The sequence below is a fragment of the Mustela putorius genome, unplaced genomic scaffold, assembly GCF_011764305.1.
Source record: "Mustela putorius furo isolate JIRA1106 unplaced genomic scaffold, ASM1176430v1.1 tig00000275_pilon_pilon_pilon, whole genome shotgun sequence".
NCBI lineage: Eukaryota > Metazoa > Chordata > Mammalia > Carnivora > Mustelidae > Mustela > Mustela putorius.
In genome coordinates, this window is record NW_025421341.1 from 5,281,483 (window position 1) to 5,569,840 (window position 288,358).

The 288,358-nt window shown below is 41.3% G+C and overlaps 1 protein-coding gene and 1 pseudogene across 2 annotated transcripts; one reads left to right on the forward strand and one right to left on the reverse strand.

Moving 5' to 3' along the window:
• Positions 1 to 16,530: 16,530 nt before the first annotated feature.
• Positions 16,531 to 205,957, reverse strand: SATB2 (SATB homeobox 2). Of its 2 annotated transcripts, XM_004772180.3 has the most exons (12): positions 205,839 to 205,957; positions 203,667 to 203,748; positions 199,078 to 199,305; positions 177,195 to 177,371; positions 124,238 to 124,364; positions 122,942 to 123,065; positions 111,634 to 111,736; positions 90,534 to 91,006; positions 72,271 to 72,483; positions 67,888 to 68,043; positions 52,798 to 52,995; positions 16,531 to 19,747 (listed from the first exon to the last, which is right to left on the reverse strand). In XM_004772180.3, the coding sequence occupies exons 3-12, from the start codon at positions 199,244 to 199,246 to the stop codon at positions 19,286 to 19,288; spliced, it is 2,202 nt and encodes a 733-aa protein (XP_004772237.1). In that variant the 5' UTR covers positions 199,247 to 199,305; positions 203,667 to 203,748; positions 205,839 to 205,957; the 3' UTR covers positions 16,531 to 19,285. The 2 variants fall into 2 exon arrangements, with proteins under 2 accessions (XP_004772237.1, XP_004772238.1); XM_004772181.3 differs by lacking the exons at positions 203,667 to 203,748; positions 205,839 to 205,957 and adding an exon at positions 200,537 to 200,751.
• Positions 205,958 to 208,166: 2,209 nt separating this feature from the next.
• Positions 208,167 to 217,728, forward strand: LOC106003735 (annotated as a pseudogene).
• The last annotated feature ends 70,630 nt before the right edge of the window (positions 217,729 to 288,358 follow it).

A 288,358-nucleotide genomic window follows, 5' to 3' on the forward strand; every position in this document is an offset into this window, starting at 1 on the left:
TTCTTTTAACATTAAATATTTCTCTCCATCTCTTTCTGCCTGCATGAAAAGTCTGATAAAATTCTTACCCCTATTTCTCTATAGATAAGGTGTTGTTGTTATTGTTGTTGTTGTTTTTAAACATTTTATTTATTTATTTGACAGAGAGAGATCACACGTAGGCAGAGAAGCAGGCAGAGAGAGGAGAAGCAGGCTCCCTGCTGAGCAGAGAGCCCGATGTGGGGCTCCATCCCAGGACCCTGAGATCATGACCTGAGCCAAAGGCAGCGGCTTTAACCCACTGAGCCACCCAGGCGCCCACATTATTGTTGTTGTTTTTATTGTCTTCCTTCTTTCAAGATGTTCTCTTTGCTGTTTTGTCATTTGAATACGATATGCCTACATATAGAAATTTTGGTATTTATCTTGCTTGGTGTTCTCTGATTTCCTGGATCTGTGGTTTCATGCTTCTCAAAATTTTTGAAAATTCTCAGCCTTCGACTATTTCTTCTCCACCTTTCTCTCTTCTCTGTTTTGTATTCCCATCATAAGTGTGTTACACCTCTTGTGACTGTCCCACAGTTCTTGAGATTCTCTCCCATTCTTTTCCTTCTTTTTGCTCTTTACATTTTACTTTTCAAAGTTTCTGTTGACCTATCTTCAAGCTCAGATCATTTTCCCCCCTTAGGGCCTGATCTGTCTACTGAAGAACCTGTCGAAGGCATTCCTCACTTCTGTCACAGTTTTTTTATTTCTAGCATTTCTTTTGGTTCTCTCTCAGTTTCCATGTCTCTGTTTACATTACCTACCTGCTTTTGAATACCGTCTACTTTTTCCATTAGAACACCAACATACTAATCATAGGTATTTTAAATTGCCTAACTGATCATTCCAGGACCTGTGTTATATGTAAGTCTGGGGTTGATGGATGTTCTCATTTTTCAGACTCTGTTTTTTCTTTTCCTTTCCTTTCCTTTGGCATAACTTGTAATTTTGTGTAGAAAGCAGGGCATAATATATCTGGGAATAAGACCTGAGGGCATCATGCTTTCAGTGTGGGGCTTTATATTAATTAGGCTAGTGGCTGGCTGCTAACGTTTGCTGTGGTGGTAGGTGCCAGAGACTTTGGTTTCCTCTGCCTTCTTTGTTGTCTTCTCCCTCTCCTGTGTTGTCCTCTCTTCTCCTCTGTCCCTTCCTCTGTTTCCTTCGAAAAACTCTTTCTTAAATAGAATATGTGTCCTGCAGCTCTCTCCGCTGGAATCCCTGTTATGATCCCACGGCCCTGTGGATATGGTGTTAAGGTGTCAGAGAGGGGAGGCATCCTATTATTCTATGATTAAATCTCAAATTTAATTTCTTAGTGGGCCTGAGCCCCTGAGCTGTGACATTCTAACGAATTTCTTAGCCTGATTTTTTTTCTTTCGTGATGTAAAACAGGAAAGCCAGAGGCAGTGGAGTAGTCGGATTGTCCTTCTGCTGATCAGATGAGGTCAGATAAGGCCCCAGTAAAGCAGTTTCCCTGGAGGGGCCGGCCTTTGTTATGGAGAATGCTCTGGGCACATTTTGAAAGGGTTATTTTCCCCTCCCTCTGCTGGAAGAAGGAGGGAATTTTTCTCACCTTCACCTTGAGACCCTGGGGGAGTTTTTGGATGTAAACCCCGAGGAAGCATCTCCTGTCTCCCACCAAGTCTGGGCCTCCAGGGATTTTGAGATCTCAACCCATATCCGGTCTCCGTCCGTTGCCATCACCGCGTTCCTGCCAGTTACTGGCTCCAGTTGCTTCGGTTCCCAGTAAGCTCTGCTGAGCTGTGATTTTCTGCACTCTCTTTGTAGTTTTTTGGGGTGGCAGTTTGCCCTGTGACCTCAATTCTCTGAGGAATCTAATAAAAGTCATTGGTTTTTAGTTATCTCAGCATTTTTCTTGTAATGACTCCAAGTTCTTTACATATTGGAGTCAAACACATTTCTTAACTCATAGTACTGTTGAGAAGACTGAGGGGGGCACCTGGGTGGCTCAGCAGGCTAAGCATCTGCCCGTCAGCTCAGATCATGATCTCTGGGTCCTGGGCCTGACCCTGCCTCAGGAACCCCCGCTCAGAGAGTCTGCTTCTTCCTCTCCCTCTGCCCCTCCCCCTGCTTGTGTGCACATGCTCATGCTCTCTCTCTTTCAAATAAATAAATAAAATCTTAAAAAAAAAAAGACTGTTGAGAAAACTGATGTCATAATGTGTATGAAAGGCCTAACATGATGTCCATCAAATAGCAAATATAATATTACAGTAGCAGCCAATCACTTTTTAAAAGTCCTTCACATGTATTAAATCAATTAATTCGCACGACCCTGTCATATAGGCAGAATCATTATTCCCATTTTATACCTGTGGAAACTGAGGTATATATTATTCCTACTCAAGGATTCTAATCTGAAAAGTCAGATTCCAGGACACAGACTGGCATAAACGATCCCTCCAAACCAGCCACACCTTCCCCAGACCCTGCCTTGTCCTGACCAGTTACCCCAGGGACTGGACTCCTGCCTCAGCATCTGTCTCATGGCCGAAGTCCTGCTACTGCAGCTAGATGCCCTTGACCCTGTGCAGCTCCTCAGGAGATGGTTCTGGAGTCTTTCTAGATCCACCCACCAGGCCCATCTGTCCTCCGATTTGTCTCATACCCCAGGTTAACATTTCAAGATTCCCATCCTGACCTAACTCAAGTTACAGGCAGAAAATTGGACAAAAGACCTTTAAAAGATGAAATGTCAATTAACAAAAAATGCACGTTAACAAAAGCAGACACACTCACGTAATAGTCTATGAATGGTTTTCAGAGATCCTGTGCTACCAAGGGGGATGACCAGAGACTTAAAAGATACAGTTCAGTCACAGCTTTCCTGGGACCTGAAATAATAGAATGTGAAACAAGGTAATTAATTTGACACAGCATTAAATTAAGGGTCTCAATGTTCCTGGCTAATTAAAGTCTGATCTCCTGTCCATGGTGAAAGGGAAGATGCTCTTGTTCAGGAAGAGGACCCCAGTGAGGGTGAGAATCTACAGACCTAATGGCTTCAGGAAAAATGGTGCTTTCTCACTTCTCTCTCTGTGGATGGCAGATGCTTTCTGTGAATTGCTCTTTCGCAGGACCTACGGTGGAGTGAACATGGTGAGGAACTCCATTGTGGTGACTCTGAACCTTCCTTGTCACCTCTCTCTGGCACAGGCCCTCTTCAGGGATTGCTCTGGCAAAACCCACTTGATTTCTCATCAGTACCTCACCCATTGATCTCAACAGCCCTTTATGAGAGATCAATTTACATCAGGAGATCAGTATTCCAGCATCGCTGTTCATTAGAATTCATTAACAGCTGAAATCAATTTCCCATTCTGTGCCTTTAACGGCCCTGAAATCATCTGTCCAGCATAGCTTTCTAATAAGTTTGGTTCCATGTAATACCCACTATCCCACTTCTGCACTAACAGAAAGCAGCAATGTCCAACGAGTGGTGGTGTCATGGTAAAGGTTAAAAACCAACTCTTTCCCTCCAAAAAAAGAGGGGTGCTGATTGGTAGCATTTGCCAGTTTGTGTGGTATAAATCCTGCCACCATCCAAGGACAATTGCAAACTACCAACATGACGTCACCAAACACAGAGTTGGGGAGGGATACAAGCAACCCAGTGTTATGTAGTATTTTCACCATACACAGACAGAAACGACACAAGAGCCTAGGTAATGCTGGAAAATAATTATGTAGTGGTACATCTTGAGGATCACCTTTATTTTAATAAAATTCATTTTATCATAAGTTTATGCAATTTAATTGTTAATAATGGCTGTGTTTAGCCATTAGCTCACAACATTCGCAAAAATGAAACAACCGCTAAGCTGGCTTGAGTAGGCTCCAGCATGCTCTTAAAAGGCAGTGTGGGAGAGGCATGGAAGCAGCATTGCAGTAAGCAGGGCCCTAGATTGTAGCCAAGAGACAGTAGATGACCTGCTTAACTTCCCTTCTAGTGGCTAGAATAGGTAGTCTCTTAAAATACATCCATTCTAGCTGTGGAACTCTAAGAGTTTGCCATTACTACCTCAAAGAACTCTACGTTGCTGCCCTTTGTGCTTTAGACTTTAAAGTTCCTTTCTACCCAAATGCAAATGAGAAAAGTAAATAATAATTTTCAATAATAATAGCTACAATTTATTGAGCATATACTATGTGCCAGAAATATATTAATTTGCTAATTCCTTAGAACTCAGTGAGATTGACACTATGATTCTGACGGTTATAAAGAAGAGTAAATGCATTGAGAGGTTAAATAAATTGCTAAAGTTACCACATCCTGACCTCTTTGCATTCAAGGATTGCACTCTAGATAAATACACATTATATTCCATTATGGAAGGGTCTTCTTAGGACTATCCGGAGTATGATTTCTAAAGGAAAATACGATAAAACAAGAAGTGTGTCTCTGGGAGTAGATACACGAAAGAAATGTCCTCTTTTTTCAGAGTAAACTTTTTTTTAATGGCTCAAATTTTGCAAAGTTTATTCATCATGGTTCATGGCGCCTTTCTTCTTTCATCAACTCTCTATAGTACTTCCTCACAAAGGGAAGAAGTCTTTGTTGATTTTTTAAAATACTCCCCTGCTGTCCGTGAGAAAGATGGCAGCGCCGAGTGCTACAAACTTCCATAAACAAATTAGATATTCCTTTACCCCCAATAAAATGTTATAAGAAACCACCAATTACTGTGAGAATTATCTTCATTTTAACCATGTGGTTCTTCTGAATAGAGAGTGCATGAGCCTGAGAACAAGACGGAGGACTGTTGCTATCTTGATCTATTGCAACATGTGAAAATAATTGCTTGTAGTGCGGTTGATACTCCTATCACACACAACACAACTTTAGGACAAAATTCTTGTCTGTGGTCCACATAAATAATTTGACTCCAACAGTCAACACTCCTTCTATGTACAAAACTGACTAGACATCCTAAGACTGACTTAATTTTGCATAAAACTTTCCAAACTAACTCAGTGATGCAAACTCATACGCAAGAATAGGGACTTCATTTATTTATTTCCATAATATTCACAAACATGAGACTTGAGTCTCAAGGAAAGGATAAAGTATGTGTACTACCCGTGTGGCTGTTCTCTCTCTTCCCCTCAGATCTGTCCCTCACCCTCTGTCGCGCTGCTCTGTGCCAGGAGCATGACCTCCATTGTTCCCATCGCGTGGACCACTCTGGCCACTGGCTTCAGGTTGGCTTGGGCCAATGGGAGGAAACGAAACATGGAAGAGGAACAAAGGTTTTATGGATACCCCTTCCCCCCGCCCCTTTCCCCCACCCCATGCCTTGCTGTGGTCTTCGGTGTCTGAGGCCAATGGTCTAGACACCCAGCGCCTCTTAACCCTCCTCCTCCTCCTCCTGGACTCTATTTAATACCTATGCGTGGTAGCAGCTGCCCCTGTTGCTCTTCCCTTGGGTGCCCAGCATCCCTTCTTGGTTCTTTTAACACTAACCACACCTCTATAAACAGGCCCTTCATTAACCTCATTTTAGTTAAACACTTTGCATGTGCCATCTGTTCTCTGCCCAGATATTCATGGAAACACCATACTTCAAAGAAATTAGATATGCATATCAGAAATGTTTGAAATGATGGGGTTGATGATTTGTTATATATGATAACTTGTCATTTATATGTGTGTGTATGTGTGTGTCTGTGTGCGTGTGTCTGTGTGTGTGTGTGTGTACACACATAGATACACATAGTTTCTCGTTTCAGCATTCCTTTAAACAGAGCACAGATCCTGAGTTCTTTGACTCGGGTAAAACTGACTTAAAGCAACTTTTCAGGAGACACACTTGTTGCATACATTGAGGCAACCTGGAAATTTGATTGTAGTTAGATGCTAAAGAAGAAAATGTGTAAAGCTGCATCCTGGTCTCCAGCCGTAGATCTTGGCTACTAAATGGCGAAAGCATAGAGTCCGGAAGAAATCGGGATCCGGGTGTATTCCATGTTATAAGACTTTGATTTTATGGTTTTCCATAACCACTCAAAGAACTTTCCTTTGCTGTCTTTTGCCCTGCCTATCAATGGACTCCTTTCTAGTCAAACACAAGGAAAATGAATTAATACTAATTTTCAATAAAAATAATAGTAACATTTATGGAGCCAAATATTTCAGGGCATGCAAGTATTGCATATGTACTAAAAATTATTTGTTGTTGATCTGAAATCAAGATTTAACAATATATCCTTTAAAATCGTCTTTTGTTTTTGCTAAATCTAGCAACGCTACGCACGTGTGAGGGGCTACCACAGTAGACAACACAGATGGAGAACACTTCCATCCCTGGGGACTTCTGTTCTTGATTGTGGTGAGTTCGGTTCACATTATGTGTTTATTAATACAAATCAACAACAATGCCATGCATCATCCTTTCGCCATCTGAAGAGCAACACATTTTGATAAAAGCAGACATCCGTGTAGTTGAAATCTTGAATAATTACACTTACTCTATTTGTTTTGGAGTGAAAGAGAGACTGTGCCTGCTGACCACCAACTTTGAAGTGAACACTTTAGGGAGCTGGATAACCCTTTTTCCCCCCAAATTAACCTTTTGAGTTAGTCTTCCTTTCAATATCACACAAGGCATTTTTAAAAAATTTTATTGCAGAATAATCTCCATACAGAAATGTATTTAGCCCATTATTTGTATAGTTTCAAAAATATCATAAAAGTCTTGAGATTCCTTTGCGGTGTGTTCGAGGCTGGTTGCTCCTATGGGATCGATTCCAAATTCATCCCTTGTGATTTTCTAAATTTGGCCAGAAATATTTTTCTTCTGTTTTAAATTCCCCTTCAATCAGCACCTCGTAAATACGTTGTTAGGATCCTCAATAAATTTTTCAGAAACTAAAGAAATAGATTGTACGAAAGGAAGGTATTAAGAAAATTGACCTCTGTTTCTCGAATAAAAGTAGGAGAGACAGGATCTTTTCACCCAATCGATGCCATTAATTGGTTATTGGAGCAAACGAATGATTCTCTTTACCTGTTCTTCCCCAAGTTGAAGAGGAACTAATCTGCTCAATTAACCTTTGCCATCATGGATTGGAAGCAATTTGGAAGAATGCTATTTTTCATTCCCCTGGGCTATTCTTGTGTCCCATGCACTTTAAGAGAAAACTCTATCCAAGACCTTCCAACAGATCCAGAAGGAAAAATTCTGATTCCCCTGATGCTTGAGAAGTGAGAATCACAAGCAGGCCTTGGGCCTTTATTTCTGGAGGGAGACAGCTGGAGCAAGCTCCCTCTGAGGGGCTAAGAGCATCTTGCTCTTTATTCGGCTTTCTCTGATCAGGCCTTCAGTTGGGCATCAGTTTACCCATTGGTAAATGGAGTTGAATAATATATACTTACCACTCCATAGTAAATGAATATTGAAGATCTTTGGCTAAAGAGGGCTATGAATATGTAAAAGCACTGTGAATACAAATCAGGAATTCATGACTTAGTAAAAGCTCAATATGTTGATAAATCTTGAATTTTTGCAAATGCTGAGATGTTTCACTTTTATTCAGAATATATAATAGTTAGGGATTGAGGTTTAGCCAGAGAGGCTTTATGCAAAGGACACATATGTAACTACATACAGTAAAAAGCTGTACATCTGGCATGTTGGGGGAAATTGGAGGCACCAATCAGTCAAAAGTTCTGACTAACAATTTTTTGTTGCTTTTGGTAGCTCTCTTGTTTCTTGCCTTGGCCTTCGTGCTAAAACTTAGAGGCGGAAACAACGGCGTTGATTCCACTGAGGCAAAGCTCTGTTGTCGCCCGACGTCCACTGAGGCCGAGATGCAGCTTGGCCTCACCCCCCCCCCCGGCAAAGCCCATGACAGCCCAGGAGAGCATCCTGGGTTCACAGATCACAAGACCTTTAGGTGTGGGATTCTGATGTCAGAGGAGCAGATGCTGAAATAGGAGAGGCACAAGCCAACGGATTTGTGTGTGAGCGTGGGCGGGGACGGTCCTGGCCCATTCTGTACCTCGGTGCTAATCAGAGAAAAGGGCCTCCTTCTCTGGACAGAAGCAGACCCCACACCGAAGCACGGGATTTGCTGAGCCTCCACTGCCTCTTGGCCTGGACCCAGCACCCCTGTGCTGGGGACAACCTGCACGGTCATAGAAAGTTTCCAGAATATGAACTCGGGGGAGTTCTTTGGTCCCTTCAGATGGATGGATTTAAAAGGATTAATTTTTTAATGACTTGCTGCTAAATCTCTGAACTCTTTAAGCTCAGTTTTCTGGGTAATTTCAGGTGTCACCTGTTTCCTGTTTAGAAATACAGGGTTCATTCTGCAGCTGTGAGTAACATTAGAGTTGACTCTGAGCTTCCTAGTAGCTGGGGCAAAAAAGGCAACTCAAAAAGTTCAACTGTTCTCATCAGCAGCAAAAGAAAACAACATACCTGTTCTCCTGGAGAGACAATGATCTTCTTTACTTTCAACTCTAAATTTCTCAAGTGGAAGTTGACTTGGGAGCCAGTGACAGACTTTATAGCAACAGCTGCATCATTATAGGCAACAGCAAAAACAATGGTAAGAGGGCGCCTGGGCGGCTCAGTCGGTTAAGTGTCTGCCTTTGGCTCAGGTCATGATCTCAGGGTCCTGGGACTGAGCCCCGCATCAGGCTCTCTGCTCAGCGGGGAGCCTGCTTCTCCCTCTTCCTCTGCTGCTTCCCCTGCTTGTGCTCTCTCTCTCTGTCAAATAAATAAAATATTTTTTAAAAAGGAAATGGTAAGGTCCACATGGCAGCAGTTTCCTATAACAAACCTTGATAGCAGCAAAGCACAGTTGAATCTATTCTTTGTAGGCTGAGCTCATTTCAGTTTCAGTGTGGGTCTCCTGGCGCCTGACTTAATCAGAAGGTAGAGTATCTGGGGAAGTAAATACCCAGTGTATTCCTCAGACCAGCAGTTCTCAAATGTCATATGAGGTCAGCTTCTGAGCTGTGGTAGAGTTTTCTCTGCTCCCCGCCCCCAACCTGACAACGGAGAAAAAGAAGACCAAGACATATACATTTCATGGCAGACTGGTTAACTTCCCTCAGACTCTGGTCTAAGATTATGCATGCCCCCCACGGCTTTGGTAGGGGTTAAAAGTCCTTTCTCTGATGTAAGGTTGGTACAGCAGATGCCATTTTATATTTAGTACTTTTTATTGAACGTTTTATTTGCCAATATCAAACTTGACAACTCTCTGTGGCTGCCCAAGTCTCGTGGGGTTGGATATTACTGGTCCATGAAATCCGAATGTCTAGCAATGACACCATGGACTATCGTCTCCAAAAGAGCATTTTCCAAAGTAGCAGATAGTTGAGAGCCATACTTGATGACGAAGGCTTGGCAGAAGTGCCTCAATTCTATGCGGATGCTGAAGATTGCAGAGTCTTCCTGCTGTTCCCAAAGCAAAAGCCCTCCTCACTAGCACTAGAACTGGGCCTCAAGACTTTGATTATGTGTAAGTATTTTGACCCATAAGTGGTTGGAAGCCCGTTGTTCCAGTTTGAGTCTGGAGCCTTTCCACGCAGGGCTATCTGTGAGCAGTCTTTGATATAGAGAAAGTTTTCTTATGTTTTGATGGTCCTTCTGATGCTCAAGCATCCAAATTTGATGCCTTGTCCATCCTGGAATTAGTTATAAAATGTGTTCCCAGATAATCCAATGAGTCGGCCTACAACTGGGAAACTTTTAGTAATATCCCATTGAATACAAAAATGAAGAAGAACGATTGATGACTTTTACCCTTGACCAAGTTCACACTCAGTCACTCGGAGTCAAATATCAGGACTAAGTATAACTTGAGGCCACTCCTAGTTTCTACTCATAAAAAACAGACATCAGCACCTTGGAGGACACTGACCCTCCCATCCACAGTGGATTTAGGATTTTTTCCCCTGGAATTTTAGTATTTTGAGGTTTACATGTTACCTGTTCACTGACATTTTTCTTGAAGGCAAATACCATGATTTCCATAAACATTCCCACATTTTAAATAATTGAACATTACACCAAGCCCCATCCTTGGCCGTCGAAATATGAAGATACTGAGAGAAACCAATCATTTGCAGGCAGGCACTATGTTTTAGATGCTTTTAACATGATTCTCATACACAAAAATACTGCAAGATAGGTATGATTTTTCATGTTTTTATCAAGGTGAAAACTAAGATCCAGCTTAAATAATAGCCCAAAGTCATAGAAAACTCAGAAGTGGAGTAGTCAGGACTCATACCAGATCTTTCTTATTTCAAACCAAACACCATGTTGTTTGAGTAAGACACAGGTTCTTTCCTCAAAGAGCTCACAGTCTAGCAATCCCGTTCGGCATGCTGCTCAGCCTGAGTACCTCTGACTGTGTCTCCTACGTCTGACCAAGTTCCCACCTATGAACTTGTATTTCCCCAAGGTGGAAGATAGAAATTCACATTCCCAGCCTTCCCTGCACATGACTTAGATGGCTCCGATCAGTCACACCTGCAGGACACTTTGATTTGGAGAGCGGTGGAACAAGGAAAAGTACGCTATGTGGATTCCCTTCTGTTAGGGGCAGTAATAGAGCCATCCAGACTTCAGAGGCACGAGAGGCAGACGTTCTGCGGCTGGTACCCTTGCCCAAGACCACAGAACCAAGTTCTGACATCTGTGCCCCATGGGGAAGGGGGAAGCAGTGTGCTTTCCAGCAGAGTAGTCTGGGACATTGACTCTAACCTCTAACCCTGATTTTCTGACTCTCCCCAGACTTCAACGAGCACTCTTTGGTCTGCTAGCAAATTCCTTCTGCTTCTGTGGCTCAAGTGAGTTCTACTGTTGTCAGTTAAAGATCCAGACTTTGTTTCCCTCACAGTGACTTCAACGTAATAGACATTTCATACATTTGGTTTGTTGGTTGATGAATAAGTCACAGGGTAGAATAAGTTAATAGAAAGTAAGCTTTCAAGGCCCTTCACCATCCTGGCTACTTCCTGTCCTCTGACTAGACATCGATTTACCAATATTTTTCCAGAACATGTCATGCAGATCTGAGAATAATGCTGTAATGTGGCCTGATTCGTTTGAAGAGGGTAGGATGATCCCTTTCCTGGATCTCAGCTGTATTCATACAGTTGAAACCACATAGGCTTCCCGTGTATCTATATCACATGATTAATACAAGAAGTCTAAGAGCTTCAGGGAGTTTGCTCCGGCATGAGCTCACATATGTGAGGTGGTTACTAGAAGAGCAAATGCTGCCTAGGATGGCGCCAGTGGTACCTCAGGGACAGCAGCAGGCTCCGGCAAAGGTGGAATGGGCTGGTTTCCAAAGTTATAAGCTCCTAGTCATGGAGGGACTAGGCTGCATGGCCTCCAGCCAAGAAGGCCTCCAACCCGAGAAGGGATTTCTGTTTGAGTGAGGGGATGTGCTAGACAACAAAATCTGTGGCTCAGTGATTATGTCTTTGACGAAAGCAGAGAATCACAGACCCGAATGAATGACCCAGACGTGGGCTTACAAACGTCGGCCTGAGCGGCTGCTGAGGCATCAGGGGCCTTGGTTATGCATCAAAGAAATAGTCAGATGATGTTCATCTCTATAATGTAATTCAAATTCAAATCCCTAATCCTGGCTGAAGTTGAAAATCGAAAAATCCAACTAGATAAAAACTATGAAAGGTACCCCACTTAAGCGTTTATTGGTTAAAAAAAAAACAACCAAACAAACAAAAAACCCAGGCTTTGTGCCTTTCTGGTGTTTTCACTGGATGGTGAGGGAACTGACAAGTAAACAAAAACCATGAAAAATAAGTAAATTATAGATTATGTTAAAAGCTAGGAAAAAAACTCAAGTAGGATAAGATAAAAGGGATCCACCAGCAGGAGTGGGGTTGGTTTGCAATTTCCAATAAGCTAGTCCGAGTCTTCCTCCCTGAAGAGCTGATGTCGGAGGGGACTAGAAGGGGTGGAGGGGCGGGACCCGGCTATGGCAGAGGGGCCACGGGCTGCTCTCCTAGCAAAGCCAAGAGGTAGAAGGAGAGCAAAGGTGTGAGGGGGCCTGTGTATTGTGGGGAACCCGCAGGCTGATGCGGCAGGATCCCAGAGTGTGGGGGGAGATTGGAAGGGAAGGAGGTCAGGAAGGGTTCGATCCAGGAAGAGGATGTGGCTCCGACCCCGCTGGGAGCCTAACGAAGTGGGGAGCTTGTCCGATTGTGGATGTACTTGGAAAGCAACCTGATGGAACTTTGCTGACGGAAAAGAAACAGAATAAAGAATAAATCCGCAGTTTGAGGTCAGAGGAATTGGAAGGTTGGAATGGCCATCAGCCCAGGGGGGTACATGTGGGAAGAAGACAAGGCGGTCAGTTAGAGCCGCGTGAAGTGGACGTGCTAGGTGGGCAGGAGAACCGAACAGTCCGGAGACCCAGAGTGGACACTGCGGGGTGGTCAGCGCGCGGGCAGGGTCTCAAGACAGTGAATGAGGAAAGAGCAGATCCAGGAAGAGGAGGACCAGAGAAGGAAGCCTGCGGCTCTGCCCGCATCCCCGCCACCCCCACGAAGACCCCAGAGAGAAAAGAAAGGATCCGCAAACATGCACAAAACAAGCAGCGATGAAGCATGATGGAAAACGAGAGCTCAGTGCCATCCATGTTTCAACAACTCCCTTGGACGATTCCAGAAGGCTACTAAAACACTGTGATCATTTTCTTTCTCCTTGAGAAAGAAAACCACATTTTGGCTCTCAAAGGGAGAAGGGAAGCAAAGAAGGGGCGGGGGGAGAGATGTAATAAGGGAGAATGGGAGAGCGGGGGGGGGGGGAGCGGAGGCACAAAGAAGGGACTAGAACACATGCACATCAGCTTTATTGTTGTTGTTTAAGATTTATTTATTTTGGAAAGAGAGAGCCTGAGTGAATGCACATGGGGGGATGGGGCTGAGGGAGAGGGCGAGTCTCCAGCAGACCCTGCACCGAGTGAGGAGCCAGATTTGGGGCTCCGTCCCACTGCCCTGAGATCATGACCTGAGCCCAAATCAAGAGCGAGATGCTTAACTGACTGAGCCACCCAGGCACCTCTAGGCACAAGAGCTTGAAATCCTCTAAGGTGACTTTTGGAAAACATCAGACGTGATCCTACTTTAAAACTCATGTGAATTATTTTTAAGTCATTTCTAACATTTTATTATATCCTGCATCTCTTTCTTTCTTGGAAGATTGGAGGAAGTCAAGGAAACGGTTGTTCTAGGTGCTTCTACATATTTAATAATAACAATTCTGAGATATATGAGTTATCAGCTTCATTTCCCACAGAGGAAACTGTGGGTCTGAACACTAATTTAAGCTGCAAAACTATTGAAAACTGGTACTAGGATAAATCTCCGCCTCTTCACAGTCACCTGGAGACAGACTGAAATTGTAAAGACTTTTCTCCTTACCTCTTTTTTAAGGTGAGGAAGGGTCCCTAGGAATGCTCAGTCCAAAGCTGTCACCGAGCCTCCCAGAACTCCTTTCGTCTCTGATGTTTTAATGGGATTATGCCTGTTAATGGATAGTGAATAAATTATAGTTCTCTTTAATTAATCATTGCTCTGCACTATTTATTACAGTGTTAATGGAATATTTTTGTAATTATTTCTCCATATGTGAAGGTAACACTTTCAACCTTTTAGAATGTCACTGAAGAAGCTACTTCTAGATTCTTCTGGGACAGTTTTACTAGCAGAGCATGGTGTTTTTTGAAAAATAGGCTTTGCTTTCAGAACAAAATTCCATCAGAAATGTCAGACTCAGATAAGATTATGAAAAAGTGTGTTAAGAGAAGTCAAAAGGTCATCTCATATAAAGTATGCTGGCCCATAAATTGATGTTCAGTTCATAGGGTCTCTTTAGAACATTCTAGGACATGAGCAAAAAGAGGTGGTGCGATACTAGGTTGAAAGCGCCAGCTGTGGAGGTGTGCAGACCCGGCTTTCCAGTCCCGGCTCTACCACATCCTGGCGACAATGGACTGGCAGCGTTGGAAATCACCCGAACCTCACTGCACAGGTTCAGTCTTCATTTCTGTCTCTGACTCTGCATGCCAGGCCCTGGGTCGTCCTGGGGGCATGCTCATCCTGAGAAACACTGTCCCTCCTCTCTCCACAGGACCTGTGTCACCTCCCCTGCCTACCCCTGTCCTCTGCATGGTCAAATGCAAAGAAAGACTGCACACCAACCACAGCAACCACAATGTGCCACAGGTCCTGTGACAGTCCTGTGACGGTGGGACACCTGGGCGCCGTATGAGCATAGAAGGATGTGTGAGCACATTGGCCCAGCAGTTTAAGAAGGGCTTCCTGGAAGAAGTGACACCTGGGCTGATCCTCAGATTTGGCCGGAGTAAGAGCTCTGGGTCCTGAAGAGAAGGTACAAGGTACAGGAAGTAACAGCAGAGCAAACGTGCCTTTCCCTTATCATCTTCCTATCAGTTACGTTCAACATCCTTCCCTAGATCCTCTGTGGGAGAGGCTGTTAGGTGCCTACCCAATATCCACACTGCTCCTTCTCTCTGGAGTTAATGCAGCTGCTAGAAACGCTTCCAAGTCTCCCTTGCGTTCAGGTGTACAGCTTGAAGAAGTCTCCACAAAAGAGAAGGAGCAGGGCGCTCTTTACTCCTCCTCGCATCTCCGTGTCTGGAAGGTGGGTGTGATGGTGAGAGCTCTAGCAGTCTCTTTGGACCATGAGAAAGAAGGAACGTGGGCACACCAGTAAAAGCGAAGCTGGGTGTGTGGGAGTCCCTGACAACTTCATGAAGCCAGCTGACCTCAGCAATGGCTTTCTTGTAAGAAGCAGGTAAATTTTTACCTTGTCTGCATCATAATTACTTTGCCCCCTTATTATATGCAGCCAGTGCTAAGTGATCCACCTTTCAAGACCACCCCAGCTCCCAAATAATGATCATTTCTTTCTCCAAATTCATAGCACATGTTTGTACCACTCACCAAACAAATACCTCTCTGTCTGGAGACAACCACTGTATGACTAGTTCACTTTTCCTGGATTATATTAAACCTTTCCAACAAGTTATAAGTTCTTCTTGAAAGGAGAACATCAAGTCATATATTTTCCCCTTGTCACCTCAGTTCCTAGCAAATCATCTGACACAGAGTACATGTTTAATAAACGTTTACTGTCTCATTGTGCCATGATGGGCCTTTAGAAAAAAATGTAGGGACTCTTAAATCTTTGTTTAAATCTTTATAGAAAGGGAAACAACGGTGTAAAGGAAAAGATCTCCTCTAAGAAAAACTTGAAAAAGACAAAAACTCAACCAACGGAGTGATGGCTCTCAGATGTTAACAGGAGAACTTAACACAGAGTCAAGAAACCTCTCACTCCTTGGAAATGGAAGTTGCTCGCACAGAGACTGCCTTCTGGCAGAAGCCCTTCTGGCACAACCTGTCTGTGGGCAGAGCCTCGCACTCTTGACTTTGCCACCTGTGGTGAAGCAGGACCCGTAAAAACACAGCCTCGTGCGTGTAGAAGTTATTTGTGCTAAAAGTCGGTTATCTTACACAAGGCATTCTTCCCAAGTCTTTAACCCCAACGCAGAATTCATTTACATCTGCATAAATACTGTGTTTTGCTTTGTCTTGAGCCTCTAATTTTTCCTTAAAAACCTTCAGAACTCTGTGCTTTGAGGCCATCTGCTTTCCTGGAAATATCCAGGATTCACAAACTGTCCTTAAAACCTATCTACATGGTCTGTGAGCTGTTAACTAAAAAAAAAGGCAAGTGAAACTAAGGAAGAAAGGAAAGAAAAATCACATCTGTATGTCAAGCAAATGCAAAACACACACACACACACACACACACACAAAGACAATTTACAATATCAAAAGAAAATAAAATCACTTTTTAATTGACTTTCTCTTTGCCAGTTCTGAAGCTAAGCACTAGCTCCTTCCTTATTAACTTTAGTCTTTTGAGCAATTTTTTCCATTGTAAGCACTTTCTAAAAAATCATTTTCACACATTTCTCAGATACATCAATCCTTCCGGCATTCCTCTATGCACACATGATGGTACCCCAGCTCTAAATATAAAAGACTTTTATTATGTCCATTAACCATGGACATATGTGCTCCAAAAGTTTCCTGACACGCAGTCATTTGTGGGTTTTTAATTATAAACAGAAAATATTCACTAGAAAAATAAAGAAGCAAGCCCATAAATATATCTTTATATATTTGAGTTTTGTTTGTATACGACAAATCGTTGGCGCAATGGCTTTCCAAGTTGCCAGCTCCAGAATGTGAGCACGCGTGCGTTTCCAAACACACAGGGATGCACACGCATTCACACGTACAATTAACTCCATGCCTCGTACAGGACGCAAACATCTGTAATTGTGGGTGCTGCTCCCTTATTTTAGAAATAAATCACCGGGTCTCACTCCACATGAAAAATTAAATGGGAAAGAAAGCAATGCTCAGTAAAATACTTGACAAACGAAGTCATATTTATTGAATGCGTTTTATTTTAACAACCAAAAAATTCTAACAGCCTAACAATGCACATAAGTTAAAAATTAATTATCACTTAGTGATAACAAAGATAGTTGATTTACATGGAAAAAAGAACATTTACAATATGTTAATCCTTATTCACATTGTTGATACCGCAATAAAACACAATTTGTTTTTTTCATTTCACAAAAAAAAAAAAAAGGCGGGAAATTGTGCTTTGTCAAGAGGCACTACAAGAGAAAGTTTCTTCTTCCAAATAGATATTATATGACAGATATTGAATAAATAGACATATATGCATTGTAATTCGCAAAGATCTGGCAAGACCACAGGCTAAAATGCCCACAGATTCACTTAGAATCACTGCAAACTCGGCAGTGAAATTAAAAAATAAAAGGCAAGACTTAGCATTGAAAAATACCTAATAAATTTTTGGTTGAAGTGTAAAAGATACCAAATGCGGATGCCATCGATAGATGAACCACCTTGTAAGAGCTTGGCAAAATCAGTTTCCATTACGTGTACAGAGTGACCTTCAGCAACAGTGTAAGAAGACAATTTGGAAAGAGTAACTCGGAGATCAGCAAGCAGCAAGCGTGGCCTTTCGGATTAAAGCCGCAGCACACTACAGAAGTGGAAGGACGGGCCCAGGCCTTAACTGCAAACCACCATCCTTTTGCAAAGGTACGTGACGCTCGCGTCAAGAGAATGTTTCGACATCGTTATCTGAAAAAGTACAGGAAAATGTCCCTTTCAAACCTCCAGAGGTTACTGAGCAGCTAGAATTAGCTTGTATTGCAACATGTCTTCTCCCTGTATAGTGTAAGTTCTGAGTTAATATCTACACATAGAGGTTTTTTTTTTAACTCCTACCTTTTATACCTTTCAAATATATAAATAGTATTAACAGTTATATTACAATGTTTGTGTAGTAAACAGAAAATAACTTTCAAAGTGATATTGCATGAGGTCTTTGACAAGGTTGCATGAGAGCACAACTCCAAAAAAATCCAACCGGATGGGACTGTTTGATGGCCGCGCGAAGCAGGGATCGGGTCCCGAAGGTGAGGTCACCTCTTGCAATTACTCTAAGGAGAAGTGGGAAGTAATGCTATTGATGTTTCTGAGAGGAAGCCGCAGGAGGTCTGGAGACCCATAGCAGACTGCGGCTTTAATGCTCGTTCCGCTGCACAGCCAGTCGGTATTAGTTCTGCTTTACGTAAGGTCATCGCTATGTAGGTAACTGAGAAGATGTTTTCGTTTATGACGAGCAGGTGATTCCAACTGAAATCGCTTCGCTTACTCTACTGCCTGGAGCTGCACAATGATTCGAAAACGGGTTCTTGTTCAGGCTGCCATACTGGGGAAGGGAGGAGGCATGACAGCAGGGACCACAGACGTTTGGTGAGGTGGATGGAATGTGTACGAAGAAGAGGAAGCCCCAAGTGAAAGAGAAATTAAGAAACATCTTTTGGGAGACGGAAGGATGGAGGTTTATGGGAGAGGGAACCCCTTTAAGTGGGCAGCGACTTCTTTTCTAACTTAACATTACATTGAACTATTTTCTATTTAAAAAAAAAAAAAAGAGAGAGAGAAAGAAAGAAAAAAAAAAAAGAGAAAACAGCAACAACAAACAACTTTAAAATGAGCAGGCTTATTCATTTTAAAATCTGAAGCCACGAACAGGTAAATAAGTTTCACAATAAAACGTGGCTTGTACTATGAATTCCATACGTCCAACGTCAAAATGTCATTTTATCAAGACTGCACTTAAAGGACAAGTTTTCTCTGTACTGAATTACAGTTTTATTCATTTGGAATTCCACAGAAATGCATCTGTTCACTACAGGAATGACAAGTTGAGTAACGGAACATATCGAGTCATTTTAAGTGTGCATTGTGTCTTATAAGAGCAATTTGACTTGTATCATTTTAAGGTGCCCTGATTTCTTTTCCACTTTACTTTCTTCTTTCTTTTTGGCAGTGTTGATTTATTTTGTTAAATACATACCTCAAAAATTACCCATCAAGCTGCCAGATAGGAAGCCATAGAATTAAAAAAAAAAAAAAATCAGGGACGAACACAGAAAATAAATAGGAATTCAAAAATAGTCACCCCACCCTGAGAGCAGGCCGCAGTTTATCAAAAAGCCAAAGCGACTCACTGTGAAGTGGTTTTTTTTTTTTTTTTTTTTTTTTTTTTAATACATAAACAAGTCTCTTCTTTAAGAACTCATTTCACAGTCTATTCTTTCGGATTGTAAAGTTCTCTGTCCCATGCAATTTAATATATATATGTAAATATATAGATATATACATATACATATACACACACACTTGTAGCTTCCTTCATTTATTTCGTAGATCTTTTCATCCTGGAACTTGCCTGATGTCTCTTCCCTAAGTGCAAGGATAATGAAGGCAGAGTCTCCTGTGATTATAATTATTATGATCCAGTCAATTGTAAAAGTGTAACACTTGAGTGTCTTTGCCAAGGCGATGTCTGATTCGGAAATACTGAACTTATTCAGTCTATAGGTGTATCCTGTGCAACAAAAGAAATGTCAAAAAAGGTAAGAAAAACAAAACAGACCAAAAAAAAAAAAAAAAGACAAAAATAAGATAAAATAAAGCAAAAAAAAAAAAAAAGAAAGAAAAAAAGAAAAAAAAAGGAAGAAAATGTTTTTAAAGAAATTAAAACAGAAAATCCTTGGACCGACGTATTGCTTGGCCTGGTAGGAGTTCACATTATCTCTGGTCAATTTCAGCAGGCGCGGCCTTGCTCTTTTCGGCATTTTCCTCCTCGGCCTCCACTTTGTACATCTCCTCTGAGCCTTCCTCGCTGTCGTTCTCCTCGGACTCCGTCAGCAGCTCCTCGTCCTTATACTCGGCCACGTCCACCGCGGAGCCCAGGTGCTCCTTGAGCTTCCCGTGATGCTTCACGTGATACCGCTGGTTCTGGAAGAACTTGATGATGGTGTGCTTGGGGAGATCCAGCTGTGCAGAAAGCGTGTGGATGGCTTCCTGATCAGGGTACAGGCCCACATCATGGATAAAGCTTTGGAGGATCCCCAGGGCTTCCAGGGAGATCTTTGTGCGAGAACGGGGCTTTTTGGCACAACTGTCTTCCGTGGGAGGAGGTGGGGGAGGAGCTTCTTCTCTGGGCGGGGAGCTCTCCTTGGCCGGCTGAGACTGCTGTCGGTGCAGGACCTGATCATTAAAATTAAGAAGAAAAAAAAAAAATTGAACATTTGACTCAGGATTTCACCTTTCAGAAGCCGTCATCCCTCTGAAGAGTGTGTGGCCTGTCTACCTTCGGACTGCAGTGCTGTAGTCATTTGTAAATTCAGGTCTCTGGCAAACTTGAAAGAATTTCTGGAGATTCAGAATCTCATTTACAAAAGCAGAGGTTAATAACAGTAAGGTGCGCGGACATTTATATCCTGAGGCACAAAGAAGTTAAGTTTGTTGTTCCCGGTCATTGGCATTCAGTCTGGCTCCAGAGCCTTCCCCAGGGTTAACCAGGGTGATCACACCACCTCTCTAAAGCCTGAGTGCAAAGAAATGGAACTCACAGTGAAGGCTCTACAATCAGACCTCACGGGTTCAAGTCCAGAATCTTCCACTTAATTGGGAGTCCCTGTATCAGGCACTAACATCTTTAAACCTCAATTTCATCATCTATAAAAGAAGGATAAGACACTGACTTCCTAGAGATGTTGTAAGAATTAAGTAACATAGTATATGCAATGAATAGTGCTTACCTTAAATCAGAGGTTGACAAACTTTCTCAGTAAAAGGCCATATAGTAAATATTGTAGGTTTTGCGGGGCCATACCGTCTCTGTTGCAATGACTCAACTCTCTTTTTTGTAGTGTGAAAGCAGCCATAAGTAATATATAAGCAAATGAGCGTGGCTGTGTTCCAATAAAACTTTATTTACAAAACAGGTGGTGGACTGGATTTGGCCATGGGCCATAGTTTATCCACCTCAAGCTTAGGGCTAACATCCAAGAAATGAGAGTAATTATTACCATCAGCCTCATAATTACCCTTAAGAGTGGAACAGAGAATTAGTTGGTATTCCAGTCAGAAAATCAATACTTCATAAAATTAGGAAGAACTTTTATTTTCTTTCAACCCTGATATTGATCCTTCAATAATGTTTTTTTTAAAATACATAGATTTCCAAATTAATTTAAAGATATAACATTTTTCTTAAATGAAAAATTTTAAATGGCTATTTTAAACTCACATAGGTGGACCTCAATATCACCACAAACTATTAATATTCTGTTTTGCACACATTCCCTAATTTCTGTTTTTTCATCCTTAATTGTTCAAGTTTTCTAGTTGTTGTAATTAACTTAAATTTCTTTTTTAGCCCTACATATTCCCCACTTACTAAAAAAGGAAAACTAAACAAAACAGAAAAAGCCTCTAGTGTTTACATAAATTTGTAGACCCAAGACAGAGCTGCTCTTACCCATGGCACCGTATCAGCAGGCTGAACTTTCCAGTTCCTGTAATGGCGCCCCTTGACCAGAAGCACAGGACTTCCTGTCGGCCAATCCCCAAACACCAAGCCAATTCGGGGCTCCACACCTTCTTGTTCTTTGACCTTTCTAAATAAGGTCAGGTATGCAACCCTGGCCACCTGTGCCCTGTTTGTGTTGTCACTTGTAATGATCCATAAAACCTGATCTTGCCCCAAGTCCTTCAGGCACGGTGTTCCACTGTTTGTGAGGTGCCACATCCTCCCAACCCCGGACTGTCTTCCTTGAATAGAGGACACCAAACCCGTAACTGAACTGTTTCCGTTTTTGTCAGGCGACCCTAGTTGGGCAAGCTTATGCTTGGTCTTCATTAAATGCTGCTTCAACATCGTCTCTCTGCAGGAAGTAATTTCCCATTTTAATATTTATTTAAGAGCCTCTTCAATTTGATGAAAGAGAGAAAGCTCTCTGGAGGAGACTGTCCTAACAGCTTGCTCCTGCTCCCATCATGGGCCTACGTGAGCTGGTCTTCGTGGTGAGGAGAGAGGACTGCTGGATCCCGGAAAGGAGCCTCAGCCACTAGTCACACTTTACAAAACCAGCAGCAATAGTACATAATTAAAAGGTTTCTGTGATGGTCCGTAGTAAATAGCATTATGTCAACTCCAAAGACAAGGACCACATTTCCTAGTCTCACATCAGTGCCTTACTTTCTGGGTCCTCCCAGAGCCTTTAAGCATAGTTGAGTTCACATTTTAAAAAACCTACATTTCTCTTTTTACCATTCTCTCCTATTTTATGCAGTCTCTTTCATGTTAGAGCAACAAAGCACACATCTTCCAGAGTCCAGGGGGAAATCGATCCCACTGGTCCAGAAGAAAACACATCTGTTTACATTACAGAGTCAATGGTGTGTCCCCATTCCCATCCCTATTACAACCACGATCACACGCTACCCACAAGACCCATTTTCTCTTTTTGGCTATGAAATAGCAACATCAGAGCAAGCATCTAAGAAAAAAAAATTCCGCCACCTCTTCCAGTCTCAGGGACCATCTGATGAGAATACAATTCCTTACCAACGTGAAAACGTCAGTCTGTTATATGGAATTTAGAAAAAATTAGGGCACATGAGATCTTTACCTAAATAAGGTAAGAACAAGCCGAAGAGAACGAAACTTTTCAAACGATAATTAGCAACCATGTAACAATCAAAATAATAATACAAAGAATAATCAAGTGCGAATAAGAATATCCATCACAATGAGCTGATGGCGGTGGCAGAAAGAAATGTGAAACACAGGGCCATCAAACAGGGGCACTAAAGGTCCATATACTGTTGACCAATTAAAGTGAATGTTCTTGGCATTTTCTTTACTACTTTCAACTAAGAGTAAATTCATGTGGTCTGCTGTGGTAAGCTGGCATCAGCAAAAATCTGAGAGCTCTGTTACTTCAACATCCTAATTATAGCCGGAAGGGAACGTAGAGTTGTGCTACGGGCCTGTTCAGGGCACTTTGATGGCAGAAGATATTTGCTCTGAGGTCATAATCTGGGCAGCCTGACCATTGTAATAAATGAATCCCTATGTCAACAGGTGAGGATTTTGGTTTTTTGGTGAGAAAGAGAGAGAGGCACTGAAATTATATATGAAATATGTACTCAAAGAACCTATATACTCAAGCACGAGTACCTCCTATTAGAGCAATTGCGTTAATTGGAAAACAAAAGAGAATTAAAATGCCCCATTTTCTAAATTATGCTTGCCTTCTGTAGTAAAAGTCAGCATAATGGTTCCATTTAGTTAAATAATTAGATTGGTTCTTTAGGGGTTTTCCATTTTGCACTGGTTAGATTTAAAGAGATTTTCCAAAACTAGACTTTGAAGTTACTATAATCTTTCTGCATGATAGGGTTCGTTCTTCTCCTAGGTCCAACCAACTGGCCGCCCTCACCTCTCCTTTCACAGACTCTTGCTTTGCCAACACACGGAAGCAGAGAAGCCACACATGAAACAGCAGGGCAACAACAGTAAGAACAGCCACTTACTGGACGCTTACGCTGGGCCAGGCAGCGCTAACAACTTTACCCAGACTGGTTTACTCAATCCTCATGGTTCCTCAGTAAGGTGGTATTTGGATCAAGAATACTCTGGAGGGCACCTGGGTAGCTCAGTTGGCTAAATATCTGCCCTCCACTCAGGTCATGATCCCAGAGTCCTGGGATTGCGTCCTGCATCAGGCTCCCTGCTTAGCATGGAGTCTGCTTGTCCCTCTCCCTCTGCCCTCCCCCTGCTCATGCGTTCTCTCAAATAAATAAACAAAATCTTAAAAAAGAGAGAGAGAGAGAGAACCTGGAATGGGCAGCACCTCAAGAAAACCCTTTACATTGGAAATTATAAACACGGTGACCTGTCAGTGTGAGAAAGTGGGTTTCCGAGGGACAGTAATGTCACTGCCCATCACAGAAGAGGAGATGGTTCTCGGAGAACTAAAAGCAACAGAAACGATCTACAAAGAGAAATGTTTTATTTCTGGTCATACGATATTGTACAGTGAGTTGGGTGGCATGACAATATTTACAGGAAGAAGCATAAGTGACATTTTGAGCATCTTCAAGCCGATAAGTAGAGAGCCGTCAAAATCGAGAATGACAAAACAGGCAGCTCTAAAGTGAAACCGCCTTTCAAGTTTGCAAAAGGGCCTGTCTGAGTATTTTCAGTCACATGGACACACTGGCTGTCATTCCCTTTCAACTACAATAGGCGTTTAAGACCTGAAACCGAAAGGTGCCCTAAGTTCTGTCCCAGCTAGCTTCATTCCCTCCAAGGTCTTTTCTTTTTTCTTTTTCTTTTATTTTTTTAAGATTATATTTTTTTTTATTTGAGAGAGAGTGAAAGCAAGAGAGATCCCAGAGGGAGGGGAGAAGCAAACTTGCCGTTGAAGGGAGAGCTCAATGCAGGGCTCCATCCCAGGACCCTGAGATCATGACCTGAACCAAAGGCAGACACTTAACCGGCTGAGCCACCCAGGCAGAAAGTTGTTTATCATCTGTTGACAATTTTTAAGAAAGAAAGGAAAAAAAAAAAAAAGGTAAAAAAAATCACGACATAGATTTTCCCACTAACCAACTGCAGTGGCTTTTTATTATGACAATCAAGGAAGTATAGAGTAAAGCCTAATGCTTACAAAACCATCTTTCTGAGAAAGGACGATCGATGCAACCCCATCTTAAAATCCTCCCGTCTAAATGGCAGGAACTTTTCTTCATTTTCTTATATCTTGAATAAATAATGTCAATTCTTCTAGCCTCATCTTCATAGGACAGGTTTCTGAACTCCCATTTAACTGAATTCTAGTTTTTCTGTTTGAATTTCTCAGAGATGCTCAAATTTCCTTGTTGGTTCACTAGATGAATCAAGTCTGCTTCCTGTCCCCTCCACATTCCCTGAGTAACTTAAGTGAGAGGCCAGGCCATTGATTCCTGCTGGATGGGCCAAGAGGTCGTCCTGTTCCTCAGCTCATGTGATAATTTAGACATCTATTTTGTGGCTGATTTTTTTTTTCTTTAAACCACAAAATTTACAATTACTTCAACCAAGACAGAGAATGACCTGCCAAATGAATCGAGATATATGTTCTTTTCTAATGAGTTCTTTCTTCACACAACTAGATTTACTGTTTTCTGGGACTTTTCTTGAGTTAAGATTGTGAACAGAGCATCTTCCCAGATATTGAAGTAAAAGAAGCTGCCCAAGTCCACAAACTTTCCAGCTTCATCCTTTCCCCTCTTTTTTCAAAATGGACCCAGGAGTTGACCCTTTCTATTCCTAACGCCCACCATCTCTCTTCACGTGATTTCCCCACGTGATGGAATATATCCTTCTGTAAAGATAGCCATCCATCCCTTCACTTTTGACCTTTGCAAACAAGCCTGATCATTCATTCTAGCTCTATTTTGGTATAGATTTTTCTTCCATCACAACTGAACTTAAATTAGTTAACTATTCATCTCTGGTAATTTCTACAGAGAGTTCTATTTCATAGCTTCTCTTGTCGATTTTTCAATATGACAATCAGTGTTCATAGCATAGGAATAGCTGAGGATCTTCGAGAATAACAGCAGTGGTAGGAGCAATAGAAGCAGTAATAGATGGTAGCATTTGTGTGAAGTTCATGAGCTGAACACTGGCCTAACTGCTAAAAATACATTAATTTTACCTAATTTTATTTATTTTCACAGTAATCCTGCAGGCAGATTATTTTTGCCCTTATTTTATGATGAGAAAACTGGAGTTCAGAGAGGGTAGAGGTAATCTGTATGAAGCCATATAGCTTAAAAGTAGAACTGGTTTCCAAAACATGTCTGTCCGGCGTTGGTGGTATAGTGGTGAGCATAGCTGCCTTCCAAAACATGTCTGTCTGATTTGAAATCCCATGCCCTTGAGCATTCATGTTCCCCTGCCTTCTGTTAGTGAGATTACATAAGAAAATTGAACAAACTCTCTAGACTTTGAGATGACAGACATAAATTAAATGCCAAGTAGTAATAAATACTATAAGCAAAAAATTGAGTAACGCAAAAGGAGGGGAACTGGGGAGAGTGAAATTCACTTTAGATACGGTGACTCAAGGAAGGCTCCTGAAGGAGGCTGCACGTGAGCAAAGGTCTGAAGGGAGCCAGAAACAAGCCATGAAGAAGAACATTCCAGGCAAAGGAAACTGTAGCACGATAGGGAGGAATATATTCGATATATTTGAAGAACATCAAGGAAGGCGGCACGTTGAGGTGCAACAGCCACTAGGCACGCGGGGCTACTTGCATTTTGTTAAATTAATTAAAACTAGAAGCAAAACAAGCCACATTTCATGTGCTCGGTTGCCACATTGTGCAATACCATATGGGACAGCACATTTTCACCATCACAGGAAGTAGTGGTGAACAGCCCTGTGCCAGAGAGAAATGATGAGTGGAAGGTCGCCAGGGCCAGACCCTGGCATTCTACTGTCAAGGTGATAGAAAGCCTTCAGTGAACTGCAATCATATTCTGATTTAGCCAGAAATGTAGTAGGGCTTGAAACCACCGCTATTGCTAAAGAGAAGAGAGATGTTCATATAGCCACATACTAAGTAAGAAAAACTCAATATATTACTGGATTTTCAAGAGACCGTCCCAAAGAGCAACACTATTATAACAACAACCAGTGCAGAAGAATGCACTGATACTTCTATCCTCAAGAGAACAGTTAATTTACATTTAACTGACGGCTGCCTTCTTCATCAGACGTGCTTATCATGTCTGAAAGGAAATATGTTGAAGACAATCAACCCTAGTTAAAGGAGAAAAAAAATTGTCAGTTTATCAAATATTTACGGAGTTTCTATTATAACGGGACCTATTAATTTACAAAGGTTTCTAATAAGTAGTCTTCTCACCAACAATTAAATGTTGATAAATAAGTTATGGATAGGACATCAACAAATAGAAAGTTAAAAGTCCAATAAATTCCTTATTTACTTGCTGAAATCTCTTTGGGCCAAAATATGATATTTAAATATATAAAAGGACATAACAACAGTGACAAAGAAATAAGAGTCGTAAATATATTCAAAAGACGCATCAACTTCAAAACAAAACCTCAAACTTCCTTGCCCGGTGACAAAGCACAGCCATAATACGGGCCCATGCTGTTTCTCTGCCTTCAAAACTGGACAGTTTTTGAAAACACAAGGACAAAATGGTACCATGACAAAAGTCGACTAAGAAAGATAAAGCAGCTCTTCTTAAACCTCTCAGGGTTCAAATAGATTTTGAAGGCCTCAATGAAAACCAGCTGGGAGCCATGTGTAAAGTGTAATGGTTTTTGCCTGCAGGGGAGGAAGCGAGATCTTAAATGATTAAGTTCAGGAAAGTATATAATTCACTGTATCATTATGGGGTGAACTGGATTACTTATAATAAGCCAAGACTTTGTGGTCTATTTTATACAGAGAAAATGAGAAATTATTAGAAAGGTGACTGTAGAGGGTGCCTGATCCAGTAATTGGTTAAAACAAAAGTTTTCCCAGGTGGCCGCATCCACATCTCTGTGACAAGCCTAACCCAGAGGACGGAGCTTCACCCAGAGCTTCGGGTCCTGAACCGGTGCCACTCACCAGCCAGCGATGAGAACATGGACAAGATGACCTTTGTCGGCCTTTATTTTGCATTAATACTGGAATTATTTTTACTTGTTTAATTTACCTCATCTACAACAACAGAATGTAAAAGAGTCGATCCACAAAAGAAAAGCATTCTTCCGCTAAGAGTCCTGAGAAAATATATTTAACAGGAAATGAGAACAATTGGTTGGAACAACCGAAGAGCCCCTGTGTATAATTCAGTGAGAATTTGTTAAATAAATAAATGAGTGAATGGTGCCATTTTAAAATACATTATATATAAAATATCATGTAACTGAGATATTTAGGTTTTAGCAATCAAGTTCTACCCCCAATATTCCGTTTTCCACCAAATCAGCATTTAAGACAATTAATTTGGGCTCAAAATTCAGTGGGAAGAACTTCGCATTAATGGTTGCTAATTAATATAAATATTAAGGTAACCATTATATATCGATCTCACTTACTGGACTGCGAGCTCCGTATTGGCACACCATATGTCTGGCACACAGTAAGTGGTCAGTACGTCTTTGTTCTGCTCTACTGGATTAATTCCATATTCTTTCTTCTTTATTTTCAGTCCAGTTATTATGCTTGTTTTGCATAACTTGTTATTACTACATTTTAGTAAAATTATGTTTAAAAAGTAAATAAACTGTCACTCATAGGAATGTATATCTACCCGATATCTGAAAGCAAATATGATTTTTTTAATCATTTATTTTTAAAAAACTAAGGGCACCGTATAACCCATATATTGACGGCACGGCATGTAAGCTATGAGGAGTTTTGGGGTCACAGAATTTTGGCTTCGAGTCCAGTCTCCACCCTGAAAAGCACATCTGCTTACTAGCCTTGCAATTCTGAGCAAGCTACTTTGAGCCACAGAGCTTGTTAATCCGTAAAATCTTCCTTTCAGTGCGATGAGCATCCCGTGAGATACTGCAAGCTCAGGACTTAGGAGAGGTCTCCTCATAAGCAAGACTTCTGTAAGTAATAACTACCGTGAAAAAAACGCGACGAGGATTTAAGAATCGGTAGTATAATGCCTCCTGTAGTTTTCTATCAGTTAGGCTTATTACAAAAATTAGCAACAAATTCAGAGATCTGTTTTTCTTTTCTACTCCAAAGATGGGGAGGTCTACCAGTAAGTTTCCCTATTCCTTCCACTCATTCACTACATACACCTTTGTTCTTTAACATGGCCCCTAACACAGAGAAGTTGCCTTTTAAGCATCTGTCACATGGAATTATATCTCATAGTCATAGACCCGTTCAAGGTGACACCTTCTATATGCACAGCCTGGGATCCTTTTAGCAACACACACTTTATCAGTGGTTCTCGAAATGCAGTCCATGGACCCCCATGGAAACCCTGATTCCCTGTCAAGAGCTCTAGAACACCAAAACTATTTTCACGGCAAAACTAAGACAGTATTTGCCTTTTGGGCCATGCTGAAATGTATACCGATGGCACAGAAGCAATGGTGGGAAAACCGCTGGCCTGTGAAAATAAATGAAGTCAGTAGCACCAAACCGCGCTGGTAGCTGTACTCTTCACGGCCACGTGCGCCCAGTAAAAATGCCACTTTCATTCAAGACTGTCCTTGACGATGCAGTAATAGATGATTAATTATATTAAACTCAACCCTTGAGTATACCTCTTTTTAAAAGTCTGTGAGGAAATGGGAAGTGCACATAAAGCCCCTGCATGGAATGCTGCAGGAGACGGCGGTCCTGAGACCCGTGCTTGTGTGATTCTCTGATTTGCAAGCTGATCTAGCCACCTTCGTCATGGAATCTCATTTTTACTGGAAAAAACAACTAACAGACAAACAAATTATGGTTATTCGGACTTAGATATCCAACAGACATTTTCGTAAAAATGAAGTGAGTCTGCCACTCCGAAGAAAATAATCTGAGAATATTTTTGCCAATGATAAAATTTGATCCTCCCAGTGAAAAATTAAAATTTTGAAAAACATGGAGCTGCTGCTAGTGCTTAACAGCTCCCCACTACTTAAAAGACTCTCCTGATGATACTGGTGGTTAATTTAACAACAACAAAAAAATTTTAATCTTTTAAATTATTTATTTATTTATATTTTAAGATTTTATTCATTTATTTGACAGAGAGAGAGAGAGAGAGCGAGCGAGCATGCACCAGCAGGGGAGCAGCAGGCAGAAGGAGAGGGAGAAGCAGGCTCCCCACTAAGCAGGGAGCCCGATGTGGGTCTCAAACCCAGGACCCTGGGATCATGACCTGGGCCAGGTGCCCCCAAATTTTTAAATATGTCATACAATGGGGGTGCCTGGGTGGCTCAGTTGTTGAGGGTCGACTCTTGATTTTGGCTCGGGTCAAGATCTAAGGGTCAAGATCTAAAGGTCTGTGCTCAGTTGGGAGTCTGCTTGAGATTCTCTCTCCCCCCCCCGCCCTTCCCCCTGGCTTGTACCCTCTCTCAAATAAATAAATCTTTAAAATAATAAATGAATGAATGAAGTCATACAATGAAATGTGTTAGCATTTGGAAGATCCACTTCACTCAGTAAATCAATATTTTCCAAATGACCAATGCATGATATTACAAAATTATGTGTAGGTAAAAGATCCATTCAAAGTGCAAGGCAGACCAATGAATTATAAAGCATGCAAGTTTATCAGTACGACTTTGATTCCGCTTTGCAACTAACTTTTATGAAACTACTATTTGCAAGGTTCTTCTGTAGTAATAAAGAAAAATATCACAAATACCTGGAAAGGCTATTAAAATATTCCTCCCTTTCCTAATCACTTGTCTGTGTGAGACTTGAATTTCTGTTACTCCAACCAAAGCCAACAAATACAACATATTGTATCAGATTAAATGCAGAAGCGATTATGAGAATCTAGTTCTCATCCATTAAGCCAAATATTTAAAATATTTGCAAGAATATATATATAAAAAATGGTAACTCTTCTCATTTTTTTTGTTTTGGAAATAGTTATTTTTCATAAAGATGTAATATTTACATATGTTATTTGCAATTATTTTAAAAATTAATAAACATTTAAAACATTCTCAATTAATTTTTAATGTGGCCAATATTGATAGATACATTATTACTGGAGTCCTCAATAGTAAGACTGAAAGGGGATAGTGAGACCAAAAAGTTTGAAAACTCTCCACTACATGAATTATGCTCAGTAGATAACTCTGTCTTTCTCGTAATGAAAACAAAACATTTAATAGAAAATGCAGAATGCCCCCTCAGTTAAAAAATCCTTACTTGTGCCAAATCACCAAGGAAGGTCTTGGAGAATGAGCATAAGAAAAATTAAATGTGCATTATGATTGATCTCTTGAATTTTTGCAGGCAAAACATTCTCCTAGATAAACAACTCAGCACTATTTCTAACTTCAAATGATGTTACTTGAGTTGACTCTTAACAGATGTAATTTCACATCCTAACTCTATTATAAGACTTATTAAAAACCATGGTTTAGTTTCGTTGCTTTTTTTGGATTATACAGTATCCTAAGGTCAAAACTCAGGAAATCTGTTATTAAAAACAAACAAACAAACAAAAAAAAACCCCACCAAAACAAACAACAACAACAATAAAAAGCAAGTATCCATGAAGCAATGACAAATTGCACTCTACAGGTGTTAGATTACATTTTGACTCCAGGCAGGTTTAATATAAGTTGGTCTCCTTTTACAATTGCTCTTAGCACATACAGTTCTAGGAAGGGGATTTAAAAGAAAGAAAAAAGAGAGAGAGAGAGAGAATAAGAAAAAAATTAAAAAAGAGTAGTGCTCAATAAAAGAAGAGCATGTCAGGAGAAATCAATACAAACAAGCAAAATGGTAGGAAGTCTGACATGGAAATATGTGTTCAATTTCATCCAGCCTTCATCTTGAGTTTCCTTTAATATTGTAACCAAGATGGTATTGGAACATCGTGTATGTTTTTAATGCAGTTTAATAATTGTTTCTCAAAATAAACACTTTGGTCAAAGATAAAAGCATAAAAACACTGTGACACAATAATCTGTTAAAATAAACTTAGGGGATGGAGGAAGCATAGTTCTTAAAACAGCCTTTGGCTTATATCATTTCCTCTTTGGTAACAAATTGAGAACAACTATACCAACAACTTTGGTACGGTGTGGAGGGCAAAAAAAGAATGTTGTGGTCATTAATCCGACTATTGGGTGTGGCAAGAATCTGCAAACACTGTGGATGGGGGTGGCTGGGTGAGCTGCTTTTCCAATATAAGGAGATGAGCTGACCAACGGGAAATTAAGCAGGTTCAAGATGACTGTGTCTCATTCAAACAGGTACCATGCCACATTAAAAAACAAAACAAAACAAAACAAAACAAAACAAAACAAAACAAAATCTCTCCTGGCAGAATCCAAGAAAGACAAAACATGGACATATCTGGAACCTAATGGTAATTATACCTTTCCCTCCATCAGCATCATCTGTTAAATTAATGTATTTGACCATCGAGGGCCTAACATGACCAAAAACATTCCACAAATGTGATAGACATAATCCATGAGAGAATCCAGGGAAAAGAAACTCTTCAGGACGGTCCAGGCCATGACCATGTGTCCTGCCTGGAAAACCATCTCCCAGCCCAGCCACCCCACTCTCATTTGCCTGACTCCCCGAGCATTCGTTTCTTCCCTGTTCCCATATACCTCCACTGCCTTTCCCAATGTCTTCTCAAATCACAAAGTTAAGCTGAAAAATTCACAGAGTAAGGCCCAGATTCAAGGTAGAGGTATTATCAAAATGTCTTTAGGGACCTTATATTTGAGTTAAAGTGAGATAAGAGTAAGACAGACATGACCAGATCCGGGATTCTGGTTTTTAAATGAACACATGATTTGTCTCACTGGTATAATCAAGAAAAGAGTGGCTTTTGCACCAGCATGAATGAAAGAAAAGCTCTTAAATCACCTGAAAGACACCAGGGTAACTGAATGAAAAGGGTAAAAAGTTAGGAGTACCAGGAATTCATAATGGTATTAAAAGAACCAACCAAGCTTAAAAGAAAAGAATACAGCAACTACTTCTGATAAATAAATTTCATCCAATAGGTTTAGCCAGTGCAGAGTTTTGATTCCTTTTAAGTGAAAACTTAAACTTTGATTCCTTTTAAGTGAAAACATGTTAAGTTAAACGGAAGTAAGAGAACAGATACATTTTGTAAGAACAGACATCATGTGGCCAGCCAAGAACTGTGTCCATGAAGACTTCCGTCATGATTCCTAAGGTAAAGCTCAAGAGTGATTCAAGCTGCTTCTACAGCAGTGAAATAAACACTTACTCTCCCTGATTTATACACAGATCGTCTAATGTGCCTTGGTAGTCCTATGTCAAAGTTCTCTAGTTATTTAAATCCTATAATTAGGGTATCATCAAAGCGCTTCCTACCCTTTGGACTTCTTGTTTCTTAAAAACAATAACAAACTAGTCTCACAATGCCAAAGACCGCCAGTGCATTTATTTGTCAGAGGAGGAAGTGAATCTATGAGATTGAGCTCTGACCCTCAAATCATACACCCGAGACTAACACGTCACAAACATGCTTACTGCTGTTTAGCTGGTAAATGGAGAAAAATACAAAAATATGCTCTGTTTCAATGTAAGTTTAAAACACACATTCATGTTCATGTGAATGAACATCTAATTAAAATATAAAAATGACACTAAGAATGTCAGAGGATGCTATTCAGTGTTTCAAGTGTAGAGACGAGAGTGAAGACGAAGAAGTTAGGGAAGATCCGGATGCATTATGGAGAAGTTCCTCTCCTAAATGTTAATTCTGAGTGGGTTATAAAGGGATTTTTCCTTTTTCTATCTTTGTGTACCATTTTTAAAAAGCATATACCCAATCTTGTCAAAAATTGCTGGTATACAAAAGAGATACTCTTCCTGATAAAGTTCAGCCAAGACTCATTTTAACATAAAAAAAAAAAATCCCCATAATTGTGATGGTATTTATGTGTTAACACAACTAGTGCCACTGCAGTTATGTTGTTTTCCAAGTTCCTTAAAGAAGTGGGTTTAAATTACTAATGGAGAAAGGGGGTATGGATTACATTCTCTACTTGGGCGGAGAAAGAAGAGAGAAGGTAACCCATGGGCTTGAGGCCTGACATGGGCTATTCAGAATCCCAGGATAGGCCACATTTTCTGTATAATTTTTACAGTTGGGGCACTCAGAAGTCAGAACAATCTGACAGTTATGGTTAGTGAAAATATTAGATGCTCGCCAATAAAATACTACCTCAGCATATTTTTCGCTTTCTGGACGTAACCACTTAATAACAGGACTTGAGAAAACTGTACTGTGAGAATCAAACACATAAAAGTACAAATATTCCTTTTATAGAAAGCAAATCTTAAGCAGTGAATTATAATCAACTATTCTGGTAAAAGACAAAATATCTAGGATCACCACACCACTGACATATTATGGTTTATTATACCCTGACGTCCAAACTGGGTAAACAAAGTCAAATGATCAAAGAGGGGTTTTCTCCTCAGACTGTGAGGTAGAGGCCACTGATCTCTAGGGAAGATTCTTTGTGGTTTACCAATGAAAAGGTGTCAAGTGAGAGCATGTCGAACCTAACCGTTACTTTTCAACTTCATTTAATTTCATCAGAGACTGGCTTGCCTTGGTATCATTTTCTTTCAAAAGAAGGAGAATATGGAAAAATTTAATGATGTGAGGTAAAACTCCCCAAAGGTTAATTCTAGAGTACCCTTTCAAACTCTAAACCACTTCTGGTTCATTATGCGGACACAGGTTTTGCATCCTCCACATTAATGACCTTACTAACTGAAACCAGGTATGGGGAAACCTTAGCTTCTGAACTCTGCGGTAAGTACACAGGGTGAAAGCTGGAAAGCCGATGGAACCAGGCTTGCTTATTTAGACAGTGCTTTCCTCAAGAAAACAAATCTGCTCCCTGAGTACCAAGGATGGTCACTGGGAAGAGAAATCTCAGTTCCTAATTCCCTGGGATGAGGTAACTAGATTGGCAACTCCGTTCCCCTCAAGAAAGATTCCAGTCTCCAAGCTGTGAACGAACTGTTTTATTTCCAGGAGGCCAGTCATGTGACATCCTTATCTACCCAGAGTCACAAAGCAAGTCCAGTTTTGTCTCTGTGCCACATCACCCTGGCTTTTCTAAACACATTTTTCTTGGATTAATTTTCCCTTCTCCCTACATACCCCATTACTGTTATTCTGTTCATGATAATCTCTCTTGTCTGAATTACTACAACCTCCTCCCAACAGGCCTTCTGCTATGGCCAACAGCGCATCTTGCCAAAGGCCTTCAGTGGCCTTAAGATGGGCCAAGGCCTCTCTCACACCCAAGAAGACCCTGAGACCTGACTCGAGCTTTTGTCCCTGTGCTTGTTCTCCAACCCCTGCCTTCCGGGCAGTGCTCTAAAGCTGGAGCCCTGCTCTCAGGCTGTTTTGTCCCTCTGACCTCTGTGCCCTCACTTCTGCTGTCTCCTTGACCCAGGAAGCTCCTCTACTGAGGAATTCTGCAAGGGACCCTGAGCAGCACCACTTCCTGGAAGTCTTCCAGGTTCTCCTGCTCACCAGGTCGTGGGCAAACATGTCCCTCATTTGTGTTTCTCTGCGTCTGCACTTACATCCTGTACAGCAGTCGCCTGTCCTCATACTTGTTTCTCCATGAATCCGTGTGCTTCTCAGGAGTAGTCTCTGTGTTACACTCATCTCCACACAGCACAGGGTTCGGGCACTATGTTTTGAGAGAGCAGTTTATCCTAAAATTTCCAGAATTCTTCTGTATTGGTAGTAGTTATATGCTACAAACCCAAAGACTTCTTAATATTTAGAACACATCTAATAGCTCTAAGGGGAAAAATGGAAAGTTCACGTAGGTGCTTCTTACAAAATACACTTGTTACTGAACAGAGTTGAATTATAACGGTTTGTAGTAACATGTTAAATTCACACATACACTTTCCTAACAATACCATACAGGGGCTTACACAGTTCTTAATTCCCCCCAAATCCTCTGACGTTCAGAGATATACCATTAGGGGGTTACTGTTCTCAGGGATAAAAACTGACACATTCATCAGTTTGCTTTGCTCTCCCCGTCCCCAGTTGGTTGAAATATTTCTACCCTCAACAGAGCTCAAAAGGCCTACGCAGTTTCTAGAACAAAAAGAAAAGTTGCTGCAGGCAAAATAGAAAAACAGCAAATAACAATGACAGAAGCCACATAAGATAAAGAAAGGGACCCTTTAAAAAAATATATACAAAAACTAGATACATTTGCTTCAAAATGGATCACCTGTGTCACAAGAAAAGCCTGAGACAAAATGGCTCCCAACTGAGTGAAATGTGAAAGACTGTGGTCTCTCTACAAAATGCTATCTACAGGGACGCCTGGGTGGCTCAGTTGGTTGGGCAGCTGCCTTCGGCTCAGGTCATGGTCCCAGCGTCCTGGGATCGAGTCCCACATCGGGCTCCTTGCTCGGAGGGGAGCCTGCTTCTCTCTCTGCCTCTGCCAGCCATTCTGTCTGCCTGTGCTCGCTCTCTCCACCCCCCCTCTCTCTGATAAATAAATAAAATCTTTGGAAAAAAAAAAAATGCTATCTACAAAGGCCTTTTCTAAAACAAATATTAAACACCAAAATTGTTTCTCTTTGGAGTATAGTGAATGACATTAACCCACGCATGCAGAAACCTGCCAAAAAAGAAAAGTAACAAAATTAATTCAAAGTCTTTATTTTTGGTCCCCACTTTGATTCAATCTCTGTAGTTCCAACACCACACAATCCAAAAGAATGCAAAATGGTTTAAAGGTAAGGCCACGAATTGCCTTTGCTATTTCCTGCCTGCATTGGTAGCTCATTTAGACTTGGTTAAAATTTGTTTTTAAGAATATTCAACTAGGGGGACACCTGGGTGGCTCAGTTGGTTGGACGACTGCCTTTGGCTCAGGTCATGATCCCAGAGTCCCGGGATCGAGTCCCATATCGGGCTCCTAGCTCCACGGGGAGTCTGCTTCTCCCTCTGACCTTCTCCTCATTCTCTCTCTCATATAAATAAATAAAATCTTTAAAAAAAATAATATTCAACTAGGGACACCTGAGTGGCTCAGTTGGTTAAGCCACTGCCTTTGGCTCAGGTCATGATCCTGGAGTCCCGGGATCGAGTCCCGCATCGGGCTCCCAGCAACACGGGGAGTCTGCTTCTCCCTCTGACCTTCTCCCCTCTCATGCTCTCTCTCACTGTCTCAAATAAATAAATAACATCTTTAAAAAAAAAAAAGATTAAGAATATGCAACTAAAACTAAATAAACCATGGAAATACAGAAAATCTAAAAGCTAAATATAAGCCATTGCACTGACACTTAAGAAGACCAACAAGCATGTGGCATTAGAGAACGTTTGTGTTGTCAGGTATAGTGTGTGTGTATGTGTGTGTGTGTGTGTGTGTGTGTGTGTAAGGTATTATAGGACCACCCCTACTAAAAGTATCGCTGTTAGCTTTGTCAGGTTCTCTGTTGGAACTGTAATGCCAGACTGAACAAAAAATTGTATGAAAATTCTATTATCATATTAAAACACTTGATCATGTGTTCCCTCAAGATTCCCAACTTTCTATTTCTGAGAAGAGAACAGATTTAATGAGGTATTTTCAAAGTGGAGCTGGTAAAGGGAATATTTGTGAAAAGCACTGCCAAAAAGACAATTCATTTGGTAGACCCAGAAAAGGCAAAATTTACCACATATACTGGAGCAACGAGTATTAAATAATCATCTCTGAATAAACTCTACAAATCAATATGGTCCTTTTGGTCTAAACTACAGACGGCACTGCCTAAAGGAAATCTCTAAGGTCAACCAGCAATTAACTGAAAGGTTTTGATTGAAAATGGTATTGACTGCTTTCGTATCAGACAGCTTCCTGGTTATTATACTGCCTGGGCTAAGTAGGTGCCAAGACATTAAACTGTCAATAATCTATTAATACTGGAGTGTTACGCTCACTCCCCCTGAATCTGCAGGCAAAGATACTGAAGCCAAGTACCTGCTTAGAACTCATGCAAATTCCCCAACCCTGATAAGAAAACCGTATCTTTATTACGTCCCAGCTTAAATGCCTTGGAGCGTTGACATACTATAAGAAAAATATTCAGATAATAAATGCTTATTCAGACGCGTTAAGCTACCATTTATTTTTCAAAGAACTGCTAAAGGGATGGCGACCATGTCCTAGAATCTGACTTTCTTTCTAAGCCATATTTAACAGTTTCTAAATTGAATGTAATAAACACTTTACAAAGAGAAATGAGAAGTTATTTAAAGTGGGGCTCATAGGTCCCTGCCACTCGGCATCTGGAAAGCAGTTATACACGGGGGCGGGGGTGGGGGACTTTTAATGAATTTAATAGAGAAAAGCACTTTAATTAAATGCTGTCAAAGTGGATTGTATTAATGACTGCACACAGAGGAATTTAAAGCAAGCCAAGTTTATTTAGCAAATAGAAACTGGGCGCTCGAGGCCTGCGAGTATTTATGTTTCCGTGGTTGCCGTACATCTAGGAGATGATGATGGTGCCAAATGAAACCATTGAGTTATTAGATATGATTTTTATTTATTGTGTATTATTAAAGTTTCAAAGGCCTCGGGGGAATTAACTTCATTTTCAAAATGAAATACCACACTTGATCAGAAAGGGTTAAGAAAATATTGCCCCCCAATTTTTTCTGGGCTCTGGAATTTCGATGCAGCCGAGTGGCTGACAGGGACGACCTTTTCCAGGGTTACCCCGTCAGAATCCACTCCACTGCAGAGTGGCGGCAAAGAAATCGATGACCGTATTTCTTCTATGACTTTTTTTCTGTTTTTTTTTTTTGCTTCCTTTCAGTGATTTGTCACTAAACATAATTCATTCTATTACACATAGCAATAAGCTGAAAAATGACCAAAGCTCCTAAAAATCTCCATGAAAATTTGGTTGCCATAACTTTCTTAATGAAAAACATGAGTAGCACAAACTTCTACAAAGGAAAAGGTATCAAATGTTTGGCTTCGGGCAGTAGGGAAAAGGGGTCTTCCTCCGTGTCTTCTACTCGGAGGCTGACCACAGAACCAACCTATTATTAATGATAATATTTTAAAAATAAACAAAGAAAATACGAGCCTTAATGCATGAAAGCTGTAAAAGATTGAAAAGCTGGTCTGGCTGGAAAATGCTATGTGTGTGTCAAAATGATTTTCTCTACCGTTTGTAAAAATGTAATTATCCATGATATGCTATTATCCATGATACGCTACAAGGTGAGGGATTTCAAGTAAATCCATTGGAAGCCGAGGATTCGCCTTTGGTCTTTAGTTCCTGACACCACCATGTCTGTGAGATCCCAGCCCCCTGCCATGATTTACCACATCCTTCTCGCAGTTTTATATACACCCTCTCAGCCGTCTTCGGATTTTAATTCAAAACATGAGGAAGGGGGAGAAGGGAAGCGTGAGGATAGGAGAAAAAAACAAAACACAAAACCCAGCACCTATTTCCTTTCAAGAACAGAGTCATGATCACAAATGAAGACTTTCAACTTTCTAAATAAATAATCTAATTTTTTACCCCCGGCACCCCCTCCCCAATCCAAGCTATTTATTAATATCATATGTTAGATCTGTGTCTTTGTAGTTCTGGAGCTTAAAAAGCAACTCTGCTTTTCCCATCTGTGCCAAGATCGTTTCAGACTAGTCTTTGAAATGCTGCAAATGCAGAGGAGGGCGCCTAAGATGGGCGCTCAGTCCACACACATGCTGTAAGTCACGGCGACACAGAACGCAGAAGCCCGCGCATGTTGGCAGTGTCCTGCACAGCCCTGCTTCATATACACAAGTGTGTAGAGATCATCCCAGCACAGCATGCTATCTCTAATGTGTCTGTTCTGGGAGCTCGAAAGAAATGGGTTCGTTCCTTGCAAATAAAATGGCAAGAAAACTTCTCCCCTGATACATCAGTTGCTCTAATGTGAAGATACAGCAAAGAGCCATCGACAGATAGCGCACACCGGCGCATCTCATCCAGAGTATGCCTTACAAGCCAAAGAATTCATCCATTTGCTTCTCTCCTTTCATTACTAAGTAAGTGCTGTATTAATGTAGAGCACACCCATTTAACTGTTTTAGTTCTACCTCTTTGCGAGGCTTTCGTGTCCCATGCACAAGCTCCAATGAGGATTTCTCTCAGAAGGATATCTTTCAGTCGTGCCTTACGTGGAAATAGTGACACCGGCCCACAATCCCTTTCGACTCTTCCATTACCACACTATTGAGTACACTGTTGACATGAATTGTCCAAAAACTAAAATGAGGAAAACTTTATTTGAAAAATCATTTGCATTTAGATTTCGTATCTATATAGTATGTGCTCATGTCAGCATATTCTGTTCATTTAAATCACAAAAGAAATAAGAAGATCTCTCCATAGCCACATGTATTTCTTTAGGAATACACGTCATAGGTTTTTGCTCCCTGAGATTAGAATACCTTTTAAAAAAACAAGTGACTTCTTACTGTGGAATAAAGGATTCAGTTTATCATAGCTAAGAAAGTAACCATGTTAAAGTAACTTGTCCTTTTTCCTACCTCAAACCTGTAGGGTGTTCAGCACCAGAAAATCAGACTAGGGATTCATTGTGCTGCGTGGTTTTGATTCTGCAAAATGAGTCTAACAAGATATTCCAGTTAGTCTCAACTATTATATATTCACGAAGAAAAATAAGCTTCCTTGAATACGAAAAAATAAATTTAAACTAAGGAAGAATATGAAGGGGAGAGAGTAGAAGCAAGGACTGCTTAAATGAACTATTTTCTGGAAAAAAAAAAAAAGATAAACTACTTCCTGTGTCTGGGTGATCGGGCGAGCTACATACAACCAACCAGCCATTCAGTTCTAGAAACACCTTTCTTTCCTACAATTGTTTTTGGCATGTCTTTATGAGAATTAAGTATATGGATATCCACAGGGCTTGGGAAAAAAAGTTACCTGGAGTATTTTCAGTGTTGAGACTGGTAAATGCGCAGCAACTGATTCTCTAGAGAAAAAAGCCCCGATTGGATCATTTGCAATTTTTGTAGTGTGAATACTCCCACCACGGCCAGTGCCATTCTACTGAGGGTTTAACAACTGCCTTTCAAAATTCCTGAAAATTGAACAATCAGTGCCTGTGAGCCAGTTTAAGTTTTATCCCGCGCACCCCAAGTCTGCTATGGAACGCGACACCCATCTGCCTCCTGACACCCAGACTTGCTCACTGGAATTCCTTTGCCTGGCCCGACTTACCTGTCACTTTCCGAGCCCCAAAGTGATTAGGATGACCCTGATGCGATACACAATTCGACAAAAGACTCCATATCAAAAGGTGAAGGGTTGTATGACTTGCAGTGAATTAGATCTAGAAACAACTTGTGAGGAAATTGAACTTATGACCTTAGAACTGTCAAATCTATCCAGTTTGCTTGATCTCCCATTTCTAGGGTTAAACTGAGTAATCATAAAATAAATGAATTTCAGAACTTTGGCAGTTTTCCTTTAATTGAAAGTGTGCTTTTCTATCATTACAAGGGGAAGTTCCAGACTTCGACTTAATAAAAATCAGCGGTAGTTTTCAGCCACATTAGATTTCCACACTAAACAGAAACAGCTGAGAAGCCACAGTAGGTAGGTTTGGTTACAACAGTTTGAAACTCAGTGGCTGGCTTTCCCTTGCAATTGTCATAACTATGAATCATAAGAAAATCAGCTGGAACTTTCTGAACTGATAAAAGGTGTGCATCTTCTGTTATTTTGTTGTTGATTTGTTTTCCCAACATCCATTTGAACCTCTCAGAAGCAATGTGGTTTGGTTTTGTTTTCTACATTTTCATTAAAATACTCAAATGGGACTTGGAAATAAATAAACCAACTCACAGAACGAGTGTTTAAGCTACAAAGAGTCTTCGGGATCCTCCAACCCATGTTATAACAATTTACAAAAAGTGGAAGGAAACTGAGGAATAAAACTCATCATCCACAGTAACATGCTCAGTTCTCATGACTAGAGTCTATGTCACTTTCAGGGCCATTTTCTTTATTGTATCTTCTTTTTTTCTCATTTTATCAGAGTGGTTGTTGGAAAATAGAGACAGAAAGTAGTGGTTTATTCTTTACGAGACAATTGAGCTCCTGAAATAGCGAATAGAAAGTTTTGGGGGGAGGGTAACAAACATATACAGTAAAATTTTAAGTATTTGAGAACTTTTTACTTTAATGCCATACTACACTTGAATTTAAGCAAATCCTAAGCATCTATTTTAAGTGTGTTTTAAAAAACTATAACCAGAAGGCCTTCCTTTAAAAAAAAAAAAAAAAGGCATTTATGTTTGTTTCTACCATGATGTAAGCAAGACATCACCATTTTCCAAAATTAAAATCAAATGGTTGTACTTTTTATCAAGTTCTTAACCCTGTGGCTTTCAGTCACGAAGCCATCACTTAGACGGCTATTGTGACCTGCACTTCAGTTTGTTACCATCAGCAGGAAAAATTTGCAAGTATTTTACTTTTTGCTTTTGGTAAATCAAAGCAGATTCTATACCCCTTCTACAATGACACTATTCAACGTATACTTGCCTTCTTGTTTACTTGCACACGAGGGAAAGAGGGAGACGTCCAGGCAGTGATGCCAGGAACCGAGTCGCTTATACGAAAACCACCCCTTATCATTTGCTCTATGAGGACCCACGAAAGAGTGAGCTGAGATCTTAGCAAATTTCACATCTTTGCTCAACACATCACTACGCAGCCTGCTCTGTAAAAGCCTGTACTCCATTTGCCTGTGGGCCTCCAAGCAACTCAAGACCAGAGACCAGTTATTTCCCCGGTGTTGAGTCCGTCGGAGGCCAGTACAGAGCTGCCGAAGTGGCAGACACTCTCCGAACTCTCCGCTAAAGAAACTCCAACGTCATCAGGGCATGGCACCCTCACAGCACTGAGGATTCTAATGCGTTGCACAAAGGACGGCAGAACTCACAGGGATTATACAGAAGGTAAGAGGTCTTCCTGCCTTTTTAAGCTTAAAAAAAAAAGTACCAATTTGCTTTTAAAATATCCAGTGGCATTTTTTATGCCCTAGAGGGATTTTATTCAGAGCTGAGAAGAAAAGGGTCTCACTTGCTTTCAAGAAACTTATACTTTTTGTTGTTGTTGTTTTAATAATTTTTGATGCGCAGCGAGCAGGGGACACCTCAGCCTCTGCCCTTACCAGGTGGCATCGCTCGCATCCCCCACAGTGCAGAGGGCGTCCTCCTGCCCTGGCTCTGGGGGGTAGCAGCTGACACGGCCACTCCTCTATAATAGTAACTTTTAAAAGAGCTTGGAAATGTAGAAAGATCAGATAAAACCACACAGCTCAGAGTTTCTCAATCTGTCCCAAAACAAGTACATAACATGCACACAACAGAGGCAAGGCACACTCTCAAATTTTTCTGTAGAATTCTACACTGACACTATCCTTGGTTTCACTCCGAACTCCTCGGAGTAGAATTATTTCACTGAGTAGTATTTTTCATACTCCTAGAGCTCAGATACCACTATTATTTCTCAGGCGCAATCACATTCTCATGTAAGCCTCAAATGATCCTGAAGATGTGAAGTTTTCCAGAAAACTTAAGTGGCCTCTGCAAGACCCAAGACCTCCAAGTCCAGTGGTGGCCCTGGAATTCACCCCAGACCTTCTGAGGACCCAGTCCCCCTCTCCTCTTCGGCCATGCTCTTAAAGCTCCTGGCAGAGCTACTGTTTTGATAAGGAAGATGACAATTTGTATCACTTATATGTAAAAAAGGAAGAAGAGGAGGTTAAAAGAAACCCAACTTTCATTTGGATATTTTACTTTCTCTAGAAATATTTTTTAATCAGACAGTTCAAAATCTCATAAACATGGCTGCATGAGGATGTATCTGTGAGTCAAGTTTGTTGGTTCCATCTGCTTCCCAGCATGAAGCCTCTTACCTCTTACCTCTTAAGAACTGGGACTGGGCTTTCCAAGCCCCCTGCCTACCCTGTTTCAGCTGCAACCATCCCCCAGATTTGCAAACTTGTTTGAGTGACTAGGCCCAAATCAAAGGATGTGAAGTTAGTACCCTCACTCTGACCCCGTCAAATGAAGAGCATTTCATCCACCGGAGAAGTCTCTCTCTAAGATGTGCACACCCCTTTCCTCTGTGAAGATGAGGAATGCCTTTCAATGACAAATGCTCTGGGAGAAAATGTGAAACAGGCTTCCATGGTCCTAGAGCAGCCATTTGTTTTTCTGTCACAATAGTCCATTGTTAAGAGACACCTGACCCTCCAAGGACCACAGCTTTATCAACACATGACCAGTGAGCCAGGTAGGTTCACTGAAGGACTCAGTTCAAGTACAACAATGAATTAGCCTATAACCTGCCATGAAGGAATAGGGTTGCTACTTGGAGAAGTCATCCTGGGTGGAGAGAATGAACATGGCCAGGGCAAAATAAATAAATAAATAAATAAATAAATAAATAAATAAATAAAAAATGAGGGTCTGTGTGGTCAGGGAGAAATTAAGGTGGAGTGGACACACTTATTATCCATTTATTTTCTTTCTTTCTTTCTTTCTTTCTTTCTTTCTTTCTAACCCAAACCACATTTTAAAATGCCATTCGATCAGTGATCTACACAGGTAATTCTTTCTAGAACTGTGTAGATCACTTCAGACTCTAGAGAATAGATTCAGAAAGTCTGTTTTGATACTTTCAAAAAGCCATTTTTAAAGGTAATATCATCTCTCTGAGAAGCTCAACATGTTTTAAAGATATTATCTGGTATATTCGAGAAACAGCTTGAAAAACCAAAGAGATGGCGTCCCAAGTCAGCTTCAGAGAAAGAAACAGAGCGTATAGATTCCACTAAATCATAGTCTGAGTTCTAGATTACGGTAAGGTAGCCAGAGGGAAAATGAAATCTGTTTTAAAAAGTGCAACTTTGAGGCGCCTGGGTGGCTCAGTGGGGTAAGCCGCTGCCTTCGGCTCAGGTTATGATCTCAGGGTCCTGGGATCGAGTCCCGCATCGGGCTCTCTGCTCAGCAGGGAGCCTGCTTCCCTCTCTCTCTCTCTCTGCCTGCCTCTCCATCTGCTTGTGATATCTCTCTGTCAAATAAATAAATAAAATCTTAAAAAAAAAAAAAAAGCAACTGAGTGGAGGAAAATACTGCTCAATTTATGTGTGAAATTTTGTATGTTTCCTTCACTGTTGTACACGTGGCACCTAGAATTAATACCGGGTACGTTGATGGAGCTAAACAAATAATTGTTGAATAAATAAGTGAAAATACGAGAATATAAATAGCTAAGCTTCTCAATCGTGTCTGTAACTTGAGGCTTAAAAACAGTCTTATTAATCAATTTTAATCAACTTTACCAAAAGGCAGACTTGGCTTGATATCTATACAAGTATAAAGGAATGTATTTTCCTTTTCACAGAGGAAGTGTAACAAGGCCCTTGATTAGAACAATGACACATCAATACCCACAAATGTCTTCATATTAGCTTAAGTTTGTTGTTGTTGTTGTTTGTGGGGTGGGGAGAAAGTCTGCATTTAATGCACTATCTTAATCTATTTGTTTTGTCTCTTTTTTCCATTTGCTCCACACTGCTTGTATTCAGTTTGTCCCTTCACAAAATTAGCCATTGCCGGGACACATGGGTGGCTCAGTGGGTTAAGCCGCTGCCTTCGGCTCAGGTCATGATCTCAGGGTCCTGGGATCGAGCCCCACATGGGGCTCTCTGCTTGGCAGGGAGCCTGCTTCCCCCTCTCTCTGCGTCACTCTCTGCCTACTTGTGATCTCTCTCTCTCTCTCTATCAAATAAATAAACAAAATCTTTAAGAAAAAAATATTAGCCATTGCCTTCCCGTTCTTTCAGATTAAAAGAAAAAAGCATTTCAGATTATTGAAAATTTAAAAAAAAAAAAAAAAAAAGGAGGTTAGGAAGGAAAAGAGAAAGGAAGAAAAAACAGCCACATTGAGTTGGCTAGTAGACTAGCAAAAACAACCCCTAACAAATTTCACAGCAATATTTTTTTAAAAAGATAACAGCTTTACGTTCAAAAATATAATCTTTAGTTTTCTTTTCCTAACAGAAAAGAAAAGGCCACAGTGCTAAAGGTTTTGTCTTATACCTCGTTTCATTTAATAACAGCAGAAGGAAAAAGACTACAGCAATGTGTACAAGGAGAAGCCTCCTGCCCTCACACCTTCAACAAACAGACACAAAGGAAGTAACTTATATTAGTGATTTTAGTGGTTTCTGAGCACCGGGCCCTGCAGACACTTGTATCCACTAGGAGCATTTGTACCAATGAAAATGACACGGCTAATCCCTTCTCCTCCCTCCAGCAGTGTTAGGCAAAGTGCCTTCTATTCAGTTTTAGGATCTAAAAAAAATGAGGAGTGTATCAGTAACCGACAGCATGAGCTAAAGAGACTGTGTTGCCTCTCAAAAATGCAAAATATCAAAATTAGGCTATTATTTAAAGAAACATAGCAATTATAGAACAGCAAGCTACCAAAGAAACCAAGGTTCTCTATGTTCCCACAGGGCAGGAAAAGACTGGAAGAAGTGGAACCCAGCTGTTTGAAAGTTCACTTCCAACCAAAAGCTAACCCTGAACACTTAATTTGGAACATGGTGTGTTATTAACATTTGGGCACTCATAGGGAGAGCTCTGCTTGGCAAAAACACTAGGACAACCCTACGAAGAATGAGAAGCAGTAAGCTAACTCTAATTATTAAAATCATAAGCCTACTAAATTGTTGAACCCACTTTAAAGAAATAAATAAGCAGACCCAGGTTACTATAAAATTCTAAGTTTAATTTCTATCAGTATCTATAGCACAGTGCCTAAACACATGGAAGGAAGCACATGATAAATGTAAGAAAAACAGCCATAAAATAAAAAGGCATAATACTTTGGGTATCTAGAGAACTTAAAATCAATCTTTGGCATTTGTTTCCTACTCCTTACATGTCTATAGCATTTCACATTAAAAAAGTCATATAAATCTCCTTGGATCTAAGAATTGTATATGAGATTTGTTAATCATTCCTGCAACCATCTACCCTGATAAATGCAGGGTCACAGGAGTCATGATCTACTAAAAGGCTCTAACTTTCCGGCCCAAGGGTAACCCATTCATAAGTTACCTATAGATGGTCTGTAGCCAGTTAGCTTTCTACTTCCCTTTCCTCTGGAGTTGATCCTAACATTATCCCCAACAGAGCTCTTCTTTTAAAATGCAGTGCCTTCTAAAGTAAGCATTCAATGCTGGAACACCAGAAAGAAATTAAAAAAAAAGGAAAAATAGACAAAAAAATAAAATAAAGTAAGCATTCACGTTACTGTTTGGAAATTAAATGTCAAGACAGTTTGCCTTCATGAGGATAAGGTGGACCAGTCAGTTTCCCTGTTATAAAAATTCCAATTAGTAGTAAATACAGAGTGGGCAAAAGGAGCTGGGTTTGATAAAGGCACAGAAAAGAAGTCCTGAAGGAGAGCAGACGTCATGGGCAGGTCAAGGTTTTGAGGGGGGATTATAATCCAATAAAAATCACAAGTAGTACACAGAAGTTATATGATAGACAAAGATATAAATGATAAATTAGGTGATGATGGGGAAAAAAAGTTTGCTACCAGAAGGAATCTGACATGGGTTAGAGCTAAGTTACGTCAAGGTTAGCAAACGAGAGGAAGAACCCATGAATTTCCATGAATGCTGAACTCCCAGTTCCAGGTTCAGAGAAACCTAACCATATTCATAGTCTGAATTTTCAGAGGTTTTATCACTCTCAATTTCCCCTAATGTATCTCTCATAATTAAGCTGGAATTCCTGTCTTGCAATAACAAAACAAAATAAAACAAAACAAACCCCCTCCCAAAACTTGAAGAAACTTTTAAAAGGTAAGCAAGCAACTTGCCTAAATCTCTAGAAAAGAACAAAGCCACAGCTAATGGCTAATCTACTAGTTCAGGTGTTCTTAATGAGCTCCTTCAACTTTCTGACAGCATCATTGAAAATAACCTTTCTACTCTATTTTGGAAGAAATGGTCCCAAGATGGAAATGTTCTTTTTTCTAGGGAAAAAAAAAAAAAGAAAAGAAGGTTGCAAATGACCTCCACACTTCTTTATTCCTGAATGACAAATTAAATCTGAACATGGTGAAAGCTGACTGAGAATAGCAGAAATGCAGAATGTTCTTCAAGTTGAATAAAAACACACAGGATGACATAATGTTAATATGAAAAAGAGCTGGCGTGGCTCCTCATGGACAGTCAGGGATTCTCAAAGTATTCCCAAGTAAGGACAGGTCACTTTTTAGGGGGCTGTCCTGGACACGGCAGCCCACACGGCAGCACCCCTGGCCCCTGCCCTGTAGATACCAGCAGCACCTCCAAGTTATAGTAACTGGAAATGTCCGCAGACACTGCCAGATAGCCCACGAAGGGCTAAGTCACCCCTGGTTGAGAACCACTGGCTGATGCCAGTGACAGGGAACTGTTGGCTTTGAAAGTAGTTAGAACTCCCTGGAGTGGGCAGCGGTCCAGACGAGCGGAGGTACGACGCTGGTGTCAGCGGTCCCCCACCAGGTCTCACATTCTTCCTCAGTGTATGGCATGGAATTTTAAAACAAGTACGCGTCAGGAAACCACACGGCAGCAAGCTCAGAATTCCTGAACTTACGAAAGAAGCCATGGAAACACTGTGGTGGAAATATAATAAAGCAATAAAGCACAAACGACACAGACAGGAACAATTTGGCGAACGCTCCCCCATCAGCCCCACTCGCTGACCTAGTCAGGGTATGAGCAATGTCCTTTCTTCTCGCTGCATTAAAAGGGGAGTGTGGTCAGAGGAAACACTGGATGCCAAACACGCCTGTGTTTTCATTCAGCTGGTGATTCTGGCTTCAAGCAAGGCTCAGTGTCTCTGCTCCAGTCTTTCCAACTATAAAATGGTAATAATGAATACCCTGACTTAACTAGTTTTTGATTCTAAGTTGAGGATATCCATTCACCATAGGGCCTCAGGTCATCATAACCACTAGGGGGGAAAATCACTATAACCACAAGAAATAATTTTGTCTCTGACTTTCTGGCAGGACAAAGTGGAATTATTTCATCTTTTTCATGGACTGTTTTAGTTTCCCATGTCATCTCACCTATATTGGTCTTTTTTGTGGTATCTATACAAGGACTAAAACCATATGTATATCAGTATTTTTCTTTTCATTATCAGCCCCTGAAGGAAACTTTTTAGACATTCCTCCCCGCATCCCATAGTCACTTCCCCTGCTCGTTAAATCTTAATACCAGAGATACTGAATATCTCTTCAGGTACCATGTCCCTTTGAAAGGCCACAAACCACTATAAAGTGAAGATGTCTATGTTTCACCAAGAATCCATTTTACTCCCTACAGCAATATTACCCCCACTGAGGGTCATGGTAAAGATGGATCTAGTTTGTAATGTGTGTTCAGCCTGGAACGTTACCTTCTACATAACAGGGATTTTTTTTTTCTTTTTTTAAGTAATCTCTATACCCACCCTGGGGCTCGAACTCATCACCCTGAGATCAAGAGTCACATGCTCCAGATGGGGCCAGCCAGGCATCCCTACACAGCAGGGATTTCAGTGACAGTTTCTAAAGAGACGGAGTCCTGGAGAGAAAACTGGAGAGAGCAGGCAACTCAGTTATAACAGCACAGCTGGACCTCACCTGGGGGAGTCCGGACTCCCATGGGGGAAATGCCTCACTCTTCTGGGACCACAGGGCTCTGGGGCACACAGCACCTCTTGGTGGCCCCAGCCTAGCTCTGTCTCAACTATAACCCAGCTTCATCTCTGAAGGGACAGTCCATTAAACACGCATTTCTTGGCGAGCGTGTAAAAAGCTTCTGTTAGGTGTTAGAATCATAAAAATAAATGGCACATAATGGGGACCATGGAAGAAATCAGAATCATGGGCAAAGGCACCTGGGGGTGTAGAGCTGGAGTCACAGGGGCAGGGCGACATGACAGGGTCTGAAGGAATGCCGCGGACAGGATGTGTGTGCGCATGTGCAGGGGGACAGTGGGGCTCCATCTCACTACAGGATGGTGAGTCCTGAGTGTCAGCTCCAGCCATGGGGCCCAGCGGGTCAGATCTGATTTTCTGCACTGTTACACAAAATTGGGATTGGATGTCAGATCTCCTCATTTTGAAGGGTGGGCTTACATTTTTAAAACCTTCTGTGGCTCAGAAAAAGAAACACAACCGCAGGCAATGTCACACTATCAATATGTAAACTGTCTGCCAACAAATGGCAGGAAAAATGTCCCGTCTTCCTTACGGGAAGAGGCTGGGATTCTGAGGGACTTCTCACATCACAGAAAACACCCAATGGGGCAAGGGTGATACGATCAATGGGGGCCTAATTCAACAGACAATCTGGTGCACAGTTCAGCATGACAGCTCATATCTTTACTGTTGAAGAAAACCCAGGAATGGTATACCCCAGCTACTTAAAGAAATTTAAATGGCACCCTTCCGTAAGCACAAGTGCAGTGGACATCTGCATGATTTTCACTATGCTCTATGTATCAAAAGATCTCCGTAAGCATCAATGACACTTCTGCTTAGCAACTAGACAACAGTGCATTTTCTGCCTCACTAGACAAAATGCAACAACACCAAACTAGTATCACCCCACATCTAATTCCTACAACATGTCAATAATTGCATCTCCCTAAAATTTTGTTGGTACGAGGGCAAGAACAAAGCCTAACCCTGAGTCCAGTGGCTTAGCTTCCGCACAATTAGACATTTTTTAGTAGTTTGGGATCTTTTATTAAAATGCAGTCATCCCTAAGTCGCAGAGGCTGTGCCCACTGCATTCTCCAATCTCAAGAGCTCTGCCACCTAGTCCCATTTATTTTTCTTCATTTTTCATATCGTGACTATAATATAAAATTAACCCAAAGTCTTGTGTTTTGCTGACAAACAAATGCAGCATTTCAAACCAGTGTCACTGAGAAACTGGCAAAGTGTAAAAATAAATAAATAAGTAACATATTGTAGAATTTCACAGTAGTTACGGGATCAAGGTCAATGGCTAAGGCAAAGTCAATGTAGAGAAAATTATCTTATTTGTAAACTCTTTGGCTAAGACCTGAGTGATAGGAATAACCTTTTATAAAATAAGTGAATTCTCTTAGTGATATCAGAAGTTCATGCTAATAGCCACGAAGTGCTTAAAACTGAAAAAGGAAAATTACAGGGTGACTCTTTCTTAGCCATTAAATATTGTTAGCACACTCTAGTTTTGACATACCAACATAAAAGATAATAAAACTCATAAATCAATTGGCAGTCTGCTTCTCTGATTTACTTTACTCAAGCTGGTCAGTTAGAATATTATATATTGAATATCCTCTTAGCTCCCTAAACATAGGGATCTCAGAGAGATGAGAACTTCTGGACAAAACAATGGAGAAAGAAATATATAGGAACCATCACCCAAATGAAGGGAGGTCTTTAATTATAATGGTTTTAGGATTTTATCTCAGACTTCCCTACATTTCCAACTTTGTCATCATCTTACGATAAAAACTGGATGCTCTAAATGTCCACAATGAATCAGTTTTTCACTCCCGTTCTATTTCCACTTCACCCGGGCTGAACTAAGATGGACCCTGAATGAGAAGTCCATACAAAGGTGGTGATTCCCTGAAGCTAGTCCTCGGCCTGTATTGGTTCAACACAGAAGTTTTGACTAGTTCACATCAAAACAAGAGAAGCGAGGGTGACAGTGAGTTTTTCACATGACTGAATTTTCGTATGACTGACTATGATCTCATAGTTGAGAACTTTTGTCTGAGGCTATTCTTTTCATTAACTTAGTGATAATAAAGAGTATTTTATTTTATGAAATGATACAGATAATAAATTGGAGCACCCCTTCATTTTTTCAAATCAATGAATCCTCCAAAAGAAAAGGTCAATGAACCTATATTAGCACCCTCTTTAATTTCTACCGAATCTCAAAAGCTGAAAAACACGGCTCTTAGCATGTTTGTTTAATTATCTGTAGGAAGGTGTCCTGGTGTTTGCATGAGGCCCCCGCCAGGAAAGAACAGGAGAGGGAAGGGGGAAGGTGAGTGATGAAAGGAAAGCCCTGGGGCTCACCTCAGGGGAAGGGGTTGCGCCTACCACGAGTCCAGGCCCAGAACAGGGGCTCCCACACTGAGCTGTGTACTGTCACCACCCACCTGCTCTCAGTTCACTGCGACTGTTTTAAGAGATTGCTTCTAGCTGTATGAACTCATGAGTCTAATCATTTGGGCAATTCACTCTGGGACTTTGGAAACTGACCAATGACAGCATGAAGGCTCTGACTGAGATGTCAGTATTTGGATGATAAGTGATAGAATGGACCCATTGACTTCTGGCTTCTCCCCCAGGCTCGTGGGAGATCGAAGAGAAAGGAGGCAAGGAAACCTCAGGGTAGAACATTTTGCCAAGTCCTTCACCGCCTCTCCTTTGACATCTTGATCCAGGAAGGCAGCCCGCCCCGCCTTCCCTTCGCCCCGCTCCTCTTCTCTCCCATCTTCACACACACGCACACAAGAAAATGCATTCCTGCTTCCTCTCGCTAACCAAAGGAGGCTCAGGCAGGAGCCCTGCAGGGGCCTCTTCGGGGGTAGCTGGGACTGCCGGTACTGGACAGTAGGACAAATCTCAAAAGCTCTCCAAAAATTTGTGGGCAAACTCGAAGGGGTCAAAATTTGGGGTATTAGCCTAGTTAATATTTCTTCCTGAAAGTCACTGATTTTTAGACTGCAGCAAGTCTCAGGAACTAAACTCAATTGTTTTCAGAAAGAAATACCATTTCTCTCAAAGAGAGCAAATACTAACTGAACAAAACATGCAACACAAACGAACACAGATTTCCAAAGGAGACGAAACCCAAAACAGCAAACACTCATCTTAAAATTCTGAGAATCTATCATAATTTCGGTCAAAGGTTCGGTTGAGTTCAATGGTATTCTCTCGCTCATGTGCCTCTTTCTGTCCCTCAGCCTAGCCAAACTTTCCTTGAGGGATTTTAGATTAATTTATTAGCTACTGCGGAGTTCGTTCTTTAGAAAACGCTGGGAACTATGAACTGTGTTTTCTGACTGGGAGATTTAATTCTCCACGAGTGCTCTGGCTTCAGAGCCCCACAAGTAAAACCCGCTCAGGAAAGCAGCTGCCTTCGGATTCGACTTCTCACTCATGTTTCTCCACGTGAGCATGCGTGGACACAAACACACACGCGCGCACCCCGTACCCCCCACCCCTAGGAGAACAGGGTCCTCTGTCCTTGGAGACACGGCATGAGACACCTTTCAGTGGGAGGGGATGTGCTGTGCCCCTCTGACCCTTGACAGCTGCTGCCACCAACCGCCCTGCTCAGGTTAGGGGAAGGAGGGGACGCTGACCTGCACTGGCTCAGGGGGGAGCTGGACCACGTGCTGCATGCGCTCACTGTGGTGATGTCTCGACTCTTCCTCATAGATCACATCCCTCTCGTGCTGGGGAAGGTTCAGGAAGCGGCGGATGGTACAGAGGTTCTCCCAGAGCGTGCGGTTCTCTGGGCTGGGGTTCTCCTTCCAGCGGAGCAGTTCGCACAACCAGCCCTAGGGAAAGAGAGACAGAGACAATGTCCCCTGGGTTAATCTGTAGGATGCAGAGCAGCAGAGAATGGCTGGACTGCGGGGCAGTGCCGTCCCAGTGTAGCATGGTTTTCTGTCACAATTGTTCCTCCCGACCCAGGAGGACACCGCAACAGCCTGACAACTCTGAAAAAACCAACCAGCGACCACGGAGCTGGTCACCCCAATGCCCCAGAGTCTTCGTGCTTGTTAATTACCTTATCCCCTTCCCACTGAATATATTCTCAATGAATTTACAGGCCCTTTGTAAAAGACACTCAAGCAAGGGGACAGTTACCTAATTCTCTGGAAAAAAAAAAAAAAAGTAATTCATGTTGCTCAGCTACAGTTTTTAAAAATTACCCAGCTGGATAGTTTCCATCCTAGAAAAAGAGTGAAAATGAACATACACGTACTACAACATAGTGAATTCTAAAGAAGAGACCATGTCTGAGTGTAAATGGCACTGAACTCTCTAGAAAGGAAGTAGTCTTAGAATTATCAGTAACTCCACAAAATAAAATCACCACCTTAGCTAGAAAGAAAAAATCGATTTTTGCTCCATCTCTGAATGCCTTGGGCTCTAGGCCCCCTACCATCCCCTTCCCGCCACAGCCACACCTGCAGGAAGGTAGGCCGTTGGCCGGGTCACACCTGCAAATGTGTCTCCCAATTCTGGCATCCGGATGTTCTCTCGCTCGAAACTGCATGAAAAAGAAAATGTAATGCAAATAATGATGGATTATATGAAAATAATACAGAGGATGCTGTCAACATCGCTCACTGACTCATGTCAAAATATTTTACCCAGTAGCTTTCTAACCCATCACTTCCAAGCTCCATCGCTAATTTTAAAAACAAGAACTGTCCCACATCACGCCTCTTGCAAAAGAGTCAGAATTTTTCTAAAAAGGTGCCTAAATAAACACAAATAACTTTGCAAAAATTAAATCCCAAATCTCCACAAATTTTGTATCCTAACCTGTAAGCCAGCGAAAGTTCCTGACATGCATTATAAAAACCCCATATAATATCATAAGCCGTTGTTTGTCTAACTCTCCACTGTGTCTTCTGCCTTTACCCAAAAAAAGGCAAGATTTGATTATCTCCGCTGCATCAGCCAAGACAGCAACACCAGCTGTTCTCATTGTGCAGCCTCTTCCTCGCGGCCTCCATGTTAATAACCTGATCATTCCATTTTCTCCTTCAACCGCCGGCTGCAGCACCGCAAAGAGACAAAAACCCAGGCCCATCTGCAGCAGCTGTAAGCACTGAACTGTGAAGCCACTGGGGATTTATAAACTAATCTGTAACACAACACTGCCTTGTTTTTACAAGTGAGAGGCCACATTTGCGCAGACCTGATCTTTTCTTGCAATAAACTGGGAGCTGGGGAGAGTTAGAGGGTTAGGAAGAATGAAAACAAGATATCGAATCATTTGCTTGGAAATGTCTGTCCAAGTATTTTCATAGATTATTTTTTTTTCCAAGTCAGTTGAGAGACAGGTAAATGCTGATTTTCAAGGTGCAACATATATGAAGGTTGAAGACAATTCCATGTGTTAGCGCTATCAGAAAATAAATTATATTAAAAAAAAATCTCCTAGTCCCATAGTGTTTCCTCAAGGGTTTCTCTGTACAAAGGAAGGAATTCTTGAAATGGAAAATAAACCATCTGTGGAAAAATAAGCTCCTCTTTCTCTGTCTTTTCACAGATCTGAATAAGTCTCCAACTGAACTCTTTCAAATGTTCCAAACAGGTATGTTTAACATCTCCCAGGGGAAGCTATAGCACAGAGACCCGTCATTTAACAGAAAATAAAAACAAAAACCTACATCTGGTAAAAGATGAAGTTCTGAGATACCCAGACCTTCAGGAGGACGGCACCTGCTGTTCCGCCTGAGGAGTGAACTGCATTGTGGGAAGCTGCAGCTTGAAAGGGGACAGGTGACAGCTGAGTGGTATCTCCACTTACGATACACGGAATGTCTCGCACAACATTCATTGCCGCATTTGATTTATATGCGCTGTTCTAATCTGCACTCATTACAATCACTTAGGACGAACTACAGGCCTCGTTATGGACTGTGCGCTGTCTGCCATCAGTCTTTAAGAAGTGTGGTGCTCAATTTGCCCACTGACATGCAAGGTCCTGACCTTGAAGCTATTAGGGAGCAGATTAGACACAAGTGTGATCATGTGTGCAGACATAAGCAAACCAAATTAATTTCTGGCACAGGGAGGTAGCCAACAAGACCCTGTTCTTCGGGCACCAGAGAACTTCCTCAAATCCCTGATGGAGATGAGCTAATAGCATGTTTAAGGGAACCGGGTTTTGAAGATGAAGCACATTCATGGTATTTAGAGGGTTATTAATCTAGTTTCCCCACAAAGTGTTTGCTTGGCTGATCAGATTAAGGGATGGAGCCTTCAACAGCGCACCCCCACCACAGCAGGCCCCAAGAAATCTGTGATACTTCACAGCCTTGGACATATTGCACCATGTGTACCCAGCTGCTTCAATAATTAGCTTATGAATGTATCAGCTGGTTCTGTGATTTTTATAAATAATAACTAACCTACGGAGCAGAAAGAGTGTCAAGAGCTTTACAGTAGCACAAAATCGCAAGGCGCTCCTAACTCTAACTCGCTCTTCCTCTAAAGGCCGATGTTCCCCACGAGTGGCGCTCCCATGATGCCATTTCTAAACCTTTATTTTGCATTGGAGATGGTGATGTCGGTTTGTCGGCTTTCTTCATGGCAGCCACAATACACGTTCCTTTGGCTCCAACTTAGGGCTCGTCCCACGTTCTCTGTAGGCTCACCTTCTGGAAATCCATTCTTCCACCCCACTTCCTGTCTCGCCCTCCATCTTTTGTTCACGAGATCCTTCCACCAGCCCATTTGGGATGCTTATCCTTGTTTTCTCAACGGGGTCTCTTATTAGCTTGTTTGGTGGCTAATGAATGTGTGAGAAAGTGCGAAGCGGCTGCGTGAGCACACACGTATGTAGCTGGGAGCAAACCCACCACAGAAGACACAGAGTCCCCACGCTGGGATTTTTTTTCATTTATATAATTTTTGCATGCCGTCCAAGAAAGTTTTGCAGTATCAGGAAAAAAAAAGTGTAAATGTCAAATAAAACAGTGACAGATGACAGTATTCTCTATTGAATAGCACTGTTTCTGTCGTGCATGTTCAATGGGAACTCATGAATTATTAATAAACAAATCTCCTTTTTCTGTTAAAAATCTCAAGTAGGTTTTTTGTTGTTGTTCCCTGTGTGTTATGTGGAGAATTCCAGGAGAATTATTCTCATTTCAGAAATGCTGATATAGAAGTTTATCTGATTTCCAGGCTCGGTCAGCTCTGTGAGCAGGCGGCATGAACCGTGGGTGTAAACCGCTCTGTCATTTCTCCCGTAGGCTGGCTCTAAGTTGCGACCAAAGGTTAGCGGAACATTCGTATAGTCAGTCCAGTCTTTCTAGTACAGTAAAACTGAGGCTAAGTGAGTTACATCCGGGAAGCCCAGAGAATTCAGATTGGAGCCCTGAAACCCAAGTTCCTGCTCTGACATTAAGTGACTGGGTTACGTTTAGGCGAGTGGTTACCCTCTTACGGCTTCTGGAATTTAACTGTAAAAGGAGGGGTTTACAAAAGATGGCCTCTAAGTTTCCTTTCCAGCTCCACATTCCATGATCTGTTACCTTGTTACTTGTCAGAAATAGCAGATAATAATTAGCCATCAGGGTTAAAGTACAAAGAAGAAACCACCCTGGCCATGGGATTAAGGGCAGCATCACCAGTGATAACATATGCACATCATGAAGCCTGTGGTATGAGGCACCGCAAAGAACACAGCCCAGCATCTGCAGGAGTCTTGCCAAAAGTGCCTAACCTCAGCTGAATCCGGACAAACCCAAACTGAGAGATGTTTAGCAAAATAATGTATCGGTATTCTTCAAAAGTGGCACTGTCATTAAAAAAAAAGAAGAAGGAGGAGGAGAAGAAGAAAGGGAAAAGGAAGAACCAGCTAAGAAAAATAATAATTAAATGCAGGGTGGTCTCTGGATGGGATGATGGCACAGAAAATGCTCATTAGTGGAAAAACTACTGAAATTGGAATGAACTTTTTAGTGTAGATTAAGAGTATTAAAACAACATTAATCTCCTGGTTTTGATAACTGCACTATGGTGATGTAAGGTGCTAACCTTAGAGGAAGTGAGGTGAGGCATATATGGAAACTGTACTATTTTGCAATACTTCCGTGAGTCTGAAATTTGTTAAAAATGAAAAATGCTAAAAAATACAAAAACACCTAAACTTACATAGAAAAACATATGTGGTGTTTAAGTGTCATGACGTCAAGGAATTTAGGGCTAAAACAAAAAAATTAGGGTTAAAATATTTAGGGTTAAAACTTCAAAATCTGAACCCAGAGAAGGAATGTAAGTTTAAAGGCTACACCTTTGCAATCAGTGGTTAAACAGTTCCCAAGCATTCAGTGTAAGTAAATAATATCTATAAACATCTTATTTTAGCCATCTAATCAGCCTTCTAAACAAATATGTTGTCAAAAAAACAACTCTGACCACCCTTTCCAACGATGCAGGTGAGGCAACACTCACACAATCCGTGTGTTCCTGAAAAGTTGCACGTCAATCTAAATTTACAAAACAAATCAGGTGCAAATGTATTGGGACTCTTTATGACTTGAAGCCATGTGCCATTATTTGTTTTTAAAAGCTCAATGATAATCCCATAGTTGATCTTTGAGTAAATTGATAGTTTATTACAGATTTACCCAAAAATCCTTAATAGATTTTTGGGTAAATCTTTAATAAAAATCGTTTAAAGATTTACCTAAAAATCTAAAAAATGAGAGGTACCCCTCATTCCCAAGTGGAAAGCGTTAAAAAAGGCAACAATAAGAACCACAAGTTGTTCCTGTGTCTCCCATCAGTTCTTCTATTGACTTTGTGCTCCAGCCGTGGTGAATTACTCACAGACTCTGACTATGGCTGGTATTTCCATCCCCATGTATGAGATGATTTCTCTTTAGTTTTAACCAAAGGCAGGTCAAATATTCTTATGGTCAGTTTAACTTTCTTAGTTTAGGAGAATGGAAGCCAAGTGAAGTACAAGGGTTTGAGCACAACTGATACTCCTCATGTTACTCCCTTCGCTGGAAGGTCTCACACTCGACCTTCCATCCCTCGTGAGAAGCTGTATTCCAACGCTCAGCTGACATGGTCTCAGCTGATGTGTAAGAACTGTGTGCTCACTCCTGTAGGACTCCAGAGCATTTCGCTCATACTCTTCTACAACTTGATGATTATTACAGGTGGGATATGTGCATCCCCGTCAGCTTCTTGATGGGGGTGGGGGGAAAGGGTTGGTTTCCCACTCATTTTAGCATTTTCACAGCAGTGTGGCTCCTTACACGTCAAAGATGCTTAATAGTGCCCGCCTGTACAGCGTATATACTAAAAAGATTCTTCATAAATGTTCATTGGATTGAACTGAAATTATCTGAGTGCATAGAAATTAGCCTACTGGAATGTTACAGTTGGAGAGGAGTCCTGCTTCTCAGAAGGAACCTGTCAATGTTCTGAGGTTTGTTTTCCTATCTCTGATGCATAAATATGATAAAGAAAATGGGGTGACCCAATTTACATTATATATTCATGCATTTTATATATAACAGATAAATGCAAACAGTGACGGATCTCTCAGAATATTAATTCAGTCCGTAATCTTGTATTGAGCACCTATCTACCACGTGCCATGCAATGTGCTGGTATGTTACATGTATCATTTGTCTTGACTATTTTTCTTAACAAAGTTGAGATCATCAGCAAAGAATATATTCTGACTATGAAGCTCAGGAAAAATATCATCATAGAGAATGACATATAAAGTGGATCTTGACAGTAAAGCTGGGTTCACTAGGTGGGGAAATCACTAGGTGGGGAAGGGAAGTGATCAGTAGCACATTCCAAGCAGAGAAAGCATTATCAGCAAATGCGGAGATTTAGAAAATTATCACATCCCAGGAATGTGAAGCAACTTTGTGGGGCTAACACAGTCTAGAAACAGAAATGGGGTCAGATTTTAAAGAATAATATGCAAAGAAATTTCATCTTAATCCTATGGGCTATAGGAGCTATAGAAGGCTTCAAAATGATATGATAGAGGATTAAATTTCTTTCTTTTTTTCTTTGTTCTGTTTTCCCTTCCGACCAAGAAGTCCTTAGAGAAAAGAATATGTTAAAGTCAAGAACACCACTTATCCTAGCCTAGATCTTTTTTTCCTTTTACAGCATAATCAGGACCCACAATGGCCTGGTAATGGGAAAGCACACACTTGATATGCTTCACCCAATAGGAGTTTCCATTCTAACAAAAAAATGACATATATTGTAAACACCAAGCTATATCAATCATTTAAAAAAAAATCTGTTCTCATCATTTTATCTCTTTTCTTTTCTGTGTGTGTTTGTTGTTCTGTTATTCATATGACAAATATTTTTACAGCTTTCCTGGATTAAAAGTGAATCAGTTAGGGTAGTATCTTATTATTTCAGTTATAAAAAATGTTATAGGTTTAAAATTTTCAAGTAGACTATAACTAAATGACATTCTCCAAACTATATGCTAAAGGCTGAGAATGTCCAAATTACCAGGAATGTCTTTCACAAAACAATAATAAGACCAGTGTTTGAGTTTGGACCCCAACAGAAATGACTTTGAATCCCATAAACTCCAAACCTCACCGGTACGTGATGGGGGAGGGGAAGCAAACGGGAAGACAAAGGCTCCTGTCCGTGGTACTGAAATGTCACTGTGTTCTAAGTTACTTGTATTCCTACCCCAGGACACCAGTAATGACTCCAACTTCTCCCAGGTCCCATGTTTTTTCCCTTAAAAAAAATTAAGTTTTATGTTGGTGACAAATTTCCTGGTTTTTCTAATATTTCAGAATAAATCCAAACCAGAATTTGCTTAGCAACAAGCACAAGTTTACAGCTTAGTCTGATCTACAAAGAGACAGAATACGTAACTGTTCCTGTTAGGTAATTTTTGTACTTGCCTTGGAAGCAAGGCCTGTCACAGTCGCTATGTTGTTATGTTGTAGTACTGTGCTGTTCCAAGTGCCTACCACAGAGCTGCTAAGGGAACTCAGTCTACAAGTAGTAAGTACCCTCCACCCTCTCTGCCCCTCTAGGAACTCCAATGAATGAATAAGTCAGCAAATGAACAGTTCTTCAGGAGACTGACTCAAAGCTTCTTGCACAGAAATGGAAAAGGCCATTTACTCACCCACGTCCTCAATACAGAAAATGTCAGCATATGTAACCAAAAGGAAATGTTTTCTGAGCGTCTCAGAAGAAAACTCACATTATTAACCACAGACAGTCGCTTTCTAAATGGAAGCACATAAAGTCCCCAAACAAACTTTGGTAACTGTGAAAGGATTTCTCTTCCACTGGTTGAGACTCTTCTGAAGTGTGAAATGAGCCAGATAATATTCAGCTCTTGTTTCCTAGTCACCAAATTCTCTTTTCATGAATCCAATAAGTGTCTATTAAAATAAATAAACCCCCTAATGATTCAAGATAACCTAATCAAGAACACTGAAATGGATAAAAGGCAAACTGCAAGGGAGACTTGCCAAGGGCTTCAGGGACCCCCTGACGAGGAGGTCATCTAACCCCGAAAAAGGTTTGTACCGAGCATTTGGTTACAGTTCAAGGTTAATTATTTTATACCTTCAATGTGATAAGTAAAAATGATCTGCTTCTTTTTGTGTTTTTCAAACTATACACCAAGTTCTAAACTATTTTCATGGGGACCAATTTTCAGCTGTCTCTGGGCATGTCACTCACATTTCTATGGATGTGTTTGTAAAGATTGAATCTGTAATTGAGAGTAATGAAAATTTTATTTCAGAGCAACTCCTTAACTTCTGTTATGGAAGTCTCAAGACAAGAGGAGATTTCATAAAATCTTGTCCTCCTTACCAAAGATCTATGGGATAAACACAGCTATATAATAATGTAGAAAGTTGGTATGATTTTATACAAATATGTACACAGTCACATACATGCACACATGGGAACATGCACCTGAAAAAGCCATTCATATTTGCCAAAAAGATGAATGAGTCTCAAATCTTGTACTTCTCCACTTAAATACTAGAAAGGTATTAATGGCAGAACGTGTTAGGCTGGACCACCAAGCAGAAAACAACCAAATATTTCCAGTTTCTGACTTCAGGTCCAAATTCTGCATACCTGTGACGTCATACTATATATTTTGCAAACTGCCTCAAGAACTTGTAAGTGCCTGAGGGAAAAAAAAAAAACCAGACATGGCAGAAAACTTTGAGTGAGAATTTTTTTTTTTTTTTGAAAGATCAGAGCTGAGACCATAGTGAGGCAAGCAAACAATTAATGGGCAAAACTTAAGGAATGTGGCTCTGAAAGTGTGTGCCTCCTTAAAATCCATACCAGCTTGCCTCCCCCTGGTCTTGTCCCTGTGAAAGGAACATGATTCAAAGCTTCTACGGCAAAGTGGTAGGAACTCTTCATAGGCACCAACATTCTCCAGTTGTAAGAACATGTTTAACCCCTTGTGCTCTTTGTAAGAGGCCTGGGAGAGTTTGGGAAAGCAGTTTTAATATGTCAACCTGATTTGCTTCACATGCAAGTTTCCAAAGGTGCCGTGTCATCAACTGGCCAAGTAACGTAACTCAAGGATTTCTGCAGTGGCTTGATGTGCTGAGCAGCTGTACAAAACCATGAGCGACTGGTAGAGGTATCTGATGGTTTCAGAACTGCATATGGACTCCGTGATTAATCTTTACTGATATCTAATTAAGGGTTTCCTTAATAGTCATCTTAGGGCATGAAACATTAACATAATTAATTGTAGGGATAGTAAAAAGAACCAAATTCTCACTCTAAGGTTGATATAAATATGGAGATCTTGAGGCAATTTCTGCTCATAATCTCTCAACAGAATGTAATCTTTTCAGATTATCCTGAGGGGCAAAAAAAAGCCAAGAGGGTGAAGGGCTCCATTTGATGCTTAAACATCATTGTGTTGACCGCCTACTGTTTTAGCATTTGGGGATGTTGAGAAATCTAATTTCTTCAATACTTGGCATAATAACTTTTTTTCAAATGGTAACTGTAGTGCAAATACATTAATTTTTTTCATTTGCATTTGGTGGATAGCCCTGACATTGGAGTAAACATACCCCAAAGGACAAAAGTAGAAACTGCTCCTTGATGAGCTGTCAGTGTGATTAGATTACTAAGGGACCTGCCCAGCAGGGAAGGGACAGCGCCTCCACTAGGCTGCAGACCGCCTCATTTTAACCTGCCTTATGTGCTGAATAGGACAGAGCAAAAGCGAGATCCTCACGAGTGAGACTGAGACCACTGACTCATTTTACACAGGGTATCGTGGGGCTATTACTTCCTGTCACTCTTTATACCAGAGAGATGGGGCAGCCAAACATCTTCTTCCAACAGCCTGCGCTATCCCAGCTCCAATAAAGCCATTTCCATAAAGGGCACATAATCAGAGAAATGTCAAACATCTTTCTGAGCGAAGTGGCAAAACTCTGATCTTTGTGCGGTATTTTCTAAAGGCTGAGAAACTAGTAAGGAGATAAAAGGTAATATTTTATACTTCATAACTCTACTCTCCTAGATGAGAAGTTGGCCTTAAAAAAAAAAAAAGAATTACAGTTTTAACTTGTCACATAACAATGTGTTGTATAGTATGATCTCGATTAGGACATAAACATGCATGTCCATATCCACGCACACACTACGCATTAGTAGGATTCTACAACGTGAATAGTAACTGTGCAATGTCGAATTACAGGTGATTCATGTTTTCACCTTTATACTTTTCTTCATTTTCTAAATTTTTAAAAATGGGGATGCTATTACTTAGTTAATCATAAAATAGAGGTTATTTCTTTAAAAAAGAAATATGTACAACCAAATTGTGCTTGGCACATTTTTAAGAAACGCAAAAGCAAAGATGACTCTGGTAACCCTTGACCAAATGCAGGAAACATGTTAACATACACACTGAATGTCATTAAAAACTCCAAAAGCAAAGAGCAATAAAGCAATAAAAGAAACAAACCAGATACTACACCCATGGTTTTTCTTTATGTAAACTTGTGTCTTTCCTTTGTTTTGGCTTTATTTTCAAAGGACCTGCCATGAAGAGCTGCATATTTGAAATCATTCAGCCTGTTAAGCAAATGAGACCATTATAAGGAGAGATTTTATGATAGGGAAAAAAATTCCTAAAATCTAAGTTTGTAATCTGCATCTAAAGCAAAGTAGCCTTCTACTTAGGAACACAATCTATCAAGTCAGTAGAAATATGGAACACTTTTTTTTTTTTTTGATAGAAACTAAGTGATAAGGAAGGAATAAAGGTCGGTACACAGAATCTACTTAATCCTAATGTACATGAACCACAGAACATACTGAACCCCAGTCACGACGGTGAACACAGCTTCTATGGGGAATGGCTTTCAGAATTGTGTCCTGAAGGCCAGAGGCTCATCTTCCCCAGCTGCAGGGGGATCATGATGATGGCTCCCTAACTCCGTGCGGGATTCCAGGGCTAGCTCCTGCAGCTCGTGGGACTAGCAAAGTGTGTGTGGCAGGGAGGGGAAATGCAAGGTCTTTAAATCTTGGTGGGGAGAAGGACATGCTGGTCACCTCATCAGAGAGCTCCCTGGGTCCCTGTTTGTTTCCAGATGACTCCGTCGGCCGCTGGCCTTGTCACCACCAGCATCTGAGAGATCTCACAGCCAGGTCACGCATCTCTCCTTGCAGTGCGGTAGCCTTCCCCTGCTGTCTTCATGCAGAAAGCAACCCCTCCTCACCATCACCAAAAAAAGGGGAAGCAAACCCAGTGCCCCTTTAAAGCTTTAGTTTGTAGGTCTTTTTTTTTTTTTGTAAATGGGGACAAAGGAGGACAGAAATCGAAACAAGCCCCTCCTAGTCCTACCTCATCCATCCTCCCCCAAACACAGTAGGCAAAGGCAGTTACCTCTGCAGAGTGGTGTCTCTGAGTACACGAATAATAAAGATTTACTCTCCCTGAAAACAAAACAAAACAAAACAAAACCAGGACACCGACTTGAGATCATCACCAATATTCTATGGGCTGACGTACTACAGACTATAAAAAGGAGAAGAGGTCAGTATAAGAGGGAAACAGTGAATTTGTTTCTGGGGAGAGGAGCAGGAGGTGTCAAGGGAAAGGAATGTGGTTGGAGATGCTGGCACAGAGCACACGGCCAGCGGGGAGGGCTGCGGCGGGCCACGGAGCTTCCCCTCTCGGGACTGCCACTTCCCAGCTCGTGCGTGATAAGCTGCAGCTGGGAAGGAAGGGGGCGAGCCACCCCGTAGAGCGTCAGAGGAACAGGGAGATGACAGGAGCTCCTGCAGCCACGCAGGCCGTGCTCCGGGGCCCTCGCTCCCTACTGGCCCGTTATAGGTAAGGGTCCTACCGAAGTGGTCAGAAAATGTCCTGTAGGATTTTAAATTATGCCTCCTACTAAGGATCCCTCCTATGAAAGTCTTATATTTCACAAAAAATAATCACTGATTACAGTGTATTCTCTCTCATGAAGACCATCAACAATGTGACCATTTTGAAGAAAGGGGAAAAAAAGATAATCCTCCGAATTCACACATAACACACGCTCATCCTAAATTGAAATGAAGGAAAAGTTAAAGGTGAAAAAAACCTCTATGCACATAGCATACCTTTTCCTGTTCCTGTTTTCTTCCCCTTCCCCTTCTTTGGCTCCTTCTCTTCATGGGAGAGAAAGGCAAGGGCAGACAGACACGTTCGAAGGAACAGGGTGATGGACCGCAACAGAGAACAAAGGAGCTGGAGCTGAGCTGGACAAAGTGGCCTACAAAGGCATCTAGATGTGACCCACACACTAAGGCAACACACACACACTCCAGTAATAAATACATTGTCACCAATGGGACCACAGACAAAACTACCCTAGGTTGTCACCTTCGCAACCCCTTTTCTGAAGCCCTCGTGCCATTGTGTCCCTAGACACTACAGCCCTCAGGGATCATCTTGGCTCACGACCTGCATCGCTCTAAATTCTTCCTTTCCTTTTTCCTTCTAACTCATTCGAAGCTTGCCTAACACACAGTTACCGGTGCTATTCTTAATAGTTGATGATAGCAATTTACACCAAAGGGTGGATAAGTTTTAATGGAGGATTTGTTTTTATTTTAAAAGAAAGGTAAAATGGAAGGGAAGGGGTTGCTGTGCATGTTTGAACTGGGCATTCAAGGTTCCAAACCTACTCCAGGTCACAAGAGTTCCTAATTTAAGGTTCTTCTAATTTCACCGCCAAGAGGAGAGAGAGCCCCCGCTAGTCTTTTGCTTCACTCCCAAGAGCTTCTGATTTCTCCAAAGAAACAGAGAGAGGGAAGAAAGAAAATGTAGGAGAGGAAGAGAGTATCTTTGTACTCCCCATCCTCACAACCCAATAAAGATGGTGTGGCCACTTCCCACCACAGCTTGGAGAAGCTAAGTACTTTGGCCAAAGTTCCACTATTAGTCACACACGGAAACACACACACACACAGAAACACACCTTATGAATATACACCAAATATGTGTGCAAGGTACCAAACTGTACAATTAATTTCATGAAATATGCTCTTTATGAAATAAATGCTGGTATGTACAAAAGGGAGTAAATATCTTATGTTAAGTTGCCTTTGAAGCTATCAGGTAAGTTCACTTTGTTAGGGGGGAACCATTTTTTAAAAATATTAACATCTGATTTGCCAATCTCATTAGCTATCTATCTTACAGTAAGGTTCCCCATTCACAAATGAGAATGAGGTCGCTGTCCCGAGGACAAAAGGTAAAAGCTTAAAGCACCTTTCCCCACTGAGGCTCCCTCTCACCCTTCCTCGTATTCATTCCCAGAACTACATTTTCCTCCGGGTTCCACAAAAGCAGGGCTCCTGAATTCTTCAGGAGGGGTCACAAATTTGGCGAGCCAAGCTCACGGCAACAGGCAGATACAGCTTTCAATCACCACCTGAATTATTCTGGGAGGCTGGAGGCATCACCATTTCCAGACGCCATGGTGCCAAGTCAACAGAAAGATCACAGGCAGTTTGAACGACGCGACGCTCGAGACGATGGGCTTCCGTTTTTCTTCCACGCTGCTTATGAAACAAGGACTGGGCAAAACTTCGATATTTACGTCAAGTCACGACGAAGGGGCAGCTTTGCAAAATCAATTGTGTAGCTTTTATACTCACTGCACATTTACCACATATGTCCTTTATTACACAGTGGAAAACCATTAAATGCACAGTAGTTTTGCCAAGTGGCAGTATGCATTTAACAGCTTTATTCGCTTAACAGCTCCAGCTCTCATTATATTCTGCCATGTGGTACATGGGATTTTATGCATTTAACAGTTTAAGAAGGCTCTATGGTGTTTTCTTTTCATGTATTTCATACTATGGTTGGACATCGTATCTTAGCAAACTGGATTTCAGTGATTTCACTGATGAGGGAGGCGTAAGAATGACCTGGAAAAATTGCTACATTGAAATTAAAAAGGGAAAAAGAGTATTTCAAATCTCTCCAAAATGCCTTGATACTCTACGCCTTCTTCTTTATCAACATCTGAAAAATGACTTAAGTAAGGTTACTGCAAAACTATAGGTAAAAAAAAAAAGGCTAATCCTGAAATAATATAATGTGTGTAAATACAATATTTAGCTATCATTTTTAAAATGATAATTTAATTTGCATTGAAAACCTTCCTGCTTAATAGAAATACAATATTCAGTAACTCCCTTTCTTTTCAGCACACAACAGAAGATCTGTTAAGGAGATGCTGGACCATTTCACCATTTACATATGTGGGATGAAAACATTTGTCATGCAAGGCCACAGAGGAAATCAAGCTCAGAATCAAAGGACTCTCAAAATTATGCTTCAGCTAACTTTTGTTTCCTCCACCCTGCACTGGATAATTATTCATCCTCAGGATAAATAACCAAGCTCCTCACCCTAACCCCTTTTAGGATAGGGTCATAGTTATCCCTTTAAACAAACTGAGACGGATAGTGGATCCCATCAACTGTTGCTGTTTTCAGAAATAAAAAACCTAAGCATCTGCTTACCCTTTTCCCTGGAGTGTTCCATTCCCCACGATCCCAGCACTAAGAAACCGTACTGGATAAGCTTCTGTGTTTTCCTGTTATAAATTTTAGCACTCATTCTGGGACCCTCCCCCCCGCCAGATGTGTTTTCTCCTGGAAAAAACAACTGTATTCTACACATAAAAGAAACACCTGACATGGCAAGGTGTCTCTGGGGCTGGAGAAAAGAGGTTATTATAACAAAGTCAGCAGTTGCCCTGGTGGGAATACGACAGGGGATGAGACAAGATTCCAACTGGATCTCAGGAAGATGTTATTCGGTACACGCTAAGTCTCGCTCATTTATCGAGAGAGAGAGAGAGAGAGAAGGGATATATAGCCATGCTTAGAATTATGAGAGGAAGCAGTCAAGGCTGATGCTTTTTTTTTTTTTTTTTTAAAAAAACTTTAAAAGAAAAAAAAAAATCTGGGTTTTAACTTAGTCTCTATTTTGAACTCCAGTGGGAATAAAAGAAACCGTAGAGCAAAAGGCAGAACATGACAGGTTCCCTAGGGATTATTATTGTTATTATTATTATAGGAACAGATGTATTTTTATTGGTGGGAGGAGGAGAACGGTCTAATTCCAACCCTGGCTTTCGCTCGTTTAAAAAACCACTCACCTGACTTTTATTTGCGGCCACTTTGGCAAACAGGGCTTGAGACACCTTGGCCCTTTTCATCTCCTGTTGGATCTCGTCATAAATGGCGGCTGTGATGTTGACGTTGGCGCCGTCCACCTTAATGGGGAGGTCTGTTGTCGGTGTCGAGGTTTTGGCCTACCAAGAGACCAGGAAAATAATAATTTAAAAAGTGCTGCATTCAGCCCAGCCATCTGTGCAGAAATTATCAAAGGATTTCAGTCAGCTGATGCCAAACTGCGTTAGCTACAAAGGGACACTTCCTGTCCATTATTCTAATCAGGTTAATTGTGATTGGAAATAATTGCAACGCATTCCTATAGCACAGGCAGAGTCCTGTCGACCCTGCTCCTTTCCTCACGGTGTCCCAGACACTGCCCAGGTAGGGAAGGCTACTCTGGGCCCCAAACTGGGAGAGATGACCTAACTGCAAAACACGCACATGCAGAACACACACGCAGTTACATTTCCCTTTCTAGAAATGGCACACCTTGGAGAAAGAGCCAATTCTTCCAGAAAAAATGAGTAAATGGGTAGAGGTCTCTAAATAATAAATTATTACTCAATTTAATGCACTCCCCTGAGTCTCTCTCATTCTTTATTAAAGCTTTACATATGTCATTCGAGTATGTATGGCTGCCCGTCATTATCATCATTATGCTACCCAGACAGTCACCTAATTTCACCTAGGAAATCAGTGGAAATGAAACAAAATTTCATTTCATAAAACTAGGCTTCAGAATGCCTTTGATGTGCCGTTTTCATTTCCTTAAACTCATATTGTGGTTTTATGTATTCTGCCGTGCTCGTTTTAATTGAATGATTTCCCATCAGCTTCGGAGACAAATGAAGGACAATACAGAAGGTGTCTGTACTTCTTGGGGTTAAGATCAACCTAAAACATTTGCGTCTCCATGATCCAGAAGACCGTCAGGAGCATTTACTCTGGTGTGTAACAAGAGGGGGCTGGGAAGCCCTCTCAGAACCCCTGACCGCAGGACTGCAAGAAAAGTCACCCCTGAGTTTTGGTTCCTGAGCACACCTGGCTGATTGGAACTAAACTGCGTATTTTTCTGTCTCCACTTACCCTAGAATCCCAAACCAATCGTTACTTTCCCTCTATGGATGCCCTGAGCTATTCTTCTACTGAATAAGCAGCACAAAGATTTCGAGAAAGACACAGCACGCAGTCTGGACACTGTAGGATATGCTCTGTATCATCTTGAGGCTGGCCTGCATGTCCCCAGGTTTCTGTGAAGGCTTTCATTCCTAACGGTGCTCACTGACTTTTGCATTCTCCTCTCTCCCTGCCTCTGACTATTTTCTAATTACCACAAAGTAATAATAACTACAATGTATGCGGTACTTTTCATTGGCTGGGTCACTCCAGAAAGTATTTTACTTTTGTTATTTCATTTAATTCTTTGAGGACCCCGGTAAGCTGGACTTTATTATTTTTATTTTACTGAGGAAGACAACTGAAAAGAAAAGAGGATACTTCACTTGCTGGAGGGACACGCAGCACCAAGTGAAGGAACTGGGATCTGAACGCAAGTATCTCGGGCTCCAGACCACAGGCTCAGGACACTGTGCTGGCCCACCTCCAAAATCTCCAGTGGTTTAGGCTGGGGGCTGTTTTAACATCTTCTTGCCTTCTAGTTTGGGGTCTTACCATAATAATCCAATTTTCTTTTTTTTTTTTTTTAAAGAAATTCCTTCTTCTGCTCAAAATTTCTAGTTAATCCACAGTTCTTTTCCTGTTAAATGCATATTTTAGCATATCAATCCTGCCTTTCTGAACTGAAATTTCTTCATTAGCCTCACTGGTTATCTCATCTTACTTGACTGGTCAAATTGTCTCTAGAAGCCTCAGGGTTAAAACAAAACCCCTCAAGGCACTATAATATCCGGCTAGGAGTTCATGCCTTGCAATCAAAATTACCAGGGTTCAAATCCCAGCTCTACCACTCAGTCATGCAACTTTACACAAATTATTTAACCCATCAAAACCTCAGTTTTCTCATCTGTAAAATGGGAATAACAACACAAAATAGTGAGGACTGAATTCATGCAAAACGCTCACAGCACCAGATAATTCAGCAAGTGCTCAATAAATGTTCACTCTTATCTTTATATTGTTTTATCATTAAGTACCTGAAGAAATACTGGCTAACTCAAAGATTATAAGAAGGCACTCTTAAGGTTTAATTTAACATTCTAAATTTCTTCCATTTGTTTTAAATCAATAATAAAGTGTTGATGGGGTCTGGGAAATATTCTCCATCAACCCACGTAGGCTGCCTGGGTGTTCTAGAATGCTGCCTCCGACTAAAGGCTTCATCAGTGGATGCTCCTCTAACATCTGTTCTCACAACGAAAGCTTTACTAAGCATCTTTACTACTGAGATATGTATGTAAAGAAGTTGGAGAAAGTAGGTAATCAGAAAATGTTTTAAAAGACTTTAATAACTTCCTTTTCTCGATGTTTAAGAGAAAAAGAAGAAAGTTCCAGAGAATATACCAATGCCAGTGCCATGACTGCATTCTAAAAAATATTTTGAGAAAAAAGATTTTATATGTATTCTCAGAAATCTCAAAACTGTGAAATTAAATGATCAATTTCCCTGTTATTCTTGTCCGTAAAGGGCACTTCTACCTAGGAATTTTCTAGATGAGATTTTTCTGCTCTTCAATAAAGCAAAATATTGACCCTGATTGTTTTCCCTGGTAAAATGGTCTGACCCTGAAATCTATCAGGTCTTTGGAAAGACGTCTAAGAAATAATCTCACTAGAAAAATACTACAAAGAATAAACTACCCAGACTTGAGTTATTTTTTAACAAGTAAAAGTGACTTTCTGAGTTAGTTAAATGGCCATGAAGCATGGCTGGACTCTCTATCATGATTTATTGGGCTTCAAAAGTGGCAAAATTATTGGTGAATTTAAAAGAAGTAAATATTAGTGCAAATTAACAACTCGTCCAACTCAATAGCTCAATATGTACACCCCAAGATTTAAAAAAAATAAATAAAAAGAAATAAGCTTGGTTACATTCATCCAAAGTAAGCAGTCAAGAGACTTATTTTTGATTTAACAGTAACTAAAACCCATAATTCACCAAAGACTAAAGTGTAAGTATCACAATTTGGCACTGCATGATAGAAAATGATCTTCAATTAAAAATCTATTGCAGAGCGGAAAAAAAATTATGATGTGTGAAAAAAATGGATATACTTGAAAAAGCTCAAATATTTCTACTAGAATAAAATTCTGTTTCTATGTTGAATCAGTTCCTTGGAACCTACTAGAAAATACTCATAACACCAAAATCATAGTGTCTATGCAAAAAAGCAAAACAAAACAAAAAACAAAACAAACCAAAAAGCCAAACCCAGACAAACCTTTGGTTTCAAACTACCCATTTTTTTCTGATTTGTATAAATGTGTACCTGTTAAATATTGGTTTTGAGATAGAACTTGCAGCTATCCTAGCAACAGTGAATGAGATGGCTTTATCATAAATCCATTGACCAGTAAAAGTCTGGGGGAAATAGAAAGCAGGTTACAAATGAATGGGCTCCCATGTGAACTGGAAAGACTGCTTGGCTGACTGGAGACCTTGACCCCTTAATAAAATTAGGATCCCTGAAGCACACAGCATCTCTAGATGCACGCATTTGTAGGAAGACCAGATCAGAAGGCTTATAAAGTGTGCAAAAAGGAGGGAAGGAGAGCTGAGTCACTGAGTTCCGCCGGGAGGATCAGCCTAGGAAGGAAAACCATGAAGGCCTACCTTCCACTGCTGTGTTCGGCACTCACTGAAGGATCCCCCAAACACTCTGATCTAGCCACTGCGTACGCAGGCTTACACCACACACAGAGTTCTCCCCCATTCTGTCTTTCTTCAGATTGCATAAAGAGGAGTTTGGACTACTCTACTTGTCCCCTGTCCCCAACCCTAACCAACATCACCCAACCCCCGCTGCCCTCCCCCACCCCCACTCAGTATCCAAATAAATATACAGTTTAAGGAAAAGCAGTGTTCTTGCTATGCAAACTCAGCCTCAACTCGAATCCCCTGGCCCCATCTTAGATAACTAAGCAGCCGTGTGGAAACATTTTGGAGCCGACCCTTCCACCCGTGCTTGTCCCTTCTATGGGGAAGAATGGTGTTTTTCTAAAGGGACAGGAACACCACAGGACACAGGAAAGGATAAACCCTATGACATGACCTGGAACAACATGATCAGTGAGTCAAGAAATCCTCAAGTTAAGTCTCTCGGTTTTTGAGAGCAACCCCGTATCAGTGAAGGCAACATGTTTCCAAGGCCCAGAGGGAAAAGTCAGCGGAGCAAATATCTCACCTGAGGGGTTCGGGAGGAGCTGGGACTGCTAGAGGCTGACGAGACCATGCTCACATTGGGGTTCATGCTCCGCTCTCTCTCGTCCTGGTATATGCGATCCCGCTCCACTTCCGGCAGATTGAGGAAATTCTGCATGGCCCTCAAGTTTACTAAGAGAGACTGAGAGGCTGTCCGAGGGTCTTCTTCCTTACGCAAAATCTCAGACAACAATCCCTGATTACATGGAAGACAAAAAAACAAGAGAACAGGCCAAGTCATATCTGCAGGTGTGTGCGCGGTTGCCGGCGCCTGCCCCCCGCCCCCTTTATTTGTTCGGTGTAACCAGCTGGCGGTGATGTCAAGAACCTCGGTCTCATTGCCGAGGGTTCTCCAGCAGGGAGATTTTGTGGGAATGTGCTTGCCTTCCAGGGCTGTGCCTTATTCTGGACTGTTCTATTCTGACACTTTATCATCGCTGTAATAATCGTCAGCACACGGAGATGCTAGCTAGCAAGGTAGGCGCTCGGGAGGCTTGTGGGGCTGCAGCTACCACCAGGTGCCTCCTACAAGTATTTCAGGAACTGTTAGAACTCTCTCTGCTTGAAACTGGGAACACTTGGCAGTCCTGCTCGGCTTTACAAATCTGCCAAGTTTGGTAAATTTAGTTCCGACATTTAAACAGCATGGGAGATTTACATCGACTTAAAAAAAAAAAAAAAAAAGTTTGGCTGAATTTCTGTGTGACCGGCCACTGTTTTCAATATAGACTCGTGTCTGCATGGCAAAAAAAAAAAAAAAAAAAAAAAAAAGACACAAAGCAAATGGCCATTACTTGTGGTAACCCTCTGAAAGCTTCCCAAACCACACATGCAATCGGTACCCTTGTAGATGTACCTGGTGGCACCCAAACCTTTTTTCCCCCCAGGAGGGGGAACAGCTGATCCCACCATTAAGGCCATGGAAATACAGTCACATCTGGTGAGGGATCAGAGCACACATCAGAGAATGCCACGTATAAGCCAAGATAATTTCTGAATCTGTGACTCATCCATATAGAAAGCTTTAAATAGATATCTCCTGTGTTCATGTGCTCTGATGGCAGGGAACTCGCAAAGAAAAGGAAAACGCTGACGCATCTGGAGAAAAGTAGTATGCACTCAAGAAAATGGCTGGAACACAGAAGTCATTCGGGCAAAAGCTAAAACACGTCCATTCTGCACTCGTGTTAGATGATCACCCAGAGACGTCCCTTTACACTTCCAACTCAGTCCATCTCTTCTGGGAGGAGCATGAGACCAGAGTCTAGGATTATCCTTCCAGGAAGAGCTAAAACGTTCACCTCTGTATCTTGGAACACATGGGGCAACTCCAAATTGTGAAAAGTAGATGCTAAAGACAGTTCCACCGAGGGGAATGTTCATGCAAAGAAAACACTATCAGGTTTGTAAAATATGGCTGCAATATAAAAAGGTGTTGGAAGCAAGAAGAATATACAAGTTCTGGTTGGGCAGAAATCTTCAGGATAAGAGGGACAATTTTTTAAAATAAGTAATGCATTATAATGTAGTAAAGCAAATGTCACTAGAATGTGCATCACACAACGATCAGCACTCCAAGGAGGTAACCAACACTCAAAATACCATGTAAGACAATTTAGAAGGAATCGGCAAGCGGTTCGCCACATGATAGTTCTGCAACATGGGTGTTACGTTGCTTTGATTAGAGAAGTCTTTGCAAATAAGAATAAAATACGCCATACAACGAAGCTAGCAGGTATGTTCATAAGCTGTGTCTGTGGGCACGCATGCCCAAAGAAAGGAAAAGGTAGGACATATATGTGAATATACCGTTATCGGTAAAATGATTGTAAGAAAATCCAGATTTCTTATCATGCTTTAAGAAGCAAGAGACATCTGTCTTCCAGAAAATGTTATACAATCGAGGAATGGATTCTTTTTTTGATATTAAAAGTCAGTTCGGCCTTAAGTTATCCTACTTTCCACTTGCATTAAGCAACTTGAAATATTAATTATGAATTTGTCCTAAGATAAAAAAAATCTCCCAATTAATATGTAGAAGGGCAAGAGGGAAGTGGACTTAAAATCAATACCAATAAGACACTGAGACGGATGTTTTCGGAGCTTTCTTTAGTAATGAACTCTGCACAAACAGGATGAGTTGGTCCTTGGTCCCTCCTCCTCCTCCTGTCCCTTTCTCTCTCTCTAGCATAAGCAACTTGAGCATTTTAATAAATCTCAGGCTATGAAATTTGGAGGAATTTTAGGGTCTGCCTAGATATATTCTTTATGCTTGTTTGACAATTATAGTTATGGTATCTCAAGGGCAAAATTTGTAAAAGTATTCTTCTGTGAAATTATTTTTGCAAGGGGAAGGAGAGATCTTAACATACAAAGTGGTGAAATAACAAAACTATTATTATTGTTATTAACTGTTATAACTTATCATTATTGTTCAAAATAGCAAGTTTCTTCATGCCTAATCAATAAACAAATTATTCTGAGGTCTTTTACTCGTTTCTTGTTTGGCTTGGTTGACTTTATTTTTCCCTCACACAGAAATTGTGGAGTTCCTTCCCTTAATTTTTTTTTTTACACGTTGGACAACCTTACAGGGAAATAAATCCATCTCTAAGAAAAATCAAGACAAAGCATCCTTGTAAATGATTTTGCTCATCAGCATCATTTCCGAAGTGAATGAGACACAATGTTTGTATTTTGAAGGCCTGGGGGAATATACTATTGCCTCTGTTTCATTTGCCTAATTGAAGATAAAGTCTCAAACCAACAAGGTGGCCAGTGCTGCCTCCATGGACTGCCCCAGAGAAGGAGAACACTGTTCTAAATTATTTACTTAAAGTCTCATCTGTGTAGCCCTGGTCCCAAAGCAGATTTTTTTTTACCTCAGACATTTTCAATAACAAGTGGCTCACTGGTGAGCACAAAAAGAGTTTTAGTTGTTTTGTTGAGTCTTTTTCATTTTGGTTATTTATATGTTCTTCACTCCTTCAACTGGAATTTTTAAAAATATAGTCCAAGTTCCACGGGCTCATGAATGTAGAGTGAGTTTATTTAGTAAGCTGAAAATCGTCACGGGGGGCAAAAAAGAATCAGAAGAAAATCTGTGGCATAATTTATAGCGCAAACCACCTTATCTAATTATCAGGGTAAGTAAATGTTTATCATATTGAAACTGTCTTGAATTGAACATGAATTAATAATGTATCTCACATAAATATTCCTAAAGCCCTTGCCACTATGTTGTCTGGCATTTTAATGACCAACCGGCCAGGCAGGAGGTGTCACTTGAACATTCCCATTCCCAGCCCGAGAATCAGAGAATGCGACATGGCACCTGGGCGCTGGGAAAAAAAGGATGTACCTTGATGAACAGAAAGGTCATGAATATTGAGAATGTGAAAATTGAGGGAAATTAATAAATTAACCAGGATATTGCTTATTACATTTTCATATCAGTAATCATATTAAAACATATTGCAAGTCTTGAGTAAAGTGGTCATTAAGAATTTTCCTCATTGTAGGCAATGGAGCCTTCTCGAGGGAAAAATTATAACAATTCCCAGCACGGTGTTAGCTGAGGTTATGTAAGACCAGGAAACATGTTGACTGCAAAGGAGTAGAGGGAGCATCTGCACAGGGAAGAAAGACACCTTGCACAATAGCTGGTGGGTTACAAGCCACTGAAAAAAGAAGCAAGTCAGGCAAAAAGAACCTCAAACTGGCCTTCTCCTTCGCCTTTTAATGGGGGATTTTGTAAGTTTTATATTATTTCCAGTACCCACAAAGAATATATGACATTGGCAGAAAATTCAATAAAAACAAAATAATTAAAAGCACAAGAGATAATATAATGCCATCTAGCTCGGGGGCTAATATAGGCTATCTCCACTGCACAAACAAAACAAAGAATTAGGGCACATTTTTAAAATGAAAAATTGATGTACTTATTACTTCTAGTATTTTTTTTTTTTTTTTAAGAGACACAGAAGGAGGCAGAGCGAGAAGCAGGCTCCAGATGGAGCCGGGAGCCCGAGGTAGCACTCGATCCCAGGACCCTGGGATCATGACTTGAGCTAAAGGAAGATGCTTAATTAACTGAGCCACCCAGGCGCCCTCTAGTATTTTAAATAATATTTATTTGCAACAATCTAAATGACCTCATAGTTTCTGAGTCTGCAATTTCTGTTGATGAGCTTTTTTGTTTATGGTATTATGATTTCCATATTTCCTCAACATTTTATATAGTTTGCCCCAGATTATTAGTGTGTAAAATCCATGCTGATATTGAGAAATGCTTGGGAAACATTACCACGACTGGCTCTATAAAGTTTAGTTCTAAGTTTCTGCACTAGTCCTTGAGGCCTTATCTGAAACAGGTGAGAAATTGCTTATGATGGGCCCTTAATTCTTTTTTTTTTTTTTAAGATTTTATTTATTTGACAGAGAGAGATCACAAGTAGGCAGAGAGGCAGGCAAAGAGAGAGCGGGAAGCAGGCTCCCTGCTGAGCAGAGAGCCCGATGTGGGACTCGATCCCAGGACCCTGGGACCATGACCTGAGCCAAAGGCAGAGGCTTTAACCCACTGAGCCACCCACGCGCCCCGGGCCCTTAATTCTTTAATGGAGCAGAAGAGAACCAGAACCTGGACTGGGTTCTAGGAATACTGAGCACAAGCCTCTCAGGCCTTCCCAAGACTGGCAGGAACAGTTGAGGTCATGACTGCCTAGATTTTAACAAGACACTCATTCTTCACATCTCCCAGACTCCTGGTAATTTTGTAGGCTCTATCTCCCAATGATTATCTAGGGAACCCCCAAACTCTAGGTACCTTTTACCAAAAAATGACAGACCAGTCTATTAATTCATTTCTTATTTATGATTTGGTATGAACCTCAGAAAGGGATGAGGATATTAGAAAGTCACAGATTCCACTGCCAAGGAATTCACTGTATGTTGGTTTATAGAAACACAACGTAGAAGTTGACATGTGTCATAAATTCCAGAGAGAATGAGTGCCGGCTCCGTTCACAAGAGAGTAGAAGTACTGCCAAGTGCAGGACTCGGGGAAAACATTCGGAAGAAGTGGAACTTAACCCGGCTGGAATCTGAAATACACATAGAACATGGATATAGCGGAGATAATGAGGAGACGAGGCCAAGGCGGAGAAGCAAGGGAGAGACAGGCCTGTGTTGAAACACAGAAAGAGCATGACTGGTCCAGAATGCCAAGAGATGTTTCTGTTTCTTTAAAAGCTTTAAAAAAAAAAAGTACAAAAAACTGATAGACCAGTAGAAGATATTTTGAAGTGAAAATACTAGAGTCCACATTAATATAATTCTGAACTACTGGAGTATACGCAAAATAACCAGCAAACATTACCCCCAAAATGAAGTGATATTAGATAATCTGTTCAGCCTTTTTGTCACCTGCAACAAATTAGGCTTTCAATATGCAAAACATCTTCCTTCCAGAAAAACAAATGATCATGATTCCATTTAATTGTAATTTAATGAGGCATAATTTATTTTTTAAAGTGATATACACCAGGTGTGTACTGAGGAAACTGGCCCAGCAAACCCCAGAGCTCCCCCTTGGAAAAAGCCTCAAGCTAGCTGGAGACTGTTTTCATTTCTGTAAATTACATTTCTGTTTGTGGCAGTTGAAGAGGGAGGTCTAAAGGGTAACTTGCAATGTCCACATATTTATGGTAACATATACCTTTAAAGTAACTCAACGAAAGAATACTCGTTTATCATATAAGCAAACAGTTCGAGAAAGCATTGAGTTCCAATCTGAACAAAGATCAATTTTAGAGAACATAAACTCCATCTCCTAATAATTTATCTTAATTATTTATTGTTAGATGTATTAACAAAGTATAAAAGCAATTTAAGGATCTTCAGAAATCAACTTACAACTTTTCAAGGATGTATGAGGTGAAACATATGTATCACGTGGTAGTGAGTCAGAAAATATAATTAGTTCATATGTCTATACTGCTTTAAACAAATGATGTCGTAACCAATAAGCAGGTTGAAAGATACACATATCCCATTCCCTGCCCATTTCACAGATTAAAATAGAGAGAGTGGAAGGTGGAAGGGGCCTTGTCACTCATCTCGACCAATGCTTCATCCTGTCCTGAGCATGATCTGTCTTCATGCACTTCCCTTGGATTACAAAACAAACAAGCAAACAAACAAACAAACAAAAACCCTAATAGCTTCCACAGACACTCTTCCCGTCTTACTCATCATGTCTCCACTCTTCACGTTTACATGCTTTTTGTTAGCCTTACTTTTCACACACAGTTCTGAAATGTCTGGTTCCAGCTGATGGGAGAGCCAAAAACTGGTATTCTTTTGTGAAAATCAAATAATAACCAAATTCTGAGCCTGATCATACAAAGTGAGCTCTTTCTTACACCTTGGTGGTTAATGCGCAGTTATCGAAGCTATAAAATCAGCTGCATGGCTGTAGAAAGTATTGACATCTTACCATCTGAAAGCTGACCTAACAAAATTGGTCCTTTCCTAATCTCCAATCTCATTTCCTTCTAGACGCTCCTGAGAGGCATTTCCCCCCTACCCCTGCTCACGAATATAAACAGGTTTCCCTGGGTTCCATATTCATAATCTACAACCCCACTATGAAGCTAAATGCTGAAATTCATTTGTGTAATGCTGAAAATACTCACCCCCCCCTTCACCCCCCAGAGTACTGCTTAGCCATGAAGCCAGAGTACTTAGGCTGATTTGAATAAAAGGTATATAGGGCACAACAATGACAATTTGATTTTTATTATTAAAAATGATGTGTTAAATCCTTAAAGAAAATGTCGTTATTGCATTAGTTTAATAAAACCTCTCCTTATTACAATATCTCTTTATTAGGAAAGACAGCCTATGCATGTCACATTTTTGTAGGATGGGGGTGGATAGAATTGAGCATCTAAAGGGAATTAATGTACTCCGCAAATATAAATGCTATATACAAAAGTAACATTTGCAGACAAATGTTGTTGCTGTAGAAATGTGTACTGTAATGCACTAAAATGTATATATATGTATTTCTACTGCAGTTGGCAATAGTTTCTCCCTCCTTTGAACTGAGATGGCAGTAGTTCTACCTCCTATTTATGGCACTGTTAACCATCTTTCACATTGTGCTACTATAAATCCTCTTCTCCCCATCATACAGTAAATTCCTTGGGAGCAGAATCTGTACACTTTGTGCTTAGTTGGGAACATACACGAACACAGGGCTCTAAGAATGCACCAAATGCATTTTTTTTCCATTTTTCTGAACAGCCAGCAACAGACCCTGGTGGACCACATATTGCACTCGAGATCTTTTCATTCCATCGCCTCTAAACACAAAGATAATGGAAACTGAAATTTTGGGCCACGCAGACTCCACTTTAGAACAAATACTTCATGTACTCTAAATCTGCAATTTACTGAATGAAACACTTCCCTCCAAGACACCTTTCTTCCTGACATACGTAGTAAAACTTCACTTGTGCCCCCCGACACATCAGAATGCAGTAAGCACGTGACGAATGGGTACAGCAAAACCATTCGCAAAACCAAAACTGTCTGGCTCTCTTAACCGCAACCCCCTTGTCCAAGCCACTCTTGAGCACATACAAAGGAGGAACTTAGCCAAAAAGAGACTTCTGGCAACTTTCTTATTTTTACCTACCTACTCAATGCCAAGATAGATGCAATGAGATAAATGTCTCCCCTCCCCTTCTTGTCTTTAGAAAATCTTGGGTACCAGAATGGGGGGCTCTGCGCAATCTAAATCAAAATTTTTTAAACACACTAGTACCCAAGAAGCAAAAGCCAAGAGAGAAATGAACAGGTTTCCTTTGAAAATATTTACCAGCGGTGTCCTCAGCTCTGGGCACATACGTGGTTTCTACTAACACCTCAAGCACCTGGCACATGACTATTGCATTCACAAAGTTCTGAGCCCTGGTTATTTCTAGTTTCTATGTGTATTGTGTGAAACAACTGTTGGCGAACTGCCCACAAAATTTACTAGCTTTGGCTACTTTGTCAAAACATTGGCAAAAATAGTGCTTTCCAAAAACAAAACAAAACAAACCAAAAACATACATTCAGTGAATATTTATATCTCAAATGTATCAAATGCATTCAGATATAAAAAGCAAAGCAGTCTGTTAATATATGAGTGGTCTCTGTCCTTCAAACAGTTGAAAAACACCTTTTCCCCTAATGAAATATTTCTGCATTAACTCCAATCACCTGCAAGGTCAAAAACATCTTTTCTCATGCAGCACAGGCAACATGTCCCAGTACTTATTACACCACGGTGGGATTACTGGTTTGAAAGCTTGTTTACCCCTCGTACCTCCTTGAAGAGGGGACTGTGTCTTTCATCTTCTGCCTTATGATAACAGAAATAATTAAGACTAAAGTGGTTGTGAATGTGAGTTCTGAGGTCAAAATTGCTGAGCTCAAAACCGGGCTTCAACTGGATAAGGATTATTTAATCTCCTGTGGCACAGTTTCCTCACCGGTAAAACTGATAGAGTAATCGTACTTCCCACATAGGATTCCCTAGAGCTTGCCACTGTACCTGATACACGTGTTCAATAAATGAGAGCCTCCATTATAATGCCTACCACAGTCTCTGAATGCTTAACAAATATTTGTTAAATGAATGAATTAATAAATACAGAACTAATACCAAAATACAATTCTTATCCTGAATTTGCGACTTCAAGTTTTCAAGGCCCTCCACTTACATTTCACTGAAACCTTCCCATAAAGAAGGCAGAAAATGTAAAGAATACATTTCAGAAAGGAGAATATTTAAAATTATTTGGGACTGAAGATAATGTAAAGAAAAATTTAATTGATTATATAAAGTGGAAGGACCACATGGATATCCAGCATGTCACTAAACCAAGATATTCATTTTATACTTCAGGAAAGTAAAACAACTTTTCTTCTTTAAGTAACTCTGTAGTCATTTAAAGAAAAGCCTTCATTTGCATTTTTGTTTAAATAAGGGTCACAATTATCAGTGGATGATAGAATTATTTCAATACATCATAACTATTTTTATAATGAAATGCAGTTAAATAGATTGGAAATTACCAGAGTACTTCACACATGATACAAGTATTATTTGATGAAGGCTTTTTTTTTTCCCTTCAAGAAGACTTTGCCTTGGAAACATATAGATAAATAAACAGTGGAAATGAAATGGAGCTCAAGATAGACACACATACATATGAGCACATGTGTGAGTGTCTGTACCAGCTCGTGATGTACAAAGTACTTCTCACTGGGTACTGCAGTCAGAGAAGTCTGACAGTAAATGCTGTAGTCTACAATGATAATTTTAGGTACAAATCTTATAGACAGAATGTAAACAACCTTGTAATTTCCAAGTGACTTCAAATTGATTCAGTTATATTTTTCTCACAGCATTTCTGGCCTTTAAATTTAATTTGCTTTATTTGAACAAACATGCACTTAACCCCAGGCCAAATGGTCATCATTTCAATCAATGACCATGAAAGGAACACTCCTTGTACGTTTTTTTATTACTTTAAATAAACAATAGTGAAAAAGTATATAAATAATGGGATGTAAAGCTAGTGGTCCTTGTATTTCTTCTAGAAAAATTCTACTTTAATTGCAAACATCACCTAGGACCGAAGGAGACTAGTTAAACACTAAAATAGGCCTTTATACTTAAAATACAGGTCTATATTGAGATACACTCACTGGAGATAAAAGAAAGTCCTTATTGAAAAGAGAGATTCCACATCTGTATGAAATGAGTTGATCACTCCTTGTTAGAAAATACTGACAAAAACTTATAAAACCATCCCCGGAAGGCAGCCTTTTTTTTTTTTTTTTAAGCTAACATGGAGAAACTGGAGTTTTTCTATAATTATTTCAGTAACTAATTTTTAAGAACTTTGCACACTGGTCAGGGATAGGACTAGACAGAACATCGTACTATCATCTTTGTTTCCTGACTCTTTGGTGCCACTTTTGTGAAGGGGGGAGTGTCTTTATATATTCTTTTACACAAAACTCTCCTTCCAAGTAGATTTAGGAACAAGGAGAGGGTTACAGATGTTCGACAGTTGCTGAGTCAATCTCCTCTCTACCCAGAACACGAAGCCAGTATCTCCTCCATCCTTCTCCATTGGAATTGTCCAAAAGGTGCTAATTAATGATAGCTCTTATATGTACAACAGGAACTACTGTGAGACCACTAGCTAGGGGCCATCCTTAAGCCATCTAAGAACTCTGAGACACTGCTATCCTGAGAGATATTAATATTATTCCAATCTTTAAATCTTCGAATTCCCGCCAGTGGCTCTGAAATGAAAGAGCGCCTATTTTATGAAGCAAGCGGGCCATCGTTTCCTACTTTATTAATTCAATGTTGAAATCAAAAGAGGTTGTATTATTTGCTTCAAAACCCAATAACATGTTCATGCCTGATCTGCGGCATTTCATATTTAAAGGCCATCTTTCAGTGGATGGACTTCCTTTTTCTCACAGGTTTCCTTGTCATTTTATAACCAGCTCACTGGACCATGGAGTCAAGACCCCTGGGTTTACATTGTGTTCTATTCCTGGATGACTGGCTCAGCGCCCGTATCTCTACTGCATAGTAAGAAATAATGATGGCTGGGACGAGAGGTTGGCCGAGAAATAATTCTGAATATCTTGAAGGTCAAGTTTTCTACAAACATAAACTGTACGTGTAATTAAATCAAGCCTATCTTTGGCCAACAATATGTATAAATCAAACACAAGACTTTCTTCACCCCCAAATTGACTGGTAATGCACTTAAGTTTAGATTTCCAAATATTTTGGTTGCTAAAATGTTCACGCTGTTGCTACATATCTCTTCCTAACTGTGCCACTTCAAAATATAGTGCTTAGCAAGTCCTTAGACACTTTTGACCTTAATAATATAGGCATGCATATATTATAAACATGGTGCCAATAAAGCCTAAAAGCAAAATCCATGTCATTTCACACAGACATGTACATTTCTAGCCATTGACCTCACTGCCAACTTTCCTGATACAATATTCAATCTAATTTTCCAATCTGTTCAAAACATTCTCCAGTTGCTGAGTCACTTCATAAAATTGTATTTATGACCCTGGCCTTAAAGTTTCTTCAGATGATGTGGCTTTGATGAGTAAACAGCAGATTCTTTACAAAGTCTCATAAAAAATAAAAAATAGTCCCATAAGGACAGGTCAACCAAATGATTTCCCAAAGGATTTTTAAAATCCTTTTCTCTATGAGATAAGACCACGATGAGGAATTATCTCAAGCAAGGTGTCTGACAAAAGCTTGCAAACTGTGTAACTTGGTGACTTTTGCATCAAACTGAAGAAGGAGCAAGATACCAAATTAGGGGCCTACAGTTACAGAATAGCACATTGTGTGAAACACATCTGTGCTTCTGCTGAAACCATGTTTCTAAGAATTGGCTCAGGAGAACTACCTGAAACAGAAAATGGACCTGAACTTTCTGAGTTATGATGTAATCTGCCAGAGGAAAAAGAAAAATAACTCTACGCTATGAATAATGAATGTGGCAAAAGTCTGATTTTCAAACTGTAGAAAGTTCTTACTGCTGATTCCTTGTGTAAGGGGATTTCCTGACCTCTACTGTCAAGGAAAGGAGATAGTAACACAGAGATGGGACGTGTCACACCTAATTTCCCTTTTCTGACATTCTAATGCTCCCATTCATGTGGGGCAGGGCATCCGTTCCAATGGATTTAGCCTCGTTTGGATCAAAGCTTCCTCTACTTCATTTAACAGATTTACTCAGATGGAAGGTCTCGAAGGAGAAACTATGTTAGTAAATGGGGGATTTCTGAGCATGTGAATATGTAGGTCATTGGATTTTTAAATAAATTAGAGAATAGTTAATCTATTAAGGAAGAATCAGTGTACATATTTTATGAAACCATCCTTGTTATAGGTCAGTGGGCATCCCACAACCATTCCTTGCTAATAGTAAGTCTTTTAAAATACGGTCATAAACCTTTTCATAGTGTCACAAGCCTCTGATTACTTTTTTTTTTTAAGTCCACAAAATGCCACAGGGCAAAACAACATTCAAAGTTAGGATTCATAATCAAACTGTCAAAAAGCACAAATGGAAACACAGTGAATAGGCAAGCAACATATTTAATGTCCATAAGCCTAGTAAGTGAGAGTAGGCCAACTCTAAATTAAGGAAATAAGCAAGAGAAAATGAATCACAAAAGAAAGGAAGGTAAAAATCTTTAAAAAAAAAAAAAAAAGGAAGGAAGGAGAGAGGGAGGGAGAAAGAGAAGAAAGGGGAAAAGAAAAAAGAAACTAGATAGAGTACGGGTCCTATTATTTCTAGAAATTATTAGTGCTACAAACACCATCTGCATCACTGACAGAGCACTGGAGACAGGAAGGGCAAGGGAGCAAAGCTACTCAGAAACTCACATGCATCACGTAATTCAGACTCAGACTCAGGAAGGGTAGTTTTAGTTTAAGTTTGGAAGACCTCACAGGGCTTCAAATCCAGTGTCTGTTTCAGGCTCATTCCCTCTTTGTCTCTTTCTTTTTTTCTCCCTCACATTCACTATCTGTAAGTAAATCTAGACAATATCAGTATCAGTCCACTGAATTATGTTTAAAGTAAGAATAGTGACAATATTTTCAAGAGAAAGTAGGCCAGTAAAACATCTATACTGTTCCCACAGTGCCGTCTGACTTTAGACTTGGAAGGTAGGAGGCATAGTATTGAAGGTCAGTTTCATTCAACCTACTACCCCACGATAGGCCCCAAAGCCGATTTAGACCCGCAGTGGCCTGATCCACGATCTGGGATAAGAAGCACATCCTGAGGGAGATTCCCGTGCAAGGGATCTATTAAGGAAGTGTTTCGGAGGGAAACTGATGAGGGCATGGGAGAGGCAGGGAAGGAGGAAGAGCAGGCAGTCCCCGCCTCGGCCTCTCGCAGACAGCTCTGGAAGAGAAGCCACACTTCCGGGCTGTCCCTACTGCTGCCTGTCCCCAGGCAGGGGAGCTGGACGTTCATCCTCCTGCACCTGTCAGACACTGGGTAAGTATTTCCAGCTGTCTGCCAGTGTGAGGAAAGCAAAATCCAGTAGCCTGAGGAAAGTCCTTTGAATGAATGAAAAGCTGAGTAGCAGTTGCTAGCTTCCAGGAGTAAAAGAACGGGGACAGAAGGTAGGAATTAGAAAGCCAAAAAGAGAGCAGGCATGTCATCTGCCTCAGCCTCCTCAGGTGTACTGACCACACCACCTCACTCTGTGACCACACGTAACAGAAACGCTTAGAAATAGACCACAGGACTGCCTGAAATGACCAGGTCAGAACACATCTTATGTCTCATTTGTCATAAAATCCTCAGAGACCCAAAAAGTGGGGTTAACCTCTTCCTCCAAAAGTCTAATAAAGAAGAAAGGGATGGTGCTCAGAATATATTTTACGTAAGGTCCTAATGACAAGAACAGGCTTCTAGCATCTGGTCGGCACAGTCAATGAAGCTCTGCTATACCCTGCATCTAGAACTCCCTCATCTCGAGCCCAAGCTGAAGACGTGCTATCCTAGTGCCGCAGGATCTCAGCACACACTGATTAACATAAAAATGTATTAAAGCAAGCTCTTGGAAATATAGCGCTATTCCCTCAGTTGTGCTATTTTTCTATCACCAGATGATATACTCACAGGGGCAAAGGATCAGATAGAAACAGTCATTAATAGTTTCTCTTTGGAAAAGTGGCATTTTCAAATGCTGTTTACTATGAATTGGAGCTCTTCATCGGGAAGTTTCAAACATGACAAACTAGGCTGATGCTTTATTTTTTATTTGTTTAAGATTTTATTATTTTATTTGACAGAGAGAGACACAGTGAAAGAGGGAACACAAGCAGGGGGAGTGGGAGAAGGAGAAGCAGGCTTGCCGCAGAGTGGGGAGCCCGATGCGGGGCTCCATCCCAGCACCCTGGGATCATGACCTAAGCCAAAGGCAGATGCTTAACGACTGAGACACCCAGGTGTCCTGATGTCTATTTTTTTTAGCTTTAGCTTCATTTATGAATGTTATACATGTGATTTTTTTCTATACAGAGACACTTTCCCTCTCTAATTACTGGTTATTACTAGTCCAATCATTAAGCACAAAACAAGGAATGTGAACTATAGGGTGGCAAATAGAGTTGCTTCTTCTTGAATTTGGTAATAAATGAGTAATAGAGATCATAAACTATTAGAAAATATTCAGTGGGGAAGCCCTGGGGACTTAGTTGGTTAAGCATCTGCCTTCAGCTTAGGTCATGATCTCGAGGTCCTAGAATCAAGGTTTCCCATTCAGAGGGGAGTCTGCTTCTTCCTCTGCCTCTGCCCCTCCCCTCCTGCTCATGCATGTATTCATATGCTCTCTCTCTCTGTCTCAAATAAATAAATAAAATCTTAAAAAAAATAAAAGAAAATATTCAGTGGACTAAAGATATATGACCTATCAGTAAAGCAACTAAATATAAGACATATCCTTGGGTATCCATCTAAAAGAAGAGGTTCTAATCCTGTTTGCTTTGAGGGAAAAAAAATGTTGAAATTCTTTTCTATCCAAAGATTAACTGTTCATTTATGTTCTATCAATGAAGTTAATTTGTGTTTATTATAGCTAGCAAATCATTATATCACCCATCAATGTCTGATTCCACTCAAAAAAGCCTAACTTTTGGAAAATCCATGGCTGGTTTCATGGAGCATAATACACCATATTTTCCATTTAATGATTCTGCTGGTGAAACCCAGCTGTCCAACCTTGATGTTAGTGACTACAGTATATGCAGCAGAAACAATCTGCCTGCTGACCTCCAGCTTAAGTTCAAACTATGTCATTCTGTCAATACCATCTACCTTGATTAGGTTGGGCTTTATACACAACAGGTTATGATCCCAGAGGGATGAAAAGCTTTCCCAAATTAAAAGCAGAATTTTAAAAGGAAATACTCATACATTCCTATGCAGTTTCCATTTGATATCCTCAAGGCTGGCCCATGAACTCAAACTCATGTTGATTGAAAGTGAATGTTCCTTTCTGGGTGTAGCCATCTTACAAATTTAATGGCAGGAGGAAAATAATAAAATGTGTTCCATGCTTCAATTAGACCTTTTATAACTTGGCACTTGAACGATGGCACTGCCAAAGAAAAATCATTAATCCATAAAAATAGACAAAAAGGGCTGTGCAGGACAAGACAGACCTCCAAGATCCGAGGGCCTTGGCAGAGCAGGCCCCCACACCAGCATGGTCTGTCTTCTATCTAGTCTCTCTGTGAGTCCTCTCTGAGGCTTCGTATACTGTATTTGATTCTAAAATCCAACCCTGCTTTCAGTTTTATCCTTAGCCAAAGGAACTGTATATATAACCAGGCAATAAAATGTTGGCTGGCTATGAAATGCCCATTCATGCACATGAATGATAGATGAAAGCACACACACACACACACACACACACACACACACAATGCAAAATAAAGACTAAAAGATGCACCCTTCCACTTTGTATTTAGCAATAACATGCAACAGACTTGTTCAAAAGAATCGGAGATTTTCATAACACGAGTTCAGATAACTGCGGACGCGCACAAATGCTGCTTGAGTGCTTTCGGTCAAAAAAAGAAGTCACAGGGTGCTATCTGGAACATGTGCAGACCTCTGTGAACCTCCAAACGCGTTTTTTTTTTAAAGATGTCAACTAAGTCTGTCAATAATAGAATGTATAAATTAGCTAAGAGTCAAGGGAGCAAGAGATTTCCCCCTCTTGGTCTCCTGCCATACCTAATCTGTCAGCACCAAACCTCACACAGCCCCACTGTGCTTCTTCCCTTCTCCCAGTCCCCTGGTTCCGACATTCCTGGAGTCTCTTACCAAACCACAGTGCTTGGTTCCATCACTAGTTCATGCCTGTTAACTTAAGCCGAGTCCCCAAACTACTGGGTAATTCCTTCGATCTCGGACTGAAGCCCCATCACATTCAAACTGTCAACACACTTCTGGCCTCCTTTTCAACGCCAGCTCCTGGAAAGAGTAATTTTGCAGCCCTTGCTTCTGTATCGTCAACGGTTAGTCACTCCTTAACTCCTAAATTCTGGCTCCTGCCTTCTCCACTCTAATGAAATTATACTCTCAGTTTGCCAAAGATCTTTCCCAACCAATCGGCAAGTTTCATGGCAGGGTTCAAGCTTCTTGCTCCCAGATGTCTTAGTCTTGCACACATGGACAAGTCTCCCGGAAACTCTGCTCATGTTCTCTGTGCTCTCACTACTACCTCCTTAACCTTCCGTCCACACCTGCTCCCACCTTTACCAGCCTTTCTTCTGTCTCTTTTCCAGGGCAGAGGAGTAGTGATTTTTTTTCTCCTCCCTTTCCCAACTCTCTAAATCTCAGGCTCTGTCAATAAATTTCTAATCTCTTTCTCCAGCCCTGAAAACTCTTTTTTAGCACCAAACTCATATTTTCAATGACTTCTGCATCCCTTCATTTAAGAAATCGGCCAGCACTTCAGGGTCAAAACAGCCTAATCCACAATAATCACTCAAAACTTATTCCAACCATCTCTTTCAATGTTCTCGATACTTGAAGTAATTATGATTTATTCTCCGTCACGAGGCTCAAACCTTGGCATTATGGTGGCTATACTTTCTGTCAACTTTATTTGCACAGTGCTTCCTGACTCTGTACTCTATTTTTACCACCACCAGCCTCGTTCCAAACTTCTACACATTTCGGCTGGACACAGGGCCGCTTTCTAAATGGTATTGCTACCCTCTTGCTATCATGAGATCCGATTCTGATTACTAGATCACAGCATATTCCTACATAAGACCTCCAGTGGTTTCCAGTGCCCTATTAAAGTTCAAAGTTCCTAGCATGGCCCTAAGACATTTTTTGATCTGTTTCCACCTTTTAAGTTTTATTATCTGACTTTGCTATCGACTACCAACTATTCCCAAACGTGCCTGACTTGGCACTTTTCTCATTAATTCCTTTAGCCTAAAATACCCTTCTTTTCCATCTTTTCCTGTTAAATTCCATTTATCCTTCAAGGTCTAAGTTTCCAGCAACTTAATACTGAAGTCAGGTGTTTACAAATGTGTTGGCCCACACTGTTTTTCATCTCTACATCTGCATAAAGCTTAGCTTCTTGCCTTGCAATTAGGAGAGTGACAAACTTCAACCTACTGTCCTCTTGAAAGCACTATATTCATCCTCCTGTGAGGATTCCCTGCCCCCAGTTCCTCATGGAGCTATAACCCACTACAACCACAGTTCTTCTCCTACACTATTCACATTACTTCTCATTTTACTTTCGTTATCCAAATACATTTTTTTAAAATTACCAGGTCATTAGCTCCTTGAGATTAGCATTTTAATTTTTTTGTTATTCATATAAGGACTAAATTAGTGGTTTTCAAAGTATGACTCCCAGGCCAGTTGTATCAGAATCATCTGGGACTTGGATACAAATGCACGTTTCCAGGTACTACCCCGGACTATGGAATCAGAAACTCTGAGATGAGGGGCTCAATAAAACAAGATATACATAAATAAACTGTTTAACTTTTTTTTATCCTTTAGTATTACATTAACATGTAATACTCCCAAAACATCAAAAAATATGAGTAAACTATCCATTACCATTTTATCAATATCTTAACTTTAACTTATATATTCTGAAAGTTTTTTTTTTTAATTACAGAAATTATGACATTAATGATACTCTTTTTATGAAGTTAAAAAATGAGGCAAATAATAGATTGCATATGCATAAATAGTTTTAGAGCTAGTTTTTAAAACACAAGTGAATGATAACCACAAAATTCAAGATGGGGGTTGCACCTGGGGAAAAGACAATGGAGAAGATAAAGGAAGAGAGAAGCACATAGGCCCAAGTCACGGGTAACACTGGGTCCTGAGTTGGGCGACAGGTTCACAGATGTTCATTACCCTACTGAAATTAGTTAATTATGGTCATATATGGATCAATGATGACAGTATTTCCCAAACTAAGGATGATTAGTTAATCCTGAGTGCTCTGAGATCCATAAACACTTTTTTGAAAGGGATAAAAAAGATGTCACAATTCTGTCCTCAGTATTACTCTTAAACCACCAATTACCAAGTTCAAAGCTAATCATACCTGTGTGCGGTTGAATGCCACTCTTGCAAAGACAGCTTGGGACACACTTGCCCTCTTCAGCTCATCTCTGACTTGCTGGTAGATATCTGGAGACACTTCTACGGAAGAGTTGGTTGGCTCTGGCTTAACTGCTCTGGGAATGGGCGGATGGTTCAGGAACTGCTGGTTGATGGCTTGAGGATGCTGGTGAGCCAGGAGCCGGCTAACAGCAATCTGTTGGTTTATCAGATGGGCCATGGCTATTTGTTGCCTAACAAGTTGTGGACTGAGCTGGGGAGAAAGAAGACCAGGGCTCATGATGGGCTGTAATGCGGGCACTTGGTTTCGGATTGGAGTACTGTGGTGGATTTGGCTATGAGGAGACTGTTCGTTGGTTTTCCCCAAGGATGCCAGCTGGTTCATATTTGGTAAATGCATTGGACGCTGGCCCAGAACACAATAGTCTGAAAGGTTTTCTCGTTCCACTCTTTCAACTGTTAAGAGATAAAAATGATAATTCATCATTATTTTCATTGGTACTATACCAATTTATTGCTACTATACACAGTACTGAATTATCCTATATTTGGTATATTAATGACATAAGCTTTTTTCATGCAAAGCTGGAAGCCCCAGAGTAAAAGTGAGTTATCCCTCCCTGCAAAATGTGTCAGTACTAGATTTTTTCATAGGTGATATGAAGATAATAATATTTACTTCATTTTTCTTAAATTCTTAAAAGTGGGCATTATATTGAATAACCAAGACAGAAACCATTAAGCATGATAAATTCTAATCCTCTCATATTCCCAAGCTCTCTCATCTCCCTCATCACCCTCTGTTATAAAAACACCAGCTGTTCTCATCTTCTGCAGTTTGTGGTTAATGGTGTAGTTCATGGTTATCAGGAAATGACAAGGACAACATCTCCTGCCAAATTAACTGCCACCTCCTAATAAAATCTCACATAGTAAGTATTACACAACTATGGGAACATTCATAGAAAATGTGTACCGTGGAGTATATCCTTTTATCTACTCACTTGTTATCTTTGTTATAGGAATAGTTCTTTAAGAAATAGGTATGTTACTAATAGTGATATGCACTAGGATAAGAAAAAAAATCTCATCATATTAATAACATTGCCTTGACTTTCCATTAAGTAAGATCTCCCCCTCCCCTCCCCCAGGATATCTTCCTTATTACATTTTATTGTACTTTACTAGTAAAGATTTAAGGAATAACTTGGAAAAGCAGAAGAAAAAGAAAGTGAGTACCTTATACGTTCAAAAATGAGGCACATTTTTTTCCACTCCCAAGAATATTTCCCAGAGAAGAGCAAATCACCTCACAGTCAAATTTCATTCTCTTTTAAGATTTTGTTTATAAATTTCAGAGAGAGAGAACAAGCATGCGCAGCTTGCTGCCAGTGAGGGGCAGAGGGAGAAGCTGACTCCCTGCCAAGCATGGAGCTGATGCGGGGCTCGATCCCAGGACCCTGGGATCAGGACCCAAGCCGAAGGCAGATGCTTAACTGACTGAGCCACTCAGGTGCCCCTCATAATCATATTTTTATCTAAATCTCAGTATCACATTATTATGTAAAACAAAGGTTGGCTTGAAGAAAATGTACTAGGCTGAAATAACCTTCATCATTACTAGTTTTAAACCCTTACAGATGAAATTTAACAAACTCTGGTATTTTTTTTTTTAAGATTCTATTTATTTATTTGACAGACAGAGATCACAAGTAGGCAGCGAGGCAGGCAGAGAGAGAGAGAGAGGGAAGCAGGCTCCCTGCTGAGCAGAGAGCCCAATGCGGGACTCGATCCCAGGACCCTGAGATCATGACCTGAGCTGAAGGCAGCAGCTTAACCCACTGAGCCACCCAGGTGCCCGCCAAACTCTGGTATTTTTAAAAACATTTATTTATTTGAGAGAGAGAGAGAAAGAGTGGGAGTGGGGAGCGGCAGAGGGAGAAGGAAAAGATTCTTAAGCAGACTGAGCTGAGCACAGAGCCTGATGCTGGACCCTGGGCTCCGTCTCACGACCCTGAAATCATGACCCAAGCTGAAATCAAGAATCTGACCCATAACCAACTGAACCACCCAGGTGCCCCAACAAAATCTGCTCTTTTGAGCAAAAATTTCAAACAGATTTAGTAATTATTTCTTACAATTGCAAATGCTGGATATAATCATGTAAAAGCCTATTAAGATTAAAGAACAAGAGATCAAAAGTAGTCACCTATATAGCATAAATTTTACGAATAGCTGTCCCACTATTGTGCAAATGATCCCGTAGCTTGGCATAATGTTTATAATGGCAGAATCATATTTGTATCAAAAGTTCAAAGTCTCAAAAACAACTTGAGAAGAAATGGTGTGTCCTAGAAAACTGGGTAAATGATTCAAAACATGGGGTTTTGTAATGACAGACACCAGTGAAGAATTTGAATAAAATCAGTCAATGAACTTTAAAAGCAGAAAAAAATAGTATTTCTAATTAATATTTTATGTACTATATGATTTTAAAATACATATGTAGACATCATTTAATTGTTAATTAAAATGTTGGTAAATATCTGATCATTTTATCCAAATGTTTTTGGGTTTTACATATTTAAAACTTCTGACTGGGAAAATAAGTGTTAGTGTCTTGGGATCACCTTAGATTCAGACATACACGATATTTATTCCTACTTTGCTTAAAAAAAAAACAAAATGAATGATTAACTTTCCTATGAACCCCCAAATAAGTAAAGTTTATCTTAGACTTGTTTAAAGGCTCAATTTCTAATTTAATCCCTTCAATGTAATTTGTTTAGTAGTATTCACCTTTCTTCCACAAGGTTCAAGGAGAACAAATCATTTTAATCTTATCCTCTAAATGCAAACATTTCTCAGTCATTGTATTAATTAAACTTTAAGGTATACAATCTTAAAACTAAACCAAGCAAATGGTTGAGAGGCTTCAAAAGGTGATGTAACACAGTTTCCATACGACAGGATTCACTACTATGATTCCCTTACGAAAGAAGGAGAGGAGCCACGCACTGGGTCTGGAGTAAAGTTGTACTTTATAGACAGAAGTACTTGGCATCTACTAGACACTTGGTTCACTTTTGCTTAATTCCTTTTTAAATCAGCCAAAATAAAGGCAAATTCAAATATTAAATTATGTTTTCAAGTACTTAAGAAGTAAAAGTTTATCCCTTTCTTTTTCTTCTTAAAAAAAAAAAAATAGAACCATACATTTACAGCATGCACACTTTGATTGAAAGCTAACTTCCCAAAATTTCGGTATTTACATTCTTTGGTGGTTTAATTACACTTTCTTGAAATATATCTAAATATGGGTACCTGGGGGGCTCTGTCAGTTAAACATCTGACTTTGGTTCAGGTCATGATCAGGGTCCTGGGATCAACCACCCCTGCCCCCTATACCCTGCAGTCTCCCTGCTCAGCGGGGAGTCTGCTTGTCCCTCTGCCCTCCCGGATGCTTATGTCTCTCTCCATCTAATAAACAAATAAAATCTTTTTTTTTAAAAGACTTTATTTATTTATTTGACAGAGAAAGAGAGAAGGGGAGAGAGAGAGCACAGCAGGGGGAGAGGCAGAGGGAGAGGGAGAAGCAGGCTCCCTGCTGAGCAGGAACCCAAACGTGGGGCTCCATCCCAGGACCCTGGGATCATGACCTGAGCCAAAGGCAAGCGTTTAACCGACTCAGCCACCCAGGTGCCCCCAAATAAAATCCTTTAAAAAATATAAAAAAGAAATAGATCTACATCACATCATTAATAAGAAAACTATGCACAGATCCAGTCATAATTATGCACACAATTAAGCGTTGTCAGAGCTCCAAAAAACTACATGAGTTGGTGCAGTTAAGAATCAGCATAATATCACTTCATCTTCCTTTAAGATTGTACATAGTATGTCCTTTTTCATATGCGTTCTCAGATCCTTATAAAGTAATCTATTTAAAAATAGGGACTGTGGAAGTTTCCTTAAGGACATGCAGTGACACCATGAAGTACCAATTCCTTAGAAAACCATAACCATAATGAAGCAATTGCAAAGGCAACTGCCTACACCTCCAGGTAGAGAACAAAAGGCAGAGAAGCCAACTGCAGAGATACAGGGGAGTGAGAGAAATCCTGCCAGTCTAAGGAAGTGGCCGCTACCTCGCCTTGTCCAGTTTTTGTCTTTCTCATATTGTCATTTCTTCAGATGTTTTCTCAAAAAAATGGAAAATCTGGATTACTACATGATAGTGCCTATTTTTGAAGGATTGGCAATTAATTCCATTTGCAAAGCACAACAATTGCCAAACAAAGCCTATCTGAAAACCAGATACAGTCTGTAGGCTACCTCTAGGACTAAAGACACCCCTGAAGTTGTTAAAGAAAAAGATACTCAACAACACTCTTTGAAGACGGTAAGACAGACCTTAGACCTTATCCAGGACCATCGCAATAAGCATAGGGACCCCCGCAATGGGATTTTATGACAGGGAAGAGAGACCGGACTCCACCCCAAATACCAAATCAACACATGGGAACACCCTGCCAACGAGCAGGGTGGGGGTCAGTAGACAGAAAATCACTAAGAGGAAACATCAGGAATAAGGGCGGTTCTGGCTAAACTGACCTAACAGGGTTCTTTATGAAGACAGGCCACAGCGATCAGACATCACCTGGGGGGGGGGGGGTGGAAGATGGGGGAACCGACCAGATATTGAGGGGTGATCAGATATGGGGGGTTCAGGTTAAACTGACCTAGCAGGGTTCTTTACAAGGAAGTGCACAGATGGGCCATGGAGAAAATTTAGAAGACTGATTAAAAAATTTGGTCAAATGAAGAAACTTTGTCACTATTTTTCAGTGTCTCTCTATCTAAAAGCCAAGTTTTTTTACTTCCTATGAAGAAAGATTTTTTTAAAAAATCATCATCGTGACTTTTTTTTTTTTTTAAGATTTTATTTATTTATTTGACAGAGATCACAAGTAGGCAGAGAGGCAGGCAGAGAGAGAGGAGGAAGCAGGCTCCCTGCTGAGCGGAGAGCCCGATGCGGGGCTCGATCCCAGGCCCCTGGGATCATGACCTGGGCCAAAGGAAGAGGCTTAACCCACTGAGCCACCCAGGCGCCCCTCATTGCCCTTTTAAGAACTATCCCTCGTTGACTTTTAAGAATGCTTAACAATCAAATGCTGACCAACATGCTGCCACCTCCACGGACCAGAACAGTATATGGTTTCAGTAACAATTTGTACAGATTTTGCCAAACTTGAAAATCTTCATTTTTTTTTCTGCTACCACTCTCACAAAAAATATCAGAACACTATTTTAGCCTCTAAAGTCACAGCAGGTCAAAGACAAATGCTTTAAGAAAAGGTCAGAGGAACATCTCATCTAGTGTACCAGACTCCAACTGAAAATTGAGATTGTATGTTCATTATTTTTCTTTTTTCCCTTCTTCCTTCTTTCTTTCCTTCCTCCTTCCCTCTCTGCCTCTCTTTCTTTCTTTTTAAATGTATTTGAAAATAATCACAATAGCTGAAACGCAGACCTAACAGCAGTGCCTGATTTTGTGCTTTGCTTTGTCCCTCTAATAGAAAACATAACAAGTCTATCTTAAACTAAACCAAGTCCAAAGACAACACCTTGGCTCTGAGGGTCCATTTTATCTCTGCAATATTTGGCTGTGAAAAAGAAATCCTGGAAAAAAGGGAAGGATAAACTGTAGTCCCATTCTGATGATGAAAGCAATGTCCACAGTCACAATCAAAATTGTTCTCAATAAAGCCAAGACGTTTACTTATTAAAGAGACATAAAAAACACAACTACTTCCAGGGCTTTGAATCAGAGCTGCAATTTAATTCACACTGAATTTGATTCTACTGTTGCTGAAGTCCTGAAGGGGATCTGTGGGGTTGGGAAGTGCCTGGGAAGGAATGATGCCTCCAGCTTCAAGTCTGAATCCCAAACGGGATGTGGCTTGAGGCAATGTCAAGGCAAGAGGAGCTGAAATGGGCTGAAACATTTCTCTGCCTCATAGCTGAGAGGCCTTCTGTAGCTCTCCTAACCCCTGGGAAAGGATCTCAGAGTAGGGGCCTTGCAGGTGAGCAGGTCAGATCTGGAGTCTGCTCAGGTTTCTGAGAAACTCAGAGTTCCAGGATACCTTACAGATTCCTCTGAACTTTCTGGGAATGAGTGAAAACTTCAGGAAATGGGAAACCATTATCTAACTGCTCTCTGAGTGGTTCTGGGATTCTATTTAACTCCAAAGTAGGAGAGCCCTTTGTAGCCCTGCATTAGAATTGCAGGAGCTTCTAGAGCCTTCCCAAGTTCACAGAGTTGATGTTCTAACCAAAAGCAGACTATGACCATTAGCTATTTAGTGGCCATCATTGCTGGTTAGGGCTGGTGGTTCATAGACGAGAAAGTCACACTCCTCCCCAGGAACTAATCTGCATTATAATTAAAAGATATTTGGCGCAAGAATCTCATTTTATGTAAGCAATTTTACCGTATACCCAGGAAGTCAAGTTTTTATCTTAATTATCACAAGTCCCTGATATATACTTATATTTCATGTACATTGTACATTTCAGGTACTATTCAGAAGTACAGTCCTTGAACCATCAAAATCCATATCACCTGGAAGACTGTTAGAAATACAAATTCATGGGCTCCAAATCAGAATCTTAGACTTCTTATGTACACTAAGATTCCAATGATTCTTATGTACACTAAAGTTTGCGCATCAACATCTCTGTCATCTGTGTATTATTGGCTTTTGGAATTCTACCAGATAGCTACCAGGTAATTTTTATGTACACTAAAGTTTGTGAATCACTCTTCTATCTTGTCTTTACATTGTTGTCTCTTTTTTTTTTTTTTTAAGAATTTATTTATTTGAGGGGCATCTGGGTGGCTCAGTGGGTTAAAGCTTGTGCCTTCGACTCAGGTTGTGATCCCAGGGTCCTGGGATCGAGCCCCGCGTCGGGCACCCTGCTTGGCGGGATGCCTGCTTCTTCCTCTCCTATTCCCCCTGCTTGTGTTCCCTCTCTCACTGTGTCTCTCTCTGTCAAATAAATAAATAAAATCTTAAAAAAAAAAACATATGTGATAAGTCCTCAGCTTTTGCTGATGGTCACATTATACTAAAGAAGCACTGACTGGACACGGTATTAGAACCTGTACCCAAACCTGCATTCTACGACTTATTAGCTGTGGGGCTTCCTTGAGCAAGCTGGAGGTTCTCCGGCCCTCAGTCTTGCCGTAGGGAAAATATATATTATCTCAGAATTGTATGACCAAAGTTTAGATGATGAGTATCTATGTGAAAGATCTTTGTCAGAGCACTATTGTAAATTTCAGAAAATATCTGTATAATTATGATTAACAGATTAGGCTTCCCATTTCAAAACTTCCTGATTAAGATACTCTGACAAACGTCTGCTGTTTCTCAAAGGTCACCTAAGAAACTGCAGTCTTTTTTTTTTTTTTCAAGTAACTATGCCGTGGTACATCACAGCACTTTTAAAAATAAATCCTCTACTTTAGAAAGACTCATTATCAGTATAGAATCGCACACCTCACGGTATACACAGGAAGGTACTGCTATTCAGTTTCTCCAGATCAGGCTTAATAGTGCATATGCTGACCTGCAAATCAGGACACAGGATATATGGGATATAAAATGATACATCTCACAACTTTGAAATTAAATTTATAGAACTGCTACACAAATACTGCTTTAAGCTTCAAAAGTTAATGTGAATAAAAACAAAGCAAATAAAAAAAAAACCCTAAGGAATAAAATCCACTATGAGTATATACATGTTACATTTACATCAACCAAAAGGAAGAAGGAAAATATTCTACTTTTTTTTTAAAGCAAATGTTTAATGTCTTATTTTTATTTCCCAGGGAAATGAGTAGGCATCGAAATGTCCACACTTTAAAAAAAAACAAAAACATAGTTTTTCCTCTTTAGTTCAGTTCTTTTCTCAGTTGGATTTCATTCTTTTTATTATGTCTATTTGCTGTAGATGCTATGTAAAGTAAACCTACTAAAATTTCAATACTCAAAATATAGTCCAATGACTAAATGTCCCAAAATATACTTGCTGAGAATTTAAAAGCAAAAGGAGACGTGTCTGATGGGCACACATCAGATGCCTGACAATCACAGTGAGACGGCATACGACGGACAGAAAGAACAAACGAGGGATGTTTAGGGCCTGGGTTCTAACTTCCGGGGTGATTTGGGAATTACCTGTAAAACAGGGAGGATTGTGTGTATATTGGTTTGAATGCAACCTTCCAGGTGACTTACCTAATAGTAACTGCTGCTAGGATTTTCAGAAACAATTCCCTCTCTCAGAATATCCGCTTCTGCTTCTAGACTCTTCGGCAAGAATTTAAGACTTTCCTAAGGTATGTCTCTTTGCAAAACTCCCCGATTGCAACGAGAATAATAGTAGTTTATGTAGTGACACTCGCTGTAGATGTAGGATCACTCCTGCAGGTTTATCTAACAATACTACTTAAAAGACTGATAAAATTTCCAGAACCATGAACCTCGTGTTTTAATGCAAACCTTAACACAGTTGCTTTTGTGAAATAACCCTGGGGGTCTGTCCATACTTAGAAAGCAGTGGAAAGAAATGAACTGGGTAAAAGGCTTTGCACTGAGAAATTTCTGGAATTTCTGGCCTATGGATTTTTCCTAAAACCATTAAGATGCTTATGCAAATGTAAGTGGATTAGCATTAATGAGTGCTAATGGATTCCTTAATAAGATAACAGTCCAGTATTCCCTAGAACATCTCCTGGAAACCCAGGGTAGAAGAATAGAAGCGGGGGGAAGGGAAGGGGGAGGAGGATGTAGAATTTCTCTGCGACTCCTTCAACTCAAAACGTACTCTGGAAGTGATATTACAAGGGCATGACACGGGTTTGCCTCTGGCACTCTTGTTAGAAAAGTTGCCAATCAAATTGATAATTTCGAATTGACACCCAAACCTTGGAGTATAGACAAAAGATACTCCTGAGTGTATCAGTGCCTTGGACCTTCATACCTCCACCCCAAATTCCTTGCTCCCCAACCCTTAGGTCCAAAAACTTAGGAGTCCAACTTTAAAGACAACAATCCCATCTAATACCAGAGAGGTCAGATAATTTGTTCAAGGTCAAACAGCTGTCCAAATGCAGATAAATATTTAGGAATATTCAAAATGATTAGGGCTCCTGGCACAAGGCCTCATAACCATGATAAACCACAGAACCAATAAAAACTTGGGTTTTTTCTTCTCTTTCTCTGTGTTACTCAAAGTTAACTTCTCAGAGCCTACAGTCACAAATACTTCCTAATGAATTTTCTTTAGAGAAAAATGTGCATTTTAAGTGCAGAAATTCTCCTAACTGTCTTGCTCATATGCCTCTTCTAAAACACACTGGCATTTCCAGGAACATGAAAGCCTACAGTTGGTACAGCAGTTGAGGCACTGAGCTAAACTCCATACAAATCACTGTCATTGAACTCTCACAACAGTATGACAGCGATATTATTATGACCACTTTCCTGAAGACCGTGAAGCTCACAAAAAATAATGTCACATACCTACTCAAGGAAGAGTCACACTCAAACCTACATCTTTAGGACCTTAAACTTTTGTTCCACTGCTTATGCAAAAAGGCCCAACTGGGGGCATGTGGTTATTATTAATCCTAGGATTTGAGTCAGGACTTATCTCCTTTGCTACAGAAAAGTCCTGCCTTCTATTTGATGCCCGTGCACGCAGCCAGGAGGCATGTACGCCTATCGGTGACATGAGGAGGGATGGGTTCTCTGAACAGCGAAGGTACAACCTGATGCCTTCCCCGTATGCTTGTAAACCTTTCTGATGTGACCCATTGAAAAAGCTAATCAGTTCTACAAAGAGATTAAATCACTGATTCTTCAACGATGGAATTAGCGAATCACTAAAACAGGATTATCCCCGTTTGTTATTTTAATTCCTATAACAAGTATTTATTAATCAACTATTATGTGCCAGAAATGATGCTAGCCCCTAGAGATACAGTAGTGGGTACTATTAGTTTCAAATACTCCACTCTGATTTGCTTCAGACGTTTTAACTCTTTGCTACACATAGATGGGCTTGTAACACCTGCCTATATATATATATATTTTTTTATTTCTTTTCAGTGTAACAGTATTCATTGTTTTTGTACCACACCCAGTGTTCCATGCAATCCATATCTTCCCTTCAAAACCCTTAGATTGTTTTTCAGAATCCATAGCCTCTCATCACCTACCTATAATTTAAAATGCATTTCTATTTGATGATAAAACATAGTTTCCTTGCACCCCAATTCTGTTCATTATTAGCAATTTATTCTAGTCATGTATAATATAAATTCACACTCATTATATTTATTTTCATGATTCTCTCCCATTCTCTTTTCTTTTTTAATTTTATTTATTCATTTATTTGACACAGAGAGAGAGAGACACAGAGAGAGAGGGAACACAGGCGGGGTTGGGAGAGGGAGAAGCAGGCTCCCTGCTGACCAGGGAGCCTAATGCGGGGCTCGATTCTGGGACCCCGAGATCATGACCTGAGCCAAAGGCAGACGCCCACCAACTGAGCCCCCAGGTGCCCGTCTTTTATTTTTCTTGCAGCCAAAAAAGCTTTGTTCCAAAGTGCGTGTCATCAGCACGAACTCCCACCTGACTGATGAAAAGACACGAATCACACGACGGAGAGCTCTGGCAGATACTCTTTATGAACTGTCAATATGAAGTGTTTCTTTGAAACATGTAAATAATAAGAAATAAAAAGTGGTACGTACACTCACGTAAGAAGGTAATAACCATAAATTCTGGTATGACTGAACCATATGAAATTGGCAATACATAATTTTAAGCTACAAAAATGGCAATTTCATATGCTTCAACCTGATATTTACTTTGACTCTTCTCCCTGAACCGGGTTACATACTATCACTAAACAACCAGAGTGTCCACCCAAAGTCTTTCACTGAGTAAAATTCTTTTTCAAAGGTATCATAACACTAACTTCTCTGACAAACCCTAACAGCATCCCACATGCTAATTCTGAATACGCCCCATCACTGAAAAGATTTCTGATTTATTCTGTCCTGGTCGATAACTGAAATACAAAGTCAATCTGTACAAACTGAGGTACAAAATCCATTTTCTGTTAACATGATTTGAGAGCTAAAGCTAATATTCCGTATATATCAAATATAAATCCCACACCATTAAAAAGAAAAAAAAAACTATAACCAGAAGAGCTCACTAAATATAATTAAAGAAAAATATTAGGAGTCTGAAAGGGCTGAAGGCCAAAAGGAAAAAAACAAAAAGCTAAGTCTTTTAGGACTACAAAAGTTAAAGATTTGTTTTTCTCTAAATTTGTTAAAGAGAATCTGTCTCTGGGCTGAGAACTTGCTTGCAAAGTCTCTGCCTAGAGCAAGATATTCAGAGCCAACTTGTTAACTCCTAATAAAACAAGGCTTGGAAGGAAAATGCTTCCAGCCCCATAAGCAAAGTGTACCAGCCAGCCCTGTGATAATACCATACGACTGGTTTTCTTAGGTGTATTTTCCCCTTATTATCAACTTCCTTTTTCCATCATATAAGATCCACAAAAACATATACATCTACCATAAAGCACTTGAAGCTGGACACCTCTGTGCTTTGGCAAAAAAAGCTCAGAGGACCTATTATGTTCCATGGAAAAAGTGAGTGTTACTCACTTTCACCCTTATTATAATCTCAGCCCTCCCCATCTGAACACCACTGTCCCTTTTGGTTTGATAACATTGACCATTTCGAGTATTCCTGGAGCTTTCTGTATAGGTTAAAGCTAATTACATCTAATAATATCTTTGTTTTTATTCTTTATTTTAATCTGAAACTGTAATTTCAGAGGTGAGTTCAGCACAGGAGAAAAAAAACAGCATTTCAGAAACTTAATATTATTGTTTAGGAGCATTCTACCTTTGCCAGTTGGCATTCTGTGTGTATTAATTCTTTAATTCAACCAATTAAAGGAAAGTTAATCAAAGAAAAAATAAACCCACAATTCACTCTTTTCCATTGGCCTTTCTCTTTGCTTTTTACAGGACTTAAATATTTCAGGCCATTATTTCAAGGAAAATATTCAATAAACTAGCTGGAAAAACCTCAAAGGGATGCTTTTTGTAGGCTACATATATGGTCCCTAATTTTTACTTAACAAAGGTGTTACTGTCTTTTTCAGTGGAATTGACTATTGCTAAATCTTTAGCTCAATAATAACTAATAGAAAAAAGGAATGATTTTAACCCATTACTAATTTGCTAAGGACATTTGTAATATGAGTTAAACAGGCAAAGATTGTCTTTTTTCTCTCAACTGAGACATCGGATAGCAAATAAGATTAGTCATAATATCATATGTGTACAAATAAAACTGTCTTAAATGCATATGTTCAAATAAGTTCATATATTCAATTCAATTCGATTACTATTTACTAAAATAAGCCCTTACAATGTTCAAAGTCCTATGTTCATAGGAATCTGAGGAGAGCACAAAATGGATGCGTCCCTAAGATGTTCTTTGAAAAAACCTGCAGTCTAGTAGTGGGATTATTCAAAACTAAGTCAAGGGGTGCCACGGTGGCTCAGTCCTTTAAACGTCTGGCTCTTGGTTTCAGCTCAGGGTTGTGGGATGGAGCCCAGGGTCAGATTCTGTACTCAGGGGAAGTCTGGTTTAGATTCTCCCTCTAGCTCTTCCCCCTCCCTCCCCCACCCCTACATGCACAAATTCTCTCCCTCTCACAAATAAATAAATCTTAAAAAAAAAAAAAAAATGAGTCGGGCACCTGGGTGGCTCAGCAAATTAAGCCTCTGCCTTCAGCTCAGGTCATGATCTCAGGGTCCTGGGATCGAGTCCCGCATCGGGCTCTCTGCTCTGCAGGGAGCCTGCTTCCCTCTCTGTCTCTCTGCCTGCCTCTCTGTCTACTTGTGATCTGTCTCTGTCAAATAAATAAATAAAATCTTTAAAAAAAAAAAAATGAGTCAAGGTTACTATAGAACATGGAACTTTAGAAAGGTGACAGCTTGAAAGGCCTGACGTTAGAACTCATCGCCTGACTTAAATTCTATATGAGTCCAGATTCATCTACTTCCTTAGGAATTCAGGATTCCTAAATCAGATCATCTCAAATTCCTGCAAAAGGTGAAATGAAGGCCTATCACCAGTCAGGTGAATGACGAGTTCAACCGTGCCGAGCACAGGCAATTCTCACGTTCATCCTATAGCTTCTTACATAGCATTTGTACTTAGCTTTGAGCACCCTGTGAATTTAAGTGCTTTTCAGCTTTTAACTGTAAATCATCGAAGAAAAAATAAATAATTTTTATTTAATTGATCATAAAACTAGAGAATTCTCTGACTCTAACCCACTGATTTTCCCAAAATAAGATGATGTCACCACAATCATACTAGATTTTTAACAAGCCGGACATTTCCTGGTCTACCTAAAAACTCATTTCACAACTCTGTAGGTTCTTCATCTGGGCAGGACAAATGGAAATCTGAAACTCTGAGAACTCTAAAGCACACTGTAAGAAAAAGCTAAGAACTAAAGAAACCTGAACCTCCGTAAACCCCTAACAGTGTCACCTCCTTCAGTTCCCTATGCTCCCACTGTTACCCAAATACGGTTGGTCCGGAATCTGTTTCAGGCATTCTCCGCACCAAACCCCATCCCAACCATTCTCTCTCACTGCAGATAATCACAACAGCCCCCTACAGTGTAAGACGCCCCATTCTTTACCCTTCCCTCCATCTTCAAAACCTGTCTCCTCGTCCATCTTCTTTCCTTTAGGTTCTAAAGACAACGTGGCTATTTCTCTTTCCCTTAAAGGCCAAGCATCTTCTGTGCCTCAGATCCCATCTTTCCTTGTTTGTGAGCTCCTGCTTGTCACCCGTCTCCCTCTCCCGAGCCTTTGCCTCCGCCTTTGCCTCCACTGTCTCTCTCTTGAATATGGGGGACAGGGCAGGGAGTATGTGTTCAACTTAATCCTAATGCTGCAGTTAGCTGTTTTATATCCTTTCCTGACTAAGCCAGTGTCTTCTCTCCTCATTGCCGTGCCACCTTCCCTTCTTAGCTGCATATATGCTCCCTTTGTTGTCACACTATGAAGAAACAGCTCCCTCCAATGTAATCATGGTCCCCTTTTTGCCAAAGCTAAGAACCTCCAAATACCTGTTCCCCTTCTCCTCCTCTTGGCACCCTTGATAACATTTCTCCAGTAGTGACCCATCTTGCCTGTCCTCCATGAAATCTCACTTTCTTCCTAACCATATCTTCGTAACCCATGGCCCTTTTCTTCTCAAAGCTTCCAATCTCCTCCTGTGCTCATCTTCTTCTTTTAGCGAATGCTCTTTGGGTGGGATTTTAACTATCATGTCAAAAACACGGACTCCAAAATTCATTCTCTAGTCCTGTCCAATGGTCAGCTAGTTCCACATCTTGAATGGCCCAGTGGATATCTCTACCTAGTTCCCCAACTCTCAGTAAGTTATAAGCCATGGATCAATTTATATTGTCCTATCTCTGTCAAAACTATGAAGAGTCACTTAAGCTCAAAACCTTGAATTCTACTTTGATTTATTTTTCTCTCTCCCACACACATCTGGCACTGGCCGTTTCTCTTTCTCACTGCTGCCATCAAAAGCCACAGATGGCCGCAATAGATTCCATTTTGCCGACTTCCTCCCAGGTGCACCTACTGCCCTGTCCCTCCCAGCTGCCTCCTCCCTGCCATACACACTCACCGCCACGCACAGAGGACTGCTAAAGAAATTTCTTTTTTATATCACCGTTTACATGGTATTACTCCCTTGCTGAAAAACTTTCATCGATTCTCAATATACCTCAACCGCTTTCAGAGTTCCCCAAGGTAAGGTCCCAACCTTATTTTTTCATCATTAGAACACCAATATTACCCCCAGCCAGGTGAAACGTTTTTTACAAAAAATCTCAGCTCCTTTACAAACGTTTGATGCTATCAACCCCACACCTAGCTTTTCAGTTTCACCGATTAAAATGTTAGCCACCCCGGGCATCACAGGATAGTGCTGCGATAAAGGTACTGTCATTCTAGACAGAGTGAACAACCACCGATATTTTCTAGACATTCATGCTCTTTTGCACCTCTGCATCTATACCGATGAACTTGGCAATGGCCTGAAGTGTTCTTCCTTCTCCTTCTCTCCTGGCAGAACTCGACTGTCCGTAAGGTGTAACTCATTGGCTGCTTTTCAAATTACCCTCCTCTCCGACCTAACACTTGTTAGGTAAAACTTACGGACCATTCTCTGTGCTACTATAACACAGTTTATACTACTGCTCTACATTCGCCAGATGGAGGGCTGCCTCCCCTGCTAGGTTGACAGCGACCCAACTAGAGGCTGAAACCACATCTTATGTGCTTCTGGATGTTTCTCACTGCTTTTCGCCGTGAAAATGGCCTGTAGTAGAAGCACTCACTAAACATTTAATTAAAAGGAGTTCTGTAACTGTGACTAATTATCTCGCAAGGAGGGACTATGCAACGTTCCCTACTTAGAATCCTGCCAGGTACATAAAGTTGATGCTCAAACTAATTTTACAGATGCTGGCTTTTTGAAACCAAGAGCTGTGTCTTAAACTTCTTTCAAATAGTAATTATCTATGATAGATGAATGGATGGACAGAGGAGTAAGGAAAAAACATCATTTTCCCCTTTCCGTCCTTTCAAAACGGCATCATAAATAGTATACATATAAGGAGATAGCAAGTTCCTTTCTTTTCGCCTACAAATCATATTGTTGACAAATGAATGCTTCACATTTTAACATTTATGCCCATTAATGAACAAACAAAGTTCAGGCCAAAGAAGGAGCTGTCAAGACAGCCAGAATGAGCTTCGTAAGATCCAAGCAAGGAACCGGCCGTAGCTCGGGGCCCTGGCATTGCCCCACACGCCATTCTTCCACTCCCGACACTACCAACGTGTCTCTAATCGGGGGGCCAAACCGGCTAACGTGAGTGATGCATGAACACCAGTGACTCTCACAGTAAAAAAAAGCACAAGGCTCTTCCAATAAAGATGGAAAGCGGCTGGGAGTGATGTTTCTATTTCCACAAATATTTGTGTAAAATTTGTCTAAGTTCAAGGGTTTCTGCAGAAGCCAAGGACTTGACGTTGGCCTTACTTCAGGCAAGATACGGTACAGGCAGAGGGACCAAGTTCCTTGCCGCACACCTTTATTTCCATCCAAAGCTGAAAGAAAATCTCTCTCATGACTCAGAAAAATTAGGTAGACAGAAGTAAGTTGCTTTTACCTCATCAGAGCTAAACAACAGCAGAGGGAGAAGTCCCGGCCGTTGATTAAAGACATTGTCGTGACCACCGATACCGCCGTGGCTAAGCGGGGACTGCCTCGTGGAACCAGGTCAGGGGACATGGATTCTTCTATTCAACTCGGAGGCACCACTTTGTAAATGACACAATCATTTTTGGGTACAAGAGGTGCTTTAAATGTGGTAACATTATATCATTTCAGCTATAATGATCATAATTACTTATTTCTTTTAATCACAACCCACTTAACCACTTTAGTACAGAGGACTAGTTCAAGGAGTTTAATTTTCATTCAACATCTAATCTTTGTGTTTACTGAAACCCTTCACGGGCTTTGTTTACTGTCTGCTTGCTGGCCTGGACGTTTGATCTTGCAAGACTAGATCAGACAGGGTCAGATAAAATACTGATTACTAGAATAAACCAGGCTTGGAAAAGTAACACTGGTTTTTACAAATCCTCATGTCTTCCAGCTCTTTAATATTTTGCAAAATAAGTTCAAATAAATAAAATTAAGACAACTAACAATCAGGGGGTTCTTGAGCAATGATTGAGAAAAGAAAAGTGATGAGGATAATTTTGCTTTCTGGCCAAAATAGGGGGTTTGGTTAGGTCCGTTCATTGTAGTGGTGTTATTTTATGACACAAATAATTTTACAATATCCACGAGTATTTGTGTGAACTTGTAATGACCCCTTAATTCTTGTGACCAATGAAATAGTTGAGACTGACCTGACCAAAGATGACACTTCATTTGGCTTTTGGTTTCAGATGAAAAACACTTTAGATATGACATTATTTTAACTTATTAATTTTTAATTAGGAGACATTTAAAATATATGAGTCCTTCTTTGTTAAGGCACTTTTTTATTCTTAGAAGATGCCCTGCAGAAGCAGATTGACAGAGAGTATCATTTCCGATGGTACTTCGTATATAATTGCCACTTAGTCTCATAAAAATGATGAGGCAACTCATATCTACATAGTTAAAAGAAAAGAGGTTAAAAAAATAAGTGTTTCATTAAAGTGTGCAGAACTTATGAAAAAAAAACTGATGGGGTAAATTCAACATAATCCCAAGAATTTTTGAAAATCATTTTGTAGCAGCATGAACGTTTCCAGGTCCCTGTGGATTATCCTTGTGTCCAACATTGAAACTCCTAAACATTAAACAACTGTTAATACTGGTCTTTTTTACCCCCTGCTTTTACACAGAATGTAGATTTTCTTTTCCTCATACTTGGGAGCTTATGAGCTCTACACGGTAAAATCGAGGCAAGAAGCAATTACAGTATGAGATGAACAGCAATATAAAATACTGTCTAAACCAACCTACCACCCTATCTACCCACCAAAAATTCCTGGTTCTGGATGTTAAATTCATAGTTCTGGATGTTAAAAGCAGAGGATGCCAACCGTCTCTCCCCATCCATCCTGAGTTAACACTAACGATAACTCAAAAATGTCTGTGTCAACCATGATTGTCTTTGAAATTAAAGAAAAAAGGTAAACACAATGTACTCTGCTGTGATCACTGGGGAAAATAAAGTTAACATGCTAAGCCAAACTAACTTAGGACATTTTAAAGAATAAGTGTAAATAGTTTAGCTGTAATAACAACAAATTCAAAAAATGCGCATTAAAATGTTTACTTCCAAATTCAGACAATTCCATTTGTATATCGTTTTTACATCTGTTTTTAATGATATCAAATTATTGATTGTTCATTTTTCTCATATTTATTTAAGCATTAACTATAGAATTTGCAATCTGATCCCTTTTTTTAATCCTACTGTAGACTTTTATTTTTGCCAGGTTTTAGTCATATTTACTTTGATCTTTCCGAGTATATAATTATTTTACTGTTTATTTATTTCTATGAGAAGAGAAAAAAATTTTGACCTAGGAGATCTATATGTGGCAATTTGTAACAGAATCACATAGCTTATGTTAGGAAATCATGGTTTTGATTAAGAAGCAACCATTTAGTTCCCACTGTTTTATTAAAACAGACATTAGCAGATAATAGGAAACATATTTAACAATGTAGCTGCATTTAGTTTGGGACATTAGTAAGTTAGCATGAGATTTTCTTCTATACGTTGTATCAGCCAGGCTACATGTAAATTGGTAATTTGGGGGTGGAAACGGGGGAGGTAGGGGCAAGGAAGGACACGACACTCCAACTGCCAGGTTCGCAGGAAGAGCCCTAAGGTAGAATTCTGCTTTTGCTATTACTCATTCCCAGATCTGAAACTCATTCCTTGTCTTTCTCATTTTGAAAATGGATGGACACAAACAGAAATGTTACAAACAAAATCATTCCTTTCCCATGAGAAGTGGATTCTACTCGATGGGAACTCCCACGGTGACATCTATTCATAGCACAAAGCTTCTTTCAGATGAAATGTGCCTGGATAGGTCCGACACTGCCTTTTCCCTGAGGGTCGAAAGTTAATAAAATATACTTCTCTGGGTGTTTATTTTCTGTACACCATTATACCTGCCACGAATTCTTTGTTTTTCCTCCCACTCCCTTGGTTGATGAATCAACACCACTTGAACTGTTTTACGGCAGCTTGTGTTTACTTCACACATACCTTAACCTTCCCTTTTCTCCTCCTACTGACACACACACACATGCACACACACACTTCTCAACAGCAATGACTGGCTCCATCTCCTTGAACAGCAAGTGCACAGAGTGTCTGGCAGCCTCTTCAGGTGTGGGTCCTTGACCTCCTGATTGAAATCAAGGTCTCAGTCCGCTTTTATGACACTTAAGATTTAACTGTGCATTTACTATCTTGGGGGAAAAAAGAGCTTAAAGAATTGAATCTCTAAGAGAGAAAAAAAGGTAGAAGATATAAGTGTTCATGTATGTGTGTGTCGCATGCGCGTGTGCGCGCGCACACACACACACACACACACACACACACGGGTTCTGTAGTGGCAATTCTGAAAACACTAGAGTGGAGAGCTTCTGAATCTGGAATTACACTCCAGCCTATTACAAGACGGCTCTCTCTTCCTTTCCTCTTCCGACAGCAAGTAAATGGGATCTAACAAATGACCTTGATGCTGCAGGATTCTTTTGATTTTTAGCCAAAGAGGATATGTTCAAACACTTCAACAGTCTTACTTTAAAAGAAAAACTTGGAGACAACGCTTAGAGAAAAGAAACCCTTCTGAACTACACAATCCCGTCTTATAATGAGAAGGAGATATTCATCTTATCCTGTCTGAGAGTTAATATTAGTAATATTGTAAAGCAAGTGCCTAAAGTAGAACCTTCATGCTTCTAAGAATTTTAGGATGCTGAAGAGAAATGGATCTTAATTCAATTTTCAGTGCACTTTAACTCCTTCTGGGTAGTTCAACATCTTGACTTTCCTTATAAACTGGATATTTGGAATAAAATGCTCTTTTGTAATCAGAAATGTGCTGCCGATGCATGTAAAGTTCACGCCCTCAAAAGGTAACCCGGGAAACAGGATCCCAAACACTAAATGGCCAACAAGCGTTACTTTGATCCCGCCTCCCTGGAGGACACCGGCAGGTAGTAAAACAAATAATTCATCTTTTACTTTTACCTGCCCACCGTAAATGGTCCTATAAACCTCGGATGGGGGCAGGGAACTTTCAGCAAGGCTGTGAATACCTATAATAGGGCTTGATGGATGAGGTTATAACCATGAGAAAACAGGGCCGGACCCTCGACCATCCAAGAGTCCCCAAGTCCGCTCAGGGGCTGGTGGCATCTGCATTTGAATAGCATCTGAGTTGGGCTGGAACCTCAGAATGTTTCCAACATTGACATATTTGTACAGAAAAAAGATCACTGGTACATCTGAAGGGCTGGATGGTGTAAACAGCACACCACGTATCAGACAGGACACTGTATTTTCAGGCCCAGGTACGTCTCCACATTTACCATATTACTGCTAGTACTACCGTTACTATTAATTATTATTTTAGCATTCTAGTGTTACTGATATTATTTATTAAGAGGTTTCTTTATGCCAGTATTAACCTAATTAGTCCTCACAGCTAGTGAATGATTCAGATACTTTCATTGTTTCAATTTTCAGATGAGGAGACTGAATCTCGGTGAAGGTAAATAACTTGCCGAAACACACGCTAGCAAAAGGGAGAACAGAAATTTGAACACAAGGCTGCTTTACAACAGAGGCCCTTTGACAGAGCGGAGACCACTGCTCTGGAACTGTCACCAAATAAACACATCAAAACTCCATTTCTAACCAAAGATTTCCTGATACCACAGCCAGCAGTCATTTCAATTTGTTACTTGGTATTTGAACTATCAAGTGCAGATTAATCCACAATGACTGCTTTTGAATTTCCATTAATCTATTAATGGAAATGATTTATTGTTTGAGTTTTTTAAATAGACATGCCTATCTGAAATAAACCTATTTCAAATATTTCTAAAAATCTTGGCCTTCACATGCATCGCTTACAAAAATGGTCAACTTCACGTATTAGGCATCAAATTTTACTTTAGTTCCTGTAGGAAATATTAAGAAACTTACCTTGGTAAAAATTATACATATAATTTTATAAAAGTGTATACAGAAAATTAGCATAAACTCCAAAGAACCAATACTTCATTGACCTAAGAAACTAAAAATAGGCTTTAAAAATAAAAATGTCAGTTTACCTTTAATCTTCTTGTACTTCTTATACCATCTCCCAAACTCCTGGCACTTGGTTGCTGACACGTTGGCATAATATGTGCTATTTACAATGGATGAAATCATACTCTGAAAAGAAACAGGAAATAATCGTTATGTTTTCCACCATCAAGTACTTCTTTTTAGGGGTAAGAAGTCTCGCCCACACCTACCTCCGTTGTCTTTTAAATCTGAAGTAGTCATCCTCCTGCAAACTAAACTATCAAACATCAAACACGATTACCAAAATTTACTCTTTCTTTAACTTCTACTTGTATGATGACAGTGTTTTCTCCAAAAAGCCAACCTTGGGGCAATGTCAAAGATGGAGGAGGCAGGACATCTGTACAGATTAGATACAAAGGGAGAGAACAGTTGTGACTTAGGAGCAGAGTAAAAGGTGAGATCAGATGCTCCAGCATTGGTAATTCAAATAATGCCTTTCAGATGTTTCTGTTCTGCTTCCAACTGCAACAAGCTTACACAGCCAAGAATCTGAGAACATCCGTGCTACACACTGCAGAACAACATTTAGGGAAATAAGTTAAATTAATATAATTTATAGAAACGTGTGATTAGCACTTGTGTGAAAATTCACCAAATGAAAAAATTAACAGTGCTATTTTAGAGCAGGAGAAACTAAACATAACACTTGTACTGTGTTTCACCCAAAAATGAATCAAAGCTCAAACTTTCTGAGTGCTTGAGTACCTCATTCCTTCTTGCTTTTCATTCCTTCTCCCTCCTCAGCTCTAGCCTTTAGCTGATTTGTTTGTAAATGGGACGGACAGGAAAGAGAAGAGTATAACCCAACTTGGCACTAAAATATTAAATTATAATTGCACACCTTGAATGCAATTTCCTACAGGTATGTTTTCAGTCAATACGGCATGTTTGGACCAACATTTGTAACAGATGTTAATTTATATACCTGAACTGACTGTGATAATACAGTCACAAATTTATACAGAGATTTTTACTTCACAAACTCTATCTAAAAACAAATGGACATAAACTCAAGAGATCCAAATGGCTTCTGTAAGGTCTTATATCTTGCCTTTGAAATTTCACCGTTCTTCAAAAAGGTATCTCCAGATAAGGATGGAACAGCTGTGTAAAATCTCAAAACTTCGAATGGTATTTCTTCAGAGTAGTCACAATAAAGAAGATAACCATAAATCAAGCCAACAGCAAGTTATTTAGTGAGAGGTTCAAACACCAGCAAACAGTACTGCATAGACTCCCATTTAAAACAGTTCCCTCACTGAGCCCATAAAGTCCCTCTTTTTCAAAAATCACTATGCAGTGCTGGTGGGGGAGGGGAATTCTAATTCAATTCACAGAAACCTCTTTGGCCCTTTCTACATAGCAGATGGCTAACCTCCCCCAGTTGCTGGTCTCTAAATGACAATTCTGTTCTCTAAGGGGAGATAGTAAGAACCTTTTTAATCTGAGGATCTGAACACAGTCCTGGGAACACAAAGATCCGGTATCACCTGACTGTATCACCAAACTTCCAGATCCTTCTGTACTGACTTAGAGGATCAGTGGACTCCTAATCTTCCTGAGGCAGGTTCTGCTTTGTGTGTTACTAACAAAGAAGTAAAGAAGTTTCTTGGCTAGCTGGGCTAGTTCCCTCTCTGGGCTGAGTTTTTCTCTGTCTTAATCTGCGAAACCCTTGAGGACAGTGACTGTGTCTGTTTCATTCCCCCCCCCCAACCCCCGCCAAGTCTAACACACTTCTCATGTGGGACATCTGAGTCACTGAAATATAACAAATGAAAAGGGACAGGGATGAAATTTTAAAATGCCAAACTAAAATGTCATAATAATGAACATTTTAACATGAAACTGGCCTAATAATAGATACCCCAGCTATGCTGGTGTATATGGATAATTGCGGATGTACTTGTCATCTCTGTCTGTTGTTTGTATGAATGTTATCCTCTGGAGAGGCACAGGACAGGTGGTCATTACAGGAAATCGAGGTAAGCCTCCTATTGCAAAGTCGGTCTGAGAGACAGACTAAAGTGTCTCAATTACTACCTACAGCTGTCTAGCAACTCTTCCTCGCCCCTAAGACCAGGCCACCAACCCATGTCATTGTGGCCCCAGATGATCCACATTTCCCACATTCTCTAACCTCCCTATTTTGTCCTTGTCCCTGATGTGTCTTCACTGCACAAAGCCAGTGTCCATCTATGTGGAAAGGTACTTAATATCTGGGCTTCCATGGTCTCCATCACCAGATTTTTTTTTTTTTTAAGATTTTATTTATTTGACAGAGAGAGAGAGCAAAAATAGGCAGAGAGGCAAGCAGAGAAAGAGGGGGAAGCAGCTTCCCTGCTGAGCAGAGAGCCTGATGTGGGGCTCAATCCCAGGACCCCGAGATCATGACTCAAGCCGAAGGCAGAGGCTTAACCCACTGAGCCACCCAGGCGCCCCTCCATCACCAGATCTTATACTAGAATCAGGTTCACACAACTCATTTAAAAAAGAAGTTGACTCCCCACAGACTCAATCAGATTTGCTCTCTTCTGCAGATAATTATAACTGAGTTTCTATCTCTACTGGCCATGGCAGCGGTGGAGGGGGGATATAGATTTGAACTAGGAGTTTAGCAAAGGAATTAGGTAGCAGATAAAGAAAATTTCCTAGATAATGAGAATCTTTAGTCCCTCAAAGGTCTCTCTGAGTTTGTGGCACATCTTATTCATATTAATTCCCCGCAGGTCTTTACATCTAGTTGACACTCAAACTAGTTCTACTGATAAGAATTTTCATAATTCATCTTCAGAGAGCTTTAAAAGCAGAAGAGGTACATCTGGGGCATATTTCAGATGAAAGGTCATGTTATGTCTTATTATTCAAGCTTCAAACATGAATATTCTCTAACCCTAAATTAGACTGTTACATTCTCATAGCCTGAGTTCGAACTTCTGGGCCTCACTGGCACACATACACAAGGACATCTAAATGTTAGTGTCAATTTGTTTTTAAAAATATCAAAGTTATTTCACTATAAACACTGAAAGGAGCTAATATGGACCCAGCATATATTGACTTTGCTCTACTTGGAATAAAGTTTTCCAGAGGTCCTGGGGAATAGACAATCTGCATTTACCACATTTCATCCATTTTACAGCCACATTTTTTAAATACTTTAATGTCACCGAAACTGGAACGCATCTTACAATCAGGAGCATCTCAGACCTGATGAGATACAGTTGCTGCAAAAACAGCATGAGTAATGATTAAAATCTCTCCCACCAACCACTCTGCCAAAAAAACCCTAATTTCCATTTACTGCTTTTTTAAAGTATGTACATAGTTTTGTACTTTATACTGCTCTTTTACGTTTTCCAGGGATGCTAGAACAACCACACAATTGGACTTTTAAGATCTCCACATTTTTTTGACAAATGAAGAAAGATTTGAGTGGGCTTTTTCAATCCAGACCACAACCAACTTCTGAGCCTCCATGTTGCATAAAAACAATGTTGATACAAATAAGCCAAAAGAGATGTGTGTTATTTCTAACACTTGAAGGGATAATGTTTCACTGAGGCTCATATGAAAATGACTTTGCACTTATGAAGTAAGCTTAATGGCACGGTGGTGGGCAAAGACAATGAAAGTAGAGGGCACACACACACACACACACACACACACTGGGCAATCAGACAGACCCTTCAGATACTTAGTCACAGCCATCAGCACCAAGGAATAGTAAGTGTAGATAAAACTGTGCTATGAAAAATATTATGTGTTAAAATAAATAGGAAGGTTTAACACATCTTCCCAACTACAGAAACTTTTGGAAAATTTCAGACTTCTTTGTAATTCAACATTACATCTTAAATACAAAGATTTTAAATGAGGAATAAAATCCAGGCTTCCTCATTTGCATTCACTCTGACACATAGTTTGCTGGCTGTATTTGAAAATTATTTAAAATAATAATAATAATTATTATTATTATTATGTATTTGAGGGTTTAAAATATAGCAGAATCAAAATTTACTAGCTGATCTGAATTTGCACCAAGCCAAATTGCAAGAGATTATACTGTTTTAAATATATATTGTTTGGACAATAAAATATATTGTTTTAGTATTTGCTACAGTTAAATAGATGCCCTTATCTAAAAATAGATTTCCTTTCAGGCTCCTGAGACAAATTTTAAATTCACTTGTTTGTTTTTGAGGAGCTCAGAGACTAGATGTCACCTGTGATATGGCTGCATTTTTCTAAATGAGAGCCAGGAAGCTCAGAATGAAGCATCTTGTCCAAAGTCAAATGGCAGTGGAAAGCCCCATAAAAAGACACTAGTACCAGGCCACATTATTTCATGGGTCTCTTACAAAGGGAAAGCAGATTTTCACCACCACCTCCATCAGCTGGTACAAACTCAACAGCAGATATTGCAAACGATTCTTCAGACCAAGAAGATACAAGGTGTGACCAAAGCAAAACATCAAGTTGTGACCTTGGGCCCCTACAGGAGTTAATTAAGGAGTTCAGAAAACTAAGGAAACTAGAGACAGTTTAAGCCTTAATAGGAAGAGCAAAACAATAAACACAGATTAAGACGATTGGTACAATACATGTGAAAGACAGAGACCTCAGCACTCCCTCCTCCTCCCCAAGAAAAGGAGGATAAAATAACTGGATATCCTTTACCACACTCTCCTTGGCTTAGCGGGATTTATTTGTTTGAAAAGCAGTGTTCTACTAAGAGTAGCTAAGCTGCAGATACATAATACACTTGCTATAAAAAAGAACATTTTAAAACCAAAGTGAATGGTTACACTCTCTGTCAGTAGGAACGCCCTGTCTCAGCAAGAAGAGCGTCAGGGTGGGGAGAGAAGCTGGCATCTCGTAGCATGTCTACGGGGGAGAGAGCGTGATGCAGGCCATGAATAATATATGCATTTTTTTGCTCGTTTTCAGCCTTTTTATTCTGCTTTGCGGTATGCTAAATTACATATTAAACATGAGATTATAATGATACGTCCATCAAGTACAGTAAAGGGAAAAACCTGATCTGGAGAAATTACTTTGTCATGAAAAATTCAGTTAATGGTACTTGGCAGCCTTCTGCTCTCCCTTTCTGTCCCCATTTCTGAGCTATACGATCAGAATTGAAAACTTGGCCATTCTAGCTGGAGGAAACACTTCCGCTGGGCTCCGAGTGCGGCGGGACGACATCGGAGAGCTCCTCCCTACGGTGCTGCTGGAGGCTCCCTCGTCTGTGAAAGTGGATGTCGCTACCTGCCTCAGGGAGATCACTTGTCTAAGAGGCCTGGCACAACACAGGGGGTCCGTGAGCGTCTGCTCTCTCCCCTCCACACCATCACTTCACATGTTCACGGCCATGACCCAGGCAGGGATTCCTTTCAAGCTGTCAGCTGCAAACCTCCTTCATTCAACAAGAGTCATGAGGTTGGGCCTTGAACAGAAACAAGCTCACATGACAATGACTGGAAGGGACGGCTAGCAACCGGTTAACACAAGACAGGACGCATCCCCGCTACGTGCGTGAATTTAAGACAAAATGGAACAGACAGTCGGCAACTAGTTAACGACAACACTGGTCCACACGGTGATCAGCCTCTTGTCTATACGTGAGCACATGGTCAATTTGTTTCTTCTACCAACCCAACCGGCTGCTTGAGTTCAGGGCCTGATTATTTCAGCATATTGTACATTCAAGTTGGTCTTTTAAGGATCCCTCAAATGAGCAAGGCTTGCTCAGGATGGCAGAAATAATTATCCTACAGTCTTTGTCTTTAAAAGACTGTGAAAACACCACATCACTATCATGTGATGGAGGAAACACTTCCGCTGGGCTCTTCTGTAACGTTTTCCCGGTTCAGTAACTACTGCCAGTCGTTTTGTTCCTCAAATATTTGGCAATAAAACCTCCAGTAAGGGCATGGGACAGAGCTGCTTTAAAAACATATCTATATGTTAAATGATATAAGCCAGATAAAAAAACAAATATTCCATGATTCTACTTTTGAGGCATCTGGAACAAGTAAATTCATAGAGTCAGAGAATACAACAGAGGTTACCTGGGGTTGGGGGTGGGCAGAGGGGAATGGGGAGTTTACTACATAATGGTGGTGGACTTTCTGTTTGGGGTGGTGAAGAGTTTCTGGAGAAAGATAGGGGTGATGGCTGTAAAACATTCTGAATGTAATTAATGCCACCAAACTGCAAACTCAAACATGGTTAGAATGATACACTTCATGTTATGTATTTTTACCACGAAAATAAACTTTAAAAAAACCTATCTAGAGTCACAGAAAACCTGTTCTGTCACAGGGGCTGCAGGGGAACGCTAGAAGGGGTGTGCCTTTGCAAATTACTTGTTCTTTCATCTCAATTTTGAGTTAACAAGACTGTCTCTTGAGTCTTTCCATTTGGTCATCAAATAACCAATGAGGTAGACAAGGAGGTAGTTAGCTCTGCTTATGTCAATGGATCAAAACCTAGAGGACCTAGGATTCTGTCTTTTAAACCTTCCTTGAGTAAAAAATAAGTAAGCAGGGGCGCCTGGGTGGCTCAGTGGGTTAAGCCTCTGCCTCTGGCTCAGGTCAAGATCTCAGGGGTCCTGGGATCGAGCCCGTCATTAGGCTCTCAGCTCAGCAGGGCACCTGCTTCCACCGCCACCGCCTACTTGTGATCTCTGTCTGTCAAATAAATAAATAAAATCTTTTAAAAAATATAAGTAAGCCACAGAAAGATGTGTTCATAACATTTCCAAATTGGAATAGTCAGTTAGAGGAGACTATTTAATAAGAGACCTAAGACTAAGGTTAGGAGGCTTGGCACAGACTATACAGCTGGAGGGAGAGGCTGGACGTGGTGACTCAAACGAAAACAAACTCATATGAAATGTGAGGGGGACATCAGAGGAAAAGGAAGAGGCCATGAGCACTAAAACACATCTGGAAAGGTGAAATCAAAAATAAATACATAGACACACAAATACAACCTATACTTTCCAAGCACCTAGCTAGACAGAGAACAGCAAAATCATGACTTCTCTCCCTTTAAATATATATGCCTCAGCCTGCAATTGTTGCCCTTTTACGGACTTTTCCACTTTTCTTCTGCCTTCAAAGGCTGCTCTTTTGAACTGTAGAACACTGGGATGTTGGACAAAATATATACTGGCCATTGAATCATCATTCCTTTATGTAATCACCACACTTGAGTAAGGAAATACCTCGTATGGTTTGGTTTGGAGAGAAAAAGGAAGAACTGTTTCAAAACAGTTTGTTTACTCCTGAACGGTGTCTATCTTACATAGTCCAGTAAGTTACTTTTCCTTTTTTTTTTTAAGATTTTATTTATTTATTTGAGAGAGAGAGAGTGAGAGAGAGCATGAGAAGGGAGAAGGTCAGAGGGAGAAGCAGACGCCCCATAGAGCTGGGAGCCCAATGCGGGACTCGATCCCAGGACTCCGGGATCATGACCTGAGCCGCAGTCGCTTAACCAACTGAGTGAGCCACCCAGGTGCCTGCTACTTCCCCTGTTGAAGTAAGTAGTACTCTTCTTCCTAGGCTGAAAGCTGCACTCCTCTCTCATCATCCGCATGGCAAAACGCCTGACTCCTAACTGGGACCCTGCTGATGTTGGTGGAATACACTGTTCAAGTACTATTTCACCATTTCAGCACAAAGTGCATTCCTTTTCACATTATGTAGGTTGAACCTAAAAAATGCATGCCCCTGGCCTATGACAACCACAAACAAAATAGGTGAACTTATCCCCACAGTGAAATGCAATCTAGTTATGCGACTGAAGGGACTAGTCGAGAGCGTGTAGGGGTAATAGCTGTAGGATTAATGCTGGGGCCCACAGGACATGTCCATGCTCACTGAGGACTACCCCGCAAAGATTTTCCATAATCACACAGCACACCAGAAGCCTAAATCAAATCTCCCCCAAATTGAAGTAATAGGACTGAGCCCCGTTTGATTGAAAATGTAACAGGCTTCGACCACCAAATTACTGTATTCACTGTTTCTAGTTCAAAACATTCTAGGGCTGCCAAGAAGCCATAAACATAATAAAACTTTACAGTTTATAGCACTTTCTAAAACATTTTTAGACTTAATTCATTAAACATATTACCATGGTGGTTCTCGACCAAGAGTGATTTACTCCCCTCCTAGGACATTTGGCAATGTGTGGAGACATTCTGGTTGTCACAGCTGGGCACAAGGGGGATGGTAGCATGCTACTGGCAACCAGTGGGTAGAGGCCCCTGCTACTTATCCTACAATACCCAGGACAGCCTTCCTGCACCTCCAATCTGCACCATCAGACTATCTGATTCCCAAGAGATAAATAAGGCCAAGCTGAGCAACTCCTGCATCAGAGTAACAACGACTTCCAAGACATACACGGTGCCGCATGCTGACAAAGTAATGATCGAGTGGCGGCCGATCGAGTGAGGAGAACCCGCAGGCGCACTGACAACGGGCTGTGAGATGCACTACGACAGGGGTGTGTACGAGAGGCTCCCAAGGGCAGAAGCAGCAACTGCTTAGACCAGGAGGCCAGGGTATGTCCCCAGCAGTGACTTGCCAACTGGAATGTGCAAGACAACTTCATCAAGCAGAAGCTACCCCTGCATGCTGGCATGAGAAATCGCAAATGCATGAGAAATCGCAAATGCAAAAGCAAGCATCAGTCACCGGCATTGTACACGGGGCTACGGAAGCCGGAGAGGAACACGGTGTGTCTCCCTGGAAGGCCAGTCTCATGTGAACAGGTAGAGTAATTTCTTTGGCATTTTTTAAAAATATCAAAAATACAAGTATATGGAGTAGAATATAAATTTTGCACGATTTTTAAAAAATAACACAAGAAGTTGCGTTGTTAGACTTCTAATGCTGAAGGAACCAGTTAGGTTGCTCCCACCCTCGGGAATATTTTGGTGACATCTGAGCAATGGCAAATGTTCAAAAATAATTAACTCCAGGTGTCTGGAGCACATAGAGGATGCAGGAAAAAGGAAGAAGGTGGTGGCTCTGGTGAGAAATCAGGCTGGACAGTATCATCTTAACAATTCTTAGAGGCCGTGTCAGCAGTGGGCACCTCCTTCTGGCTGGGCAGGAGCCGTCACTGGAAGCTTGGAGAGAAGGAAATGGCAAGATCTTGGTGTTGGGAAAGCCAGAGACAGGAAAAAGGTTAGGGTTATGAGGCAGATACGAAGACAGAATCCACAGGATCAAACTTGGGAGTGATGGAAAAGAAACATTTTTAGGCTGAGCAGCCGGGGGAGCCAGTAATGAGAATAGAAAATGGGGGAGAAAGAGGTTTTTATAGTAGGGGTAAAGGTGATCCCATTCAAGCCTCAAGACAACCCTGAAAATTATATGAAACATGTACAGTCATGCCCAGTTTCCAGAGGAATTCAGTGAGGCCCCAGAAGTAGATGGGCTTGCCCGGCATCACACATCCAACAAAAGAGAAGAAAGATGGCGGCCCGGGCTCTCAGCTCCCGATCTGGGTTCTTTCCACTAACGTCGTCTCTAGCCGCATGTTACGGTTGTAACTAACACTGATGATCACAATAGATCAGTTGTGACCAAATTCTCATTGGCTGTTAAGAGCGTTGGATACAGTTCCAAATTGGTGATATTAAGTTAGGAGCTTGTCTACTTCCAAGCACAGCCCATTTTGACTTCCGGGTAAATCCAAGAGACAATCACTTGTGACTGACTGTGAAATTCAGGACAAATGATTTCATTTTTTCCCCCTAAACTGTTATTTATCAATCCCTGCATATGGTCAGAATAATTTAAAAATCTTATTTTTAGAACTTCAAAAGCAATCACCCTGGAAGAAATCAAAATCTAGCAACAGGTGTTAGCACCTACACACCCACCTACACAGAGGAACTGAAATGGCCCAGGTGCAAGCTGTATGATCAACAGCAGGGCCCCGACTGATGGCCAAAAGACACCTGTGTTCCTTCCTAACCAGCTACCGCTACGTGAGCGCATGCCTTCTTGACTGTTTGGGAGCAAAAACATGAATAGCATGCTTTATCTCAGAGGATTTTAAAGTCCAAAACATGCTCCATGACACACATCAGAAATACTCAGTTCACACCAACAATATCATGTCTCTGTATTAATAGCTGATACTATTAATGGAGCGTCATTGTATGCCAGGCACCAGACCAAGAACTTATGTGATTTATCTCATTTACTCCTCCTATTACTCTCCTGGTTTTACTGACAAAGAACAAGGCTCGTAGAAGTGAGGTCATGGAGGCCTGAAAGCCATATCTAACTGATCCCAGAATTCATGCTCTTAACCACCAGGCTTCCTGCTTCCCCCAAAGACTCTATTATCCTAGAACATAGCTCAGGGCACATCGGGTTTCTATGGTTCTTGTCACCTTCCCTTGAACTTGACAGACATGTAATTAGTCCATTGTCTTAAATCAAGTGTAGCAACTCACAGAGGAAGTGGATTTCCATTCATAGCTTGAAACAATGTCAACCTGAGTTCATGTCCTAGCGGTCCTAAACCACTGATCCTAGCCACCAAAATATTACCTCCTCATTAGAAAAAGTGGATCCCTCACCCATGAACATGGAAAAGGCAGCCCTTTCCCACTCTTATTCTCCTGTCTACCTCTTCTTTTTGTGGCTTGTATGAGTTTCTCACGAGTTCATTAAAAATGGACTATCGCTTCTTCTCAGGATCAACTTTCACACACAGTATACCCACTGCAGAATTTATACAAATGTCGACGATGTAAAGATCCTGTCTCCTTGCTGGCAAGGGAAATGTTCGATAAACAAGTAAAAAATAATTAAGATGGGCCTGACACGGTTGACTCCTCCCACTGACCATGTAAAGGGATGGTCTGGAGCCTGAGACTTTGCCGGGGAGATCCGAATCTCAACTTGCCCCGGAGCCTCCTGAGTAAGCTTAGGATGGTAAAGTGCTTCCCTGAGTCCTGATTTCTTGATCTGTAAAATAGAGACCCTGGAGCCTACCTCCTGTGGTATACATGAGAGGTTAAGGACTGCAAATGTGAAACGTTTTAATACCTGCTCATGGCATCAAAGCCCTCGGTAAGTGAGAACTTCCACTCCACGACAGAAAGCACCACAACCTCTGCATTTCTCCCCACTGAAGTGTGGTGTAACTAAACTAAAAGACAGAAGACAGCTCTCTGAGCAGGACTGCCGCTCCTCCCTCACCGCCCATCAGCGGCTTTCTAGGTTCCCCCGAACCCCACTCGGGTATACTGACCTGGGAGAGAGGGCATTCTTTGGCTAATGTGCTCTGGTTCATCTCTTTGAGCAGTTCCTTTAAGGCATTGCGGACTGTGGCGTGGTTCCACTGCTCCGCAGGCAAGTCTTCCAGCTTCGAACAACTGGGAAAACAGGACAAGAATGAACAAGGCGCAAAGCTGAACGGAGGGCCCTGGCTGCAGAGGGTACAGAGCGCGACCGTCATGCCGGCCCCTCTGCCAGCAGGGGGACAACTGCTGAAGTTCCGGCTCCAGGGCGGGCCCTGGATGAGGGAAAGGGAGCGAAACTGCTTCTCCAGGATGCACCCAGAGCCCAACTCGGCTCCTTTAAGATTGTTTTCACACTCGCCGAAGAATAGTCACTTCAGAATTGCTAATAATTTAAAATATGGTTTTTCCAGTTTGTTGATGAAAATACCAAGGCAATGTGATTATAAACTTCCACTGTATGAGTTTAATTACTGGACACCCCTAAGGTTTAATGCAGACAAGCGGTCCATTAAAATTCAAGGCATGAAGGTCTACTCTTCACTCTCCCAGAACAATTCGGAGCATTGTCTTCCTAACCCAGAGTAACTTTTGGGAGAGGACACTAAAGCCTTCCTAGACAAGGATGGGGATGTTGGGGGCCTACGAAGGTGCCAATTCTCCAACATGAGCAAATTCAAAACCCTAACACTAAGGAAAAGCATTTCTTAAATCCCATGACTTACAGGCACTTTACACCACAAGACACTGCAGAGAACTAGATGCTTTGGAAGCATAACTTGTCCTGGATGCTGTACCTGAAAAGAACCATGTCCCGAACCTCTGCAGGCCACACAGTGTGCTCCCCTAAGGCAGCCACCAGAAAGGGAAGAAAAAGATGCCCGGTGCCAGCACCTTCCCGGTAAGCCTGCTACCCAGGGACAGAACTCAGCCCTCAAAACACACACCTGAAAACAGCAGAAGTGTTTATTCTTCAAATAGTATGTTAAGCATTTAAACAGAGAACCCATTAAATTAGGGGCTGTGGAAAGTTCCCCTTTAAGGGCCACAGATTTTTAATGATTTATCAAGCTCCCCCCTAGGTTCCCACTTCACTGCTTCTGAAAACAAAACATAAAACAGTTGGAATGTGGAGGACAAAGATGCCTGGTGAAGTGTCCCTCCTTGCCTGCTCTCTCTCCCCTGTTTTTTTTCTTTTTCATCTCATCCAACGTCTAGAAAACAAAGGACATGCCAGTGTCGGCAGCAACTCTGACGGACGGAGTAGCTGGGCGCGTAAGGAAGGGCCTAGGTCCAGAGACACCCACCTTTGTAACTGGATTTTCAGTGTCACAACATGGTAGACGTCCTGCAGCATGTCGGCCACGGTGGCGTCGGGCGCGTCTGTCACATAGCTGAGGGGGAGAGGGTTCCACCTGCCCAGCTTGATGATTCCTGCAGCGAGAAGAAAAACACTGTCAACACATTTCTGCTATTTATTAAACTCTCTCCTTGTTTGCTCAGTGTTCAGGAGGTCATTCAATAGTCAACATTCAAGGCCCACTCAGAAAATATTTTACAACCCAGTGCAATAACCTATTTCTTTCTGGCTGACAGCTGAGTTAACGATACAGGAAGATGGGAATGAAAGGGATGAGGTTTAATCACGGACAATCAGTTCTTTTATGTTTTCCTGTTTCTTAAATTACTTAGAAAACCATACGGATACTTCCTTCCCCCAAAGTCTTGTTTCACATTCTAACTTAAGACTGATGCTAAATATACTGGACTGCTGATTTCATAGATTAAAAAAAAAAAAAAAAGCAAGCCTTAAGTAAATATAAGATTTGGTTTTGAATTGTACAAGAAAATTCCTGTGTGTGGGCTCAGCACACACACAGTCACATCCTGACTGTGGTGTGATCCCCAGTGCAAACAGCATTTGGAGCTGATGAAGCAGTTCGAGTTCATTTCCAGATTCGTGTTTCACAAGGCAGGGGGGTTATTTTCCAATGGCACAATGACTGACCACAGATCAGAAATAGCAGAGATGCCTTCGACTTCCTTTTTTAAATTGTATTCCTCTGCTCTTTTTAGAGTGACAATGGCACCATTTCGCTGTGGGTTTCCTGCTGCACATGGTAAACGTGCATGACAACGGAGAGAATAAAAATCCTGGTCAAACTTGGGCTACGAAGAGCAGTGACTTTAGGAATACCCCTGTGACAAGAAGATTTGTGAGACAGTTTCAGCAACACGTGCTGAAAGTGCGAACTTGTTCATTAGATGAACCCATCTTATCTGGCGCATAAGGGCACATTTAACACTGATGAAGAAGAATAAAGAAAAACCCATTCGAAAACACACTGTAACACCATTTTTATTCGTAGGTAATGAAAAACCCAACGGTCCCCAAGATGGCCGAAACTGTCACACCTAAGAAACAGCTGTTTTAGTGAAAAGAAAAGGAACAGAATCTCTTTTTGGACGATACAGTTGAGTCCAACCGCACTGTTCTTTCAAAATATTTTTTATCATCAAAGAGAGAGAACACCTGTACACCCAAGTGAACTTCTAAAAGCTTTGCAAAATAATGCCTTGTGGCCGTGGAGTAGAACTCCAGTGACAGGAAATGAACTTTCTGGTCAGGGCACGTCCTGTCCAAGATGAAATAAATGAATGCGCAATGCTTGACATAATGCTTGAAAACAGGGAATAAACAGAACAAAAATATTAAAATGATGCACTGTTTCAGTATTAAGATCTAACAATCTGGTGCTGAATATGCCGCAGTATAAATAGCGCCTGGACCCCGATCCAGTAAAGCAAAAACAGCTCTCATTCATAGCACCGTATGTCTCCAGCTCGGGCTCCGTAAGTCACATTCCACTTGCCAAGAAAAGCTGTTTTCTTGTGGGGATAGTTTTGCTAACGTTCTCTCTCATGACAATGAAAAGTGCACAGCAACGCGGCATAAAGTAGCCAGGAAATGAGCATCCAGGGCCCACCGGGCAGCCGCCGTGAGACGCCGGGTCAGCGGCTTGGCGTCTTTGACTCCTCCCGACATTTCAAAATTACTTAAAAAGATGACATATAACGTGTCTAACGTATTTCCTTTTTTTTTTAAATCACTACATAATTTTAAATTCCTTCTAAAAAATCACTATCCCGATAGCCTGTAAGTTGAGTATCAATCAACCATATTCTAAAGACGTGGTATATTTCATTGTAAGAGATTGGAAAGAGGGAAAAATGGAGTCAGCAATGGCCCCCTGTGACAGTCAAGGAGAAGAAGCCGACTGTGTCGGTCGTTCTGGTGACTAAGAACACAAAGGTGGGGGCACCTGGTGGCTCAGTGGGTTAAGCCTTAGTCTTTGGCTCGGGTCATGATCTCAGGGTCCTGGGATCAAGCCCGGCATCGGGCTCTCTGCTCAGCAGGGAGCCTGCTTCCCCATCACTCTCTGCCTGCCTCTCTGCCTACTTGTGACCTCTCGCTCTCTGACAAATAAATAAATAAAATCTTTAAAAGAAAACAAAACCAAAAAAAAAAAGAATACAAAGGTGACATGAAGCCCACGATTCGGGCTGACGGCCGAGCACAAAGCTAGAGAAGGTTCCTCCATGCTGCTGTGAGTGTGTCACTGTTCATTCCTTTTTATTGCTGAGTAGTGCTCCGCTGTGAGAACAGACACAACGGAGTCACACACAAGAGAATATCTCTGTATGACACAAGATACAAGAACAGGCAAGACTACAGGGCTAATCTATGGGGTCTGAAGTCAGAAAGTGGTTACCTCCAGGCAGCAGGGGCAACTGACTAGAAAGAAACATAAGAAGATTTTCTTGCTTTGGCTGCTGGTTGCATGGGCATAACAACTGTCAAGTTCATCAGATGCAACACTTAATATGCACACATTTTACTGTGCACAAATTGTACCTCAATACAAAAAAGGGTTTGGGGGAGGGAACTCTGCAGGAAATGGCAAACAAATGGCTCGACTGGAAATAGTCATCTCCACTTGGAAAATTCTCTCCCCACCTTGATGAGCTTGAAGGAGACTTGTCTGGGCTGCAATGAGACACACACAGGTGTCCTCACAACACTCCATACCTCCACAGGGAGCAGCTGCTACAGGTTGGTTTCTCCATCTTGGAAGAGAGCTGCTGACACGTGCTATTTTCAGGCGATGGGAAGCAGCGTGTGCTTTTTCTTTTTCACACCATATTGAATAACATGCATGGTCCTGGGAGTCACTTTCTTTGCTCGACACTCTCCCGGGCTCTGAGTGCAGGATTTGCTAGCACAGCTATGTCTAGAAGGCCGCTCTCCTCCAGCAGGCAGGGACATGGCATAACTCTTTCTTAAAAACCTTTCCTTCCAAACAGGGTCTTTGTCTAAAGTATGAACCCTCCTTTGGAAATACATCCCTTGGGATCAATCTTCCTTTCCCAACACCAAATAGACAGAAATATTACTCTGGTTAAAAATCAAATGTTAACTGAGGAGCTCAAGCTGGGAAGCACTATCACACGGTGACTAAGAACGCAGGCTTCCAAGTGACACTGCTCTGTTCACACCCTGGTTCCTCCGCCTACTGTGACAGGTCCTGGATCTCTCCATACCTCAATCCTTTCTCTATAAAATGGAACAATAAAAGTATTGACCTCATTGGAATACTGTGCAGAGTAAGTGTAAAGCCCTTAGTACAGAGCCTGGATATAATGAATCTCAACAATTAGCTGTTTACAGCAATAATTTGACATTCTTAATGCTTCTTTATAAAAAGACATAGTCGACTTATGACTCGATTTTTTTTCTTTTTTTTTTAATGACTTCATTATCTTTTGATCTTTAATTGGGTCATGTGCCTGTAAAAGGCCTTCCTTATTTTAAATCAGAAAGGCAGACTGAGCCTCAGTCAGTCCCTCCCTCTCCTCCCCCTGCCACCGCCTCCTCCCCACTCATCTCTTCCATCCTTGCCCCTCGGTGTCTCCTTTCCTCTCACCTACAAGTGGGTTCAGATCTCCCCTACTTTAAAGGAACAAAAACATGACAACAGTCTCGCTCCCTTCAGTCTCGCATGCTCCTGCACCACCAGAGGTATACCAGAAGTTCATGCCCAATTCTCCATCAGACTTTCACCACCTAGATATTTATTTTTCAACTCTTTCCAAGAGGAAATGGAGGTTCAGAAAGGTTGCCTTGCCTTGAGTGGTCCTACCAAGGCGATGACTAAACCCAGATTCACTTCAAATACTATGCCCTCAGTCTCCTCAGTACCCCGTCAGTCACAGGGGTTCAAGTGAGAAGCACAGAAGACTGGAAAAGAGCCTGACTCCATCTCTGAGAGGCCCTGAATGCCCGACTCAGAAGCACACTGGGTCAGAGGGGAGGGGCGAGGCCTGGAGTCAAAGAGCAGCCTTCTCTGCTTGTTAGCTGCGAGACTTTGACGGAATTGCGTCTCTCTCCAAGTCTCTGTTTCCATTATCTGTATGATGGGGATAAAAGCAATGTCTACCCTGGGCGGGGGGGGTCACGAGGCTTTGAATGAGAATGAGAATCGAATGCTAGAACTGACCCACAGTGAATGCTCAGTAAACATTGGGGGGAAGTAGGTCCTTGGGAGTGTTTTAGTGTAGACGTAACACCACCAAAGCAAAGTGATAGGAAGGTTCATCGACAGCAAATACAGGTGTATTAAACGAAGGCAACCGTCTAAGGGGGCGATAGAGCTGAGCAATCCAGACGGATGTGTCTAAATACAACTATTAATAGCCTCTTCCATGCTCCCTCCACGGAAGGATAGAGACCCCACCCGATGCTACAGTGTGGTCAAGGAACACGAAGAAAGAACAGGCTATGGGCCTGCTGGGGATATCTGACTTGCTGTGCTGGAGAAACCTCAATGAAAACAGCCTATCTGTAAGTATACGCACAGAATTTTCAGCCCTCATACTTTGTGAGTAGGCTTTACAACCCCTATGTGAAAAGTGAAAACTAATGATTACATTAGGTAGTACTACCTACACACACACATACCCCTCCAGCCCAGCCAGGCACACAGTAAATGCTCAATAAATGACAGTTCCTATTTCTTCCCTGAATACACTTCACACTCTTACTGTGAAGCACTGATGCCCAACATTCATTTCTAGAAATAGTACACATTCTTCAAATTCTCCCTGAAAATAATTCCAACACTGATCAGCCCAGCCTTTTCTCTCCATGGCATCACAGCAAATATTCTTGGTCAGTCTGTGTATCTTACAAAGAACTTACTTTATCACAATACCCTTTTATGTTACTTTACAGTTTGTGAAGCGTTTTTTGGTTTTTTGTGGGTTTTTTCTCCCCAAAGCATTGGCTCATCCTCAGGAGGACAGCAAGGGGTAAGTATTATACCTGGAAGCGAGCTGAAGCCCTTTCAAGCACATCAGATGATGAAAGCCAGGCAAGTCTTCTAGCTACTGGACCAAAAACTCTCCTCAGCTCTGCTCATGTGTCAGTGCTCAACCACACGATGGGCCTCTGGAGAGCTTGGTCACGGTTCATCCACAGTCACACATCAGACAAGGTCTTGATATTTAAACAACGAAATATACGAGACCGAACAGGTAACAGGCCCAAGAGACTGAAAAGCCAGCTACACTTGAGACTTCTCGAGAAAAAAACGATCTCTCACAACAGTGCCATTTCAGACATAAACATTTCCCAAATCGTCTTCCCTCTTTCCAAGGAAATTATCATCTGCAAACATTTACAAAACGCCTTGTGCTGAGGATTATTACAGATGCAGTTTCAAGGTCTCTGAGTCACAAATTATGGGACTTTATTTGGGGTTTTAAATTCATAAAAATGTTAACATGATTGAATCGAGCACAATATAAATAAAATTGTTTCTATCCAGACAAATCTGTTTGCTAAAATACAAAGGACCTATATGCATTCTTTGTGTAATGCCTTTAGACCAAATAACAAAATGTGATTGTAGGTAAATTCCTCATTACTGACATAAAATTAGGTTGGGAGTGGAGGCAATTTTTGTCTAAAGTTAAAAAGACACAGTAATGGAAACCAGTTTTTTACTCTCTCAATGCAGTATTCTGCCAGAGTCAAAGAGTTGATATATCACAAAAAGAAATCTCAAGAAAGAGGTTTGTGTTCATTGTTTGTTATTTCTAATCGTTTGTAACCTATCTCAAGGAAATCAAATATTCTTCTCAGTAGATATAGAATTCATATCATTAGTATTATTTACCTCTATTTAGTATAATTAACCTCTCATGAAATTGCACAGTATAGTTCATCAATATTTGATTCAAGTTTTTAGAAAGCCAATCATTTTGGGGGATAAAATAAAATGTGATAATACAATATAATCAATAAAGTAGGAAGACTGTATTAAGCACTAATAATCCATTCGTTCAACAAATTTTTCTTTTGTTTCTCTAGCACAATTCACTAAGATGCAAAGAAAACCCTTAGACACACTCTCCCTTGTAATTACGGAGCTCACAAACGAGTAGAGAAGCTTATTACTAACACATGTATCTACATAGCTAAGTAAAAGCACTCCTAAAAGAAACCAAAATGACAGCATTGACCCCCTGTGCCTCAAAAATGAGAAATGTTTTCTTCACGAAGACCTGCAACAGACGGCCTGGGAAGTATGTGAGAATAATTCTCACTGTTTGCCGAGGCATATAGATACATACTGATAAAATAGGTACAATACTGGGTGTACTATAGAATAAAGCCCACAAATCAATCTGTAAGACAGATACAGGAAGCTAGCAAGATATCAGCAGTACTCTTACAACACAGCTCAATAAATAATTTTCTTTTATTCCAGGTGCAGTTCAACATTAATTTTCAAAGCAAAGTGAAAACCTAGCCTGGGTGAGGGGGAACCGAGACAAAGGCCGGGGTTTATATACCTCATAACTCCCTGCAAAAGATCTTAGCAAAGGAGTATCAATAAAAACCCCAACCTCGGAACTAAGCCTTGGGGCTTCTGGTTCACAGTATTATTTCTGCAATACACCAAGTGCTGACGGGGCCCCTCGTAGAAACGGGAGAACTCATGACGTTGATTGCATCAGTTTATCCTCCTCAGTGGCCGCGTCCCTACGGGATAGCATATAATTTTCTGTTGTTCAGCTATGCTTTGTTAAAGAAATTAAAAACTGTCTGTCCCATATAATAAGAACATAGAATTATTTATCCATAAATCAGTTCACATGAAATCACTACCCAGCAGTACATAATAACTCAGCCTGGGTTTCTAACCTGGGCCTGACTGTGGCCCAGGTGGTATATGTGGTATATCATCAAACTGTAGCAGCATAAAGGCATAAATTGTAGTTATTATTGTTAAACCTGGGGTGGGAGTGACTTCTCGATGAGGGAAGAGAAAAGAAGCCAAACAGAGATGGTTTCTGAAGTATCCCGGTCTTCCTCAATGCGCCGCTCACCCATACCCCAAGAACACTTCATGAGACTCTCCCACACCTGCTTTGATTGTAAAGACTGTGTTTCAAATGTTTTGCGTTGGGGTAAAGGCAAATAGAAAGTGAAATCACATTCTTCTGGCATTTTACATTATTCAGGTGCCATGATAACTTAGGTGAATTAATGAAACCATAAAACACAATTGTCTGGGAACCTACAATACGCTTAATCCTGTGTTTGTAACAATACAAAAGAAATCAACAGACAAAAATAAATAATTCAGTGATTCAGAATACACGTTGAGGCCATACTGCTGTATAAATTAATCTAAAAATCAATAGACATACACACCACACTGAATGCTCAGCTGCAACAATTCAAGTATTTTTGAAAAAACACAAAGTGCCTTTTTTTAAAAATTCTTTAAGAACATTAACTTTTATTCTTTTTTTTTTAGGATTTTATTTATTTATTTGACAGACAGAGATCCTACGTAGGGAGAGCAGCAGGCAGAGAGAGAGAGAGGGAAGCAGGCTCCCTGCTGAGTAGAGAGCCCGATGTGGGGCTCGATCCCAGGACCCTGAGATCATGACCTGAGCCGAAGGCAGAGGTTTTAACCCACTGAGCCACCCAGGTGCCCCCATTAACTTTTATTCTTAAATAATATCTGTATCTTTCAGGAGATAGTATTATCAGGAACAGCACTAGCATTAAAAACCTGAAATATGAGGCTCCTGGCTGGCTCAGTCAGTGGAGCATGGGACTCTTGATGTCGGGGCCATGAATTCAAGCCCCACTTAAAAAAAAACCCGAAATGTGAATTTCAGAGTACTTTCTGAATAAACTATACTGAGATATAGCTGTCTACCAATCTTTTCTGGAGCTGATCACCCCCTTGTGCTACAGAAACACTCTATTTAAAAAATACATACAGTACCATTTGGTGCCTTGTAATTCTATACACGGTTTTTACATTTTCAGCATAAAGATTTTGTCTCATGTAATAGATGCTGCTTCACATTTGGGAAACGTTATGTTATAACCCTGACTTTTATTAGATTATTTAATATAAGCACTAAGTAACTAGACTAAATTAATAAAGACCCTATTAAAAAAAAAAAAACAGAGAGAACAAAATTATTCCACAAATTAAATAAAACTTTCTGAAGTTTGTATTTTAAAAACCTTTATTTAATTTTCAAAATTCCAATTCTTCTGAAAAACAGCCAAAATATTGGTCAGGATATAAAAAAAATATGGTTGGCATTTAGTTATTTGTTTCATAAGAGCGCCATTCAAAACTATTACATGGGGAAAGAGGACAAATGAGAAAGAAAAGTGTTATGAGAAATTATTTGGGATCAGTTCTAAGCTTCTGACACTGGTTAAAAATTATTTCATCTGGTATACATTTTCTTATTATTGTTCTCAATTTAATCACTATCTAAAGAGTTTCAAATTAAAGGATTAATTTTGGCAGGTAACACAAACAAACTTCTCCCTTTTTTCCTCCTTTCTATTCAGAAATACATTTACATAAAGAGATTTCCCTGTAGCATTTGTCCCCCTAAAATATCTTCAATAATCAAAGACACAAGGGAAAAAGTATACTCTTTTAAACATACTTTGCTACATTCTAGCAGATGCTATTCATAACTTATGTTTAGCCAGGGTTTCTGCATCCTCTGGGGTAAGAAGTATCCACTGAAGATCTAAAAATACAGTTGCTGCACATATTTCCCATCCTAATTAATTACATGTATTCTTTTCAGACAGGAACACCAATGCTGCAGTAAGTTTTCCTGATGGCCTAGCTTTCCAGGTACATACTCCACCACTGGGCTCAAGACCCTTGGAAACCCTATCAGCTGCATGCTCCCAATTATATATTCCAGAATTGTCCCTCAGGCATATTCTGTTTCCTATAATTTAAGGTTACATAATATCTGATCTTAAGGGCAATATTATGATGGCATGTTGATTATCAAAGAAAATGTGGCCATATAATATGCAGGCAAAAAGTATACTCATTAATGTTGTACATTTTTATTCATGTGCCAACTAATCTGATTTCACAGTAATTTGTTAAGAAACTACAATACATGGAAGTAAATATGGCTATAACTATTACAAAATGGCAACTGCTTTTGGTTTGGAGGCGTTTTGTTTTGTTCCGTTTTGTTTTGTTTTGCTTTGGGTTCCTTGAAGAAATTTGAATAATTTTTGCTTTCAATACATCTTCATACAGACTCTACCATTACATCCAATAATGTCCATGGTTTACCAGTTTCAGAATGCTCCCCCTGAAAGAAGTTTTGAAAATTCCTTGATTTCCATTTTTGGGGGAAATGTCCAGCAAACCACACTTCTAAATATGGCACTACCATTTTGATGGCTATGATACAGAAGCCAAAGGTCCGATACATAGGTGCCTGGTCATTGGGCAAATGTTTTTGAATTAAAACAAAGGTAGATCTGTAGCACAACATACATGGTGATGAATAATGACAAGAGTCTGTCTTAGCACCCTAAAATATTCAGCCATTTTAGAAAAATGCCATAAGAATCCATGGGAAACTGAACTGTGATGGACACCTAGCCATCATTCCTGACAAGATGTCTCGTTATCCCATGGTAGCTGGGCCAAGCAGCTGGAGATGATCTGGAGGACTGGTGAAGGTCAGAAAGGATTATCTGCCACCCTGACCCCCATTTCCAGGACTTTGCAGTTTAGTGAGGACTGTAATGTTGAGAGTGGTCAGATGAAGTGAATGGGTTCCAAGTTTATCTCTAGAGCAGTTGTGAGCGCTACCCTGACTTCTGGAACATAAATCTCCAGGGGTAGATCCCAGGAGATGCTAAGGATCAACCATGTTTGAAAAGCACTGCCCAAGATGTCCAGTAAAAAAATGAGGACCTGCAGTAGGGAAAAAAAAAAAAAATCAATCCTCTGACTTTCACTAGAAAGGCAAAAAGACCACAAGGATCCTAGGTTCCTTTTTTCCCACTCACCAGCAAATATTCTCATTTATCAAGTACAAAAAGTGAAGAGAAAGGAGAAAGTTATGGCATGTGAGAAGAAAAATGGGGTCAGGAGTCCATTGTAAGTATTTCTTTTTGAATTTGCAGGATTCGACAGGGCGCCTGGGTGGCTCAGTTGGTTAAGCAACTGCCTTTGGCTAGGGTCATGATCCCAGCATCCTGGGATGGAGCCCGGCATTGGGCTTCTTGCTCGCCGGGGAGCCGGCTTCTCCCTCTCCCTCTACCTACTACTCTGCCTGCTTGTGCTCTCTCTCTCCTTCTCTATCAGACAGATAAATAAAATATTTAAGAAAAATAATAAATAAATAAATTTGCAGGATTTGGCATAGGCCGAATAGGTAAAAGCAGGAAAAAAATGGTTCCCCATACAAACATAAACTCTGAATCTCTTTACTTTATATAGACTATATACCACCGGAAAGCAAGGGCCATGTCATTAACTGCTTTATACAACACTAGCTACAGCCCCATAAACATAAGGAGACCTAAAATTGTGTGTGTGTGTGTGTGTGTGTGTGTGACAGTCATGTAACAAGAGAGCCACTTCGCCTGGAAGAGCGGCAGACCAAGAATCGGGATATTCAGGGTTGGCCTTAGATATGCCCCCGTCAGTTGTAGCTCGCACCTACAGACAACCCATTAATTTCTCGGAGCCCCTAATTTCTCATCCATAAAATGGGGATTTAAAAGCAAGAACAATAAAAACACAGTCACCAATAACAACAACAACAAAAAATGCCCTTGTCTGCCTCACAAAATGTTAATTATAATAAAAGATGAGCTAAACACTCAAAATTATCAAGTGTAGTATAAACACACGCTGGTATCCATGAATTGTTAAGTTAATACGAAAGAGGTAAGCTTTGCATTTTCTTAGAATGCTTTTAAGGGAAAGTTTCCTTTACTTAAGCAAAAACATGAATCTTCTAAAATGTCACTGGCTACCATGGCAAGTCATCTGGCATAATGAAAAGAATCTGGGGGCAAATCACTTAATCTCTCTGAGATTTTACCTTTTCCCCTCTGTAGGAAAGACTGCAGTCTTTCCTACATCTCACCACCTGCCTTACATTGCAAAGCATCTCGGAGATGGATGGATGTATAGATGAAACGTAGGAAGGCAGGTGGGTAGGAAGCCAGGAGGAAAAGGGCTATGGGGAGGGAAGGAGAGTGAGCCACTGCAGACTCTGCCCCGGGAGTACTAGCTTACTCTGCAGGTTCACCTGAAGTTCCCTACCAAGTCTCTGTCCTCAGCCTCCTGCTAGCCCCCAAGAAGCAGAAAAATGAGCTCCTACCCTCTTAGCACCTTGGATATCCAGGAAGACGAGCACAAGAGATACTCTAGACAGCTACTGAAGGCACAAACAAAGAAAGGCCTGAGGGGCTAAAATCCTCAAATCAAACTTTCTCATGGAATCCATGCCACCCCCAGAGACTTATTGATGATCTCCCCCCTTGTAGCTCTGACATTCTAAATCAAAATACTACCCGAATACTTTGGGGCCCAGTAATGGTGGCTTTGATTACTGTCATTTTAAACACACATTAAGCCTTCAAAACTGTGAAAATAAACTCAACATTGAATTGGTGGGCTGATTTTTCTTTCATTAAAATTCTACTTTTCTATTAAAAAAATGGCAAGCACCCAGCTTTTTGTTTCTCAGGGAGGGCTCATTTTTAAACTTTCAAAGTATAGTAAACAACTTCTAAATTCAGGATAATTGAAGATCTGCCAGTTGATGAACAAAACAACAATGACTTTCATATCAACCAAAAAAGGGAACGTGGCTCAATCAGGTTTTTTTCTAACCGAATATCGTTTTGCCAACTGTACTTCTCACTAAAATCACAAAAGCTGCAGCCTGCAGACTACTAATGGACCACTACATGAATAAATAGAATTATGATCATCGCCTCTTTACATTAAAATTATTAGCTAAAACTAACTTCCCCAGGGATTCTTTTATGTTAATGAAAGACAGTAACACAACCGTTGGCAAAAGACACTCTTGGATCAATTTTGTACTTCCTTAGACCAAACAGAAGAAATAAATTGTTTATATGCCTCCAAAAATAAGAACTTTCCTCTCCTTGAAGATATATTTGTACAGATCTTCCTCCATTTACAACGGGGTTATGTCCGGGCAAATATATCTTGAGTTGAAAATATTGTAAGTCGAAAATGCATTTAAAACGCCTTGCCTAACAAACCTCCTAGTTCAGCCTAGTCTAGCCCACTGTGAATGTACTCAGAATGCTTACATCAGCCTACAGTTAGGCAAAATCACCTAACACGAAACCTACTTTATAATAATGTTGACTATCTCGTGTGACTTACTGAATACTGTACTGAACATGAAAAACATCACGGCTATCGGGGTATGAACAGTAGTAAGTATGTCAGTTGCTTACTCTGGTGATCGTGGCAGCTGAAGCTTGTGGTCATTTTTAGTTGTTCAATAGTGTATTATTATATTCACCTTATAACTATCCATCAAAAAACCAGGTGTGTAGTTTATGCTTACTGTGGGACTACTACATTAGTACACTAGAAGAAAGTAATTGCCCAAGTTATCCAATTAAATGATTAACCAAATTATCACATTAAATTTGTCACACTAGAAACAAATACTAAGTTATTAGTTTTTAAGTTCTGATAAAACACTTTGCAGTATGATTCACGGTAAGTTAAACTTAAGTTAAATGCTCACAGACATTTATTTATCAATTTGTGGTTCTTACACCCTTGGAAACATCTCAAAACCAGTCATAATCAATCAGGGACTATCTCATTCATCTGAATGCCCTAGCCTTGTAACTGACACTTAGCAGAGGCTAAAAAGAAATGCTTGCATAGTATTGTTGAAACATGATTATGTTCTAAGAACTCTGAATCCAATAAAGATTGCATATTTCTTCCCCAACCACATCTATGTGACATATAGCTTTAGCATTTAATTTGTATTTTTGTCAAGTAAAGTAAAAAAAAATTTGAAGCAAGAGGTTTGCAATTCTTGTCCCTTTTACTGAATTACTTGATGACACAAAATATTGGATCAGGGTGGTACGTGTAATAATGCTTACAATAAACCACAATAAGACTCCTAAACCAAATCTTTCCTTTATCCACGAAGCACTCCATATGAGGCAAACCCATATAAACAAGTTATTATGGTACTGACTATGGGGCACAGTGACTTCTTTTGCTGGCCTCGTCATGATGATGCGGACTAAGTCAAACCGCTTCATTCATTTCTTGCCCCTCTGCTGGCAAGAAATAATTTGGGTTACAAAATGACTTCACACGAGTTATTAACCATGCTAAATATCCAGCAGTTTTCAACATGGGCTTGATTTAGACAATTGACAAACATAACTCTGTTTTCTATAACTCTTTATGCACCCATACCCAGAGATAAAGCCCCAATTCTGTCTTCTTGAATTTCCAGCTCCTGCTTGGTTCCTACAAACCTTTTATTCTTTTCTCACAAAATGCAGTCATTAGTATCAAAATATTTTCTCAAGATCTGCTCTAATAGAGTCATAAGAGATGCTTGAGATTTCCATATTTACTGTCTCTATTATCTTTTTGGAAGACAATTACGGTTTCACTCCAGGGCATTCAAAATAACTGTCGCAATAATCTAAAAACTCCATTGCCCAGAGTGAGTATCCTTATACAAACATTCATTCTGGACAATTTAAGGTATTTGCTTTTACAAATGTAAGGCCTACAGATAGATATGTTTTACAAAAAGCGACAATAACATTTTGTATCTGGAATGCACAGGAAAATGACCTTTCAAAGTCACCACAGCACAAAGTCACAGTCTCTCCAGTCTCGGGAAAGCCCTAAGTCCTCAGGGAGAAGAAGCCAGGAGTGGAGAAAACCCTAAATGCCCAGGCTAGTTTGCCTCTTCTACACTGAGACCCTGCCCAAGTGTAACCTGACCTGTGGTTGTTAGTGAGAATATCACCTCTATTGTTAACTTACTCCCAGCAAACACATCTCTGTTTTAATGGAAAAGAAGATCTAGGTTCACACTAATCAGACCCAATGGAAGGCCATATTAACAATTTGGCAGGTGCCTGAGGGCCATACCTAATCTGCATAAAATGAAGCAGATTGCAACCGCCCTCATCTTTTTTATTTTTAAACTGGTTTTTGAAGCAGAGCATACATAAAATCTCAGAGGGAGAGACAAGGAGATGGTAGTGCATACATTTTCCTTCATGCCTTTTCATTCTTTTGTACAAACCATCTTCCTGAATGGCTATTTACTGATACCAAGATAACAAAATAAAAGGTGCTAGGAAAAGGAGCAGGCAGGGATCACAAATATTATAAAAAAAGAAGAAAAAAAGAAAGAAAGAAAAGAAAAGTCTTATATCTTATAATAGATCTTCACAACCCTCCATAGTATAATTTTAAATCAGTCTGAATTTGAATTTGGTGTTCTTATATTTGGGAAAGACATGCTAAATGGAAATATGCTCCAAATTTGGGAAACGGGCTGCAGCTAACAGAAATTCCAAGACTAATAATTATTTGTAAACTTCTGATCTGTCTAATAGAGAAAAAGTTTATATTAAGTATCACCTTTATCATCTTAACACTGGTTTCTGCTGCTCATAGAATAATTTAAACTGACAGTGCTCTTTGTATCCTAGGAATTTATCATCAAAGTCATTCTGATCAAGACCGCGTGAATCTGAAAAAAACCTAAGCAATAATGAATGGTGGGTAATGCGCGCCACACAAAATCTGGAAAAGAAGAATAAACACACAAAGGTAAGTGTATCAGACAATTTTTCTAAACGGAGTGAACGTCGACATGGAAGTTTCAAGAGAGAGCCATGATGGAATGTTGCTTTTGTTGCTTTAGAAAGACATAGAGAAAAGTGCTTAGCAGGATGCTAGGAGCACAAGGATGTTACAAGAAAATGGTTCTACCTCAGAGAAGCCATATCTTTATCTTAGGTATTGATGTCATTAAGGGCAAAAAATGGGAATGCCAGGTGGTTTTGAGGGAGAAGATAAGAGGATCTTGAAGTTGCTTCACAGGGAAATAAGGAGCCATTGGAGAACATTAAGAAATGATTGAGAGTTATCAATCTGTCAATATCAGCAAAAGGCAGGCACCAGCTTTCCCAGAGCCACGGAATCTAGGTCATAGGAGCCTATTGCATGACCTGGACTGTAGGGGAACCAGACAACTGTTGCATTAGAAAGCAGCGAGGGTGTCTGCTGGCCACGGTGGAAGGAATGACACAATCTGAAGACAGGCAAGACAGAAACTCAGGGATGCTATGGAGTGAAAGTACCGGGTTAGAATCCCAAGACCAACTCACCCAGCTCTCAGTAGTGCCTCTTAGACTCCTCCCTATAAAAAAGCTCACAATGGTCTCCATCTTAAGGACCCTTGAAGGCATTAAACGAGGGGATAGGAATTCAGGTTCTCTGTAAATTCTCAACTGCTAACCAAAAGTAAGTTGCCATTGTTGTTGACATTACAAAGGATAAACACAATGACAAAGAGTTTCAGATGACTGATTTTTTTGCTTAGAATCTTAAGAGTCAGGAGGACTTTATTTTCTTTCTGACAGTAAGAGTGAGATTCCTAAAGAGCTAAGTAAATGTTCTAACACAGTTTGAGTGGTGATGAATAGCCAATCTTTGAACTTTTAAAGAAAAGGATATAGATAAGATTTAACCAAGTTTAAAAAAAAAAAAAATCATGTTTGACCAGGAAAGGACATGTAATTATGGACTCTTAAGAATGGAAGTTATTTTGTAATTCCCTGTATACAGAATAAAAGGACAAAATTCCAGTGACTGCAAAAAACTCACACTTTTAAGTTCTTACTATAAGCTGGACACTTTCTCATTATGGTAATTTTCACAAAAATCTTATGATATAAATAAGAGTGTTTCTGTTTCAGATCAGGCTAGATAACTTGCCTAAGGTCACAAAAACGTTAAATGGAAGATACCTGAAGCCAGGTTTGCATGACCCCAGAGACCATACTCCCAGCTCCCAACCCCTGTATCATGGCACATCTTACCCTTTGGAGATGTGCCTTTTCAGCGTATGAGAGCAAACTCAAACCATCCCTCCAGCAGGGACAGCACTTTTCCGAACCACACCCCTACCCAACTACCATGAAGAATTAATCTCACTGCAGATGTATTTGTCCATGAACCAAATAACTACAGTTCATGTGAAATCTCCTTTCCCCATTAAACTGCAGGCTACTCCACGAAGCCTCCTTTTAGTCATCCCTATAGCTCGAGCACTAAGCTGGGCACCTGGCATAAAACAGGCATCCAATAAACATGCGGTGAATGAATCAGCAGAATTTAAAGGCTCCAAATGGCCACTACCTGGATACCAACCTTTCATGCTATTATTTTTATTAATCTCCTGTATTCATTTACGGAGGGTCAACGATGAGTCACACAGAGTTGCTCTAAGTGTCTTACATCAATACACTGATTTACTCCTCAAATTATATCCATAAAGTAAGAATTATCCCTATTTTAAAGATTAAGAAATAGTAGCAGAAAAAGATCAAGCAACTTGCTGTAGGTGCATAGCTTATAATAATGATAATAAATCTGGGAATTAAGTGCCTATTTGGGGCCAAGCACAATTCTAGGATTTAACATATATTATCTCCTTTGATCTTCACAACAAACTAACAAGGTAGATGTTATCATCACATTTTACAGATGGGAATACCAGGGGACAAAAAGGTTAAGTAGTTTCTCAAGTTACACAGCTAACAAACAGAGAAACCACTATTTAAACTCCGGTTTTTATGACTCCAAAGCCCACATTCTTTCTACTATATCAAGATCCTTTCTACTACATTATGTTGCCGAAATCTTTCTATTTTAAATACCTGAGATAAGCACTTGAGATAAAACAAATCCCTAATAGATTATCTAAATCTAAATTACATTTTTTTAAAAGATTTTATTTATTTATTTGACAGACAGAGATCACAAGCAGGCAGAGAGGCAGGCAGAGACAGAGGGAAGCAGGCTCCAGCTGAGCAGAGAGCCCAATGTGGGGCTCTATCCCAGGACTCTGAGATCATGACCTGAGCCAAAGGCAGAGGCTTAACCCATTGAGCCACCCAGGCGCCCCTAAATTGGTTACATTTAATAAATAGGACCATCAGAATTAAAAATAACACACACGTAGGGAGGAGGTCCAGGAGGGTAGGCCTGATTGAATGTACTGAATCGGTTGTATTTTGTTGGACCCCAAATACCATACATCGCTGTGAACATAAAGAGCTTTACCTTTCAAATGCATCGTTAACTTTTTTCACTCACTCATTTGTTTTAACATTTATGTTGTGTTTACCAGGTACTACAAGTACAGGTGGGTGAACGAGATCAGCCTGGTTCCTACACTCGTGAAACTTAGTCTCTACTCAGTCTAACCAACAAGCAAAGACATCATCAAAAATTTAACAAGTGCTAGGCATGAAAATAATAGGATGCTGTGAGAAAGAATAACCAGGGAATCAGGGAAAGTGGCCCAAGGGATGAAAAGGAACCTGCCTTGTAATGAGTGGTGAAGAGGGTGCTGTGCCCAAGTGGGGGAAAGAATGTGGGACGGCCGTGAAGAAGGGAAGATGGCCTCGGCCGAGTTAAGGCAGCCAGTGGGGCCGCGAGCCGGAATGGAGGGAGGAGGTGGTGAAGGATGGAGGCCGGAACAGATGAGAAAGGCCTTCACGGGTCACAGCAAGTGTTTGGGTTTTGCTCTGAATTACACGAAAAACCAGGTTAGGGTTTTAGAAAGGTAACCAGCAGTGTTCCGTTTGTACGGAAGCCACCACTCAGGCTACAGAGGTCGTGACTTTGAACAGACGTGAAGCAAGTTCTAGAAGCTGCTGCTGCGGGTTAGGCGAGAAGGCAGGCCAGACTGGACCAGGGGTTTCCAAATCTTCCTCAATCCAAAAATCACTGAGCTCTGTGCCATTAAAAATATTAAAAAATAATTTTAAAAAGAGAGAGAGAGATTGAGAAAGGCCATGAAGTAGTTTCAGAGGCCCTGGGAATGTTCTTTCTATTTCCTTCACAGGATAGTGAGTGCAAGGGTGCTTGTCCCTGGTTTACTCTTCAACGTTAAACATGTATGTTACTTGTATACACATGGCATATTTAATAATGAAATATTTAGAGACTATTAATGCTGTGAGTTTTAGATGACAGCTATATCCTCAAATACTCAGATGTAGCAGTCTTGTCATTTTAGGCATCCTTTATTAATTCTTTGGTTTGACCCTGCATCTGCCCAAATTCTAATGAAACAGGTAGTTTTCTAACCCCAGGTTAGCTGTAATAACAAGAAAACCGTAAGTTAAATTTAAAGTCTAAAGTTTTGAAAATTCAACCTCTTAAATACTGGTGAAAACTGTGAATTTCTCAATTGGAAATATAATCCAGAATTTTTAAAGATACATTGTCCACTACCAATTAGTCATAAACATAGAATGACATACAAATGCAAAGGTATTTATTAAAGAGTTAGTGGGATGCCTTGCCAGTTCAGTCCATGGAGCACCTGACTCTTGATTCCGGGGTTATAAGTTCAAGCCCCACATCGGGTATAGAGATGACTTAAAAGTAAAATCTTAGGGACACCTAGGTGGCTCAGTTGGTTAAGCGACTGCCTTCGGCTCAGGTCATGATCCTGGAGTCCTGAGATCGAGGCCCACATCGGGCTCCCTGCTCAGCAGGGAGTCTGCTTCTCCCTCTGACCCTCCCACTTCTCATGCTCTCTTCTCGCTCGCTCTCATTCTCTCTCTCAAATACATAAATAAAATCTTTAAAAAAAACAAAGTGATATTATTAATTTAAAAAAAGAGTTATCAGTAAAAATAAAAAAAAAAAATTTAAAAACCTAAATGCCTAAAACAAATGGGATGCTTAAGCAAATTATGGTATACCCACACCATCAACCATTAGGAAGTCATTAAAAATTAATGCCATGAGAAACATTTGCTATCTTGAGCGAAAAAAATGTTATACCAAGATATAGTTCCGTGCCTATGAGGAAGGAAGAAAAAAGAGACTTTAAGGGGGGATGCCTGGGTGGCTCAGTCGGTTAGGCATCTGACTTCATCTCGAGTCATGACCCCAGCGTCCTGGGATCAAGTTCTGCACAGGGCTCCTTGTGCGGCAGGGTGCCTACTTCTCCCTCTGCCTGCTGCTCCCCCTGCTTATGCACGTTCTCTCTCTCTCCCCCTCACCCCACCCCACTCTCTGACAAAAACAAAAACAAAAAAACTATGAGGGATGGGGAAAAGACTTTGTTAAGATAAGAAATATCTTGGACTGGGATGCCTGGGTGGCTCAGTCAGTTAGGTGTTTGCCTTCGACTCAGGTCATGATCCCAGGGTCCTGAGATCGAGCCCCATGTTGGGCTCCCTGTTCAGTGGGGAACCTGCTTCTTGCTCTCCCTCTGCCTCTTCCCTTGCTCGTACTCTCTCTCTCTCTCAAATACATAAATAAAATCTTAGAAAAAAAAAAAAAAACTTTGACCCTACATGACATGAAATGAGTATCTTACTATATCCTTCATACTGTTTTGTATTTTTCAAATTTTCTACAATGGGTGCACTTATTACTATTAAATCACTGTGCATTCCTTGCAAATTATTAAGCAAAGCAACCTACCACAAAAAAAGAAGTTATTTGCATTCAGAAATCTCTGTTCTTTTATAAATTCTTGACTATTTTCAGGTAAGAAACCTCCAATTTAGAAACCCTTACATAGAAATATGAACAACTCTGATTTTGTCTAAAGGGACATTAAGCAAAAAAGCCCTGATTTTCAAAGTGGCTGGATAGGAACACCAACAATTTAAATCAATCTGGTCACTTAGCAGAAATTAAGTCCTCTCCTATTCTTTACCACCTATTCAGCTAACATCCACGCAGGACCTTCCAGAAGGCAGGATACTACAGCACAGGGGGAGAGAGGAAAACAGAAGGCAGTCCCTGTCGATAGAGTTTTCTCATCACCTGGCTGGAGAAAGAGCAGGTAAGGCAAGACATCAAGGACAAGTCAGCAAGGAAATGGTCCCTATGCAGGTGCCCAGGGAAGGCAAAGCAGGGGACAGAACCACCTCTGACTGCAGCAGAGAAGTTGTGCCGGATGAGTAACACGCCTCCTTCTGAAATGCTCAAGAGGATTGCCAAAAGGAACAAGCAGCCCATGCCTACTCGGTGTAACCAATGTCAACACCAAGACAAGGAAGGAGACAAGAACTCTCACACGAAAACAACCATCTCAGAGCCTGGCACTCCTGCCTCCTGATCTGGACTTGCTTGCTCTGATTTCGCTCACTTCCCCCTTTGTGGGCTGCCTAAGGAATAATTATTATGTTAACAGACAGAAGACAAAATGTAAGTGTCAGCTCTAATTGACATAACCAGTAACTCTCTGCTAATGGTTACTTACCTTAATTAAAATAGTACACATTATTTAGAAGAAAGTTTTAAAATACCATGACAAAGAGCAATACAGGACGTAAAAGGGCTCGGTATAATTTGGGGTACAACCGCAAAAGAAAAATATGTCATTTAGGCCATAGATTATTAATTTACCACGTATATTTAGCATAAAGAAAGTATATTCACTTAAAAAATAAAACACTATGTTCGTTTAATGCTACGTGAGTCTTTTCAGGCCCCCCAAATAAATAACACTTATAAAAACACACTTTAAATGACATTTGAAATAAAATCACACAAATCTCAAACAAGTAAATTTTTAAAAGTAATTTGGCATTCTTTATTTTTGCTTCCAGTGTCTTATATTACATCAATTAGAATACTAGACTACCCATTCTTTTTCTTTCTGGTTATGCTCCCATAGCTAAGAGCTTTACACTTGTAAATAGCCCCTCCCAGAAACCCAAATCTCCATATCTTAATATCATGAAAGCTGGAACTGTAAAATAAAATCTGTTAGCAGCTGAAATCTTAATGAGGTTCTACAAAGAAGCGGCTTTTCTGCAATGACTCAATGCATGGAAACAGTTGAGTGATTATAAATGCATGGGCTGAATGTGAGTTGGCAAATATAATACCACAGAATGTACCAGAACTAGGGTTGTCCCAGTTCAAATGAGACTATATTCCTTTACCAGTGCAAGCACACAACTAACCTGAAATGTCTTTGGCTGAGAGATAGGTGTGAGCCTATAAAATTATGTCCCTTGACTCCCCATTTACATGGTGACAATCTGTTCTGGCCCACCAGCAGCCTGTTCTTAAACAACAAAGCACTTCGGAAGGAACACTGCCGAACACTGGTTTCATCTGACATAATAAAGGCCAATGACAACTGCCTGGAGAGGTCGTTCTCAAAATTTGGGGACATGAGACCCTCCGCCCCCATAAAGAACTTATGAAAATGAAGATTCTGGGATCTGTCAGTGAGGGCCCAGATGCAGGCTAGGATGGGCCCAGGAACACCGCACTTACATAAGCACCCCACAGCCAAGCAGGCCTCTCAAGGAAATACTAGAAGACGGTATGTTCCCCTAGGAAGGCGAGGGGGGAAATGCAGATGGGTGCAGAGAGGGGAGCCACGTTTCTGGGTTTTTTTGTTTTGGTTTTTGGGTTGCTTTTGTACTCTACCACTATCGATTTTTCAGGAAAAAGGAGACATTTCCTCAAAAGTATTCTGTGCACCTTCACGCATGTAACTGCAAACTTAAAACATGTCCTAGAAATATTTTGGTATACTCCTTCATGGTGAAGAAGTCAAAGTCCACATGCTTATTTCTAGTTTTACATATGTGTGTGTGCATACACATACATATGTACACATGTATATCTGTGTATATTCTTTTTTTATTCCCCACTCTGCCCCCCATCCTCCTATATGTGCATATTTTTTAAAAGGAAAAGAAAGCAAGAAAGCTCTTAAGCACTAAACCCCCTCAAATCCATTCTCATTTAGGAATTCCAAAAATTTAAAAATGTTTAATTAAATGACTACTGCACAGTCCACAGCAACTACCATTATTTATTCTGCACACACTGCACAGTGAAACCTTTGATTTTCATAATGATGTCTCCACAATTCTCACTTACTTCTTCCCTAAGTCCCTTAAATTCCAAGACCTATAGGCTAATAACATGTGTGGTTCTAACAACACGCAGTCCTTTGTCTTCAGCTGACAATCTACCCCCTCCCCAAGAAGAGCACTTTCCAGTGCCTTCTGAGTGCTTTTAGTATCTGGAGAGCTGTAGGGTCTCACCCAAGTCGTCTGACTTGTGGGATTTGCCATGTACAGCACAATGAACACCTCTACACATATGGGACTATGTCAGGCTTCAATCAGAGCAGACCTGAGAGATATGAGGCCACAGGAGTCTCAGAGGCACAAAAGCTGGCTTCTTCTGATGCTGACAGTAGAGTTTAAGCAATGGTGTTCTTAAAAGAGCTATATATTCTATGGTCTAGAAAAGCAGATGTCAAAAAGCTGAAAAAAAATAATGGGTGTGTTTCTATGGTTAGAGTGACTTTAGAGGAGATGGTTTAAAAGAGCCATGAGGTTGGGGTACCTGGCTGGCTCATGTGATACTTGATCTTGGGGTCATGAATCTGAACCCCACATTGGGAGTAGAGATTACGCAAATAAAATTTAAAAAGCAAGAGTTGTGAGACTGTGAAAATTCTTGTATAACCACAAAAATATGAAAGAATATGAGTAGGCATCAACACAAGAAATAAGAGTAATAACAGTAACATTCACTGATTACAATGTCAATTTTTAGCCATTAAAATAGTATCTCACTTAATCCTTAGAACTACTAAAGTAAGGAGGGCTCTTAACCCATTTTACAGTTGAAGCACAGACAAACTAAGTAACTCTCCCAAGGTGAGATGCTCTAGTAAGGAATGAGGCCAGGATCTCAATACTACCCTAAAAAACCTTCTGTGTGACTGCTTTTGGAAATTTTCCCATGAGCTTAATTTTTTTTTTAATATTTTATTTATTTATTTGAGAGAGAAACAGTGAGAGAGAGCATGAGAGGCAAGAAGGTCAGAGGAAGAAGCAGACTCCCTGTGGAGCTGGGAGCCCGATGCAGGACTCGATCTCGGGACTCTGGGACCGTGACCTGAGCCGAAGGCAATTGCTTAACCAACTGAGCCAACCAGGCACCCCATAAGCTTAACTTTTTAAGACTCCATAAAAATTGTGGAAAGTGGAGCAGAGAAATAAGCAGGAATTTCTAAGAATTTTATCAAAGAGGTCACAGCTCAGAAAGACCTAAGAGACAGGAAACTTGCTAACTTTAACATAAAAGTTTTTAAATGAATTCAGGGACCAAATGATGATCTAAGAAAAGATAGGCTGACTGTTTAAGGGAGACGATAGCCTGTTAAAAAAAATGCCTTATCTCCATTTTATTTGCTAAAGCAAAAGAAGCTTCAAACCAGAAATACTAGAAAAAGGGCTAAGAAAGACCTGAAAGCTAATATAGGAAACAAAGCCATAAAAGAACATCAGACTGCTGTAAATACGAGGAAGTCTTCTAGCCCAAAGAATTTATGTCCCAAGGTATCAGAATTTGTAGAAGTGATACCTGATGGTAAAAATAAATAAGTAAATAAGTAAAATCATGAAAAACAGGAAGAATTCCAAAACAAGTCAAATTTTAACTCGAAGTTCCAAATTTAGAACATAAAAAGGTTCAGTCCACAAAGAAAGTGTAACATCAAACTAAAATCAAGTCTTAAAAAGTCTTTTGGCCAAGGGTGCAGGAATGGCAGAAATATTTGAGAACATCTTTCATCATACCTTATCGACATGATAGACGGTAGAGCTAAGTAGTTTGTGCCTTACTGAAATAACTAGTCTCAAAGTAAACAATCAGCCTTACTAGTGCTTCTCAGGGTTATGACCCAGTGTTCTGTCTTTGGCCTTGCCGATTCAACACTGTGCCAATGATTTGGACAAAGATGCTGCTAAAATGTGTAGAGTTCATGAAGCCAGTATAGTTCATTCGGTGGGCTACTAACACTTGAATTGATAAAACAAAAGGAAATTTAAACAGGAATGAAGACATTAATAAATATATATGTATGTAAATTTTTGTCATCCCTAAATTCATGTGAAAAACAAGAACCGGGGCGCCTGGGTGACTCAGTGGGTTAAAGCCTCTGCCTTTGGCTCAGCTCATCATCCCAGGGTCCTGGGATTGAGCCTGGCATCGGGTTCTCTGCTCAGCAGGGAGCCTGCTTCCCCCTCTCTGCCTGCCTCTCTGCCTACTTGTGATCTCTGTCTGTCAAATAAATAAATAAAATCTTCAAAAAACAAAACAAAACAAGAACCAACCTTGATTATATTAAGGTTACTAATATGAGCCACTGTTGGTTATCTGCTAACCATAATTAATGCAGTGGTAAAATCAAGATCTCGTGTGAGGTCACGAGATGAGTTAGCTTCAGAGGGCCACGGATACCTAGAGAGCAGCCGGATACTAGGGTGGATACTAAGGGAGAGTGGAAGGACAGCTACAGGACCAAACGTACACACAGAAGTCCGGGCTTGCGTGTAGCCTGCAAAAAAAAGGAAGTCCTCAAGAGGGCATTTTATTGTTATCTTCCAATTATCTGAGTTGTCTTCTAAACAAGCAAAGGAAATAGTATACTTTGGTCACTATTTCTTTTACAGTGTCCTGGAATGATAAAACAAGAGCAACTGGTAACAGACGCCTACAGCCCACAAAGAAGTGCTCTCCCTGTCCCAAGAACAGGCTAGACGATGCTGTGCTGGAGAAGTCATAGAGGAAATTCCTGACCATGGTGGGGGACAGGAAGAGATGATGGTGTCTGACTCAACTATAATCCCAGTAGCTCCTTCCAGTTTTCCTCTTTTCACAGTCAATCCCACACGCTACGCAGCTATGTTAGTTTAATGGTGATCTACACTGCACTGGAAAGGAAGGACTTTACACAGTAGATTTATTGATGTACGAAAGGCACTGAATAAAATAATAGCTAGAAAGCTGAATTCATTTTTTTTGAAAGCTGAATTTAGATCATATGTAAACTTTCCACCGTTTACAGAGAGATATAGACACGGCACCGTTAATACCACCTCCCAGAAGAAAAGCTTTCTGCACAGACTAGATGGTGAATTAACACATTTATCATGGCTAAATTAATCTGTGCCCTACAACTGTGCCCACTTTATATTTTCAAAACCTTACTCTAACAACCAAGACTAGAGTTTTCTATGCCGCCGAGTCATAACGCCACCTGCAACAAATGTCAACTTTTCTTGCAGGAGGAATCTTTGCTCGGAATACACATGCTGTTCCGCATTGTTTTGTTTTTAAAGACTGGTCGCAGCGCAGATGCCCTTCCTACTGCAGGGGGCAATGTTAAGAAATCCAACTTCAAAAGAGTCACTAGCTCATCTTCGCAATGTAATGATACTGCTGCTAAGTCTGGATTTAATTACAAGTGCGCAAAGCATGAGGGAGGGCGGAAGTCTGTCAGCACGGCTCCCTCTCCCCCATCACCACCACCCTTCTCCCTTGACTGACTCTCTCTTGGTTTGTACAAACGCCATAGCCCAGGGTGGTTCCTGAGACGACTAGACTACAGAGACGACGAGCTGCTCCTTCTTTGTGTGTATGTTAGTGTTGTTTAAAAAAAGAAAAAAATCAAGAGCAGGTTGTTTTACTTGCTCCCTGAAACTCGGCTAGCACGCCTTGAACTCTGCCCTGCGAGGACACTTGGTCAGCCAAACTTAATCACAGGATCTAAGATTAGTTTAATGATATTTGAGGCAGCTGGGACAGACCCGGCCGCATTTCATGGTCCTGCTGTAAACTGAGTCATTGTTCCATGGGCGGAGTATGCCCATCTCAATCGGTATTCGAGTTAAACTGCTATTATCAATCCCTCATTCCCAATGCAGATAAGTCAACAATCAGGATAGGACCGTATTAATGTCTCAGTATTTCAGAACTCAGTATTTTCCAGTATCATCTGTAAACTTTGCTTCTTCCTGAAGCATCGGACAAAGAATGCTGAGAATTACCATCCTTACCAATCTCCAATCTTGAAGTGAGATTACACTGAGAAATTGACCTCCCAGAGCACATTGCTGTAACTTTAACTGCAGAATATTTTAGGCTGCAGTTCAAGAAAAATGAATGCTCCATTATTTTAACCCACTGCTCGGGGTGGTCACTCTACGTTTTAATGCAATGTGCTACACAGAAATGACATCATAAGGCTATCATAAAAGCAAGTGTTAAAACCTATGATGAATTTTCCTACTATAACTAAGCAGTTCATTAGTGTAAAAGTAGATCAAAACATACACTTATGGTCTGGTAAAACATTTACATTCACCTTTGTAAATACAAAAATAAAAAGTTTTTTAAAAAGCTATAAAAGCCCTTTTTGCCTCTTACTTCTAAAGCTCCATTAGTGATCTTAGACGCCTAGAGACTGTTGTTCTAATTAAAGAAGCCCAAATAGTAATTGCTAATAAATGGCATTTCTTAATCTTGGACAGTTTCTTTCTTCTCATGATAGAGATCTCATTCGGGCCAGTTTACTCTGTATCAAATTCAAATCACATTGAATCACCTCCTCTCCACCACATACTTTCCCTTTTCATTCTCTAACAAAGCTTCCTTTGCCACGTCTCACAAGGCTTCCTTCCAAGTAATTCTTTATGTCTAGAAACCCATTTTTTCCCTTCCCATTTATGTCATTCTACTCTCACTTAAAACTTGCCTGTGTCCTTACTGAGTACAGTCTGTCATCCAGAAGCTCACCAAGTATATAATGACACAATGACTCCCTTTATTTTTCCTTGCTTATATTTATTTCAAACAAGATGGGAAAGAAAAGGGACATGGTATCACCAACAAATGAGTATCATTCTGTTTATTAATATATTTTTAAAGTATTCTTTTTATGTGACTACCACCATGTTGTAGACAATTTCTTCTTCACAACAGTGTGAGGGTAGGTTCTGTTTTTCTTTACAGACAAATAAACGGACGTTCATGGAGGTTTACCCTTATCCAATGTCACAAAGCAAGCGAGCGGTCCGTCGACTGATGAGCTCCTGCAGTGTGACTCCCAAACCAGGACTTTGGTCTCAAGAGAGGTTCCGGGGTAGTACGAATAATATGGCAACATCCTGTCCCGTATGGACAGGACATGGTCCCTAGACGCGAGTCACTCACAGAGAAGAGGAGAAAAAAATAAGTAAACGGAAGGATGCTCCTTCTAGGATAATTCTAAATGGGCCTTTTGTGTTGCAGGTGAACCGGAAAGGGAGCAAGCCCTTCAGAGAGTGCGCGAGGACAGAGATTCCTGAGAGACTCCGGTGCACCTGAAGAACAAGGAGAAACTCTGCTCCGAATGAGGGGCGAGAGGAAAGCAGCCACAAGGCTGGAAGCGCAGGAGAAGGAAGTAAGGCAGAGTGTGCGGCCCCTAATTGTGGAGAATACTAAAGCACTGCTGACCTGAGAGTGAAAAAGCAACCCGAGGCCGATGGGAGCGAGGCTGTAGGATGGCGTGTGAGGCAAACTTCAAAAACATCTAACAAGGAAAAAAATCAACTATGGCAGTGGCCTGAGTCTGGGACTAAAATACTGAGAATTTCTGTTTCCGTTCGGGGCAACGCTGATTGAGCATTTCTGTACAGCAAACACAAAGAGCCCATGAAGAGGGAGAAATCAAAGACACAAGAACTCTAGAAACAAATCACGAAGCAGGGTCCTGAGAAGGTGAGAGTCCGTGGCTGAGCGAGCAAGGAGGGGGCACAGCACTTGCAGGGAGAGGACCCCGCCCAGAGCCACATGCAGGGAGAGGACCCTGCCCACAGCACCTGCAGGGAGAGGACCCCGCCCAGAGCCGCATGCAGGGAGAGGACCCTGCCCACAGCACCAGCAGGGAGAGGACCCCGCCCAGAGCCGCACTCCCGCACCAACCCGGCCAACACACGAAGAGGGCATCTACTTAGGACTGCAGTATTTCGGCTTCTGTGCTGTTCTCTATTTGCTCTACGGGTCTCTTCATTCTCCTCCCAGAGTTGAAGTAAGTCCCCCGCGAGTCAGGGTCAAATCTGGTATTGTTTTGTATCTCCCTCCATATTTAAAACAACGTGGACACATCGGATCTGACCGTATGTGCCTTATCATGGTGTGTTGAGGGCAAAATCAGCAACAGAGCAAGACACAACACCTCTTCTAACCGGGACAAGTCACAGATGAAAAATAGAAACTGTATCTTTGCTTTATATGGTAAGAGCTGCCCCAGATGGAACTGTAAAATACATGAGGAATGTAACTGAGGTATTTATCAGGAAAAGACCGTGTAATAAATTGTCACATTATAAATAACCCTGTTAGAGCAGGGGATCAAGAGTGAATCTGTTACCTTGTACTTTCCCTATAGTCACTAAACACAAATCTAGTTGATAGCAGAAAACTCCAGGGCCATGGAATATTATGGAGTAGTATTATAAAAAATATTTTAAAAATTAATACATGGAAAACTCTGGCTAGCCCTTTGGTTCCTCAAAGTAGGAGAAAACTTTTTTTTTTTAATTTGTATCTTTTCATAATCAGCATGTTTATCTTTATAATTTATCCAGTGTTTAATCTGAAAACAGTATTCAAAAGCACGTACGCAATCATTTCTTAGCTTCCTAGATCTGGCCTCACACGTTTTGAAGTCAATTTTACAGATAAGAACGCTCAGGGTCAGAGAAATGACTTCTTCAAACACACACATGCTTAACAATGATGCCAGATTTAAAGCCTACTTTCCCTAACTCATTGTCCCATAGTCTTTCATTAAACAAACCTAAAATGGAAAGCGAACTCTGAAGTTATTCTCTCTGAATCTAATCAAAAGTCCTTGCTGGCACGGTTAGCTTTCTGCCCCTCTGCTCTCTGTCTTCCCTGATTTCCCATGATAGATTCACAAACAAGCTGTGGCCAACACTGCTACTTATCTACCCAATACCCACTCTCCCCTCCTTTCTTCCTAAAAAAATCCCATTTTTTTTTTCCCTGAGTAGCATTGTGTCAAATAAAAAACATGATTTCCCAAGCTCTCTAGACCCAAAACCGAGATAAATGACGAAGTCCTGGGGGAAGACGTTCCTTCTGGAATAGTAAAGACAGAGCTTCACGAGAAAAAGCAGTTCATCCTTTGCCCTGGTTCCCCCACCCCCTTCCCGCCTGGTATCCTAACTGGATGCCTGGAGGTACAGCAACCATTTTGCAACTATAGGAAAAGAGCCAGAGTCCATGGCCCTGGCCGCACTGGGAACTACTGTACTGGCCTGGATCTGTCACCTGCGTGAGACCAGTGGAACCCCTATTTGGTTAAGCTCCTGTTGTAGAGTTTCTGCTACACACAGTCACTCGCAATATTAAGTGATTTGTATCTCAACAAACATCCTAGCTGTGTCTGACGTCTTCCCGCCCGACATGAGGGGAAGACTCAAGCAGGAGACCACGAACTGAAACACTGGCTCTTCAGCCTGGCGTCCGAGGCTCTTACAATAGATTCTCGAGTCCTGATACCTCCTGAGCATATCCTGTGGATCAGCCAAACCACTTCCCTGCCAACTGTCTCTCTCACCTCATCTCTGTCCATCAAAATCCTACAGCCTTGTCAAGGCCCCTGTCACACCTCACCTCCCTCGCCGGTCTACACGGGCCCCTCCAACCTGCTGCGGTTTCTCCCTCTCTAAACTCTCAGAGCAATGCTGTTTGCCCCTCTCCTAGGTCACTCTTCCTGACAGCCTCTGCTCTGTCTCTCCCGGGCAAGAGGTACCCTGAGGGCAGGACCTTGTCATTCCAGCATGGAAGCCCCCCCCCCCCCCCCGGCGCAGTGCCTGACACATAGCAGATGATTAATAATTGCTTCTTAAATTGAATTAATAAACACTTCCCCCTCTCCTAATGCATCTCTGACTGATCCCGGAAAGAGTCCACGCCAACACTCTAATGACTTATGAGGGAGCATTTGTGACAGCAGGAGTAAGCCGAGCGGCAGTTCAAACTGCTGTATTGTTTTGACACCAGTGCAAGTGATAATGGGCTGTTACTCGGTGTGTCAAAGCGCTCACTCAAGACTCCTGCGCCAGTTTCTCCTGCCTGTCACAACCCCCCCACCCGCCGCCGGCTCCCCCCACTGCAGAAAGCCTTTCCCTGTGAAACACCATGTGGCTTCTGCTTAAGAAAAGCCTCTAGCTGGCCACTCCTCTCCCCATGGATCACACATGAAATCGAATAATTCCAGCAGGTGCAGGGCCTCGACGGCCTCCATCAACACACACCTGTCCCTTCAGAAATGATCACTGGCACGTGTGCAAGAGAGGGGTAAAGGAGCAGGACACTGTGGCAGGGGACCCAGTCCCAAGGACAGAACAACCGTCTCCCTGTTAAGTACAGGGAGGGTACCCTATAGCGACACCAGGAAGGATTCATCTCAGACTGCAAAGAGTTGGGAACAAGCAGAGAAGGAAAAATCTACAGGATGAGAGTCTGTGCAATTTGAATACAATCTAAAAAACAAAATAACTCAAATAAGAATGAGAGCCATAAAATTTGCATATTCAAATCCGGGGCCTGAAGTGAGAAACATGCTGTCCTTCATAGCAGAGTTAAACTGAACTAGCTCCCTACCTGAGAGTCCCAAAAGAAAATGTTCTCTTCAGGGACAGAACAGTTCTCTAAGTTTGCCATCCACCCACGGGCCAAGGTCTCGAATTAATAGTTGCTCAAAATAAGTGAAAGCAAAGTAACTGCTATATACACAACTAATTGGAATGGGACACAGTCATTAATATTACAAACCTCGGGGAAAATTGCTAATAATTGCCCATATGAATCACTGAAAGCTATAACCTATTAGCTACCATGTATACTATAATTAAAAATGATACTGCTTTAACAAGTATTTAATACTCATGATACACTCTGGTTAAACTGAGTAAGCATTAGCAAGATCATGTATACGGATACCAAAGTTGCATTAAAATGCTATAAAGGAGTTATTTAATTTGATGTGAAGGTGACTACTTCATTCCTGAGAAATTAGATTAAATGAATTAATCTCTCACTCTCCCCAGTGAGACTGCGCTTGCTGGGTGCCCAGTGGCCCGTCACCTCTCGAAGGCCTCCCGAGAAGGGTGGGCTGTGGTCACGTAACCTTTATAATTAGATGCTAGACCCGGGGTGCCTGGGCCAGCCCTTCTCCTCCTTCCCGACACGACGCTGCACCCCACCCGCCAAGGCTCCTGAGGGCAGCCTCTTGGCTGAGCACCCTTCCCTGCACGCTGTCCTCTCTGTGGGACCACAATGGACCCGCCAAGCCCCTCTGCCAAGGGGTAGCGCCACCAATGCCCTTCCCGCGACTGCAAAGGGCCACAGGGTAAAGGGGAAGCTGTCATATGCACTGGCCGGGGCAGGAGTGAGGACTGGGCCAAGTTAAAACTAGAAACAACAACTGGATCCAGAAGGAGTGGGCACCAAGACTTGGTGACAGTTACATTATAATATTTGGCAGGAGGAACATTATATTTCTATTTTAGTGTGTTTCAGTTATTTCCATATAGGTGTGGTCCTATTATACCAAAGTGGGTTATTTTGCCTAAGATCTAGTGGATTATACTTTGTGGGAAATAGAATGAATTTTTGAAATGCACAATTTTTAAAACACTCCTTTATATACAAATCTATGAATGGATAATGATCAAATAAGAGACTATCCACTAATAATTATATTTGACTTTGAGGTACACCATGCAATTTTTGATACAGATTTACCTTCGTAATTATACTTTTCTTAGAGTATTATTAGCTTCCAGTTGGTAATTCTAATATTAAAATAAACACACACCAAAACACAGTGGGACCACACATCTACTAGCTGGCAGAACAGAGGTCTTTAAACGCTGTTTTTCCTACAGGTAATTCATACCATTTTTTTTTTCTTTTTAAGAATAGAATTGCTCAAAACAGGGCAGGGAAGTTGGGGGGGAGACAGGAATATATTAAATACTAAGAAAAGGGAGAGAACCCGTGCAAATGGGAGAAGACTGCAGGAGGTGAGGGAAGGAAGTCAATACCTCAGAACACGTGAAAACTGCCGCTGTGGAGCTCGCTGTCCTTGTAGTCCTTGTGGCCCTGTTTACTAGCTAGTTGCACTTTGCTGGAACATGACTGAATATAACACAATGTCTTTGTGTTCGAAGTAACAGATAACTCGTGTCTTTACCTAGTTGGGCTTTTCAGTCACACAAATATGACCACTCACTTTTTGACTGATTTCTTTGTAAAAAAATGTTTTTAAAGATTTTATTTATTTATTAGAGAGATGGAGAGAGAACACAAGTAGGCAGAGCGGCAGGCAGAGGGAGAGGGAGAAGCAGGCCCCCCGGCTGAGCAGAGAGCGTGATATGGGCTCGATCCCAGCACCCGGCGATCAATGACCTGAGCTGAAGGCAGCCGCTTAACCGACTGAGCGACCCAGGGGCCCCGACTGATTTATTTCTTAAGCCGTGGTCATGCAGTCCAAGTGAAAGAGCTCCAAAGTAACGGGATTCAGCCATGAAGCTATCTCCTGTGAGCGGCTCCGGGAAGGGGGTGAAAAGAAGGAGCCCTGATGCAAAGGTGACCTTACATTCAAATTTCCCAGGAGACAAATACCACTGATCACCAGTCCCCAGGGGAAAACATTTACATTCCTTCCGCTCCGCACAGTCCCAGATTTGCTTTGAGGCAGCTCCACAAGTGAAACGACGTCACAAGAGAAAAGATATGAGCAACTGTTTCGGAGGAGGCATGGAAGGGAAAATAGTCTGGTTTTCAACACAACTGCGGAAAAAGGTTGTGCTAAATAAAAGGGCTTCGTGGTAGTTAGATTGCTTTTGTACTTAGGTAACTCGATATTTAGAACTCCACAGAAGGAGAAGAAATTGAACACATGCAAATTATTTGTCACGTGACTAAAAAACTAGCTCATCTGATTACAAAGCTATCAGTGAACATCTAAATTTCCATTTGTCATTAATAAAGGTGATTTCATTTTTTAAAAAAACACAATTTCAACAGATGACGTGGGGGAGGTTTTGTTCATTATCAGCATGTATAAAATATGTATTAAATGCTTTGAATAAAACTGGAAAGAAAAAAATGTAGTGCAGAATGCCTTGTCCACAAAAAAGAAATCTTGGTGAAGAGATATGGAATAGGATTTTGTTGATCCAAACACATGAACATCAGCGGATCTCTTCTTCCTATACTCCACGAAAATCAAAAGGATAACGGAAATAATACCAGTAATTCACATCCGGTTATCTCTGAGTGGCAGGCTTTATGAATGGAAGCTACAGAAAACAAAAGAAATTAACATATCATATCTGGCTTAACATATCATCTCTGGTTTCTGCATTGCAAAACGATTGTAAAGATAATAATTATAATAGCAACTAACATGTACACAGCCCTCCCCCTGGATAAAGCACTTTATATGGATTATTTTGTTTAATCTTCCTACAAGTCGGCAACAGACGCATCGGTATTACCCCATCTTATAGATGAAGGAACAAGGCAGAGTCACCGAACTGGGAAGTAATAGCGCCAAGTCTAAAAGCCCAGTAGTCCAACTCCGTAACACCTAGCTGTCACACTCTACTATCCCGTCCTCAATGAGAACAAGATTGTAGAAGACAGAGAATCGGAGGCCCACGCCTCCGTTAACACCACGCTAGACAGCTCTCTGCTGATCTGACAGTTAGATGAGCTAAGCCTGCAGGATCCGTTATGCACCCTAACCAATTCCTAACTGCCTGGGAGAAAACAAACTAGCAAGTCAATATGCTTTAACCATTTACGTTCACTAGGCTGGGAATTAAATACTTTTTTTAAAAAAGCTAATGTACGATTGTTTAATTTCATCGGTGACTTTTACTTCCAAATCTTGGTCTGGCTTACTTCTACATTCTCACAATGTTGTACAATACAATTGGTTGTTTCATTTGGTTTAATCAATTCTCACATTTAATTTGAATAACCATTTTCAATCCACTTTTTGCTACACATAATAGAAAATACACCTAGAAAAAGAAATTACATAAAGATTCTAATGCAAGTCCCACTTATATAGAATAACAACAACAACAACAACAACAAAAAAAAACCCAAAAAATGTTTTCTGAACTCACTGGGCTGGAATCTGGTAAAAAAAAATTTGACCATGATGTGCCTTATGGGATTAAGATTTTTTGTTGTTGTTGTTGTTGTTGTTTTTAATATTTTATTTATCTTTTTCACAGACAGAGACACAGCGAGAGAAGAAACAGAAGCAGGGGGAGTGGGAGAGAGAGAAGCAGGCTTCCCGCTGAGCAGGGAGCCTGATGCGGGGCTTGATCCCAGGACCCCTGAATCATGACCTGAGCCAAAGGCAGACACCTAATGACTGAGCCACCAAGGCAACCCTGGGATTCTGTTTTTATCTCTGGCCCAAAGTTATAGTCTCCACTACAATTCCTTCCCACCCATCATCACAGATCAGCTCTCACGGATCACACATGGGACCTCGTGAGCAATTTCAGCAGACTTAGTGAAAACCCATCACTGCTTAACAAAATCCAGTACCACCAGCAATCAGCATGTATCAATCTCTCCCCCACAGAAGATGACACTCTCATTTTCCCAGAATCCCTACTACTACAAACAGAACTATTTTGGTTCCACATATTGCAAAGCCTTTTTTTAAATTCAGGACAAACAAATGACTGTGGCAGCTTGGGGACACAGGTTCTTTGAGAAGTGCTTAAACTCACAACATCCAAATTTTGACTTTTAGCCTTCCACCACCACAGAGACCTACAACAACACACTCTGTTTTCAGTCCAGTGGAAGGAAAAAAAAAAATTCTTACTCAATCTTACTATGAATAAATTACCCTCCAGAAGAAGTCAACACATACCTTCCAGGAAAACTATTAAATGCACTTAAGAAAGAATTTTCTAAATGCCACCCCCAGAGCCCTGAAAATGGTCCATTCTCTCCACAGAATAAAAACACTTATTTGTGAAGTGTAAGTTAATGCTAAAGAAGGTCAATTAAAGAAGACATATCTGCATTCCATGACTTCAGAAGTTCAACCTGGGCTGTGCCTGACATCATATTAAAAAAAAAAAAAAAACAACTTTAGTGTGTGTCGTAAATCAGCTCGGGCTGCCCACGTGAAGGCAGTGCTGCCTGGGAACAGTCTGTGTCATACTACGGCACACTCAGCTGCTCCAGCCCCACAAACGGCACTTGGAATGAAAACACTGCCATATATCTTGATTTGTCAGAGAACAAATCAGTTTTATCTGTTCATTTTGTGGTTTAGTGTCGTAGGTATTTTAGAAAACATAATTTATAATTCCTCATGCAATTATATAAGAAATTAAATCATCTCACTTTTCCAGAAGCATCAAAATATTTCAGATTAAGTAGAATGCACTTGTAATGTCTTTAAAGTTCTCATCTCCCAGTCTAATATAAGAAGAAGAAAAAAAAAAAAAAATAAAGGGAAAAGGGGGGGGGGATATGCAAGCATTTTAATGAGTCAGTCTAGTCGTATTAGGTCAGGCCCGTAGAAGCATTCACTTGCGTTCACTATCACGACAATACCTAATAGGCCTGTGGTGGCTAAGCCACTGCCTCAAGAAGCAGAATGCCTGGGTTGAACACGTTTGAATGCTGGCTCCCTCACTCAACTTGCTCTGTGCCCTGGGGTAACAGCGAAGCTCTCTATGCATCAGTCCCCTCAGCTGAGAGATGGAGAGAAGTGTACCTAGGTCACACACAGCTTGAGACTATTAAGTTAGTTTTTCTGCATGTAACATACTTAGAACAACGCCTGGCACCTAGTAAGCTCTGCATTTGGTAGCATTATAATTAGCAACAATATGAGCTTCACTTTTTTTTTAAAGGACTAAACATCCAGGAAAACATAACAAGACTATATCTTATGGACTCATCCTGAGGCATTCCAATGAGAGACAAGAGAAATAAGTCCTACCGGTGGGTCCTTGTTTGGGTGACAAATTAGTTATTTTAGTAAATTTCAAAACACTGTAGCCAAGATCCCTTATTAAGTACTACAGGACACCTTAGTCTCCTGGAAGAACACACCGCCCCCACAAGTGTGCGATTTACAACAGAGTTGGGCTTACTCTTTTTTAACTAATCTCTACACCCAACATGGGGCTCGAACTTATGACCCAAGATCAAGAGTGACATGTTCTCCTGGCTAAGACAGTCAGGCGCCCTTCCCCCATTTTTTTTTTAATTTATCTGAATAAATTAATATCCCTTTAGAAACTCAAACAAATTTATAATCTTATCATGAGTCACAACAGGAAATTCCCCCTTAATAGTAAGACAGAAAAGCAGTTGTTGATGTTAATTGCATTAGTTTCAACTGCAAATGTGGATGCATTTTAATACCCATTAGGGGTTACAAGTAAAAAAGAAATATAGCAGCAAATTATAACAATGTGTTACACAGAGTATCTGACATATACTTATTTTTATCATAATGAGACCCTGACTTCATAATTAAAACTTTTTCATATAATGGGCATTTTGGTCACATGAGTACATTTCAATGAATAATCTAAGGTATATCAATCCTTGCTATGACTATTATTAAAACCCACGGAAATATTTATTGAAAGCAAGCAGCTTCTCTCTATCAAGGGCCACGGTCATAAACCACATAGGAAGAGAATGGTCCCTAATGCTGAGGACACACCTCAGTGTGGGCTGAATGACTCCAGAAAAGCACATAAAAAGGAGCTAATCAGAATGTGGCCAATGATACTATTGGGAAGGGGTCCAGGATAGGAGGCCAAATAGATCTGAATTCTAACTAGACCTTTTCACACCTGCTAAGCTACAGGGAAGACTATGAAAAGAAATTGGGTCAATCTTAGAACTATAAAATACAGGGCGCCTGGGTGGCTCAGTTGCTTAAGCAACTGCCTCTGGTTCAGATCATGGTCCCAGAGTCCCAGGATCGAGTCCTGCATCAGGCTCCCAACTCCATGGGGAGTCTGCTTATCCCTCTGACCTTCTTGCCTATCATGCTCTCTCTCACTGTCTCTCTCTCAAATAAATAAATAAAATCTTTAAAAAAAAAAAAAAACTATAAAATACAGAAGGGAGCCAGAGAGCTGCTCATCTCTTTTCCCTGCCCAGCAGGGACTAAGGTCCTCTAGAAACCCAACTACCAAAAGGACGACAACCCCCTGCTCCTCCAAGGACGGGAGCTTTCGTGATTTGTTCGTCAAATTCCCTAACTCCAACAGTGGGCTATGCTCGATCAATTCAAGCCCAGGAAAAAATCTTCCCTAAGAGTTTCCCCCAATGATTCTCACATAAAACCTCCATCCTACTGTACATGGCAAAATCCAGAAGCCAAAAAATAGACAAACTGTCATCAGTTATTAATTCCTGGGCCAAGGGACATCTTTAACACAGGACTGTCATTGTAAAACTAGTAAGCACTCAGTAACTAACCCACACAATGCTGTGTGTGTGTTTTTTTAAAGAGGAAAAAGACCAAAATGTGGGTAAGAACAAGACTATTATAAAAACAAAACATGAAATCAATTAACTGAAGTTTCCTGAATGACACAATGATTTTTTATTCTTCTACCACATTCAAAAACTCAACTCTTTACCACAAGGCAAAGGTAAAAAGAAAGCAGCGGGTCAACGCCAATTTCTTTCTTAGTAACTGGCCTTTCACCTGCAATGAACAAAATAAGAAAAAAATTATTTTCAAAGGATAACTACATTCTCATGTAAATGTTGGAATAAGTCACTCTGATTGTCTAGCATGGACTAGGTATATTGTCTATACCTAATAGCTCCCAATTTACTGACTGTGCCTAAATCCTTCTAGATAACCAAAAGAAAGATAGTATTTCACATTTGATTTGAAAACCAAAAGCTTTACTATTTTGTAGTATTAAAAATAATAAGACATATGCAAATTATACATTATCATATTCAGTAAAAAACCACAGGTAAAAGTATTGCATATATGCAATCTCATCTGTGTAAAAGAGTGTCTTGAACCAAAACTAAAGGGGAACGCCTGAAAATGGTATCTACACTTATTTCTAGGAAGTGGGTCCTCAGGTACCTTTGTCTTCTTTCTACTTTTTCTGTATTTTTTAGTTTTCTATAACTAACAAGCATTAGTTTACTACCAGAAAAAGGGATTTTTTTTTATTTGAAAGTTTATAAAGAGCTTAGATATACAAAAATGGGGTCTCATAAAATAAGTTCTCATAAAATGCCATCCCAAGACAGCAAGTTCAGTTTTGTTATTTAAACTCAAAACAAGCTCCCCACTCAATTTAAAAATAGATATGTTCAGTTACCAATTCCAAAATGTCAATCTTTGGTTCATGCTTGTAAAATATAGTTACTATCAGTTTGAACTGGAGACTAAATTCACAGACTGTTAATATAATGCCACTGAATGGGATACTGGTTAAGTACACATTCTCTGGAGCCAGTTTTTGGTGTCAGCCAAGCTTTTCCCCTCTCTGTGGTAAATTTACCTCATTACCTCAGGGTGTCTCAGTTTCCTCATTGGTAAAATGTGGACAATGATTATGAATTTGGGGCGCCTGGGTGGCTCAGTCGGTTATGGATCTGCCTTTGGCTCAGGTCATGATCCCAACGTCCTGGGATCAAACTTGCATAGGGACCCCTGCTCAGCATGGAGCCTGCTTCTACCTCTGGCTCTGCCTCTGCTCCTCCCCAGCTTGTGTGCACTCTCCCTCTCTCAAATAAATAAATAAAATCTTAAAAAGGGGCGCCTGGTGGTTCAGTGGGTTAAGCCTCTGTCTTCAGCTCAGGTCATGATCCCAGGGTCCTGGGATCAAACTCCACATCGGGCTCTCTGCTCAGCATGGAGCCTGCTTCCTCCTCTCTCTCTGCCTACTTGTGACCTCTGCCAAATAAATAAAATCTTTTAAAAATATATATATTACGTACTTTATGGGGTTATTATAAGGATTGAATGAGTGAATACATACGTAGCACCTAGAACAGTGTCTGGTACCTAAAAAGTACTGGATATTAGTGCTTAATATTAATTAATAATATCACTTTTAGTAAATATACACATAACATGTCTATCTGGTAAAAATTACAGTTTCTCTTAAAAAAATTAAACCATGGCTTAATATAAGCTAATTCTGACAATATTACATTTATCCTACTCCAAAAATAAGAGTCCACACAGGTAAAATTTTCAGAAAACTGAGACTTCACCTTTTAAGTTCCTACACCATTTTATTTTTAATCCTCAAATCCCATTCGAGATCTTCAATTTTTTCTGGGTAAGGAGAAGCCTAAATTTGCCAGACTCCCTTATGGACAAGATGGGGAGATTAAAGTCAACATAGCATAATATAATGTCAGATCCTTCCTAACATTTTATTACATATTTCTGGCTTATTTTTTTATGTCCCCTACTGGAAAGTACCTTGAAGACAGGGGCATTGTGCTTGGCTCTTTCCTGTGTCCCCAACACTCAGAACAATGTCTGGCACAAAATATCTGTGAAATCAATGAATAACATGACAGTGTGCAAGAGAACCAGAGAATTAAGAGACTAAAGATCTTAATAAAAAGGGTTTTTTCCCAAATAACTCTGATATATTTTCCATTGCAGAGTGTTTAAAGCAGGCCCCCTTTCAAATAAGTCTTTTCCTCACCCCACAGGGAGTCACTGTATTACAGCAGTAAAACAAGGCATTTAAAATTGTTCTTTATTGCTCTAGTTCTGCAGCACCGCTCCTCAAGAAGAACCACCATCTGAAGTTGGTAAACCGCTCTGAGCTTTTGATCAAGAACAGACCGCCCTCTTAATCTGCTCCAGGGAAGGGAGGCCAACCTTTACCTGGGAGATTTTCGAGTTTGTAGGGCCACATCTTGGAGGACAGAGGTTTGCCTGTGCTAGGAGTTTTCCAGCATCTCATCCTCTGATTCACAAAGCTGACAGAAAGAATATGTCGGACGTATTCATTTCTCTGCTGAAAGTGCAGCAGGGAGAAGCTGGGAGGAGCCTCGGGCACTCTCTATTTGCATATAGCCTGCAGCGATCTTTTCAAACCCTAGTAACCGGCTTGTAAAACAGTAGTGCCGATTTGCTGTTCTGTCCTGGGTGATATTTCCTCAAACCAAAAACAAAGGAAGACAGAGGAAAAGCTCTGTATTTTTTCTCATTGACACACAAATAATTTTGCCAATTACCGTTTTAGAGCGAGCAAATGGCACTCACTCCAGAGCTTCCAAAGCAACCATAAAGGAAGAAAACCAAAAACCAAAAAAACAACCCACTGAGTTTCAAAGTGATGGGTTTTAAATGCTCATCACAATCCTGTGAAATCTCTCTAGCACCTGGGAAACCCCCAAAGGACCAGGAGGATGCATTTCATCCCTCCTCCAACCACCACCCCTGAGCTTACCCTAGTCACACTGTAGATAAGAGAGGTCCCTGGCATCTCAGGACCCCACCAGCTGCCTAAATAAATAATAAATAAACTGCCCACTAACTGATGCTATGCAGATGAATGAATTACTGAGTTGAAATGCCGCAATCATTTTAAAATACAATAAGACTACATCTGAGAAAATCTGGCCATCCTAAGTATAAATTACAATGCACACTAAGATAAGAAGTGAAAGACCCATGATTCTGAAATTTCACAGTTTCACAAAGAATTAACTGAAATTATAAGATTTAGATGACAGAACCCTTATCCATTTAAAGAAAGAAAAAAGGAAACAAGGAATTTTTAAAAAGCATTTTAATATTACAAAATGGTCTACGGCCAAGAATTTTTTTGTTGTCCATCACAAAGATCAAAATAGACTCTTCCTAGAGTTGCAATATGATGGTATAGCACCAAGACTGAGAGTTTTATCATTGGGGAACTTTAAATATAAACGATCTACCCAAAAGGTAATAGCACTATCTATTGTAGCACCTACAAGTATTCCAATGAATACGCTTTTATTAAATGAATTTCTTGAATGGAATCTCTACTACACCTTCTTAAGGCACAGAAAGACCTGGGAATTTCAGTAAATGACAACCTTACATTTAAAACCTTTTACCAATGTATTGGTAAAAGACAGTTATGCTTTAGAAGGATAGAATAAAAAATTAATCACAATATAAATTGTATCACAGTATCACCAATTTTAGGTTGTAGGTTTCCTACTCATAACTCCTCAAAGCTATGTATTTTTAATGAGATATACTTTAATTATTAAATAAAAGCTGTATATCACTGTGGGTCAATCTATTTAACCTAGATCATTTTACATGATGCCAAAACATAGAACTCCAATGATCAGTCCCCTCCAGCTCATGGGCATTTCACATCTATCCCAAAAAGAGACCTGCCTTCAGCTCGGGTTATGATCCCGGGGTCCTGGGACCAAGCCCCGTATGGGTGCCCTGCTCCGTGGGAAGCCTGCTTCTCCCTCTCCCACTTCCCCTGCTTGTGTTCCCTCTCTCTCTGGGTCTGTCAAATAAATAAATAAAAACTTAAAATATTTTTTTATAAAAATTCACCAAAGCGAATGGCCACCATGTCCAATTGCCCCAAACAAACAGCTGACTAAAAATATTGCTAAGCACTTCTCTCATCATGGAAGAAATAATGAGCTAGGTTTTTAATGAATTATCTTCACTGATATGATTCTTTTAAATAGGCGTTAAAGTAGAAATTGCAAGGTTGGAGGTAAAGTGAAATCAGACTAAATTTTTTTTTTTTTAATTCACTGCCCTAAACAGTTTTTATCAAGTATTTCCTACTCAACTTCTAGGCATCCTACATGTCAAGGTGGATGGGGTCTTCATCCTCTGCAAATTTACAGGTAGACTATAATTCAGTTGACTTTCATGTGAGCTGTAATTATCCATATATTTTAAATAACCCATATTTGTGCCAATATAAGCAAATATAAGGAATACAGAACTACAAACATGTATATTGATATTCATCCTTTTTTATTTTTTTTAAGATTTTGTTTATTTATTTGACAGACAGAGATCACAAGTAGGCAGAGAGGCAGGCAGAGAGAGAGAGAGAGGGGAGGAAGCAGGCTCCCCGCTGAGCAGAGAGCCCGATGCGGGGTTCTATTCCAGGATCCTGAGATCATGACCTGAGCCAAAGGCAGAGGCTTTAACCCACTGAGCCACTTATTTATTTATTCGAGAGCAAGTGCCTGCCCGTGTTAGGGTAGGGGCAGCGGGCGAGTGTCTAGGACACTGGGCTTAGCGCGCAGCCCCACGTGTGGCTTGATTTCACGACCCCAAGATCACAACCTGAGCTGAAACCAGGAATCAGGGGCCCGTGAGTGGCTCAGTCACTTAAGCCTCTGCCCTGGGCTCAGGTCATGATCCCAGGGTCCTGGGATAGAGCCCTGCATTGGGCTCCCTGCTGGGTGGGGAGCCTGCTTCCCCCGCTCTCTCTGCCGGCCTCTCTGCCTACTTATGCGATCTTCCTGTCAAATGAAAAAAGAAAATCTTCAAAAAAAAAAAAAAAAAATCAGTTGCGCCACCCAAGCACCCCTCATTCTTAAATATATATTGGACAGGGAAGTGAAGTGGCATGATTCTTCTTTTGGCATTTAAAAGTAGTATTTCAGGTTTTGCTCTGTGCAGGTGAATAAGCATATGTACACATGCAAATATGAAGACTCAATTTTATGTAGTAGAGGAGGGAAGAGTACAGAGGGCTGTTAGAGATTTGTATCAGCACAGCCACTGTTTTATATTTTGGCCCGTCCAGCTCTAATGAGGGCTGAGACATGGTTAACAGCAATTTTGGGTAGCTTTTTGAGCTCTCTTTTGAGAGCCACAGAATTTTTTAAAAAGCAGTTTGTTTGTTAAAAGATTGCTCCAAGGCCTAAAATTTCTAAATATGCACCTTTTTTCAACATTGCCCTTATAAAGAAAAAACTGCTGAGAGTCTCCCAAACATGAGAGTTTAATTAAAGAAGGAAAAGTGGGGTGGGGAGGGGTAGAAAGAGCCAAAGAAAGAAACCAAGAAAGCAATACAAAGCAAGAGATCATTTGAAACATTTTCAACAGGGAGAATATCAAACTTTCATTTAAAAAACAAAAACAAAAACAAAAAACTCTGGGCTCCAGGAAACCTATGCCTTTTAAGCATCCTCCCTCCCCCGCCCCATCAAAAAAAGTGTGATTTTTCTGAATTCCATTACAAGGCTATGATTGAGCTTACTAATTGTTTATTTAAAATCATCATATTTGTGGGCATTTATAAGGTTAAGATTTTCATTAAGTTCAGCAAAACAAAACTAATTCTGTATTAAAATGGCAAACATGAGTTTTTGGAAAGAACTTTATTTCTTATTTATTTATTCATTTTAAAGTAGGCTCCGCACCCAGCATGGAGCCTAATGCAGGGCTTGAATTTAGCTGAGATTTAAAGTAAGATGCTTAACTGACTGAGGCACCCAGGTACCCCTAGAAAAGAATTTTTAAGAATTTAAGAGAATGAAAGAGACACATCAACCAAGTGTAATATATAGATCTATCTGTATGGTTCTTGACTTGAGTAAAAAAAAAAAAAAAGTAGAAAAGAAAATATAAAACGGGAAATTTTTGAACATTGGATATTTCAGGACATCAAAGAATTATCTGCTTTTTAAGACTCATGCAGTATTGTGGTTATATTTTTAAGGTTGTCTCTATCTTTAAGAGGTACTTAGTAAAATATTTATGGATAAAATATGAGGTTTAGGACGTACTTTAAAATAATCCAGTGGGAGAGAAGTAAGGTGTGGATAAGGGCAAAGATGAAACAAGACCAGTCATGAATTGCTAATCGTTGATGCTACATGATAAATTTTGAATATTTACTACACAAATCTATTTTGTATATGTTGTTGTTCCCAGGATAAACATTTTAGAGAAATGAAGAACTGAGCATTTCAAGCACCGAATAATCTAAAATGGAAGCATATTCATTTCTAATGATAAAATTTACCTTCAAATTAGCTTCTTTGTAAAGTTTTTCCCAATAGTAGGCTGTATAAAGCTAGTTCCCTGAAAAGCATATAATGAATGAATGAATATACAAAACAATAATAAATAAGTAATAAATAAATTGAGCCATTCCTTTAAAAAATATCCTTTACTATTTTGGTTTTAAGTCTGATTCTATATATTCTCACCACTGTTTCCAGTTCCAGACTGAAATCACTCTCCCTGTACAGACTGCCTTCAAAGAGATGAGGCCCAGATAGACACTGACAAAATACCTCTATGTTTTAATCAGAAGAACTTGGATCCCAGTAAGCGGTAAGTATGTTTTGAGTAAGTAGCTCTTTTGAGTCTAAAATCTATTATTCGAAGTGTTTTGCCACCATGAATGGAGCCAAAACAGCACTTCCCATGGGATGATGACTTGGAATAATTTGGAAATGGTGAAGCTGATCGCTAAGGAGTCAAATCGTATTTTACTTCAGATAAAAATAGCTAGTTCATAAATAGGAGCCAACTTCACAGTGATACACAAGGAAAAATAAAATTCATAGATAAAGTTTAGTAAAAATGAACCTTAAGAATACCTGTTTTCACTGTCAACAAACATTTTTGAATTCTGTAGACTTAACACTGTGCTATGCATCACTCTGTTTTAAGGGAACAAAACAGTTTCTACTTCATGAGTCCAAAGATAATTATTGAAGAGAGTAAACTAGCACCTTTTAGAACTGCATATATTTCTCCAAGATAATCAATAATACCTTCAATCCATTTGTTCAGTCTTTCAACATTGACTAAATGCCTACAGGTACCACCCTCATGTTCTAAAAAAAATGGGCCACTGAGAACACAAGAGTTTCACCAATAAAAAGCCAACAACAGGCCTATTTTGAAAATGGAGACAACAGCAGTGGCAAATAAATAGCTTTCTTTTAATGAGGCGAAGCAAGAATTTTCTGGAAATTTAACCCATATTTTCCATCTGGTCACCTACTTCCAAAAACTAAAAAAAGTAATTCTTATTTTTTTAAGAATAAAATGAACATTTAGTTATAAATTAGCACTAAACTTGTAAACAGATCTTACAGGTACTTCTATTCTCTGAACCTCAGTATTCAATATTTCTGAACTCAGAAGATCAAAAATCAAATAATAATCTATGTACTAAACCATTCTTATGTTACTGAACTACCAAATGTAAGCTCAATGAAAGCAAAACTCTTTTTCAGTTCCTTATCCCCAGAACCTAGAATAATGACAGGAACGTAGTAGGCATTTAATACTATTTAATTAATTAATTTGAAAATCAGAATTGCTGAGGGATATGCTTTATTTTCATATCAAGAATCATTCATGCTTCACAAGTATATTTGAATTACTCAACCTACTATAAGCCTTCTATTTCATTTTAGGAATTGTCTTCAATAGACAACAATTCTAGGAGATTTGGGTTTTTTTGTTTGTTCTTAATGAAGGGTGTCTCAGTTGCCTTGAAAAAGTATCTCTATGTATAATTTATCACTATCAAATATATACAATCATTATCAAATAAATATAATCCTGGGGTGCCTAGGTGGCTCAGTTGGTTGAGCATCTGACTGATTTCAGCTCAGATCTGGATCTCAGGATGGTGAGATTTAGACCTGCATAGACTGGGTGGGGTTGGGATTCTTTCTCCCTCTCCCTCTTTCATAGATAGATAGATAGACAGACAGATAGATGGATAGAATCCTTAGGTACTCAGTAAGCACCCAATCTAAAAGTCCTGCCTTTTAGGGCTTATGTCAAAGAGTAAGGAGCAAGCATTATTTTTTTTTTTAAAGATTTTATTTACTTATTTGACAGAGAGAGAGATCACAAGTAGGCAGAGAGGCAGACAGAGAGAGAGAAAGGAAGCAGGCTCCCTGCCAAGCAGAGAGCAAGATGGGGGCTCGATCCCAGGACCCTGAGATTATGACCTGAGCCAAAGGCAGAGGTTTAACCCACTGAGCCACCCCAGCACCTGAGAGGCAAGCATTAAATAAGAATTGCCTCCTACCCCAACTCCAAACTCCCACTGATCATGGCTATCACAGAACAGCCCTGACTCTGGGGTTGGATCCCTGGGCTTCAGATCTCAGCTCTTCCATCCATAGCCCTGTGCACCCAGGAAAGTTAATTCCCGTCTTTGTTTGCCTCAGTTTCCTAATCTGTGAAATGGGGGAACATATGACTTACTTCAAAAAGCTGTTGCAATATTTAAAGGAGTCAGTACATACAAATCTTTTAGAATAGTGCCTGGCATACTATAATCGCTCAGTTAATATTACTTAGCACTATTAAAACTCTTAAGAAATCCCTTGGTTTATTTATACATCACAGGGATTCATTAAAGACGTATTCTATTTTTCATCTTAACCTGAAAAAAAAAACAAAAGAAATACATCTGTATCATAGACAAATTTTCACACTTATGGATACATTAGGGACAAAGTGAACTGCTTATCAAAATTGGGTAATGAGGTAAAAATAACAAATTCCTACTTATTAAGAGAACTCACGGAGAAAGTAGAATTTCATACTTATATATTCTTACTGATTAGAAAAAGAAGGCAATCCCACTACCATGTAATCCCTGTACCCACAATGATGACATCTGAATAGATTTCCTTTGTCTTTTTTCTATGCATATATGTATAATTTTACATAATTATGACTGAATCTGGCACTCCTTAACATGGTACTAAATGCACTTTTGCATCAATTTTTTTAAAATAACATTTAAAATGACTGTATAAATTTAATTATTCCAGCATAAGAAAAAAATGGCAATTAATACACCTTCTTTTCCATAATTTTTATATACTCATGAACCCAAAAATAACAAGCCAGAAAGAATTTTTGCTTATTTGTTGCTCAGCATGTTTGCTTCTAAATAAAATTTTCTGGTTAAAACTAAATTTTACAATCTTAAGAAACAAGAACTAAGCTGGAGACAACACATTCCTGATCTCAAACTATAGTACAAAGGTATAGTAAACAGTATGGTATTGGCATAAAAACAGACATACAGATCAATGGAACAGAATAGAGAGACCAGAAATAAATCCGTGTGTATACCGTTAATTAATTTACAAGAGAGAAGTCAAAAATATACATTGGAAAAAGCACAGTCTCTTCAACAAATAGTGTCGGGAAAACTGGACAGTTATATGCAAAAGAATGAAACTGGACCACTAGCTCACACCACACAAAAAAATTAACTCAAAATGGATTAAAGACTTGAATGTAAAACTTGAAACCATAAAACTCTTAGAAGAAAATACATGTAGTAAGCTCCTTGACATAAGTCTTGGAGATTGTTTTTTGGATCTGACACCAAAAGCAAAGACAACAAAAGCAAAAATAAACGAGTGGGGCCACATCAAACTAAAAATGATCTGCACAGCAAAGGAACCCACTACCAAAACAAAAAGGCAACCTACTGAATGAGAAAAAATATTTACAAATCATTTATCTGATAAGGGGTTAATACCCAAAATATATAAAGAAGTCATGCAACTTAAAAGTAAAAAAAAAAAAAAATCTGGTTAAAAAATGGGCAGAGAATGTGAACATGCATTTTTCCAGAGACATACAGATGGCCAACGGGGACATGAGAAGAGGCTCAGCACCACTACTTATCAGGGAAATGCAAACCAACACCGTGGTGAGATCTGACCTGACACCTGTTAGAATGGCTAATATCAAAAAGACAAGAAATAACAAGTTTTGACAAGGATGTGGAGTAAAGGGAGCACTTGTGCCCTGCTGGTGGGAATGTGGACTGATGCAGCCACTGTAGAAAACAGCATGGAGGTTCCCCCCAAAATTAAAAATAGAACTACCATATGATCCAGAAATTCCACTTCTGGGTATCTACCCAAATAAAGAAAACACGGAGAGAGAGAGAGAAAGAAGGGAGGGAAGGAAGGAATGATGGATGGAAGGAAGGAAGAAAGAAGAAAGAGGGAGGGAAAGAGAGAGAGAAAGAGAGAAACAGAGAGAGAAAAAAGAAAGAAACAAGGAACGAATGAATGAACTTGAAAAGATCTGAGCGGCCACATTCACTGCAGCATCATTCATAAAGCCAAGACATCGATGTGTCCGTCAGTGGATGCACGGATAGAGAAAATGAGGTATACACATATGCACACACAAGAATTATGGATCCTTAAGAAAGAAAGAAACCTTGTCATTTGTGACAGCATGGATGGAACTTCAGGGCATTAGACCAAGTGAAATAAGTCAAACAAAGACAGTATAATATGATTTCACGTCTAACTGGAATCTTAAAAAAATACTAATAACTAAAAAAAAAAACAAGACAGCAGATGGGTGGCTGCCAGAGGTGGGGGTGAGGGTGGGCAAAACAGGTGAGGGAGTCAAAAGGCACAAGCTTCTGGTTATGAAAAAAATAAGTCCTGGGGATATAATGTACAGTGTGGTGACAACAGTTAATAACACTGTATTGTACGTTTGAAAATTGCTAAGAGAGTAAATCTTAAAAGTTTCCAGGGAAAAAAATTCTATGACTATGTGCGGTGATAGACATTCACTAGACTTATTGGAGTGATTATTTCACAATATACACAAATATCAAATCATTGTTATATATTTATGTCAATTATGCTTCAATAAATACATATAAATAAAATTCTAGAGGTTACTTTAAAATTTATAGGAAGCAGAGGAGAAATAAGATGCCCACTTACAATTTTAATCAAATGTGCACAGTGAGAAATCACGTTGCTTTCACTGCCACCTCCCCAAACCCACCATCCACGTTAGTACCTATAAATAGCTTTAGGATAAAGAACTCTCAAGGATAGAGAACTCTCAAGAGATCCATAGCTATTACCCAAAGCCATGTGGGGCAGAACTGAAAGGATGAAAAGGAAAGAAAGAAGGGAATGACCAAGTTGAATTTGGGGGAGTGGGGAGGGTTACTATGTAGTAGATCCCTAGGTTAACACCCCTCTTCCAAAACTGGAAGGCTTTTGATTCAGAGACACAAGACTCATCAAAGTCTGCCATAACATGTGCTTGCTATTCAGTAGTTCTTAGGCTACCTATGCCAGGAAAAGCAAAAAGCCTGGCATCTTTTCACTTTTGGCCTATGCAAAACAGCAGGTCAGATATATCCTGGATCTCTCTCATCCCTGAGAATCACAGAGTTAATAGTATGTGTCCTGGGAAATGGAGGGTTTGGCTCAGTTAGAAGCACCATGCCCAGCATTTATGACAGTATCTTTTGCCCTTATCTTCTCTTGAGTCCCAATATGTGGCTTCAAATAAAGGCTACTATCCCTGACCTCCATTTTAGTGGAACTTCTATCATCCTTTAGAAGCAAATATTCTTTCTTAATAAAGTCTCTCAAACTCACTTGGAGGGAATGACTCTCAAAAAAGAAAGTGACCATCCCACACTCACAAATGCACAGTATTTTGTCATTAGGACCTAAGTATCAATCCAAAATAATGACATTGCTAATGTATTTTCTCGTTTCAAGGCAATTTGAATACTATCCAATTCAATACTGAAACTCTTTTCTGGTCATGCCAATATTTAACTAAAAAATGTCTCATGAGGGGCGCCTGGGTGGCTCAGTGGGTTGGGCCGCTGCCTTCGGCTCGGGTCATGATGTCAGGGTCCTGGGATCGAGTCCCGCATCGGGCTCTCTGCTCAGCAGAGAGTTTTTAAAACAGGCTCGGGTGCATGGGTGGCTCAATCAGTTAAGTGTCTGACTCTTGACTTCGGCTCAGGTTATGATCTCAGGGTCGTGAGATCGAGCCCCACGTAAGGCTCCACTCTAAGCACAGAGCCTGCTTAGGATTCTCTCCTTCTCTCTCCCTCTGCCCCTACCCCCGAACCCATTCATGTGCTCTCCCTCTTTAGAATAAAGAAATAAATATTTTATAAATAAATAAATAAACAGATAAATGAATAAATAAAATTGGCTCAAGCAACCCCCTCTCCTTGCAGTTTAGTTCTGTCCAAGTTTTCCAACATAGGAAGAAGTTGTTCAGAAACGCTCAGTTTCTCTGCTGCAAATGGATTTGCTAGGTCACCCAATGACTCCCCCATCTTGGGGCAATTACCTGAACAATGAACAAACAAAATCAAAACAAAACAGGAAACTAGACCCAGACAAACTCGGACTTCGAATAGGCAGTCATATTTTGTTCTACCTCCTTCTCTGGCTTTCTCTCACTCTGCTGCTTGTCCAGCACACAGATGACCAGTCTTTTTTTTTTTTTTTTTTTTAAGATTTTATTTATTTATCTGACAGACAGGTATCACAAGCAGGCAGAGAGGCAGTACAGAAAGAGACGGGGGAAACAGGCTCCCCACTGAGCAGAGAGCCCGACGTGGGGGGCGATCCCAGGACCCTGGGATCACGACCCGAGCTGAAGGCAGGCCTCAACCAGGTGCCCCCAGATGACCAGTCTTACCATGTACTCGGTTTGGTCTATAATAAACATGCAGCAAATTGCCCATATTTAATGGTCTGAATGACAACATATATCTAATACATTCACTTCAAAATAAACAATTCCAGTTTTTCCCTTTATCCAAAACAGAGATCAGCAGCCTAATATAAACCTAAACAAACTGTAATTTCTTCCCCTCTAAAATTACAGTATGGACCTAGGGCTAAAACCTCAGTTTACCTACAAAAGAAGGTATTGGCTGTGATCTAGAGCTAACCTTCAGAATGTTGCTTCAACTTTTTAAAAGTGTAATATTCAGTATTTTTTAGCCATGGTTTTCAAAAACTTTGAGGAAGTAAATATTTGCTTTTGACTTTTTGGCTGTTTAATCTCCGCTGGAGACCATATCCCTTGCTAGTGTGTCTGCCTCACCTTGCTGGGTAGAACTCTCAGTCCACATCACTGAACGGAACAGTGTGGCTCCCTGGTGCAGACTTCCTGCGAGCCTCCTCCCTGAGCATGTGCCAAGAATCAAATCTTGGCCACTTAGTGCTCTGGGCTCCACATGTGAGCTCACGGCGCGTTGAGCAGCCGTGCTAACTGAGATGGATAGGCCTGTCAAACAGGAAGCTGGCGCACCGGGACGCAAGCAGTGGGACACAATGACCTTTACATTCAGAAAAAAATGTCCCTAAAATGGCATGAAAAGTTTATGGGGGGGAGCGAGGGGGACTCCTTTATTTCATTTAGGCACATGGCATAAAATAAAAGCGATGGTGCCCAGTATGCAATTTGCTTGGGATCAAATCTTGAATCCCTTACACAAGAAAGAAAGTCGTCAGAGAAAGGAAATGAATCATCCTTTATCACGCTGCTTTGAAAGCAATGGACTCAACAGTTCAGCTGTCATTACGGCACCCGACAGGCCAAGCGCTCAGTTTCAGACCACGCTTGGGCTCAGGGTGATCCATGGGGTTACTGCCTGCCCTGGGAAAACATTCTTGCCCCCTGGTTTCAGATGGGTCGCTCTCTTGGTAGAATTAAAATCTAATTTAAATACTTAAGCATTTTTTAGACAGTGATGATCTGCTCACAGAATCAGAGTCAAGAGCTTGGATATTAAATCCCATGTCCTTGGTCGCCATGTTTGTAACTTTGTATATATCTCTTAATCTCTTATGTTTTTTCATCTGAATAAATGGAGACTCTGACTGACAATTCCTAGGAATTTGATGAAGAGGGACTCATAAAAAAAATCTGCAAAATCTGTGGCACACATACCAATGTTAAGTAAGAACAGTAATATAGAAAATTAATATATGAAGCAAGACCCGAATTTAACATATTTTTCTCCTGTGGTTATAACCATTATCATAAATTGTACAATTCAATCATTTCAGCTGAAATACAATAATCATCATTCCATTGGGTCAACTTTTTTTTTCCTATTTTTCAAGGTTTGGGGGATGTTTTTATGTTATTTGTTTTTTCAGTTCTTTGCCATGAAAAAACCATTAAGCAACACAAGCTCACAACGGGCTCGCCAGGCCTGTACAATACACGCAGAAACCATGATGCAATTTTAATGATTAGTTAAATAGATAAAATGAACACTCACAAAGACACTGAGATTTTTGTTGCTGTTGTTGTTGTCGTTGTTGTTTTGTTTCATTTTGGTTTTTTGCTTTTGTTTTACTGAATGGACTACCCTGAAACTACAGAGCATTTATCAAAGATACAAAAGTTTGGTAATTTTTTGTACTTAATTAGAAAGCTGATTTTAAAGCGCAGAAGCTGCAGGCCCAACGCAAGAAATAAATTTAGAAAACCAAAATCTTATAAATCATGTATTAAAGTTTGGATGTTAGGATTAGACACCTCCGCACTCTGAGAACCCCACTGTAGGGACTTAGAGAAAATAATAGCAACTCTCAGTGCCAACAAACCTACGATGATCACTTCAACATACGAGTTTATTTTGGTGGCTCTAGAGGTGCTGGTCAAATGCTTCCCGAAGCACTCTAACAATACACTGCAAGAAACATTCCATGGCTAGCTGTTTGGAAAAGATCTTAGACCTGACCATTCTCCTCCAACCCTTGTTTGGAGAATTATTTCAGGAATCGCATTCTTCCTCAAATCATGACACACAGAGGCACCGGGAGGGGAGGGGACACGCAGTAATACCTTGTGCCTGAGCTGCAGAGCTGTGGGAGTACCCCAGGGCCAGGAGCGCGGTCTCCACCAGCTGGCTAAAAAGCACATCTTTTCGAACCAGGACGAACTCCGCGTGTTCTTCTCTGTTGTCATATTCAAGAGAGCCATCCAACTGCTCCACCACACAAAAGACAGGAATCATCAACCCTGGAGAGACAAAATTCAAGAGCAAAACACAAACATTACAAAGCAAATCTCAGTCACCATGATGAGAAGGGAAGAGACAGTTATAAAAGTTACTCATCTGTGATCGACAATGGTTTAGATTAAACAAGCCTCTTAGTTGGATGGGCCTAATGGGAAAGCTGTGGATTTTTTTTTTTCCTTCCTTATTACTATCAGACTGCAGCAGAATTGCCCTGGGCAAAGGCAGAAGCCCTCAGATTCCAGTCATTAAAATGTGGAGTGTGGGGGCGCCTGGGTGGCTCAGTGGGTTAAGCCCTCTGCCTTCAGCTCAGGTCATGATCCCAGGGTACTGGGATCAAGCCCCTCATCCGGCTTGATCGGCAGGGGGCCTGCTTCCTTCTCTCTCTCTGCCTGCCTCTCTGCTGCTTGTGATCTCTGTCTGTCAAATAAATGAATACAATCTTTAAAAAAAAAAAATGTGGAGTGTGCCCATCAGAGGTATCCTGACTGAGACCCTAACTCCAGAGCTGGCACAAAGCAGAGGTCAAGGTGACCTTCCAGACCCTCTTATCCTTCATGTCTATGGTTTTATCATTAACTATGAATCAGGACTAGTATTTCCAGATCAGATATGCTTTTGTCTGCAAATGCTGTAAGATACCTAGGAGAGAGGAATATTTGATTTCTGGGCCTAAGCGATCATGTGACTATGTCTAAGAAAGTCAATGGGAATTTTTTAAAGGTCCCTCTTGTATCTTTTATCTAAGTCCTGGCAAATAGTCATCAGTGAGCCTGAAAATATCTCGTTCAGGAAAATCTTAACTGGCATTTAACTTATGTCAAAATATACATCCAAATGTAAAATTCTGTCCTTTTTAAATTATTATTTAACATATTAACACCAGTTACACCTATTAAGGGAATTATCTCTTCTTGTTTTTTCGGAGAAAAGAAGTAAACTACTCTAAAAAATAAAGCAAATTAGTCTAGTTGAAAATCTGTTGAAATCTGTTGTCACTGAAATATTTCTCTGCTTTGTATCAAAGTGTGAAAAGCTAAAAAATGTTTCATTCGCCAAAGATTTTTTATAAACTGTTTTTTATTTTTAAAAAAGTCATACAGGCATTTAAATATAAACATAGCCAAGGCATAAGAAGATCAAAGTTTTACCAACATACAAGTAATAAACATGGACTCTGCCCCATGTAATTCACACAAATTAGTATGTTATGGAATAAGATCTGTTCTGGGTCTTCTCTATTCTTGCAAGAAAACCAAAAGTTATGAAGGACAGGTGGGCCAGCCGAGGGGGGGGGCGGTGGACAATTGGTTGGTTACTGCTGAAGACACTTCACAATAAAGATAAGACCTCTGTGTAAACGACATGTGGGAGTTCTGCCTGTGAGACACAGAGGACACAGGAGTTTCTGTAAAAGCCCCTCCCCTCTGCCTAGCCCCTAGAAGCCTCCTGACTCACTCTGATCTGGAAAGCAGAGGGTGGGAGCAGACACTCTGCAAACTACCAGGTCACAGATGTAGATTTTTGTTCTAAAGATAATACAATGGTGCAACTGGTTCCCATGTGCTAATTATTATTATTAAAGATAATAAGTATAGGGTGTAATTATTAAATATAATCATTATTAACAATAATAATACTCATTAAGAATTGTTATCATTAAGGATCACGGTAATTATTATTAAGCCAGCACAACAGTCTAACAGGTCACACCATACCCATTCCCCGGGACAACTACCAACTCTGTGTTCACTCTTAAGAACAATAAGACAGCATTATTGTTTGTAGCAAATACACTATCTAAGGTATAGATTTATAGCAAATAGGAAATAAGGGTGGAACAGACTGATCATTTTAGACAAATAAGGGAATTTAGCCTGGCCCGATGATGCCTTATAAAATATTTTTTTTTAGAATTGTGACCAGTACTTGCCTATCAAATGCTTACTTATTTATGCCCAATTTATTCCCAAATGTAGGTAAGACATGAAATGAATATATAAATTACAGTGCCTCCAAATTATCTTTGTGCTCATTCATTTATCCAATTTTTATTCCCTGAACACCTATTGTGTGCCAGGTAACCCCTGTGGCCTCAGAATACAAGTAGGAACAAGTCTGATGTGGCTCCTGCCCTCAATGCAGTTGAAGGGGCTGTAAAATCTTCCTGAGCAAGCATAATGGCATTTTACAGGATCTATCCATCAGAGTCCTTCCCAGCAGAGAGTAGCCCCCATTTAGACCTTTTAACTCTTACATACTGGTATATGATCTTTGTCCAAGGAAGCAGGTTGATTTCTACTTTCAATGATTTCAGCGTATGCACACATAGGGCCATACAGTCAGTGGTGCCATAAGCTACCTCATCACTAATACCTATGTGTACATAAGTTTCAATGCTGAAAATCATGTGCGGTTCCTAATGTCAACATCTGAGTGTCACACATCTGGGAATCACAGATAAGGCCTTTCAACGAATCCAGCTGCCCCCATAAGCTATCATGTATCCATTACTTAGGAACCATAAATCATTCTCAAGTCTATGATCAACTAAAAAAAAACCCAAGACCCTATTAATTTTTGAAAATAATATTAGCAGTTCATTGAGTGAGATATGAGATACAACATTAAAGCACAGGGGTCTATGCCATTCAGGAACTTATTTTTTGAAAGTGTCAGTTACCAAGATATTTCCTGAACATTTCAGTTCAGTGATTAAAGAAAGCAATTGTTATCTGACATCAGAGCAGTAACTTCTTCCAGTCAAAAAGCATCACCTATTTTGAAAATAGGAAAGAGAGAGAGAGAGAGAGAGAGAAAGAAAGAAGAGGGGAGGAGGAGAGGAAAGAAAAGGCCTCTGAGGTCATGTATAAAATAAAATAATATTAATCATAAATGTCTGACAACAGAATTTACTCTGAAAACACATAAATATGAGCATTTAAAAAATAGAGAGGTTATATAAAAAAGTACTTTTATAGAATTTTATATAGATCTAAACAATTATGAAATTTGTACAATGAAACACAATTTTTACAAAAGAAGAGGCATGAAAAAAATAGGTATGATTACTAATGACAACAGCAAGAGAATTGAAAAATGGTAAAACAATTCAGTTGGGGAAAAGAAATATGAGGAAATATGAGGAAAAAGAAATTAAGGCATAGGTTTTAAAAACTTAAAAACAGCAAATCCCTGGGAAAGAAAACTAAATAAGGGTGAGTAGGTATAATAAGAAAAGACATCCATTTGGTGCCCCCCTCACTCTCTCCAAGCAAAAAGAGAGAAAAAAGAAAAAAAAAGAAAAAAGAGAGAGAGAGAGAGGGAGGGAGAGAAAAAACAGACAGGGAGGGAGAGAGAGAGAGAAAGGAAGGAAGGAAGAAGTGACAAGGGCCGAAAAGATGGGGAGAGTATTTGAAAGCAATTCAAAAAATAAATTAAGAAAGAAGAATTAAAAGGCAGGTTCCAATAAAAGAATAACAATGTAAAACTGAAATGTATTTATAACAAAATTTAGAAATGATCAAGAAAAAAAAGAAAGAAAAAAAAAACTCTTATTCTAGCGCTATATCTGGAACTTTTGGCATTATTTCTCTTTTATTGTAGCACAGACCCATTTCCATATGATCAAGTAGGGAACTTTGAACCCTTTGATTATAAGCCCCGCTAAGCTTTTTACAATTGTGGCATGTTAAGCAGGTAGTTTCCTCTAAAGGACAGATACACAGTCCCCGCCATTGGCTAAGAATTAAGAGTTGTTCTGACAGTTGGGACAAAAGAGAATTCCGTTGTCACAGGGACAAAGTAAGCAGGAGATTCCTTCCACTAGAAAAATGCATTCTCCCAACTGTCATTAGTTCCAATGCTCAAACTGTCATTTTCATTGTGACATTATTTCTGAAGAAGTGTGTGTGATGATAAAGGTAACCTAATCTTCAGCACAGCAGCGGCCACGGGAATAGAGACAAAGGGGAGATGCTCCACTGTGGTGGTGATTAGCCCTGCCACAGCAGGCAGGAACTCTAGGATCAAATCCTGGCATGGTCATTCTTTGCCTATCGTAGTGACCTTGGGTAATTTATTTGGCCTCTCTGAGGCTCAAATTCCTCCCAGGTAATATGCAAATAAAAATATCTACATCACAGACTTGTTGTGAGGATTAAAGCACTGTGAAATAGTTTTCTGGCCTCTCTCAAAAAATGGAACCTGTTTTCCTTTTTTTCCAAAATCAGTATTCATACCGGTAATTAGTGCCATTAACACAAAATAAGAAACCAATCATTTTTTTCAGGGTCCATAATCAATGATCATGAAACTCACTAAAAAGCTTTTCTTCAGAATAAAAATGATACTCATAATCATTGAATTACTTAAGATGTTCAATGCGACCCAAGCAAAAGGGCGAAAGCTTTAAAAACATTCTATACTCTAAAACTGCTTGCCCTACACTACAATAGCTATTAGCCACATGTGGCAACTAAAACCTTGAAATCACTAGTGATGAATGGAGATGTGCTGTAAGTATAAAATACACACTCAATTTCAAAAATTTAATACCAAAAACCAAATAAATATAGCATGAATAATTTTTTAAAAATCAGTTGCAGGGAGAAATATTTTGTATGCCCTGAGTTAAATAAAATAGATCACCAAAATCAATTTCACCTGTTTAACTTCTTTTATTTATTTATTTTTAAAGATTTTATTTATTTATTTGACAGAGATCACAAGTAGGCAGAGGGGCAGGCAGAGAGAGAGAGAGAGAGAGAGAGAGAGGAGGAAGCAGGCTCCCTGCTGAGCAGAGAGCCAGATGCGGGGCTTGATGTGTGGCTGGATCCCAGGACCCTGGGATCATGACCCCAGCCGAAGGCAGAGGCTTTAACCCACTGAGCCACCCAGGCGCCCCTGTTTAACTTCTTTTAAATGAAGTTTAAAACAGTCCAGGTGTCTCCTATAATATTTCTAGGAGAGCTGCTCTAAGCAATCTGCCAGCACGGACATATACAATGGTTTTTTTGACACATGATAAAGTCATCACAAGCTGATAACTAAGACAATTGTGCAATTGTCTTGAGCATTCTTGGATGCCCCTCAGTTATCTTTCCTCAGTGTTCCAGATCTTAGGAGACCTGAGGACAGATGTGCTATTGGTTAAACTCCAAAATCTAACGCGACATCTCTGCATCACCAAGGGAAGTGTGGGCCATTGTTTTATTCCTAACTCTAATAATCCAACTTCTCTCATAAAAGAAAGGCTTCTCTCTCCTTCCCTTCATTTTAAAGAACAGCCTTCAGGAAATGCCCCAACACCGCCATCAAAGTGACCCAAGGAACAAGTATCCTGTAGTGCTCTGCAGAGCTCACCTCCACAGTGAAAGCTGAAAGAAGGTCCAGTGGCCAGGGTCTGGAGGACAGGATTACACTGCTTTCCACAACGCCACCCAAAACAAACCTGTCACTGGCATGGCACCTGCGGACACACCCCACACTCCAGCATACACGCGTACCTTTATCTTTCTCCCCACCGTTAGACATGAGGGAACAGCATTGTTCCCATCCAACAACTGAGGAAACCAACCCTGGGAAAATAAGTAACATGCTCAAGAGAGGCACAAGGAGAACCCTTCAGGTTAGCCAACTCTAAAGCCCAGCCATGCTGCTTTCTTGGGGATGGAAAACTATACTTAGAAACCCACACCCACACAAATTCAAAGGCTTGGCCTTCTAGTAAAGGCCCCTTCACTGCTCGTGAAGTCCAATGGGTGACATGCATCGCTTAAAAGTAAATTCCCCTTTCGACGTGGGAGGCACTGAGCTAGGCACACAGGAGGAATCAGGAATCTGCCCTTAGTCACTCACAGACAAAGGAAGGCTCAAATAATGAGTCATGCTCAAGTGGAGGTGAGTGGGCTCCAGCCTCTACCCTGGTCCCTTTGTCTCCTGGGTCCACCCTCATTCCTGGACCTGCCCCCTGAATGACAGAAGAGTCTAAGGCGATAGGCGCCCAGCCTTTCTCCTCTCTTTCTGGGGGCTCCTGAAACCATCTGTTTCCAGAAGCAGGGCAGCCACAGGGCCCACTCCCTTCCTTGAAGCTCACTGCATATCTGGTTCTATCACCTGAGAAGGTCCCAGGGCTAATTGAAGATTACAAAGGCTTGAGGGCAGAGCCTCTCATATCTGCTCTTTGTATAAAACTCAACCTGGAGTCAAGAACCACACTTAGCAACCACCACAATCAATAAATCACAGAACCCTGAGACACTGAAACAAATTCTACCGTGTGAACCGAGAGTGCATACAGGGTCTACCGGAGGACTGCAGAGAACAGAGGGGCGCCAGCTACCATTTCTTACTGCACATTTATTACAAGAACAAAACAATTTACTTGCTCTAAAACCTCATTCTCCCTCCCCTTCCCCTTTCCCTCTCCATCTCCATCTCTCTCTCTCTCTCTCTCTCATACACACACACACACCCCTGAGTCACAGACAAGGAGTAACTTCAATGTTAACCTTTAGGATTAGCTTCTGGACTCTTCCTTCCACCCTAAAACAATAAAGGCAAGTATCAAGATTGCAGTGAGAGGGGCGCCTGGGTGGCTGAGTGAGTTAAAGCCTCTGCCTTCAGCTCGGGTCATGGTCTCAGGGTCCTGGGATGGAGCCCCACATCGGGCTCTCTGCTCAGCCAGGAGCCTGCTTCCTCCTCTCTCTCTCTCTCTGCCTGCCTCTCTGCCTCCTTGTGATCTCTCTGTCAAATAAATAAATAAAATATTAAAAAAAAAAAAAAAAAGATTGCAGTGAGAAACAAAAAGAAAGAATAGGGTGCCCCTCACCTCCTTCTAGGGGTCCCAGGCAAAACTTCCAGATGGATCACGTGTGTCTTTCTCACTCTCCTCTCTTCTGCCCCTGAGGCCCCCTCCCAGGCACCCAACCTCCTGAGCTAAGGTAACCAGAGGCTCCACATTCCACCATTCCACTCCAGCCTCCCATTCCCCCCAGGGGCTGAACTCAAAAATTCCAAAGAGATTAACAGATAAAAAGATGCTACAGTTTACTGTTCGAATGGTTTAGCTGTCCTTTAATTTCCTTGGATATATTTTCATTGTAAAAGAAACTCACTGTATCCTATATGAACTTCGAATGGAAAGAATTTCAGGTAATGGGATTGAGAGGGAAAAAAAAAAAAGTTTTCACCAGGCTTGGTGTGGCAGGGGAGCAAAACCATCTGGGGGCAAGGGAGACTAGCACAGGTGGACTGGAGGTCCTCTAGGCTCCCGTAAACTGCTCCACTTTCCGAAGTTTCTCTCTGATCCTTGCTTGCGAACAAAGATTCTCTGAAGGATTCATTCATTTGTCTTTGTTTTGTCTTTTTTAACTCTTACTGAAGAAGCAAGAGCTGACAGAGGGGGGGCAACCTGCATCATTCAGAGGAGGAGGAACACAGTTAATCCTACATCGATGGAGAAGGGCAAAATTTGCCTCTAATAATAACAACTCCAAGAGCATATTAAGTCATATGTGCAGAAATTTTATTTCATGTTCATCCATGACCCAGTTATTTGTAACTCAAGTTTAGATCTCCAAATAAAGTTTCAACAATAACGCTCCTTGACGCCTCTCTCCCTTTAGGGAAGTGTGGTAGGGAGGTAAGATTACCAAGAAATACTTTATTCTCAGAATCCTGTCTAGTAAAACCAGACACTACCTTGCAGCCCCTGAGGCAGATCTTAACTTGAGGAGATAAGAACAAAAATAGGCCAGGGGTGGGTCAGCCGCCTGAACTCTGCCGCCTCTCTCACTTACCACCCTAAAGGCTCAAACTGCGCTTAAAGCGGTAGAGCGAGGAGTTGGCTTCTGGTCTTCCAGGCCTGTCCCCAGACTGAGAGATCACAATCCACGCTCAAGTCGGATCTGAAGCTGCAGGATAAACTCTGTGTCTCTCAATACGCCTCATTTATAGAAATGTGGTAGCAGGATCAAGTTGGCCAGGCCGTTTGCAAAACAGGATTTTTCAGGCACACAGGAGGCACAGTGTGGCTACTTATCTAAACAAAGACGCCTGAGCTACACCTGGGAACCGGGCCATAGCAAGCCTGACCCGCGGAACTCCATTCCCTGAGGTCAGGCATGTCCAGTGGGAGCGAATGAGAGGCCTGCCTTTTCCTTCTCCGACGTGGGCTGGGATGAGAGAGTCTGTTCGCTCCCTCACTGCCCACCCCAACCCGGAGCCTGACTTACAGCGAGTCCAAAACAAATGTTGGTGCAGTTTAACAAAATGTTAATTCCAGCTAGACCTTTATAACCACCATTAAGAGGTAATGTCAGCTCTGGGTTTTTTCCGGTGACTTCCCTGCCGAACATGTCACACCACGGTAGCCCACTGCACTGCTTTCAGCATCAACACACGAGAAGAGCTTTCTAAGAAACAATCCACACGAGCGGACTCAGGAGCTCACTCCATGCTCTCCAGGGGAGGTCCGGCAGACCACAGGGCTGCATGGGACCTCTGTGGACAGACACTGTTGGTTTATTATCAGGAAGGCATCGCAGTCTATTGGTGTAGGACTCAAGTGGCTAGCAGCACTGGGCTCTGGGACCGGACACATCCTGGAACCCTGGGGATCTGAGCCACAGTCCCACAGAGCCTGCACTGAAGGGCCATGACATCTTTTCTAAATCAGACCAACAAAAATGTTTACTGACCCAGATATTTTTTTTAAAAAAATTTTTTTAAAGATTTTACTTATTTATTTGTCAGAGAGAGAGAGCACAAGCAGGGGGAGCAGCAGGGAGAGGCAGAGGAAGAAGCTGGCTCTCCACTGAGCAGAGAGCCCGATGCGGAACTCCATCCCAGGACCCCGGGATCATGACCTGAGCCAAAGGCAGCCACTTAACCAACTGAGCCACCCAGGTGTCCCGCACTCCAAAAAAAATTTTTTAAAGAAAAAAGTAGAATACGTAAGTTTGATGATCACAGAGGAGTTCAAACATGAAGTATCCCTTAGCTCAAACTAAATTTTTGAGGTTCTTTTCACAGTGGGTTATCAATGCATTTATGGAGTCTTGAGACTCAAGGGCTTGTTAAAATAACTATCCCATAATTCATTAATGCTAAGATTTCTTCTGCCTGTCATAATGTAAAATATTATTTTAGAGGTCTCTGAGAAGATCACTTTTCAGGTAGTGTTTAAGTGAGATGTAGGTGCTGCTGCCTTCAATCTTACTATCCTCCCTGGAAAATCTATTTGCAACTTAGAGTCCCAAAAGTCAGAAATAGAGTCAATAAAAACTATCTTTGTACCAACATTTGCTTTATCATCTCCAGTTTTGAGATTTGCCTAAATGTTATTCTATCTAATTTAACAATTAAAATAAAAAAATCCTTGATTGATTTCTCCAGTGTAGTGTTAAGGAAAGGTTAACTGTACTGAGGTTCACTAGCAAGAAATTAATAAAAGAATCAAGCACTCGGCTCTCAATAAGACAAGACTACCCAGATTTCTAGTGGGAATATTTCATAGCACAAGCATGTTTTCTTTGGGGAGTTTAACTCACCAAAATTATTAAAAATTGAGATCAAACACTGGTGCAAAGCCCCAAAGGAAATCATACTAGACTGGAGAGATTTTTATCAAATAAAAACCTGAAAAGGTGAAGTTTTTATAGTAAAAAATAAAAGGTTTTCTCTTTACAAGAGGAAATCCTACTCTCTATGTTTAGGGATAAAACAGCAAAACATGTAGGGATGTCTATTTAATAGCTGTGTAAAAATCATCACTGTGAAGTGAATGCAGATTTCACAAAGCTGAGTTTAGCCATCACCACTATAAGCCACTCTGGTTCTGGTACCCAAAAATGCCTCCTCCCGGTAGGTAACAGCAAACTAGCCCTTGAAGGGGCTGACACTAGAAGAAAAAGGAAAGAATAAGGAGAGAGCAAGAAAGTCAAAATCATAGTGTGTATTCTGCAGTTCCCTAAGGGTACACCGAGATCTCTGGATTGCAATACGTAGGATATTATTATTGTGACTGAGACGAGGTTAATAAAACCCAGCATACAGACTGGGGAAACTCAGGTCCCTACTGGTGGAATACTTCCCAGAAAAGATATTTTAAGTATATATGTACCTGTGAAATTTACAGCAATTACTTAAAATAAGAAAAAGAGAACAGAGAAAACTCATTATTATTTTTTCACCTTATGATTCTTTAGCCATCCCTTTTGTAATGTATGTAATTTCCAAGAGAATGTTAAATTTAATATTTAGAAAAACCTAAAGAGATCACTTAAGCTACAGCACATAAATCCACTGAAAATCTTATTTTCATCCTTAATGTTATCCAAAGGATACCATCCAGCCATAGGAGGAATGTTATTCCCCTTTTAACTATCTTTGAAAATTGTCACCGAAGCCTAAAGTGATTTATCTGTCTCCTGAGGGGGCGGGGGGTGGGGAAGGGGGAGAAGGATGAAAAATCTTCATCAGGAAGATAATACAAGTTTCTACCTTCATTAAAGCAAAAGACCCTGGAAGAATACCGCACCTTTTAAAATCTGGGGGTAATCTCCGATATGAAACAACTCGATCTCAAAGATTCCACTCTAGATTCCCTGGATTCTGGATTTCTTTAACTCTCAAATTAACTTCTGAGCCTCCAAATCAAGCATATCAATGTAGTTTCACCCCCAAAGGGTCAGTTTCAAAACAGATCTAATCTCACCCACTCAACACAAAATAACAGAAAAGACAAGACTAAGACTCTTTCTCAAACTCGGCATTCGATGAGAAAGGGTTCCTTTTGGGGTGAACTGAGGTTCAGATGTGTGGGTGAGCTCCAGTGTGACGGCGGTGCCTTGCCCATCACCGAGAAAGTGCCCCTTCTTCTGGCCATCACTGCCTGCATCTCTGCAAAGATGATGGAAGAAACTAGACCTCACAGTTTTCGTGCACATAAATGCATCTCCTTATTTTGTTAAGAGAAGTAGGACTGACAAAGGGATATGTTTTCAAAGAGGGAGCCTGTGTTTATTACATATCTGAGAGGCCGGCGGCAAGAAAGCCTTGGTGAGTTGTATCAAAGAGAGGAGAGAGCTGCACCTCCGAGGTTTTTCTCGGGGAAAGAGAACTGTCTCCCTCAAACTTGCTTTCAAGCTATACATCAATCTTCAATATAATTATGTTTGACAGAATATAAGCTCTTGGCAGTTAACTTGTTTACAATAAATGTGTAGTTTGGGTACATGGACTGTATTTCAGTTTTATAAATATCAAACACAAACCTACAACAGTCCCATTATGGGGCTGAGAATTATTCTGCTATAAATCTTTTTATTGGGGGGCCAAGGGAATGACTTTGCAGCTTGTTTTCCACTAACCACTCGGAACAGTGTGAAAAGAGGTACATTTATACCCTGACCCTGTGCTAACGGGAATTCTATACATTTCCATGGGAGAGCTTACAGTATCATCCTGAACACGCAGGCCGCCTCCCTCCCACTCATGGTTTTGCCATGGTGGTAAAAAAAAAACACACGTGCAACAATGGTTATTACCAAAGTCGTGGCATTTTCGCATGGCTCTTATTCTCAAAGTCTCCTGGGAGCTCATGGCCATTTGTGACAGCAATGGCAGGCCTTCAATGGTAAGCTCTAGTTTTGGGGAGTTTATAAGTTAGCTATAAAAATGCACGTAAGGCTCAAACTTACTATATGAACGTGCCTGTAAATAGAGTGAGTTTTGCTGAATGTTACCTGGAGATTCATTTGAACAGGGGGAACAAAAAAAAGGGTCACCTTAGTTACTCTTGTAAAGTACCTTTACTTGGGTCTTAAATGTCTATAACTTACTTGGAGAGAATAATATGCTCTTCTTATACCCCCTCAATAATAAAGCGTGTTAAGTCTAATACTACACCTGCCACCCCTAGAGCACAAAATCTTGTCTGAACAGAGACTGAGAAGCTGAACACTGCACAAAGCCTCATGAGTACCCTGGCCTAGCCCCACTCTGCTCCGTGAGCACTTTTCTCCCCGCCGGCACCCTCACTAGTGTTTGGAATGCCTTCTGGTTTTCAGAGAATGACAATTCGCCAGGGCTGGTTTCCTCAATTGTTTTTAATTTCACAATTATCTTGTAATCACATATCTGCATAATATTTCAACTCCAACATAGTATTAACATACAGAAAAGATCATTCTTAATTTTCCAAAATACTACTGGGGTACTGTCACTTTATTATTTAATAGTGAGATCCCACTTCCTTCCCTCTGATCAAGGTTACAATTTCAGGTGATGTAAAATAATTTTTTATCTCTCACCTTCTAATAAAGAAGATAAGAAATTGATTTGTAAGTCTCGTGGGCCATCAAATTTGATTTTATTTAAAATTTTACCACATGAATTTCATACATGAGAGACAGAAGAAAAATATTTTCATTGCATTATCAGCCTCACAGGTCTTGTTCATATCAAAAGCACCAGTTTACAACGTGAACTAATGGAAAATTGTTAAATTCACCTAAAATAATCAATCCTTTTTTTTCCCTCTTAATTTAAATAAGCCCTTTTAAGACCCTCACTATTTAACTGCTATTTACTTGGGGAAGAGGAGACATGGAGAAGGTGACTGCATGAAAAGGAAAAAAAAAAAAAACAACACTTTTTTTAATTGTACAACAAAAATTCCCTCCAAGGCAAAACGACATTATGCCAAGTTCCACCCAGAATTAATGTTTAGGTTTAAATTATAAAGTCCAGAAAAAAACGGAACCACTAATAGACCCTTAAAGCTCCGTGGCATTCGTCACTGCTGTTAGGTTATGTAAATGTTAAAACTGAAAACCCTTTGCTGACAAAAGTATTTTAATGAAGGTGCTATTAAGTAGACTCTCTGAACTTATTTTAAAAAAAAACAAGGCTTTTGAGCTGTTTGATATAAATTCCACTCTAATGGGGATTATCCTTGGGACAGTTCTGGGATTCTGAGGCCTCGGCCAGTAAGCGCTGACTGCCTATCTTTTTCCTTTCGCTTTACCATTCTCAGAAAGATTTTTAAATATTGAACCCAAGAAAATTCTTAGCTACAGATCAAAGAAATATTGTCCTCTAACTCTGTCAACAGAGTCGAACTTTGGGCTCCAAATGTTCCGATGGCCAACATGATTTGTGGCTTCAGTATCCCCACAACAAGCAGGCGTTAAGGCCACTGGCTGGCCAGCTCCACCGTCATCAAAGTTGCCAGGAGCTCACAGTTTCTATGAGCAGAGTAAGAAATATAGCCCAGAGTGAAAGAAAACTAGCCACTGATGTGGGCTGCTGCCGGCCGGCTCACTCCAAGTTGCTGAAAGCTCCATGCCGGGGAATGAGTTCTGGAGGCTCAGCAGTTGGAAAGGATTATGGATTTAATAATGGCTCCAGTGACTTCCAATAGAGGCCGGAGCCTATGCATCCCAAGTGACAGTCTCTGTGACCTGAGTGACTGTCCGTGAGGAGCACATATGGAAACTCCCCCAACCCCATGAGTGCAGAGAAGAAATAAGGGTGTTCATGATTCACCTTCAATTCTCTCTCCCCCCTTCAGCCTGGTTATGACTTCAGAGAAGAAAGAACAGCAGGCCTAGGGATCACACCTAACCTTTACTGGGGAGAGTTTATAGTAAGAGAAATATGCGTTACTTTTGTCTTCCATTTACACAGGTTTAAAAAAAAAAGGTATTTCTATCAGGTAGAATTTAAGAAAATTTGATTCCTTTCTCAAACATCATACGAAGACAAAATCAATGAGCACTTTTAATTGTCTCCTGAGCAACCACCTCCCAGGGGCTCCTCTCCCAACTTCCCAGGGAGGATCACCAACCAAATGGTCTCTCCCCCAAAACAGATTTTAGCTAATAAACACAACAAAGTAAGCGAAAAGCATTTCAGTTATTCTGCATCCTCTCCAAGACTAAAAATTTGTACATTGTGTGACAGGTCCACCTCATTTTTCTTAATGATGTTTTTATTATTCTTTCACTCAATTAAAGCAGAAATGGATATTGCATCTTCTGACTGTATAATTGTTATTGTAATCTGTTTTCGATCACTGCTTGGGAAATAGGTCCAAAACAACATAAACTCTCCACTGCCTCAGAAGGCAAGTCATTTTCTTTTACTACGACACTTAAAGAGACATTTATCATGCTGCTCTGTTAGCATCTTTGGATTATGATAAAAGAAGTTCTTGTTCTGTTAACCAAAAAAATAGAATATTTTGAAAACACTGCCATTTAAGGAGTTTTGATAGGAATGCCTTTTCCTAATAAGCTACGAATCTTGCCTTTCCTTATACATACAAATAACTGGAACACATGCAATAAAAATATGCGATTTTAATATGGGGAATAATCAAGAAATTTGAAAATCAATCAGATTCAGTTATAAAAGAACTGATACACTTGCTTTCTGGCCAAATACAAAAACAAGTTAAAAAAACTCTTTTGAAGAAAGAAAAAGATAAATCTTTTGTAAAATGTGCTGCTGGGCACATTTCAGTAACTGTGCCACCATCAGTGGGCACCAAACAGTGAGCGTGCTACGAAATCCCTACTTTTTTATAAGTGGTAGCTTGCAGTGTTTCCCCTGAACTTTTTAATCTCTGTTGTTACGTTAAATGCTATCACTTAATAACCCTCTGTGCTAAGACAGAACTCCAGTCCAATGATAAGACAACTAGTTAAGGAAAGAGCCAACTTTGCCTTATACCGTGAGCAACTAAAATGGAAATCTACTTCCCCCAAAGTTTTCCTAACGTGTCATAACCACAAATAAAGAACATTCTTACTACAATATGGCTGCCATAATTTGCTGATAACTTTATTGCAAGGTTCAAATTCTTAAAATTTCTATTAAAACTTTTTTTTCATTTTAAGCATTTGCCAAACTAGTAACTACAATATTCACTAGTTTATCTTTAAAGTTTTAAAGGTACATACATCAATGAAAAATGGAAAAAATACATCCCATAAACCCCACTGCTATAATTATATATCTAAAGCACATTTATTCCATATTAGGTCATTTTTAACCTAGTTCTTAAAAAAATCTATAATAAGTAGAACTTTGCAAATGAGAAGAAAAGATACAAGTTGTAGAAGACCATTTCTGATGTAGCCTTTCACTTTATTATACTGATTTTGCCACAATTTTAAAATCACTTGCTACTAAACAGCAAAACAATCCTGTTAATTGAAAACAAAAAAATTACACAGATAGAGTTCCATGCTTTTGAAAACTCCAACATGGAACATTTCTACATAAACACTGCATAGTGTGAGGTGCTCATAGGGCTTATTTCATGTAAAAGAAGAAAATAAATGTTTGGCTGATCACTGACAATAAGGGAACCAATGTGACTTCAGAAAATGGAAAAGAACACACTATAGAGGCTACGTCCGTGCTTTTCTGGAAATCTGTAAGAACTCAACTGGGTTTTGTTTTAACTCATACCTCAATTCCACTCAGGGCCGTCTACTTGGACTTTGAAATATCTATCACATTACCCGTAAGTATTAGGATGATGAATCCTTTGTATATAAAAATCCATTTTTAACACAAAGACATTTTCAAACCTCTATCGCACTTTAAAATAAAAGGAATTCACAACTCTCTTTACTGGCACCCTAAATTAATGCTGGACAGCAGTGGTGATTGGAAGTGAGAAAGGCCCCATATAATCAAAGTCAGCAGATGGAAATCACTCATTTTAAAATCACTATAAAGAAAAGAATGGAAGCTAAAAGGCAAACTCTCTTCATTTTTCGAGCTAAGCATAAAGGTCTTCTACTTGAAACTATTTTCACTTCTTTCTTTCTTTCTTTCTTTCTTTCTTTCTTTCTTTCTTTCTTCCAAAATAATGAGTTAAAATGTATGGGTTAGATCCAATATTTCACTGCTGTTCTTATTCTTGGGGGTGGGGGGGGACGGTACTGCCAAAGCTTCTGAAAAGAGTTTGGGCTGCTAATTTTCCGTTCACAAAATCTAAATTCCCCTTATGCATCTCACACAACTCATGAAATAATATGAAACAGTATTATATCACTGCAAATTGAGACATTTTTATCAAAATAAAGAGCTATGATGCCAACATTTCATTTGTCATTTCCCACTTGTCACTTTTCACTGACAAACTGTTACACATACAACTTTTGTCAAATGCTCCGTCTTTAAATATGTTCCAAAATGCCATTGTACCTCAGCATTCATATAAGGATGATAACAAAAAGTACTGTTACCACACCTTAGTTACATAGGTTTTTTAAAAAGCCTACTTATTAGATAAAAGAATATAAAGGACTTTTTATTCATTTACAGCCTGTGTAGGATAAAGTTTGGCTTTCTGAAATAAGACAAATTATGAACATATTTTATGCACCTAAAGTGAGATTATTAATTATAAGAAAGTTTTTTAATGGTGAAGAAATGGATCATTTTTATCTCAGCAGAAACCTAAACACTCTAAAAAGACCTAAAAAAATAATACAATCTGGAATTCATCTAGCCCTGTTAATGTCTTTTTTATATATGCATAGAGTCTCTACACTGAATTCTCTTTTAAAAAAAAGAAATAAAGGTTTTAAACTATTAAAGTAGAATGACCGAACTTGACAGCTTATCAGATACACCAAATAATTACCCTGTCTTGCCTAGAATAAAACTGACTTCCATACTCTTAAAATAACTCAAATTCATATCCCTACATCTTTAAAAATGACAATAAGTCTGTTTATATATACATAAATATAATAGTATATATACAAGATATCTAAGATGTACAGACTGATTCTACTAGACACAACCCCCTGGGAAAGGATTATATTGCTTATTTTCTACAGGGGTTAAAAAACAGATGCTTGAAGGGACATCTATGTATTCCAACACACACACACACACATTTCACTGCAGATGATCTTGAATATATAATGGTCAGTGGGTTTCTGTTGATGGAACACAAGGCTTCCAAAATTACTTGAAACATCAAATTATGCTCAGGACTTTGAGGGGCGGATACCCTATGTTCTGTTTAATGTGTATGTTCCATTGCATATATTTTTTTTAACCAAGTATATCTTTATTTTAATAACAGGCCAAGGACTAAAAAACACTTTAGAGAAGGGCTATTTTTCTACCTCAGCAAAACTACAGAGGACATGCCAGATTGTTGGATGACCCCAAAGCCTAAGTTCATTCTATTTAAAAGATCTTAAACCCTTAAAAAAAAAAAAGAAAGAAAGAAAGAGAGAGAGAAAGAAAGTAAAAGAGAAACACAAACTTTTCTCTTTTGAAATAATAACATTGAGTCCTCCCTATAAGTATGATGGGTATCATCCAAGTATCATCCTTGGCTAAAATGAATTTAATGAGTTTTTGTCATTTCACCCAGGTTGACGATATGTTTCTAAATTTCCAAGTATTTTATACATTTTAGTATGTCAATATGATTACTCTTTTGTATCTGTACTCCTTTCAAAAAGTAAAATGTCTCCCTACAACTGCTAATATGGTGACTGCACCTGACCTGAACTGCATTTCTTTTAATCTAAAAGGAAATGTTCCACATGTAGACAATTAAACTGTTGTTGTAGACAATGTTCAGCTCTAAATGAGGCCCTGCCCAACAATCGTGATCACATTTGCTTCCCTATTTGAATACATCAGTGTGTATTGCATAATGATTTTTTTTTCCCCTTCTAACAAGACAGTTATGTTCTTCAAAGGGCTGCCTATTAGCAAGAAGAATAGGCCTACTTTGGGTCAACTAGTTTATAAGATAAATTTAACAGGCAATTTCTCAACAAAATTGAATCATTATTTTAAAAACAAATTCTTAAAAAAAAAAAAGCAAACTTTTTCAAAAACAGCAAATATCCCTAAAAGATATTCCCAGTTTTCAAACATTTTCTCCTAAAATATAGAACATTTAACACCAAAAAATTATCAAAATTCATAAGAAAATGAAAAATATCAAAAAGATTTCTGATGTTTAATGCCTCCCATCAGCAAATACACCATCTGGTATACTCAAGCGCTGTTCATTCAGTTTAAATAAAGCTGTCTGAAAGTTCTTCTTTAAGCCAAACATTTAAAAATGAAAATGCCTGTGTTAACAATGAATGAAGCACAATAATTTATTGCTGTTAAAGCACAACTGGCCAGAGCCTTTCAGCAGTCCAGGAGGAAAGCAGAATGCCTTGCTTCCTCTGGAAACTTGACTGGCATCACTTTCATTTTAGGGTGTACGTTTTGTGGCTAAAGCATCACACACAGCAGAACATTTTAGGTACTTATGTTAATGGTGGTAAAAGAGATCATCTGATTCTTATTTTCGTCATCCTTAATAATCTTCTTTTTCTAAATCTTCAAATAGATCTGTAAGTTTTAATCAACAATTTCACAAATATAAATTTCCCCACCATTAATCATCCTTTCTCAAAATCCTTATGGAGTGAATTACTAGCTGAGGGGGGAAGCCAATTCTAGTAAGTGAATGTTACCCAGCAGGGATATAAAGCTGTCAACACCACGGTGCTCTTGCTTGCTCTAAACTCTCTCCCAGCCTTCATATGTTTTTTAAAGAGATATTAGCCTTTTTTTTTTCCTGGGGACCTTCTACAAAAGCTGACTGTCATACACATCTGAGCACTTATTTTATTACACACATGCTTTAAAACACACTACTTAGATAAGAACAAAAACAGCCGAGAAAAGTGTTGTAAAGACAAAGCAAAACTGATCTACTTTCTAATTGTCTTCTAAAGCTAACCACATTATAAACAACACACTAACTTTTAAGTCCCCTATTAAAACGCAACCTTGAAGACTGTGACAGTGTATCTACCATCTCAACTAGTTAAATCCAGACACTAAAAGAATTTCTTTTTTTTTCTTAACAAACACATTCTCATCAAAAACATACCAAACTGTCTCTCTAAAAATGTGAAATAATGGAAACAGAATTTACTATTGCAACCAATGTATTTAGAAACATTTATTCACCACACTGCTTATCAAAAATAGTAAGATAAATTGCCATGTTATTGGGCAACCAATTAACTTAATGATCTCCCCTATTTTTAGGGGGAAAGCTTTTAAGAAAAAGCATCACTAAAGATTAATGAATACACCCTCCCAAATTTTGAGCTCTATTTTTAAAACATAAATTATTATAACCATCTTTACAACACTGACAAGATTATAATATATCTAAAAATGGCAATAAATGATAGTTATAAATGTTTTGTAGTTGCCTATGCTTATTATATTGCTTTATAAAGAAAATTTAAACAAAGAAAGGAGGGGAGAGAAATAAAATCTATTTTATATTTACTCTATGTTCCAAAAAGTCTTTCAATTACAAAGAACTGTTAACTAGAAATGTATTTTAAACATTCTTTTAAAATTTAAAAAGTGTATTTTTTAAAAGGCTTTGCTTTTCTTTAATCTATACACATTATTAAAAGTTATAAAGAAATGGAATTATTTCTATCTCAAGGTACATTAGGAAACTATAACATCTTAAACCCCAAAACCAATATTAACATTCAGTGAAAAACTTCACACTACCAAAATATTGTGTTCTAAGTTGTTATAAAGTTTTCTAAATTAAAATTATTCCAAATAATCTATTGTGCTATATAGACCAAAATCTTCCTTTAAAAAAATATTTTAAAACCCACCACATGTAAACTCTTTTAACCACTTTATTATTAAGTATTATACATAGTACTTATTGAGACAAACTAATGACTTCTATTTTCAGTTTGGAAAGCAACTAATAAGACCTTCGATATTACTAAATTAAAGTTCACAAAAAATGACTAAAGCAGCTTGTTGAAACAAACCCATTATTCTTTCTGAAGACTTAATTTTGCTTTATATCAAATTTATAAGTCGTCAAATGTAAATCATAGTCTCAGAAAATAAGAAACGCAACCACTCTTTTACACAAAAGGTATCCCTGGTCAACGAAATTGATATGCTATAGGGAAAAAACAAAAAAAAACACTTGTTTTAAGAAATCACAGTTGTTAACAATCACGTTCTAAAATGTAATTTAGTGGATTTTAGTAGGTCTTCAGAAAGAAACCAAAATTTCAAGTCCAGGTTTTTTTCTATGCGCATAAGGCCCCTTGGAGAACACATATCCTCCAAAGATTTCCCAGTTTTTCAATCAAACAGTATCAGCACTTATACCCCCTTACACTTGCTTCTATCATATTTGCTATATATTTCTCTCTCATATATGCAGACACTTAAAGATGTTACAAGAAGTCTGAAGTTATTGTCCTAGTGTCAAGATAACACATAATACCACTTTTAAAAAGTGGGTAGCACTATCAAGTTTTCTTTTGCTTCATTAAAGTCTATCTTTAAGTCCGTAATATTTTAAAAGATATGTAAGCCACAATGTATAGCCAAATAATTTTTTAAAGCTTTAAAAATTGTGAGAATGAGTACTTCTGGAGGGAGATGAGTAAGATAAGGAACTAAGGCAAACCATTCTGAATGTCTACCATGAAGAAATAATAATAGCAAACCAAGTAAAAATAGAAACATGTTATTTTATAAAACGTCTGTTTTAACTCTTTAAAAGGGCATAGACATTTAGACTTAAGTCTGTACTTTGAAATACATACTATGGCTATATAGAACATGGGGTTGGAGCTTATCATTAAGTTTTGCCATGGTTTTGCATCATTTCAGGCAGGCCAATGTAAAGAATTACGTTAAATTAGCTACTGCTGAAAATATTAGGGGGCAAAAAACCCTCTAAAAGTAGAAAAAGATTTAAACTGATGATTGATCTCAAACACAAAAAACTGCATGCCATGTCGAATTGTGCATTTTATATGTAGAAAACAACCAAGCAAATGGCATAAGCCTTAAAATATTTTAATAATGTTTACAATATGTATCTTCATCTTGTAAAAATTTTTTCCTAATCACTTTAAAAGGAAGTGGTGTTTAAATGGTAACATCTACAAAAGCTTTTCTTTAAATAATATTAAATTCTTGGGAAGGTAAAGCAGCATGTAGCCATTAAGACTACTTTGCTATTTTTACCTGCTGTGCTATGACACACATGTAACAAAGTTACAAACGCATATGACTTTGAACTTCATAGAAAACGGTGACCTTAAAACCTCTAAGGGCCTGACAGATTCATAATGATTCCTTATTTCCCACTTGCAGTGTGGCAGGAAATATTCCCAGTTGTTACTAATCTATCTCTCGAAGCACTGTCCTAACGACAAAGTAACCCCAACACTCTTGCTCCTGTGCATTAGAAACTAGTCCACAGAAGCGATCGCACCTAAACTTCATCTCTACAACAGACACTCCGAGGCAAAGCAAAAGAGTTAAATCACTAAAAAGCTCTCTAGGAAAATCTAGAAACAGTTAGCTGGCTGTGACATAAACCTGCCAACACCTCAGCACACAGTGGCAAAGTGCCCAAAAAATGCCACCCTCTGGGTAAACCACTTTCTTGTTTTAACTCTAGATGAAGCTACCAGTTGCAGAGGAGAGGCGACGGGGGCATTATTGGGCAACCTGGAATCCACTTCCTGTAATCCTACACCGCGACAGCGCCTAATCAACCTGAACCCTGACACCCGGGCCATTATCGCCGGGCCGCGGGGCTGCGCGCGCCTCCCCGCTCCGGGCTGTTACCTCCCACGGCCTTGGCCACGGCGCCGTTGGGCCTCCCGCGGGCTCCCATGGGGCTGCCGTTCTGCTCCAGCCGGGCCACCTTCACCGGGGGAGGCCCCTTGACGTCGGGGCTGCCGCTCCGCCGGTCGGGGCTGTCCCGCAGACACGGGCTCTCGCTCCGCCGCTCCATGCTGCTCCGACTCGGAGACAAAGTTCCCACCGGCAGGTCGCAATAAAACGCGCAGGGACCTAGGGAGGGGGCGGGGGGTAGGGAAGGGGGAGGGAGAAAAAAGAGGGAAAACCGCTCACACACGTGATAGACGTTCAGGCCAGTGGCAGAGCGCTGCACCACAGCCACACAAACTTCCTCCCACGCTGCCTGAGGGGCCCGAGCCGGGAAGCGGGTCCCCACCTTACACGGGGCGGCCCCAAGGAAGCTCGAGGAGCTGCGACACTGCCCAGTCCCTCTCCAGGAGTCAGCTCTCGGCGACGGCCACCAGGCCAGCGCCCGGGGGCGCCCAGAAGTGGCCCATTCATTGGGACAGGGTTGGCATAAGCCGATCTCGGAGGAGACAGCCTCGCCGCGTGGGGGTCAGGGTTGCGGAAGAAGTGAACTTCATAAAAAGACAGGTCACCCACTCGAGGAGGGAGTGGGGGATGTGCCCAAGTCCGTGAGAACCCGAATTAACCACACGAGGAATGGACTGTGAATGGCGGGGCAGGAGCCAAAGGCCTGGCATAAGGACTCCTGGAATCCCCGCTTTCACCTCTACCGAGCAAGTCTTGAGACACAAACACACTTTGCACAAAACCAACCCCAATTGCACACTAAGCGTCCAAAAACGTTTCGAGGTATTCACCAGAATACTCTCCGTCATCACCTTCGCCGCGATGGCGGGGGCTACCATCGTTATTATTTTGGAACGTCCTCCTGTTCTTCCGATCTTACGTGATTTTTAAAAAGCTCTTCAGCATAAAACACAGAAGCCAAAAGCATTTAAATTATTAGGTCAAGGAGCAGCCGATGAACCCCAATTTAAAAATTTCTCCAAAAAGTTTTCCTCTGGGTCTCTTGGCTGGCAGCGCGCTCCTCCGGGAACCCGCGGGTCTCGGCACCCCTGGATTTTTGGGGGGCGGCGGAAGAGGAGGAAACACCTGATGAGACGCACTCGCATCGCCACCGCCATCCCCGAGAAGCAGGAACCCTGCACTGCAAAGTGCGCTAGGAATCCTCGCGGGCGCTCTCGCCAGGAGAGGAGCCGCGTGGGGAGGCGCCGAGGAGGGGGTGGCACAGGGGAGGTGAGAGCAGAGACGCGAGAGACGCGCGGCCCGCGCGGGAGGGCGAGGCCGAAAACGCCGCCCGCACTCCCTGGGCCGCGCCGTCCGAGAGGGCGAGAGCTGCCGGGAGGGAACTTAGCCGGACCCGGGGCTTCCCCGAACTCCCGAGCTTGGCGTGGGAGTCCTCGCCCTGCGTACTTACTGCTCACGGTCTGTCTGTAACTTGGCTGGCTGAGGCTCTGTCCATGGAGCAAAAGTAGAGAATCCAGGGTGGAAAGTTTCTGGTGCTTTGCCTTGCGCTGTTCTCCTAGTCTTCTTGCCTCTTTACTCCTTCCCCTTTTCCTCTTTCCCAGGTCCTAACGTTGAAGGTCCTGGGTCAGGATGTCTTCTAGTGCAGAGATGGTTGTTATGATGATGATGATGGGGGGGGGGGGTAGGGGGAGGAGGAGGAGGAGAGGGAAAGGAGGGTTCCTCCAAAGGGGCACCCGAGCGAGCGGGGGAGGAGACGGCGGAGGAGGGGAAAAGAGAGAAGGAGACTGAAAAAGCCTTTTCACACCTTCGGGAAGGAGACCCGTTCTGGAGAGAAAGGGCTGAGGACTGGGAGGAGGCGGAGGCGGGCCGGTGCTGCCGCTTCGCGGGTCTGCTAGTTCGCGAGGAGGCGCGGCCGGAGCCTTAGGGCCGGTGTCACCGAGAGCCGAGAAGGCGCAGGGACCCGAGACCGCGCGCGGGAGGAAACGCGGCGGCTGCCCAAGCTGTCACCTCCAGCCTCTCCCCTCTCGGCCGCCGCCGCCAGCAGCCGGAGCCGGACTCACTGACAAGCCGCAGAGAGAGATACACTGAGAGGGAGATGATTATTAGTTGCGTTGAGTCATCAGGCAAAGTGAGTCCTTTTGGGTTGTCCTCGGTTTCCGATTTCTCCCCCTCCCCCTTTCCGTCCCCAGATCTAGCGCCTTCAAAATAATAATTTGGGGTGGGGGTAGGGGAAGTCTCTGGGTTATTTCGGGATGGGGGTTGGGGGGGAAAGATCTAAACCCAAGCCCGACTGGTCCACCGCAATGAAGGAGGAGAGTGGGGGGCGGGGAGGAGGGCTGGGGAGGTTGCGGGGGGAGGGGGGCCCCGCCTGGCAGGAAATTAAACATCAATCAATCAATCGCTGTGAGCCCGGCGACCCAAACAGCGGCGGGGCTGAGGAGGAGGCAGAGGGACTGGCGAGGGGCGGGTGGGAGGCAGGGAGGAGGGCGGAGGAGGAAGGGGAGAGTCGGCTGCAGCGGAGCGCCGTGGCGAGGACCGCGCGCGTCGGGCGGCAGAGAACCGATGGCAGAGCAGCGAGTGCCGCGCGAGGCGGTGGCCGAGGCCGGCGGGTGGGTGCGCCCGGGTGCCGGCGGGCGCCGGGGCTCGGGTCCGGTCCTCCTCCCCGTGGCGGGTCCTGGGCGCGGCCGCCTCGCCCAGCCCCGAGGCGCACTCGTCCCGGCGCGGAGGCGGCGGCGACAAGGCAGGCGCTGGTTGCCTCGTTTCCCGGCGGAGGCGCAGACCGGCGCGCAGTCGGCGACCGCGGATGCCTCGGCTCCGGGTGCTGCTAACTGCGCGGAGTACTTTCGACTTTGGAGATAGGAGGGCTATCGCCTCCCCCACCCACCGCCTCCGCCCACCACCCACCGCCTCCGCCCCTCCGAGCAACTTTTCCCGATGCCTTTGAGCTCCCCCTTCGCGCGGAGCCGGCCGTCCGGGCCCGCCGCGCCGCAGGACGCGCGGCGAAGGCCGCTTCTCCCTCAGAGCCGGCGCGGCCGTGGGTCCAGAACAATAGCCCGGGTGTCCTGAGTGGCAGGAGTACCGGCACGGCCCGCCGGGCTGCGGGTGGGACAGGAGAGGGGGCTGCGTGGGGGGCGCAGGGCGGGGGGCATCCCTGGATGACGTCCCTGGAGCGCTCGCGGCGCCGGCGACATCTCGAGCAGCTCAGCCCGGGCCGCCTGGAGGCCGCGACGCGGAGGCTGTGAGGGCGGTGGGGCTGCCTGTCCTCCAGCTGCGGGTCGGGGACTCCTGGGACCCAGGCGGCTCCGGCACGAGGCTTCGAGTGCGGGCGGAGCGTGCGATGAGGACCGGGTCTCCTCGTCCCGGAGGAGGCCGCGCGGGGGCGTCCACAGCAGGTCCCGCGAAGGTGTAACTGAGCCACAAACTTTTGCCGACTCCCGCGGCCGCGGCCGCCCGCAGCCCGACTCCAGCCGCGGTGCTCATTTAAGGTGGCGCAGGCACTAGCGGAGCAGGCCGAGCTCCGGCCACGCTTTTGTCCCTGAGGTCCCGCTTCGGCGCGGGACCTCCTTAAAGAAAAGCACGTGGGCAGGGGCCGCGGCCCCCGCAAGACGCCCGGGGCGCCGGCTTACCCTCGCTGTGCCGACCTAGGGCGGGAAAACGAGGACGCGTCCCCTCCCGCCTTGAGGCCGGTGAAGCCCCTCTCCTGGCGGCACCTCCAGTCCCTACCGCGCACCTTGTGTCTCCTTCCTAAACCCCTGGACGCGGAGAAGTCCGCACCATCTCGCTGCCTGAGCCGCCGGTCCCCCTTAAGAAGTATGGGCTGTACGGCGGCGCCAGAGGGCCAAACTAAATTCGGTTTTGGGAAACGCGCTCCGGGGGTAATTCTGGGATTCTTGGGCCGGTGCACAGACAGCGGGAAGCCGCGTCAGCCTAGTGTGTCCGGAGGTAGGCCGCCGTCTACGCGCCGCACCTACCCGGTGGGCGGCGTGCGCGCAGCCGTCCCCTCAGAGCGGAGGCCTGGGAGGCGAGGGAGCCTCTGGAAGAGAAAGGGTCCCAGAAACCAAACCTGCCCCGGCCTAAATCCCAACGCCCAGATCCCGGAGAACCCCGCACCCAGGCGCCGCCCACCAAGTTCCAAAGGAGCCCGAGGCGACCCGGGACGCGGTCGGAGCCCAGCGGAGAAAGGAAGCGAGCTTGAGAGTAGACCTTCGGGGAGCCACCCTGGGAGTTTTAGGCAGCATTTTCTTTTCCCTGTTTTTTATTCCCCAAACCCCATCTCCCCCACTTCCCAGAACGAACGGGTTAGAGAAAATGCACAAATCGAAGTCTGTGAGAACAAAGTGGCTCAAGTAAACCAACTCGTGCTGGTATAGCTAAAAGGTTTTTGGCTGCAAAGAAACAAACTGTAAGTTTGATCAACAAACTTTTTTTTTTTTTTAATCTGTGCTTTCACGTCGGATTGGGAAGGGGTTTTTGCACAAAGCAACTACCACTGTCAAAGTTTGAGCCCGTTTTCAAAATGGGGAGAGGCGCAATTCTTATAAATATCTTAACAACGATAATAATGCTGTTTCTTTCCTTACCTTGGTGTTGAACTGCAGAATCCTCCTGCGGATCAGTGTCCAGGAACTTAGAAGAAATGGTGATATTAGGACTTCAGTACTTCTGGAAAAAAAAAAATGCAAATGGTTTAGCCAGGATCTTTCCTGTCTGATTCGTCACTATTATTATATCTGATGATGCGAATGGTTGGAGCGATTCAATCTTAAGTCATTAATGAGCTATTTTATAAACACCACTGTCTGAAGATCTTCATTTACATTTTGCGAAGGAGATCACTTCGCTAACCTCACATGCTTATGTCAACAGCATAATTATGGGACTTCAGTCACACTCTTATAAACAACACAGCGGTATTGTTAATGAGTTAATATTTTATAAAGTGTAAATATTTTATTATGTTTTGAAGAGAACTATTGATTCTAAATTATTAAACCCCTGAGAAGGGTGACTTAAATAAAGTATACAATTAAGTACAATTAAATGTACAGGGTGGCTAGTTTGTTTTCAGACTCTGCACCCTTTTAAATTAATTGATTTTCTCATTATTAGAGTTTCTTGTTGTCCATTTTTGGTAGTGACCAAAACTATCATTTTGGGCAAAAGAACTCAAAATGTATAAAGGTGCGTTTAGCATGAAAGAAAATATCGGATACTATGAGTTATTACCAGAAATATATTTTTAATATTTGCAGATTTGTGTTTACTAACACATTTTACAAATTTCTTCTGATTTAAAAAAGGAGAATTCTCGAAAGTTTTGTGATATATGCGTGGTATGTTTTTCCCCCCTTAAGTTTTGTCCCTAATAAAGGCCTTTTCTGTTTCAAATTACATAAGCTTTTTACTGCACAATTTTTGTATTGACCTTATTTCAACTGAAGTAAGCAATTATTTTCACCATGTTTAATTTTAATAAGAAATTTGAAATAACATTTTTATCTTTTGCTAAGACTTTCTAGTTTTTAAAACAGTAAATAAATTATGATTCAAAAGTTTTGTTTGGTTTCGTTTTATATTCCTCAAGTGGTTTATTTCCAAACATTTTTTAAAACAAAATCACACTCAAGGAAAGAATTGGTTTTAATTACGTGTTTTTTTAAACAATTTGATCGGAAATGCATTTTTATACAGATAGTTTGCCCCAGTGCTCAAAGCATTAAGTTCACATTGGGGGACATTTTTATCCCTCGTCTTGCTTCTCACTGACGTTTCTGTCGGGAATCTAAGACTTTTTCCCCTCTCCTCCCCACCCCCAATTTTTTTTTCATATGTCATTTAGTCAAAGGTCGCCTGTCTTTCATAATCACACTGAGATTTGTTATTTTAAAAATCAACGGATCTTTATGCGCTGGGCTTAAATATGCATGGTTTTGCTTATTTTCATGTTCTCCCCTTTTCTCTCTATCTCTTGTCAGGCCTTTCTTCTCCTTTTATGGCCTGCACTTTTAATGGCAACATTTCTTGATTTCTCTCTCTGGACACCGAGGTTTCTACTGTGCTAGCTCTTGACTGTGACCAGCCCTCCTTCCCCAATGACCAAGCAGGACGGCCTAGGCCCGACTGCCCGGGCGTGGGATACCGGGTGCCGGGAGTGGAACGCCGGCCCTCAGCGGGGCCACCCACACCTCTGAGGGCCCAGCATCCATCACCAGGCTTCCTGGGTTTCAAGTCCGGTCACCCAGACGCCGAGGCCCTCCCGGCGGTGCGCTGCTGCCTCTTAGAGAACACGGGGAAGTTGTGCCGCGTTTTCCCTCCACTCTCGTACGCACAAGAAAAACTCCACGGGAACTGCCAGCGTCGAAAGCCTTCTATGGCTCCCAGGAACCCACGCAGGCCTGCCTCTCCCCCTCTCCGCGCCCCCCCCCCCCCAGCCCGGGGCGCTTGCTCTGCTGGGGGCGAGAGGAGGGCGGGAGGGAATCGTTCCTTTCAAATGAAGCCCACACCAGTTCTGAAGCCACTTTCCGCCGCCGACTGTCCGGGGAGAGTTGGGCGACCAACACTTTCACGGACCGCATAACTGCCCCAGGCATGGATTGGAAATGGACGTGCCAAGGGGACTGGGACCCGGGGCCAGAACGCCCCGAGGGGAACGCGCCTAGAAGGCGGATCAACCAGGGTGGGCTCGAGCCCTTTCCCAGACTGCCCCGGGGCTTCTGGGGACTGACCAGAGCTCAGGGGCGGGGGACACTTACTTCGTTATCCGCACGCCTTCCTCGTTGGCATCAGAGCCCGACAAATCCCAACCCGCGCCAGGCAAAGATAAATTACTGCTGGCTCCCCCAGCGGCTCTGGGGCCTGGGCGGGGGCGGAGCGGCGAGGAAGCCGTCGGGCCGCCTAAGGTACGGGCGGTGAAGGTCCTGCTCCCATCCTCAGATGAACAAGCCCCCGAGGCCCGGACGGAGAGACGAGTCCCAGGGAGGCGGCGGACTGGGGCTGCGTGGCGGACAACTAGTTTGCATTAGATAGTGAGCTGAGCGCCCAGGAGGTCGGAGGGTCGGGAATCGGGGGAACAGACAATGCAGACGCCCAGAGGGCGGGAGGCGACACGCGAAGGTCGGCCCAGGAGCTGCTTTAGGCGAGGACTGGGAGCTTTGTGCACTGGGGTCCCAAATACAGGGGGTGGGAGAAGGCGTCGGGGGTGGGCACTGCCTGCCCTGAGTACGGAAAGCGAAGGGACATGATCTGAAGGTAAGGGAGCCTCTGGCTGAAGGTGTGGACGTGCTTTCTCCGCGGCCGCGGGCTGGGAAGGCCAGGAAGGCGGAGGCCTGCGGCGCAGAGCACAGCTCCCAGCGACACATGACAACGCCCCCAGGCTCCTGGATCCTTTCACTCTTTTTCAGAGTCTAGAGCTTAGTAGCTGGATCTCCTGCAGCATCGCGGGCAGAGACGGACTGCCCTGCTAAACTAGTTTTTTTAAATAGAAATCGGCTTTAAACGACCAGTAACAAGGCTATGGGGGACCGAAAACGGAAAACGCCTGAGGAGCTGTCGCGGCCTCCCCGCCCCCACCCAGGGGCGGCCGGGGTTTGAGCCCGGAGTCTGGCTCCCGACCCGCTGCGTTTTCTGTCTGGAAACACCGAACCAGGAGGACGGGGTCTGTCCCATCTCTAATCCTGGGACCCGAGGTAGCGACGAAGAACCCCGCGACCTCGACTCATCCTGACGGCCCTGTCGCCTCGGAGCCCGGGTCACCGCCCGGGTCCCGCACCGGAGATCAGGCGTCCTCTTCCGACAGCGCCACCGCGTGGGCTGCGACAGAAACCGGCTGCGCCTGTTCAGTCCGCGGCGTCCCGGACCCGGCCCCTCCGCGCCACCCCAGTTCCGCGGGTTAAGGATGCGGCGGGGGATGGGCAGGTCCCCGGCCGGGATCGCAATCTGAACACCCTACACAAAAACCCGCCCGGCGAGCAAAACCTCGGCGGCGTCCCAACCCCTTGTAATGAAAAGCATATCTGGAAAGTCCAGGCCACCGCGTCCCACCCGTGCCCTAAACTACAGGCAGGGCAGCCTGCGCGCTGAAATTGGCGCCCACCAGCAGCAGGGGCGCGCGGGCCCAGGTGCCCGGTGCGGGGCGACCCGAGCTCCCGGAGCGGGATGCTCCGGGAGCGTCCAGCGACCCTGGGCCCGCGCTGGTCTAGAACCGTGCGGGAGAGAGCGAGAAAGCCTGCTGCGGGACCCAATGTGCCAGGCACTTACTGGGACCGAGGACGAAGCGGGGGGTCGGTCTGTTTGGCTGTCCAGACCTTTCTGGAGTGGCGAGGAACACGGGGGGGTTCCTGGGCTGGTGACTCGCCTGTTTTCTCCGTCTCACGAAGCCCCACGGAAACTCTCTTAGCCCGGCCAGGCTTGACCCCCGGGTTAACTCCCGGGTGCCTGTGACAGCGGTGTCCTGGGGGCTCCGTTCTTCCCGGCCCCGCCTCGCCTTGCCTCGCGGCCCCGCGGCCAAGGCCAGCTGAGCTAGGCATCACCTCGAGCTGCCCCAGCGCTACGTCCGATTTGGAGAGAGCCCCCATGTCGGGCTCAGAGGACTTCAGTGGGTAGGCTGGGGCTTGTTTTTAATAAATTCAACTGTTAACACGCGCGCCCGCACGCACGCACACACACATTTTGGGACTGTCAGCTACTAAAAGGGACAACGGCCCAGAAAGGTGTAAATTCACCTGGTGCCTATCCAATTACAAAACTCTTAGCCCCACACAGAACAGAAGTCTGCTCTGGAGGCCCGAGCGATCGCACTCTTGTAGGGCGCCAGGTTAGGGGCGAGAACCGGGAGTGCTGTCGCCGGGGCCGCAGGGGCCGGTGCCCAGCCATGCCCGCGGCGCAGCAGCTCCGCCAGCGCGCTGAGTTCCGGTGCCCATTGTCCGCCTGGCCTGCTCACCCACACCATCATCGTTGGCCATGACCTGTTCGCTTCTAAATTCTAATACCCGTAGGCCACGCGGAGCTACCTCCAAGCGTGCCAGGCCCGGCACTCGCGCCAAGTGGCTCACCTCAGCTCGCTGCGCCCGCCTTTGCCCCCGATGCCAAGTGCCGGGCGAGAGGCGGCGGGTCAGGACGCGGACGACGTCTGCTCACCTCCAGAAGCCGACAGTGGGTGCCTGCGGCGTCGCTCGTCCAGCCCTGGGGCTGATTTAAATAACTAATAAGCTCAGAGAAATTTTACGAGGGGAACTTTTCCTTTTAGTATCAATAAAGCCTAGTAATTGGGTTCGTTGGTTACCTAAGCTCGAGTTTCCTAGTCTGTCTCTCTCCTCTCTCTCTCTCTCTCATTCAAAAGCAACGTTTAAAAAAAAAAAAAAAAGGCAACTGTGTGTGCGTTTGTGTGGGGTGTGCAAGTGTGAGTATGTGAAAGAAGTTGTTTGTTTCAAAAGTCCTTCTTCGCCGGAAGAACAATCGTCATTGTCGCTGTGCGGTGAAGAGTTTTGAAAGGTGAACTGTTGTTATTTCAGAAGAGAAAAATGTTGACAATAATTCAAGTCTAACAACACAAGTATGAAACAAGGGAGGGAGGTTTCTAAAGATTTTTCCTTTTGGATGTGACAAAGACATTTGCAGTGCTTCCCTAATAGTTTGCATTTTAATTAACTTTTACTACGTTTTGACTTCAACTCCTGGATGGTAGTGGTATCTGTTGTTTTCAGTAAAGACTTCTATACTAGCACGCACTCTAAATTTTTGTTTAAATTTTCTAATCTTTTTGAAAGCATGTTCTTAGTCATAAAGAATCTTTCCACCTGGGAACCATGCCTCCATTTAAAAATATAAAAGACCTTTCATGAATAATAACTGCAAATAGCCCATTCGTTTGTGTCCACGGAGTTGTTGGCGCCTATACAAAATCTCAAAAATCTAAAGGCAATCTAAGCATGTTTCTCTCCAATCTTATATATGTATGTATATATATACATATATATATATATATATATGTTTTCATTTGCTATATGGAAGTAAAAAAATCTTTTAAAAGACTTTTTCGAAAAGCATTATGCTAAAATTTAACTGAACTTAAATTCCCTACCAGATACAACATAACCAGTGCCTGCCAACGTCAGCCTAACGAAATGAAGAGTATTTCTGAATCAGATTACTCTTGGGGTCAGAAGCTAGTCAATGAAAAGCAATGAGAATTCAAGTTTGCAAACCGTGGAGGGTGGAGGAGGCAGCTCCCCAAGTTCCCAGGAACACACCCAAACCTGTGCGCTCATATCTTCAGTGTTTACATATTATGGAGAACTTCTCCTTCTCACTTTTAGTTAGAAAATCCATGAGCTCCCCTTAGATCGTCTGGTTTCAGGCTGTGAGACCCAAAGTCAGCTCGAGGGTCCCTTTCTGCCAGGTAACTTCCGGAGGCCCCGAATTTTTCGGAGGTAGACCCAGCCCTTTGCATATTCCGGGCAGAAAGGGCGTCTTGCGGGCCCTTCCCAGCGCCGCCACTTCCCCAAGCTCTCCTCTGCACCCACAGGCTGATGGAACCAGAGCGCCTGACCCTCATCCAGCTCCTCAAGATCGCGCCAGCGGTGTCAGCACTTGGCTGAAGAGGGAGTGAACCTTGGGCTATGGGTGTATACGCCCCGTTTCCCGCTTTCCCAGAGGATTACAGACAACTTCCCTTCCCATTTGCTCGGGCTGAGCTCCTGTTCCCACCCATCCCCTGCAGTCTTGCCCTCACTAGGCTCCGAGCGCCCCACCATAGGGCTCCGTGCTAAGGGCACTCACCGCAGCGGCCCCTTGTCCCCCACGCTGACCACCTTAAGGGAGGACGTGTCCTCCCCGCGCTGTCCTCCGAGTGCCAGAAGTCGAGAACAGTGGCAGGGAAAGATGGAAGGATTGGGAAGGAAAGCGCAGGGCTGAGTGGGGTAACTCAGAGCCTCAGCGTTGAGCACCTCAGCCTCCCCAAACAATCTGGGGCCTCCCCTTCCCTCCCCGGGCTTCCCCCGCGGTCTCACCCTGGTCTGCGGGTCCCCATGGAGCTGCTCCATCAACCAGGTTGTCCCCAGCTTTTAAGGATCTCCCCTTACCCCATACCTTCTAGCTGATTCGAGTTTGGGTTTCAGTTAAGCTGTTTTCTAAGGTCGTAGAAGCTGCACTTTTTTTTTTCTTTGCCTCATTTACACTCCTTTCTTTAAAGAGCATCCCTCAAGCCTAGCTTCTGCCAGACCCTGTGCAATCTCCTAGAGCTCTATGTGCAAGAGGAGAAGTGATTTGTCTGTTTACAGCAGGTTTAATTAAGACAGTTATGTGCCGTGAACTCTTCAGGCCCCAATCAATGCATTTTGATTTGGAAAGTCAAATAGAATCACATCTTACTCTTGCGGGTCCCGGTTGCCTGCCCAGGCTGGCGATAGATGCTGTTGTCCATCTACACCCACCTCACGGAACTGAACAAGTCTCTCCCACAAATCTAATCACCCTGCTTGTCCCAATGACCCCCCCAGTTGGGTCTTTCAGCAAGAGCAAGGCCTTCTTGGTCTGGGCAAGAAAGGCTGAACATACGGAGCACTGCTAAAACCTTTAGCTGAGGAGCCTGGCCCTGAACTGGATATTGCTTCCTGGCTACCAAACCGTTCCCTAGCTCCATGCCCTAGTCCTCTGCTCTCCTTGGCAGAGACAGCCAGAGAGGCAAGACTTTCCTTTTCCCTAGTTGTGCATCCATATCCTATCTCCCCCCAACTCTGACTTGGGTGCTGGGCTACAGCAGAAGCCTCTTTCTAATTTGTCGTCATCAGAAACCTCAGACAACTGGAGTGTAAAACTTTAAGGGCTTCCAGGGATACAATGACTTCAGGAGCTCAATGAAAGGGGTGTGGGGAGTCTGAGGGTTAGGGACAGGGACGTCTGACAGACGTCCCAATTTGCCCTCCTGAACTTTCCTCCCTTGGCAGCCGGGATGCCCTTAGCGTGAGCAGTTATCTACCCGCCCTCCTACCCCCTCCCAATCCGCTCGCTCGCTCCCCCCTCCCAGACTTTCTGGAATATCCCACCACTTTTTCAGCCCTCGAAAATGAAAGGGGCTAGTAAGCGTGTCAAAGGTCGCTCAGCCTCCTCCCCTCCCCTGATGTTGTCCAGCTACCCAGGACTCCCGGAGCCAGAGCCCTGTGTTGCCTGCCCTACTTGTCCTGACACCTTATGGGGTGTGTGCATCTCATCTGCTCCTCTCCGTTGCCTGCGTCCATCCCCCAGGAGTAGCACCCACGTTGCCAGCCCCCACCCCCTGTGGTTCTGACCCCCAGAAAGCTTCGGACCCGCCACTAACTTCATCATAACATCTATAATCGATCCCCTTGGTTTTCGGTAGATTTGGAATCCAACAAGGGTAACCATAAATATGTAGATAGATAGGATTTGGGGGCTTGAAACATTCTGAGCATGTTGGGGGAGGTGGGGGGCAGTCTCAGGGGAGTTGTCCTGAAAGCTGATGGGAACAGCGACCTTTGCTGCTGCCAAGGCCTTGACGGGGTCAACTTTGGCAGGCTGTATGTACTAGGGCTCCCAGGACAAACCCCCTCCTTGGCCTCCTGCACAGAGGACAGAATTAGGTTGGAGAGTTGAGTTTTAGGGGCCTTTTTTAAAAAATTGTTTTTATTTCCGTAAAGGACTAATGCCGGTACTAGACGGGTGCAGCATTTGGCCTCAAAGTAGCCTGTGACCCCCCCCCCCTTGTCAGGCAGCAGAGGGTGAGTGTCTGGCATTAGCTCCGGTAAAGCTGCCTGGCAGGGCTTTGGGCCTTGGCATCCAACTGAGGCCCAGTAACCCCCATAATGCGTGCATCTTGCCTGGGGTGTTTGTGTGTGCCTGTGGGTGTAGGGAGAGTTGGGCTAGTGCTGTATTCACCGTGTCAGCGCCTTCCCGCGCTGAGGCTCAAGTGTGGACGCAGTGGACGAATCCATGAATCAGCTCCACAGCAGAGGGGTCGAAGAAACACCCATGTCCGTTAAAAGGGCTGTAGGCAGCTGCGGATGCTGCCCCCCTCCCCTCCTCTGAGCAGGCGTGAGGTGGCCCGGGAGCCCTGCCAGCAGCCCCCGCCCCTCAGGCGGAGCTGGGTCCTGGCAATCTCTGCACTTTGTCATCACGCCCCAGTATTTGACATTCGCAATTATCTGCAAATACCCTGATCGGTTTGTATATGAAACACTTTTTTTCCTGCCTTAAGGTTGGAATCTGGTAAGTTTCAGACAAGTGGTTGCGGGGGGAGGTGACCCGGGGGACCGCAGGGGACCAGCCCAGTGAACCGGGCTCGGCTAGGTAGGCGACGGGAAGGGACGGATATGCATGTCGCCCCCTCCTCCCCCATTCCTGCTCAGATGCAAGCCCACACGGAGCTAAGGAAGGGCCAAGGCCGCGACCCTCCGGTCCTCTTTTGAAAGGAGCGCCCCCTAATCCGCGTGAGAGAAAAGGTGAGAGGGGAGCGGAGATCCGACCAGAGGCAAGGCCCGGAGGTTAATCATCTTGATAACCGGAAAGGGTGCTGCCCGGCCTGGTGGCTGTCCCCGAAAGTGTCAGTCACCAGCTCTCGACCCGGCCGCAGAAATTACCTGCTCAAAAAGAATTTCCAAGGAGCCCTCCGCTCGGAGCTCTCCCCGCCCGCTGCCTGCGGGAAATAAACCGCGCCCTCGTTCGAAGGAAGCGGATGCCCCTTTGACCTTCCTCCTCCCCCAGACTGTTCCTAAATCCAGAAGGGCCAGCTCCGGGATCTCTCACAACTCCTACATCGCAGCTTCGGGGCTACCTGCCCATCACACAGCCCGTCTTACAAAAAGGAAAAGACAATACACAACAAAAAACAAAAAGTGGTGATGGGGGGGCGAGGGAGGATAAAGGAGTGAAATTACAAGTCTGCGTTTTCCTACTGCCTTAGGAGCCCCATCCTGGCTCCTGGCTGATTCCAAGGGCCTGGAGCCCACAGACCATAAGGCCAGACCTTCCTCGTGGGAAGTGCACATAGCTCCAATGCGCCGGGGCACGGCGTCTGACTGGCCAGCAAGCTCAGCTACTTTGCTACGGGTATATTAGCAACTTTAGAAACACCAAACCGTGCAGGGAAGCGTCTTCGCACTCAAATTGCAGCTCTGCTACAGACACCGGGCTAAGTTGCTTTTCCCACATATTACTCACAGTTTCCAGGAAAGTGGGAGGAGGAGCAGGTTAGAGAAAGGTGGTGGTTGGGGGATATTGCAACACCTTCAAGAAAAATCAGGGAGGGGGCTGTTATAAAGTCCGTCTTTGTAAGAGCCCAACCTTCAAAGCCTTGGTATATTCTGAAAAGGAAAAGGGAAGACAGAAGCAGGTCGAAAACGAATCTCTCCATCCCCCAACTCCCAAACCCCCCAGAGACGCCCAGCCTAGTTCACCCCGACTGCATACACACAGTGTGTTGAAAAGACATCAGTTTTCTTGGCTTCTGCTGAGTGCAGGCGGGCAAGAAAGCACCGGGGACTGGAGAAGGTCCTTACAGTCTACCCTGGTGCCCTTGACCTAGGGAGAGCCCCACACTGGAAAGGCCGCTGAGATCGGAGCTGAGGTCACCTTCTCCACTCTCAGGTTGCAAGGCCTGTGACCCTGTGCCCAAGGCCTCCCCGGGGAGCAGCCTGCCACGCGGGAACATTGGCCTTCCTTTCCCTGGACTCCTTGGAATTTGGTCTGAAGTGGGGCCGACTGCGGACACCCACCAGGGACCTTAGATGAGGCCCTGTGTCAGCCGTAGATGCCAAGACTGGGCATAAGGGCCTCAGGAGAACCAAGCTGGCCGGTTTCCACCAGGGTCAGGGGGGTGGGTCACGACCTCAGAGGTGCCAGGTGGTGGGGTGACACCCACTGCGCCTCCTGCCACCTTCAGGACAGCCCTCCGCCTGCAGAGAGGGCAAAGGCAAGACGCAGTATGACGCATCAAACCTTCACCCTTTTACAGTCTTTTTTTTTTTTTTTTCGTGTCCTTATCTTTGTAGATGCGTGTATGGCTGCTATATTCCAACAGCTTATTCTACACGAAATGCCCCGAGGATTGGACCAGACTTCGCAGATCCGGCTTCCCAGGTGACCGCTCTCAGGTATTCTGCTCCCTACCCGCGGTCGGCGCCCGGAAGAACCCAGGGCAGAGCCCACTGTGGCAGGACCGAGAGCCGTTCGGGCCCAGCAAAATCCTCCTCCTCTGAACCTGCGCCAGAGCGGCCACCTCGGCCGCGTTCCTGCGGCGCGCACCCTCAGCGAGCGGGCGTCCCCGAGCACGTGCAAGCATCCCCCCCACCCCCTGGAAACAAATTCGCCCTGCGTCTGTCTCCCCAAACGGCTTTGCCTTCGGGGCTGTACTGGGACCCAAGACCGGGGCAAGAAGTCGCGAAGACAAGGGCCGGAGGCTGGAGGTCTCCTCTGCTCACCTTGACTTGAGACACTCGAAGACCCCAATTAACTATCGATTGTATCAGGGCCGACGGGTGCAAAGTGGCTGCGCCCCGCAGAGGCACTCGCTCCCCGAATCCGGGTCTCCAAGGGCATCTGGTGTCGGGGTAGACTGCACCGGCTACCTGCAGCGCGCGCGCAGATCCCGGGCGGGGAGAGGGCGCCGTGTCACCGGACGGTCGGTCGCCTCTCCGGGGGTCGGCCCTGACTTTGTTGGTAACTTAAGAAGCGCCTCTGAACTCGGGGAGCGCGTGTCGGGGCACCTCCCTGCACGGTCCCCCACCCCCTGCTTTCCCTGGCCTCGGATCTTACCATCCCGCCCCACCCCCCACACAGCCCCGCCCGCTGGAGGCGCACGGCGGGCCCCCGGTTTACGGAGCCGCCGTTTCAGATGTTTATTCACAGTTAATTGCTTATGCAGGAAAATGCTCGTTACCCGGGCCGAGCGCTTCCGCCCTGGGCTGGTGGACCCCGCCGGCGGCAGCTCGCGGATCCCACCCGCGAAGCCGCGAAGGAGCCGGCGGCAGGGAGGCGGCTGCGTGCCACCCGGGGCCCGGCCGCCGGCACTGCTCCGGACTCCCGGTAGGGGGAGCACCTCGGGCGCCAGGCCAGCCCGGGTCCGGGCCGCTCCGGTCCGCCCCGCTGCCGGCCGCAACCCGGACCGCGGCGGCCTTGCCCCTGCGCTTCCGCCGAGCCCTGCGGGCCGGGGAGGGAACGCAGGGCCGCGCCTTGCTCCTGGGTCCCGGCTGTTGCACAGCGAAGAAGCTAGACAAGACCCAAGTATATTCTTTAGGTCCAAATATAGTCAAGGAAGTTTGTAGGTGAGGTCACCTCCTTTGACCATATCCAACGGGAGGAGAAAAAACATTGCCGTGGTTAAGAACTGTTCCTGAGCTCTTAATTTTTTTTATACTTTAGGTGATCTAATCCCTTCTCATTGTTTCCAAGTCGTCCAGGAAGCTTTTAGATGGTCCTAGCACAAAACAGCATCTCAGAGGACACGTTCCTGCAGTAACAGCACCAAGGAGTTCTGCCCCTTCTGACTGCATGCACGTAAGTCAGGGCTCAGAACTTTCGTTTTAAGATATGACCAATGTCTAGAGAACACCCCGAATCCAGGGCCAAGGGAAAAGAAGTTAGCTGGGCGGTGAACCCACAGACCACTCTACTGTGCCCCGCGGGGTCGAACACCTGAGCCTGAGGGCCAGATTCTTTCTGGAGAAGGTTCCCCGGGTCTGCAAGCTCTCCTTCCACAAAAAGCCATCCTTCCCACCGGAACCCGCAACTCAGAAGGCCAGGGCATCAAAGGTCTTCAGACAGAATCCTAGAAGCAAAGAATTTCACAGTTGGAAGGAAACTTAAAGACCAAGTAGTCTAATGATTGTAGTTTACTGGTGAGAACTTGCGCTGAGTAGAGACTAGGCACAGATTCACACTCGAGGTGAGAAAGCCCCCGAATGCTGAGGTGAGACTAACCCTCCTTTTCTGACTCTCAGTCCAGTTCAGTTTGGACCAGAAATGCATTTTTTTTTTTTTTGCTGTTGTCACTATCCTTGTCATGATTAATATATTTGCACATATTTAAGGGTTCTCAGTAAGACATACTCCTTTAATAATATTGCAACAATAGCAAAATCTGCCAGGTCTATGTGAAAAGAATATTACAGTTGATTCAAGGGAGGTTGAATTTTAGAACTGAAGTTACATATAGCATTTGAAGCATTTTGGGGAGAGACTAAACAAAATAGTTTTATCCCAACTTAAGAACATGGGGTATATGCAAATATATGAATGAATGAACAAAACAGTACCAAAAAAACAAAACAAAACAAAACAAACAAACCAGAATGTCTGGTATTATAAAGGCATTCTTTTTTTAAAAAGGCATTCTTCTAAGTTGTGTAATTTACCTCCAAAAAATCAGAGCTAATTTAGTGCATTTGTTTGTTTATAGGGTTCGAAGGTATTAAATTCTGATGTCATTTCTAAGGACCAAAGGGAAATAATACATATATTTCTAAAATCAGACTTGAAAAAATAAAAATCTAATTTCTAAGAAGTTGAGTCAGCCACAGTAGAATTTTTTTTTGAATAAAATATAAGTCTAGAAAACACTCCCCACTGGGTTTGTAATAAACCCGGTGATATAAATTATATGCTATCGTTCTCTCCACAATTTATTTTTTGATAAGGTCAACATAAACATTTTTATTTACATGGACACTCCACAATTCCTTTTCTGTATCTGGTTCAAAAAAGCAAAGAGATACATTATCAAATGGAAATGTCTCGGTCTCTTTCCGTAACTCATGTCTGATCTTTAGCAAATGGCGCTGTGATGTCATTGAAATGGGTATTGGACAAGGTACCAATTGATTTATTGATTTCCCTTCTTCAAAGTCCATTGGGAATTAGGGAGAAGAAGGAAAAACATAGGTTGGCTGAGATGTGCAATATTTATACTATCACACACATGCAAACATTTATTTGGCTGATAAAATTGACAATTCAGAAGCATCGCTTACAGAAATTCATAAAGGAATGACACAGAGACCACTCAATTGATCAACTTGCTTCTCCCCCACCCTGTTGTTTTATTCGTCCTTCCAGTTTCAACCTTACAGAAGTTAAAAAAAAAAAAAAAACCAGATTTCGGTTAACCTCTAGACAACAATGGGAGCTGGAGGGATAAGGGAGACTTGTTGGGGTCCGGAAGGAAACAGAACAGCTGCATTTGCATTCAGATGCAACCTCATGAATCCTGCTCCAGGGCCCTGACAGCTTGGCAGGGTCCCCGAAGCCTAGCACTTGCTGTGGATCTCGAAAGGGGTTTCCGTGGTCTGAGGGTTCCAGTGACCTCCCACCTGGGAGGGGCTGAGACCTTCCTGTGGCCTACACCTGCGAAGGTTTACAGCCGATTCATGAAACTAATGACAATCATGCTGCTCTAAATAGTGACAATATTGCTGCTCAGACTGTGTTTGGTTTCGCAGGAGAGGATTTCAAAGCCAGACTCCTTCCAGCCTTAATCGCTGAATCGGTTTTTGAGGACAAAGACTTTTAATCCAAGTCCCGCTAAAAATGCCAACTAAATCGCTTGGAGAAACTCTATATTGTAACATTTGCCTAGGAATTACCACACACAACAGTATCTACAGCAAAGCTGAAAATAAATGAATAAAAACAAATCTCAGACTTCCTCTCCCCTGGCATTCCTTATGGGTGAATGGCATTGAATGACAGGGAAGATTTACTATCATGCATCCTAAACCCAACTGCGTATTGGCTACTTCGTTTTTCCTGTTCCCTCCCCTTACTCCAAGAAAAATTGAACATCTTTGCCTTCCAGAGCTTTCTATTCATTTAACTCAATCCTCTGGGTTTGGCATCATGATCTAGGTAATCCCTGCTGGCTAAGGTGAATCGACTTTTTCTCTGCCTTGTGCTTGTGGGAGTGAGCGGAAGGATATGGTGAAGCAAGTCTCTCTTGCTGGCCACTCTAGAAGAGGGGTGTGCTTCCAGAACATGTGGTTCATTTTGCTCTAGTCATGCCCCCTCTCCCTGAAGCTGGAGTCTAGAGATTCTCCTCTCCAAGAGAAACTGGATGAGGATGGCAATAAAGAAGGATCTGGAACACTGCCTACATCCTCCTCAGAGAAATCTCGTGTCGAGAAGATGTTGGGTGTAGGAGTGTAATGGAGAGAAAAGTAAAACTATGACCACTTTTAAGGAGGTTATGCTAGTGTGGGCTTGAACCTAGTGCAGAAAATGCTTTCAAAAATTTTTATTTAGACAATAGTATCCATCATCCTACAATGGTAAGTTCACTAACTATTGAACATTCTTAAAATCTAAATATTGGGGGGCTATGAAGTAGTGTGCTTTGGGAATTTTAACGTATATAGTAAGTCAATTCTATCTTTGCTCTTTACTAGCAGTGAAACATGGGGAAAGTTAACTCACCTTTCTGAACTTCATTTTCCCTATCTGTCAAATGGGCATAAAATCAACAGCTACGTCATCAAACTGAAGATTGAATGAAATACAGCATATAAGTTGCTTAAAACAACTTAACAAATGTTCGCTGTATTCTGACGTGGGAATGCTGATCCTGCTGTCTTGTCAGCTCATGTTGCAGATCACTGAAGGGGACCTCGAACTTGAAGCTCAGATCACGTTATTCTCTGAGAACCATGTCTTAAGATAAAATAACACAGGGAACCTTACATGACTTCATCACCAATGAAGTTTTTCTGAATTTTAGAAAGCATTTCCTGAAAACACTTTCATCAGCTGCTCTACACTCTGTCCCTACACCGGAGGCTCCTAAGCTGGGCAAGATGGGTAGAGATGACAAGGACTATCTACCCAGACGTCACTTCAAAGCCTTCCACTCAGGGGTCTGCTCAGGCAGGTGGAACATTTCATCACACTGTCCCTCAGGTGTGACATTGTGTCAGTTCAGGGTACAGTAAAAGAGACTCAGAGACCATGTCCTTTGGTCTTTGTTTGCTGCTTCAGGGACACACAGTGTCACACCAAATGCGGAGACCCCTTAGGATGACTCAGAGAAAGAGGTCTCTTACCCCGCCGCATTGAATTTGCCCAGGAACCAATGTTGTTTCATTTGGTGATGGCCAAGAAAACGTTGCCATTTCCCTGTTACAGTCACCCGATTTTATGAAAGGGTCACACCTCGCTAGGTTAGGCAGTCTTCTCCGTCCTGCGTACACATTCCCATGCTATGCTCTTTGTGGTCTGATTTTTCTCTGGGCCGTGTTCTTTCAGCTATACCGAGAGCACCAGCAGCCCCAGAAGAGGGCGGTGGGAAAGCAGAAGCTTCGGGACCAGCAACGCCAAGCCATTCCCTCACCTGTCTGGAAGACCAAATGCAAAACGGCGGAATTATGCTTGAAGCCTCTAAGGAACTTTAGCAAAAGTAGAGCAGATGGTAGGAGTTATGGCCAAAGACCCACTTTCTCCCTCTTGTGGCTTCATGTCTCTCTTTTTGAACGTTTCTCAAAGTCCACACATGAAGCCAAACGAGTTCCATTTATGCAGACTCGTTCTATACCTGGCCTACCACTGCCTTTGACTTCAGACGTAGGTATTAAAATGCAGTCGTGAGGCCCAGGAAGAGAATGTCAGAAGGAAAACACCCAAGATGCTGTTCTGTCTAGTTCTCTCTTTGATTCCAAGTTTTGTTGCTTAAGAGCTCAGCCTCGTTATATACATCAGTTTGAAGCATTCATACAATAAAATTTTGATGCCCTTCCAGACCGTGTTCCCTCCCACAAACCAAACATAAATTGATTGCTCTTCTCCGGTCAGTTCTCTACTGCAGCTTAAGGGAAGATGTCATCAACGGTCTGGGGACCCTTGTCCCAGATGAAAATCCTCGGGCTCTTTGGGTTGGGTTGGGTTGGGTTGGGTTGGTTTATTACAAACCACAGCTGACCTGTGGAGCCCGGTGTATTAACGCTCTCTTTCCCTCCCCCTCCTGCAAAATAGCCATTTATTTTTATATTTTCTATAGATCGCTTCAGTCCCAGGGAAGGGAGAAGGAGAAAGAAAGAGGAGTGGATAAGGCTAACAGCCACCAAACCGGATTGACTGAAAGGCTCAGGCCTCTGTTGACATCAGGAACCCCCAAACCCAGGTCACTGAACCATTTCAGTTCAACAAATACAGGGGGAAGTTACCGATTTATACATCCTTCAGCTTGGCTATCCTACTTCAAGGAATAACTACAACTACAAAAATGATAAAAACAACTACAAAAATAATAGCCATGAATGTTACTAGGCACCTCACATGTATTATCTCATTTAACACAGTATTGGACGACACGTACTATTATCATCCACTTTTCATTTTCAAAAGTGAGGTCAGAGGGATGACTGGGTGGCTCAGTCAGTTAAGTGACTGCCTTCAGCTCAGGTCATGATCTCTGGGGTCCTGGGATTGAGTCCCACAAAGGGCTCCTTGCTCAGCAGGGAGCCTGCTTCTCCTTCTGTCCCTCCCAACTGCTTCTGTACGCTCTCTGTCTGACAAAAAAAATCTTTAAAAAAAAAGTGATTTCAAAGTTAAAATAATTGGTACGAGATCACATTGCTTAAGAGTGGGATTTGACTAGTAGATCCGAGCCACTCAGACTTCCTATCTGGTTCTGTCATCAGCTTAACAGCAAGAAGTGAGAGATACGTTTTTATGCATGTGACCTTATTTAAAGGTACTGTTTAGCAAACATTTTGAAGTGTGTTTTCAGGCCAGGAATGGCCCCTGGCCCATCAAAAAAATGCACCATGTGCACCTTCAAAGAACTTTCAACCTAAGATCAACTATTGAAAGGAACATAAGCTGTTAGACCACGTAGATGGAGGACAAGGGTAAGCAAACAGATCTTATAGCCAAATATGGCACATGTTCATGTTTTAGAGGGACAACTGCAGAGGCGTAGCCTATTTGGAAATCAGGGCTTGGAGAAGAAGTGATCACTATCTCAGTGACAGTATTTAGGGCCTGCTTCTTGGAGAAAGGGCTATCTTTGATGCTGGCAGAATTGAGACAAATCAACAGAGTTCTCCACAGGGGTATGGACAATGAGGTTCACAACCTACTAAGGACATACAGTGGTCTCACCGGGGGCAGAACAGCCAACAGGAGTCATGTGGAGAGTGACCGGCAAGTCCAGGCAGAGGTAGTGTTTTCTAGGACCTCACAGTCAGCTTGTTGCTGATACCCCAAACTCCCCCCATTAGATTTTGGTTCCTCTGCATTCATGATTACCTTCCTTATGAAATCCTCCTCCAAATATTATGCAGGAAGGATGGCACAGTGATCTGACACATGGGCAATCTTTCGGTTACAAAGTGAATAAAGCTCTCAAATATGTATCAGTGGGTTATGTAGATTATGTGTTCAGAACTACGCCCGATGATATGAGGAAAGCAAAGAATTTGGAAGAGTACCCTCGTCCTCCAAGCACTTGGGATTCATTCAGGAGACAAGATTTGCTCAGGTAAAAGACTTGGCAACAACTAAAAGGGCGTCAGAAGGAATGTGGTATAGACAAAATAAAATGTCACGGAGGTGACAGATGGGTTTCCGAGTTAAGTCCAGTAAGGTGATGTGTCAACTAGACCTGGAAAGACGGCTGAGACTTAAGTGGGCTGGGGGCACAGAATGTGGCAAGAACAGGAGCTGCCGCAAGGAAACAGTACCACTCTCCACAGAAGGACTGAAGAAGGTACGTTTGGTAGCCGAAGTAGGACCGCCTCTGGAGGCCTTTAATATTCCCCAAAAGGAAAGAGACTTGATGAAGAAGAAACGAGAGCCACACTACTCCCAACGTCCCCCCTTCAACTACTGAGACATTTAAACCTGGCCCTATCTTTTCATTATTATAAAAATCATACATATTTCTTATAGAAGCATTTAAAAACACATGTAAGGAAAACCACAGCTCAGCACAACAACGGAAAAGAAAGAGTTAAAAAAAAAAAGAAATATAAAACATCCCTAATAACTCTATTTGGTAAATGCTGAGGTAAAAGAAGGTTCACAATGAAAAGGATTTTGGAGGGGTGCCTGCGTGGCTCGGTCAGTTAAGCATCTGCCTTCAACTCAGGTCATGATCCCCGGGTCCTGGGATTGAGTCGCGTGTTGGGCTCCTTGCTCTGCGGGGGCACTGCTTCTCCCTTTGCCCCCTGCTATGCTTTTTCTTACTATCTCTCTTTCTCTCTCACACATAAATAAAATCTTGAAAGAAAGAAAGAAAGAAAGAAAGAAAGAAAGAAAGAAAGAAAGAAAGAAAAGAAAAGGATTTTGGAGAATTATCACGACAGCTATATGCAGGATGGCTTTGAGGAACAGAAGATGAATGGCAAAGAGACAGATTAGAAGGGTTGCAGGATTAACAGGTCTGTCTTGAGGGTCAAGTCCAGAGCAGGAGTAGTGGGAAGGGAGAGAAAGGCTGAATCGGAGAAACTTTCCAGGGCAGGCCACCATCGGGCATTCTTCTGATAATTGAAATGCTACAGAGAGTCCCCCCACCCCACCCCGGCCTACTGGAGCCCCAGCTCTGGGGGCATCGTCACTGGAATCCTTGCTTGGATTTTTCCCATCTCAGTCATTCCCTTCCAGAACCTGGATCACCTACCAACTCACAAAATAGTCTGATACTAGTTAAGTGGCCCCAAAGCCTAAGGGGCTGTTAACATTCTAGAAATTACTTTTTGAGAAGACATTGGAAACTGTTTTCCAGGTTTTCAGAAATTGTTTTATGAATTCAGACTCATAGAGACTGGCCTCCTGAGCCTTCTCTAGATCGAGCAGGCATAGAGGGGCTCCAGGTCAGCCATGTGCTGACCAAACCATCTCCTTCAGAGGAAGAAATGTCACCCCCAAACTGTCAAAACAGCATCCCTATTTCATAGTGCGGCACACCACTGCCTTTTTTGATGTCTCTCTCTCTCTCTAACAGCAGTCACCTTCTCAGTTGCTTCCATGGTTCTCCACTTATTTTCCAGCCCTCCAACCAGCAGCAAAGGCCCCACCTCTATATGACTTGAATCACAAACCAAGAACCAAACTCTTTTGACAGTAGAGACTTTTCTAGGTCTTCTGTGAAAAGGGAAGTGGATAAATCTTCAGAAATAATTAGCACTTACATTAATAGCAATTCCCGTGGATGTAACAGTAAAGAGCTTGTGACAAGCCTCAGGTTTTCATCTCATATTGCTCATTTTCCTCTGTCACATGCCTGTCCAGCCAAAGCCTACATTTTCCAGCTCCCCCTGCCATGAGCTGTAACCACGTGAATGACTTTTGCCCAATTAAAGGAGAGAGTGATGGGTGCTACTCTTCGTCTTAATTTTGAAAGGACCAGGCATGCACCTTCTGGTCCACTTTTCACTGTGGACCAGATTTTCATCTGGGCCATTTATGCATTCATGCCTGAGGAAATATAAAAACTAGAGGAGTCACATTGAGCCTAGATACGAGATTCAAATGTGGAGGATAGCAGACTGCCACTAGACTTGGGCTGCCGACCTCTGGACTGTTACATGAAAGAGAAATAAGCTCCTATCTCGCTTACCCTACCTAGGAGTCATTTTGTTCTATCAGCCAGCCTAGAGCCTGACTAGTGTTATACTATGTTATTGGTAAGGAAACTGCAAAGTCAAATAACTCCCTTAATACCATTGATACACTCTTCCATGAAGATATCACAACAGAATGAATACATAGGGAATGGCATAGGCATGCAGAAGTCTTGAGGACTGAGGGAGGCTGCCTAGTATAAAGAATGAGTTCTGGCCTGAAGGTCAGAAAAACTGCATTCTAATAATCACATCATTATCACTTACTGAATGTTTACATGATGTTTATAATGAGCAGCTATTATGTAAATGCTCATGTTTATTATCTGACTTAATACCCTTGAGGTAGAGACCTTTTTTTAATCCTTATTATGCAGATGAGAAAACTAAGACCAGCAAAGTGAAATAACCTGCCTAACATCACAGAACAAATGATCGTTAGAGCCCAGATTCGAAGCCAGCACATGATTCCATCAGCTGTATTCCTGACCGTGATACTGATGCTTCACTGTCTTTGGTTTGTACATGAGGCCACCACTAGCTATGGGACCTTTGGCCAGGAATTCTCCACCTCTGGATCTCATTTTCCTTAATTACAAAACGAAGGCATTGACCGTCAGTTGGGCCTCCTTCAATTCCTTCACTCTGTTGAACGACTGTGTTCTAGGTCTGACCGTGCGGTGATTTGCTGGGACCTAGATAAGGAGCTGGACCTATTTTTCCAACATGTACCATGTCACTGATCATGGTGATCTGTCAATACAGCACCAAAGTGTGGCCAAGCCCACGGAAATAATCTGTGGTACTGACCAGAGATCACTGCGACTACCTCCCCCAGGCCTCTGGTTCCTTCACTTCTCTGTCTCCCACTTCCCGCTCCGTTGGCTGCCATTTCACAACTAACAGCCTTAACACAAGCACACGGTGGAAGCTGAGGGCTTGTCCTAGATCTTCTAACATTTCCCAATGATACCATACCTACCATGCGTATCTCGGCTTTTATTCATATCATCATCACGGTCACCATCATCACCACTCTACTGACAGGAAAGCTCTTGTTTCCTCCTCTTGCACAGCCGACCTCTGCAAGAGCCGTGGGCTCTCAGCATCCTTCCCTGGGGCTCTGCCTGCAGCTCAGAGCCTCTCTCTGCAGAGGAACCCTCTGGGCCTCCCTAATGTGGACCAGGGAGGCCGTCCGAGGGAATTAAACAGAGGCACTGACTTCAAATGCATTCCTGCTGAGAGGAAGGCAGTGCTCCAATTTTGCTCCTTCCGTGGATGCCCAAATGGCGGCTTTCCAGATCTTGACATCTGGACCTATATATTATTTTCCTGATCTTTAAGGGGGCAGAATTGTTTGAATTCAGGAAGCTGGGAGCCACTCATCCCACGGCCCACCTTGGGGACCCCTCTGTAAACCAGAAGAGGCCACCAAAGACAGGAAACCATGCTTCCCAATTAGACTGTTCATGATCCTTCCCTGATGCTGTCATTTAACAGCTTTCAAATGCTGGTCAAGGCAACTTTTTTTTTAGTTTCTTAGCTATAACATATGGATAAAAATCTATACATGCTTCGCCTGCCTCACAAGATGTTGTGACAATAAAAAGTGATAATTTGCTGAAAAGGACATTGAAAACTGTAAACTACTATGCAAAATCCAGTTATTCCTGCTTTGAGATCAATGTCTCTGCAGTGATCGGCAAAGTCCGTTTAGAAAAGGAATAAAGCAAATTCCTACCAAAAAAGGATTATCTGAAATGTTGAAATCAACCAAATCAGTCGAATTATTCACCTTCCCAAGCCTGAGTGGGACATGGAGCTCGGATGAAACATGATCAGGGACCTACCAAGTATGTTCTGCCTGTGGAACCTGGGATCGGAGCGTGCAAGGATCACTCCAGAAGCTAATCCCAGGCCAGATCTCATTAGAGACATAGGGACCTGCACCAGGTCCCCACTCCATCCTCCACACTGGAGTCAGGAGGTGGGAACTTAACCAACTAACTCGAAGTGCCTGGGATGGAAGAGAGAGTGGGAGTTCTTGTATCCCCCAGATACACTGGGGGAGTCTTTCTAATTCCCCCGGCATCAAGGCTCCTCTTTTCTTCTGGTGATTTTCCTGCCTTTGCAGTCTCAGTCCTTTGGCCCCTCTGCCCACGCACTGGACTACAGCACCTGCTGGGTGGCGTCTGGCCTCCTAGCTACCAGAATGGTGCTGTCCAAGAGCAAGATGGTGACTTACAGATAATTACATTTTTTTCCAGCACCCATCTTTAAAAAAAATACAAAGAAGCAGATATAGTAATTTTAATAATAGACTTTAGTTATCTCAATAGATCCAAAATATATTCATTTCCACATGTAATCACAATAAAAATTTACTAACGACATGTGTCTTATGTTCTTTTTTTTTTCAACGATAAGTCGTTGAATACAAGTATGTATTTTATATTTATAGCCCTTCTCAATTCGGACTAGCTGAATTCCAAGGGCTTAAGAGCCACATGTGGCTGATGGTGTCAGATTAGACAGCGTAGCACTAAAGTGTATCACCCAGTGCCATTTCATTTCCTATATCCTCAAAGCCAAGTTTCCAAGGCTTACAAGTGCCAGTAAATGGCCTGATGGAAGCTATCTGTGGCTCAATGGTAATAAGAGGAAATTAGAAGCATCCAGCCTCTCTACTCTTCCTTTTCCTTTAATAACTACCACACCACACCACACACACACACACACCTGCATACACACTTGAACCAGCACAACAGGTCATTCCTCTCCTTGTAGTAACTTAGGCATTCGAATAAGAGCAGTGGCTTAACCTCCAAGCATGCTCCTAAGGTCAGCCGTGGAGGGAGAGTGACAGACATGCTGGGTTTACCGGAAGCCCTTGCATGGTTCCTCAAAACAAAAGGGGTGGGGGGGGCTACCTACCTCTTTTTGAGTAGGGACAGTCCTCTCCAGTGCAGTGGCCAAGACAAGGGCTAACCTCGGATTTTGGGGATTTCAGGGCAGTGGAGTTCATGGATGTAATCACCTCCAACGTTTCTTGGCTCTTGACTTAATTCAACAAGCATGTGTTGAGTACTTACCAAGTATCCCGCTAGACAGCGAAAACTCTGAAAATAGGACCATCTCTTCGTCATCTCCGTATGGCCAATGTCTCAACACTTGAGTTTATACAATTTCAGCCAAAAGCAAAAGACATTTGATGTTTTCATGTTCCTGTGCAGCTTTAGTTCAGATAAGTAAACATTTGGGAGGCTTTCTTAAGCACAGGACTCGGCTGCTGGAACTTCATGCCTACCTAGAGCTCTCCTGGGTGTGTGCGAAAGGGGGCTCCAGAGTGAAGACCACAATTCTGTCTCCATTGTCTGACAAAGGAGGGAACTAAGGTCACCAGACCTTGAAAGATCTATAAAGAGCTTTTTACAATCGGGTACTTTTCATGGGGAGAAGGGCGGGGAGCAGTTGGATGATGACTACAGTTTTATAGAGCTTAGGGCACTTCATCTTTAAAGAGCCCAAACACAACTCCACGCTGGGCTGTGGGGAAGAAGGCGTCAGAGAAAAGGAAGACCCAGCAATCCCTAGCAGGGGAACCTGGGGTTTTTAGGACCCAAGTGGCCAGCAGAAGTCTGTACTCTTAGAAATTCATCTCAAGCTTTTGGTCCTATAAGCTGCCAAACTTTATGGATCGTTTTGTAAACTACAAAATTACCAGCTTACAACAGTATAAAATAGCCAGGCCAATCCATAAGCATCCCACACAGTACTTTGTAGCTTGTTACAGAGGAACCTGGAACAAAAAACCCCGTGGCCTGGGACATCTCCCAGGGAATCACAAAATGAAACTTTTGGAACACAGAAATGTCTTGTCATCTCATCTGTGGTCCATGGGAACAGGGCTCAATCAGGAAAGGACTGTGCACACAGTTGCGTCTGTAAGTCTGCTGCTGGTGACCTGAATGCATTTTTCCCATGCATCCCACAGAAACGTTGTTGATTAGGGCCTCAGCCTATCCCAAAAGGACCGTTTAGCCCAAGGTGCTGCTGAAATAGGATACCTTTACAGTGAAAAATAGCGGGGTGTAATGTCATTGCCATACTAGAAATTAAGCACTAGAGGCAAATAAATACATTGAAAAAGAACTTGATATTCGGACTAAAACATGAGGCAGAGGGAGAGCCCATCCATCACTTCTCCCTCACCCCCACAACAGAGAGTCTGTGACCCAGAGCCCCTGACCTACTGTCCCACTGAGGGCGTGGGACCATTCCTTCCAGTCTCCCACCGTCTTTTCTCTCCTCCAGAGGACCTGAGAAAGAAATTTTCCCCAGCGTTTGCCAGCAGTTTCTTCCCCAATACTGCCCCCTCCTGGAGAAAGGAGCTCTCTCCCCAAAGGGCTGGCCTAGTTCAACTCGCCCCATTTCCAAACAAGAGCACCAAGGAATCCCCGTAGAAAGGAGCCGGAAGGAAGGAAGGGGAAAAGGAAACTCAGAAATTATTTTCTGGGTGAATCTCTTCCTTGGACGAGAAGAGGAGAAACCAAGAGAGCTGGTGTTGGTCCCTCGACCTAGGAGGTAGAGCAGGTCACAGATTCAGGAGAGTTCGGGGTTGTTCAATAGCAGAACATTTATGAATACTAAATCTACTATCAGTGACGTCGACACACGCTACATTTCATAATTATTTTATAAACCTGTGTTAATTTCAATGTTCTAGTTTTCTTTTTGTATACTGAAACAAACGTTTTTGTCAGATCTCAGACCTTTCAGTAGGCCCCAGAAAAGGTGTATAGAGCCTTCAGAATTAGGACACAACACAATTACCAGCTCTGAGGGCTGGGCTTGTCCTTGGATTGATGTTAACCTTAGTATGGCTCTTGTCAAGATTCAACTGACTTTAACATTTCAGGACAATTTTTTGTTTCAGTACGAACAGCTGGAAGCACATGGTCAAACGGAACAGCCTGAAGCAAAAATAAAATGAAATACCCTTAGGACTGCCCACCACTTCTACTTCCTGGGATCTCCCACCGAGAAACGTTTGCGAAGGTATGCAAAAAAGAGTGTTCAGAGGTATTCACTTTTTATAGTCTTGGGGCTCTGGAAGCAACCCAAGCATCCTTCAGAAGGGGAATGATTAAATGACAGACATACATCTTTGTCATGGAAGACTACTCAGTAGTTGAAAAATAAAGAAGTGGATTTATATTTAATGACATGAAAACCTTTGAAGACAAATTTTTAAGGGGAAAAGATTTCAGAGTAATCTGAGTCCAAAGACAACGCATAAAACTACATATTGTTTCTGTGTGTGTGTGTGTGTGTGTGTGTGTGCGCGCGCGCGCGTGTGGGTACACGGCCAAACACATACTCTGAAGCACTGAAAAGAGATACATTATACTTGTAGGAGGGAGAGTAGTCATTTTTTACTTTTCAAGGAAGGGGAATGAAAGGAGCCTGTCAAAACTTTGTGTATTTCTGTGCCATTTGCATTTTTTTTAATAATGGGAAAGTATTCATGTATGAGTTGAATAATTTAAAAATTACATACAAATAGTAACAAAAATCCAATAGTATTAGAGCTAATATAGCTAAGGTAGGTCCAGGCTTAAGTCTTGGCCCCTTTGGGATTTCGCATGCCCGAGCATGTCCGGTGGGGCAGAATTGCTTGGAATCTATTTTCAAGACAGACAGAGCACCACCTGAGAGACATTCTCTCCCAAAGGAAGAGAGAGACACGCTCCCATGTGTGGCCTAATAACTTCGACTCAGTGGACGGAAGGGAGGAGCATGTGTGAGCCCACTTTACTGCAAAACCTGGCCAGGTGGGCTCCCCCATTCACTGATGGTTGGAAGTAGGAAACCACCATTCAGGGGCTTGGAGAGGAAGGACTCTACTACCCTACTCCTTGAACGTGTCTCCTTCTACACTGCTTACCAGGATACATGCCATTGGGCCATCCAAGTTTAAAAATATGCGCAGTCCTGTTTCTCCTGTTCCATTGTTCAGCACACCTAGGTCACAAGCCCTCTCAACCTTCCCTCAAAATGCACCTCCTGTCCCTCAGTGTCTCTCCCTTCTTTCTACCATGACCTTGCTCTGCCCAGGAGAACAGCAAAAACTACCTGCCTCAAACTGTCGACCATACAGCTGCCAGTAAAATCTTTCTTAAAACTCTGAGATTATTTCACCTTCTTTAAATCCAATGGCTCTTCCGATGTCCCCAGAAAGTCGCTTCCATCTCTGGGTCGAGCAGCGCATTCTGCCACTCTTTCTTTCTCCTTCTATGCCGCGTCTGTGCCTCCTGCTCCCTGGGCACAGCAAAATGACTAGCTTCCCCTATGCCCAATGTTTTTACAGCCAGACTTCTGCACACACGATTTCTCTGCTTGGAACGTTCTCTGCAGACGTCTCGATTCGGCAAACTTTTGCTCATCCTTCAAGACCCAGGTGAAAACCCAGCCCTGCCTTCGCTACACAGAATCAGCGACTCTGTTCTCTGTGTTCCCCCCACAGCTTGTGCATGCGTCTGTCACAGCATGATCATGCTGTATGGCCGTGGCTGTCTCCAAGGCTGCCTTCCAATATGATCAGAGATCTTTCAGGATAGGTTTCATTCATTCATTCATTCATTCATTCAACAAATATTATGTGACAGGCACTGTTTTAGGCACAGGGATTACAGCAGTTAACAAGATGGACAAAGCTCTTAGAGCTTCATTTTAGCAGAGAAGAAAAATGAAAACAATGATGAATACTGAAAAAGGCTATGAAGATTAAGAAAATATTAGGGCAAGGGGAGAGAGAAGAGTTGGGAGCCTCTGCTGCGTTAGATACTTTAGGTCAGGGAGGACCGCTGTGAGGAAATGATATTTGAGCAGAGACCCAAATCCAGTGACTCTCTGGGGTCAGGCGTCAGGGCAAAGAGAAGATGAGTCCGAGGAAGAAAGAGCTGCTGCAAAGTCCCTGGCTAGGAATGAACAAGGGTGTTCAAAGAACAGTGAGCATGTTGGCGTGGCTGGACTGGAGTGAGCGAGATGGAGAGCAGATGACGGAGGACAGAGAAGCCGGAGACTTGAAGGTCCCAGCAAGGGGTTTGGAGTTTTTAGCATTTTTGAAATTTATTTGACAGAGAGAGAGAGAGAGAGAGAGTGAGAGAGCAAAAGCCGCGTGAGCAGCAGAGGGAGAGGGAGAAGCAGGCTTTGCATGGAGCAGGGAGCCCGATGCGAAACTCCACCCAAGGACCCTGGGATCATGATCTGAGCCGAAGGCCGACATTTAGTGAACTGAGCCACACATGCGCCCCAACAGTTTGGATTTTATTTGGGGTGTTGATGGGGGTGATCTGATTTAATTTTTAGAAAGGTCGTCCTGGCCGCTGTGTGGTGAACTGACAGGATAGGGTGGGAATGGTTAGGGGGAGGACAGTTAGGGGGCTGCCGCTGTAGTCCATGAAAGAGAACAGAGGTCAGGACTAGAAAGGGGGCACGGAAGGTGGTGGGGAGGGTCTGGATCAGATGGTTCTGGGTGGTAGCTTCCACAGCACTTACTGAGGGCTTGGAAAAGGGAGAAGCCAAAGTGTTCAGAGTTTAGCTTTTTGGATCAAGCAACTAAGGGATAGGAAGTGAATTATTTTATTTCTTTTCATACATCCTCCTCACATGGTTCTGAGCATATAGCAGGTTGTCAAGAAATACTTGCTGAAATTTACTCTGCAAGTCTTAGTTGTCATGACATTCATCTTAACAGTGCTACTAATTTTTTTTTTTTTTTTAAATAGATTCCACACTTAGTGAGGAGCCCAACACAGGGCTTGAACTCATGATCCTGAGATCAAGACCTGAACTGAGATTAAGAGTTGGATGCTTGGGGCACTTGGGTGGCCCAGTAGTTTATGCATCTGCTTTCGGCTCAGGTCATGATTCCTGGGTCCTGGGATCAAGTCGCACATGGGGCTCTCTGCTCAGTGGGGAGTCTGCTTCTCCCTCTCCCACTGCCCCTTCCCCTTGCTTGTGTTCTCTCTCTCTCTCAGATGAGTAAATAAAATCTTAAAAAAAAAAAAAAAGTTGGATGCTTAACCAACTGAACCACCCAGGCACCCCAAAGCTGCTACTAATTTAGTCAGTCTTATACAGTATTTTTATGAATGATCTTACCCTGATTTGGAATTTTAAGTCAGAAATCTGGTGTGACGACCCACCCTTCAGTGGCGGCACTCAAGTTCTGAGTACTAAATTCTCTGTGTGTGTGTGTGCTTGTGTGTGCGCGTGTATTCTCAGAGAATGCAGCCAGAAGAAAAGTCAATCCCTTAAGAACAGTATCTGGGGGGCGCCTGGGTGGCTCAGTGGTTTGGGCTGCTGCCTTTGGCTCGGGTCATGATCTCAGGGTCCTGGGATCAAGCCCCGCATCGGGCTCCCTGCTCCGCAGGAAGCCTGCTTCCCTCTCTCTCTCTCTCTCTGCCTGCCTCTCTGCCTGCTTGTGATCTCTGTCTGTCAAATAAATAAATAAAATCTTTAAAAAAAAAAAAGAACAGTATTTGGTTTCTTTATAGTGATCCTCTGTTTTAAAAGTACTTAACAAAGGGGTGATGAGAGTACAGAGTAGGCACAGGAAGAAGTCAGCAGAGCCTCTGAATGACAGAATACCCTTTGTCACCCCCCAACTCCCCCCCCTCTCCCTCACACACACCCCACTTCCTCTGGGCATGATGCCAACTGAAATGCCTTACATGTCTTTAGCTAAACTTATGTGCAGTTCTCCATCGGGCCACACGTGTAACAAGGTGCTGAATTACTAAAACACAACAATGATCCGAAAAAACAATGATCCCCCCCCCCCAAAAAAACACTTTTCTGATTTCACCCAGAAATCAATCTCCATCTTCAGCATAGAAGATCAGTTTTATTACTGCTTCTTTGTGGCAGCTTCTGCTTGAAGAATGAGCATTGTTTGATGTAACAACATACTGCATTGGGGTCTGCATTGGGATCAGAGTTAGATAAGAACCTGGAACTCCTTAAGAAACGCTGGGTCTAAGCAGAGGCCTGGAACACTCAGTAAAGACCCTCAGACCATAAGCACATGCATTTACATGCATTTATATGTATATGTGATGAAGTCGTCCTGAAAATACTGAGTTCTGTGTAAGCTTGCACTCAAAATAAAATGTTTGTGGATAAAGTATAGTTCAGTTGACCCAAACCATTCAAAACTTATGGAACTTAAAAAGAAGGACCATATGGACCCCAATGTCCATAGATGCAATGACCACAGTCACCAAACTGTGGAAAGAGCCAAGATGCCCTTCGACAGATGAATGGATAAAGAAGATATGGTCCATATACACAATGGAATATTACTCAGCCACCAGAAAGGATGAATATCCCAATTTTGCATCAACATGGATGGGCCTGGAGGAGATTATGCTGAGTGAAATAAGTCAAGCAGAGAAAGTCAATTATCATATGGTTTCACTTACTTGTGCAACATAAGGAATAGCATGAAGGACATTAGGAGAAGGAAAGGAAACGTGAAGATGGGGAATCAGAGGGGGAGACGAATCAGGAGAGACTGTGGACTCCAAAAACAAACTGAGGGTTTTAGAGGGGAGGGCGTTGGGGGGGGACGGTAAACCATACCCATGGTTATGGGTATTAAGGAGGGCATGTATTGCATGGAGCACTGGGTGTTACATGTAAACAATGAATCTTGGAACACAACATCAAAAATTAATGGTATACTGTATGGTGACTAACATAACATTTTTAAAAAACCCTATGGAACTTAATAATTAGAACACCACTTAAGTCAACAAGCAGCACAATTTAAAATGAATATACGGGGGCACCTGGGTTGCTCAGTGGGTTAAGCCACGGCCTTCGGCTCAGGTCATGATCCTGGAGTCCCAGGGTGGAGTCCCCCCGTTGGGCTCCCGGCTCAGCTGGGAGTCTGCTTCTCCTTCTGACCCTTCCCCTTCCTGTGATTTCTCACTCTGCTTCTCTCAAATAAATAAATAAAATCTTAAAAAATAAAATAAAGTGAATATAGAGCACAATTTAAAGTGATAATTTCCCAGTAAAAAGTACTGCAGTAAATAGGGAATTTGAACTGAAAAAATAAAATTATATTGTTGAAAGGGACTTTTGATAGATAAAAGATAGTTATGATTTTTTTTTCAATATTCCTTCCATTGAGAAGCAGAGTCGAGCTCCCTCTCCTTGAATCTGATCTAGCCCTGGTGACTTGCTTGGCCAACAGAATGTAGCAAAAAGAACGTGCGAGGACTTCTGAGTCGGATTGTAAGAACGTGTGAAGCTTCCACCACAGGCTCTGGGAAGGCTGGCATTTAGAGAAGTCTGCTGGCCTGGAAGCAGTCCAACCATTTGACATGGGTGCACTGTGAGGAAGCCTGAGCTGTTCACATGGGAGGGGAGAGACAGAGACAGGGCAGAAACACAGAGAGACAGAGACTGAGAAAGAGACTCAGCCAGCCCCAAACTACAATACTGTACCCTGTTCTCATCCTAAGGAAAGCCCCAGATCCCGTGAAGCAGGGAGATATCCCTTCCAAGCTTTGCCAAAATTGCCAGTACATGAGTAAATTCAATATTTATGTTGTTTTAAACCACAAAGTTTGGGGGTGGCTTGTTATAGAGCAACAGATAAATGAACAGAGCTGGAAGGAAGAGTTAAGATTGCTGAACTATGGCAAAAAATGAAAACCACACAGTGATGGGCAGAAGCAGCCAATCACATCGGTGGACACAAGGAGAAGACTGTGGGCCTTGTGCTCACACCTGTGGCTTTGGGCTCTCCAGTTGTGTTAGGGGCTTTACTCTCTGCTTCTGTGACTTCCTGGCACGAAATGTCAAAATGTTAGGGAAAATCACATTTAAGTAAGCATGACTTCTGCATGATACCCGAATTACTAATAGCATCTGACCTAATTCCTACTTTAAAAATCTAGGCTGCAGGACAACAGAGTGTCCTTGCTTCGGAAGTCCATGGAGTCCACAGTGTAAGCAGTGGAAATGACTTGACTGTTTCTTTGGGTTTTTGTACTTCAGATTGAATTCACATGAGTCACTGAGGGTAAAGGACAGCAGGCAGGAAAAAGCTGCCGAGCGCAGGAGAGAGAGGAAGAAGAGTTGCCACAGACAGAGCTCTCTTAATTATAATCAGACGGAGACTCGGAGAAAACATCCTCAATCAGGTAAAAGACATCTATGACAAACCTGCAGTTAACATAATATCAACTCATGAAAGATCAAAATCTCGGGGCGCCTGGGTGGCTCAGTGGGTTAAGCCGCTGCCTTCGGCTCAGGTCATGATCTCAGAGTCCTGGGATCGAGTCCCGCATCGGGCTCTCTGCTCGGCAGAGAGCCTGCTTCCCTCTCTCTCTCTCTCTGGCTGCCTCTCTGTCTACTTGTGATTTCTCTCTGTCAAATTAATAAATAAAATCTTTTAAAAAAAAAAAAAAAAAAAAAAAAAAAAAAAAAAAAAAAGATCAAAATCTCTCTCCTGATAGCAAGAACAAGGCAGGGATTTGCAATCTCACTGCCTCCATTCCATATTCTACTGTGGGTTCTAAACAGTATAGGAAGATAGAAAAAAATGAGTTAAAGGCATGCAGGTAGAAGAAGAAAACTGATTCTGATTCACAGACTATGCGATGCTTTGTGTAGAAAACCCTGGAAAATCTACAAAAGCTATTACAACTAATCAATGAGACCAGCAAGGTCATGCTATAGGAGATTAGTATACATTTGTTTCTACATGCTACCAATAAACAGTATGAATGTGAAACAATTTCATTCACAATGGCATCAAAATAATTTCATTCACAATGGCATCAAACTTAGGGATAAGTTTAACAAAGTATAAGACCCATATACTGAAAACCACAAAACTTTGCTGAGTACAGTGAAAGAAGGTTTGAGTAATTAGAGAGATGTTCCCTGATAAGATGTCAGTTCTTCCCAAGTTGATGTATAGATTCAACACAATCCCCATAAAAATCCCAAGAAGGTCTTTTTTTTTCTATTTTTAGGAATTGACAATCTGATCCCATAATTTAGTTGAAATGCAAAACTTGAAGTAACCAAAACAATTTTTTTGAATTTTATTTTTTTTTCAGTGTTCTAAAATTTATTGTTTATGCACCACACCCAGTACTCCAACCAATACATGCCCTCCATAATACCCACCACCAGGCTCACCACCCCCCAAACCCTCAGTTTGTTTCTCAGAGAAACCAAAACAATTTTGAAAAAGAACGAAACTGCAGGACATCCACTACCTAATTTTAAAACTTTCTGTAAAGCCATAATATTCAAGGTATGTGTAATGATAAAAATACAGATCAATGGAATGAAATAAAAAGTCTAGAAATAAATGCTTACATTTATGACCAATTGATTTTCAACAAAATAGTGTCAAAATAGTGGCATGGCCAAAGGACACTCTTTTGAATGCATTGTGCTGAGACAATGAAGTCTCCACAGGCAAAGCAAATACTTGCATCCGTACTTCATACTATATACAAGAGAATGAAAAGACGACTCTTTGACTGGAAAGAAATATTTACAAATCACATATCTGACAGAGAATTTGTGCCCAGAATATATAAAGACCTCTTTTCCTTAAGAAAAAAAAGAAAACCAGTGAACAATGAGCAGTATGTTCAGAGACATTTCCTCCAAGAAGACGTGAAGATGGCAAATAAACTCATGAAAAGACTCTCCTCATCATTAGTCATTAGGCCACTGCAAATTAAAACCTCTCTGAGAAACCAGGACCTTCTGGCTTAACTGACTAATGTAACAAAACAGAGAGAGAACACAGGGGATGGAGTTGGATGTGGAAAGACTGGAGATCTCACACTACTGGTCAAAATACCCCATGACACCACTTTGGAAAATAGTCCTCTTGTAAGAACCACTTACTACAGAACCCAGGAACCCACCTGTGGGCACTTACTCAAGAGAAATGAGAACTTATATTCTCACAAAAGCCCACAGTAAATGAGTTTAGCAGGTTCATTCATATTTGTCAGAATGTAAAGAATCCATACGTCCCTCCCCTGGTGAGTGGATAAGCAAACTGCGGTATGTCTCCGTAATGGAATACTACTCAGCTACCAAAAGGAAGGAGCTACTGATAAATGCAACAGTTTGGTTAAGACTCAAGAATCTAAGTCCTGTGTTATTTCATCTGCATAACACCCTGTGAAAAGCAAAACCACAGGGATGGAAAACGCATCAGTGATTGTGAGAGCAGGTCGGTGTAGGTGGGTGTGACTACAAGGGAATGACACCGGGACTTTTTTGAGGGGAAAGAACTGGTCTGTATCTCATTTGTGGTGCTGGTGGTGGTTACATGACTCTGCATTTGTCAACACTCACCAAACTATACACAAAAACAAGTCAACTCTGCTCTGTGTAAGCTTAAAAATAAACAAACCTGGTAACATTCTTATTTCCCATCCATTGTGTGTGACTTTTCTTTTCTTTCTTTTTTTTTTTTTTGAAATTTTTAGAATTTTCTTTTTGCCCCAAATATTCTAGAATGTTTCATTATTGTGCCCTAGTATGTATATTGTCTTCACCGTTCTATGCCCTACATAGGTCTTTTAATCTATATATGTATATCTGTCAATTCTAGGGAATTTTCTTTTTTTTCTGATTTTTTTTAATTATCTAGGGAATTTTCTTGAAATACTTCTTTTGAAATATCATCCCCAATGTTTTTCATGTTTTCTCTTTGTCTTTCTATTAATAAGGCATTAGCACTCCTGGACTGATATCTTTCTTTCTTCTTGCTTTTCTAAATCATTGTACACCATGAAATTCACCTATTTAAAGTGTACAATTCAAACTGTTTTTAGCATAGTCACACAACTGTGTAACCATCACCATAAATTAAGGTTATATATATATATATATATATATTTTATTGTGTTGTGTCAGTCACCATATAATACATCATTAGTTTTTGATCTAGTGTTCCAAGATTCATTGTTTATGTATAACACCCAGTGCTCATTTTCACCACCCCCCAAAAGAAGCCACAAAATAGTTAATAGCCACAACTACCCATATTTATTATACAATTGTCTTATCTTTTCTTTTATTTTGCATCCTTTTGTGTACAACTTTCTGCAGATTATCTTGGCATGTACTCACGTATTCCTTCCACTGATTTAAAAAATTAGGTTGGCTGTTGTATTTTTAATAAAGCAACTATACATGCAGTCATAAAGAAATAATACAGAGAAGTGTTATATACCCTTCACCCCAGTTCCCCCAATAACATCTTGCCTTACTGTAGAATAACATCAGAAGCAGGAAACTGACATTGTTATCACCCACCAGTTTGCATGAACTCATTTTTAAAAAGATTTTATTTATTTATTTGAGAGAGAGAGACATCCAGAGAGGGAACAAAAGTAGGGGGAGTGGGAGAGGGAGAAGCAGGCTTCCTAATGAGCAGGGAGCTCCATGCGGGGCTCTATCCCAGCACCCTGGGATCATGACCTAAGCTGAAGGCAGACACTTAACGACTGAGCCCCCCAAGCACCCCATGAACTCATTTTTTAAACACTACTTATTTATTTGTTTGAGAGAGAGAGCAAAGTGATAGAGAGAGAGCACCAGCGGGGTGAAGAAGGGCAGAGAGAGAGAGAGAGAAGCAGGTTCCCCACCAAGCAGGGAGCCCAACTTGGGGCTCAATCCCAGGACTCTGGGATCATGATCTGAGCTGAAGACAGGTCATGTCTTTGGCTTAACCAACTGAGCCACCCGGGCGCCCCATGCATGCATTCATTTCTGTGTACATTCAGTCCTACGTCAGTTAACCACATGCCTAGATTCAGGTGATGACATCACGTCCAGAAACAAGAGCCCCATCCACAGATCTCTCAGGCTACACGTTTATAGCCACAACCACCTCCCTCCCCACACTCCTTGAATCTTGGCGCCCACTTATTGGTTCTCTTTCTCTATAATTTCATCATTTGAGAATGTAGCCTTTTGGGATTGGCTTTTTCCACTAAGCATAATTCCTTCAAGATCCGTCAGAGCTGCTGCATGTGTTAAACAAACAAAAGTTTGTTCTTTTACTGATGAGTAGTATTCACGGTGTGGATTCACTACGACTTGTTTCATTCCTCACTTGTTGAAGACCATTTGAGTTATCTCCAGTTTTGGGACTATCTGGATATGGGTTTCTGTGTGAATGGGTTTCGTTTTCCTGGGATAAATGCCTAACAATGCAATTGCTAGCTCATACAATTGTTACCCCCAAACGGTAATGGGGACTTCCTAACAACCAAGGACAGATCACCTGACCTCTCTGGGCCTTACTGTCCTCATCGGTAACAGGGAATGCTACACCTTATCCATCCTCGTCCTGGAGTTGCTGTGATGACTAAGTGGGTTAGTACATACAAGGCCCTGAGAACAATGTCTAGTGCACAGTAAGTGTTGCTTGAATGTAAGTTATTATTATAAACACTTTACCATTCAAATGATAGATGTGTTGATGTGTCATCTAAAATCAACTCGCATTATATTAGGGCTGTATATTCTACACTAGCCCACGTGATCAATTATTCCCTTCCCTCCACTGCTACCCCTCTCCATGGAGGGTCTTCAAGCAGTGCATTCAATCTTTGAAGCTACTTGAATCCAATTCAGTAAGAAACTGCTTCTGCCCAGGAAGCCTCAGTTACAGCCACCCCCCAGCCCGCAGGATGAGTTGGAGAACCATAGGTTTGCAGGGAGGAAGGGCGGGCTGTAAGAAGACCCAGCATTTAGAATTTCTCCCTGACTGATCCCCAAAGGGCTCTCTGGCAGAAAAGCAGCATAGAAGGTCTACCACTTCTGGTCTTTGTTTCTCCTTAGCACCACTTCTAAACTTTAAATTTAATAGAAGTTACACTCCAAACTGAATTGGCCTTCTAGACTTCAAGTTTGCAGCACGGGTTCGTTACAGGCTTGAAAGAGATCTCGGCGTGCTGCTGAGAGCCTGACTCCTGGAGGGCAGTTTTACATGGGGAGTCTGACCCGGGGTCCTCCTATAATAACTGCTCTACACGACATGCACCTAGTTATCTGTAATGTAAGAATAATCCTGTGATTTAACTGCTGATAATACTTGTTTTGTGGATGAGAGCCATGTTACAACTGTGTTTGAAAAGAATTTTAAACTAACCCTACTGTGGGCAGGGCCCTTGGTGGGCGCCTGAGTGCTAGTTTGAAGGGAAAAAATGTGTGTAAGAAGCATGTGATGTTTTTGCAGTGGTTTGAGGGCTGGGTTTGGTAATTATACTCTCGAATGCGAAAATCCGATGTGGCATAATGAAAAACACACCTCTGTTCTGCTTCCAAAACTAATTCCAAATACAGGGACAGTCTCTGCCCAGGCCGACTGTGTTCCATAAAGTGTAAATTTTCTCCGCTTCTGGGTATATAGGAGCAGCAGGACAAAAATCAGAACATAAAAATGTGTGCCACCGCCTTCCTTTTGTTTCTAAGTCTTTTCCTCATGTTTGTTGCTCAGTCTACATGTTTCAAAATGCACACAAAACCAGTCTTAACCGAAGAAGAGAACAGTAGACGTGTGGGTAGTAAATCAACGGTGTCGCTCGTATTACTATCACAATAAAATATTGCGCATTAAGTACCCTGCCGAGTTACAGAAAGGGTAGTTTGTACTGGGTAGGAATAAAAAGCCAGCAAAGAATTTCACAGAGTTTCGCTGTGAAAGTCCTTTTTTGCTACAAAATTCTTATCCAAGCCCTCCCAGCTACGTCAAACATGTCTATACAGGAATTCAAAGGAACCAAAATTCCCCTCATGGATCTTGAACCACACGTCATGGCCATTCAGAACATCTGTCTTCCTTTATCTAACAGAATCTGCTAATCAAGAAAGAGGAGACATTTTCAGTCATTTTTATATTAGAATCAATGGGTGTAAAAATATTCTCTTAGCTGCCTACACAGAAGGCTTGTACTGTTCACAGTTCGTATGTTGCTGAGGGCCGGTCAACGAGGTTATAGGCATTATTGTCTTTATGCCTCTCAGAACTCAGCATCAGGAATGATGGTCCTTTTCCTGAAGAACTTTCATGGAAAGGTTTCACTCTTTTTGCTTTCAATGCTAGGAAGCGGAGTTGAATTCCTGACCTTATTTCACAAATTATACTAAACTCTTAGATACGTATTTTGTGCAATAATGTTATCCCCGGTTTTAGCTTATTGGCCTACTCGAATTTTCCCCTTTCCACAATTTCTTCACTTACTTTTTTCAGCTTGTACTACGTTTTTGCATGTAAGCAATTTCAAATCCCTTTTTGGGAAAAGGCATGATTTAAATTGCTAAATAAAGTGTCTAGAAAAAGAAGTGACTGTATTTCTTTAGCAGTTATGCTGACCAGAGAACAACTTTTGCTTTCTTTGTCATGTGACACATTTCAGAGGATACCAGCCTGGTCTGAAATTCTCACCACTGCTAGCTGGACAACATGGCTGACAGGCTGTCACATGCAGCCTGTCACATCCTGTCACACCGCAGGACAGAGGCCCCATGACCTAAGTCACAATAGTTGGAACCCATCCTGGCTTCAGGGCCTAACGAGCACTGTATCATGTGGTACAGGTGAGTGGAGGTAGATGCAGTCACACCAACATCATGGATATATTTTGGTTCATCTTAAACATTCCCAGCAGGTTCAGATAATGATTATATGTTACTTCAATCATCCTGAAATGTTGGCTTTTACTCCTACTATTACCAGCTTGGTAACTTATTTGTACCAGTATCAGCTGGTTCGGCTCTGTCATGATCTCAGGGTCCTGGGATCGAGTCCCGCATCGGGCTCTCTGCTCAGCAGGGATCCTGCTTCCCCCTCCCTCTCTGCCTGCCTCTCTTCCTATTTGTGATCTCTGTCTGTCAAATAATTAAATAAAATCTTTTTAAAAAATGATTCTGAAGTTTATCTGAAAAAGATTGACTAAGAAAACATTTTAAGAAGAATGACAAAGATTATTGATTTATTTTTTACCCTATTAGATATTAAAACCCATGACTAAGGTAATAAAAGAAGGGATGTATAGATGTGCAAAGGGAGGTAAGGAATATGAAGTCCATAGGCCTGAATTCCTGGGGAGCTGCAGCACTGAGATAAGAGACGGGCTACTTGCTTAAGAGTCTGCCCTCAGTGGGAGGCACCACTGGAGCAGGAGCCCCCACTGCTAGAAGAGGACTAGCAAGTGACTGTGCTCTGGTGACTAAGATGAGACAGAGGGAAAAGTCAACCTATACTTGTAGCTTTGGGGTGGTGAGTTTGAAATTCTTAAATAAAACTTTGGTAGAGGGCAAGATGGCTAGTTAAAAAGTATTTTCAGGAACCTGCTTCCTCCTCTTTCTCTGCCTGCTGCTCTGCCTACTTGTGATTTCTCTCAGTCAAATAAATAAATAAAATCTTTGAAAAAAAAATAAAACAGTGAAACATCCTCAAAGAAGCACAACCAAATGAAGGTTTGACTTCTTTTTTGCATTCTCCTTCCAGGCTATATGTTTCCTCACAGCATATTGTGTAATTTATGATTGTATATTATTTATATAATGATGTTACTCTTTAATAGATTTTAATTTTTAGGGTGGTTTTAGATTCACAGCAAAACTGAGCAGAAAGAACAACTATTTCCTATATACCCTCTGCCCCCACATATGCATAGTCTACCCCACTATCCCCAGCAGATGGGAAATTTGTTGTAATAGATGAGCCTGCACTGACACATCATTATCACTCAAAGTCCATGATTAACATTAGGGTTCACTGTGATGATGTGCATTCTATGTGTTTGGACAAATAAATGACGACAGGCATCAACCCTTATGGTTTCTTCAGTGCTCCTCGATGCTCTGCCTAGTCCTATAAAAAATTTGAGATTAAAAATCTGTGTTTTGCTCACTGCTCTCCATCACAGTCCTTCGTCACAAGGAGGATATGAGTTTTCATCAATCTGTGATTTTTTGAGAGTTTTTATTATGAAGAGGCATCAAATTTTGTTCAATGAGTTTTCTGAATCTGTTGAAATCATAATATATATATATATATTTTTTTTTCTTTTATTCTGCTATTGTGGTGAAATCTATCAAATGGTTTTTGAATGCTGAGCCAGCCTTGCATTCCTGAGATAAAACCCAGTTGATCATGACATATCATCTTTTTATATTTTGCTTTGAATCAATTAGTTAATACTTTATTAAGGGTGAAGTGGTGAAGTTTTAATTGCTGTTTGTTTGTTTACTTCTGCTGTGCCACAGAAAAAAATGCAAGTGACAGAAGGATTCATTTCCTCAGCAACTGAAATTACCCTTCATAGTCTCTATCAAATAAAATGTCACCAAAATAAGAGAAAGCAAACAAAGAAACAAGCAAAACCCCAAATATCAAGAAAGCAAATCTAAGATATAACATCAGAAAAATACATAATGAAAGTAAAATACATGTGTGTTTAAAACCATAGATACTAAAGCTCTGGGAATTAAAAAATTGGCTACATTTATTGAAACATCAATCATAATTGTTATAGGTTAAGTTAAAGACAAAAGAGGGTGGTTGTAGTATACTACGTTTCAAGTGTGAAAACTGTAAATTAGAGATCAGTCAGTTAAATAAACCATATGTTTTTAGAGTCTTTCTTGGAAATGCTCTAACATCAAAAATGTGTTTTGCAAATACCGTCTCCTTTGGTTTGGTTGGTTACTTTCTTTCCTGGTTGCCTCGATAGAATTAACGTTCCTCTTAAACCCTCTCTTCCTTTTCCCCACTTCCCACCCCTCCACATAATTGGATTTTTCTGATTTTTTGCTCTTAAGCATTACCTCCAAAGCCAAAACCATAAAGAGACAGCTACGAGGCCAAAAGCAGACCAAACCAAACAGCAAACAAACAAAAAACCAAAAACATCTCCCTTACCACCACCAGCGATACCATAATAAATAAAATTAAAGACAAATAATAAAATGAGAGAAATATCTACAATATATGACCACAGGTCCATTTACTTTATTTTAAATATTTTATTTATTTATTTGACAGAGAGAGATCACAAGTAGGCAGAGAGGCAGGCAGAGAGAGAGGAGGAAGCAGGCTCCCCGCCGAGCAGAGAGCCTGATGTGGGGCTCGATCCCAGGACCCTGGGATCATGACCAGAGCCGAAGGCAGAGGCTTTAACCCACTGAGCCACCCAGGCGTGCCCCCACAGGTCTATTTGAATATAAGAATACTTCTCAAAAATAAAAAGAAATAGGAGCACCTGGGTGGCTTAATTGGTTGAGCACCCGACTTTTGATTTTGGCTCAGGTCCTGATATCAGGATCATGGGATCAAGTCTTGTGTCTGACTCCTTGTTTAGTGGGAAGTCTGCTTGAGAGTCTCTCCCTTTCCCTCCTCCCCACACTGCCACTCATGTGCTCTCTCTCCCGAATACATAAGTCTTAAAAATAATAATAATAATAAAATACATCCCAGAAGAAAAGTGAATTAAGGGCAAGAGCAAGCAGTTGACTAAGAAGAAATACAAATGAATAAAAACAAGTATGAAAAAAATGGTTTAATCTTACTAGTTATTTAAAAATGCAAATGAAGGCTAAATCAAGAGTGTTTTACTTATGAGATTGGGAGAAAATGAAAAAGAGTTATAAAACCTGATGGGAATGTGGCTGAATCTTCCTGAAAAAAAAATTGATGATGAAGATGAAAAGTCTGCAAACTGTGTGTAATCAGCCCTCTCATTGATCCAAGAAGAAACTTGCATAGTCTGTGACGGCAAGGAGTGGGGGGCAACCTGGATGTCCATAGGCTGGGCAACAAATCAGTAAACATGTGCATACACACAGAGGAATGCCAAGCAGCAATGGTAACAAGCCAGTTGTATTTTCAAAGTGCATGGATATATCTCAAAGTCACATTATTTAAGTCTAATATGTAAGAAACAAAATGAGATTTGTAGCACCATGTCATTTATACACATTGAAAGCACATAAACAAAAAAAGCAATTAAACACAGCACCACCATGAATTTCTCAAGGATATATACGTTTCTATATAGAAAAATGGACAAAGAATTGAAAGGACCGACATTAAGTACACTAGGATGGCTATGTGGGAGGGAAAACAATGAGGAATGAGGAGAATAAAAATAACATGAAACAAAATGTGAGAGCAGTCTTGTCTGGATGGCTGAGCCATGAACCAAAGGGCAGGAGAAACTCAACTTTGGGCAGATAAGGTGCATTTCTATGGAATCAGTAGTTGTACCTCTGCTAGAATTTACCCTAAGAGACTAAAAGTCTCTGTTGAGTTTTTACTTTTTTAAAAACTGAAGTACAAGGGCACCTGGGTGGCTCAGTCAGTCGAGTGAACAACTCTTGGTTTCAGCTCAGGTTGTGGTCTCAGGGTCATGGGATCCAGCCCTGTGTGGGGCTCCCTACTCACCCGGGGGTTTGCTAGGGATTCTCACCCTTTCCCTCTGTCCCTCCCCTCTCAATAAATAAATAAATCTTTGGGGAAAAAAACTCTGAAGTACAACATATTTCATAATTTAAAAAAATCCTAATTAGAAAGTCTGATTTTTCACACGGTGAACACATTCGTGTAATCACGTCCCCAATGAAGAAATACAGTATTTTCACCTCCCAGAAGTCCTTTCAGTCCTACCAAACCATCACTGGCTCTCCTCAAAGGTAACTGCTGTTCTGATTTCTCACACCATACATTAGCTTTCTCTGTTTATGACCTTCCTACAAATGGAATCTTGGAGTATGTATTCTTTCATTCTCGATTATGTTTCTAAGATTAACCAATATTTTTGCAAAAGATAGTATAATATTTTTGGTATAAATGTACCACAATTGAGTCATTTTACTAATGATGAATGATTTATTCTGTTTTTGGTTATTAGGGATAGCATTGCAATGAACATACTTGTCCATGTCTTTGGGGACACATGAATGTTTCTCTCTTTGGAGAAGACCAGTACGGAGAAGAGGAATAATTGGATGGTACCATTTGCATACGATCAGTTTTTGCAGATACTGCCAACTCATTTTCCAAAGTCACTGTGCCAATTTTTGCTTCCACCAACAGTATACAAGGATTCAGCTCCTCCACAACCTCACTAACACTTGGACTTGCCAGTCTTTTTAATTTTGACAGTTCTGGGGGCAGATGTCTTGTTCTCATTATTTTTTTGTTTAAATTGGTTTCTGGATTTCATTTCTTTTAAAATCCAGATTAGATTACGCAGTCTGACACTTTCATCCCTTTCTCAATAGTCCTAAGCCTCAATGTCGTCCCACTGTACTTGTTGGTCAACGTCCCAAGTGCAGATCCATCATTCCGCCTTCTCTGCCTTACACATCGCCTATTATTCACGGCCAGAGGAACCCATGCAACAGTACAAAATCGGTACATCTCCGTGTTGAGGACCAACCATCAGTGGGCTCTCTCTCCATCCCCATCACTACTCTTTTACTCCAGACCATCTTCATCTTTTATGCCTTACCACAATAGCCACCCGTGCCATATCCTGACACTTCTTTAATCTTTTCATTAGTGGGATCTTTCCAAAACACAAAGCTGATCACAACATTCCCTGAACTGCTTTTCAATGACTCCTTCTGTCTTTGGGGTGTACTACAAACTCATTTCAGAGCTCATCTTTAACACTCACTAGGCTGCCTCCCCTCCATACCCTTGACACTCCAGCTCAGTGTTTCTCAAATATATTTTTAACTTGGTTCATGCACAAAATGAAACAAAAGTTTTTTAAAACAAGATTTAGCCTTCTGACAGTGATGCACTCTGGTATTTTCCCTTCCCTTTTAAATAAGATATTGGCGTGACCAACAAAACTGGTTCCATCATTGACTAAATGGGTTGTAACTAACACTCTGTAAGATATATTAGTCCTACTACACATCTTTTTGTTTTCGGTAAAACCCCCCATTTCTCCTCTCCAGGAACTCTCTTGCCCCATATCTCTACCAGTAGTCTCTCATCTTTCAGGACTCTACCCCAGAAGCTATTCCTGATCGCTCCTCCTTTGTACCTTGATTATATACCTGCTCTGTATTTTAATTGCCTGTCTACTTCATTTTCCAATGCACTGTAAGCTCCCTGAAGTCAAGGAATAGGAATTCCTTGCTCATCTTCAGAGCTCTAATACCTGGCACATAACAGGCACTCAACAAATGTTTGTTGAATGAATGAATGATCTACAGAAAATGTTTATTGTAGCACATAATAAACACACATACATGTTATTATTTATCCTTCTAATTTTATAATATTGAAAACAGTTTAACCTGACAATATTAAGACATTTAAGATTATGGAATATTGTTGTGATACAATGTAGGTGATGAGTCACATGAATATTTATTACGATGAAACAACATCATTGGTCTTTTGGGAAGATGAAATGAAATAGAGCAGATAAAATGCTCCTTGGCACCTTGCAAGTACTCATCCAATATTCAACAGCCACTTTTGTTATAAACTAATGAGATGCATTCACAACAGACAGATACTGGGATAAAAGAAAAGTTGGCAGTGAAGAAAGGAAGGCGGTTCCAAGAGTCCAAAAAAGAAAAAGGAAGGAGGCAGAGTCAACACCTCTGGAAGTTGTCTTTGTGTTTTAGTTCCTCACCCCCATCTTACAAATGGAGAGATGAAGTCCAGAAGGCATAGACGGTCCATCTTTGGACATATGCCTGGAGCTTAGGTCCTGTTCTCCAGCCTGAAACTCTTTAAAATACTGAATGGAAAGAGTCTCTGAAAATATATCTTTCAAAAAAAATATTTTTGAAGATGCCTATTGGAACTGAGAGAAACCTCCAGGAAAGCTAGGTAGCAACTTTACCTTTGTTAGGACACAGATATTTACAGGGTTCAGTGCACTGCCGAATCCAGACTCCCCGAAGTCCCTTTAATATGCCACATTAACTTATTCTCAGATGGAATGCAATGCAATTATTTTGATTTAATCTTTTTAGTTATAATCATACTTTAGTCCTGCCTTTTTGTGGTCACCTTGCTTCTATCTTGCATGCTTTTTAATCACATAGTGACTGATTTGTATGGGGACAGTGCTATCAGTGACTCATCACATCTTTTACAGTTTAATCCTTCCTAATTTCAACCTGAAAGGATTCATACTTCTTTTTAATTGTTAGCCAGTTTCAGATGTACAGCATGATGATTAGACAAGTCTTTACATGACCCTGTGCTCACCATGACAAGTGATCTTTCTCCATACAGCATGGTTACAATATTGTTCCCTTATTCCCTATGCTGTCCTTTTTATTTCTGTGACTTACTTATCTTTTAACTGGAAATGTGTACCTCTTAACCCCTTTCCCTTATTTTGCTCATCCTCCCAAACCTCTCGCTCCTGGCGACCACCCGTTTGTTCTTTGTGTTTATGACCCTGTCTTTGTTTTTGCTTGTTTGTTCATTTAATTTGCCTTTTATATACAATATATCAATGAGATCTTATGGCATTTTTCTTTCTCTCTCTGACTTATTTCACTTAGTGTAATACCCTCTGGTGTCCATCCACATTGTCACAAATGGCAAGAGATCATTCTTTTTTTTTTTTTTTTTTTTTTTTTTTTGCAGCTAAGTAATATCTCTAGCTCTATCTGTCTATATGTCATATTTTTTTTAGCCATTCATCTATCCCTGGGCACTAAGGTTGCATCCCTATCTTGGCTGTTGTAGATAATGCTGCAATAGACGTAGAGATGCATACATCTTCTGGAATTGGTGTTTTTATTTTCTTTGAGTAAATACCCAGTAGTGGAATTACTGGGTCATATGGTATTTCTATTTTTAATTTTTTGAGGAAACTCCATACTGTTTTCCACAGCGGCTACAATTTATATTCCTATAACAGTGCATGAGGGTTCCCTTTTCTCAACATCCTTGCCAACTCCTGCTATTTCTTGTCTTTTTAATACTAACTTGTTTTGAAACATACAGGGTGATCTCTCATAGTGGTTTTGATTTGCATTTCCCTGATGATCAGTGATCATGAGCATTATTTCATGTCTGTTGGCCATCCGGTTATCTTCTTTGGAAAGAATGTCTAGTTCCTCTGCCCATTTTTCTTTTTCTTTTTAAAAAGATTTTATTTATTTGAGTGAGAGAGAGAGATATCACAAGCAGAAGGAAGGGTAGAGGGAGAAGTAGGCTCTCCACTGAACCAGGAGCCCAGTGTGGGACTCAATCCCAGGACTCAATTCCAGGACCATGGGGATCATGACCTAAGCCGAAAGCAGACACTTAACCACTTAACGCTGAGCCACCCAGGTGCCCCTCTCTGTCCATTTTTAAATCAGATTATTTGTGGGGTTTTCTGGTGTTGAGCTGTGTAAGTTCTTTATATATTTTGCATATTAGCCCTTTATCAGATAGAGTATTTGCAAATATTGTTTCCCTTTCAGCAGGATGCCTGTTCATTTTGATGATGGTTTCTTTTGCTGTCTAAATGAAAGGTTTCTTACTCTTAGTTTTAATTTGGAATCACTTGGTGATGCCACATTTATACATAAACACTACAGTATAACAGCACCAGTGTTGTTTTTAAACAAAGCCTGATGAATGGCAAAAAAATTATTATATCTTATTGACACAGGCTTATTAAACATATTCCTGAGAAATGTAATTAGATCCACCCACATAAAGTGTAAAATATTTGGGTTGGATTTTTAGTTTAGTTCATTAGTTTATTTGTTTTAACTTTGGCAGGACCTAAAAGACTGGTTTATATGGCTCTTAAAATCCAATCTGCAACTGATTGGAAAGAAACAGCATTCAGACAACTTTGTAAGGAAGTCAAAGATCAGCTGTAAAAAAATGACTTAAGTTTTAATTATTTTTGTATTATTAAAGTAATACAATGGGAAAACATAGTAGTCATATGAAAGTCATATGAAGGGATAAATATGCAACAATGATTTCATTTCAGCAGATACCTACAGGGTAGACTCTGAGGACAGCTTCTCCTGCTACTCCAAAAACCCGAGACTGGGAGATTGGAGTCTCCCTCCTGTTTCTGCCCTCCGTCTGACTCCGTCTCAGCTCCTCTGTCTCAACGCCGTCCCCACACTCGTTCCTTCACTCTCTGCTTGCTCCGTCCCTCTCTGTATGTCGTCTGGCTTCCCTCCTGACTTTCTCACATTGTCCTCCCTCCTCCCTTCGTTCTCTCCATCCTAACTTGGTGGCCCATTACCCACCTCTTGGTACTTCTTGGCCGACACGGCCTTTGCTCGGGTCCCTACTGCAAACCCAGCCTAAACATTTTATTTCAGAGTCCTGAGCCCCACGACCCAGGAATCCCCTTCGCTGTTAGGATTTAAAGATAGGTGGTTCGTTTCTTGAGTGAGAAGGCTTTTTGACACCATAGGAAGCAGCAGTTTGGCAGACGACCTTGGCCATCTCCGCATGGGTACCATGAAAGGGAAAGCAGCAGCAGCGGTCTTAGCACCAGGCCTCTTCCTTGGGGCTGAGAAGAGATGGCTCGTTGCTCCCAGTTTCTTTATCTCCTTAGGTTCCTGTCTCGAATGTGAGACTGGGCTGCCCAGGGTAATCTGCTCCTCCTTGAAAAGAGGGCAATTCTGCATTCATCCAAACTTGAGCAGCAACTGACGCGGTGCCCCCCGTACAGAGCAGACTGCTGGGGTGGCACAGGATGGCTGTCTAGTCCTTGGAGTGCTTCTCGGGCTCTCCTTGTTTAGTCTGTGTGGAGAAGGGGCTCGCCTCCCTCTTCGTTCAATATAATTACCTTGATGGGGGGAAGGGAGCCTTCAGACTAGTAATGGTGGAAACACCATGTCCTCGGATGCTTTCAGCCAAGAGAAAGGAGAATGTGAACTCTGTGTGGTGACTGAATCTCAAAGTCTTCAAAAGAACCTCAGGGCTGCCCCCAGCATCACTTAGTTCCCTCACTTCCTCCCTATTCTCAGGGAGGAATGCTGGGCTTGACTTTTTAAAATAATACTAATTACCGTCCTTTACATGAACTGCTTATGCATTGAAATCTAACTAGCATGTTAGCATCTAGGAGGCTGATTATGGACACCATTACATATGTGTCAGACTAGCACTGTTCGTAAGCTATATTTGGTTTCATCTCTCCACTATATTTTCCCATGCCTGGTTATTACAGTTTTTGCTTATGTAGTATACTCATGTACTCCAGTTTGAACAACTGAAGGGAACCTTAGCCTATACTGCATTATTCAAATCAGAATAATTTATTTTATATGCTTGGCTTGATCATCTGAAAATTAACTCCACCAGGATTTATGTCAAAAAAATGAATATATAAACCATCCCTTCTAAGTATAATTTACTTGTGTGGGCATTTAATAGAATGCCTAGTCTCATAGATAAAGAATCACTGTATGACTTGAGCATATATAATTATACAACGTACATATATATGTAGAGGAGAGAAAGGAGTGTGGGAGTGTAGAAACTAAAATTCAGTTGCTACCACAACTGTATGTGTCCTAAACTTTCTTGCATCTTGGGTATTTTATCCTCAAAACTAGCTTTAAAATTTGAATATGTAATTACTTCAATTTCTTTATGGTTTGTAGAAGAAGTTAAAAATATATATTTATTCATTGGAATCTATTACACAGAATTTTTAGATATTGTGAAAAAAATTCCTATTCCTCCTTCATTTAAGTGCATTTTTGTTTGCTTGTCATTTAATAAAATGTGGGGAGAGAATGAGTTGAGGATTTAGTCTCTGCTGAAGTTCTACTGTGCTTTCTTAACTTGTGTTATATGATTGATAGAATGTTCTGGAATCTTTATATAACTATGGCTATAAAGCTCCTGAGGTCAGGGATTAGACTCTCAATGCATTGCCCCCGGACCCAACATTTAAAGTGAATCAGGAAATATTTCTTGAATGTACGATTCTATATACTACCTATAGAACTGATTCATTCATTTAAGTAGCCAACCAAACCAGGTTACTCAATTTCATTGACATCGCGGCCTTCTTTAAATATAATCTATAAAGTAGAAAGTCATAATGAGGGAAAGGATAGAAAGGTTCCCATTGTTGTACTGTAGTAAAAACATCATATGAAAGATTTCATTGTATTTTGTGGCACATAGAAAAGAAGATAAAAACTTTCAGGACTATGAAGAAAATACTCCTTAAACTTTTGAATCCCTGAATAGCACTGAGCGGGGGGCGGGGTGGGTGGAAACTCTGAAGACAATAATTTTAAAACAAAAACAAACTAGTCCTTTAATTATAGCATAATTATCCAGATTTCAAACTGTGAATTCACTTTTGCTTTGGTCTTTTAAATAAATTATGCATGTTTTCCATATGGGGACCCACACCAAAACTCCTTTTTAATCTGGGAAAACATTTCTAAAATCCAAGTTAGTATCCATGCTCTGGCATATTAATTTGACTTTGGATTCTTCCATAAACTTTCCATGTTTAGCAATCTTTTTGAACTGTCCCTTGGGATACACATGTTTGTATTACACATATTCTATGTCTTTTAATAGTAACGTTTAGGAATTCAGTAGGAAAAAAACAATGCCCTTGTAAATTTGATCTCTTTTGCAAACATCAGAACATGAAATGTTCTTTGGCTTACCCCCTGCTAGGTTTACATTAATAAACCATAAGTTGTGGGCCCAACTACCCAATTCCGAAGAAACTTCCAACTTCATTATTATATGCTGTTTTATTCTTTTGTGCATTTAACAAAGGATTAAGGCATAATGCATTTTTAATTAACTGAAATATTAATGGCAAAAGGCTTTTAAGAGAAAATTTTTAAAGAATTACTCATCATGAGCATGGTTTCAATAGAATTTATTTATAATGCTGGGTAGAGGACCAGGAATGGATAATTAGAACTTTAAAACAATGTTTTCCTTTCATATAAAATGGTTAACTTAGGGAACTTCATAGATAACAGCAAAAATGTGGGAACACTCTTGGGGGCTATGCACTGGTGTCGCTCAAGTGTCACACTGAGATTTCCTACTTTTTGGCCAAGTTTTTGTGAAACAGCTTCTATCAAACGTGTAGAGCCTGGATTGTGTTAAGCCAACCAGATTCCTTCATAAACTCGTATTCATAAATGCCTTTCTCAGTAGACACCAGGAACCTGCAACTGCAGCTAATGAGATGATGGAGAGGAACAGGACCTAAACCACCACACCGATCAAGCTAGCACCACACTGCTTTTAACTCTACTGTCTACACAATACAAAGCAAAGTCAAGATTTTGATAGCACTTCGATAAGGACCATGGCCTAATTTTCATGGCTTTGAAAATTTTGAAGTCAGTTAATCCAAAGAGGGTTACGTGTAGCTAAATTTAACAGAAACCCACCAACAGTGTGGTTGAAGCAATTGAGTTTTTTTCTTTCTCAAAGGAATTAGAAGCCCGGAAGGAAGCATTACAGGCAGGGAAGTCACCAAACATTTCAGTGTTCTATCCCATCTTCCCCAGTGCTGGATTCTCAGGATTACGAGATAGTCACTTCATCGTTAGGCAGCATATCGTGTTCTTAGCTGGAAAAAAGAACCATGCATATAGCACCAACGTGCATGCCCACTGAGTCAGTCTCTTTTTAACAGGGAAAACGTAGCATTCCTACAATCTCTGCCAGTAGAATTCTGCTTATATCTCAATGCCCAGAACAGTCCCACATCGGTCACCTCTAGTTGAAAGAGTAGCCTGGGAATTCAAATTATTTTTTGTTTGGGTACATTGCTTCCCCCAATAAAATCAGCTCTCTCTCAGTAAGGAAGAAAGGAGGAAAAAGGATTTTTGGATAGACAGCTAGGAATCATAATATGTGATGTGGATCATCATGATGACCAAATAAATTATCTACTCTCTACTCTATTTCACGTTATATAGCTATGGCTTCAAATATGCTCTCCCACAATTAGAAGAGCCAAAAACATTTTATATCACAACAGACTTTAGTTGTGAAATATTCCATTCTTTTATGCGGTCCTTGCCAGAGCCCCCGGGACTTCCCGGGTGTCTTTCCATGGAATTTGCAGGAGGGGGCGAGCACGGGAGGAGTAGGTCCAGAAAATGGTTCGGGCACCTTAGTCTTAGTCATTCTTTTCACTCATTTTGACACAGTGAATTAAAGGCTGATGACTGCACATTCTTAATTTCTGGCCTACTTATGTTTCTACATTAAATTAGGGAACCCCTTTACCTCGCTCAATGTTTGTATGTCAGGCAAGTCTACAGGACTTACGTGATAATGAATGACCTAGATTAGGTGTCTATAAACTAGAGCCCACAGGCGAATCTGGCCAGTGGCATTTTTATAAATAAGGTTTTCTTAGAACATAGCCACACCCGTTCTTTATGTATTGCAGATGGCTGTTTTCACACTCCCAGGGCAGAGGTGGGAGTTGCGACAGAGACCATCTGGCCTGGAAAGCCTAAACAGTTTTGATAAACACTTTCTATATGCAAGAGATGGAAACATGGATTGCTTCATTATTGTCATAGATGGTATCTATGACTTTGGCACCATTTTTATCCCCATTTTATAGATGGGGAAATGGAGACTTTAAGATCAAGCAGTTAGCTAAAATCCTAGAAGGTGACTCCAAAGCCCATCACCCAGCCACCATGACAAGACCATGCTCCTTCCTTCATGGCACAGAGGAGAGCAGCCAGGGTTAACCTCCAGTGAAATCTCCGCACCTTCCATACTTGGGACAGGGGCTACCAGCCAGGGTGATTACGGTGGGAACCACTGGCTTCAGAGCAAGATATGCTCTTTGGTTTTGGGCAGTTCCATTTCTCTCTTTGCCCTTAAGAGCTTCTGTGACAGGTTTGTAACTCCTCCTAACCCACGGTGTCTGTTTCCTCTTTCACAGAAGAATAATAATAGCCACGTAGACAGCTGGTCTCCTCCTTGCTGATTAAACATCCCAAGGAGCCAAGTCAAGAATCTGCCTATCCAGGCTGGGAAACTGGGAAACCCAGGGACTCGGTGGGGCTTAATGAGGGTAGATGATTATTTTTTTCTTCCTGTTGGTAGCTTCAAGGTCTCAGGGAGTGAAGGGGAAATGAAAGAGGCCTGGAATCTTGGGGCCTGCCCCCCAGGCAGTAGTACAGAAGGGACACCGGTCTGCCATCTAAAGTAGGTTGGTCAAAGATGCCAAAAACTCTGCTCTCAAAGACTGCCACCTCAGACTAAAAACATATAAATGGCAAAGGCAGTGGCTGCTGTTTGTGTGCTGTTAGGAGAGTATTTAAGTTAACCTTCCCATTCCTACCCTGGGAAGCTGGTGGTGTCCAGCCCCAGAATGTGAGTCAGAGGCAAGCTTATGCAGCCTGGAGTCCAAGTAGATCACAGACATGTAAAAACAGCTCTTCCAAGATAAAATTAACTTTTCTTTTCCTTTCCTTCCTTTCTTTCTCTTTCTTTTCCTTCCTCCATTCCTCCTTCCTCTCTCTTTCTTTTTAGATTTATTTATTTTAGAGAGAGAGAGAGCGAGCATGAGTGGGAGGGGCAGAGGGATCGGGAGAGAATCTCAAGATGACTCTACACTGATCCTGGAGCCCAGCACAGGGCTGGGTCTCACCACCCTGAGCTCATGACCGGAGCCAAAACCAAGAGTCAGCCGCTTAAGTGACTGCACCACCGAGACGCACCCCCACCCCCGCAAGAGTAAATTTCAATGGCACTCTGATTCTAAAAATAATTATTCCACAAATCTTTAGTTGAAATGCTAAGATTCGCTCCAATTCTTTTTCCCCCTTATGTCAAGCACAATGAATCTTACACCACTCAGGACTAAAAGACAAATTCAAAACAAGAAGACACAGTAGCTGCTATTCAGGAAGCCTAAAAAGCAAAATGTGGAGACTTTGATTTTTATATCCATTTACGGATATAATTCACTCTTTGACCAAATAGATTTCTCCTCCGTTGTCACATTGCAATCCAAATATTGGACATTTAGAGTATAAACCTATGTGGCAAATCTCCAACGTCAATATTCCTGAACAGAAATTTGATCTCTGGTCTCTGCTTTTTCCTGAATGGATCTTTTCTAACCATCCAGAAAGAAAGGTCTTTGATTTATTAGGATTGGGCCAGTCAAATAAGGTCGAGCAGTCACCACAAACATAGGCCCTGTGGATTCATATTTGAGATGATTCCAAAGGCCGAGTTTAGAAGTTCTCATCAGGTTGGTGCCCTTTGAACCAGCTTTGCCTGGAATCATCCTTTAAAATCTTATTAAAGTATTTAGTCTTGTCTTTGTGCTCCCTGAGAACTATTTTATTCATCTGCCTCGAGCTACAGGTTTGTCAGTCCCACCTTAGTGACGGTTGGCCTTTTTTCATATTTCAGAAACCTGAGACTGTAGAAACACCAGTCTTGCTGACTCCTACAGTGCCCATGGGGTGGTCTTAATCTAAAGTTCTGGTGTCTCTGGGTCAAACATCTAATTTTTAAATATTTTTTGAATTATACTTTTAATTCATGTGCAACTTTCAAAATGGCATGATTTAATCAAGGACAATTTGAAAGTAACAGTGGCCATTTTGGAGAACTTTGAACACGAACAGAAAAGGAAACAAAATCTTAACTATCCTTTAGTCTTTATATTTTAATTGACATAGGAAAACTTCCAAATGCAATTTGGATTCTAAAATTGCCTCCCTAAAAGATTTGCCAATAACCAGAATTTTAAAGGAAAAGAGGCCTTAAAAGTTCGGGCTTATCATGGTCCCATTCATTCTAGGCTTCCCTGAACTCTACCAAAAATAATAATAATAAAAAAAAGAACTAGAAAGCTCTATGGGACTATGAAGAGTCTCCAAGCAAGACTTCAGCATCCAATTCCCAATGCACCCCATAAACCAACAAGAATTTTCTCTAAAGACAAGACAGAAGAAAACTTTTTTTTTTTTTTAAGCCTCTATTTATTGGTCAGAACGAGAGAGAAAGGGCACAGCAGGGGGTGCTGCAGGCAGAGGGAGAAGCAGGCTCCCTCTGAGCCTGAGCAGGGAGGCAGATGTGGGGACTTGATCCCGCGACGGTGGGATCATGATCTGAGCAAAAGGCAGACGCTTAACTGACTGAGCTACCCAGACGCCCCAGAAGCAAGGCTTTTAACAGATTCAGGTACTGCACTTCTAATAAGTCCTACCACAGTGACTACACTTGAACCCTGGAGTTAACATTACTTAGGGAATGGGGGTTCTTAACACCCCCTCAGACCCTATCTCTCTCACCCAATTTATAATTATAACTTCTATATTTGTCTGTAGCTGGTCTATAAGTGCTCTTTTCTCATATAATTTCCACCTACCCCCTGTCTTTGGAAACTTTAGAAATTAAAGAGTTGTAATTGTGTATTCCTTTAGAAATATCTAGTTCACATAGCCAGATCTAACCGCAAGGAAAAGATATAAGAAATTAGGTTTGGGGTGCCTGGGTGGCTCAGTGGGTTAAGCCGCTGCCTTCAGCTCAGGTCATGATCTCAGGGTCCTGGGATCGAGTCCCGCATCGGGCTCTCTGCTCAGCAGGGAGCCTGCTTCCTCCTCTCTCTTCTCTCTGCCTGCCTCTCTGCCTACTTGTGATCTCTCTCCGTCAAATAAATAAAAATCTTAAAAAAAAAAAAAAGAAATTAGGTTTAATGGAACAAGCTCTTGCTTCAGCTGGCTTTTAAAAACAACATTGATACAGTTACCTTTTGGGAAAAAAAAAATTCAAGACTGTGTGCCCCTTAGTTACTGGGTTTTAAGAAGGAAAAAAATTGCCAAGAGCTTTTAAATATGATTTATAGTATTTAAAATTTTGGTTTATAAAAACACACATTTGTAAATTATATTTGCAAAAATTTTATGTAACATTGCTATTGAAATGACTCCTTGAACAAATACCTAATTTAATAATTCTAGGCTAAAACTGCTCTATGTTCTGCCCCATATTAAAAACAAAGTCAGCAAAGCATTCTAGTTTATGCTAGCCTTTATTTTTCATATAAAAGACCAATTTAAATTTCTTAAATTTTCTTTATTGGTTTTGCCAGCCAGTTCTATAAAGTTATAAAAATTGAAATGTTATATTTAAGTCAATGGTATCAAAATGTCTTTATGAAAAGAGATACATTTATGTAAAGTACAAACAGTTATCAGGACCTTCTGTTTAAAATCATATGTATATTATTTTGAGTTAACTGAAAAATAATCTTTGGATACTTGAATACACAATTTGAATAAATTTATGATATTATTTATTATTTTTTAAAAAATTTAGAGGGGTGAGGGGCAGCAAGTTGGGGAGAGAGATAATCTTCAAAAATTTTTTGTTGTTGATATTAGAGAAAGGGAGAGAGAAAGAGAGAGGGAGGGAGGGGTAGAGGGAGAGAGAATCTCAAGCAGGCTCCATGCCCAGTGCAGAGCCTGGTACCGGCTCCGTCCGGCAGTCCTGAGCTCATGACCTGAGCTGAAATCAAGAGTCAGATAGTCAGATGCTTAACCAATTAAGCCATCTAGGTGCCCCATTATGATATTATTTAATATAGAGTAGTTCCTTAACACATTAAAAGGGTATACAAATGCCTTTGGTTTATGTTAATGTCTGTGTTCATTTTTATTAAAAAAGTATTTTAAAATACACTTAAGATATAATTTTTAAAGTCTGTGGTATTGGATGATGGTTTTGCATAGTAAGATTACATTTTGGTTTACTATGCAAAAAATGGATAGTTTTGCCTTAAAGTAAAAAAAAAAAAAAAAAAAAAAAAAAAAACTGGTCCAAATAAAAAATGATGGTAAAACACAAATTTTAACATATCTTATAAGTGTAGAAAACCCCTTCTGAAAAGTAAAGTTTATTATCTTGGGAATTACAATGTCTACAGATAAAGAGTTGGAAAAAACTGCTAAAGATTTTGATCAAGTTGTTTAAATTGATGGGTTTAGTCAAAAGAGAAAAAGAGATCTTTATCAACAAATTGTTCTTGGGTGACATTTTTTTTTAAAGTTTATTTATTTTAGAGAGAGAGAGCAGGAACAGGAAGGGTAGAGGGAGAGAAGAGAATTTCAGACTCCAGGCTGAGCACAAAGCCCAATATAGGGCTCAATTTCATGACCCTGAGATCATGACCTTAGCTGAAACCAACACTTAGACACTCAACCAACTAACTGTACCATCCAGGTGCCCTGTGGATGACATTTTCAAGAGTGAACTAGAATGGGTTTTCTGTTAAAATTTCTTAATTATTCTATGTCCAGATAACAAAATTACTCTGTTAACTCTCCTTGGCTTTGACATCCTTTTAAATAATTTAAAAAGGTTTTACTTTCAAAAAAGTTGATGTTCTTAATGATGGCTTTCACTAATTGCTGTTTTAAACCTATGTAACTTGTAACTGTTTCTTGCCTTAAGCATATCTTGCCCCTAAAATACCTTTCCTTGATTTTGTCTTTCTCAATCTTCGACACCAAATTTAGAATAGTAAAAATGTTTATGATAACTCTTACCCCTAGATACCTTTGAGTTTCCTAAATGGATATGGGTAACAGAAGGATTTGCTCCTTCACTCTGTGAAGAAAGGATACTAGGCATAACTTGATTTGCTGGTTACTTTTAATTTTAATTAAATCAAAACTATTGGAACTTTTTCTTTATTAAAGTTAGGATAAATTTTTTTAAGTTGACAAATTCAAAGAGAAGTCCAGCATTTCCATGTTAATTATGTATAAATGTGTTATAAATATGTACTGATTATTGGGTACTCTGTGAATTGTGTTTTATGTTAAAGAAAACATACTCATGTAGATACAGTAACAGTATACACAAAGATTTTGTAAGGTTTATATATGATATGTCAATTGGTGACTTTGATAGTACATATTTTTTGATAAGTTAAAAACTTGGGTATTTATCACCAACTATTGATAACATGTTCTTCTTCCTAGGACAATCATTGACTCCATCCCTTTAGATTAATTTTGTATGATACTTCAAAAGAGAATTCTACTGTCCTTCATTCCAATACAGTATTGTAACATAACAAATTATCATGCTATGTTCATTCTTATCACCAGAAGATAAGAGCAGTGTTCCCTGCCAGCCATCTAATCCACATCAGCAGGACAACAGACCCAGTGAGCAGACATTTTGGAAGCACCATCAGATAAGGACTTCACTTAAACCTCAACAGAAAAGACCTTATCTCATATTAACAGAGTAGTAAGGCCGCAATGATCCATGTCTTCCAGATAAAACATCATCCATTCCTCAATATTAAAATGTTTGGAAAACTATACCTCATGGAAACATGAAACTGTTGTTCTCTATAGAATCTCATATATGGACCAAGCAGATGACCACATAGGACAGATTTTGTTCACAGCATCTCTCTCCACCAAAACCAGATGTCCCAAGCCACTAGCCCTGTGCTTCTTCACACATTTGTTCTTTATCTTCCATGCCATTCTCTCTCACTGCTTCTCATTTCTAAGCTGTTAGTAGACACCTCTGTGGCTCCTTCATGCCAATGCTCTCATCTTAATTTCCAAATACTGAACCAGTTCTTCAGACTCGGCAAAGCTCAACAACCCATATTCAAATTAAAGAGGAAAAAAAAAAAACCCAAACAGGTATATACAGAAGATTCAAATAGTTTGTAGGACCTTTAGGACATATCTTAACCATTAATAATCCTGGGTGTCCATGTTTTTCTCTGTTATAGTTGCCAAGTGCATAATCTCTGGAATCTTAAACACTCACTACCATACTAGAGGATTCAATCAATAATCACCCCCCACCAAAATAGCCAGAAGGTATGATGTCTATAGTTATCAAAACATCTACCATTACAAATATCGAATATTTGCAATATACAAATATTCAATATTTATAATATACAAATATTCAGTCCTTTAAAATAGATTCAAACACTATACTCTTTTTTAAAAAACTGAGATATAACTGACAAACTTGTATATATTTAAAATGTACAATGTGATGATTTGATATAGATATACATTGTGAAATGATTACCACAGTCAAGTTAATTAACACATCCATCATTCCACATAATTACCTTCCTTTTTTTTTTTTTTTTTTTTTTTTGGTGAGAATGCTTAAGATCTACTCTCTTACTCCCAGCAAATTTCAATACAGCATTATTAACTATAGTCACCACACTGTGCACTAAAAAATCCTCAGAACTTATTCATCTGGCAGCTGAGAATTTGCTAGGCACTATGCTTTCAACAAAGGTGCAGAACTAAATTGATCTTATTCCCCAAAGAAAATAATCTATCACCAGCAAGTAAAAAATGTCCATACTGGTAATTAGGCTCAGAGATACTGAGAATTGGAACAGAAGGCACAACTTTCAAAAACGCAAAACAGATAAACTGTATCAAGCCTAACCATCTTGTGCATCATTGAACATCTAGGCTCAAACTTCTGTAACATGAGCTCATTCGGCCCCATATGGTCTGAAATAAGACCATGAACAGTCATCTCATGGTTACTGCATAAACTCACATTTAAAGACCATGGATTGTTCGAGCAACTTGCCCTGTCAAGGCCATTGTTTGATTAATCTAACCCTGCCACCATCTGCAATAAGCACCCTTTTAAACCACTCCCTCGTGAAATATGCCAGGGTTCCTCTGGAGTATCTTCTTCCTTATGCACCAAACTAAATAAATATTGGTTTCAGATATGTTCCTGGTGGTCTTCACTTGGTAAGCTTTAAAAATCTTATGAAATGGGCATTCGTACTTTTCCTGAAATATTTCAGATTTTATTGAAGAAGAATTTTATCTTAAAGCAGCACTGTCCAACAGATCTACCTCTGACGATAGAAGTGGTTTATAATCTGTACTGTTGAGCACAATAGCCACTAGCCACATGTTAGCATTGGGTATTTGAAAATATGGCTAGAAAGACTGAGGAACTGAAGTTTTAATTTTGTCTAACTTTAATTAATTAAAATCTAAATAATTACATGTGACTAGAAGTCATCATACTGGACAGTACAGTCTTAGAACATGGACCATGGCTGACCCTGCTGGGATACTTTATCTAAAGGCATTTTATTTAGATAAAGTTTCATTTCTTCAGTGCCCGGATCACCTCCCTTCTCTACAAATCCCTGTAACAGTTTCTGAAAGAAACTATTTAGTAATAGTTTAAATAGACGTAAATAGACGTAGAAGGATGAGGGAAGGAAGGTAAAACTTGAGCTTTGGTCTTTTAAGGGAAATGTTTGGTTGTAGGGATATAATTTCTGCCTCATTTTCTGATTGGACTAACTTCTGCATCACCGAAGAGGGATTAGCAATAGCATTCTTCTAACTACTCATCAACCAAAGAGGTCACTCTGATTCAAGCTGTACAGAGTTGGAATGACACCGTCCTTATGAATTTTGCCTCCCAGCACTTTTATGTGTGGAAATTCCATGAAGATTAGGACATGTGACAATTTCTGTGTTTGTTTTCCTTTGTAATGTGACTTTTCATCATTTCACATGTCCTACTGAGTAATTTAAATACTGAGTAAATTACATAGTCAGCTGGCAGACTATGAACCAGAGGCTGTTTAGGTTGGTACTTTCTTAAACTAGAAGTCCCAATGTCACTAGAATACTTACAGCAGTATTTGGTGGTGTACAAGAATGTCTACCGCTGAGGTGCCTGGGTGGCTCAGCCAGTTAAGTGTCTGCCTTTGGCTCAGGTCATGATCCCACGGACCTGTGACTGAATCCCGCACTGGGCTCCCTTCTCAGGAGGGAGCCCGCTTCATCTCCCTCTGCCTGCCACCCCTCTTCCTTGTGCTCTCCTTCTCCCTCTGTCAAATAAATAAATAAATAAATAAATAAATAAATAAATAAAATCTTAAAAAAAAAAAAAAAAGAGCGAGAGAGAGCACAAGCAGGGAGAGCAGCAGGCAGAGGGAAAAGCAGGCTCCCTGCTCAGCTGACGCAAGACTCGATCCCAGGCTCAAGTGGGATCCTGACCTGAGCTGAAGGCAGACACTTAACTGACTGAGCCACGTAGGTGCCGTAAGTAAATAAAATCTTAAAAACAAAACAAAACAAAAAAAACTCTATCACTGAGCTATTTTATTGTATTTTGTTAAGATATAATTGATATGACATAGTGTAATTTTAAGGTGTAGAATGTGAAGATTTGTTCTGTATATACTGGAGAATGATTTCCGCAATAGGAATAGTTAACACTTCGGTCATAATCATCTCTTCACGTGTGGTGAGAACATTTAAGATTGACCCTCTTAACAACTTTCAAGTACACAATATGGCATTTTAAACTACAGTCATTATGCTGTACATCGGATATCCAGAATTGATTCATCTTACAAATGGAAATTTGCATCCTTTGACAGCTCTCATTTCCTCCACCCTCTAGCCCCTGACATCCACCATACTACTTTCTGTTACTAGGAGTTTGGCTTTTTTTTCAGTGTCACAGATAAGTGAGAAGACAGAGTACTTGTCTTTCTCTGATTGATTTCACTTAGTATAATGTCCTCAAGGTCCATCCATGTTGTCAGAAATGGTAGAATTTCCTTCTTTCTCATAATAATTAATAATATGCCATTGTGTGTGTGTCTCACATTTTTTATCCATTCACCTGTAGATGGACATGTAGGTTGGGTCTCTATCTTTGTTATTGTAAATAACGCTGCAATGAACAGAGGGGTACATATATCTCTTCAAGATCTTGATTTCATTTCTTTTGGGTATGTACCAAATGTGGGTTTGCTGGATCGTGGGATTTTTAATATTCCCAGGAACTTCCATACTGTTTTCCACGATGACTGTACCAATCAATCCCCACTCCCAGCCATAGTGTACAGAGTTGCCCTTTTCTCTACGTCCTTGCCAACACTTGTTACCTCTTGTCTTTTTGGTAATAGTCATTCTAACAGGTGTGAAGTAGTAGCTCATTGTGGTTTGCTTTTCATTTCCTTGATGATTAGTGATGTTGAGCCCCTTTTCATGTACCTGTTGGCCATTTGTGGGTCGTCTTTGGAAAAATGGCTATTCAGGACTTCTGCCCAATTTTTAATTGGTTTGTTTTGTTATTGAGTTGTAGGAGTTCCATGTAAATTTTGGATATTAACCCTTTATCAGATAGATCACTTACAAATATTTTCTCCTGTTCCATAGGTTCCCTTTTTGTTTTTTGGTTTTTTTAATCATTTCTTTCACTGTGTAGAAGATTTTTAGTTCAATATAGTCCTGCTTATCCATTTTTGCCTTTGTTGCTTGTGTTTTTGGTGTCTTATGCAAGAAATTGCTGCCAAGACCAATGTCATGGAGTTTTTCCCTATGTTTTCTTCTAGGAGTTTTATAGTTTCAGGTCTTATGGTTAAATCTTTAATCTATTTTGAGTATGTTTTTTGTGAATTGTGTAAAACAATTCAACTCAATTTCAATTTCTGCTGGTGTTTATCCAGTCTTCCCAGCGTTATTTATTGAAGAAATTATCCAGTCCCCCATTGGCTCTCTTGTCAAACACTAGTTACTCTATATGCAAGGGTTTCTTTCTGGGCCCTGAAGACTGTTCCATTGGTCTATGTTTCTGTTTCTGTGCCAATATCTTACCATTTTGATACTGTAGCTTTGCAATACTTTTTGAAATCTGCAAGTGTGATGCCTCCAGCTTTGTTCTTCTTCCCCAGGATTGCTTTGTCTATTTGGGGTCTTTTATGGTTCCATACAAATTCTAAGATGGTTTTTTCTTTCTGTGAAAATGCCATTGGAATATTGATAGAGATTGCATTGAATCCTTAGATGGCTCTGGGTAGTACAAACACCTTAATGATATCGATTCTTCCAATCTGTAAACACGGGATGTCTTTTCATTTATCTTATCCACCAATGTTTTATAGTTTTCAGTGCATAGATCTTGCCCCTCAACAGTTAAATTTACTTCTCTTTTGTGTCTTAACACTATTATAAATAACATTGTTTTCTTTTACAGGTATTTTGTTATTGGTACATAGAAATGCCACTTATTTCTGTATGTTGATTTTTAATTGAATTATTTTAGAGCACTGATTCCCGATCTTGATTGCACATTAGAATAAGTTGAGTAGTGTTTCAAAGTTCCACATGCCCAAATAAATAATCCAGAATTTCTGAAGGGGAGACCTTGGTATTAGTGTGTTTTAAAGTTTCCTAGATGATCCCAATGGGCAGCCAAGGACTCATTTTTAGTGAGTGGCTTAACACAATTAATGATTTCATATTAGAAACAGAATGAAATGTTTCTCAGATAATTCAAAAGGATCATCGTCATCATCATCATCTCTACTTGGTCACTTCTTAGCACACCATAGTATCTTCAGTAGTAAAGTATTTCTATGAAGTAGGTGTCATTATTCTCATTTGTCATTAAAAACAAAAGTGAGTAATTGATTAGGGATCTAAATTTGTAAACCCTTGCCCTGCCTTCCTTCCTTATTTCCTTCCTTCCTTCCAACTCTCCATCCCCTCTCTTTCTCCCCCTCCTCCTCTTTCTCCTCCCCTTCCCAGGTCTCCTCCTTCTTCTTCATTGTCATTGTCACTAGATTATTGGTTTATTATAAAAGGACAGAACTCAGGAACATCCAGATGGAAGAGATGGATAGAACAAGGAGGGGGAAAGAGTGTGGCAACTTCATCCTGGGGATGCCACTTCCCACAAATTTCCACGTGCTTACCAACCTGGCAGCTCTCACCTCTTGCTTTTTCAATATGCTTTACTGTTTCCACAAAGTCATTTGAATCACTGATAGTTTTAATACCATCAAGGTTTAATATTCTGAATATTTATGGTATCCCATCTCACATTTCTCTTTAAAGAAAATGTATTTTGGCACATACTAGATTATCATTTATCAGAGACAAAAATTAAATATCATGTGCTCTCATTTTAAGTAGTTTTTTTTTCCTTTTCATTAATGAATATTTATTACTGCAGGTATTCATTGAAAGTCAACTGGTCATTTTCCCTAAATTTTATTTTCAATTGATTGACCAATCCTGTGTTTGAGTACCTTAAGTTTAAAAAGAAAGTATTTTAATTCTGAATAAAACCATAAAGTTGAATATGTAAATTTTAAGACACTATATTAAGAATAGGGAAAATACATGCTGGCTTTAGGGGGAAAAAGATAGATGAAAACAGATAATTAGGCTGAGAGCACTACCAGGTTTTTCCATATGATAACAGATTTTTCTGTGAAGCTATGCTCAACTTTGCTTTTGTTTGGGATAATCTCCTTTATTTCCTGACTCTGAATAAAATCCAGCAAATACCTATTGAGCACTTTGACCATGCTATAATGAAGAGGAAGTTAATCATCATAATTTTTTACATTTAGTAAAATGAGTTGCAAAGCTATTTCCCATTGTACCAGATGTGGCAACGCCAGCTATAGTGAGTGAATATTTTTTATTTTGTATTTTTGTAAGACGTTTAGCTGTCGTGCACCTTAGCTTTATATGACAGATATGACAGGGGACTTAAAGTTGTCTCTGGATTAAGGAAAATGGTGAGATTTGGGGGGCTGGTGAGGGTTCACATTTGTGTCTCCTCAATAACCCTGGATGTTTAAGCAAACACATGCATACAGCATGACAGAGAAGTATGGTTTTTGAGTGTAGACTTTGTGCCAAACTACAAGAAGTTCAACCTCAGCTCTCCCAGCTATGAGATTTTGGGAAAATAACTTAAAATTCCCTGTGCCTCAGTTTTCTCATCTGCTGAATGGGGATAATGACAATAATAGCACCCACCTGATAGGGTTGTCATGGGGTTCAGGTAATTGAGATGGGCATATTATGGAAATCAATGTCTGGCACAGAGTCAGCATTTGCTGTTACTATGATCTAGGCTTCAACTCTGAGAATCTCAGATAATTGTTTTCACACGAGGGTTCAGAAAAAGAATGCAATCACTGACTTGCCACATAGCCTGTTGCTCATCATGTCAGTCAAAGACTGTTGATCTACTATCTATTCAGCAGTAAAAAGCTTTCGGCATTTACTCTCTTATTAAAAGAACACTAGAGTGTTGACCATGTCAGAAGGCATCTTAGAAGGCATTTTTCCTCCCCAGCTCAGGGCAGCTGTGAATCCTGGGACCTCAGACATCCAAGGCAGATCCATCCCCCTGCCCCTGCCCAGAAGCGAGTTTCAGACCGTGAAAAGGACAGAAATGCTTGGTAGTATGGTTGGAGAATCTGGGCATCCATGAGCAGCTTTATTTGACAACGAATCCCTTGGAATATAAACATTAGGGATTTGAAGAACTTCTAGTTATTATAAGAAGGCCTTCAGCAACCTGCTTTTCCTTTCAATGACACAACTGCACATTTGTGTAAAACTTCAGTTTTCAAAGTAAGAGATGGTTTGGTGTCATGATATTCCTTGTTCTTTGCTAATGCTGCCCTTCCCCTCCCCCGCTCTGGAGAAGTCTGAGAAAAGGACATAATGAAGAGGGTGATAAAAGGTCAACTCCAGGTACAAGCAAATAGATGGAATCCTCAGAAAGCAAAATCTGGGTCCACAGAATGTGACTGAGCTGAGCACATTTCAATTTAATTACTCATGTCCTTAAATGTGTTAGGTGAGTAGAATTCTTGTCTCTCAGTAAGTAGCTAATTTGAGGAATATATATTCTCTTGTCAAGGGAAACCTAGAACAAGGACAAGAAATATATCTAAGATTTTTAAACTTTCCTTCGCAATTGGATCAATTTGGCCTCATATATAAATCCCTCCATGCAGAGCTAGATCATGAGACCTTATGAATTATGAACTGGTAGGAACCGACCTGTGGGGCTGCCTAGAGACGGTGTAGTCTGAAGGTCTGGGGTTTAGTCCTTGCTTCTCCGTACAGAACATTCCACAGTTGTCATTTTTTTGCTGTGTAACTTTTTCTTTTTTTCTTTCCAAGTGTCAATATTTAAAATACATAAACTGATATTTTATTGTATTTGAAGTCGTAGGAGGTCTCTCTTTGGAAAAGTGCTCTAAGGGTTCAAAGTTCGATTACATCTTTTTATTTTTTTAGGGTCATGGCAGTAGGTCTAAGCTATCATTGCCTCATTTGGGCTTCTCTTGGCTGCTGTGTGGCCGTTGACTTATTTCCTTGCTCTGCGCTCTCTCTAGGTCATCTTTCATTCTGTTGTCAGAGTTCTGAAGGACAAACTTACTCACATCTCTGCCTTAAGAATGCTTACTGCCTCCTTCTAGGCCTAAGCATGAAACCCTAGTTCCTCAGGAAGATGTACGAGGCCCTTCCTCTCACTGTTCTCCAGGAAGTCTTCTGCTCAGTGTGTGCTCCACGCCAGCAGAATCATGGCTGGTTTTGTTCACCCTTTTCCAGCAGGTTCAATGACGGCCAGCACATGGCGCGGAGAGAAGGCGGCTGGGCCGAGATCGGGGTGAGCGGGCAAGCACGTGCCTCTTTCAAAGAGGGAGGCGGCCCGGGAGCTGCTACCCCGCTCCAGTCATTCGTTGCCATGTGGGAATGTAGGCCCAGTGTTGCCAGATCTTCTGATTTTTTTTTTTTCAAGAGAAGCCAGAAATCTGGAATTTTATGAGAAATCTTCCAATTTTTAAATCTTGGCAACTAATTCAAAATATTTTTAAAACACTGTATGGGCCAAAAAGAAAAAAAAAAAAAAGAGTCTGCCAGCTGAGACTGTGACCTCTCTGGTAAGAGCCAGAAAATGTTTGTTCTTTACCTGTCCTCGGGCTCTACCCACACCACACTTCCTGCCCTTCCCCAAATATGCCATGTATTTTGCACTCCTCTTCCGCATTGATCTGGCTGCCAAGAACGACCACCTCATACTCTGCTTGGAAACTCCTACTCATCCTTCAGGACCCAGCCCAAACATCAACTCCCCTGCTGAGGTTCACCTTCCCCGAGGAGGCAGAGTCTCCTTCTGCCGGGAAGGTCATAGTGCGTACCGAGTATATGGCGATCCTTACAGACCGGGAGGGGCTCTCTTATGAATCTTCTCTGGCACCTAGAACAGGGGTCTGGCACATAGTAGGCTCTCACTAAATGTTTGTTGAAGGATGTGTTCCCATCAGAATGAATATATGAGATTTCCTGAGGAAATAAACACTTTTCAGTTCCTCTCATCTTTGCCATGTTGATTTCAATGTGGTAGGCAAATCCATCTGTGGATGTTGGTGTCCTTTTTCAGTTCTACACTACGTGCAGACTGTACTCTTTTTGGAGCTCTCCACTGTTACCACACTCATTGGCTTAGGGTTAAAGCATATCTAGGCAGATGGCTATATAACTATTTGTCTTAGATGGGCTAAATTATTCAGATTGTTTTTCAAGAACTTAAGGTATAATAGAAAAGTTGTTTCTTCAATGACCTGGAAGTCAGTTTTATAGAAATGAAATGATTACATGCTGAGTCAAATAGTTCCAATTTTAAAAATATGCCTACTAATTTTGTAGTTTTGTAAGCGTACCTTCTTTGTGAGAATTTCATTTCTTAAAACTGTTTGAATTATGTTTGATGTATATTATGAGAATAATGCCAGCCTAAATGATTTCATATGAAAAATGAAAGCCACTCCAATCCATCCTTACCTCTGTTAAAGTAAAACCATAAGGGCTTCTAATTCCTAATTTCCTGTATACACCCCATACTTCCCAACAAACAAGCCCATCCACATAATTTAACCACATATCCACCCACACAAAAAAGCCCACAGATTCCATACACATACATGCATATAAACAGAGAAATATACTAAGCAATTTGCATATAATCATTCTGTCTACACAATAATATTCAAAGTAGACTTTCCTCCTCTGGAATTCAATACACTCAAATGTTAATTAGGAAATTGCATTTCTCCTGTTTCCATAAATCCATACACTCCCCTATTTTATTTTTCTGAAATTTTCTACTTATTCTAGGATTAAGGCATAACTTCTCTGAAAATGTGGAAGGGTTTTGAACAAAGGGCAAATTGAGTTCTTAAGGTTATCAAGAGAAATTTACTTGCTTATTCAGGAGCTGACTAATTAGTTGAATCCAGTAAGATCTGAAGGAAGATCTCCCCACCCATTACTACTATCATCACTATAAAATCAGAAAGACGGCAGAAAATCAGTTAAAAAGAACCCCCAAAGACAGTAACTTTTCTTTAATAAGAAAGTTCAAATTTGAAATGATCCAAAGAAAAACTAAAATTCATGAACTAGAGAAGTCCAACTAACAAAAGATGAAAAGAATAGGACTTTCAAATGACTTGTTTTCCACGTCAACAAGATATATCATTTTTGCATGATGATTGACAATAGATTACTATAATATGAAGTTTACTCTACATGTTTATGGACAGTATTTGTTCTTTCTTCTGCAGTATTTCTCCTAAAATATACCACTAATAGGATTGCTCAATTAGGGTCTCAAGAACTCCAGAAAAAAGGTCAGGATAACACACGATGCTATGCTTGGCAGTCAAGTCCAACCACAATTCCAATCTCCCTCCTCTGCCGTCACACACAAGACTCCAGGGGCTAAAATTATGCCAAGTCATTAAAGTGTCACCAATTAACTAAAACGGCCTCCATGACAGTAGGAATCCAAATGAATGAGAAACTAAAAGCACTAGGCAATGAACTAAAAGGTCAGGTTTCTGAACTCCAAGCTGGTGGGACCTTGGTCACTGGCTAGCAGTAAGGCATCAATCCCTGTTCCTGTTTGTTTGTGTTCTCTCCTAGACCCTGTGGATGCAAACATGACTGGGATGTAGGCTTTCAGAGCACAGGGCTCCTGGTGTGAAGCCAGAAAGGGCGGGCCCCCTTGCTTGGGGGTGTGATGGATTCCAGGCTCTCCTAAACTGGGTGCTTCCTTCATCCATCCAGGACAGGTGCACTGTATGAAGGTCCTGTCTAGCTATTCCCTCATTATAAAGCATTTTCAGGAATAACTGTGCTGGCAAAAACATTATGAATGCCTAATATGTCAAATAGAAAATATGGCATCTATGAATCAAAGGACAGATGGGATAGGGATATAGTGGGAGAGGATGGAGTCACCTATTAGCGAAAAAGGAAAGTCCTATAACCAGGACTCTCCTGCTCTCGTTCAATGAGGGCTGCCCATGATTTTCATTTTCGGAGACAATAGGGAAACACCAGACAATGAAGGTAGTTAGGATTTCCAGATGGGAAACGATAGCAGGTCATTTTTAGACTAAAAAAAATCCTGCGTCTTTCCTTTTAAGGAAAATAAAAATCTTTTGGTATGGTACGGTCATAGACATGGTTCATTATTAGGTTATACATTTTAAAAACCTTATTAGGGTCCCCCAACCAGGAATATAAAAGTACAGTTTATCCCCTTCCCCATAAAGACATATTTATTGGCATCTACAGTGAAAAAAAAAAAAAGGCTTCTGAAAGTCCCAAATGTATCTAAATAAGCAGTTAAGAATACACAATGTGCATATGCCACATCAAAAGAGGTATTGTAATTTAAGGACTGTAGGGTAAAAATAAAACCCAAATCTGCCACTGTTGCATAGAAATGTGTTTAATCCTCTGTCTGAGTTATTTGGTCTGAAACATTACCCTGCCCCCACAAACCCTGACGCAGACTTTGGTGCAAAGTTATCCAGGCCACGGGGCTTCTGCAAGCTCTGTGGTAGGGTTGGCCGGTCTTCATTCCCTCCCAGGGCTACCATGCCTTAAATAAACTCATCTGACTTTGAAGGAATGTTATGCAGACAGATTGTTTGTTTGCACTCATATTTCTGAAATGGAGATGCTTCTGCTTGAGTTAATATGGGAGCAGAAAGCTTCCCAACAAAGACCAGAGTCAGGGAAATCTCATTTGTACCTGACAAAAGGACACCTTAAGGCTCCCATACTAAATTCTCCTTTCTTCAGGACTACAGTTGTCCTTCAGACCAGTCAGGAACTCTGGGCCCATGAGGCCTCTACATGGTTCTTGGAGAAATTAGGGGCATCTCTCCCCAAATTATATTAGTTATGCTTTGGTGCCAAATGAGTGTTGTTGTTTTTTTGTTTGTTTGTTTGTTTTTAGTCATATTTGCACATGCATCTAGTGATCCTAATGCTAAGTAAAAATTATTGACACAGCAAGAGAGCTAAACTTGGTCCTCTCCACACTTTTACATGTTTATTAAACAGCTACTTCATGCCAGGCTTTCTATTGACTCAAGCAGAAATACGAAAAGAGTGTGCATGTGGGGCACTCAAAAGAGTTCACAGGGGCTAGACAGTGAGTGCTGGAAGAGAAGGGCAAAGCAAGAGGAGGGAACTCAAAAGCATTGTACTAGAATCTCAACTTAGCCAAAAAACAAGTGGTTAAGGCCAAAAGGCAGAGAGCAAGGCAAAAATCTCAAAAATGTCATCATCCTTGGAATCTTTTATGAAGGCGCCATATTGGCGTCCATGCGCCAGCTCGCCGTAAATTCATCCTGGACAGGTTTTCCTCCCATCTTCAGAGAGAAAGCTGTTTCTCCTGCTGAGTACCAGATTAAAAAAAAAAAAAAAAAGCTTCCATTTTGAATTCATATTGTACAAGAAATATATATATATTTAAACATTGTTATCCCATTCAGTGTGGCAAGATGTCCATGCCCCAAAAAAGCAGGATGAAGCCCTTAAGTGAAGGAAACACAGAGGCATGTCTCCCACCTGCCGCCTGCACCGGGGCTCTCATTTAGTGAGCCAGAGTGTAGGTTTTGCCTGCAGGGTTTCTGTCCTGAAATTGTACTTTCTGTCACTCCAGACTCTTCTGTTGGGTACTGATAGTTGATTTTTAGAAAATTAAAGGCAAGGGTGTGAACATTAGTGCTTGGCCAAGGGCAATTCAAGGAGTTTAGCATGAGCAGATGAGTGATCTAGAATGGTGGCGGTAGCTGAGGAGGTATGTGAGGGAGGCGGTAGATGCGTTTGGATCCTGCTGCAAAGGTTTGTAGTCAAAGAGGGGCTGTGGAGATGACAAGGAGAAATTTCAGAGAGAAGAATGTGGGTGGTGAAATGACAGGGTTTGTGATGACCAGATACAAAGAACAAAGCAGGAAAAGGTAGGAGTTCTAATAAGATTGGTTTTTGACAGGATATGTAAAAATCGGATATCATCCTACAAACAGTTTATAACTTAGGCTACTTACCCAGAGTCACGTATAAAAAAAAAAAAAACCCTGACATTTATGGCGTGGACTGTACTATAATATCTTCCCCCAATATCTCTGCTGTGCAGGACGTACAGATTAGGGTTTATGATGTATTCGTGTACCAAAGCTTTCTGTAACTAGGAAATAATTTTTTTAAAAAGCCAGATTAATTTTGGTAACAAGGGTATCAAACTGGTTCACGAAGGCACGGTGCCGGTAGCTAACTGGCTTATGAATTCACGTTTCCCATCAGTGCCACCACTGATGAATTATGTGAATTATGGGTTCTACCAGGTACAAGAGAATCCTGTTATTAGCAAGAAGTAATTAGGGTCAAAGGCCTTAGTTGGTCATTATGTATAATACAGCAGTTTTCATAAAAACAAAAATGTCAGCCCTGACTCAAATTTAAGGAGACATGCCATTTCGGGTGTTTTCTTTCACTGTGGTTTATTTCTAGCATGAATTTGAATCCTTTAGGATTAAGATCTGGTATTTGTACTTGCGGCTAGAGTGTGTGAGAAATAAAAAATCAATAGAATCCTATCTCAATGTTCTGACTCGTTAAACTTAATACTACCTGCATTCTATCTGTTGAGGACTATATTCTCATTCCTCCTATTTCTGAACCCTCCGGGAGAGAGTGTCTGTGTGTTTGTTTGTGACACTGTACATTATAGTCAAAGTGAAATTAATTATGTTTGTTCAACTTACTTCTTTCTAGCTCTTCGGTGATTTTAGCTGAAGAAACATGAATGACTATATCTTATACTAAGCAATAATGGTATGTGGCAATGCTGAAATATTAAGCTTCTTGTCAGGTTTCCTTTTTATAGCATTTTTTCTGGGGGCTCAGATACTACAGAATATCCTTAAGGTTAAACTTGCCATTTATTTACTTTCTGATTATTATTATTTTTTGATTTTTTAAAAAGATTTTATTTATTTATTTGACAGAGAGAGAGAGAGTGCACAAGTAGGCACAGAGGCAGGCAGAGAGAGAGGGGGAAGCAGGCTCCCCACTGAGCAGAGAGCCTGATGCGGGGCCCAATCCCAGGACCCTGAGATCATGACATGAGCCCAAGGCAGAGGCTCAAACCACTGAGCCACCCAGGTGCCCCCCTTCTGATTATTATAACACTACAGTAGCCTTATGGTCAAATTCTAAGAGACACATCTTTTTAGAATAAGTAACATTTACTATCAAATCATGTTATAAAGATCTTTAAAAAAATAGACACTTCATCTATAAGATGGTTATAATAATAGATAATATTACTCCCTAAATTAATAAAAGATGGGTAAAATTTAGGAAGAACATTTTAAAAACCTAAAAATTGAGGAATATTAAAGGCTGAAATAAAGTATATCTCTCATTTTCAGGTCCCAAATTATTGTGTCTTCAAGAAGATTTGAATATATTCTATAGACTCCTGAAGTCTATTCAACACAATGAGAAAAAAAAATGTTCCATTTGGCTGTAGTGAACAATTGCATTAAAGTAAACACTCTCTTTTAATGGCTGAAAAGGACATTAGCATAAGTCCCTAAAGGATGCCAAGTTAACACAGTATCTGTAGCAGGTATGCGTAGGTACAGCCAATTTTGATTTCTGCCTTTTAGCAAGAATATATCACAGGCCTGAAGTAAAACCTTCTTTGGGGTCAAGTGCATTTCTGGAATACACTGGTGGGAGAGGTAAGAAAATGGTTAGTACCTAACTGATAACTGCACATCCAAAAAGAGAGATCTCAGTTTTGGCCAAACCCTTATTAAAGAAAAAAAAAAAATCATACATGCACAAATGAAAAAAAGCTAGAAACATGTGAACACAACTGAAAAGATTTCCCAGAGCATCTGGCCCTTGGCACAGTGATCACAGAGGCTACTCTGGATGGCACAGGGCGCTGAAAGCCAAGGCACAAACCCCATTTCTCCTGAACTTAGGCAAGTCCTGTGTTTTCCCTGAAAATCTGGGCCCAACTCTCGCCTTTCTCCTCAGAGGATTCTATACCCCAAGTTTCCTCTGTAATGCTAGAAGCTGGCCTGGATTTCCAGCATTTGAACATTCCTAATTAAAGGAGGATTGTCTTTATCAGGCTGGCAGATGGTGCTGCGGCAGAGTCTGCTCGAATGGAAATGTTTGCAAGGCCTTCCCTGCTGGAGATTTACCAGGAGAAGCAAATGTATGGGTGTATCTTCCATTGCAAGTAATAAGATGACTGGACAGGTCCTCAAAGAAATAGAGAGAGATGCACACACATAGTGAGAGAGATAGGAAGGGGAAGGTAGAGACAGAGAGAGGGAGATGGGGATAAACACAGGGCTAACCGGACAACTTTGAGATCTTTCCAACATGAAGCCCTGTTCTAGTGCACTGCAGGGCCAGTAAAGGGTAACAGCGAATAGCAGAGACCTGAAGTCCCACAGAATCCGTTCTTGAATCTGTTCCACTACTGCTGGAAGGGCAAGGTCTGTAGCTTCTCTGCGATTCAATTTCTTGATGGATAAAATGCAGAAGACACAGTTTTCCCAGAGGGATATTATCAGGATCCCATGAGGTAATGAATTGAAGGAGATTATTTTGCACCTGACATTGACACAGTGTCCTGTGCCAGTGTATAATTTTATATTAAATGTAAGTTAACTGAGTTTTATAACTATACAAGATATTGGAGATCTAAATCCCATCATTTTTACACAGTGCTAGCCTCAGAACTACTCATTTTGGTAAGCTCGTATCGCTCCCTGTAGCACACGAACACTGGACCAACTGGCTTCTGTTTGGAGTACAACCTTAATGCTGGGTCTAGTACCAGCTAAAGGTTTTGCTTTCAAGGAAATCTACTCTGAGTTTTAAATATCAACATCAAGGTTAAGTTCTCTGACAGTTTGCTTTCTTTCTGGTTTTACTATAATTCTATAGGCCAAGTGAACATTCTAGGAAAAAAATAAATGATAAAATGCTGAAACTACAGACTGGCTCTTGGTCCAAGTGTGGGATGATGGTGTTCTTTGTCCTCATCCCTACTCCTGATATCCTTTTTGCACCTCTCTTTAGAATTCAAGTCAGTCTTTTAACAATCAAGTTGTCCCAGAATGGTCAGCTGTGGTGTTGACTGACAATTATCTTTGCTTCTCACCAGAGCGCCATTGAACAGGCAAAGGCTCTAGGAGGTAATACAGTTGTCTTCAACTGTAATATTTTAGCAGGTGTGTAGCCACTGAGCCTCCCAGGAGCTACCCTCTCTGCCTCTTCAATTAAACTCCTGTAGTCATCTACCTGGTAATCCTGGGGCAAATGGAAATTCTGTAGGGGACGAACCTGAAAAGTCTCAAGAGAGATGAAAAATGTAACAGAAACAGGGGGACAAAAGTCCTCTTTTTTCGTCTCCTTCCAACTCTTCCACAAGTGGAAGAAAAATAACTAAATTCATCTCTCAAGAAAAGGCATTACTAGTGGCAAATATTGGCAGGATGTGGAACGAGTGAAACTCTCATATACTGGTGGTAGAGGTGTACGTTGGTACAATCACTTTGGAAAATCGTTGGGACAGTTCCTACTAAGGGTAAATTACACATACTCCTTGATGGAGCAATTCCTCTCTCAGAGTAAGGCGTACATATGCCCACCAAAACCACATATAAATGTTCCCTTTAGGTATAATAAATAAAAACTGCAAGTAATTCAAATGTCCATCAACAGTAGAATGGATAATAAAATTCTGATATTCATACAACGAAGTACTACATGCCAAAAAATTAAAGAAAGCAAGCATTGCCACAAAGAACACAGTAGATGAATTTCATGGACATAATGTCAAATGAAAGAAGTCAGATACCAAAGGGTACACACTGTATGTTCCATCTTACCTAAAGTTCAAGAAAAGGTAATGTGAATTTACGGTGTTGGAAGTCAGAACAGTGGCTACTCTTGGTAGGATAGTGACTGGAAAGGGCCCAAGGTGGAAGAGGGCTTGGAAATATTTTGTTTCTTGACATGGATATCTGGTTATACAGGTGTAACCCACTGGGAAAATGCACTGATTTTAAACTTACGATCTGTGCCCTTTGTGTACATCTGTGTTATAGTTCAAAAATATTTATACAAGAAAACAAAACAGCCTCCTGTACAAAGACGAAAAATGTGGCCTATGGTTTGGAGAGACGTTTCGCTAGTTGAGCCAGTCCTCTGAGAAGGAACATCAGAAGCAAGATCAGTATGGCTGCTTTTCACTTTAATATTTGAACGGATCGTTGGTTCTCTCTTGGTCTCACTTTTCTCTTCTAAAAGAGGAAGGAGGTCACTAGAGGTCCCTAGGATTCCTCATGGCTCTACCATGGGCATACCGACCTCAGAACGAGCACACGTAACCACCAAACCTGTTGCCTGCCTCCACTGGACCACAGGCAGATGGCTTTCCCTAACGTTCTCCCAAAGGTGAAGGCTGCTTCCTTCCTCCTCAGACAGATTCTTGGGCAGTCTGACAGAAAACTACATTAGAATAGATTTCTAGAAAAAGGTATTTTTTTCTCTGGTAGACTGTGTTCTATCAACGTTGGGTCTCCTTAAGCAATAATCCCTCAAAGAGGATTCATCCTTAATCCTAATACAAGTGAGATGGGTTAAAGCAATGATTCCACTTGAGGTAACCAACCCAAAGACCTTAAGGAAGCAGTTCCGGGGGAGGTGGGGTTGTTCTTGGAGCTGCCAAACGCAGCACTGGGTTTTTGATTACCTATTGCATTTGACCTTCTAACAAACTGGGATTATCAACGGCCCCTTGCCAACTAAATTCTAATGAGGAGGTCTGAACTGAAATTAAATGCAGATAGTTTAAATGAGGCCTTATTATGCTAACCACGTCCTTCAGCTGGGCCAAAAACTTCCCTAAATTGGGCTTTGAGATGGCTTTTCCCATGCCCCACACGGGGAGGGGGAGAGGCCCATTTCATCAGCCTCCCTCCCCTGACCCCTCTCTTCTTACCTTGGGACAATCTAGAAAAGTTATTAGGATGGAAAATGTTTTGCTGAAAAAAATTTTTTTCTTGCATATAATTTCCGAGAAATTTCCAAAATAGCAAGGGGATGCTGACTTCCCACTAGGACTCAATAGAGTGTAGCAAATCAAACAATTTTCCAAAAGGCATTTTCCTACCACTCATCTGACCACATTTCCCACCCCACAGAGAAGTCAGTCCTGTGGCTGCAAGCCGAAGGAGCTCTGAAATTTTCGGACTGAAATAGGTATATTTTCAAGTGTTGGAGGGAGAAAGGGGCAGAGAAAAATCCCAGTCGGGATGTTTGAGGTGGGGTGGGGGGCGGGGGCGGGGAGGGAACGGCAAAGGCCAGCAGTGTGATCAGGAGAGAAACAAAGTCACTTACTTTCTGTCACTGAGCAGAGGCGGGGGGAAGCCCTGGGGCCCCCGCCCCGCCCCGGGCAGGAGGGAGCGGGATTTCTGGAGCAGCCCGAGGGCCGGTTTCGGATTCTACCCTCCGTGATCTGCGGGTCTTGTCTAATCAGGGAAGCTTGAGTTTTCACCGTTGCCTGCTGAGCTGTGACACATGAGAATAATTACCGGGGCTGGGGATGGAAAGTATTTATTAGGTCAGCTCGACCGTCCTTCCCACGACGCGCGCCGGCTCCCCGCCGGGCCGGGCCGGGACGCCACCGCTGGGACACCCCCGGCCGGCCTGTCCCCGCACCTGGGAAGCAGGTTATCAGCTCCTTCCCGACGGGGCTGGGTCCCGACGGGGGGAGGAGGAGGAGGAAAAAAGAAGAAGAAGCAGGGTCCAGGCCGGCCCCGGGGGGTCGGGTCTCCCGGCCTCTGACCAACTACTAAGATGGGAGAGTGTCCGATGTGGTCTCAGGAGGCCGGAGGCCGGCGCTTCCTCGACGGCTCCCTGACGGCTGTGTGTTGGGACGAAGGCACGAGGCCCCGCGGAAGGTCGGGAAGGTTCTGCGGGGGGGCCGCGTCCTGTGACCCGGGGCGGCCCGGCCTCACAGCGGGCAGCTCGGCACATCCCCCGCCCCCGCCTCCCCAGCGAGGGCCCCGCGCACGCCCCACTGGTCGTCACTCAGCCAAGGAGGCGAGCGCGGGTCCCTCCGGGCCGCGAGCCCGCGCTCTCCCCACAGCCGCCTCCTCTCCGCTGTGTTTCCTGCGCGCGGCTTCCGGCCTGCGGACCCCGAGCCTGTCCGAAAGAGGCCGGCGAAGCCCTGAGCAGCCCGAAGAGGGTCTCCTCCGAGCCATAGAGGCCCAGCTGCGCCCTGGCCCCCCACCAGCCCCGGGCTAAGCGCCCTTGTTTCCTGCGGGAAGCCTCGGGCTGGTTCCCTACAGGACTCGGGGCCCAGAGGCGCCTCCTGTGTGGGAAATAGTGTTTTCTGCCGCCCCCACCCCCCCCCACGTGACCGGGGCGCGTGGGGCCGCGGGGGCTTCCGTCTCCTCAGAGCCGCCCCCACACAGCCAGAAGGAGCCCAAGGGCCCCACACAGCCCCGGTCTCGGAAAACAGCACAAAAGGAGTGGTTCAAACGCCCACCCAGGCCCCAGAACGTGTGGGGGGGGGGGGGAAGGGAGCCCAACTGGCTATAAAACCACGGAAGTGACTGCGGACCCGGTCAGAATGATTGAAGAGACGCACACGGAGGCGACGGTTGCTTGTACAGGTGGCGGAGGGCGGCCCCGGCGTCCGCGGAGACAAATGATCCGTCCCGTCCGCTGTCCGTGCGCGCAGGGCCCGCGCGCCCTGGTGGTGAGGTAACCCAACACCCTCTCGGTCCGCCCGGGCGGCCGCGGGTCTGACGAGGGGCAGGTCGTTCACGCGCCCGCAGCGGGGCCCTCACAGGACGGCAAGCTGCGCGCGGCCTTCAGGGCTGCCCGGCGGGCGCGGCCCTCAGCTCTGCACCGAGACGCCGCGTCTCGTCGGGAGAGCGGTTTTCCACACACACCTTCTCGCAGAACTTCGAAGACGCTCGGTTGTAACGAGGCCCCGTCCCTGGCCTCCTGCCTCCCTCACCCACCTCCCGGGCCAGCGCGCAGCCCCCCGTTGGGCTAGGAACACGCCGCCCCCCCCCCCCCCCGGGAGGAACGTTCTCCTGATGGGGAAACTGAGGCGCCGCTCTTTAAGGCCGTGTCAACCTTTCACCGAATAACTGGCCAGTTTAATCTTAAAAAAGGGAGGGAGGTCACCTCCACCATTTAAAAAGTCCAGCTTGTTCCTTGGACCACACGGATTAGCCAACTGTAGGCTCTTGAGGCCTGTCTCGTCGACGTCTACTACTAAGAATTAGGGTCGTGTAGGAACCCGGGAAACACACAAATGTGTCCCACTAACCAGATGCCCCAAGTGATGGGATAGGGGTCACTCAAGAAACACCTTTAAGGGGCGCCTGCGTGGCTCAGTGGGTTAAGCCTCTGCCTTTGGCTCGGGTCATGATCCCAGGATCCTGGGATCGAGCCCCGCATCGGGCTCCTTGCTCGGCCCGGAGTCTGCTTCTTTCTCTGTCTCTGCCTGCTTGTGCTCTTGCTCGTGCTCACTCTCTCTCTCTGACAAATAAATAAATAAATAAATAAAATCTATTAAAAAAAAAAACTCAAAAAATGTAAAAAAAAAGCTTTAAAGCCGAAGTTTCTCAGATTCAAAAAAGGAGACCAATTTCAACTGTATTTCAAGACTCTTCTACTCTGTGTCAAAGCTGAATTACATCTCTTTTGGTTTTTCCTTTAATATCTTTTTTTTTTTTCATTGCTCCGTATGCACCGAGCGGACTGTAGCAGGGGACTTGCTTGCCATATGTCAATAGATTCTTCTAATTCATTTTCATATCCATAAACATCGATTTTCTTTCTTATTCTACTGCAAAAAAAAAAAAATTCATGCTTTTCACTTTTTCTTTTTGGAAAATAAATGAACCAAAATGTAATATGATATTTAAGTGAACAGTGCAACGAACATTAAATGGTCCACGTGGCGTTACATTGTGTTTTCTGTTTTGTTCCATGCATCTTTCTAATACAGGCAGAAGCTGGTGTTCATGTAAATTGCTCTGGTTTTATGGAACAGGGTGCCGCATTCTTTTTGAGACTCAGGGCCCTGGTGCAGTAATAGAAATAAAAAGGCAGCAACAAAATAATGGGCACTGGCAATCAAACTATCATTATAGGTACATTATGTGCGGGGTGCTAAATTGGTAGAAGGCCTTTATTTTTAATTTCTGCTCATCTGTTCACCATTATTAAGCGAGCTTAGACACCAGAGGAGATTTAAGAGTGACAGAGGGTAATTATACACTTTAGGGAAAGATATTTTTCATCATAGGGTTAGAACCGCACCAAGAAAAAAGCCCCTTCGGGATTTTATACAGATCCTCAAGGTACATTTTTGTTTGGACAGGTACATATTTTTTATTTTATATTCCAGTTTGCATTTCACAGAATGCTATTCCTGTTATCTTTTGATAGTCTGGCTGTATATAATTTCAGTGGTTTTCAAGGGCAGCATTTTAATAAATGATTGTTCATTTTGTACTCTGTACTTAAAAATAATTCACAATGCAGCTAATGAATTTTCAATTTTCCAATTATGGTTAGTGTCATTGGGATGAAAATGTGAGCATTTTAAACATAATTGGAGACTTTGGTTAACTGGAATGAGGGCACAAAGTCATAGAAACAACACAAATTTTGGCGGTTTTATTGGTGTATAACTGACATGCAATAAATTGCCTATATTTAAATTGTACACTTTTGTAACTTTTGGTATCTATGTGATATACATATACACACACAAGATACATACATGTATGTATACACACAATCTAGTGAAACCACCACCACAGTTACAATAAAGATAGTGGACATAGTCATGACTCCCTCTAAATTTTCTTGTGCCCTTCCTTTGTAACCTCTCCCTTACACTCCTCCCTACCTTCTGCCCTAGGTAACAATTATGGGGCATCACTGAGGTTTAGTTTGCATTTTCTACAATTTTACTTAAATGGAATCACACAGTAACATACTCTTTTTCTGGCTTCATTCACTCAGCATGGTTATTTGGAGATACATTCATGTTGTTGCAAGTATTAATAGTTTATCCCTTTTTATTGCTATCCCATTACATGGGATTATCACAATTTGTCATCTATTCACCTGCTGATGGACATTTGTATCGCGCCCGGGTTTTGACTATTAGAAATGAAGCTGCTCTAGACATTCATGTACAAATCATCGTATAATCAAAAATTTTCTGTTCTTTGGGGTAAATACTTAGGAATGTCTTAGCTAATTCATATGGTAGGTGAGTCTTTAAATTTCTTGAGAAACTGACAAACTGTTTTCCAAAGTGGTTGTACCACCTTCTATTCCCACTGCAGTCTCTGAGAGTTCAAGTTGCTCCTCATCCTCAACATTGCTATGGTCAGTGTTTTATTTTTTATTTATTTTTTTAAGCTTTTATTTATTTATTTTTCAGAGAGAGAGAGAAAGAGAGAGCGAGCAAGAGAGAGAGAGGGAGAACACAAGCAAGGGGAATGGTAGAGGGAAAGGGAGAAACAGGCTCCCTGCTCGGCAGGGAACCCATGCAGGGCTCGATCCCAGGAACTCTGGGATCACTACCTGAGCCAGAAGCAGATGCTCAAGCAACTGAGCCACCCAGGTGTCCCTGGTATGGCCAGTCTTTTTAATTTTAGATATTTTATAGGTATATAGTGATCTCTCATTCTGTTTGTTTGTTTGTTTGTTTGTTTTGGAGTAACTATAGACTTAATTTTTTTTTAATTCCAGTATGGTTAACATGTAGTGTTATATTAATTTCGAGTGCGCAATGTATGGATTCAAGAATTCCATACCTCACTCAGTGCTCATCACAATCAGCGCACTCTTAATTCCCCTCATGTATTATACCCGTCCCCTCATCCACTTCCCCTCTGGTAACCATCAGTTTGTTCTCCATAGTCAAGAGTCTGTTTTTTGGTTTGTCTCTTTTTTCCTTTGTTTATTTTGTTTCTTAAATTCCACATATGAGTGAAATCATTTGGTATTCATCTTTCTTTGACTTTCACTTAGCAATACACCCTCCATAGCTTCCCATGTTGTTGCAAGTAGCAAGATTTCATTTTTTTTTTTTTTAATGGCTAGGTCATACGCCATTGTGTGTATATATACCACTTCTTATTTATTCATTCATCTATTGAAGGATACTGGGGTTGTTTCCATATCTTGGCTATTGTAAATAATGCCTCAGCAAACATAAGGTGCATATATCTTTTTGAAGTAGTGTTTTTGTATTCTTTGGGTAAATACACAGTAGTGGAATTATTGGATCATATGGTAATTCTATTTTTAATTTTTTGAGGAAACTCCAAACTGTTTTCTAGAGTGACTGCAATAGTTTGCATTCCCACCAACAGTGCATGTGGGTTCCTTTTCCTCCACATCCTCACCAGTATTTATTGTTTCCTGTGTTTTTTATTTTATCATTCTGATAGGTGTGAGGTGATAGTCCGTTGTGATTCTGATTTACATTTTCCTGATAATGATTGACGTTGAACATCTTTTCACGTGTCTGTTTGCCATCTGTATGTCTTCTTCAGAGAAATGTCTGTTCATATCTTCTGCCCATTTTTTTAATTGGGTTTTTTTTTTTTGGTGTTTTGTAAAAGTTCTCTTTCTTTTGTTCATTCTTCTTTCTTTTCCTTCCTCCCTTCCTTCCTTCCTTCTTTCTTTCTTTTTTTGAGAAAGAGACTATGGGCAGAGGCGGCAAGGGGGAGACAGAGAATCTTAAGCAGACTTGTTGTTGAGTGTGGAGCCTATTGTAGGGTTTGATCCCACAACACTTGAGATCAAGACCTGAGCCAAAAGCAAGAGTCAGATGCTCAATCAACTGAGCCACTGAGGTGCCTCAAATTATATAAGTTCTTTATATATTTTTGGATACTAACTCTTTATCAGACATGTCATTTGCACATGTCTTCTTCCATTCCGTAGGTTGTTTTTTCATTTTGTTGATTGTTTCCTTTGCAGCACAGAAGTTGTTTATTTGGATGTAGTCCCAATAGTTTATTTTTGCTTTTGTTTCCCTTGCCTCAGGAGACGTATCTAAAATATGTTGCTAAGGCTGATGTCAGAGAAATTACTGCCTATGCTCATTTTTAGGATATTTATGGTTTCAGTTCTCACATATAGGTCTTTAATCCATTTTGAGTTTATTTTTGTGTATGATGTAAAAGAGTGGTCCAGTTTCATTCTTCTGCACATAGATGTTCAGTTTTCCCAACACCATTTGTTGAAGAGACTGTCTTTTTCCCATTGGATATTCTTACCTCCTTTGTTAAAGGTTAATTGACCATATACCGTGGGTTTATTTCTGAGATTTCTATTCTGTTCAATTGATCTATGTGTCGATATTTGTGCCAGTACCATACTATTTTGATTACTACGGCTTTGTAGTTTATCTTGAAATCTGGGATTGTGATACCTTTAGTTTTGTTCTTGTCTTTCAAGATTGTTTTGGCTATTGGGGATATTTTGTGGTTCCATACAAATTTTAGAATTGTTTTTGCTAGATCTGTGAAAAATGCTGTTGGTTTTTGATAGGGATTGCATTGAAAGTATCGATTGCTATAGGTAGTATATTTGAACAATATTTTTCTTCCAGTTCATGAGCATGGACTATCTTTCCATTTCCTTGTGTCATCTTTAATTTCTTTCATCAGTGTTTTATAGTTTTCAGAATAAAGATCCTTCTCTTCTTTGGTTAGGTTTATTCCTAGGTATCTAATTGTTTTTGGTGAAATTGTAAATGGATTGTTTTCTTAATTTCTCTTTCTGTTACTTTATTATTAATGCATAAAAATGCAATGGATTTCTGTATATTGATTTTGTTTCTTGCAGCCTTAGTGAATTCATTTATCAATTCTAGTAGTTTTTTGGTAAGGCCTTTGGGTTTTATATATATAGTATCATATCATCTGCAAATAGTGAAACTGTTACTTTTTCCTTGCTGAATTGGATGCTTTTTATTTCTTTTCTGTTGTTTGATTGCTGTGGTTAGGACTTCCAATACTATGTTGAATAAAAGTGGTGACAGCAGACATCCTTGTTCTGTTCCTGATCTTAGGAGGGTGAAGCTTTCATCTTTACACCACTGAGTCTGATGTTTGCTTTGAAATTTTATGAATCAAAATGCCTTTATTATGTTGCAGTATTTTCTTGTAAACATATGTTCTTGAGAGTTTTTATCTTGAATGGATGTTGTACTTAGTCAAATGCTTTTTCTGCATCTTGGAAGGTAATATGGTTTTTATCCTTTCTCTTGTTGATGTGATATACCATAATGTGATATCATGCTGATTGATTTGTGAATATTGACCACCCTTGCATCCCAGGAATACATCCCACTTGATTGTGATGGGTGATTTTTTTTTAATGTATTGTGGGATTCAGTTTGTTAATATTTTGTTGAGCATTTTTCTCATTTTGGTTTTAGTTTGCATTTTTCTAATGGCTAATGATGAGCATCTTTTCATGTGATTATTTGCCATCCATCTATTTTCTTTGGTGAGGTGGCTATTTAATACTTTGCCCATTTTTTTAAAAAATAGGGGTTTTTTTCTTATTATTATTGAGTTTTGAGAGAGTACCTCATATTTTACCGAGGAAATTATTGACTAATTCAAGATCACAGAGATTTATTTTATAATTTTTCTCTTTAATTTTATGTTTTACATTTAAGTCTGAGGTCCATTTTGGGTATACAAGTATGGATGGGGATTCATAATTTTGCATATGAATTTCCAATTGTTTCAGCACAATTTGTTGGAAAAACTGTATTTTCTACACTGAATTGCCTGTGGTAAAATATCAATTGTTCATGTATGTGTCTATTTCTGGACTCTCTATTCTGTACTATTAATTTATATGTTGTCACATCAATTTTGAGTCTTCTGAGCTTTGAACATGGTTTCTCTCTTCATTTACTCAGAGTCTCTTTAATTTCTTTCAGCAATGTTGTTTATTTTCAGTACACAGGTCTTTCAAATCTGTTGCCAAATTTATTTCTAAGTATTGCATATTTTTGATGTTATTGTAAATACATTGCTTTTTAATTTCAATTTCTGATTGTTTGTTGCTAATATACAGAAATACAATAGATTTTTGTATATTAATATTGTAAACAGCTACCTTCGTAAATTCACTTATCCTAGCTGTTTGTAGATTCCACTAGATTTTATTCATATGTGAGTATGCAGTCTGTCAGATACAGACAGTTTTATTTATTCCTTTCCAGCATGGGTGTGTAATATTTCTTTTTCTTGTCTGATTGCACTGGCTGGAATCTCCAGTAGAATGTTGAATAGAAGTGGTGACAGTGAGCATCCTTGCCTTGTTCCTGATTCTAAGGAGGCTTTCAGTCTTTCACCATTAAGTATGATGCTAGTTATAGGTTTTTCAAAGATGACCTTTATCAGGTTGAGGAAGTTTCCTTCTATTCCTAGTTTTCTGAGAATCTTGTTCAGGAATGGATGTTGGATTTTGTCGAATCTCTTTCTGCATTTATTGAGGTGATCATAGTTATTCTTTTACAGTTTGTTTGATTTTCAAATGTCAAACCAGCTTTGCATTTTTGGGAAAAACTCTACATGCTCATGAGGTATTATCCATTTTTTATATTGTTGGATTTGAGTTGATAAAATTTTGCTCAACATACAGTGTTACAGGCAGAATGTAGTGAATTTTTAGGGCAGTGAATCTATCTCTGGAAGACTATCATAGTAGATACATGTCATTACACATTTGTCCAAACCCACAGAATGTACAACACAGAATGTACAACGCCCTAATAAAAACTATGGATTCTAGGTAGTAATATTGTGTAAATGCAGGTTCATCATTTATAACAAATGTACTATTTTAGTGGGGGTTATTGATAATGAGGGAAGTTACACATGTGTGGGGGAAAGAAGTACAGAGATATCTCTGTATCTTCCACTCAGTTTTGCTGTGAACCTGAAGATGCTCCACAAAATAAACTACTAAAAAAAAGTTTGGGAGATAGTGGTGGATAGTTGTGCAACAATGTGAATGTACTTAAAACCACTGCATTATACACTTTAAAATTGGTTAAAATGCTAAGTATTTACCACAACAAAAATTATTATAAGGTCTTCATGAATACAAAGGAATAAAACACGTAAAGATAAAAATGAGCACCCATGTGCCCACCACTAGATTAGGAAATAAATCATTATTATACATAAGTCTTGGGCACTCCTCTGACTGATACTTTCTTCCTCTGAAGGTTAACCACTTTTCTGATTTTATGTTTACCATTCCTATGCTTTCCAGTCTTGACATATCCTTAACTAATGTATCAGTTATCATGTGTTTCTAAACTTTATATATATACATAATATCTGGTATATATCTCCCCCGACTGGCAAGTGACCCTTCTTACTTACAGCTATGATTTTCAGATTTATCCACATTGATACAAGTAACTACTCATTTTCCTTGCCCTTGGAATGCATTAAGTAAATCTACCGTATTTTATTTATCAAAAAAATACAGTATTAATTTTTTTTAAGTAAACTCCATGCTCAATGTGGGGCTTGAACTCACAGTCCCAAGATGAAGGGTCACATGCTCCACAGACTTAGCCAGCCAGGTGCCCCAATACAATATTACTTTAAATAATGTGATATTATTTTGTTAAAATACAGTGAATATCTTAAAAAATTTTGAACGCTGGATAATTCTTGATTGGTTCAGAACACAAAGTCTATAGGATCCACAGAAAAAGAAAAGAAAAAAAGAAAAAAATTTCTTTTAAAATAATGGCTGATGTTGAACTCCTATAACATTTATTATCTGCTCTACACACATTAAGTAATTCTACACTGTATGTATTGTTTTTAATTATAGAACTTATTTAGTATTGCTTCTCTAATTAAATTCTATGTCTTTTAGCTGGAATCGCATTTACTCTTCCTTCTGTGCTCTTTTCAGCACCTAGCACAGTAGATGGCTACCAAGGCCTAGACTTTTTTTTTTTTTTTAAGATTTTGTTTATTTATTTGACATCACAAGTAGGCAGAGGGTCGGGGGAGGGGGAAGTGGGCTCCCTACTGAGCCGAGAGCCCGATATGGGGCTCGATCCCAGGAGCCTGGAATCATGACCTGAGCCGAAGGCAGAGGCTTAACCCACTGAGTCACCCAGGTGCCCCGTAAGGCCCAGACTTTCATTAGCAGGTGCTTAATTAAGACACTAACTGACTGAGATGGACTGATTGGGTTAATTAATTCCCGTTCCTCAGTGTCCTCAGCACTGATGATTTCAGGATTGGATTTTTGAGAGTGATGGAAAAAGAATGAAAAATTATACATTTCTATCTGTCCCAGCTCCAAGTCTTGAT

What these genes read in the sequence shown, in the direction of transcription:
- SATB2 (XM_004772180.3), bottom strand. Translation starts at nt 199,246, where the DNA reads ATGGAGCGGCGGAGCGAGAGCCCGTGTCTGCGGGACAGCCCCGACCGG. An exon ending in CGTGGCCAAGGCCGTGGGAG is followed by an intron (nt 177,372 to 199,077) that starts GTAACAGCCCGG and finishes TTGTCTCTCCAG; the next exon opens with GGTTGATGATTCCTGTCTTT. An exon ending in CTCTGCAGCTCAGGCACAAG is followed by an intron (nt 124,365 to 177,194) that starts GTATTACTGCGT and finishes TTCTCGCTGCAG; the next exon opens with GAATCATCAAGCTGGGCAGG.